This window comes from Semicossyphus pulcher, unplaced genomic scaffold (assembly GCF_022749685.1).
Source record: "Semicossyphus pulcher isolate SPU_LCO1_2020_fin unplaced genomic scaffold, fSemPul1.0.p SCAF_17, whole genome shotgun sequence".
NCBI lineage: Eukaryota > Metazoa > Chordata > Actinopteri > Labriformes > Labridae > Semicossyphus > Semicossyphus pulcher.
The window spans coordinates 21,080,938-21,286,822 of NW_027211681.1; the positions used below are offsets into that span (position 1 = coordinate 21,080,938).

General features: G+C 41.6%; 13 protein-coding genes across 13 annotated transcripts; 4 read left to right on the forward strand and 9 right to left on the reverse strand.

The window, feature by feature from the left end:
* Positions 1–29,065: 29,065 nt before the first annotated feature.
* Positions 29,066–78,084, forward strand: myo15ab (myosin XVAb). Its single transcript, XM_069666342.1, is given in 72 exon segments — positions 29,066–30,481; positions 30,607–31,164; positions 31,473–31,766; positions 31,769–32,025; positions 32,868–33,261; positions 33,570–33,652; positions 34,245–34,308; positions 34,426–34,535; positions 35,275–35,349; positions 35,570–35,660; positions 35,796–35,801; positions 35,885–35,988; positions 37,077–37,140; positions 37,420–37,533; positions 39,007–39,168; positions 39,337–39,450; positions 39,571–39,629; positions 39,939–40,062; positions 40,174–40,269; positions 41,177–41,308; positions 41,948–42,073; positions 43,867–43,944; positions 44,372–44,523; positions 45,241–45,286; positions 45,414–45,538; positions 47,579–47,696; positions 47,795–47,970; positions 48,770–48,854; positions 48,969–49,022; positions 49,112–49,193; positions 49,413–49,543; positions 49,726–49,821; positions 51,099–51,227; positions 51,337–51,443; positions 51,597–51,775; positions 52,585–52,657; positions 52,802–52,993; positions 54,041–54,114; positions 54,210–54,283; positions 57,729–57,837; positions 58,422–58,490; positions 58,597–58,661; positions 58,748–59,072; positions 60,103–60,174; positions 60,308–60,403; positions 60,558–60,618; positions 60,938–61,031; positions 61,158–61,269; positions 63,482–63,597; positions 63,680–63,739; positions 63,914–63,989; positions 64,102–64,217; positions 64,326–64,444; positions 66,003–66,144; positions 66,362–66,473; positions 66,559–66,633; positions 68,540–68,745; positions 68,848–68,966; positions 69,316–69,385; positions 70,229–70,301; positions 70,450–70,523; positions 70,627–70,709; positions 70,832–70,962; positions 71,049–71,143; positions 72,701–72,778; positions 72,871–72,967; positions 73,611–73,771; positions 73,853–73,986; positions 75,439–75,572; positions 77,008–77,141; positions 77,289–77,429; positions 77,519–78,084. Coding segments are annotated over 72 exon segments (10,065 nt in total). The 3' UTR covers positions 77,621–78,084.
* Positions 78,085–78,679: 595 nt separating this feature from the next.
* Positions 78,680–84,186, forward strand: alkbh5 (alkB homolog 5, RNA demethylase). Its single transcript, XM_069665869.1, has 4 exons — positions 78,680–80,029; positions 80,122–80,202; positions 80,297–80,419; positions 82,774–84,186. The coding sequence occupies exons 1-4, from the start codon at positions 79,311–79,313 to the stop codon at positions 82,931–82,933; spliced, it is 1,083 nt and encodes a 360-aa protein (XP_069521970.1). The 5' UTR covers positions 78,680–79,310; the 3' UTR covers positions 82,934–84,186.
* Positions 84,187–85,253: 1,067 nt separating this feature from the next.
* Positions 85,254–93,865, forward strand: mief2 (mitochondrial elongation factor 2). The gene is made up of 8 exons (XM_069666072.1): positions 85,254–85,383; positions 88,441–88,600; positions 89,747–89,912; positions 90,044–90,141; positions 91,081–91,257; positions 91,508–91,671; positions 92,003–92,155; positions 92,556–93,865. The coding sequence occupies exons 2-8, from the start codon at positions 88,463–88,465 to the stop codon at positions 93,064–93,066; spliced, it is 1,407 nt and encodes a 468-aa protein (XP_069522173.1). The 5' UTR covers positions 85,254–85,383; positions 88,441–88,462; the 3' UTR covers positions 93,067–93,865.
* Positions 93,866–96,308: 2,443 nt separating this feature from the next.
* smcr8b (Smith-Magenis syndrome chromosome region, candidate 8b) lies at positions 96,309–105,349 on the forward strand. Its single transcript, XM_069666736.1, has 6 exons — positions 96,309–96,494; positions 99,037–99,449; positions 100,575–101,317; positions 101,512–101,964; positions 102,581–103,085; positions 104,417–105,349. Exons 1-6 carry the CDS (start codon positions 96,309–96,311, stop codon positions 104,865–104,867), a joined length of 2,751 nt encoding a protein of 916 aa, XP_069522837.1. The 3' UTR covers positions 104,868–105,349.
* A 1,302-nt stretch (positions 105,350–106,651) lies between these two features.
* LOC138595024 (uncharacterized) lies at positions 106,652–117,281 on the reverse strand. The gene is made up of 20 exons (XM_069666343.1): positions 117,218–117,281; positions 116,581–116,728; positions 116,384–116,492; positions 116,205–116,298; positions 115,772–115,922; positions 115,548–115,665; positions 115,221–115,346; positions 113,975–114,037; positions 113,750–113,872; positions 113,508–113,663; positions 112,719–112,772; positions 111,700–111,926; positions 111,541–111,620; positions 109,911–110,000; positions 109,733–109,810; positions 109,544–109,648; positions 109,245–109,344; positions 108,252–108,312; positions 107,124–107,176; positions 106,652–107,008 (listed from the first exon to the last, which is right to left on the reverse strand). The coding sequence occupies exons 2-19, from the start codon at positions 116,717–116,719 to the stop codon at positions 107,155–107,157; spliced, it is 1,896 nt and encodes a 631-aa protein (XP_069522444.1). The 5' UTR covers positions 116,720–116,728; positions 117,218–117,281; the 3' UTR covers positions 106,652–107,008; positions 107,124–107,154.
* A 1,252-nt stretch (positions 117,282–118,533) lies between these two features.
* Positions 118,534–123,060, reverse strand: ptcd1 (pentatricopeptide repeat domain 1). Its single transcript, XM_069666123.1, has 8 exons — positions 122,459–123,060; positions 122,233–122,373; positions 121,903–122,121; positions 121,719–121,820; positions 120,231–120,905; positions 119,624–119,740; positions 119,220–119,402; positions 118,534–118,959 (listed from the first exon to the last, which is right to left on the reverse strand). The coding sequence occupies exons 1-8, from the start codon at positions 122,942–122,944 to the stop codon at positions 118,714–118,716; spliced, it is 2,169 nt and encodes a 722-aa protein (XP_069522224.1). The 5' UTR covers positions 122,945–123,060; the 3' UTR covers positions 118,534–118,713.
* Positions 123,061–124,272: 1,212 nt separating this feature from the next.
* On the reverse strand, positions 124,273–129,546 carry fbxl18 (F-box and leucine-rich repeat protein 18). Its single transcript, XM_069666311.1, has 7 exons — positions 129,409–129,546; positions 128,213–128,410; positions 127,744–128,093; positions 126,744–126,879; positions 125,581–126,659; positions 124,899–125,117; positions 124,273–124,805 (listed from the first exon to the last, which is right to left on the reverse strand). Exons 1-7 carry the CDS (start codon positions 129,463–129,465, stop codon positions 124,649–124,651), a joined length of 2,196 nt encoding a protein of 731 aa, XP_069522412.1. The 5' UTR covers positions 129,466–129,546; the 3' UTR covers positions 124,273–124,648.
* A 1,684-nt stretch (positions 129,547–131,230) lies between these two features.
* Positions 131,231–135,190, reverse strand: actb1 (actin, beta 1). The gene is made up of 7 exons (XM_069665261.1): positions 135,113–135,190; positions 133,918–134,043; positions 133,575–133,814; positions 132,778–133,024; positions 132,478–132,669; positions 132,113–132,294; positions 131,231–131,908 (listed from the first exon to the last, which is right to left on the reverse strand). The coding sequence occupies exons 2-7, from the start codon at positions 134,038–134,040 to the stop codon at positions 131,765–131,767; spliced, it is 1,128 nt and encodes a 375-aa protein (XP_069521362.1). The 5' UTR covers positions 134,041–134,043; positions 135,113–135,190; the 3' UTR covers positions 131,231–131,764.
* A 4,120-nt stretch (positions 135,191–139,310) lies between these two features.
* LOC138595025 (uncharacterized) lies at positions 139,311–150,839 on the reverse strand. Its single transcript, XM_069666344.1, has 9 exons — positions 149,027–150,839; positions 148,859–148,947; positions 148,694–148,752; positions 147,573–147,736; positions 145,161–145,326; positions 144,883–145,074; positions 141,594–141,815; positions 139,801–139,960; positions 139,311–139,711 (listed from the first exon to the last, which is right to left on the reverse strand). The coding sequence occupies exons 1-9, from the start codon at positions 150,837–150,839 to the stop codon at positions 139,637–139,639; spliced, it is 2,940 nt and encodes a 979-aa protein (XP_069522445.1). The 3' UTR covers positions 139,311–139,636.
* A 4,748-nt stretch (positions 150,840–155,587) lies between these two features.
* LOC138595299 (perforin-1-like) lies at positions 155,588–160,793 on the reverse strand. The gene is made up of 9 exons (XM_069666665.1): positions 160,530–160,793; positions 160,347–160,426; positions 159,832–159,877; positions 159,396–159,538; positions 159,160–159,298; positions 158,991–159,071; positions 157,055–157,548; positions 156,857–156,950; positions 155,588–155,800 (listed from the first exon to the last, which is right to left on the reverse strand). Exons 1-9 carry the CDS (start codon positions 160,791–160,793, stop codon positions 155,588–155,590), a joined length of 1,554 nt encoding a protein of 517 aa, XP_069522766.1.
* Positions 160,794–168,357: 7,564 nt separating this feature from the next.
* On the reverse strand, positions 168,358–174,868 carry LOC138595027 (perforin-1-like). Its single transcript, XM_069666345.1, has 9 exons — positions 174,602–174,868; positions 174,415–174,494; positions 172,471–172,516; positions 170,904–171,037; positions 170,566–170,707; positions 170,382–170,462; positions 169,153–169,646; positions 168,955–169,048; positions 168,358–168,570 (listed from the first exon to the last, which is right to left on the reverse strand). The coding sequence occupies exons 1-9, from the start codon at positions 174,866–174,868 to the stop codon at positions 168,358–168,360; spliced, it is 1,551 nt and encodes a 516-aa protein (XP_069522446.1).
* Positions 174,869–187,093: 12,225 nt separating this feature from the next.
* Positions 187,094–191,957, reverse strand: LOC138595334 (perforin-1-like). Its single transcript, XM_069666704.1, has 9 exons — positions 191,691–191,957; positions 191,517–191,596; positions 191,190–191,235; positions 190,779–190,921; positions 190,546–190,684; positions 190,376–190,456; positions 188,347–188,834; positions 188,155–188,248; positions 187,094–187,309 (listed from the first exon to the last, which is right to left on the reverse strand). The coding sequence occupies exons 1-9, from the start codon at positions 191,955–191,957 to the stop codon at positions 187,094–187,096; spliced, it is 1,554 nt and encodes a 517-aa protein (XP_069522805.1).
* A 6,019-nt stretch (positions 191,958–197,976) lies between these two features.
* On the reverse strand, positions 197,977–203,688 carry LOC138595339 (perforin-1-like). The gene is made up of 9 exons (XM_069666710.1): positions 203,422–203,688; positions 203,244–203,323; positions 202,752–202,797; positions 201,756–201,898; positions 201,524–201,662; positions 201,360–201,440; positions 200,181–200,653; positions 200,000–200,093; positions 197,977–198,189 (listed from the first exon to the last, which is right to left on the reverse strand). Exons 1-9 carry the CDS (start codon positions 203,686–203,688, stop codon positions 197,977–197,979), a joined length of 1,536 nt encoding a protein of 511 aa, XP_069522811.1.
* Between the last annotated feature and the right edge of the window lie 2,197 nt (positions 203,689–205,885).

A 205,885-nucleotide genomic window follows, 5' to 3' on the forward strand; every position in this document is an offset into this window, starting at 1 on the left:
TCCCCCCTCTCCCTCCACCCACCCACCTCCCCCTCGCTGCATCCCCCCTCTGAGTGTTGCCTTGGAGTCCCATTGCAGACAGATGGTGTAGATACTGCATGGGGTCATGTTAGCAGGCCAGGGATCTACTACTGGCTGTCATAAGCCGAGTTACACTCCGAGGCGAAAAAAGCAGCTCGTTGTAAGCAGACCAGAGGGCTTATTATCAAGGAACGCTTCACTACCCTCCTCTTCCTCCTCCTCCACCTCCTCTATCCCTAGAATAAAAATCTCCACCTGTTGAGGTCCTCTATCCTCCTCCGTCAGAGCCCGAGCCTCCCAGGCTTGGAATAAAAGAAACAGACGATTGCATAACGTTGACATAAAAGAGAAGGAGACAGACCGCAGGAACAGTGGATGATGGTCTGCCTTTCTTTTCAGGAAAAAAGAAAAATCCTGGGGTTCCAAATGTAATGGCTTTGCCTTCTTTCATACCATCCCACCCACACTCATCCCCTCCTGATGTTTACCTATTAGAGGACTCCTGCTGGGACAGGCCGGACCCAGAGCAAACCACTGGGGAACTTAAGATGACGCCTTTAACAATGACTTAGTTTAAACAAAAATGATCCCTATTAGAGAGTATGGCTAAGCTCTTCTTATTCTATATTTAAACATTAAGCTGTTGCCAAGGAAATAAAATCATACGTTCTTCCGGGCCACCATAAATAAGCGTTTTAAAAGCTGTCCTTTCTTCAAGTATAATCTCATTCAACGGAGTGTTTTAACGCAGAGCTCCCTGTAGTAGGGACGTGGCCTTTTACAGGATTTTGCACATAGATTCAAGAGTTTCTCCCTTGCTCATTCAGTGTGAATTCATCCTGTTACCCCAGCACAGCACCAAGACAGTAGAGAGCCTGCAGACGGTTGTAGGTCTTTAGGCAGTATGGGAGGAGTCCGCAGTGTCACAATTGCCTGTACATGCGTCCCTGTTTTTATAACAGATTTATCACCGTTGGGCTCAGTCTTCATGCATCTTTCATGGACCAACAGCACATTGAGCAGAAGTTACTCAGGCATTTGTGCTGCAGAGGAGACACCAAACACACTCACACACACACACTCCTACATGCAGCTCAGGTTGAAATCTGGCGCCCAGCATTTAAACACCTGAACGAGCCTTTGCCTCTTCATTCTGCTGTCTGATTACATTTCACGGGGCTGTTGCTAATAGCTCGTACCAGTGTGTGATTACGAGAAACTTGAGAAACGACGGAGACCCATTATCGCCGCGTCGTGCGTCAACACTTTGCTAACTATTTTGTTATTACTCCGTATAATTATTGTAGACAAAAGCTCATTCCACTAATGTCGTTTGGCTAATTGTCAAAGCCCAGAACTCCAATATTCCTCGAACGAACCAGAGGAAAGGAGAGAAAAAAGTCCAATTAAAGCAACTCCAACTATGAAACCAGCAGGCAGGCTCACAAACGAACTGATAAGTAAATAAATAAATAAAAGAATAAATAGATAAATAAATTACAGGGGAAGAGAAACGATTACACAAGGCCTCTGACAAAAATGATGTGGGCAATTTTTGTATCCATGGTAACTGACTTTTTGTGTGTCACCACTTTTGTTTTGGCAGAGGCGCAACCCAGATTCATATGGTTTATGTTTTGAAAACTGTGCTGGACGACACAAGTCACCATTCATTAACAACTGGCCTCGCTAAGTGCTACAGGAAGCCGGCCCCTCCCAGCGCACGCGGCCCCCCTGCAGCCCGCTGACTGCTGATGCAACTAATATGGAAATCCTTTAAAGCGCACGGCGCTAATTAGCTGCATAGCTAACCGAAACACAGTCCATAAAAGCATGTAACTGTCAACTTCCTTAAAAATCATTTTAGTAAAAAAAATAAAAGAAAGCATTGTTACCATGACAACAAGACCTGATGGCACAGTTTGGGTTGTATTTTTACTACCAATTTGTGTGTGTTTTTAAGAATAGCACAGTGGATTTCATGCTTTTCGTTACATTTCATGGCAGTTACACCAAATCCCTAACCCTCACATGCTGCGCTACCTTTAAGAAGTTCCGGTAGCAACACCTACTCGCTCAGTTTTATAAAACGCATTGCCATCTCTGCACCAGCACTCGCTAGATCTGATCTGACAATCATCAGGACTGTGATGGACAGGCGAACACAATAGAAATCCACAAAAGTATGATTCACTGCAACGTTTCACTGTAAGCTGGTTGGTAAAGAAAGTAGGTGGGCTGCATTCAGCCTAATGACTTCACCGTGAGCCTACAAGACTAACATCTTTTACACAGTGATCTCAGACTGAGGCACTTCCATGGCCAAGACATTGCATCGTAGCTACAGAACATGTCTTTATATAGACTCAGGAAATGAATCACTGCGTCAATAAATGGCAACAAAATAGAAAGGAATGCATTCAATGCTCTCTTTCTAGAAAATAATGGTGCGATAGCTGGCAGTTATCGAGTTATAGATAGTCTCTCTCTCTAGTCTGTCGTTTTACTTTGTCTCCCTCCCTCTCCTGCACTCTCCACCATCTCTCGCTCGCTCGCCCACAGAGAGTGGGTGACCTGGAATGAGCTCTCCCACAGACGCCGTTGCTTCCTACAGCCAGGCAGGGGCAGTGTGTAGTGCCTGGATCTCATGCGAGCGTTCTGCCGCCTCTCAAAAGGTCTACGCCGGCAGCATCATTGCCACCCAGCTGAAATTTATGGGCACCTTTGAAAAGCGCTCGTCTCAAAAAATGATGGGTGATTACTTTCTGTCACAGTGCTGATCACAGTGAAAAGTTCATGAGTGCAGCAGCCAAATCAATTAGTGGGGAGTGATGCACTGCTGTGTCTTCTTCACTTGGCCACACCAGCAATTATCTTTAGCTTGAAAAGGTCAGTCAATATTTTAATAATTAATTGCAAGTAACGATTAAGAAAGTTTCAAGCTGTAGTGAAAACTCTTTTCATGAAGATCGTCTGGCCTCATTTTCATAATAAAGAAACACAAAACCATTTATGTCTGACGCAGGTGAAGTGAATATGCATTCATATAAAAGTTCCATAACCAAATGGGTACTAAATTTGGTCTTTTTTAATAAAGTAAGCGAACTGTAAGTTAATCTGCACAAGTATATTTAGGGGCTTGAATAATTCATATTCTGAATAAATTATAGCCTCATAAAATAACATATTTTACAAGACTGAATTACGCTAACTTGACCATACACATTTATCCAACTTTCATGCAAAATATTCAGCCATGCAAAGGGTCCAGCTTGGGGTTGTTATCATAAAATAAATGAGAGTATGCATGAAAAGACAGCAGCAGCTGATCAGACTTTTATTAAGGCAGTAATAACACACTTGTTGTCTTTTTCAATATACTGCCTGCAGTTAGTTAGCTTAGCACACAGACTGGAAACAGTCATCCTTGCTGTGTCCGCCAGTAACAAAAGTCACCTATCAGCACTTCTCAAGCCAGACAAAAGTCAAACTGTGATATTGACATGTTGTGATGTAATGAGGAATAATGTGCCAGACTGTTTCTTTCTGCTTCTGTGACTCTGTGATGTTGCCAGGGAAAACAAGAGGAGACTTCACAAAGTTGCGGCACATATCCAAGAAATAGTCCAGCACATAAATCCCATTAAAAAAATGTTTTTACACTTGAGTGTTTAGACGGATTAAACAAACAAGATACAACTTGTTAAATGTGTGAGCTTTAGACGTGGGCAGGTTTTTTTTTTTTACATTCAGAGAAGGCTGGGAAAAATCCCCTTCTTTCCAGTCTTAATGCTAAGATAAGCTAAGCTAATCCCCTGCTGGTTGCAGCATCACATTTACCATGCAGACATGAGAGTGGTATCAATCTCCTTATCTAACTCTCAAAAGCAGCTGCAGCAGCTTCTTCGTTGACATTCGAGAACTAACCTGTAGGTTTTCCTGAAGTCTTGACTCCAACTTGGGCATCCAAGCATGCACAAGCTGACAATTACAGTGATATGGAGGTCACAGACTTCCATTACGGCTGCAGCATGGCATCAGGATCACAAACATAGTGAAGCAGACAGTACACTGACTCCCTTGTGTGACCCATCTCGAGCAGCAACCTGCAACACACACACACAAAAAATATGCAGAAATTCTATCATACAGTTGATCTAGTGAAGTACATCTTTAGACTGTGTTGACTAATTTGCACCTAAAAGCACAGGGGGACACTCTGGTACCCAATTTGACAGCTCAGAGATTCACAGTGCTACAGGAAATCCCATTAGTACCTTCAGAGTGTTAAACTCTTTGGGTCATCAGAGTGTACGTCGGGTACTTATGGCGCCGTGGCTAAGGAGTTGGTGCAATAGAGCGTTTCAATGTTGGAGTCTGCAGCCAAATCAAACTAATTGGCCCAGTCCACAGAACAATTTGAAGTAGCTCATCTTGAGGCCGTAGCTTTTTATGGCCTTTCTATTATCAACATAGCCAGAGGGAGCATCCAAAATCCCCCTGGCAATAACAAAAGCCTGACTTTGAGATTGAAGAGATTTGAAGAGATTGAGATTTTATCTCTTGATAAAAAGACAGACTGCGTGACCTTTAAATACAAGATTTGCTGAAAATTTTAAAGGGTTGTCAGAACTGATTAGCTCTGCAAGGTGGAAAACTGGGAGCTGGGCTGTGTTTGTTTTGAGGGATTGGTAAAAAATGTTGGCGAGGCAGTATGTCTGTGAGCAACCAGGACCAACTCCAGAGAGATTGCTAGATGGAAGTGGGAATGAACACGTGAACCTGCAAATATTTACCGCTGAACTCTGCCACTCAATGATGTATTTTTAGGTCCCATTTGAGCTCCTAAAAGCCACAAGCACACTTGTTTCACTTGTTTTCCATTAACACGGACAACTTGAAACCTGAAAAAATGCATGTAATGGCTTCAATCAGTGGACTCGTTTAAAAAACGTAGTGTTGCTGATTAAACACAGATTAGATTGGAGTAGGCTTTATGTGGGGATAATGCCTGATTATGGGGATGAATCCAATAATCAGACAATAGTGTAAACTCCCCGCTTGGCCATCATCCGAGTCCTGATCGAGTCTTTATCGTGGTGGTGGTGGGGGATGCTGTGGTTATAAGCTGGCATCAGCATATTGGGTTAATAAAGACAATAATGATCAGTTATTGGCTCCTCTGTGGGTAAGAAACGATTGTTGGTTTATTTGTTTGGATGATGGGAACCAGAGGGAATAACCTATTGTATTTTGAAAGTCTTAAAGGGAGCAATTAAAAGAAGAAAAGACGGAATAATTGAAAAATCAGTATTCGACTGGATTGAACTTCAGGCAAGGAGAGAGGGATGGATTGTAGAAGCTATTATGTTGTACTACATGTGTACTTGTACAGTACACTTGTGCACTATGCGGCATATACAACTCAATAACTGCTAATAAAATAAAGTAAAAGCTGACAAACAAGTGAATTAATGACAAATCAATAAGCATTTAATTATCATAATCTCTGAAAATACTGATAATCAATAATTTAACGCTAAAAAATAAGAAGTTAAACTTAAACAAAGATAAATGACATGATTCAAAACATAATTTATGTAACTCATGGTACCTTTGAGGTGTTTTTTCCCTGGTGACACTGTGAATGTACTTATGTGCAGCATATGTTTGCATGTGCATGTGTAGATAACTACATGCATTGCTGCATCTGTACTTCTGCGTGCATATATGAATACAGATAAGTGTGCATGAGATGAAAATGTAGATATTGGGAAGATACGCGTCTGTATATTATGTTTATTGTAATTTTTGTAGCCCATCAGTAGAGGTGATCGTTGGGGGGTGGGGGTAGATGGGAGGGTTTTAGAGATTAGGATGGGAAGGGTGGTCCTTATGCTTATGTGTTATGTCAGTGCTTCATGTTCTACAGTATATTGCCCTTTGAATATGCTTGTGCTAAAACAAACTAATGAAATAGTACAAAAATAAATAGGATTTAGCAATTTTGACTTTCACAAATAAACACTTTTTTACATATTTAAAACACAACATGTCTTGAAGAATTTCATTTAAATAAATGTCTGTTAAGTCTCTATCTATCGCCCAATGAGGTAACACAATGGTGATTGAGCCTATGGCCCACTGATGAAAGACTTTGCATTTGCAGTTTTACAGACTGGCTGTCGGTGGCGACTTTCGTGGAATAAATCACAAGCGTCGGCCAGTTAGTGATGCGTTTTCCATCAGCCAGCAGTGGTTGGTCTGCCAGAGAGGGTAGGCGGAGCTAAGCGGCTGTTTTTCCCGTCTCTGCAAGTGTTGCGAGTAAACAGTAATCTACTATGGCTGAACAAACAAAGAAAAGATGGATGACTACAGATACAACTTCAACAATAAGTGAAAATCCAAAGAAAAAGAAACAAATTGGACGCTCAAATGAAGGCCAACAGTCTAAAAAGGAAAACGACCGTCAGCAAGGAAAATCAAGAGTTACAACCGGAGCCAACCGTGGACGTCACACATGCAACACTGTTTGGATATCTGGGAGGTGCCGCCAAAGAGAATGAAACGGAGATCTTCGAGATTATCACTTTAATCATAATCATGAAGTGGTCATGCATCAAATCAATGTGGTTATTGTATAATTTTGTATCATAAAAGCCTTTATTATTATCGTATTTTCTGTTATATGGTTGTATCATAAAATGTAATATTTTCTTAATTATTCTTTTTAATAATAAATGATTTGTCGATAAAATTCTTCGTCAGTCGTTTAAATGAATGTTGCTGAAATTGGCCTTCCTACTGAGTGTGTCAGAGTGAATCTGTTGACGTGCTGGTATGTTTTAGCCTGAGTCCCTGTTTGGTCATTTGATAATCTCATGCAGTCTGGTTTTTGGGACATTTTTCTCCTGAATGGGAAACTTGTCCATCTGCTGCATTTCCTAAAGGACCACTGAGAGAGAGAGAGAGCTGGATGGCTACATTACAGTGTTACACACAGATGGAAACACACACACATTCACACACAAACGCTTACCTTTGTAACGTGACACTGTGTCATTTCCTTGGCACATATGGTCCGGTCAATGTGATCAGTGCAGGCCACATTTACATGGTGCAGTGGGACTATTTGTCTCTCATGGAAAGCAGTGCGTTTTCAACCTGCTGCGTAATGTTTTGTGACACTCTGTACGCACATGCCCACAAGCCAATGTTAACCGTCCTTACAGCACACCATGAGAACAACAAAAACAGGCTGTTATAGACCGTCACACTGCAAGCGATATTATAGCTCCGATACCCAAGACAACAATCTCAGTGAGGGAATTTCACTGGTTCATTATGATCATCAGCAGAAAATGAAACTGGAGATACTGTGTGTTTGAAACAGTGTGTGTGAAACTGTGTTTGAAACTAACAATAGGTGTGGTATAGTTAAGATGGGTTGCATCACTCATCACATGCACACTGCGGCCGTTTTGCTCTGATGTCACACTGAGGGGTGGGAAGGGTCTGTATCCAATAACTTGTTTGTTGCACCGGAGGCGTCGATAATCTATACGAACCGTTGGAAAACTGTCACGCTTGTCAATGTCACTTTTCCCTCACCGACCAATCGACACTAAGAAGGGGCGGGACTTACGATATCAACTTCGTCAACAGTAATGACGGAGGAGGCGTTTGTTTGTTTTTTCAAGGGTACAATTTCCAGGTCTAGAGCTGCTGCTAATGCCAGGACACCACTCCTTTTTATTGTTTTTATGTTTCTTTGTAAAAAGTCTGTGAATAATAGCAAAGATGAATCATACAGAGCGATTTAAAACAGACTTAGAGAAGTTTCCTTGGCCGACCACTGCGTCGACGATCCTCAACGTTGCCCGTTTCTATGTGCTTCTTCAAAAGAGCTTCAGCAGCACATCTGGAAACCCCAGTCTGCTTTGAAATCTTTGTCTGGGAGAGACCTTGCTGATGCAGTATAACTACCTTGTGTCTTGTTGCTGCTCTCAGTCTCGCCTTGGTGTATGTCCTGTGACATGAAACTGTCGTCCACAACCTCACCATGGTAGCAGCGTTTGCCTGTTCCTCACCCAGTTTTAAGCCTCCTACACAGCTGTTTCTGTTTCAGTTAATGACTGTGTTTCAACCTACATGTGAAATTGATGATCATTAGCACCTGTTTGGTATAACTGGTTGATCATACACCTCCTACAAAATCCCTGATTGTGCAAGTGTACCTGTAAGAATTGATGCTGATTTGAAAGCAAAGGGTAGTAACACCAAATATTCATTTGATTTAGATTTTTCTTTTGTTCGCTCACAAAAATAAACAATTATTATTTATATTTTTGAAAGCATTCTTAGTTTACAGCATTTCTTCATGCCTGCCTAAAACTTTTGCCCAGTACTGTATATTTAAACACACAATGAATACACACAGTAATCATGTAATAAGTTGAGTTGGACTCTCACGTGGAACAGCTACATATGCAGAAATGTGTGTTTCTGAGTGTGTGAACAGGTGAATGTGTCACGCCTAAATGAGGTAAACTCACTCCAGCTGTGTCTTGACTTTTCCTCAGACTTTCTCCAGCTGCTGTCTGCAACACCTCATCGTTTACTCGCTCCACAGAGGGGGGCTACGAGAGAGAAAGTAGTGAGAAGGTAAAAAGCTTTGGCTAAACATATATGCTAGTCAATCATGTGCTAAGTTCTGTGTTGTGTGTGCGTGTGTTTGAGTGTGTGTACAGTTTGCTAAAGAAATACATGTGGCAGCTCCCTCTCCTCCTCTGTATCCTGTTAGTGATTGTTATTGCCTGTATATTTCTGCCACTGGCAACAACACTCAGAGGCGTAGGTGGACTGACCATCATGAGTGGCCAACTGGGACCTGCAGGCCAGCAGTGAGCAGAGAGAGACCCGTGCCTTCCCCACAGACGAGAGAGTGTGGGATGTGGGGGGGTTATTGAGTGCAGCTCTGATCGGTGATTCTCCCCGTCCAACTATTGTTTAGCTGCTGTAAAACAGAATATAAAATATGACTGATGAAAATGAAACAGAAATTCAAAGGCAGGCTGTTAAATCAGAGGAAAACTGCCACCAATCAATAGATTTAATAGGGTGCTACGGTGCCGATGTTGCTACACTGAAACGGGCTTATATAAATATTACAATTGTTTTAAATGGCATTAAAGCAACTTAACCGGAGTTATAATTCTCTCTGTTTGGCCTTTTGCCTTTATTGATAGTTTAGTGAAGCTATGACAGGAAATGTGGGGAAGAGAGAGGGGGGAAGACATGCATCAAACGGCCGAGGATGGAGTCGAACCAGTGGCTGTTGTGGCTAGGACTTTGCCTCTGTATATGGGCGCCTGCTCTACCAACTGTTTGGCTCAGTCCTATTTTTACAGGCCTTTTTTCAACAGATCCCGTGACCCCGTTAAAGGGAATTTTTGACATGTTATGAGACAATAGCTGTGTCCCAATCCAGGGGATGCACCCTTCGAAGGCCTTTTTTGAAGGCTGATTGCGCCACAGAGGCACGTCGAAGGTTCCTTCAGAAGCGGCCAGCAAATGTGTCCTCCTTTTCTCGGGCCACGAAGGATCCATCGGGTGCATCCTTCGTTGCATGCCACTTCAAACGAGATGGCGGACTCCAAAACGGTCGAGGAATACACTAAAATGTAAAAGTTATTGGTTTCAACTCAATCGGATAGCTAGCGTTACTCGTTTAAAATAACAAAAGGGCCCTTGAAACAAATTATCTTTAAATTCATCGGTTAAGTTACATGATGTTAGTTATGCTAGCTAGTTAGCCCGCTAGCTACCCGTTGCTAGGCGACAGGAGCAGCATTTGGTGACGTAAGGGTAAGAGCGGCGTAACAGCTGGTGACGCAAACAGGAAATCCTCCGTAGAGCAGACCGTCTCATTTCAGTTCTGCTTTAAAAGTCTACACAGGCTATGAATGACTCATCCTCCACAGATCGCCTCCTTTGAAGGCTGCAGCGCCTGGATTGGGACACAGCTAATTTGTTTAATCATTGTTGATTGGAAATGTAGTCAATTAAAGCATAAATTCCTCGGAGCTTGCTACACTGACCAAGAAAACTGAGTACTTTTGCTCTACCAGGATGCATTGCCCATGATCTGCCGCACTTTCTTCTCCAATGCTTTTTTTTTTTTGCCTGCATACTTGGCTCTAATAAATACAGCTGAATCTCCCAATCAGCCAAAACCCTGTTAAGTGTGTCCATATTAATGACGTTCCCTGCATTCAAATTTTTGCATGCCAGTTTTGCTGTTGGAAACAGTTTGTCGCTTGTTTGCAACACAATGGAAAGCAGAGCCTACAAATCCAAGCTGAAATAGGCTGTCGTTTTTGCGGGTCAACATCTAGGTCAAATGACGGCGCTGGTGGCCTGAAGTATAACAGATTTTGCCAATGTGCTGAACCCTAGAGAGAAAGAGAACATTGGCAACAACTGCAGACATTTCACACTATATATATCCAACCCGGATTGATGGTTATAAAATTTCCCTTTTTTCCATGACAGTGTGACAGTCAGCCAACATGCTAAATAACAGGACCCTGATACTGAATGTCAGGGTGCAGGAGAGGAGCAACAGGGGAAGGAATATAATGCAAACAGGAGGACAGTGGTTTAATGATGAAATAGCTCACAGACAGGCCAGTAAGCAGGCAGACTGGTAGATGCAGGTCCAGACAAACCAGGTGCACAGACACAATATCACAAAACAAGACTCTGGGAAACAGACCGGTGTAAGTAATGATTGACTGATTTGGGAATGAGAAGCAAGTGAGGAAGTAAGAAGGGAATCCAAGTGGCATGTTCAAACTGACAACAGTTTGGCTTCAGCAAATGATTGCCCCAAACAGAGTCCGTCTCTTTTGGTGTGTATGTCAGAGGTTAAAGCCAATCAGCAGAAAAATGTACTGAAACCCTGCTGTGACACTTGTGTAACACAACATAAATAACAGGATAAACATTTGAGTTTAAATTAACTTTATGCTACATTTTGTCGGGGCTGAATCCACCCCAGGCAACTGCAATGCAGTGAGGGAAGCTGGGAACAGGTGTGAAGATGGGACAGCCGGTTTATGCGGAGAGGAGGGAAAGTTTTGGGACGGCTTTAGGGTAGCAGGTCTGGGGAGTTGGAGGAAAGAACATGGCCTGAGGAAGTGAGCGGTGGCAGAGAGAGAGCCATGCAGAGGGCTGGGGATAGGGTGATGCATACTCTGACGCTGAAGCAGCTAAATGGATTCATCCATCATTTATCTCATATTTAAACCTGTTCTTCTTCTACTGTGTCGTGTCAAAGTGTCCTCCATGGAAAGACCTTTGCATTAACCTGTCATCAAATGTACAACTCAAGAATGGAATACCCGCGTGTTGCATAAAGATCACTATCTCTTCAGCTTCTACCAGATGTAACCCAACTTTATGCGTAACATCAGACTTGAGTGACTGACCCCTGCTAGTTTTTGGACTTCTGGCTGCCTGCCTGGTCCCTCGGTTCTCTTTGCCTCCGCTGACTGCCTACCTGTTTCCGACCATCCTGCCTTTTCACTGGTGAAAGTTGTTTTATTACTCCCACCTACTGATTCTGCCTCTGGGTCTCACTCCAGAATTGTTGCAGTAATATGCTAATTTTAAAGCTGCAATATTTGCTAAAAATGGGGAGAACAATGTATTCAGTCTAAGAATGTTCTGTGTAGTGATTCATCAATCTTCTGCTGTGGTTTCACGCACTGCTATTCCTCTCCTTAACTGGCCGGACAACAGAACTTCAACAATCCTCACCGACTGAAAAAAAAACTTCACAGATATTCTTCTCTCCGATCTCAAACATGGGCAATAATAATGATGTTTTGCAGTGAATAAAGCGAAAGCAGAAGGCCTAACACGTTTGGATGAGAAAATGTGTGGGGAGACACAGTCAACACAGGTTTTATTACTCAGCAAGAACTGGAGACGAGATTGTCCCTGTTTGTTTTCTGTCAACAGTAGCCTGCTAGCTCACGTTAGCCCCAGGGCTGGAATGTTTACCATTGCCTGGAAAAACCATCAATGGTCCAATATACTTCCTCCTGCAAATCACCCCGGAGAAGGGCTGCAACTAACGACTCGATTATTGGAACGACTGATCGACTAATGAATTGCACAATGACTTAATGGCTCTCATTTAGCTATCAGCCTTAAATTTAATTGGAGGTTTGTTAAAGCATGTGCTCACTAACAATGAAGACAACAAGTTCTTCACACGAGAATACATCTTTTAATAAACTCCTCCTGAGCTGATCCTCCACCAAGCCATCTCTCTTGCCATCCTGTGTCTCTTGTACAGACTTCTTCTCTCGTTCATCGGCTGTTTCGGTCCTGCTTAGAGAGTATTGATTTTAAATCGGAAATATCAAACCTGAAAACTCCGCTAGCTGCTGCCCCCCAGAGCGTATCCTTCACCTATCCGCAAACCAATACTAGATGACCCATCAGCCCAACGCCATAAACTGCCAAGTATTTCTCGTTATTTTCCGAATGTTCCACTGCAGCCTAGTTTTCAGCATCTACCTGCCTGCCTGTGTTGGTGCCTTTGAACCCAGCTAGTTTTTTGGTATCTTGGCTGCCTGCCTGATCCCCTCTGGTCCTGTTTGCCTCTGCTGCCTGCCTACCTGTTGCTGACCTATATTCTCCCTTTTGACTAGTAAAGGCTGCTTTTGCACTATCACTCCTACCCGCTGATCTTGCTTCTGGGTCTCAATCCAGAATTGTTACAGTGATAACCTAAATTTCGAAGCACCAAAATCCGAAACTGTAGAGGCAGAGAGCGCGGAAACCATGCCAACAAAGGCAAGAGTAGAGTCTAAGAGAGTACTGTTGTACTGACAACCGTCCATATATCTTTTATCTCCTGCTTATCAGAGTCCAAGTCATAGTGACAAAAAGCTATGCGAGTTAACCAAGTCGTCCGTCTCCCCAGCCGTGTCCTCCTCTTCCTACCGGGGATTGATTTTCAATCTTCATTCAACCTTTAGTTGTCGTAGACGGCGGACTATGGAATACAGTATCTTCTGGCTGATAAATTATTCAAGTTAATATAAAATTCACTTTTATTGGAGGTATTTTTCCGACCAAACTTGTTTAGCTATGTGTGGTATTTGCAGCCTTAACACGGTGAAGTCGGAGCTTATAAAGAGCACCAGAGGGTAGTATCATATTCCTCCTGTTTTACTGCGGGCTGTTAGGTTAAATACAAAGTAATCCAAACTCATCCAAATGTTAAACTTCACATTAAAATTCATCACCCATCAGGGTCATTAAAATGCCAGATTTAAGCATTCTATTTAAATAATACACTCTGTGGACCTGTCTTTGTTTCAGCGTTTCCACAGTGTGAGTGGCAGAACGTGGGGTTTCTGCAGGTCTGGTGAAGTCAACCTGAATATAAATTTGTACAACTGTTCACAAAGCATCAGCATGCAGAGAGCCAGACGGAGCCATTTGATAAATTACAGCTGCGCATCTTCCACATATTATGTGTAATGTGAATAAATGTCTCAGATTGCAGCACAATTAGTCAGACAACAAAGTCTGCCAAGTCGCAGGTGTCCCCCTCAGCAGCGTGATCTGCCTCTGTGTTTAAACAGAAAATTAGAAACAATAGTTGGACTACCCACTTTCCTCTATTTAAAAAGATCTTAAATTGTAATTTGGCTAAATCCAACAGGCTTATGAGATGCACCGGCTTTCATATAAACTCCATTTCTGTGTTTTCAGGCGCCAAGACAGGTGTTATCTCCATTCCACAGCGCCATCCCAACATGAAAGCATGATCTCAGCACCGAGTGGTTCCTGATGATCAAATAATCACCTGCTGTGCACGAAACAACATGATAATTTCATCTCTGTTGCCCCTTTGCTCTCGTATACTCGGGAGTGGAGTAGATCTAAAGCAGCGCTAAGCGAAATCCTCATTCTGCTGTGTCTTCAAAACCCCCCGGAGGAAAAGATGCTAAATTCTTAAGTCTGTATCATTATGTTTAACAGCCATTTAAAGGAATACGCTCACACCCTGCTTCAGTTGGAAGGATTAATGTTGTTTTTTTGCTGAAAAATTAAACAGCTTTTTGAATAGATAAAAGGCTCATATCTTAAACCCGGAGTGAAGACAAATAAATCCACTGGGATTTAAGTGCATTTTATCTGTGCACTATAATCAGTCGATTAATCGATCAAATGTCATCCAGTGATCCGAGGTTACCATTCTGCAAAAAAACAAAAAAGCCCAACTGTCACAGAAATCTCACATTAATGTTGCTGTAAAGCTGCTGGACGTCCCCTACATCTCACATACTTTAACTCTCCTAACCTCTGACTATAATGAAGGTTCCTGATGCACAATGTCAAGACGAAGTGACTCATAATCTTATTTATTCCCTGGAGCCTGCAGCGCAATGATAAGCCCCTGTAGCGAATTAGAAGCCCTATAAAGTTTGAATGGATATCGGAGCGGCAACAATTAATCAATTGAAAGTAAATTAACTGTCTAATCATTATAATCGATTCATCTTTTCAGCCTTTTTTCAAGCAAATTGTCAACATTTGTTGGTCCCAGTTTCTTGAATGTGAACATTTGCTGTTTTTCTCTGTCATTTCTGACAGTAAATAAAGAGGCGTATGGTTTTGGGTGGACAAAAGAAGCCATTTGTCATAACAGCATTTGTCATTGTATTTGGACATTTACTGACTAAAAGCTAAATCAATAATGAAATGAGGCAATAATTAAAGCCCTAATAGACATTGCAAAAACATATTTTGTATCTGCTGATGATTCTACAGTGTATCTTGTCACGTTTTAAACCGTCTCTGCTCATGTTTTGTTTTTATGTTTGTAAGCTTGTTTGATTATTTGGTGGTACAAAAAACTACAACTAAACGTGTAAGAATCATGTTATTATTATTATTTTTTATTATTGTTTGAGTCTTTACATCTTCATTAGACTGTTTAACAGTGTAAACACAGACAGATTAAACAATGAGCAGGTTTAACGAGCAACAGAAAAAGATGCAACAGCCGGAATTGAAGCAAGGTCATTGTGGTTATACGGTATTTGTTTTAATACCTGCATTATCACCTGACCTCTCTCCATAGATTCATATTATTGTGGGGCATTCTTTTATCTTACAGTTGTAACATCTTGATAAATGGTTAAATGTGAATTGTACAAACATCTGTGACATGATTATCAATTATTTGAGGTAACACGGTTATTTATAAACTTACCAGCCACTTCATTAGGTAGACCTGTACAATCTAATGCAGTTCAATACAACAGCACTGTCATGGATTCTGCGTTTATGAAGTTTAGTGTTTGTTGACAGAAGTGTGTAAATTCAATGATGTTTATTACTGAGGCTGTAGTTAAAGGTGGTGTTGTACTGAACTACATTATACTGAGATGTGTCTCTAATTTTTTGTCCTCCCTATTTACATACATGAGGGGGCCAGAGTATTAGAAACCCCTCTGAATATAATGCAGCTCAGTACAGCCCCACCACCAATTGTGACCTTGACGCAGCGTTGTGACCAAGTCTCAAGTAAGTAAGTTTCGAGTCATTTTTTCTTGGGCAAGTCAAGTCAAGTCAATTCCTTAGTCAAGTTCCAAGTCACTTTTTTTCCACCCAAGATCCGGCACTCTTACCTGTAGTATCCGGTCTTCATAAAGAGAAAAGACAAGGTATTAGTAGCCCGTCTAATAATAACCTGTTCAAAAAGTATGACAGTGAATTGTATCTGTATTATCTTGGCACAGACGCAGCCATGATGATGGTCTGCTCTGAGACCGTATTGAGTAGTAACAAGTACGACTGATGAGGCTTCTCTTTGGGGTCTTTGATGTTGCGTGTTGCCATAGCGAGGAGTTTGACTGATGTTTGTCATCCAATCATGACAGTCATATACGGGGGAGCTTTTTGAGTCGTCCAATCATGATTCCCAGTTTGTGCTGCGTACATACTTGATAGTTAAGACAGAAACTTGACAACACTGAATTTTACATTATATTTAACAGCTAACATTCAAACTTATGAACACACGCAAGTCATCCGAGTCATCAGGCCTCAAGTCAAGTCTCAAGTCATTAACTTGGAAGTCGAGTCTCAAGTCATTTATTTTTTGTCAAGTCTCAAGTCATCAAAACAGTGACTCGAGTCGACTCAAGTTCAAGTCACCAAGTCTCAAGTCCACAACTCTACCTTAACGCTGAAATATCATTGAAGTAACACCTCTATGACAGCGTAGAAAAAAGCCTGTACATTACAGGCAACATAAAGCAAATCTTATGGCTAAGCTGGTGTATTGGATTACATTGGATTGTTCAGGTGTACCTAATGAAGTGGCCGGTGAGTGTATTTGGATGCAATGTGACTTAATTCGAAGCATACTTTTCTATTTATCATATCATTTTGCAGATTATCCATTACATTATTGGTGAATTGTATATTGATGAGCCAAATGCTGTGATCATTTCTAAATGTTTATAGCCCATATGCAACCAACATGAATGTGGCTTCATTGATCTGTGAAGTTTGATGACTGTTTAATTATTGCTACGCTGCCGATACACAACTTTCTAGTAACATCCTCCAACACCTGAGTTCATTTGTCAACGACAAATCTTTTCCTAATAATTTAGGCGTCATTTCTGAGCAGCTACATTTTTAAAAACAAATCAACACAGTTATTCGGTTCTGCTACTTCCATCCATCCATCCATTATCTATACTGATTATCCTGTTTAGGGTTCCTGGGGGGCTGAAGCCTATCCCAGCTGTCATTAGGCAAGAAGCAGGGTACATCCTGGACTGATCGCCAGTCAATCACAGGGCTGACACATAGAGACAGACAACCATTCACGCTCAAGTTCACACCTACGGGCAATTTAGAGTCACCAATTAACCTAACGAGCATGTGTTTGGACTGTGGGAGGAAGCCGGAGTTCCCGGATAGGAAGAGAAATGCAGGTGAGGGGGGAACATGCAAGCTCAACACAGAAAGCCCATTTCGTCCGAACCGGGGTCTCGAACTAGGAACCTTCTAGCTGTGAGGAGACAGCGCTAGCCACTGCACCACCGTGCAGCCCCATGCTACTTCCATCGCAGGAATATTGCAAAAATATGTCAACTGTTATCTTACAGCTGTTAAAAATGGTTATTCATGTTTAAGTATGCTCCAGCTTAGAAAACAGTAATGGATTCTCTCCTGTCTGTTCCAGCCTAAACCAATCACTGTTACTCAGTTGTTGTTAGTCCAGAACTCGGGAGCACGATTACTCACAAAGACCTCATATCGCTCTCACATCAACCCGGTTCTGATGATCCTCCTCCTCGTCTACACGGCTTTCAGTGAACCACAACTGCCTTACATTCCTCCAGGACCCTTCAGGTCCTCTGAAAAGGCCTTCTAGTCGTCCCTCATTCAGAACTGAAAGCACGTTGGGACTGTGCCTGTTCCTGGGTCCCAGGAAGTGGAACAGCCCCCCCCCCCCCCCCGGGAGTCAGGTCAGTAACTCTCTTGGGAGCTTCCAGTCACAGCTGAAGAGCCATCTTTTCTGTGTTTGTGTCCTGGAGTCATTTACATTATTTGGACTGTGAGGCCTCTGACTGTGTTGTTTTTCCTATGCTATGTCTCCTGTTGTAATGTAAAGCACTCTGTAACCTACTGTTGGTGTTGAGAGGTGCTATATAAATAAATCTTACTTAATGACTTTATAATTAAATGTATTGTGTATGCTAATGAACACATGTTTATATGTGCAGTTTTAGGCAGGTTAGTATGCTTCTTGCAGGAATGTCTTATGCAACATGTTGTACATACTACCTCGTGATGCAAACCACTTATATATGTTGTATGTGCAAAACGGGTGCTGTATGTTTTATAATCTGTAATTCATACAGCAGGTGTATGGTGCTAGAACAGAGTAAAAGAGTATAAGAAATACTCCATGCATCCAGTTGCTTTTTCTGTCTCTTGTTTTATATTTTTGATTAATGTCCTTCATTGCTCTCTTCAGCACTTTTAGGCTTTGTGCGACTTTCCCTGATGCAAATATTTCACATCTTTCTCCTGCAAGGCTTCTTTGATTCATCATGTAAGTCCACAAACACAGCCTGCTGCTATACATTTCTCTGACATTCTATCTAATATTCCACAAATGCCGCTTCTTATCCTCTTTGAGACTATTTATCACACCCGCAAACCCCCCACACACTCGCAGAAAAACAAACAGGGGAACACACACCTTTGCTTTATCCATCTGGGAGTGGGTTGCTGACTGTGGATCTTGCAGGCTGAATCCATACTTGTACCATTGACTGTGGATGAAAGGCAGATGCATTTGTGTGAGTTACAGGAACAAATTCACTTCAGTTCTGAGTGCAACAGCAGTCAGGTGTGTCTCTGAACAGGCAGGGGTTCAACATGTGACTCAAGGACGCTTCAGCAGCAGCGGGGATTATTTGAAACTGATGGACACACAGCAGGGCTCTCGCTCCCCAACAGCCTCACTATCCAGCCTATCCAGGAGGAGCCTCTATTAAGTGGATATGGATGGATGTAGCCTGCTGCTTTTCTATTTTCTCAATGTCTATCTATCTATGTATCTATCTATCTATTCCTTAAATACACAGACAAATTCGCACATGCCCTGTGCATTTTACTCTACCCCAGTGGGAGCTTTCTACAGTCACCCTCTGACCCGCTGCAGAGAGAGTGTGTCTCGGAGCAGCTGTTGCAGCTCCAGACTCAGCTGACTCCTTCAGGAGAAAAACTAATGTTGGTGATCCGCTCACTGATCTGTTGCCTGCTGTCAGACCAGCAGCTCCTGGTAGTGGGAAAGCTCACGACTGCATCAATTTCAAACTCAGTAGCATTAAGCTGGGGCTGTTTCTTTCTGCTTTACCCTGCCAGTATTTGCATTTTGGTTTATCATCTGTTTATTTCACATTTTTAATCTACTTATATTTCAAGTCTTTGTACAAAAAAATCCCAAACATTTCTTTTTTCTGATATATTTTCTCTCAAATTAACCATTCCTTTAGTAGCTTACAACTAGTTTCCTGCAGAAACCTGGAAAAAAGCTGTTTGCTGTATCTCTTATTCAGAAACTGTAGCTTGTGTCTGCAGGATGAAGCCATTACTTTCCTTGAATGATTCACAGAGCCCAGAGCTGGACAGCCCCCCTGGTACATGTCAAGTATTATAGATATTTACTGCTCAGGGCCCTGAGCTACCTGATGTCAGTGTGCAACAATTTCAAGCAGCAGCTCCTGGTTGCAAACACTGCCTTGAAAAAAATCCAAATACTTCAGGTAAGACTTGCTTCCATAAAGAATGAAATAGCTACTACCCTGTAGCTCTGCAACATCACAGCAGAACCACAGTGTAAAAAGAAAGTGATATCTTCTTCTACAATTCATGTAATACAGTACATTTTAAACCTGCTTGCTTTGTTATGCCATTAAAATAAGCCATACCTTGCATTCACCTAGTTTGACCGATTATACCAGTACAGAGATTTATTTTCATTGTTTTATTTTAATATTTTGTCTGATTTAGAATCAAAATGATAAAATAATTTAAGAGGGGAAAATATTACCAATTAGTCTGAGCAAAAACATGTTTCTACCATTTTTCAGGGTTTCAGACTCAAATATTTGAAACCATTCATTAATTCTAACTCACATTATGTCTAAAAAGGGATGTGCCTTAATATTGGATTATTTAATTGCACATTAGTACTTTCATATCCAAACAAATGCTTAAATATCCTATTTATTGATTATGTTTCCCAAAGAGGGTACAAAATAACAGCAGTGCTCTTGTTTCCATAAGAAAACAAGCTGTCAGGCTGGAGACCGACCACGACGTTGGCTGCCAGCTTCAGGATGTCAACAGTAAATGAAGCCTGTTGACCCGAAACACTGCATATTTGCCTATTGGTGGAAGTCTATGTATATCACTGTTTTAGGAACAGCGCTAAAAATAGCTTATACATGGCCAAAGGCTTATTTTTCTGAAGAACCAGTGAGGTCTTGCGTCGTGGCTCTCACAGTGGGTTCAATATCAAAGCCAAAACCTGTTTGGAAACGTGCGGCAAGCAGCCGGTCATGTGGGGGAGACGGCAAGGTCGTCTGGGTTACAGAGTGAATCCAGTGGAGATGCAGCAGTTTGTGGCTCTGTGCTGTTTGTTTGCTGTCAGCCGGGTCCATCTGGCGGGCAACAGAAGGATTGCTCATGTGGAGACGTTAACTGTACATGTTCTTGTTGAAGCTTTCACCTTCATTTGCTATGCTCCATTTACCCCTTGAGCCATGACACAGTTTCTCATCGTGTTTAGTCCGAGGGAGAGGAAATGTTATACATCCAAAACCTTATACACTAATCCTCCAGACAACAGTCAGGTGTTTACTTGACAGCAGCGGCGCCAGGGACTTGTGATCGGGGGAGCTATGGGAGGGAGGCTGGATTGTTCATAGCAGGAGCAAATCATTTTTGTCGCAACAACAATAATAGTTACTGAGAAACGAAACTTAATTATCCTGGGAATATAACTGAAATGCAGGTTGCTACTACGGCCTACAACGCAAGAACAACAATTCCTTGCATTACAATTTAACAACAAAAATGCACACAAAAAGTATACAACAACCACAAAGAAATCACGATCTTAATGGAAGTCACAACAAAAGATAATCATCGGTAAATTTACAAAATCCTTAGCTGTGAGCAAAAACGCCCGCAGCACTTCTTGAGTTTAATTCTTTATGGTAAAGCCGATTCATCTTACACTACTATAAAACAGCGATACACACGTCCTGTTAGCTATCAGCTACCCGCCAGCTGTAGCTAGCGGTAGCCCGACGCACACAGCATACGACAGAAGCTTACTTTAAGCTCATAACGCTAACTTACAATCCTCTTTTTCACTGCTCTCCTCGTCGTCCTCATTATCCTCCTTCCGGGGCGAAGCAACCATGCTAGCGTTCTCATTCGTCGGCTGGTTAGTTTTAACACACTATAACGCAAGAACTTATAATGGATTCGGCACTTGTAGAAACTTCCAGACAAGGAACTTGAAGTAACGTCTGTTTATGTTGACATTCATTTGGACTTGCGAACCAACCAATCAAATCGCACATACAGGAGAGGTTAAAGGCCATTATCAGTTGCGTCACGGATACGTCATTACGTAAAATAAATCTATGAATATATTTAATATATAACAGTTAGTTTCTTGGATATGTACAAGCCACATCGATGTCTCTGTACGTATATGTTATTTTTTTTAATTCCTTAAACATTTTTAGAACACATTTGCTTGGATGAGTTGGGGGGCTCAGGTGGTGCCCCTTTAGCCCCGCCTCCCGCCACCGTTGCGATTCGAATGGAGAGTTTTTTCGCCATTTGTTGCCATAAGGTTTTTCTCAACGGTTGGACGGTTAGGTCTAAGTTTTTAAGGCGAAACATCGACATTTAAATATTGATTTATGTTATTTACCTTCAGATGACCGTCCTTGTTTATTTACTAATACGTACATGAGTGTGTATCACTGTGTATAACCGACACTGCCCACCCGCGGTGCTTATCACTTCTCACCGGAGTCTGGGGAACTCAAGCCCCCGGCCAGTCACCAAAGAATAGCTGTCGTTAAATATTCATCCTCCGTTCCCGGTGGCACACTTTTCCCTCTCTACTGACCGACCCATCCTGCTCCGGCTAGAGGAGCAGCAGCAAACGCAAGGAACTGTGTGAGCAGTAAAGATGAGGAAAATGTGAACGGATTTTTTTGGGTCTTTTTTTATTCATTTTTTTCATTCTTTTTTTACATTGAAGAGGATGGAGAAACGTGACTACGGTGCTCCAGTGACGTGAGCAACTCCCATGTTTGGGTGTGCCAGAGGAAAGGTAGGTGTTTGGGTGAACCCACCCCAGCTCCCTCCTCTCAGTCCTCCGTCACATAGTACAATCCTCGGTTTGCATGCACACTTTGGTTAATCTACCCTTCTCCTGTAAGATAAATGTTGATCCTGGAGTTAGAATACCTGACATATGTCGTTGACACTCATTATAAAGCTATATTAAATAATGAAAAACAATACAAAATGCTTAGGCAATTGCTTTTTTTTTATGCAAGCTTAACACTTGCTGCAGGTCTATAAAGTTAGCTGGTCGATCTAACTACTTACTCTAAGGAGTGCTGCAGGTGTAATACTGGTCCACTAGATAGCAGCAGATTGCTGTGTGTGTGTGTGTGTGTGTGTGTGTGTGTGTGTGTGTGTGTGTGTGTGAAGTGACAAAGATGGTCTACCGCTTCCCCTCAGGGCCTGAATGATTTTGATGAGCCTCATCAAGTCCACCTCTGTCATAAGTCTGCTTGTCTCTTCCGGGCATGAATCCCAGCTCCTCTGTGTTGCCTCTCTTCTCTACAAATTCTATCAAAAGATGGAGGACCACCTGCCAGCAGCGATTGCTTTGGGAAGAGGGAGAGAGTGGCTGCAACTCAAGAGCTTTTCACGTTTGATAGGGTCTTTTCATTCTGCTTCAAAGGCAGATGTACGGTTAGAGACAAACCGTGGGAAATCCTGGAAAAAAAACTCTTTCATCATGCTTTCCTTCTTTTTAAAGCACCACCACTCCAAGACATACTGTAACTCTGCATAAACACACTGTGCACACATGCACCCACACACACACACACACGCTACATGTGCTCTCTGCTGCTTGGTAATGATCAGATAGACTTACACATCAAGACCAAAAGATCAGGATCTGGCAACCCAACACCTACACCCTGTAGCAGGACAGATCTGGCAATTCGACCCCTTCCTTCTGGAAGAGGAATAATTTGGTTGATGGCACTAATAATCACAGCCCTGTTACCGATCCTTCACTGGCAGTGTGTCTGTGTGTGTTTGAGAGACTCAATCCTACGTTATTGATACCTAGAAAGAAGACGTCACATATCTAACAGGTGGGTGTTTCTTCTCCTGCCTCTTCTTCTCTTGCTGTTATGTATGTGGAAGTGGGTTGAAAGCTGCCTGCATTGCTCATGCTGATGCTGTCTAAAAATACTCTTTGAATGAAGCATCAGTTTTCTTTGCTCATACACACACACATGATCGTATATGTTACTCTGGAAAAAAAGGAGTAGATTTAAGATCAGATAGCAAAGAGGTGTGTCCATGTTACTTCTCTCATGTAAAAGTGTATGCAACACATTAGCAATGAAGAAATTAAAGGTTGTTGATTATTGGATAATTATAGATTTGATGACATCTTGCTGCCAGTCAAGCTTTCTTTCAGCATCCTATGTCTCTCTCTCTCTTTCTCTCTCTCTTTCTTTCTTTCTTTCTCTCTCTCTACCTTTTGTATTATTTATGCCCCGCCCCCTCAGCCGCCCTGAGCTCTCGAGTTTCACCTGTAGAGCCAGATGACAAATTAAGACTCCTTCTACAACCCGCCACAAGGAACTCCTCAAATGCACGCTAACACGTACACATTTATACGCACATGCAAACGCACACACTTACACACAAACAGGCAACTCATCTGCCCTTCTCTGTTTCCTCCTCACACACACACTTACTCTCTCACACACACACACACACACTAGCTGTCACACACTCTGAGGAGGGCAGTGCGAACAGAGTGCTGTGTTGAGTGAGGGAATGTGTTGTAGTGAGCAACAGAGGACGGAGTAGGTCAAAGGAAGAAGCTCAGTGTGACCTAAAGACTTCGTCTGGAGTTTTTTCTTTTGCTTTTTTTAACGGCTAAAGAAAATACCTCCTTCAAGGGATGCTACAAAACTGAAGACTGCAGAGATTCTGGCAACCACCACACTTGCTCTTCTGTACTGTTTGTCATTGAATGTGGAGGTAACTATGATGGAAAGCTGTCTTGATGGATGAGTGTGGTAACACTGCCACAAAAGTTTGTGTTTAACAACAACTTTACAAGCTGGATGATAGAGATTGTAGAACTTGAGCTGGAGTTTCGGCTGCATGTTTTGGGCTTTTAACGATTGTATGCAGTTTTACAAAAAGAACGTGCTGCAGGGAGCATACTGTGTGGGAATTAGTAAAACCAATACAGTAATAATATCTTTTTTTGAGTTTGCAGTGAGGTTAAGCTTGATAATAGTCCATGCTATACGTACACAGGCTTATAAAAAATGTTAAAAGCTCTGACTAGTGGACGACTAGTGATAGGGATTGTCAATCTTTTGATTGGAGTTTTAATAGATGTCAGAGTTGCCTAAAATTACAGCATTCTGGGTAGAAATTTGACAATTCTCTGGGTGGTGTGTACAAATAGTGAAATAGAGCTTAGAACTTGCAGTTGAGGAACTATGGGAGGAGGGTGGAGATCCAGAGTAGGGTTTGGTTTGCAATGCCTGCCAAGGGTTTGTAGATCCTATTTTAAAAAGATTAACAGGTCTGACAAATGTTGGTTCCCAAACCAAGTGATAATAGAGAGGGATTAACTGAATCCTTTGTAAAGAGTGTCATTATCTCAGTAGAAAGTATTTACTTCCTAGCTACGTGATTTCATTTTGTGCATGCAAGTGTTCGTTTATATATGCATTCATCAATATAAGCTTGCAAGCATTTACCTATGTATGTCTGAAAAGGAGCCTTCATGGGGACCAGATTTGGGCAGTGTAGAACTGCTTTGGCCAGGTGGACCTGTCCCCACACAGATACTGAACCTGCGTATAGTGCCAGCAGAAGGTCTACTAGGCATACCTAAACAAAGGAATCTTTTAAAGGTCAGACTCCTGATCATATTTTCTTTACGTATCATATAATACAGTATTTTATTTGAGTTAAACTTAAAATAACCTGAAATGTTGCCTTCCATAAAGATAGCTAATATTTGTGTCTTTGAATGTTAACAGCATTACATCCTGGAGAGAGGGCATGGTATGCTCCTAGCCACTTGTCAGAATGCCCAGCAAGAAAGACACCAAGAAGGACACAAAGAAGGGTGGAAAACCTGAACCAGAAAAAAAGAAAGAGGAGGAAAAGAAAGGGAAGGACGACAAAAAAGGGGGAAAAGAAGAGAAGAAACCCGGCAAAGATGATAAGAAAGGTGGAAAAGATGATAAGAAAGGGGGAAAGGACGATAAGAAAGGGGGGAAGAAGGGAAAAGAGGAGCCACCCAAGGGGAAAGATAAAGGAAAAGACAAAGGGAAAGGGAAAGGTAAGAAAGTAGAGTCTGAGGAGGAAGAAGAGGAGCTTCTTAGTGACGAAGAAGAGGAACCGTTTAGTGATGAAGAGGAGGATGAGGAGGAAGACTCAGAGGATGACAGGAGAGGGAAGAAGCGAGGGGGCAAGGGGGGGAAGGGAAAGACGGGGGGGAAGTCTAGACGTGGTGAATACTCAGATGAGGATGAAGAGGAAGACGATGAAGAAGAGGAGGATGATGAGTATGAAGAGGATTACGGCAAATCCAAAAAGAAAGCTAAAGATGATCGCCACCATAAAGGAGGAAAATCCGATGCTGATGCAAAGAAGAAAAAGGGCAAAAAGAGGGAGGAAGCTCCACAGGTTCCAATAAAAGAAATACCACGGAAAGGTCTGAAGAACATGTCCAGGATGTTCATGAAGTTTTCTGGCTTCAAGAGGCGCAGAAACAGCAGGAAGAAGCTAAAGAGTACATCGCGTTTGTTCTTGGGGTTGGGGAAGAGAAAGTTCCGCCTTGCTAAGAAGAAACGCCGCAAGTCCATGCTGAAGAACACTTCTCGATTCATGATGAGGTTTAAGGCAAGCAAAAAGAGGAAAAAGGAGAAAGAGGCCAAAGAGAAGGCGGCAGCAAATGGAGGGAAGAAGCCAACCTATATGCTACTTCGACTCGGAGGAGGGAGTGAATCAAATCAGAAGAAGGGGGGTTTCTTCAAAGGCTTATTTAAAAAAAAGGATGGTGATGGGCCTTCTGACGACTTCAAGAACAGAAGTGCTTTGCTGGGAAAGGTTGCAGCAGCAACAAACTGGCTGACAAAACGCTTCCTGTCCACTAAAATGCAAGGAAATGCCGGACGCCATGGCTGGGGTGGACGTAGGGCTCATAGCAGACAAGCCAGCTCTAGAAGCCATCTCCGTGGCTACCATAACGATGGTTATGAGCATGGGGAGGAGGCTTATGGATACGATCAGCAACATTCATTTCGCCAGAAAGGTTATGGAGGCTATAATGATGGTTATGGCGGCTATGTAGATGAGGCAACTGCAGCATATGGGAGCCAGGGTCAGTTTGATTACTATGACAATGGAGCAGGGGGAGCAGACTATCAAGACCTGGGTTACTATGAGGAAGAAGGACTATATGATCCAAATTCAGAATATTATGAAGGTGGCCTTTACGATGATGGAATGGCAGACTACTATGACCCATATACCTCTGGCCAAGGATACTATAACAACCAGGAAACGGATTACTACGGTCACCAGCATCAACAAGCAATGGCAATGTATGGTGATGAGGGTCTGGACTACTATGCACTGATGGGTGAGGGCCATTTGTACGGAGGGGAGGTAGATGGATTCCTGGATCCTCAGGCTCAGGGTTATTATGACCCAAACGGCCAAGAAGTTTACTTTGATGATGGACAAGGGGGTTACTTTGATAATGGACAGGCAGGTTATTATGAGAACCCTTATGCAGCAACTATGGGAATGCAAGGGGGATTTCCACCAGACTATCAACTTAGATATAATGATGCTGGCATGCCCTACCAAGACTTCAGCTCCCAGCAGGCCATTGGAGTTCCACCAGTAGGCCAACAGGTCTTTGGCTTTGGAGGGCAAGGGATGGATCAGGTGCAGGGCATGTATGGGGATCAATTTGCAGACCAGTTGGATCCATTTGTAGATGATACTGGTGGAGTTCAGGGTGGAGAGATGACATTTAGAGTTCCTCGACCTCAAGTGCGCCTCTTTGGAAAAGAGCGTCTAGATGTGCCCCTACACCCTCCACCTACTTTGCCACCTGATCCAGAATTTGAAGACATGTCAGAAATCCAGTATGAAGACCAGATTCCTCTTGCACCAGGTCAACTTGGTGACATGATGTCATTGCAGCAGCAGATGGGAATGCCACAACAACAACAAATGATGATGTCACCTCAAGAACAAATGATGATGTCTGCTCAACAACAAACTATGATGCCCTCACTGATAATGTCACCACAGCAGCAGATGATGTCACCACAGCAGCAGGTAATGTCACCACAGCAGCAGATGATGTTACAACAAGAACAGAGTATGGCCGCCCAAATGATGCCAATGCAGACTCTGTCACCACAGCAACAAATGATGCTACCACAGCAACAGATGATGCCCCAGCCTATGATGTCACCACAGCAACAGATGATGTCACAACAAATGGTGTCACAACAAGAGCAGATGATGCTGGCGGAGCAACAGGCAATGTCTCCACAGATGATTTCACCACAGGTAATTTAAGATCTGTTGTGTCATTGATTTTGAATAACCACTCAGCACTGTTGGGTGATGGAAGGGCAACATTACCAACTATCAACCTAATTCGTATTGTAATGTGGGATGAGCATGTGAAAGTGCAAAAAAAATTCCACTGTACTCTGAGCACAGCTTAAGTTTCACAGCCTGCAGTTCTGTATTTGAAGTAATCCCATTTTAGTGGAAGAGCAAAAGCATCTTTTACAACTGAGAAAATGGTCCCACACATTATTTCTCTATCACATAATTAAATTGGAATATTTGTGGTTCATAAACAGCCAATCTGTGGCTACTTTTGGAGATCAAGTTAGGGGCCCTCTCAATGCGCTCTTCAAAATTAACAACAGATAATTGTGTTCAGGAGAAACTACTTAAAGTGATCACACCTGTCTGGGTCAAATTCATAACTTTTAGAGAATGATAATTATAATCTTTTTTAAAATAAGATTACCATCTAATCTTAAAAAAGGCTGATCAAATTACTGTGCACAATACATTACTCTATTGTGTATTACAGGGGTGTATACATTGATATGACTCAAATAGAGTTGAGTAATCTTTTACTTTAACATTAATACTATTTTCCGTATATCTACCCATTTTAAACAAATGTTTTGTCCCCCTTGGTTTCCATTCTTAATGAATCCTACTTGTTTTTTTGTCTTCCCAGCAGCAAATGATGACAGATCCAATGATGATGTCACAGCAACAGGGTTACAGCCCAGTGTCGATCCCTACCCCAACGGCCATGATAATTAAGCAAGCAGGTATGTCTCCCCTGGCTGGGCGACGCATGCAACCCTCTCCAACTCCCTCCCGCCGCTCTGTCATCATGGCCTCCCCACAGATGCCACGCCATCCCTCTGCCATGGCTTCCCCATTGCCTTCTCCTATGCTTCCACAGAGGCGAAGCCCCTCCCCACAACTATCCATGAGGGGTGGGTTCATTAATGCCCAAAGACCCCCCTCTGTTATGTCAAGACATATCTCAGCCCCTTCATCTCCCATGGCCTCCCCCCTTGCCCATCATAGAATGCAACCTCAAAGATCTCCACTGGCTCGAAGACCCTCACCTCCTCATTCTCCCCGTGCCTCCATGATTCGACGAAGTCCTCCACCCTCACCAAGAGCATCAATGAGACAGCGTTCTCCACCTTCCTCACCCCGTGTATCAATGAGGAGACAAAGTCCTCCACACTCACCCACTCCAGCACGAAGCCCATTTGGAGGGAGAAGGATGCATGGGCCACCCTCCCCTTCCCTCTCCCCTGGTCATGCATCTCCCCCTCTTTCTCCACAATTCAGTAGGAGACTGTCTCCCTCGCCCTCTCCATCTCGTCGCAGTTTATCCCCTGCAGGGCCACACCCTGCCCCATCCTCTCCTACCCTTTCTCGTCGCTCAACCCGGCTTCTTAGGGACCCTACACCAATGGCTCGTCCTAGGATGGGGGGAAACGTTCCCTTAGGTACTGTCAGGCCCTCACCTATGGGTCTGCGAGGGCGCCCAGTTCCCCCACCAACCCAGAATGTGCGTCCATTTCGTGCCTCATCCATACGAAGCAATAGATCTTCTGTTCTCACTGTGGACTCCTCCCTCCTCTCCTCCCCATTTCACTCCCCACACATGGTCCACCGTGTTCCCCTTGGGAGGAGAGAATCTGGACGATTTCATCCTCGCCCTGTGGCTCGAGGACGTCCCCTCATGGCACAGCAGTCTATAAGAAGGATGCCTCCCGCCTCTCCACAGCCCTCTCTTAAACACATGCCACGTCCTGCATCCCCACACTTCTCTCCTCGACTTTCTCGCCAGTCCTCCCCTCTTCTGCCGCCTCGAATTGTCCATTCACCCACGTATGCACCTGACCCATATGCTGATCCATACACTGACCAGTCGCAGCAATTAATTCCCCCCTCTTCTCCTATGTTGTCTGGTGCTTTGCGAAACCAGTCTATTCGACAGGCATCTTATTCTTCCCCTCTCGGCCCACAGCCAGCCCAGGTCGTAGGCATGGGTGAGATGGCTCCTCAATATGTAGAAACTTATGATCCCTCATCCCCTACACTTTATGGTGCAATGCAAAACCAGGCCATTCGAGATGCATCATATGTTTCTGCACTGCAGAGGCCGATGTCTCCTTATGAGCAGCCTATGGCTCCTTTATCTCCCATGTTGACTGAGGCACTGCAGAACCAGGCTATACAAGATGCATCTTATGCTTCTCCTTTACAAAGACCAATGTCCCCTTACGAACAGCCCATGCCCCCCTCTTCCCCAATGCTGTCTGGGGCTCTGCAAAACCAGGCAGTGAGAGATGCCTCCTATGTGTCTCCTTTTCAAAGGCCTCAGTCACCATATGCCGAATCTGTACCTTCATCTCCAATGCTCTCTGGTGCCATTAGACATGGTCAGGCACTAAGAGGTGTTGCTTCTTACCAGACTCCAATGCTCCGTTCACCATACGGACCAACTGTTGTTACTCCATATGATTATATCTCTGAGCCTGGCCCAGCACCACTGCTTCATGACGCTCTACAGAACCGATCTGGATTGCAGAATGTCTCATATTTAAGATCCCCTATGATGGGACGTCGTAACCCTTATGCACCAGCTGGGCCTCAGCTACACCATGCTCTTCAACAAAACCCTAACCTTCGCCAAGCATCTTATCAGACACCTATGCAGCTCAGGCGGTCCCCATACGGACCCTCACCACCCTCTTCACCAATGTTAGGAAGTGCTCTGCAAAACCCGCAGTTGATGCAGGCATCATACCGGCTGCCAGATGGAACCTTGGTGTCACCATATGCACAAACACCTTCTTCCCCGTTGCTTGGCCATGCCTTGCAAAACCGACAAGTCCGTGGAGCTTCATACACCTTGCCGGATGGATCGGTTATCAGGGTAAGTATAAAAGGAACATTTCAAAATGTTTATACAACCTGACATGTCTGTTTTGTCTACATATAGAACAATTGTTTATTACAGTTGTATTCTCCTATATCACACCACACCCCCTACCTTCACAGGACCCCCGTGTTCCCCAGAAGCCCATGTCTCCTAACCTCTCCAAAGCTCTACAAAACCAGGATCTCAGGAAGGCTTCTTACACTCTCCCTGATGGCACAATCGTAGACCCCAGACAGCAAGTAACCAAAGAATCATACTTCACTTGAATTTACCTCCTTTTGTTACCATTTACCGTTTAATTGTTTACTATGTTTTATCTGATGATTATTTTTCTCACTTGGCTGTCTCTGTTTATCCAGCAGCCCATTTCCCCAAATCTGGCCAAGGCTCTAAACAATGCAGCCCTGCGTGAAGCCTCTTATTCTCTCCCTGATGGTACCATTGTGATTGATCCCAAGAAACCAAAGTCCCCGAACCTTTCAGCAGCGCTTCAGAACCCTTACCTTAAAAGTGCATCTTACACTCTGCCAGATGGTACTATCATCATTGATCCACGGAAACCTGTCTCTCCGGATCTATCCAGCGCTCTTCAAAACTCTGCACTGCGGAATGCCTCCTTCATGCTACCAGACGGGGTTCAAGACCCGAATATACCAATTTCACCAAACCTAGCTAAGGTTAGCTATGGAGTCAGACTCTTCAGTTTTTGATTTCCCCCCTTATTGTCATGCAATCTGTTACACTGCCTTTGCTTGTGTGCACTTTCCTCCCTCCTCTTCTATATAGCAAGAGGTGTCATAAGGGGAACAGGTGTAAAAATTTAAATGCATCTATGTCAGTCTTGTTTTCCTTATAATATTTAGTAATCGAATATACACAATTACCTCTATAATACTCCTGCTGATTAACTGAACCACACTTGTTGGTCATGCTTACCTTAACTGACATGCTTACCTTAACTGAAACCAGCTGCTGTAATCCTTAGGCCCTCAATAACCCAGCCTTGAAAGGAGCTTCATACACCCTCCCAGATGGAACTATTATTGTGGACCCAAGAAAACCAAAGAGCCCCACCTTAACCGCTGCCCTTCAGAATCCCTATTTAAAGGGTGTGTCCTACACACTGCCAGATGGAACCATCATCATTGACCCACGGAAACCAACTGCCCCTGACCTTTCCAAAGTATGTACCTGTAAGATTGACCTCAATTTATCAATTGATGCAGTACTTGTTTGTCTGAAAATCCCCAAAAAATGTAAGCCTTATTAAACACCTGGTGCCTTGCTCTTCAGGCTCTTCTTGCAAATGAGAATCTTCGAAACGCATCATACCGGCTCCCAGATGGTTCCTTGGTTATCCCAGGCCAGAAGCCGTCCTCTCCCAACCTTGCCGCTGCGCTGAGGCAAAACCAGGCAATGCGGTCTGCAGGTCTTTATCATCTGTCAGAAAGCTCTGTTCTGTCCGGTGTCCCCAAACCCTCCACTCCAAACCTTGCCCGTGCACTGCAGAATGAGGACCTCCAGGGTGCCCGTTACAGGTAGGAAAATACTCCATATAAATGGAAAATAGGGCAGAGAATGACCTATTAGGCTCATACAGGTGTGACACAGAATTACCTCTTGAGAAATCAAGCTGCAAGCTGGGCATTAACGTTTTAACAATGAAGAATGAAACAGTAGCCTCTTCAGACCAGTAAGTTCCAGGATGTATGGAACCAGAAAAACCGACTCTAGGAACTAAAATATAATTTTCCACAGCATCTAAAGGATCATTAAGATTAGGTAGATAAGACTGATAGTGGTTCTTGAATCTTGGTATTCAAACATGTGGAAACAACAACACAGTGACTGACTCTGATGTTTGAGTTCAATGTAATGAATGAGTAGGGACATGTGCAAAACTAGCCACATATTTACTTTCTTTCTTTCTCCTCTCATCAAAATTCTCCCTTTGCTCTCAGGTTGTTCACACAGTCTGTCTTTATCTCACTCTTTTAAACTAATTGACAGCAACAAAGACTTAAGTTTTTATAACACTAGAAAACATACAGAAATATTCAACTTTAACCTAACATCAATATTTCAGCTTTAACAGTCCTTGTTATATGAATAAAATAAGTTGTTCTTTGGCTAATGAGTGACATTCTGTCCATGATTCCTTGGGTGGAAACAAAGGTTTAATTCCTGACTTCCTCAAAAGGTTCTTGGTCCCCATGGAAAGTTCCTGCAGAGGACACACCTATATGCAGAAAATCAGTATACATTTCACGATGACAAAATTCAACTAAAACAATCAATGTCTCACTCTGTCATTTCTGTCAGTGATGCACATTCCTTACTTCTTTATTCTTTACTGAAAAGACTATTTGGTGTTCCACAGGCTGCCGGATAGCTCTCTTCTTACACGTCGGTTTCACAACCCAAGCCTGTCAAACGCCATCCTAAACCAGCAGCTCCGCTATGCCTCATACAGGGTGCCAACAGGCCTGCAGGGTGAGGATAATCGCTATGCTGTGGTTCCACCATACGGGCCACGCTCAGGACACTGGGCCAGGAATGCCCAAGGGGGAGGGGAAGGGGGTGAAGATGTTTGGGCAGCTGAGAGGGTTTTACCTCATGGGACGCTGCAGAATCTGTCAAAGTGGTCTATGTACAGAGAAGATGGGGTGTTGGAGGGATATTCACCTATACCTCGAGGTGTAGATGGACAGCCTCAGGACCCAGAATGGACTCCTGACAGAGAGAGAGTACCTGGTCAAAGCTGGTATGACAAGGTAGCTAAATATATAAATTCATTTGTTTCTTCATATGTATCTGAAAAGGGAACATCAACTCATTTGAAGTAAATTAGATTTTTAAAATTAGATATTTTTTAGATTAGACTGTATAAGAAATATTATATAAGAAATGCAGACTTAAATATGGAAGCTGGATGGTAACCAAAACATTTTCCAGTTCACAAACTAGAATATTTATTTCAATCAGCTCTGGATCAAATGATGACAAGCTTTGACATTGTTGCGTGACAGTGTTGGACTAATTACAAGCCATTATTTGTGTTTGTGTGTGTGCTTGTGTTCAGATCTACTCTATCCTTAGCATGCCCACAACAGGCCACAGGGTGAAAAACTGGGCAGAGGGAATGGAGGACATGACACAGCTGCCGTAAGCACGATCCAGTATTAACAAACAGCCTCACAGCTCATTCTGTCATGGCACACACTTACAAGCATTTTGTTGCTCCAGTGTAGAGCAGCACAGCTCATTTTAATGCATATCCTTTCGGTTTCTTCAAGAATAATATTACAGTGTGTGGTTTTGTATATATATGTGTGTGTGTGTGTGTGTGTTTGCGCGGCCAAGTGTGCCTGCAGGCTCGCAAAATCCTTCAACAGTTAAGAAAGAAACTGCTGGCCTTATAAGTATGTTACGTATATACGTTTTATTAAAACGCAACTTCCAAGTAGAACTCTGTTGAACGACGAGCAATTCACAGCCTGAGAAATACCCTGCATTAGATATGTGTGATATTTCACCTGATTTAGAAATAGGTTATTCCTTTGTCCTTGTCTTAGTTTCCTGACATGCTCCTATGTAAAAATTCTCTCTGGTGATTGTTTTTTAAACCATATAATTTGACCAGTTTTTGCAGATTGAAATTGAATGTTACTGAAAAGCAATTAGATAAGATGTCATATGTGTGAGACAATATGTGCCCTGTGCATGCAATTTTAATATCCTCCCTGTTTAATTTCAGTGAGCTGAATGAAACCACAGTTCTGATGAACCTGAAGAAGCGCTACGACCAGGAACTTGTATATGTATGCTTTATATTAAATATGCAAATTAAATAACTAATATCATAAAATCGCATTGACACTCCCTGCTCATCTTCTCCCCTTCTTGTCCTTATGTTTCTTTCTTTTTCTTCCACACAGACCTACATAGGCAGCATCCTGGTGTCTGTGAATCCCTACAAGTTGTTGAACATCTATGGCACTGACATGGTGCTTCAGTACGAAGGCTACGGCCTGAGTGACAACCCTCCGTAAGACCTGGGAGTGTGTGTTTGTGTGTGTCACATTTGTGTTTGTTTGTGAATTTGACCATGGCAATTAGTGCATGAACTAATAACCTCCGGCAAGTTTTCAGTCTGGTTTGTTGGCTTTTCTATGTGTTGGCAAGCAGTAGATCTCAGTTTTCTGAAAGAATCTAGACATTAGCCAAAGAAAACGTGAGTTGTTTTAGATTCAGAGAAACTAATTTTAAGATATTTTTAAAAATGCAACACAATTCTTTTTTAAAATATTTTTCATGAACCTCTCACTTAAATGTAAACAACTTATATCCATCCTGTGTTTGTCTATCTCTCTCTGTATGTTAAAACATTTCCAGGCCCAAATGAGGAGCAAAAATGGTATTTGTGCAGCTTTGTTGGAGGCACAATTTCATTGAGTTCTTTCTCATTTGAAGCAGAAAACTGCCACTCAACTCTTTAACCTTTAACTCTAACCTTTGAGTCTTTGTGCTCCTGCTCGGGATCATTCTGTTGTACTACATCTGTCTACATGTGTCGTTAGCTGTGCTCTTAGATTCAGTTTGGTGGTGAATAAAGGTGTAAATGCCAGCACTCTCAGGTGTTCGTAAGAGGCTCCTGTTACACTGCTGTTGGTTGGTTGCCAGGGGAGAGTTTGGTTATGGATTTCACCACCTCTTCTCACACACACATAAACAAGTAATGAGCTTTTTGTGTTTTTTTCCTGAAAATATGTTTTGTTGTGTTGCAGTCATCTTTTTGCCATTGCTAATCTCTCTTATACCACCATGATGGATGCCAAAAAGGATCAGTGTATTGTTATCAGGTATGAACTGCTGTTACTGTTACAGGCATTTTCTGTTTGGCAGAGTAAGGCCTTGAATTAACTGTTCTGTTAACTAGCAGCAGCAGTGAAATGTTATTTCAGTGTTATGAGACATTTTTCCTTTATTAAATCTCTGATTACTTTTTTATTACTGAGTGAATCATGTGTAAAAAACCAAGAGGTTTTGAAGACTCAAGTTACCTGTTTTGTGTTATTACAGTGGAGAAAGTGGGTCAGGAAAGACTGAAGCTACTAAACTGATCCTGCGTTACCTGACAGCCATACATCACAAATCCAATGTCACACAACAGGTAAGATATAAAGTGTATTGCTTGTACATATATTATAAATATATATATTATATTAAACTCCATACTGTGGTTATTTAAGCTAACATTATTATTGCTCTCTTTTCATCTCTCTTCTACTTCACCATCTCCCAACAGATAGAGGTAAAGTGCTGCTCAACTTTTATTTTCTCTCATAAGAGCCACCTGTCAAAGGTTGCCATGGTAACATCTCTATGTTCGGTCAGATCCTAGAGGCCACGCCCCTGTTGGAGTCTTTTGGGAATGCCAAAACAGTGCGCAATGACAACTCCTCACGCTTTGGCAAATACACGCAGATCTTCATGGAGGAGTGAGTAGACACAACTTTTATGAATGTAGTGAACAACTTTAACAACAGCTTTGTGTTTTGTTCAGCTGCTCCCCAGTTATCAAAGTTGTCATATTCAAAACACGTGTTGCAGTCCGTCATTTTTTTAATTTGATTTTAGCACGCTAAGAAGTTGCATAAATTGTAAACTGGGGCTTTGACAGCATCCCTTTTGCTATCGCTACAGGCCGATTATTGAGAAAAGGACAGAGTTTCACCAGAACAGCTTAGAGGGTGTCGATTGTCAGGAAGTAATTGGCATCCTGCAGCCAATCAGATTTGAATATTCACCCAGTCCATGGTATAAAACAGAAGAACTGAGCCTTTAAGAGGCCAAAAATGGATACAGGGAATAAGAAGTGAGGATCACTAAGCTATCCTAAGCATGGTTTTGTCACTGTTAGGTTAAATGAAGATCATACCTGTTGTTCCAATTAAAAAGTTATCAAAGTATTGAACTTATGTTGTGTTTTTCTGTAGTTACAGTTAACTTTTTAGCATTTCAGCACTATGTTACATCATATTTTGTCCCTCACCTGGCCACATTTTCTTCTGTCTTTATTGACACAACGGTTACAGAGTCCTGACCTTATTTTAACAATAAAACGTGTAGAGCTCCAGTTACTTGTTGTTGTTTTTTTACATGTTTTAATCCCATAACACCAAACTACATTAGATTGTTGCTGTCAAGATGCATTCCTATAGCTCCTCGATGCCATGGGTGCAGATTGGCTGTAGTTTCTCTGAGATAAACAGAAGCCATTGTAAAGCCAACAAGCAGTCTGTATGTTAGCTTAACTTTGAATAGGCTTCTTGTCAACAATGTGTTTGTCTGCACACACACACGCACACACACACTCACACACGGTGGGCTTAGTGGAGAATATGCTAACATGTCCCAGTAATACAGATGGATGAGTCGTTGATCTCCTGTTAGAACTGTGACAGAGAAGATCGGAGCACATTACACATGCATGACCTGTTACTTAACTCGGACTTACTTACTCTGTGTGCGTGTGTGTGCGATTGTGTGTGTTTGTGCGTGTATCTGTCTGTGTGTCATTTACAAGGGGTGTAATCAGCGGTGCCATAACGTCTCAGTACCTGCTGGAGAAGTCCCGCATTGTCTTTCAGGTGAAGAACTCGCACAACCTCACACATGCACACACACACAGCAGGTCAAGTGGAGTCTTTTTACCACTGAGTCATGGTGAGAAACAGGAGATTGTGGAGGCAGCCAGCATGAGAGATGTCAAACATGTTGCACTCTATCTTTACACAATCCGACCTGTTCATCAGTCATTCATCCATCCATCCAGTTATCTGTTTGTTTATCCACATGTCCATCCATTACTCTTAATTTCAATTTGTTATTAAAATCTGTAAATTCTTCATGCGTGTGTTCACCTCCAGGCCAAATCGGAGAGGAACTACCACATCTTCTATGAGCTGCTGGCAGGTCTTCCTCCTCATGAGAAGAGCTCACTGTATCTGCAGGAGGCGGAGACTTACTACTATCTGAATCAGGTGCTCAGAGAAATATCAAATACACTCCCCTGCACACACACACACACACAGAGTGCAGGTGGGGAGTGGTCACTGTAATCAATTCCACAGTCACGTTAACAAATTAGATGTCAATTTTTTTTGAAAATGTGACATTTATTCTACAAAGTGATTAATGGCACGAACATAAAACTCATTGTAGGACCAAAGTACAGAGTGAGGGACCTCTGCAGCCTGGATTCTTGTAACAGAGAGATATCGAGTGATAAATGTGATTTTTAGATATATAACCTTGTTTATATTCTAGTAAGGCTTTCATGATGGATGTCGTGAAGAAATGTCTCAAAAAAGGCATCATCTATCCGTCACCCCTTCTCATAAATTGCAAGTGTCTGTAGTGAGAAGTGATTAGTGGAACCGGGGAGATATTTCCCCTTTAGGTTGTTTCGTTTGAGTAATCTCTCGAGTCCTGAAGAGATAAAACTGTCCAACATTTCATGCATAAGGAATGGAAAAAAGTCAGTTTTGGTGCGGATGGTTAGTTGGTCCTGGAATATCTCAACAAAAAAACAGACAACTAAACGGATTGCTATGATATTTTGTATGGAAATCCACGGCTGAATGTGTGGATCATCCAAGACCGAGACAGATTGAAGTGAATTGTATCGTATTGTTTCTGTTATCTGTTATCTGTTATCTATCTATCTATCTATTTAGAATTTTTATTTCGGTTCATTTTCAATAGACAAAACAAAATACAAAGATAGAAAATAAAAGCAGCATCAAAATGTTTAGTAATAAAACGAAAGAGTGTAGGCAGAAGCTAAAGCTCATTCATTGTCTGACTCTTCTTCTTACAACGCTAACAGTTTTCTCAGTGTCAGCTGTACTTCTGGTTTACTGCTAGTTAGAAAATTTGCCAACATGCTAAAGTGAAACACTAACGAACCCTTGCGGTTCGGCGGTTAGCCATTTTTTTCTGTCTTTCTTGGACAGAGAAGTGTCTCTCTGCTGCATCGCTGGATTTTTGTTCTGCAAACATGAAACCTGACAGCATTCAGGTCTCCTATTTTCTGCCTGCTGTGACAGAAACCTGTGACGTGTGGCATTTGAGTGAAGAGAAAAAAACTGCTTCGCTGCTATATATGATTTCAGTTTCAGTTAATTTATTGAACCTGGGATTTCAAGTAGGCAAGCTATAGGTCTGTGACATTATTTAAAATTAAAATAAGCAGTGATGACGGTCACTGGGTCCACCTCACTGTTGGCGTCACATAACTGTGGTATTGCGGTCATACAGTCACAACCCTAACCGTTACCCCACCCAGCAGTGATGTCACAGTGTACTGACTTATTTCTACATCAATGCATCAAGGTAACAAGTTGCTGATTAAGTTCTACTAGAATTAGAGCTGTGATTCAACAAGCTGAGGGTAAGTATGTAGTTGTTGATAACTGTGTATGTTTGTGTACTTTGTGTGTACATGAGCGCAGGGAGGGGATTGTACCATAGAGGGCAAGGATGATGCAGAGGACTTCAGGCGTCTGCTGAGTGCCATGGACATCCTGTGTTTCACCCCAGAGGAGCTAAACGGCGTCTACAGGCTGCTGTCCTCTGTCCTGCATCTGGGGAACGTCTACTTCCAGCCACACCAGGTCCCTCTGTCACACACACACACACACACACACACACACACACACACACAGAGTAATAGGCTACATAAATGCATTTAGTTTCACGGCTGAACGATAATGATGATGCTGATAGATGATGCTAATAATGAATGTGCATGCCTCCGTGCGCGTGGGTGTGTGTCCCTGCAGGCTGAGGGTCAGGAGGTCGCGTCCGTGGTGAGCGCTCAGGAGCTACGAATGGTAGCAGAGCTGCTGCAGGTCTCACCTGACGGCCTGCAGAAGTCTGTCACCTTCAAAATGACTGTGAGCCAAACACACTTCTCATTAAAACACCCTCCCACACGCACAAACCATAGATCTAAGTCATTGTTTTAAAACAATTAAAGAGATGTTGTCAGATAACAGATGTGTCTGACCCCGCAGGACACAGTAAGAGAGAAGATCCTCACTCCGCTCACAGTGGAGAGTGCTGTGGATGCCAGGTGAGTCAGGGAATTAAAGTCTGAATATAGTATCTGTTGAATTAAATACTACGCGCCTACTTCTTCTTGGAATAACCTGAAATAAAAGCCCGTTGGTGGCTTTTTAATGCCCTCATTTCTTCTCTACAATCATACCAAGAGACTTCTGAGAGGGAGTGAAGACTCTTTGATATTCTCTCCCAATCTTTAGTGGAGGCATGTGAGGACAAAGGATGTCAGGGCTTGGGGAAAGATTTTTCAGATGTCCTCTGTTTCCATAGGAACCAGGGTTTCTGTTTCCATAGAAACCTTATTGTGTGTTTTTCATAGAGATGCTGTTGCCAAGATCCTGTACTCGCTGCTGTTTAGTTGGCTGACGGAGCGCATCAACGGACGGGTCTACCCTCGCAACGAGGCCCTCTCCATCTCCATATTGGACATATATGGATTTGAGGTCAGGCTGAAGAATGATCTCCTCTATACTGTAACTATAATGTAAGCGTATGAGCTGACCTGTGTTTACTAACTCGCCCACTCATAATGTCTCCTCCTCTTTACCCTCCAGGAGCTACAGGTGAACAGTTTCGAGCAGCTGTGCATCAACTACGCCAATGAAACTTTGCAGTTCTACTTTAACAGGGTCATCTTCCAGGAGGAGCAGGTCAGGGAAACTATAAGTTCATATTTTTTCACACGTTTTTATTTTCCCATTGTGAATGGATTTGTATGTTATAAGACATCTGGACATCTACGTTAATACAAGAGTTAAGATGTTGCTGCATACTGGAATACATTCAGGAACATGCAGTTAATAAATCAGGTTACGACTTCTTTAATGCAATATTTACAAGACTGCAAGAAATTGGAGTAGAGAATTAGAGAAAGATGATTTTCCCAGGTAGATTCCTCCCATGTAAAGACTTTTTTCTTGGCCACATACACCTCATTAACATATTTTAGAGACATGATTACAAATATCAATGCATCCTTGCATTCAGAACAAATTTTAATTAAAGGACATTGTTTTCCACAGGCCACCAGTGCACTTTAATTAATAATCAGACACTCATGCTGTAAAGAAGCTCTGTGTGCTCACACTACCGACCGTCAACACAATGTAACACACTTGCGTTGAGAATTCACAAGGAGAAATCACATTTGGATCATCAACATTTGGAGTAACCACGTCACTGCAGTGCATGGAAATGTTGTGTGCCTGTAAAGTAAACACACAGATAGAAATGCTGTCAAAACAAAAGATGAATGTAACCTTTGATAATAATTCTTAGCCAATTTTTACATGGTTTTAAGCAAAATGTCTGGATCTTTTGGTCTGCAAAACACCAAATTAATCTGGATTCAACATCACTTTTTAAGTGAGAAAAGATGATAGTGTGGAGTAAAAATATACGCAACTTTGTTTGTAACCTGACTCTCTTGCATTTCAGCAAACTTTCATAAAGGTCATTAAATCTCACAACCTATATGAGACATAATCAAATTCAACCAACAGTAAAAGTTACAAGAGTTTTATACACAACATCCTGATAAACTTGTGCCGTGTGTAGGAGGAGTACATGCGGGAGCAGATCCAGTGGCAGCAGCTGCCCTTCAGCCACAACCAGGCCTGCCTTGACCTCATCGCTGCTAAGCCTCATGGGATACTGCGCATACTGGACGACCAATGCGGTTTCCCTCAGGTATATCTCCACAACTAAACTCTTTATTCCCACAGTTATGGGACATCGTTAAGTTGTAATAATAAACACAAACTGATATTGATGGAAGTGAGCTGAAAATTAGATTCATGCAAACAGTGCTTAATTAATGCAAAGGGCGTTAATAATTCATTGTTACATTTAATAAACTCTTAAAGATCCAATCAGCTGAGACAGGCTGCAGGTGTGAAATTAAGTTAGATTAAATATTAAGAAGCCTTTGAAATATTAAATTATTTAGGTGTATTGTGATAAAAGCAACAGCTGGCAGTAACATTTTATAGATCAGACAGAAAAAGAGAGACTCATCTCACTTATTGGATTTCTCATAAAACCTGGAGACTGAAGTGTATTATAGCCAGCTCTGATCAATACAAGACTATCCCACATGTTCGCTTAATTGCCTTCCTGCTGTTATCATTATTCCCAAGGCTCCTAAAGTGAGAAGCCGCCTGAGCGCATATTAAGATAAACGTATTATAGAGTGAAATATGAACACGGTGTTACACGAGTAGCTGGCTGAGGCAATCTGCTGGAAACGCTCAGGCAACATGTGTTTGTGCTGTAGAGATTTAGTTTCCACGGTTCGCCGACCATTAAGTGTCTCCTGATCATCGTTAGGCCACAGACCACACTTTCCTTCAGAAGTGCCACTATCACCATGGAAACGACCCGCTGTATGCCAGGCCAAAGATGCCACTGCCAGAGTTCACCCTGAAACACTACGCTGGGAAGGTCACATATCAGGTACTCCACATTATAATGTCGAAAAATATATTCATCTTGTTGAGTTGTGTGCTTAAATTATTCCAACAACGTTCAAACCAAGAGAAATCTGTTATTTTGTTCATGATAACGGTGCTTTTCATGTGCTCCCTTGTCTACTGGGGAAGAAAAAGAACACCAAATGATACCTCTGAGAGTAAGGAAGGAAGTCGGGGAGCTGTTTACTTTAGCTAATGTGACTTGTGGCTATTTGATTTGAATGAGCACCCGGGACTCGACTTCCCTGTAGATTTTTAAATTACTTTTATTCACTTATTTTAAAATCTGCAGGGAAGTCTAATCGTTGTTGCAGTAGTGCCAGCAGTTAAGGAGCAGAAATTTCAGTGTATCTCTATATAATGATGATCACAAACATATAAAATCCTCTGTTTTTTTATGGTTCAGTTAGATTTGAGGTCTTCTGTAGGTTAAAAAGTGAAGAGACAACAGCATAACACCCTGTGTGACACAAGGCAAGGACCCCCAGCTGATACCTTGGCGGGAATTTACTAAGAATGAATTGCATCCGCTGATAGCTCCATAAATTGCGCATCATTTGCCCCCGCTATCTGCTCCGCCTCAAGGTCTGATTCACAAAGCAAACTGCTGATATGATGTGCAAACACGTCCATAAAGTTTTTCAGATTCGTGCAGTTTACTCGTTTTGTGTCTGATTGATGAGGGAAGCTGTCTGCACCTCCACTCTCTGCTGCGCGCTGCTGCACTCTCAGACATTAGCTGAGCGCTGGCCTTTGTGAATTAGGTGCTTTTTGCCACAAGGCTCATTTGCACAGAAAGGTGCCAAATTTGCCCCGAATGTTTGCATAATGACAAAAATGATTTAAATGATTTAAATACGTGCAAACAGCACCAAACAGAGACGCTATTTGCTCTGCAGTGCACTTTGGGGTGCATTCAGAATGAGGCGGAGTCTTTTCGTGTCATTTGCACAGGTTTAATCCTTTAGTGAATTCCCCCCTTGTTTTTAGTGAGTCCCACAGAGGAGCGAGGACCAACAAACAGCCCCAGCACTACCCTGTTTAGGATGCCAATTTTGTCTAGCGAAAAACAGTCTCTAAACAAAATGTACTTACCAAGGAATGATAAGCCATTACAGTAATCGAGGAGGCTGTTTGGATCTCCCTTAGGTTGCTCAGACATCAACACTTTTCCTGCTCTGCGCTGGCCCTGCCTTTGCTTTTCCTATATGGAGAGTGGTGCTGCCCATTCAGGCGCTGAAATTGCCATCAGTTTAAATAATTTCAACTTTGACCTCAATTGCTGCTGGCCTTTCCAAGCGCAATCAATGAGATAACAGCACTATGTGATATAACCAGAAGCAACGCATGCAGGCGGAGGCGGTATGGAAAAGAAATTCATATTCATAGTGCTACTCTTTTTCTTTCTAATACATTACAAACACACTACGAAAAATAATGAGCAGTCAGATGGGAAAATAAACTCAAATACATTGTGCACAAAACAGTCTGAGCATAGCTTCTCTGTTCTTTGTTTAATGACGTATACGGGCACATTGCGCTTGGTCTGTGCAAGTGGCGCAATGTTCTGCACGCTACATCATGTGAAGGCGTCATAAGAGTGAGGTCCATGTGCCATTACTGCCTTTCGAAACAGATGCCACTAAAGAAAATGAAACTCAGATCTTGGAGGTCGCTACTTTCAAATTCTTGTTCGTGTTCCCACTGTTGAATCTGATGTGAGACGTTCCTGCTTTGAGTTTTGTTCAAACCCTTGTCTCATCATTTCTTACACAGGTGCACAAATTCTTGGACAAGAACTTCGACATGGTCCGGCAGGATGTCTTAGACCTCTTCATCCAGAGCAAGAACAGAGTGAGACGAGCAAAAACCCTTTTTTTTCTCATGACTTCCTCTTATTTTTCTGACATTTACAGTAGCCAACATTTTTGATTGCCCAAGTGATCTTAAATTACATTTAAATGTCATGACTGTTACTCATCATGGTGGTGTCGCACAGCACAACTAAATGTTTTGACTTGTGCTTTTAACCTCTCTGTCAGTAGCACTTCATTTGTAATTATTGTTTTGCTTTACAAATAGATTTTAAGTTGACAGCGACTGTAACGAGCTCTAAATACAAAACTCCTTCTGCTTTTTCAAAATGATGTATTCAAAACACATACCTCCTACTAATACTATCTGACTATTATATGAGTACTAAGAATTGGCTGTTTGCACTTCAGCTAACCTCTTTGTCTTCTGTGTGTGTGTGTGTGTGTGTGTGTGTGTGTGTGTACAGATGGTATCCAGCCTCTTCTTGAAGCACTCAGAGTCCGTGTCTCAGCAGCGGTCTAACGTGCGGCGCAGCAGCGCAGCTCGACGTTATCAGGCCAACACTGTCAGCTCAAAGTTCCAGAGCAGCCTGCAGGAGCTGCTGGAGAAGATGGAAAGGTTTGAATTAACTACACTCCTTTAACCTCTAGGATGATGTTTAAACCTCTAAAAGCACTTTATGATATGAGCAGGAAAAGTGAAATGCAAAAATTGTGTTGAAACTGCTCCTTGTTTTCCACTGAACAGTGCTGTATCTGCATTCATTCAACTCATTTGAGTGTGAATATATGCTAATTTTATTCCTCATACATTTCCACATTAACTGCATACTGTATTTCTGAGAAGGTCGACATATAATTTAATAACTTATGTAACACTCCACCTGCAAATAATGCTAAACTTACTGTGAGACACTGTGAGAACCAGAGTGTGTACAACATCAGGACATAAGGAATGAGTGAAATACGGAGTGGCAGGTGTCCCTCAACTATTCTCTTTGCCTTGGTGTATCATTAGACTACAGATCAGTTCTGACAACCATACAAGCCTTCATTTTCAACGTTTGGAGAAGCCATTTATCTTGGGAAGCTGAATTTCATGTGTTTTATTTGATATCAAATGTCTCTTGTAGATGAAAGCAGGACTCTTGAGGTGTTTCACTCTGGAACAGTAAATATGTAGCTTTAACTGTAAAACTTTCTGCTCAACAGATTTCAACTTAAAAAGCTGATTTATTACCTTTCACACGGACAGTTGACTTCCTTGCAAAGGACTGATTCACTCAGGCTTTATCATCCATTTATGCATCCATTCGTTCTCATCCATCTGTGACAGGTGTAACCCTTATTTTGTGCGATGCATCAAGCCAAACCATCATAAGGTATATTTGCAAGTTGGATGATGTGTGATGTTGCAGGCTTGCAGTGTTTTGGGTTTGTTTTTGTATTGTTTTGTAAAATGCAGCTCATGTGTCTTATGTGTATGTGTGTGTGTATGTGTGTGTGTAGGAGCCAGGAGTGTTTGACATGGAGCTGGTTAACACTCAGCTACATTATTCTGGTATCATGGAGACCATCCACATCAGGAGGGAAGGTTATCCAATCAGATTGCACTTTAACAGCTTCCTATTAAGGTTGGTCACTCATCAATCATCAAGACCCCCACCCCTCCTCCCAAAGTTTGTCCATGAAGGGTTTTTCATATGCAACACAACATATGAGGAGACAGTTATATCTGATTCAGACAGGCATGGTGACATGCGTCACATATCCAGGGAACCAATCTCTAGGCAGGGATGTGGATGTAGGGATGTAGGCAGGGATGTGGATTTTTTTTCACTTTTTAAGTCTTCTTTTTCAGTTTGAACTACGCTTGTAGTCGGAGTAATATTGACCAATCACGTATCAGCAGGCTGCAGCGTATGCAGGAAAAGGAGTCCATGTGAAAAGCAAAAGCAGGCAGAACTTAATGCGCGGTAATGACATCCCGGCTCCCATCAGCGTCATCTGACAACGATTTACCTTCTTATTAAACTCTATAAACACACATCTGCAGCAAGTGCAGCAAACAACCTGTTCTAGATCTTGTGACAAATTCTCTTGACGCTGTCACGAAAGCCGTTCAGTGTTTAGATTTTCAGAAAGGATCGATCCGACCTCGGTTCAACAAACGAGCATTTTAAAAGTAGTTTTCTTCTCCTCTTGAGGACAGACCTGACAAAGCTTCATTTTCACTTTTTACTAATCTGCAGTATGATGTTTAAATTTCAGCAAAAGTAAGACTTTTTTCGCAAGAAAACTTTTTCTGTAAACAATGCAGCACGCGGAAACGGAAGTCTTGACTGGAAGTTGTTTATCGCTAACCGCTGGCTACACGCCCAGCATGTTCACCGTTGTCCCCAGAGGCTATATCGTAGCCAGACTGTAGCCGATGGGTTCCGAAATTGGCCAGAATGAAGCCCTTGTAACTTACTATTTACAGTGAAACTCAGACTCGCCAGAAACAGATGAATGGGCGCTCCTCCGGGGGATTTAATGAACAAAGAAATGACGGCAGTTATTCTGCTGACATATCTCGAGGGGCGAAATTCACTTCACTTTTCTGAACACACGGTCGCTTCTCAAGTTGCTAACGTGAAAACAAACAATGCAGCACGCAGAAAAGGAAGTCTTGACTGGAGGTGGTTTATCGCTAATCACTGTCTTAGCCGGACATGCCTGAAATGTTCACAGTTCTCCCCAGAGGCTATATCGTCTCAGACGACAGCCGATGGGAGATTGCTAGGGAACTAATCCCGTCAATCTGCGGGATGTTCCAGCGAAACGATGGTATCCCTGGAGAAGCCAGGTTTAGTTTTATATCATTATTTGCAAGTTTAGTTTTGATCCAGACCAAGGTTTATTATCCTGTTTGATAAGCTAGTCAAGACGAAGGCTCATGTTATCTGTTACTATAAGGAGGCTTCTGTTAGAATAGTCTTGCTGGCACAGGGGTGGATTTAGAGGTCGACTTACTCAATAAAAGCAAAGATGTAGAGTGAAGGGATTTGCTGTGACAAAACCGTATAAATATTTCATTCTGATAAACAGAGAATCGTTTTTTGGGGTTACATCAGGGCCAGGAGCGGTACTTTAAGCATATTTAAGGAGAAAAATAAGCTCTAACTGAAGCACAGGCAAAGTAAAATATACTACCTCAGCTTTCTGTTCTGCTTTCTTTACTAAAAAGAATTGCTCTCCTTACACCTCACCACCTTCAGCTTGTCAAAACTGCTCTTTTCTTGGCAAGAGAACAATTCACACACCAATTCCTTCCTGCTGAAGTAGCCGTCTGGCACTTGCCAGCTCCTGCAGCAGGAGAGCATCTGAAACCAATTGATTTCACAGCACCTCTGACCAGTGGCTGCCAATGAAATCTAACTTACAGTATTATAGAGAGGCAGGTTCAGATTAATTCACAGTCAGTTAGATTCACATTAAAACCACTGAGTACAAACAAACACTAGGAAAACTCCAGAACCCCAATTAGCCTCACACCGCGTCTCAGATTTATAGCCAATAACAACATACTGTAAGACATTCTCACAGAATCAAGACCCATATGATCCAAATTCACATTTACTTCAGAATTCAGACTTGATTTTCTTTTTAAATGTGTGTTTTGGCATGCACAGGTATAAAGCCCTGCTCTGCCTGAAGGAGCCTCCACCTGCAGACGGAGAAAACTGTGTCATCATGCTCCACAAGCTCGGCCCGGTGAAGTGCGGCTCCTATCAGCTGGGAGTCAGTAAGGTGAGCTCTCTCGGTAACATACGGACATGCAAAACAAGGTCGAATTAATTGAAAATAAAACATAATTACTTCTTGCCTTGTGTCTTTGCGTGTGTTAGATTTTCCTTAAAGAGGAGCTGTATCAGCTGTTGGAGGGGAAGCGGGATCGCGTGCTGAACATCGCCGCCATGACGCTGCAGAGATACACACGCATGATTTTTGTCCGCAAAAACTTTAAGAAGTTCCGGTGGCGTGTGACGCTGTTTGAAGCTCGCAGCAGAGGCTTCCTGGCCAGGTAAAGTTCACTTGTGGTCAAGAGTTTGGATATTTTTGAGCACTCCTCATTTACTCCTTGAGATCAAACCAATTAGGATAGAGCTAAAGACGGATTTTACTTATCCTATCACCTTCTAGACACAATGAAAAAAGAGGGATATAAATGAAAAGTTAATAGCTTGAGCTTTCTTTTAGGGCAGCACACTGACCTACTTGAGGCTGGAGTTTCAGTCCTGAGCTTGGCAATTTAGGCTTAAGCGTTTGGTTTCACTGAGCCAAATAGGTCAAAGCTTATCACAGACAACCTGCGTCTTTTGTTCTTCATGTGAGCAGACAGAGCCCGAGGATTCAGGCCGCGCTCATCCATCAAAGGTGATAGCTTTCTCACTCACTGCCGGTCTGACAGAACCTGGAGACGTGATGCAAATTAGTATTTTATACGAGTATGTAAAAATTCAATTGCTGGCTTAATGAGGACACTAAAAAGGCGATAAACTCAAGGTCAAACATTTTGAAGCTGTAATAACACTTCAGAGATCGTTTGTAACGCTTCGATGATTTAGGGAAATGGCAGTGAATCTAAAATGAATTACATAAATGTGATTAACATAAATCTTTCTACTCTAGAGCGACTGTCAGTTCTCGTAACACTGATTGACGTTTTAGTAAATGCCAGGCTTAAAAACTCAAATATTTCTGCATGTTTCATGGGGAATGTTTGTGTTTTCATGTTGCCAAATGTGTTGAATTTTTACACGCTGGCAACCAACTCGTTCAACATCCTTGTCTTACTTCTTCTCATCTCTCTTCCTGAACAGAAAAAAGTTTGCTCTGAGGAGGAAGTACCTCATTAAGTTCCGCTCCGCCGTGCAGCTCATCGTAAACCGGCTGCGGTACATGAGGGTATGCACGCTGTGTTTGTGTCTGTGTGAACAGGGGGGGAAACTTCTAGGGGACATTTTCAGCACTTGTGTTTGAATAAATGTGTGAAGTGTGATACTGTTGTCTTTCTGTCAGACAGTGGTGGAGCCTGCGAGGAAGGCAGAGGAGGTGAGTGAAAGAAGGGATAGAGTGAAGGCGTCTGAGAGGGAGGAGAGCACAGTTTGAGAAAGAGATGAAGATGTGGCATTAATGTGTAATATGAGTGTGTATGTGTGTAGGATCGCGTCAACAGGGAAGTGGTGAATGTGACTACACTGCCTATCCCTGCTGAGCTGGCAGCATTGCTACAGGCTGCCTCAGGTGCGCACACACACACACACACACACACACACACACACGTATACATACAGCGCACTGATCTGTAGTGAGTCAGTGCTATAAATTAACTTCTATTAACAGACATGTTTCACCTTATCTACAGGTCGGTTCTGCAATATTTACTGTCATATTTCTGTGATGATACGTGGCCTGCTGCGTGTGTGTATGTGGCCATGCGTTTGTTTGTGTGTGTGCGTATAGGTGGTCAGGAGCTGCATTCAGATTGCTTGGCAGTGGTCCAGGCTCCAAAGGTGCAGGTTGACCCCCAGCTAACCCTGCCCCTGGACATCAACAACTACCTCATGACACATTACATCAGGGCCATATTTCGGGTAAACACACACACACAGAAAACCCAGTGTCTACACGCGAAGCACATGAATAAAACATAAATCTATCTCAGTGAACTTAATGGACGAGGACAGTGTTGTTGCACTGTTCTACCCATGTTACTGCGACAGTACACAGTGTATTATCATCTGTAAACACTGTGTGTGTCTGTGTGTGTTTGTAGGAGCCGTTGTTCGGGATGCTGACAGCCCCGCTGGAGAGTTCTCTGATTCGAACTGATGAAGAACAAAAACAAGGAGCTCTGAACGTTTTCATTCTGGTACGTGTTGCATTTACATGCTGCTGGGAAACTCCAGCATTCAGGTCTCTCAAGGCTGCAGGAAGTGTAAAACTTCTTAACCTTTTCAACTTGATTTAAAGTGGTAATCTCAAAGATCTCAGTTTCGTTCTCTTTGGCGACACCAAACAGTAATTGCGGGAGCACACTTCCCAGATATCCAGACAGTGTTGCATGTGTGACGTCCACGGTTGGCTCCGGTCGTAACTCTTGATTTTCCTCGCTGACTGTTTGCCTTCATCTGAGCGTCGAGTTTGTTTCTTTTTCTTTGGATTTTCACTTATTGTTGAAGTTGTATCTGTAGTCATCCATCTTTTCTTTGTTTGTTCAGCCATAGTAGATTACTGTTTACCTGCAACACTTGAAGAGAGCGGAAAAGCAGCCGCTTAGCTCCGCCTACCCTCTCTGTCAGACCAATCACTGCTGGCTGATGGAAACCGTGTCACTAACTGGGCGCTGCTTGAGATTTTTTCCATGAAAGTGGCACCAGACACCCAGTCCATGGGCTCAATTACCATTGTGTTACCTCATTTGGCAATAGACTTAACAGACATTTATTTAAATGAAAATCTTCAAGATTATTACTTTAAGTCAATAAAAAGTCATCACATTAGTTGTTCCTTTTAGTCAAAACGTTTTCTGTCCTTAAACTAATTCAGTTAATACAGGTATCACAAATTGGTAGTTGAATCCTAAAAGCACCATCTCACTCTCTTAACACTTTTACTTGTGTAATATCCAGATCCTTACCTTAGATAATCCAGCCTGGACTCTCCCACCGATTCTTTCCACCGGAAGTGTAGCCACAGGGCGTCTCTCTGTCTCCCATCACTACAGTGCATTGCGTTAAATAAATAAAGTGTGTCCATCTGTTGTTTTGTTTTTGTGGATGCCGTCATGTTGCTGTCAAGCTGCCGCTGTGGGACGTCGTCACCTGTACGGCTGGGTTGGATTCAGGGGGATCCGCGCACGCCAGTTACAGGAATGCATTGCTTGTATTTTGACAGACAGATTAGACGCTCAGTGGGGAGAAATGTCATGGATTTTAAATGTCCGACAGCCCACCACGAACATTCTAGTCCTGTCTAAAGTTAACGAAAACATAACATCCCTGTCGTCAGAGCTTTCATTATCAAAGATTTACAGTATTTTTAGCTCGTCAACGTCTCGTCTTCGTCGTGGAAAAAAAGGTTGTTGACGAACATTTATCGCCATAATTTTTGTCAATGAAAAAATTCTAAATGCCTTTATTTCAATAGATCCTAAGATTTATGGGTGATCCTAACTTGAACGGGGCTCAGGAGAATCTGTTTGGGAACTACATCATCCAGAGAGGACTTGCCAATCCGAGCCTCAGAGATGAGATCCTGGTTCAGGTGGCCAATCAGGTGAGCTCGTTTTTTTTAGCCTGTGGGATAAGAATGAAAACCAAAATTATGACAGAATCTTTCTCCGGTATTTCACAATAGGTCTTAATTGTCTCCTCTTCTCTTTTAGGTGTGGAAGAATCCCAACATTTTGAATTCAGAGCGCGGCTGGCTCCTCCTCTGCTCCTGTCTCTCTGCCTTCCTGCCCTCTCAAAGGCTGGCCAAGTACCTGCTGAAGTATGAAACACAGTCAGACAGTGAAACATTTTCACATTACTGTACAAAGTGTCTCTATATTAATCAAACAGTATATGTATGACCTGCTTTCTTTCACCTTCGTTCATAAATCCAGTTGTCGTAGTTGTGCACACTCTGTTGTGCTTGTTGTAGATTTGTGTCTGACTACGGACCCGAGGGCTACGACTGTGTGTGTCAGCACCGTCTGCTTCAGGCTCTGCAGCGGCTGAACGTCGGGCCGGAGTACGTCCGCACGTACCCGCCTTGTCTGCTGGAGTGGACCGCCAATCGCAAGAGAGCTCACACTGTTCTGCACATACACTGCTTCGATGGTGAGAACACACACAAACACACAGGGAGGGGATTTTACTGATTTAATTTCCAGAACTAAGTGCAAAATTTTTAATTGATGGAAATTTGAGTGTCATGTCTTTACTCAACATTTGCAGTAAAGTGCCCTTGAGTAAAGACACTTAACAAGCATTTAATCGTGCCATTTCAAACATAACTCTCTTGTAGTAGAGATAATGTATGCAAAGAGATGTCCTAGTTAAATGGGTTTATAGAAGGGATCAAATAAGATTTAAAAAAAGCTTGTAAATGCACTGAGAGTTGTAAAACCAAGCTGTTTCTTTAATTTGATTTACATTTCATTTACCTTTGTGTGGGTTTTGTTTCGTGTGTCGACTTCGACTCCCTTTTCATTGACCCAACGTTACCTCTGTTTTCTTGTCTGCTTTTTACCTGAGCCCCTCCACTATTGAGCACAGACGAGTTATCTGTCTGTCTCTCTCTCATTTCCTCCTCTCATCCAGCTAATCTGTCCTCTGGCCTTTTGGCAAGCCTACTGAGGATTAGACAACACCTGATACTCGCTCTGGTTCACTGGCTGTGTTTGTGTCTGTTTGTTGCTGCTGGTGTCTGCGTAAATCATCATAGACAGACAGAGAGAGAGAGAGGCTGCTAGCAACTCTGTTTTGATGATACAGCTGAGGATTTATTTCATAACCTGATTTAAATGGTTCTTAATGTGTGACAAGATGAAAAGAACACCAAGCGTCAACCGTTGTAGTTTCTGTTAAGTAAATACTGTGTGTAAGAAGCTATTTTTCATATCTACAGTTTGTCCTTTTCCCTGCAGCTGTGTCCTTCCTGTGTCCTCTACACTCCTGGACGACAGGAGAGGAAATGGCCAAAGATATCTTACAACACAGGTATAATCCCACTGTGCAAAATAAGCTCTAAAATATGGATTCAATTACAAGCAAACGTTAAAAAAAGAGGAAATAAAAGGAGATTAAAAGAACCTGGAGTACTGAGATTGTTGTGTATGTCACTGTGCGTGTTTGTGTGTGTAGGGGTGTAGTGGAGGGCCGGCGAGGCTGGTCCGTGCTGCTGAAGGAGCCGGCTCAGTGGGTGGAGCTGGAGGGCTCAGACTACGTTCTGGATCTGATGTCGGATCTGGAGCTTCCCGCTGACTTCCCCAAACACAGCAGCTACTTCATCATCTCTGCACAGGAGCCGACCAGAGTGCGGCCCAATGCCAGCATGTGAGACACACACACACACACACACACACACACACACACACGCACACACACAAATCTTGTCTGAGATTTCATGAACTTATCCAACCAAGAGAAAGATGAGTTTTACAACGAGAGACTTGACCTTAACTTATTAATGTTTACATTTTATGCTTCTTTTCTATTATACTGAAGTTTTTACTCCACTACATTCATCTGACAGCAGTAGTTTCTTTTCTAATTAAAATTGTACCATAAAAAACATGTGATAAGCTTATAACAACCCATTATAAAAAATTAAGTGTCTCGGGGCCCCTTGACAAAGTTTTATTTGTGTATGGGAGTATTGCTACTGGTTTCTTGGGTCATGGTAAAGTATGAAGAGTGGTTCAAACATTTTTCTGATAATACTTCTTACACCTGTGCAAGATTTAAGTTCTGATGAAGATGCTTTAAAGAGCAGCTCCAGTCATGTTTTAAGACATAAAACGCTCTGCTTGAAATAATTAATTGTCTCTGATGTGTTTTTTTCTGCAAAATATGTTTAATATCCTTCCTCCCAAGGCATCTCCTCCTTCTCTCTCCTACTATGTGCTACGTTTGTCCTTTAGTAAAATCACAGCCAAAAACAAAACACGTCTCTGCCATCGTTTAGTGGCAACTTGTTTTAACTTAGCTAGCTTGAAATGTACTCATTAGTAGTAACGTTAATGTTAGTCAGTAGTGAGTTTGCAAAAATGACGATGACGGTTACAGCTGGCTCGCTCATCGCCAAAATGGTTGCCATAGGTTGCACATAATGTATGCATAGCGTCACCCCGTCCATTAACGGGATTGGCTCCTTAGGTTTGTGACGTCTCAAACCTGCCAATCTGAAAACGTGTTGTTCAGTCTGTCCTTGGTACACTGCAGTTTATAAGCAGACAGGCCCAGCCATGGAGATGACTGCTGATGTTGTTCATGATATGTCTCCACCACATGGAGAACACCACATGGAGATGTTTACAAGGTTAAACACTTGATTTTCACTGGAGGGGGGCTTTAATAACTAAATTGTTTTATGTTTTGCAGAAGCCTGTTGGGTGGTGGGTTTGACATGAACGGTGACGTCATGTCTTCAGCCTTCCCTGGCTCTGATGGACAAGGTAAACACTTAATAAAAAACTGAAAGCTCACACACACTGATTTTAATTACAGTTGATCTTAAAGCACTCTCCCCTCCCCTCCTCTCCTCTCGCAGACTTTGAGCCTCAGAGAGGGATGGATCGTTACCTCGACAGCCTGTTTGACCCGGTACTGTCTGACGGAGCCGGAGTAAGTTACATAACTCACTCACACTGACACACTTGTCCACCCGAGAGGGTAACCTGGTAACTGCACAGGTCTAATAAAGCTCTGTGAAGATCTTAAGTTAACATGGGGTTAGCTTACGTCATAATGAGTGAAGTAATGTGAATTCAAGCAGCATATAAGTTAATAAGTGCACTGCCTGCATCCTCAAATTTTCTTCACATACATTCAGATTTTTTTTTTCTTTTCTAAATACATCAATTCAAATAAAGATTTCTTTTTTTTTAATTAAAGGAAGGTAGGGAGCTATTTGTCAATCATACACTGAATAACAATCACTACTAGATTTGCAGTCCAGTCTTCTGAGACAGTGGTTCTCATAGCAAGTCGCGGGGTCCTTTGAGGGGTTACACGCTGTCCCCCAAGATTAATTTTTACTATAAACTAAAAGTAATACTATTACAGAATGTATAATTATTTTGATCATGGGTTTCATACAGTTTCTGTAACAAAACATGCAAAAGCAAACATCCTATTAATTTGGGACTCTGCGAATCAAATGGGGGTCAATGGTCTAAAAAGTTTAGTGTTCCCTGACATGAAAACATTTGAGAATCACTGTCCTATAATGTGCAAAACTGCAGCCACCACATATGTCTGCAAATATTTCCCAAACTATAACGATTATGTCAAAATTGTTTGCGAACAGATCTTGTTCTAGTTCAAAATTTAAATGAACAATATGTTGTCCTTTTTCAGGCTCGCCCCTTGCTCTTTGGGCCTTCTTATGTTCGATCTAGTTCAAGTACAGGTCCCAATTTAATAAAAAACACAGGTTTATCAGTCAGACCTGTAGAGAAAAAGAATAGCAGTTAGCCTAGTTTGCACACTACTAGTAAACACTTCCTCGTTGTATACGTAGCAGATGGCAGATGTATTGTTTTATCTTGCCTCCCCTTAGATGACTGCTTTCTGCTCACTTTGGGCCGCAGTAAAACTCCTCTGTCGGCTCATTCACCATGAATTACGTCAAACACAAACCTTACACTTCACCACCGTTTCTGAAGCTCAAGTTGTCGTGATACCTGGAGGTTGTTGATTGAGTTAAATCCGACTGTATTTAGTCGGGGCGATGGTGCAGTGAATGCTGTCCGTGTTGGATCTATCAGTCCTCAGCTGGGACGGCGATGTGGTGAACGTTAGCCGTGCTATCGGATGTGGCTGACAGGAATTAGCATGTATCAGATGTGTTCGACAGACCTCTCCCGCCCAGCAACCTATTACGTTACCCAGTTACCGTAACTGTCACAGCCACTAGATAGCCACGGTGATTTCCCACCCCAGGCAACGCAGGGATCTGCTTACGAGGAACTGACACTCTGGCAAATGAAGGGCTTACTATTTAATGAGACATGGCCTACAAACACACACACTCCTGTGGATTTATGGGTCAGTGGATGATTTCTGATGGAACGGCTGCACAAACGAGAGGGAGCTTCCTCTGATCTGACAGTCTGAATGTGCTCTGATTACACGAGTGTTGTAAATATTTTTAATGCCTCTGTGCGTCTCTCTAGCACTCTACAAGGAACACTCCAAGAAATATCTGTCTTTTAGAATCTAAAACTTTAATCATCAGTTTAAAAAGCATCTCTGCAAACAAAACAACACAACAACAAACTGATGCGTTGATGGGTCTCAGAGTATTTTTTTTTAAACTCTACTTCCATGTTATTTTATTGCCTCCTCATAACCCTGAAAGTTATACAGTATAGACTATAATAATATACTATATTCAGTGATTTGTAAATTAAAGTTATAATCTCCAAGGTTGTCATTTCAATTAATGTCTGTTAAATCACTATCTATCAACGAATGAGGTAACACAATGGTGATTGAGCCTATGGCCCACTGATAAAAGCCTTTGCATTTGCAGTATTACAGACTGGGTGTCTGGTACGACCTTTGCAGAAAAAATCACAAGCAGCGCCCAGTTAGTGACGCGTTTTCCATCAGCCAGCAGTGGTTGGTCTGCCAGAGAGGGTAGGCGGAGCTAAGCGGCTGCTTTTCCAGTCTCTGCAAGTGTTGCGAGTAAACAGTAATCTGCTATGGCTGAACAAACAAAGAAAAGATGGATGACTACAGATACAACTTCAACAATAAGTGAAAATCCAAAGAAAAAGAAACAAACTCGACGCTCAGATGAAGCAAACAGTCTAAAAAGGAAAGCGACCGTCAGCGAGGAAAATCAAGAGTTACAACCGGAGCCAACTGTGGACGTCACACATGCAACACTGTCTGGATATCTGGGAAGTGTGCTCCCGCAATTTATCACCATAGGTGCCGCCAAAGAGAACGAAACTGAGATCTTCAGATTACCATTTTAAATGACAATTTTTATGTGCATACTAAACACTAAACATGTTGATTGGATGTTGATGTTGATGTTGATGGAGTAAATTCTGCTGCCACAGTGGTTTGATTTGGATCATTTTGGTTGCTTATAGAGTCTATTATAACTGCAGAATATCCAAGCTAAATGCATCTTATATACACTGTAATGGAGCAATCTGTACACCATTCAGAGGTCAGGCTAGGTCAACTTTTCCATACCAGAGTTGCAGTACTGATATGTAATACATTTTCTTATGATTAACTTTTAATAAGATACTGATGTTTCTCTAAAAATCTCAAAAAAATATATACAATAACTTCTGCAGGGTGGTGCAGTGGTTAGCGCTGGTTCGAATCCCGGTTCAGATGTAGGGGTCCTCTGTGTGGAGATTGCATGTTCTCCCCGTGCATGCGCCAGTTCTCTCCGGCTTCCTCCCACAGTCCAAAGACATGCTCCTTAGGTTAATTGGTGACTCTAAATTGCCCTTACGTGTGGGTGTGGGCATGAAAGGTTGTCTGTCTGTCGCATCAGTGTTAGAAGTAAAATGTGCTTCAAGTTGCCATGAAAACTAGATTATATATATATGTGTGTGTGTGTTTTATATCACAAAAGTACTGAGCTAATTGTCACCTTTACGTCAGTACCTATGTAAAATAAATAAGAAAAAGTCATTATGTAGGTATCTTTAATAATATTTTAGAGTTTTAAATTCCTGGAAATCATACAAAATGTTGATGACTCATCCTGCACTTAGGGCGTTTACTTCTTTCTTTCCAGTTAAATTCTTTCTTGAATATTTACGAGCTGGCTAGCAGACGGCCTTCCTTGCCCTACTTTATGTTAATATAAGCCGAAATCACTGCGGTATCTGGTTGAATTAGAGCTCTTTTTTAGGGTTAAGCCTGATGGTGTTCTTTTTCTTTTCTTACTGACAACAAATCTCGAGCTGCACAGTAGCGCTGGAGCGGATGGAGGATGATTAATATTCAAAAGATAGATTTTTGGGGTATTTCTTATGCATTCATGTTTAATCTGATGTTCAGTTAGAAGCTTACTGTCTGTCTGTCATTACAGGAAGTAGAATCCGCTGCAGGACTGTCCAGTAGGATCAAGGGCGCCGGAGGAGTTGGAGGGGGATGGCAACAGCAAGGGCAGTCCACTGGTCCCCCACCTCCACCTGGGGGTCAGTCAAAAAACACAGGCTCTGATGAAATAATGCCCTTGTTCACTCATTCACTAATTCCTGTTTAATAACCACCAGTGTTTACTCTTTAGTAATTCAGGTCGTTTTATGTCATCACTAACGTGTGTAGTCTGACACAACATTAACTTTTGCTTCTATGAACACGTTGTATTGAGGGACAGTTTGCAAAAAGTAGAGTACATACAAGGGCAGCTTTTAAGTTCCTTTTTAAGAATTTTGCGAGGGTTTTATACACAAACATTTAAGGAACAGATTTAAATAAAATGTTTTTTTAATTCCCAAAATTGTACGGCCAAAAGAGCACAGTGTGTGGTGTATGCTTTGGGTCAGACAGAAGGCATCCATCAATCACAATCCGTACAGAAAGCATCATAAAACATTACAAAAACTAACTTTTATAGTAGACACAGTGTGTTTTTGTGAAGTATTGATCCATTTATTATGTAGACAACTGAGACAATGAAACAACCTTAATATCTCCACAAATCATTTACCAGTGTAATCAAACAAACACACTAAAACCCTGACAGGGATGTGATGTGAGCGTGTTTGTGTGTCCACAGCTGTGAGAGTCCTTCCCGTGGGAGGCGTGATGTCGCCTCCTGTTGCTGCGGTGGCACCTGTAACACCTGGTTTGTGTCAAGTGTGAAGAGAAATATGTGGGGAAAAAAAAAAAAATCAAACATAATTTTCCTCCCGCCATCCTGCTGACTGTGTCGCTCCTCCTCTCTCCTCCAGATGCCCAGCAGGCTGTTTTGGCCCAGCAGCAGCAGGCGATCGTGAACCAGCAGGCCATCATCATGGTAAACCCTCCGTCTGGATCTGCGGCTGTTTATTTGATGCAGCGCTCTTATTTTGGAATTGATAAGTCATCTTTTTTCTTTCCCAGGCTCAGCAGATGACCATGCAGGCTATGGCCATCGTAAGCAGCCCTGTGACGAGCCCACCCACCTCCCCAATCACGAGTCCCCCCATGAGCCCTCTGCTCCACCACCCTCCCAGCCCGTACGCACCCGCCAGCCCCTACGCTGTCATACCCCCAAGTCCGTACGCTAACATCCCGCCCAGCCCCTACGCTAACTTCACTCCCACTCCCTACGCTGAGGCAGACATCCCGCCCAGCCCCTATCCTCCGTCTGCTCGACAGGAACAAACCGCTGCGCCCCAGACTCACCCCGCAGCTCAGCCACAGCCTCAGGCCACCCGCCCCAACCGCAACCCTCAACCCAGCTCCACCAAAACCAACAAAACTGAGCCAGCACAGCCTAAAGCCAGCGCTGCTGCACAGGTCAGTAACTCTGAGACATGTGAGGTAACAGTCCAGAATGACATGTTACATAATGATGCAGTTTAATTCATTAAGGATAACTCCAACAACAACAGACAGCGCCTCCCCAGGAAATATTATGACCCCAAACGAGATGCAGTTTCCTTTTAATTGACAGAGTGAGTGTTGGTTATTAATAAAGAAGGACTGTGTTGTCAGGATGATGAGCTAAAAGAGTGCACCAACAGAAGGTGCAAGCTATAAAACACAGTCATTTCTATGACTCAAAGGTAAGCATGTAAAATAAACTTAATTTAATCTCAGGAGATCGGACCGGACTATAGAAAAACAGACATAGCCGAACAGAACAAAAGGACAACAGTGACATCCAGACATCAATAATTAGATTTAAGTTAAATATGCAGTTAAACGGCAGAATCAGACAGTAAAAAGGAGGAAAAAATCCCTCATCCCCGTCTCCAAACAGAATAAATCAGGAGTGATAAGCGATGCAGATGTGCCTCTTGCAGCTGCTGCATCATGTCTTTTATTGTAATGCCTTAGCTTTGGTTAAGAGGGTATTCTGAGTCTGCAGTAATGAAGGTGTGGTGATGTATGCGTGCATTTATCATTCAATATTTCTTCAGCCTAGATAGTGTTTTTTTTGGGAGGGTGACAGGTGCACATTTTAAGAGTAAGGATTTTTATATATCCAGTTTTTCAACACATACATGGATTTAAACATGAAAACACAACACATCTGTGAATCAAGGATGATCACAAAATAAAAAGTAATCATGCCAAATTGCAGATTATTCCTTGCATATTTCTAGAATCTGTTGCAACACTTCAGTACAATATCTGATATTAGCGTGACTTTGTCCTAGTTCAAACCAAATACCAAGAGACAAAATATCTGCAAAGCCTTGAGTGCAAACTCTCCATCCTCTCTGTGTGGTTCTTTCAGGTTCAGTCAGATAAGGACAGCATCCCTCGGAGGAAAGCTCCCGGCGTCCCGATAAACAAGGACAAACCAGCCAGAAAGTTTGGTAAGAGAAAGAGAGACAGGAAACATGAGAGAGTGAGCGAGCCAAAGAAAAAAAGAGAAGTCCGTTTAGTTAAAACTCCTATTTGTGAAAGCTTTAACTCCTTTTTTGTCTGTGTCTTGTGTGTGTGTTTCAGCCCCAGTAGTGACGTCTCCTCCGCCCCCTGCTGGAGAGGTGGTGAAGTACTCACCTAAGACTTCAGATCACATCGTCCCCAGCACAGACATCCAAGGTATCTGAAACATGATGGTGTCATTTAACTGTTAAATGATCATCAACTTTCATATCTCTTGATTTGTAACAGGCACATTGGCATATATTTGGATTTAAAGCAATGAAAGAAAATATAAAAGTGTAATTCTGACACTTTTTTTATTATTTAATAGAGATCATCAAAAGGTACAACTCCCCACCTCCACCGCCAGACGTGCTGCCACCTGGCAAGAGGTGAGGCCTCACAAACACACCCACAAACACACACACAGACTGATAAAAGCTGAGGAGTGAGCGCAGCCATGGTGGTTTTAAACTGATGGATCTCTGCTTGCAACCACAGCAGTTGGTGCTATATTCAGTCAGAGGCTTAACTGTGCATACTGTAAAACCCAGACTAAAACAAGCCTCCAACAGATACCGACTGAGCACACAGCACCAGATGATTATATTTACACACGTTAAACACAAACACACAGATTTTACAGAACACTACATTTGTTGTTCCTGCAAACTGCACTGTGTGTTTTTGACTCTGTGTGGATGTATTTAGGAGACCAGAGGGGAAGTTTAAGAAGAAGCAAACTCCTCGTGATGAAGCTTTACAGATCCTCAAACCCCAGATGGACAACCCTCCTGCTCCACAGGTACACAAACACACACACACACACACGTATCTGCAGATTAAACAGTCTCTGAATGCATCAGTGTGCACGTGCATTTTAGACAAAAAGGAGGCAGTCATGTAGGGGAATGTTTTTGTGTCTGTGCAGCCGAAACGTCCTGTTGCTTCCTCACCGTCTGCGTCTGCAATGAAAGAAGCTGGATTTAAACCCACCAAGAGCACGAGAGCACCTGATCGCCCTCTCCCCATACCTCCTCCAGGTGCTCACACTCACTCAAAATATACACTTATCTACTTATTACTACTCAGACAAGACTACATCACTTTGCAGAATTAAAGGTATCTTGTGGAGGTTTCCAATGTAGGATATATCTTCTGTTTCCTGGACTGCAGTGCCCCTAGTGGTCAACAAATCTAGCTTGTACCTTATCACAAAAGTTCTCATTATTCTAACTACTTATCTGTACCATAAGCCTTTAAGCTGTTGTTTCAAATAATCATTATAAAATCCAATCTGTATACCTCTGAGTAAGGTTAAGTCTCACAGATCCAGTGCAGCTTAGGCTAATCATCCTGCTAGTGCAGGGGTTGTAAACCATTTACTAAAGAGAGCAAACACTCTGCAGGTTTTTATTTTAACCAAACAATCCCTCACTGAGAAGCTTTCCATCGAGGACAGGAAAATAACTGATCCGTGGAATCACCTGAGAGATGAAAAACCTGCAGCAATTGGCTCTCAAGGGCACACAATCAGCCAATTCTGCACTAAATGTAGAAGAGAACAAAAACTAAAAGAGGTTTTGTCGTGCCGCTTAGCATTGACCTCTTCTGAAATGTGCCACATGTCCTTACATACGCCCACTAGACCTCATTTTGTCAGGGGACGTCTCACAGTATTCTGCATAAATTCTGCTTTGACTTTAACCAGAGTGACAGTTCTCCTCATTTACTTACCCGCACGAAATCACAGCTGGCGAAAAAATCGTGCCTATTTGCTGATAATTTGCATGTGGCAGACAAGGTCAGATGTACAGCGGGGCAGTTAAACAGGGACACACGGACTCTCACAGCAGGCAGGTGGCGCGGCGCCATGTCACCCGACTGATATGCAGATTGTGAAAAACACATCTGTCCTGTCGTCGTGTGGGCACTTGACCTGAGAGTGTTTGGATTTCTGTGAACAAGATTACAACAATGTTAGGACAATAACAGCGGAGCGGAGGAGGTCGTCAAAGTGTCCTAGAGCATGACAGCAGCAGATTATTAACACGCTCACTTAAAGGGATAGTACGGAATTTTAAAATCGGGGTTGTATGAGGTATTTATCAATTGTCAGTGCATTATCTACGGTAGATGGTGGTCAGCACAGCCCCTGTTTGGAGAGGCTGCTGGAGTAACACAGAATCTAAGCTATGAACCACTGTGGACGGGGTTTAGATTAGAGATAGACCGATATGTTTTTTTCAGGGCCGATACCTATACCGATTGTTAGTACTCAAGGAGGCCGATAACCGATATTTGAAGCCGATATTAATTTCCAGTAAAAGTGAAAATATTGGCGTCAAAATTTTGAATAATACAAACTCCAACACTTAACTTTGCTTAAATGCCTTTAAGCATATGCATCAGAGCAATAACCCAGTTTAAAATTGATCTCTTATCGGCCATCGGATTAAAAAAAAATTTAATTTAATTTAATTTAATTTATTTTTTAAATGGCCGATGCCAATATGCGTCAAAATGCTGAATATCGGCACCGATAATCGGCCCGGCCGATAATCGGGCTATCCCTAGTTTAGAGCAAAACACATTTATAGCAACAAAAGTCTTAATTAAAAAAATCCATATTAGTTCAATTTTATGCTATTTACTATAGCACTATAATTACTATAATACTTTTTGCCTTCACCTAACACCCTTGTTTACTTTGGAACTATGTTCTTCTCAACCAAAACAATGTCCGTATTCCTGCTCATACCACGCACTGAATCAGATCACCTGTTAGGGGAAATCAGACATCACTTTCTTTCTTGGTTACACCGAGTTCTGTTGAGTGATATTGGCCCCAGACAGCTGTTGCTAACTCCACTGGATATAATCTTTATAGTCCACAGAGGCCTCTCTGCGTTTGTTTGTTTGTTTGCATTTGGTGCATGTCTCCCCACTCCCCATATTTCCTAGGCAAAAGCCAAAAAATATAATCTTGAAGAAAAAAGGGGGGGCTGAAAAACATTGTGTGACCAGCAGCACATAGCTTAGCTTCTGTGTCAGTACTGCGGCCGGCTTCTCCAAACAGAAGCATCTATTGTATATAATACACTCACTATTATTGATTGAAGTACCTCATAAAACCTGGTTACAAAAAATCTGGACTATTCCTTTAAATCAGTTTAGTTGAAATAAGCACATCAAATAAAGAGGAAACATTTTGAACATCACGTTGTAACATATAACGTGATCTTTTTTGCGTAGTTTCTCGAGAGCTCCCTGTAGAGACGGAGACCGTCCTGACACAGCTGCATCAGAGCACCAATGAAGAGCACTACACCTACACTAATGTTCCCTGGAGACTCTACCTCAGGAAGGAGGTTTGTACATAGACAAATACACAAGAAACTGTCAGAGTGTTTGTATTCTATTCTATAGTGAGTGTTTTTCTGTCTTTTGCAGGTTTTTTATCCCAAAGACAGCTTCAACAATCCTCTGGTGCTGGATCTCATTTTCAAACAGGTCGGTTCAGATGCAGCATGACAACACATAAATGCATGCAGTCAATTCATTCACTTTTTTTTCCTTTTCACCAATTCTTCTCTGTAGTTTTTACCTGACAACAGTGAAATCCTAGACAGACCAAACTAAATTATTCCCAACACTTCCTCTCTCCTCCTCTGTTCTCTCCTGCAGATCGTGAACGACACTCTGTCAGAGGCGTGTGTTCGCATCACCCGGGATGAAAGGCAGAAAATGAAAGCTCTGTTCGGTAGTCTGTCTGTTCTTGCCGCAGACATTTTTTTCTCCAAGACTGAATTCTCTAATCCAAACACGTCTCTTTGACATTCATGAGCTCATGTGTACGTTTGTGTGATTGACAGCCAAACACGGGGTTGAACAGAATATGGATCCAGTGGAGGAGCACGTGAAGAAAACAATCGTCACGGCAGCGAGAGAAACCTGGGAAATATACTTCTCCCGTCTGTTCCCTGCGTCGGTGAGGGTGGTAAATCCCCAGGGGATCATAATTACTCACAGTGTTATGTTTATTTTTATTAAACCTCTTTGTGTTTATGTTTGTGTGTGCCGGTGTGTGTGCGTGCAGGGAAGTGTAGGAACAGGTGTGCAGGTGCTGTCGGTGTCTCACAGCGGCATTAAGCTGCTGAAGACGGTAAAAAGCAGCGCTGCAGCTCCGGACTACTTCAGAGTGCTGCGACCCTACACGTATGTTTGTTCTGGCTTTGTTTGCACACTCATATTAGCATGCCTTTGATCTTGTTTGGAGTTCCAGATAGTTTATTGACTCAGTCTGTTTTGGGTGAGTTGTAAGTCACAGACAAACTTAGTCAACTTTCCTCTGCTGATTTTTGTTGCTACTCAGGTGAAGATTAATTTGTCTGCTATCCTGACCAATACTGAATTTGTTTTGGCAGCCTATTGCTGACATGCACACAAATACAGCTACAGCTCCGGAAAAAAAACTAGAGACCACTGCAAATGTTCTTTAACTCAGCATCTCTCTCATGTTATGGTCAGCCCAATCCAGATCTGAACCCCATTGAAAACCTCCTGAATGTTATCAAGAGGAAGATGGACGGTTACAAGCCATCGAATAAAGCTGAGCTGCTCCAAGAGTGGCCTAACGTTACCCAACAGCAGTGTTAAAGATTGGTGGAGAGCATGCAGAGATGCATTGAATATGGATATGGATCTCTGAACTCTTCCTAAATTAAAACATTAGTATTCTGTTTATTTGTTTTCTTTGCATTACTCGAGGTCTGAAAAACATCTTTTCTTTGCATCTTTTTGTTTCTTAACCAGTCGTCATTTTCTGCAAATAAAAGACCTCAAAGAGAATATTTGATTTTGAAGTAGGAGAAGTGTTGTAAACAATAAAACAAAAGTTGATTTTACAGAAACACACACCTATAAAGAGAGGAACCAGAGAAATCATATATCTGCAGTGGCCTCTTGTGTTTTTTTCCGGAGCTGTAGCATCTGCAACAAGCATTTTTTTGGGTAAGAAGTCGTTTTTGTTCAGTTGGATCAAAACATTTAAAAGAACTGCATCACTATTCCTACAAGAACAAAACATGGACCAAATATTTATTAACAGCATAAAAGGAAAGTAATGGATTTTCATCAGTTAGAGAAATCACTGACTTTGCTTCATGTGAATTTATTACATTAGAATTGAGTGCTTTTATACGGAAGCCCAAAACGGATATACATCCATACATTATATTTACTCTGTTTTCCTGTGATGATCTCGTTGTTATCTCGAGATAACAAAGCTGGTTTTCCCGTGAACACGGTATCATTTTCCAGCGAGCTAGAAAACAGAACAACAGGCTGGTCACTGTGATATCACAGACCAGGACATGCCATGCTGCCATTGCCCACACTAGTGAGGTAAGTTAAGTTCTATGTTTGTTTTGTTCAACTCTGGGGATACCAGTTATGATCATCTGATGTTACAGCAGTGCAGCGGTGTTATCTCGCTGTAACGTGATAAATAAGTCAAGAAAATGACCGGAAATCACCGGAAAACGGAGTGAATAAAATGCATGGATGTATGTCCACTTAGGGCTTCCGTACTTTTAACATTTAAAAGTATGAATTTGTTTCTTAAATACTGTAACTATTTATTGTAGAATTGCTTTTTTACAACAGTATTTATTTCTGCCATCTTTGTAGCTTTATTTTGTTTTTGTATTTAATAATACTAAACTGTATATCTGTAAAGTTGCCATATAACATTTTGTACTGGTTTTTTTTGCAGCTATGCAGACATCCTGTTTGTAACCATCCCCTCTGAGAACATGCTGGAGTTCAATCTGACCAACGAGAAACTGATCCTGTTCTCAGCCAAGGCCCCGCAGGTCAAACATCTCATCGACACCTTCATCAATGAGATCAAGAAGGTACAGCACGAGCACAAACATGTCGAGGATACACGTGACTTTTCTTTTTGTGCCACCAGCTCAGCCAAATATCACTTTAACCTAAACACATGAAAAGCCTGATTTCTCTCTTCATCTGCACACTGAATGTTACAACTCCCCTCCTAGTTCAAATACAACGACTTGTTATCATGTGAGAGTATCTATTTGTGTGTTTGTTTTGCCTTCTTCCCTGCAGGACTCAGACTATGTGATTGCAGAGCGAAACTTTGTGACAGACGACCGGTCGATGCTCAATTTTCACAAAGGAGACGTCATCAGGCTGCAGGTTATGGACGGGCTGGAGAAAGGTGAGAAACTGATATATATATATATGAGAAATCCTGTTATCTTTCAAGTGAGTCAATGATCCAGGCGTGTGTGTTTGTCCTCCAGGTTACAGCTACGGCTGTGTGGTGAGGAAGAAGGTGGTGTTTTTGGAGGAGCTGAAAAGAGACACTCAAGACTTTGGTGAGTGTTAATTCCTTTTATGTTATTCTACAACAAAACCAGATCTATAAACTTCACCTTTTTGATTGGGTTGACCTGACGTTTGCCTTATGGTCGTGGCCCATAATAAACAAGGTGATAATTCAAACCGACAGCTTTGAGAGATTCATTCACCTGGACCGTGTCTGTGCAGCCTGGAGGTGTGATGGTGGTATTTTTAGCTAAGGAGAAAAAGGTGCAGTGATGTTGACGGCGCCTACAGCAGTTTTTAGATAAAAAATTGTATCAGAAAATTATTTTTCAGATTGAAGATGGGAAAGCAATTTGAAAAATATTGATTCTTGTCATTTCTTTAGGACAAAAAATATGGAATGAGATCACAGACGACAAGAAGTCACGTAGTTCCAACGATCCATCAACAGACACTTAATAGGACAGAATCAGTGTGTGCTGTCACACACATTTGTGTCATTTACTGTGATATGTTTATTTTGTCCTTGAACTTCTGCATTTGCACTTTAATACTGTCCTTATATGAACCTCACGTACCTCACTATGGTCAGGTACTCCACAATGAGTGGTCAACGCTCCACAATGAATCCACTAATATCTGTATGTGTCTTTAATTTAACGTTAAGGTTACATTTCAAAAGGTATTGACTCTAATATGATCAAATGAGAAAATAAGATCAGAGCTGCATTACATATCTTTACGGATGTGTGAGGAAGACAGCTTAAATGTGTGTGAGGAGCTGCATCACATTGTTAGGACTCATCAGCTACTTGGGGATTAGAAGCAGTTCTTACTTAAGTGCAGCACAAGATGTCGTAGATACATTATTGACATCATCATCATCCATCCATCCATTTTCTTCCGCTTATCCGGGGCCGGGTCGCGGTGGCAGCACGCTAAGCAAGTTAGCCCAAACGTCCCTCTTCCTAGCAACATTTTCCTTCTCCTCCTGGGGGATCCCAAGACATTCCCAGGCTGAATGGGATATATAATCCCTCCAGCTGCTCTGGGTCTGTTGGACATGCCTGGAAAACCTCCGCAGGGAGGCGTCCTAATCAGATGCCCGCACCAACTTAACTGGATCCTTTTGATGTGATGGAGAAGCGGCTCTACTCCGAGCTCCCTCCGGATGTCTGAGCTCCTTACTCTAAATTAGGATCATCAACTTATACAGTTGATATTGCTAACGTGCTAGCAGACATTCATTTTGAGTCGTGTTTAGGCCATGTGATGAATCTAAATAATCACTGTCCTTTTAGCTCTGTTTTGGCCTCCACCAACACCTGAGGAAAGTATACAATAATGCTGAATATTTAACTGTTCACGAGCTAGGCGCTAACTTTATCTGTCTGCTGTTTGTTACTGAACAGGTAGCGTTCAATGAGTTTAGTTGAGCTAAAGATGCCGAAAGCTTTGTCGATTAAAGGGGAACTGCAGAGTTTGGTGTTCATTACTACAAACCATTTTTTGTGCCTCTTTTTGGATATGAAGTGAAGAGACAGTCAGGAAACAGGGAGAGACAAGGGCTAACAACATGCATCAAAGGTTGCTGGGTGTTTAGGCGTGAAGTGTTCATAGCTAAGGTTAGGGTAACCCTGCGGGGAATTTATGTAAGATAACCATGCCCATGACATGCAAGTGACAGAAATGTCTGTGTAAAGTATCTATTATTGGACTTAATGCTGTATAATGTGTACGGTTATCATCGTAGCCGCAGGGAGAGTGAAGTCTTGTAATAGAGACAGAAAGCCTGCAGATAAGAATCAGAGTTCTTTAAATGAAAAGCTGACCCTCTGTTAGAGGAGACAGATCAGGACTCAGGTGTGTGTGTGCATTTGTGTGAATGGGTGTTTTAATCCCCCTGCTCTTGTATGTGTGTGTGTGTGTGTGTGTGTGTGTGTGTGTGTGTGTCAGGTTGGAAGTTTGGTGCCGTGTTCAGCCGCTCCGGTGCTTTCCCTGCTGAATGCGTCCATCCCATCGCCGCTCCCGACTTCCTGTCGCTGCCACTCGACCGCAAGGCCGAGCCTCGAGGAGGAGCGGGACAGTTTGCCGTCTCATCAGCCGTTGCTGTCGCCGTGGCGTCCACCATGGCTGCACATGAGATAGATCAAACAATTGAGGTACCCTAAACACAAACTCTCACGCGGTATGTTTTTTCTCGCGTGTCAGTCAAACTGCCGTGAGTGTCAGGTTGTTTTTCACTGTCAATCTTCACTTGTCAGAGGGTTTCCCTGGATGGCTTTGCTGATGGAGATCTGGATGAGAGGGCGCTGCAGGACAGCAAATATGACATGTTGGAGTTTGCCAAGAAGTACTTCAGACAGCCGACCAACAAGAACGGGTGAGGAAGAAAGAAAACGTGCACACACAGGGAATCCTCACAAACACACAGACAAACATCTCAAATCCACTGTGGAAAATAACTAAGTAGAGCTTAATACCATTATATGATTGTATGATTGTTCTACCTAAGTACACACGGTGTCTACTGCTGTTGAGTGACAAGCTGAACTTCTTGTTTCACTGCTTGGATTTAAAGGTAGAAAATGTCACATATCCAAGTTTGAAAAGGTAGTGGTGTGTTTCATTTGGTCGCCCTTTTTCAGGTCAACACCAGGTGATACTTCAGAGAGTGAGGCAGGAAGTTGTTGAACTGCTGAACTGAACTTCGTGAATGATTTTGTTTACAGAGATTCCCTGAAGAGCAAAAGCAAGAACAGAGACTCCAGAGAGCCCACTGAGATGATCAAGTTCTCCAAGGTGCCTTTTCTCATGCTGTAATTTAAAGGGGGGGTATTATGCTAATTTCAGGCTTCATATTTCACTCTGTGATACCCGTGGAGTAGCTTAGCATCATTTACAGTTTAATATTATTTCTCACGCTAGTGCTCTGTGCAGGCCCTCATACAGCCTCTGCCTGAAACCACTCTGTCCCTTTAAGAAACCCCGCCCCTACAAGCCCACTTTCTTCTGATTGGCCAGCTCTCTGAAGCCTGCTGAGGCTGTAGAAAAAACTGTGGCTGTGTTCGAAATGCCGTACTATATACTACATACTACATTCGGCGGCAGTATGTAGTATGGAGGAGCTTTTCAAATTCATTTTGCAGTGTGCTACGCCAGGCGGAAGTAAACAATAACCGCCCCTTCTTTAGCTATAGCGCCCCCTTCTGCTGGAATGCTGCTGCTGTCCGTCATTTCAACTGCCGCTGTGACGTTCCAGCGCTTTGCATTGTGGGATATAGTAGGCGAGGAAGACTGGTCTGATGCATACAGGAGATTTTCTTTGAATCAGTACGACATCTGGGCATTTTTGGCATACTGCACATTTAGCTTTTATTTGCATACTGCATATTACATTGTGGCCAAATCAGTACGTACTGCTTGTATAGTATGGCATTTCGAACACAATGTGTGAAACCTGGTGGTCACAGCAGCCTGCAGGCTGAGCTGAGAAGAAGAAGAAGGGAGGGTAACATGATATATATATGTCTGAAAATGTGATACAGCATTATACCCCCTCATTAAAGCCTCTTCTCATAACTGTATTTGTTTTAAATGGTCTACAGAGTAGTTTCTAATACACTTGTGTGATTTCCTCCTCAGACTCCTCTGACTGAGTCTCTGATAGAGTTTACAGACGTGGCCATGAACAGAGTGGCGGCTGATCTCTTCCTGTGTGAGTTCTCTCGTCTCTCCTCTAATTACACGAGACATCATCGCATCAGGTTTTAAATACTCAAGTGCTGCATAAATCTGATATTCTGGACTTTAATTATGCTGACCTGTGTGTGCGTGCTTGTGTCCTGATTGTGCATCTTGTGTAGCCGTGATGCGTTTCATGGGTGACTCTCCGTTGAGGGGGTCGACAGAACAGGAAGTTGTCAGCACTTTCCTGAAGGTAAATACTGCTTTTTACAGACCACTATTTTCCTTTTGGCAGATTGCCACTATGTGTATGATTTTTCTCTGTGTGTGTGTTTGTGTGTGTGTCCTGCCCTCAGCTCATAGGAGAGTTCACCTTGATGCGGGATGAGGCTTACTGCCAGCTCCTCAAACAGCTTACTACTAACACCAGCTCCAAACCGTACGTCTCTCTCTTACACATCGACAACGCACACACCACAAACCGACCCACACACTGTGCTCCTCTTTCTTCCCTGAGCCTGTAATCCTGAGTGTGTGTGTGTGCACTCCTGTGTTGAACAGCGATAGTTGCCAACGAGGCTGGAGGCTGCTGTACATCCTGACTGCTTTCCATCGCTGCTCTGAGGTCCTCAAGCCCTTCCTGCTGAAGTACCTGCAGCAGGCTGCTCGCAGCGCCGGGGCTCAGTATCAGGGTAAAAACATACACCATAAAAACGTGTAATCTTCTGTCCACATAATCAAAGCCTCCAGCATGTAATGTTTTCTTTGAACGTGTTAGGCATCGCTAAAGCATGTGAGCAGAACCTGAAGAAGACGTTCCAGTATGGTGGCCGCATTGTTCCACCCAACAGCATGGAGCTGAAGGCAATGATGGTCAGTGTACCTGCAGTGTTGGTAGAAGTGTTCATTTCATTTACTTAAGCCTTTTTTACACTCAGCGCCGTAACGAAGCGCCGCCATAATGCCACCTTTGTCATTCTACAGTGGACCACGCAAGCAAAACGTGCGCGAGATGTAAACAAACAGCGCGGGCTTCAAATACACACTTAGGCGCTGTTCCGCTCTGCCGGTTCCGCTGTGTACACAGACGCCGTTTCCCCTCTGTTACTACCTCTAATGCCGGCTCAGAGGCGGAACGACTTCGCCCATTACACCTCCATGCGTTTTACATAGAAGACAGAACGTAACAGAGGCGTAATAAACCTGCCTTGAACTGGCTTGAAGGGGCTTTAAATAGAAGTAGTAATGCACACTTTTTAAAGATAACAATAAAATGTGATCCGCAGTGATAAACGACTTCCAGTCAAGACTTCCTTTTCCTGCATCATTTAGAGAAAAAGAAACCGTTTTTCTTGTGATTGATTTTAATTAACTAAATTAATTTTAATTAAGAAGCTAAATCGTTGTCAGGTGACGCTGATGGGAGCCGGGATGTCATTACAGAGCTTTACGTTCTGCCTGCTTTTGCTCTCCACATGGACTGCTTTTCCTGCATACACCGCAGCCTGCTGATACGTGATTGGTCAACATTACTCGGACTACAAGCGTAGGACAAACGGAAACCAGAACACTGAGGCGCTGTCCCCTCACAGCTAGAAGGTTCCTACTTCCGGTCCCAATTCGGACAAAGTGGGCCTTTCTGTGTGGAGTTTGCATGTTCTCCCTGTGCATGTCCGTGTACCTCCTCCCACAGTCAAAAGACATGCTTGTTAGGTTCATTGGGGACTCTAAAATTGCCCGTAGGTGTGAGCTGAAAGGGTTTCAGCCCTGTGATTGACTAGCGATCAGTCCAGGGTGTAACCCCGCCTCTCGCTCAGTGACAGCTGGGATAGGCTCTAACCCCCCAAAGACCCTGAACAGGATAAGTGGTATAGATAATGGATGGATGGATGGACAACAAATCTCACAGAAAGACCAGAACATACAGCCATGTATCCGTGTATCTCTCTGATATAGTTAATTAATTGCAATCAATATGCGAACTGTAGCCTGAAATTAGCCCACAACAAACGTACTACTTACTCAGCTTTAAACAGCATTTGCCAAAAACAAAAAACGGAGCCCAGATGGACCACAGATGGAGCAGGGACGACTGAATGTAATCAGAGAAGAATGCATTGTTGGTTTTCTTCTTTTCATAGGATTTGTTGACTATAAGAAAACTAAAAGATATTGTTATATTAAACTCTTTTATGTGTTTTTATGTTGTTTAATCCACATGAATCATTCCATATTTTATAAACTGATACTATACCTTTGTGTTAAATCTTATAGTTAAGTATCTCTACACACACATGAGAGCTGTACTGTAATATTTGCACTTTCCAGCACTATACATGTAGATTCAGGTCCTAAAAACATCCACCATAATCTGACATGTTCAGTGTATGTACCATGTATAATAATAAGAGTGTGTTTGTGCTTACTCAGGCGGGGCGCAGTTCAAAACGACAGCTGTTTCTCTTTCCTGGAGGCATTGAACGCCACGCCAAAATCAAAACGTGCTCTGTAAGTGTCCGGCCGGCGCTGGCAGCTCACCTCCACTGTTGTCTTTGTCTCGACCGCTGTGAAATAAATGTGTTTGTTGTTGTGCTTCTCAGGTTGCCCTGGAGGTGATAGAGGAGCTGTGTTATGAGATGGGTTTACACAGACTGGAGGCCATGGAAGAATACGCCATATTTTTAGTCACTAACAGAGGTTTGCACACAGTCATCTAATCCTGTCTCCTTCACACACACACACATTAAATATTGTATTAGTGCATGCAGGCAATCTCCTCTTTATTGTCGGTAAAGCAGATCCGCTCACAGATCACATATCAAACTGCTCTCTGGTTTCTAGCTGCAGGAGAAAGTCACTGACGGGGCTGTCATGACCGAATAACAAGAGATGGCTCGATATCACAACACAGACTCTCTGCCATTAACTACACACGTTTTTACTTGTCAAACATTAGTGAATAAATACATACATTAGTTCATAACACAAATGTCTTTAGTGCTACAAGCTCCAACACTGATGCTGTCCCTTGAAGCGCTCGCACAGGCTTCTTTTTTTCATTCCTTGTTTGGCATTAAATATCTCCGCATGATAACAGCTGGCAGCTGCTCTTGTTAGTGTACTATTCAGAAGCACAGCAGGTCACACAACATGTGGCTACACAAGTATTAGTGTGGTGTTAGAGGGCGTGTGTGTCAGCAGTTTGTTTTGGATTTTAATTAGTGTTTTGGCTAATAAAGGTCTGATACTATGTGGTATTCGGTTAGTTTAAGTGAATACATTAGGAAATATGCACGTGTAAGTGTCATAAATAACATAACGTGTGTTTTGGTGTGTGCAGGTCAGAGTGTGCGCCCTCTGAACAAACACGAGTACATCCTGGATGTCGCCACAGAGGCCGAGTTAGTCGACACAAACTACAGCTGCTGGTTCAGACGAGTCATCTGGACTCAACCGCTCAAGTTCGAGAACGAGCTCTGTGTGGCCATGCACTATAACCAGGTACGACAGGTGGTGCGTCACATACATACAATACGTGTGACCTACATGTGTATGTAACGGTTGCGTTGTGTGTATATTTAGATCCTGCCAGACTACCGTAAAGGCCTGCTGAATGTCCTTCCACATGGAAAAGTGAGCGATCAGCAATTCCATCAGATCTCCAAACTGGCAGCTCTGCAGCACAGAGCCAAAGACATCATCTTCATCCCCAGCATGTGAGACAACAGTGACTAGTTAAATATCGTTGAGGTGTTCCTTCTCCCGATTTAATGTACTTTAACACATGAAGGTGAAGGAGAGAAAACTTTAATCAGAAAAAGAGAAGAACTGAAATACAAAAACAAGAAAAGTTAAAGAAATAGAGACGAAACAGGGAAGCACAGAGAGTATGTGTTTACACAGATGGGGAAAGAAATTTCACTTACAGAGCTCAGAGAGGGAGGTCATTTTCAGTGAAACAATTTAGAAAAACAACTGCAGATAGAATTTAGGTGCTTAAAGTCAAACATTTAAGAGGAAAATAATTGGATATTCTCTTAGACGAAAATGGGAGATTTCACAGGAGAAAACATTCTCTGAGATTATGTCATAAATTTGCAAGAAAATGTGTGACGTCCATGCTTGGCTCGGTTGTAACAATTAGTTTCTTTTTCTTTGGATTTTCACTTATTTTTTAAGTTGTATCTTTAGTCATCGATCTTTTCTTTGTTTGTTCAGCCATAGTAGATTACTGTTTACTCGCAACACTTGCAGAGACTGGAAAAGCAGCCGCTTAGCTCCGCCTACCCTCTCTGGCAGACCAATCACTGCTGGCTGATGGAAAACGCGTCACTAACTGGGCGCCGCTTGTGATTTTTTCTGCAAAAGTCGCCACAGACACCCAGTCTGTAATACTGCAAATGCAAAGGCTTTCATCAGTGGGCCATAGGCTCAATCACCATTGTGTTACCTCATTCAGCGAAAGATAGAGACTTAACAGACATTTATTTAAATGAAAATCTTCAAGATTATCACTTTTACTCAAAGACTTACATTTACACAACACAGTCATGTAGCCAATCTAGATTCTTTTTTTTTCTTTTTTTTATCTCAGGGTCATTTTTACCTTTTTTTTTACATAATTCCTACTAGATTTTACATGAAGACCAAAATATGAGGGCTAATTTTGTACCAACTTATCAACAAAAGTCCCTTTTCCGTTAAGGTTAAATACTGTAAGAAAATCCATCTTGAACAGTTTCTCCGTTTCAGCACAGTGACTGGAGATGCACATTAGCTTTATGGGGCTGTGTTGTTGTGTTACCAAACGCACACACACCATGACAGCATCTAAATAGTTAAAGCACTAACGCTGCCATGGATGTTTTTATCCATTCTCCTTTAACACCGATGTTTGAGAGCGATACAGAAAGAAACTCTTTGTTGAAGGGATCAGAGCACAGTGCAGTCACTCCTTTTTGTGTTTAAAGTGTGTGACACATACTTTTTCTCAGTTGTATAAACTCACCTCCTTTCGAGCTGTTACTGTAGATATCAGTGCTTCTTCTTTCCACCCACACACGCAGCCGACAGCAGAGCAGAACGGCTCACTGAGTAAAATCATTCTGAGAAATGTAGAGAAATCACTGAGTGAAGCAGACTCCTGTTTATCTTCTCCTCTCCTCCAGACACGAGTTATCTGAGTACATCGCTGCGCCTCTGTTCAAAAAGCAGCCACCCCAGCAGTGGGTTAACATGGCGACGCAGCACATGCAGCAAGTGCAGACCCTGAACCCGCACCAGGCCAGAGCTCAGTTTCTTGGTAAGATCCCAATTCACGTAAAGAGGAGGTGATGGTGATTTCGGCTCAACTGAGAAATGTTCACTAATTTACTCTGCATGTTCAACAACTGATTATTTTTTTATTACAACTATGTATAAATTGGGATTGCTGCACAGTGGTGCAGTGGTTAGGGCTGTTGCAGAAGGTTCCGAGTTCGACTCCCAGCTCGGACGTAGGGGAGTTTGCATGTTCTCCCCATGCATGTGTGGGTTCCCTCCAGGTACTCCGGCTTCCTCCCACAGTCCAAAGACATTCTCGTTAGATTCATTGGTGACTTTAAATTGCCCGTAGGTGTGAGTGTGAGCGTGAAAGGTTGTCTGTCTCTATGTGTCAGCCCTGTGATTGACTGGCGATCAGTCCAGGGTGTACTCCGCCTTTCGCGCAATGACAGCTGGGATTGGCTCCAGCCCCCTGGTGACCCCGAACAAGATAAGCGGTAAAGATAATGGATGGATGGATAAATTGAGATGTGGTCAATTTAAAGGAAAATCACTTGAGTAACTGTAGATTAAGTAGCAAGAAGATGTAGCTAAAATGTTCCTTTATTATTATCATTATCATAACAGAAAGTATTTATGCCATAAAGAGGTGCTCCAGTTATTTGTTTTTTCTCCACTATAGTGCTGTGAAGCATATAAAAAATAAGGATAAAACTTCTGAAAAACTTTTAAAGATTTCTTGACTTTTAGACTCAAGTATGGGTCAGCTAGTAAAAACACAACATCCTACTATATTTTGAGTAAAACAAGTCATACGAGTCTTATAAAGTTCAGATGAAACCAGAATAGATATAGATAAGATAGGTATTTTTGCTGCTATGCTATACAATGACAAAAAGGTTTTGTTAATAATATTTTAGAGTTTTTTTATTTCTGAAAAACAAAAGAAGCTCAGAGGCAGACACTATTATGCTTCCAATAAAACTCTTTCCCCTCCCAATAATGCACAGGACCTACGAGCTTGTTAGCAGTTATGGGATGTCACTTTGTTTACGATTGAATGTTCTCATCTCCGACAATATTGGCTGCTGAAAATCCAATCAATATCTACTGTGTGCCCCCCCCCTTACTTCCTTCCACTTACATTTGCAGGTTTAAGAAGCACTCTTCTATTAATTGTAACTTTTAATGCCATGGTCCCAGTTTCATTACAGACCTTTTGTGTATCAATTCTCTAAACCTAGCATCTACCTGAAATAAACACCAGCATCATTTTGTTAATACATAACAAAGATCATCGTCAACTACAGAAGACATTAGACAACCTTTTTTTACAGTCTCCTCATGACTCCATGTGATGAATAAACTCATCGGTGGTTCCTCATAAATAAAGACTTTCTTGTCTAATTCAAACAGAATAAAAAAGTGACACTCTCTGCTCTCTCTGGTTAATCTCTGTGTTTCTGTGTGTGCAGGGCTCATCAGTGCTTTCCCCATGTTCGGCTCCTCGTTCTTCTACATCCACAGCAGCAGCTCCACTACTTTCTACGCCCCCTGTATTGTTGCTGTCAATCAACACGGTCTCCACTTCCTGCACAAAAATACACACGTAAGGAACCACACAAACACACTGTCACGATGGTTAAGCACTGATATGACTCATCCCATCGTGACTGAAACATGAAGCCAGATGCAGAGTCACATAGTTTCACTAAACAGTTTGTGTGTGTTGTACTCTTTGGTCTCTGTGGTGCAGGAGCCGATGGCAGTGGCCCCCCTGGTGGAGGTGCAGTCAAGCCGCACCCAGAGGCCCACTGCTGGAACGAGTTACCCATATGTAGACCTCACGCTGGGGGACATGAACACACAGCGGGTCATTCAGCTGCAGCTGGAGCAGGTATGAAGCAAAAAGACAGTCAACATTGATCAGATGCAGAGTTGTTATGTTTTAGTCTCCTTGCTTACGTCTGCGATGTTTGTCTTCAGGGTCTGGAGTTGTGTCGAGTCATCGCCATGCAGGTGGAAAACATGATGTCTGTGCGGGAGAAGAGGCTCACCCTGCCACCCAGCGAAATCACCATGTTATAACACATGCTTTAATTCTATGCACACACATATACTACATCAGACCCTTAAATATAGCCTACCTCTTCCTGTCTTCAGGTGTTTTGGGTGTGTCACACATGCATTAATATGAAATGTGAATGTAAACGTGTACTTGATTATTATACAGCATTAACTGAACTATGTGCATTCTGAAGACAGTGAGTAGACATTATAAGTTCATGTTTGTTTCAGGTTGACACCTTTATAATTGCACTTACTACTGTAGTTTATATCTGTGAGACGATGTTAATGAACTGTGAGGAAGCTTCATAGGCCTGTGCCTTCTAATTACAAAGTTTTATAACTGATATGCAACATGTTTTTTATTTTTTTATTGATACTGTTTACTGTAAAACAAACTTTTTGTGTAAAGAATTGTTAAATTCAACATATATAATTGCTTTCTTATTTTGTAAAGAATATTTTATCAAAATAAAATGAGCGAATTTAAGGAGAGACATTTCTGCACTTCTGTTTTTCCCCGTTAACAAGCAGGATTAAGGAAGTACTTATCAAGTGTTTTTTAAACTGAATATCTTTTTCGATTTTGGCCTGTTGGTATAGTTATTAAATGTCAGAAAACATTGCCATCATGTTCCCAGAGCACAAGACAATGTCTTTAAATTGTTTGTTTGAACAGTCTGAAAGCCAAATCTAATTCAATATATACAATTTAAACAAAGTGTATTAAACAGAAAATTATTAAACAACTTCATAAACTATCAAAAGGTTGCTTATTAATTTTCATTCAGTAAATGAATTGAGAAATAATTTCAGATCTGACTCTAAATAATGGTATGTAGGTAAAGTTGTGCATTAAAAAAAGTCACATCATGTTTTAATGTCCACTAATGAACAGAATGTACACTCTATGGAGGTAAATAAGAGGTAAGAGGGATAAAATTAGCAGTAGACTAGAGCGTGCCCTCAAGGCTCCCAAAATGGATTTAAGTGTCTTCCGCTCTGGACACGTGACAGTCTCTCCTCAAACAAGCAAGTCCCAACTGAGCATGCGCAGATCTCTAGCAGGTTACACGAGTTTATTTTCAGCCTTTCTCTTGAAGACGCGTTATGATGGTGTAAACTGACCGTGGTCAAGCGTTTTGTGGATACAAAAATGTTTGTCGTTGACTCTTGGAGTTAAAACCTGACTTTCCGGAGAACTGAGGTTTGGAATTTAGCGGTGACATGTGAAATGTTGCTGCGTGGTTTGTCGGTATTTGCAGGAGGCAACGGACAGACCAAGCCAGGCTAACGTTAGCTTAGCCAGCTGTAACGTTAGCCAAGAAGCTTGGGTCGCTATCGTTAGCCGCTCCGCTGGCTGAGCATGTTGTAGACGACGCAGCGTTTGACACGGCCCTGCTTGCTAACAAGTGCCCGTTAATATTCTCTATCGAGGGTCAGGTTTCACACCAGACTGCTGTTTTAATGCACAGATAGAGCAGTGCGAAGGAATTAAGCTAATGTTAGCTACTTTGTGCGCTGGACACCGCAGTAAGTGAGCGCGAGTCCTCGTTTAAACTAGCGACATCCATCATCAAATACTCCTTTAGACGTCTAGTCCATTAACACTATCCCCAATTTAAACGGTGCTGAAATGCAGCGCTGATACATGCTAACTGTTAGCTAGGAGCTCACGTCACACTACACCAGTCACACTGTTTTGGCTGACATGGCAGCCAGCGGATACTCTGACCTGAGGGAGAAGCTGAAATCCATGACTCCACACAGAGACGAGGAGAAAAGCAAATACGTGGACGGCACGAGTAACGGCAGCGGAAAAGGTCGAAAGCGCAAGTTCAGAGAGTCTGACGACGATGAATATGAGCACAGTGATGACAGCGCGGAGCTCCGGGAGCAAGAGGCCCGCCGGGTGAGGAGCAGCATCCTGCAGAAGAACATCTTCACCCCGGAGGAGTGCGCCCTCATCGAGGAGAAGATCGACGACGTGGTTGCCAAAGGAGAGGCTGGACTTTACCGTGAGCACACAGTGGACAGAGCCCCTCTCCGCAACAAGTACTTCTTCGGGGAGGGGTACACCTATGGAGCCCAGCTGGAGAAGCGTGGACCCGGCCAGGAGAGGCTTTACCGCAAAGGAGAGGTGGACGACATCCCCAGCTGGGTGCACGAGCTGGTGATCAAGCGTCTGGTGTCCAGTGGAGTGATCCCAGAAGGCTTTGTGAACAGTGCAGTCATCAATGATTATCAACCAGGGGGCTGCATTGTGTCACATGTGGATCCTCTGCACATCTTTGCACGGCCCATCGTCTCAGTGTCCTTTTTCAGTGACAGTGCGCTCTGCTTCGGCTGCCGCTTCCAGTTCAAACCAATCCGGGTGTCAGAGCCAGTGTTTGTCCTGCCTGTGAGGAGAGGGAGTGTCACGGTACTCAGGTGACTATGGCTGTTGGTTGCTGTCGTGCACCGATTAATTTACTGCCTGTGTGTGGCTGCCAAGAGCTTAAGTTGTTGTCTTACTTTCTCAGCGGCTACGCTGCTGATGAAATCACCCACTGCATCCGGCCTCAAGACATCAAGGAGCGGCGCGCAGTTATCATCCTGAGAAAGTGAGTCATCAAACTATTTTAAAAGTTATTATCTTGTTTAAAATTTTGCTCTGAATAATGTTTTTCTACTTGTGCTCCCTCCTCCGTTTGCCAGGACCAGACCTGACGCTCCTCGACTGGACTCTGACAGCCCTTTAAGCGCCTCTCCTGTAGAGAGACCCCCTCCTCTGAAAGCCAAGCGCTCTCATCGCCGAGCAGACCCTGATGCTGCTCACAGGTATACAAACACACAGACACACACAGTGGACATCTTCACGGGTCCAACTGAAACAGACCTACATGCCTTTGTGAAATTTATACAAAAATAGACTGGATAAGAAAGGAGCCTTAGGACTGTCGACTCCTGTCTGATAAGACCTTTTATGTAAGATATGATATTTGCTTTAATAAGCTCAAGGGAAACTTGAAACGTCAGACTAGCAGCAATATGAGACGCAACTGCTGAACAAGCAGCTTTGGAGGGGAAAAGTATTAACAGAAGGCATTTTTTTCTCTACAATTGACAGTACACCCACTTTTTCCCACACTACAAAAACACATTGTTTTTTTGCCATGATTATGACACATCACATGATTGGATGCAATTGATTTACTGGGATATGAGTGACTTTTTTATAGACTGACTTAAAGCCTGCTTCATAGCAATCGGCAACAACACTGAACTTGGCTCTGTTTGACAGTACAATGTGTGAAAGAACAGACTCCTGTAGATGGTTTTGCACCGTGAGCACTGGATTTCTTCTGTTTGCTTTCTGAGTTTCGCAACAAAAGCTGATTGATCGCTGCCATGAAAACTTACAGCCCTAAAATCCTCCCTCATAAGAAAATAATCACCGTGCAGCATCTGATAATCCTTCAAACCGATCAATCTGTCACCTCAGGCTTATTTCCCGGATCATATTTCTTTCTCTAACCGGGGTTTGATCAGCAGGCCCCCACCAAAGCAGCCCTCTGAACGTCTGCGTAGAGCTGATCTCAGCTTTGGTCCTGTGCCTTGGTTATAAGGAACTAATTAGACCCGTGATGACCTTTCAAGTCTATTTAAGACCTGCAACTCTTAACGTTAATATGACGGCAATTAAACATGTCCGGCTCATTTCTGAAAAAGCACACTGGTCACTTTCACTTGAGGCTCACTGCAGTCTTCCCTGACTTCGTCAGTTTCTGTATCACTTCAAACACAGGATAAGTCTTAATTAAATGCAGTTTGATTAAAGTAAAGGCTGCAGCAGTACAGTGTAAAACACACCGAGAAATGTTCCTGCTGACCCCTCTTAGCTAATTGTACTAAATTTATCTTAGTAGTAGTTGAGGTCAATCTTCTCAGATCAGATGCTGTTATTCCTCGGCATTATGAACAGAGAGTAAAAGAGCTTGTACAACCAATGAAACACATGTACATGAAAGCCCACAGTCCCACATATCAGTGCTGTCATTCAGCGCTTGCATGTGTCAGACTTCATAAAGTAGACATCCGAATTCACCCTTTAATATCATTAAATGATGAATGGGATGTGAAAATGTATCAGGGGGATTCCCTGTGAGAAGCGGGGGCGATTATTCCCCACGCTCGCGATGGTCATTAATTAAGACTTCAAAGATAAAAGTATTTAAAATCCATCAGAGATTGTCCTCTCCCTCAGTGTCGTAACATTTTTTACTCACAGCTTTTGATCTGCTTTGGGGCTGTAACTAATGATTATTTCTATGATTTATTGATCACTTGTTTGGTCTGTAAAAGAGAATTTAGACTTAAAACCACTTAAATCAATTAGTCAATTATTGAAAATAATGCATGAAGCTCTTTTTTAAAACATACTGTCTGTAAGAAGTCTTTAAGGAGCAATTAGCCCCTGGAAAAAGCCACTGTCAGTCAAAGCTGGTGTTCTCTGTAATCGATAGAAGCAATAATATTTGAAATTGGCGCCATAGCTGTGGAGAAAGTTGTACAAACAGCTTGTGGTTTTGCCCATTCTACATTCCTACAACACCCAGCATGCATTGCGCTCCTCCCTCCTAAAGGAACAGCCCAGCGAGAGACGCTGGAGTGAAATACTACCGTTTTGCTGCAGGCAACAGCTCAGAGCGGCACAGAATCTGAAATACGGCGAGAATATACCGGTGGATCGTCTAAAAAGTCTTCAGGTCTGCAGTCTACATTTCAAAGCTGACGAGTTTCAATGAGACATGACATCGGAGGCGGGCGTCCTAGATTGAGGAAGTGTAATTTCGCAAGCTCCCTGGCCTCAACCAGATAACGTGTTTTACGTAATCTGGCGGAGGTTTCCCAGGGCCCGTTGGAGAAGCGGATAGCGTCCTACAAAGGCCCAGAGCAAGTTGCATTTTTTACCTAGCATAACGGCATTAGCTCCCCATGATAGCATGATAGGACTGAGGCTGAAAATCGGAGAAGTGGCCCTTTAAGAACATTAACATGAAAGGCACCAGAGAAAAAGCTTTGACTCTATGATATGATAAGAACCATAACGTTACGTATTGCATATCCTAAAAAAAGCCGATGTTCCTTTTGAGCATCTGACTTATTGCATCTCAATCTCCTTCCTCCACCAGGCCCAGAGTTCTGGAGATGGACAAAGAGGAGAACAGACGCCCGTCGTTCTCCCGTCACAGCCGTCACAGCATCAGCTCAGAGAACTACTGGAGGCGCGGTCAGGACTCTGACAAACACCGGGAGAGTTCAGGACGCAAAGTCAAAATGAGACGCCACTGAGCACCTCTCTGTCCACACATGTACACATATATAAATATACCCGCTCAGTTATGTATTTCAATATTGTAACATTCTTTCAACATTTTCTTGCTCCAGTTTTATGCTGGCCGAAGGAGCACAGTCATCATGTCTGCATTTTGATTTGAGTCTGGATCAGTTTGAGTGCGTATTTGTTTCTGGCAGACGAAGCTGGTGTCTCTGATAAACGGTTCAGAACCTCAAGTTACTTACTGCAGTTAGGCTCTTTGTTAAGCTGTTCAGTTACCTTAAATTAAACATTTCTTCTTTCTATGTTCATAGAGACTTCAAAATGGCATGTATTTTTTGTAACCAAGATGTACAGACTGCGAGAACCAAGAGGAAGATGTATGTATGGACTTGTACAAAAGAATTCCCGAGCTGTAATCTAACTTGTTATAATGTACAATAAGTTTGTATAGTCTTTGATTGGGGGAACTTTTATGCAGAATGAAACCTTTGTTTTTTTGGCACCTACTATTCTGATCGGTACCGTTACTGTGTCATCCCAGATCTTTGCTGTCCACTTCCCTGTTGCAGTTTCAATTGAAACGATGGGCAGCTGTGCAGCAAAGTTTCCCGTTTTCTGATTTAATTTTGTCACATGGTGCATCAACTAAACTGATGCTTTATGGAATGATGAAAACTCAGGCCTAGTTTTATACTCCCGTTTCAGCCTGCTTTACCTTATTGTTACAGAGGACATGTTGTTGCTGTTCTGTATTTAATCAAACTATTCCTTATTTAAATTGGGTGATAATTGGGTCGATCACGACTTAAAATGAGCAAAATCAACTCTTAAATGTCTTGTTTAACTTTTGTCTCAAGGCAGAGAAGAAGCTTTTCCTGGTGTATTTGTTCCTGCAGTTTGCTGTGTAAACACAGATACATTTGTTTCTTGCTCCCAGTCAGCCAGATTTGGCAGACTGCTCGGTTTGTCTGGAGTTACACATGAACAAAAATAACCTTGGTTCAGTCGAGAAATTACTTTCTAAAAACAGGATGAGTTTTGTTCAATGTTTTCTGAAACTCTTTTAAAGTTGTGAACTGGAACAGTTAGCAACACTTGAAGGTTATAGTTTGCAAGCAGCAAATACTGGAGCTCTTTAAACGGAACATGGGACACTAATCGGACACAGCAGTGGTACATGAAGTGGTTTAATGGGCTTCAGTGGTCGCATTTTTTGGCTACTAAGGTTCTGGCTGAATGAAATAAAGCTGAAATTGTTTCCACAGGGTTTGTCTGCCATTTATTAAAGCAGGGTTGTGACGTCTTCTCCTGCCAGGAGCAGCACTTACCCCTGATATTTATGTTCACGTGACATATTACATAAAATAAGAATAGTTAATTATTCCTAGAAACAAATTACTTTTATATTCAAGTTTGGAATCCAGCGACATGGCTGGAAAGAAACATTTAAAGCCAATGCAGTTAGTACAGCTCTTGTATTTTATCCCTGAAATCATGTAGATCTGTTTACTTTTTCTCCCCCATCTCTAAAGCACTCAGGGTGCCTCCTCACTCAACCCACACGGACAGGTATTTATCAGCTTAGACCCGCTTCTCTGACTGAAAGTAGTTTTGGAATAAAAATTTGATTTATGTTGTATCAGGTTTCATCAATAACAGGTTTTTTCACACAAGGTGAAAAGATGAGGGAAAAACTAAGTTTATATTACATGTATGCGTTTGCATAAATTTACCTGAATTTTCATATAAATTTGTATTTTATGCACTCTTGATACGTCCATAAAGTTATTTATAATTCATTAAAAAAATACTTTAATGAATCTGCTTTTATATAATTTAAAATAATCTACATGTTAACCATGATTTTAAAAAATTAAATACAATGACAAGGGGATTTTTTGTTGTTTTGTTTACCCCATTCAAATAAAATGTGATTTCATCTTGACAGCCAATGCATAACAGATTTTGCTTAAATATAACATATAATCATAATTATATAAAAACTTTTCAGTAAGACTATAAAATAATAAACAGGTATTATTCAAATAGAGGTTCAAATTCATTACGGTTCTTGGAAAAGCAGTTGGTCCAAAAGTTTGCAGTTGCAGAGTTTAGGACAAACTACATCTGCTGATAAAGACCACATGATTTGATAAAGAACAACAAACAGTTACGAGATTGTGCTTCTATTTTGCTTCTTATCTCTGATGAAATAAATCGTTGTTTCGGAGCTTCCCCTGGGGGCGCTACTCTCGCTTAACGTTAAACAACAACCGCAATTACAAAAGCGAAGAAGAAGTCAACAGCTGATAGCTAGCTGCTTGAGTTATATTTACTCTATGTCCGTCAACGATAGAAAGTAACTACGACTTTTTTTTTTTTCAAAAGAGTATTGAATACGTATTTTATCAAACGCTGATGTTGGGGATTCGGATTGTTACATTTCTCTTCGCACTTTGTGGTAAGTCTATTTAACAGTAGTGTGAGTATAACTGTCACTGGCTGCTAATGTTGCTAACTAACTTGCTAGCTGGCCTACTTGTCTAGCTGACGTTAGCTGCTAGCAAACGTTCATCTGTCTGCTTCTGTTCTTCAAGCTGGCGACATTAAAATTGCTAAAATTAGCTGGCCGATTTGCCATGTACGTAACAATAAGATATTCATGCGTCGTTTTAGGTTAGCCCTAACTCTCATAATACTAATCTCTGGAGTTACATGTGTATACTGTAGGTTGCGTTTAGCTGAGCATGTCAACAGTGTAGCAATGAATATGACATTTATTTGTATGGCAAGATACATTTTCACATCTGTTATTTGACAGCCTTGTAGGTAAAGTCAAAATGCTCTTATTCTGCGGTTTCCTTATGTAACATCTCGTCCTTGTTGTATCCCAGTGCTGCCACCTTTGGTCACTACTGCATACTGCATACACACGAAAGAGAAAAGTTACAATCAAAGCAATTTTATTGACGTTATTACTGTAAGTACTGCCCAATTTATAGAGCAAATTTTGCTGTTTGCTGTCCCTGTTTTTAATAAGTTGAAAAGGGGTTGCTTCTGGTGGCAACCAACGGCAAAATATGGCTTGCCAATTTTTCAAAAAGGTTGCCAATGAACCTAGCAACTGTTAATGTTAAACCCTGTTGTAAAACGATGTTATTTGATTTATTACAAGCTAAAATTGCACATTAATCTCTGTTTTGGGAGAAGTGGTATAATACAGCACCCTTCTGCTTGCTGAAAAAACATGTTAGGTAATAACATTATTCACTGACTGACCTAATTATATTTATCTATCAGTTGCTCAATTTGTTTGCAGCTATAATGTTGAGTAACATCTGTCAACACCAAGAGACCTCTGCCTGGCCTGATAGTTAAGTAACTACTATTGAACAGTCATGTGAGCCCTGCTCAGATCCTGAACATGTCACCTACGTGCTGCAGACATTTGTTGTGCTGTAGCGAGAACAGGCAGGTTGTTATACATTTGACCCAGCTGGTGACTCAGGCATTTATTGGGTCTATTAATAGAGCTTGTCTCCATTCTTGGGATCCTGTACCTCTGGCAAAGAGAGGGGTCACATACTTGGTTGATATGAGTGAGGCACTGAGGCTATTTCTGGATCTCAGGTACATGAAACCTCTTAAGCACGGTGTGCACGTTCAGTTTTGTATAGACTTAAAGTACTTTTACATCGTGGTCGCATGTTCGTCTGCACCAGGAATCTAATAAATGTTGTGTTTTATATCTTATATCACCAACTGCTTCAATTTTTAGAAACATACTCTTCTGCCACTGTTCATACTTTCGTCACTTAAGGCATTTTGACTCAGAAACAGGTTTAAATATTAACATTAACCCTGGCTGAAATATTAACATTTAGCTTTAAAACAACAACAATAAAACCTAACTATCGTTAATGGTATGCACTAAACCTGTGATTTTCTATTAGAGTCAGAAATTCTAAATATCTCCGGGTTAAAAGGCCTCTCGTCTCTACAAACGTTCAACTAAGTTCTCTTACTCAGAAGCAGCCAAGAGAAACAAACCAAAAACCTGGTTCCCAAGCCTCTTTTTATAAGTCCAAAGCATTTCTGGTTAATCTGTTAGCCTCCTGTTTAGAAAAACAGGATTTATTATTGTTGGTAAAAGCATATAACATGACCCCAGAGCACTTCCTTTTAGGCCAGTAAGAGACATCAGCAGAGAGGGTAGTTTTCCAAAAGTAATGATGTCATTATATTCATAGCTCATGGGAAATTTGTCATCGTTATAACAATTTTGACACATTAAAGTTAAAGGCAAAATTAAATGTTTTCAGGTATTGAAGCATTTACATTTAAAATGGTGCTGCAAACTTAAACATGCCTTTTGAGCTGTAAATTTAATGATATGACTGTACAGCGCAGAGCCAATCAGCGCTGGTGTGTAAATATCCATATTTCAAACTAAATTTCTAAATGTATGAAAATGGCTCAACACATTATCGTTTTAAACCAGCCCTCAACCTTCCAAAGCCAATACTAACCTACAGTGAACTGGGACTTATCAACATTATGAAATTTAAAGAATGTTAACACCACCTAATCAATGGCTCACACCCCGCTCCCACCCTGCCCCACTACTCAGCCAGTTGCAGACGATAGTTGAGGAAGTGCCGGGGATAATTGAGATTTCTTTAAATATTATTTTGAAATATATTGTCTGTGGATAATTCCTAGAATAAATCTTATTTAAGTTAGAGCAATAAATCTCAAAGATTTTCATTTAAATAAACGTCTGTTTAGTCGCTATCTATCGCTGAATGAGGAATTATGGACCGGGTGTCTGGTGCGACTTTCATGGAAAAAATCACAAACGGCGCCCAGTTAGTGACGTGTTTTCCATCACCCAGCAGTGGTTGGTCTGCCAGAGAGGGTAGGCGGAGCTAAGAGGCTGCTTTTCCAGTCTCTGCAAGTGTTGCGAGTAAACAGTAATCTACTATGGCTGAACAAACAAAGAAAAGATCGATGACTACAGATACAACTTCAAAAATAAGAGTGTGTAATTTGTGTAAAGCTGAAAACAAGCACAAAGAAGTGAAAAGTTTCTGGTGCTTGTTTTTAAAACAGGCTTGTGCTTTTTTAGCAGGGACAAATTAGCCAACAGTTGCATGAAGCTAGCACACCCCATAAAGTGTTTGTAGTTTGTTTAGTAAATCAGACACTGATGTGGCAGCGCTGCATTGCACCTCTATATCTCTCTGTTTCTGTTTAGTGGTTAATGCCAGAAAAATATTGAGATGAGAGAATATTATAAAGTTTAAGAACAACTGATCTCCTGGATGTAGCTATTGTTTTTTTTAATTGGAATACAAAATGCAGCATATCCTGTCATCTGGTGTTTTTGTGCCTTCATTACAGTAATGGAGACAGAGTGCAGCTAAAGAATATCCTTACTTTCCCCTCTACCTGTCAACGTCAGTGAAGTCCTGTGTTACTCTCTGCTCATTTAAAAGTATGCATTTCTCTTCCCAAGGCTAACCACAACAAAGGAAGCCATGAACTTCCAGGGCAGCCGGAGGCGAGGAGAGGATGGCATCGCCGTGGTGATTGACTTCCTGCTGTCAAATGCCCGGCTGGTTCTGGGTGTTGGGGGAGCTGCCATGCTTGGAATTGCTACACTGGCAGTGAAACGGGTGAGTGTTTCCCAGGTTGTTAGTAGCACATCGGTGCTTCATTCACAGGCGCTCGTCTCTTCAGTACAAAAAATACATCTTTATTTGGAGATATTTTTAACTGCAAAAACTTCATTCAACAGCTGTTTCATTAAAGGGCCAGTTCGCAGATTTTCAATCTCAGTCCTATCATGCTATTATGGGGAGCTAATGCCGTTATGGTAGGAAAAAAATCCTATTTCGCTCTGTGCCTTTGGAGGACGCTATCCGCTTCTCCAATGGGCCCTGGAAAACCTCCGCCAGACTACGTAAAACGTGTCATCTGGCAGAATCCAGGGAGCTTGCTAAACTACACTTCCTCAATCTAGGACGTTGCCTCCAATGTCATGTCTCGTTCAAAATCGTCAGGTTTGAAATGTAGACTGCAGACCTGAAGATTTTTTAGACGATCCACCGGTATATTCTCGCCGTATTTTGTATTCTGTACCGCTCTGAGCTGTTGCCTACAGCGAAGTATTATAGGTAGTATTTCACTCCAGCATATCTCACTGGGCCGTTCCTTTCAGAGGGCGGGGCGCAATGCACGCTGGGTGTTGTAGGAATTTAGAATGGGCTGCTTTAAATGTAGTGTGCGGCCTTAAGACTCCAAATTGGTCAATTACATTCCCAAGTCAAATCCAGAAGTTATCAGAATTTCAAGTCAACTCGTAGTTATGTGTTAAAATTATTGATGTTTGGTAGCTGACTCTAAAAGAGGACAACAAAATTAAAGCAACTACATGCCTGCAGTGTTAATGTACCAAGAGTGACTCAGGTATATAACGATCTTTTTGTTGTTATAAGATAAGATAAGGGAAATCTTTATTGATCCCCAGAGGGGAAATTCGGGGGTTGTAACAGCACAAGACAAAGTAGAAATCATGTATCATGTATTTTTGTTTGATTTATATTTGGAATTGGAAGTAATGGAAATCTAGTTCTTCTAAATTAGCCAAATGCTTTAGAAAATGTCCTGTAGATATCATGTCATGTGTAGTTGTTGGATGCCTAAAGTGCCTTGAGGCTGAGGTTTTCCTGCCTGTGGGTGATAGCGGCCTACGAACTCTGTATTTGGACAGTGAATTACTGCTTGACTGCACGTCTGTGACGATGAGCGTGTGTGTTCAGCTGATAGAGCGCGCTGGCCGTGCAGCCGATGATGAAAAGGTGGAGCAGAAGATGGCTGAGAGCTGGGAGGAGCTGAGTTTGGTGTCTTCGTCGCCCACACTCCTCAAGAAGGGCATTAAGGGCGTGGTGATGAAACATGTCGCAAAGGCAGCCAAGCAGCAGAAAGGTATCAGTTACTGAACGTTTTCAGGCTAAAACTCACACAGAAATATCTCAGAATTAATCAGGTGTGTTTCCTAATCATCACTTTAGCCCTCTGATATGACCTGACAGATCTTTAACCTCTTTCCCCTGCAGCTGACCTGTGCCAACAGCCTCAGCTGTCGCCTTCGGAGGTTCAGTCTAAGCCTGAGTCGAAGTCAAAGAGGCTCCAGCTGTGCGTCCTCAGCTTGCAGGTACACTCTCACCCACATTTCACCTCTGAGCTTTTTGAAGTCATGGATTAAGCATTCAGTCTTAGCAGCTGCAGTAGCAGCTCTACTCAGCGTTGGCTCATTCATTTATGCATGTGTAACATGTTTTGTAAAGCACAGTGCTTAGGGGACACGCATTGTTATGCACTGCTTAGGCTGCACAGAGCCCCAAGAGCCCTGCATAATAGAAATCCTGGGGGGTTTGTGCACTGACTGTATAGAGGAAGTCAAACAAGCATGAAAGAGCTCAGAGTTAGAGTGCAGAACATCCACATGAGCAGAAATGTTTTCCATTGTTCTGTACTCCGAACATGAAGTAATTTGTTCAGTAAATGTTAGTGCAAACGCATGAGTGGACATAAGAGGGGATTTAAAACAATGGGGTTTTTATCTTTAAAGGAACCTTATGCAAATTGTGCCTTTAAAGAAGAGTTGCACGTCTTAATTATCTATTTTGTATCCCTTGAAAGCTGCTTTCCAAATGGGAAGTGACGGAACAACTGAATAAAACATCAAATTTAAATGCTTCTTGGTCATGCTTGGAAGGAAAATAATCAGTGTTTCTGTAAAGACAGATAGTGTGCATGTGTCGGATGCTTTTGCGTCCTTGTTTCGGCCATGAGTCTGATTTTAGTGCTCCATAAAACTGTGGTATGATAGATTGAAGACCGCTGTAATGGAATAAACACAGCATTGATTCCCTCCTGGCCAACACAGGCAAAACATCGTACTGTCAGCGTTCTTAAGTCTGCCAAGAGGCACACATGACTTTGATTTGTGTATAACTCAAATGACAGCTGTTTGTATTTCTACTGGAAGCCTGAAAACGACCAAACTTCATGTTGAACACAATATCTGTGCCTTTCTGCAGAGTGCACATGCACCGGCTGATGTTCTGTATCTTGTGAAAACTGTGTTTAGGAGCGGCTGCAGCAGTACTATCACACGAGGGCAGCACTGGCTCCACATGAAGTCCAGAGAGCTCAGTCTCTCGCGCTGGACATCTGCACAGAGATCCAAGGCTTCCTGCACAGCCGTCACCCCGACATGCCCCTGGGAGAGATGAGCCTCGGAGGTTCTCTTCTGGATGACCTGCAGGTACAAACACACAATAGCGCTTTTTACACTTCGGTTCTGCCACAGCTCCGTAACGAAGCTCTGCCGACATGCTGCCCTTTGCCATTTTATATTGGACCAACTAATTCCGGTGTAAAGCTGCTCCAATGTGTAAAAGGGGCTATTATAACCTTCTAGCTGATGATACACTTTTCCATACATTTTTTGCCCCTCTGTGTATAGAAATATATTGCATGAATGCAGCCTGGTTTATTTCTGTGTGTGTGTTTAGGTGGTCAGCGCGGACCATGCATGTCTGCTGGTGCCTTTACAGCTGGAAGCCTCTCTGTGGCGTCTCATCCCAGGAGAGGAAACGCTCCTCACACACCCACTGCACTGGATGGTCCGACGCCTCAATCTGGAATATTTTCCCAGAGGACGCAGCTACTGGGACAGGTGAGCCAGCATCACACAGATTGAAACGTATATGCTTTATCCATCAGGTGTTTGTTAAAGAAATGTAGCAAAACTGGCAAATTGTTCCTGTTTTATTTCTGTAAAAAGAATGCTGACTACCAGAAAAATGATTGTGCCAACCTTTTAAATAAAAATTACCTTCAGGAAGTTACTGATTTGATTTAACATGTAAGCATTAAGGGCGCTGTGCTCAGCCTTTGTATCCTACATTGAAGCAGCAGTAACAGGACTCATGAGGTTCACTGCTAAAGGTACGTACAGAAACACTCTGAGCCATGCATTCAAACCAGCCTCTTCTTTTGTCTTGCAGGTACCTGGTGGGTGGTTACCTGTCCGCGGAAGCTGTTGTGAGCATGTTTAGTAAAGCTGTCATGGAAACTATAAACTGGCCGTCCATCAGCAGCACTCTGGACTGTCTCGTCAGACCTGTACTGGGAGGACCCGACCTGAAGCTGGAGATACGGTGTGTGCGTGTGTGTGTTCTGTATTACAGCCTTGCATGTAAAAGATGACTGATTACTTTCACTGATGAATAATCTGTTGATTATTTTCTTGATTAATTTATTGTTTATTTAGTCAATGAAATTTTTAATCACGCTGTGTGATCAGAGCAATGACCCTGTGTGATGTTTGTATTACACTCTGAGTGTCTGGGTGCTGGTTAAGCTCAGTTGGTTGAGCAGGCACACCATGTATAGAGGCAACAGTCCTCGACGCACTGATCGCAGGTGCGACTCCTGGTCTGCCCATCATTTGGTGCATTTCATCCCCTACTCTCTCCTCTCCACGTTTCCTGTCTCTCTTCAGCTACCCTGTCAATAATGCTCTCTCTAACAGATATCTCTCCTGTTGTAATCCTTCAGGCCTGGAAGTGAAACCGAAGGGGTGGAAAGCGCTGATCCGCCTCTCTTCATCTCCATGTTGCCTCTGCTGAGGGAGGAGGACGTGGCTCTGACCTGCCAGCCTGAGCTCACCTCTCCCTGGGTCAACGCCTGGCACCTGTCCCTCTACCCGTGGGAGACCCAGCGCCTGGCTCAGCTCGACACCGCTGACGACGGATGCCGCAGACACATGCTTAAAATCCTCAAGGCGGTGTGCAAACTGAACCCCGCCCTACGAGCGCTGGAGGCCGCCCCGCTCGCCAACCTCATCCTGCACCTGAGCGACAGTGAGAGCGACTGGTCCGAGGCCAGCCTGGATGTGAGGTTCCAGCAGTGTATCACAGAGCTGATTGGCTACCTGGAACAAGGGGCGTTGCACAGCTACTTCAAGCCGGCTGTCAATCTGCTGAGCGGCTTGTCAGAGGACCAGGTGGATCAGATGGGCTTCATGCTCTACTGCGCTGTGTCAGAGCCCGAAATACTGCTCATATAACAAAATATGACACGCACACACATAGAGGCAAAGATGTAGTTTCCTTCACTACTCTCTTTGTTAAGTTCTCCATTCTGCTTAAATGTAAGGAAACACCGTACAGTTGGGATGACGGAACGGCCGGCACCACGGACGGATGTCTACACTGGAGGAGGAGAAGCTAACAGGAGACTGCACATGTGAAAGTGATAATCGAGCTAAGCCAATCACTCAAAGGAAACGAGACGTGCCAAGGAAAGGAGCTGAGGAAGTGTTTATCTAGAATAAGGTGCCTAATCATAACTCCAACAGACAAGACTGCATATAATATGGTGTGGTTGTGATTTTTCAGGGGTTATCAGTTAATAAGATAATGACCATGTCTATATTAACAGCAGGGGAGGAGTACAGGTTATTGCTTTGGTGCGATCATTCTTCTGTTCTCTAATCGATAGCGTTTTCTCTGCTTCGTTCTCCTGAATCTCCTTTGATATATTCTAACTATGCAGATAAATAATGATGACCTGCTGAAAACTGCACTTACTGAACTGCTGAGTTGGACGTATTTAACTCAGAGTGTATATTTTCTCATACTGGCAGTATTTGTTCGTCTTGTTTAGTGTTCAGTCTGTCGCCGCCATTATTACTTGGGTTTACTAACTCTTTAAATTATGGTTGAAGTTGCCTCATGATTTTAAGCACTTGCTTTTAAATACAGTATGAATGTTGTGTGGATTTTTTTCAGTTGTGTTTTCTTGAGTGAAAGATCTTCTGTAAGTGAAACTGCAAATAAAAAATAAAGCAATTGTTTAGATTCTCACTCTGTTCCCTGTTTCTTATTTTCTGACTCGATGTTGCATGTGAAACTATTCCGTGCACCGAAGTTCAGCAGTTCAGCCGTGTTTAAGTTTTTGCAACATGGAAACTTTATGCTCTAGTTTCATGCACTTGTCAAAATGCTGAAATAAATGACAGCATGTAAGAGACGGCTCATTATAATTAACAACCTTAAAAACAGAAATGGATCACCTCCTGGGTCCTAAGAGGTTTTAGTGATATACATAGGATTCCTATCACAACGGGCCCCTAACTCGCTAACTAGACTCTTCTCCTCAGTCGTCCCCAGGTGGTGGAACGAGCTACCAAACTCCATTCGGTCCGCAGAGTCCCTTTCACCTTTAAGAAGAAGCTAAAGACCCAGCTCTTTATGAACACCTCCACACTTATTGATATTGAAGCTACTGATGATGATGATGATGATTATAAAATTGAAATGAAAAAAACGCCCTGTGCACTGCCTGTCAGCACCAGTGTCAGATCCCACTTGAAGCTGTTTGTTGGCTCTTCCTGACTTTGTTCCCTCCTGTCCTGATCGTTGCTTGTGCTGTGTTAACTCTCAGATGTACGTTGCTCTGGACAAAAGCGTTAAATTGTAACTTTGCAACACTCTCTATACAGATTTCACTGCTTTATAAGATGTTTACTTGGCATACAGGAGATTTAACTTATTTATAAATGGTTCCATACATGGGGTGTCACTGGTTTATGTTGATATTTATGGGATAATAAAAGGTTTCACTGGTTTATGAGAGTATTTATTGGTATTAACTAAGAGTTTTTATTGGTTTAAGTGTTTCACTGCTCTATAATAGCTTTCATTATAAAGTCTTCTGGTTAATAATAGATTTTACTGGTTTATGAATTGTGATTTTGGCGTATAAAGGCATCACAACAAGATTTACAGGTAAGGTTTCTCGTAGTTCATAAGATAAGATAATCCTTTATTCATCCATTAATGGGAACATTTAGTGTGTAGTGTTGCAGCAGCAAAGTGGATAGTGCAGCATTACAATGAAGGGCATATAAAATAAGATTTCACTGGTTCATATCAGGTTTCACTGGATTATAAGTGGGTTTACAAGATAGCACCCTGGAGCTGTTTCAGCTTTCAGCTTTTATTTGGTTTATTCAAAGTTCAACTGTCTTACAAGAGGGTCAGTTGAAATAACTGAGATGTTACTATTAGTGTTTCTACCCTTAATGATGTGAATGGGATGACCAAGTAAGTTAAAGGCTGCATTTCAAAAGCACAACAAACTACATTTTCCAAAAATATTTCACAGTTCAATAAACACCTTTCCAAAACAGCTTCATCTAATACTGAACACTTTAAACTTCATGAGGGGAGGATTTATCGAAGGAAAGTGGTATTTGTCTGCTTTACAATGTTACAATTTCATTTGGCAGACGCTTTTGTCCAAAGCAACGTACATCCGAGAGTGAATACAACACAAGCAAAGATCAAGACAGGAGGGAACAAAGTCAGGAAGTGCCAACAAACAGCTTCAAGTGCGACCGGACACTGGTCAATATAGTTATCATCATTATCATTATCATCAGTAGTTTTAGGCAGATGTCGCTTTAATCACTGCCTCATATCTTCTGTGTTTTCAAAGAAAAAAAAAATCTTTTTAGTCTGGTTTTTAATCTTGAGTTTAATTAATTAAGTTTTTATTTATTGATTTCTCTAATGGTAAAGTTTTAGTCTTGCAAAATGTTTTTTATTGTTGTCAATTTTGTCTGTAATTTTTGCAATGCGGTCACTTTGTTGTCAATAGTTAAGTTAATAAACCAAGTGCATCACAGCGGATATAAAGAAGATTGTATTTTATTTTGAAAGTGATGGGTGGAAGTCTTAATGACGTGTCTGACTTGACTCTGGAGCTGCAGCCTGGTTTTCCATAAAGTGCCGCTTTCACAACAGAAGTTAGCGGCACCGGCGCGTTCCCCGGTCGGCCAGCTGTCACATGGCCAAATATGGATGTTGAAGGTTCAGTATGCCGGTCAAAAACGCGACACCGAGGCTCAAGTTTTAGTGCTGAAGTACGGCTCAACTATAACGGAAAAGAGGAACACAAATCCCGGGACAAAGGTCAGCGTGCCGTGTGACTCTTCTTGCGCCCGCGGGGAACTTTCGCTTCTCCGTTAAGTTTCTCTGTTCTTAAAAACTTGACTTGTTTACGCGACTTTTATTGTTAAAAGGAAGTAAGTTAGATTCTCACTGAAGTTTCAGTTCGGTACAGCTCCCTTATCTGTCGCATTATTAATGTAGAAAACTGCGCAACAAGTTCTTTTAACACGCCGGTTGTTGTTCTAACGGCCGCTGAACAGCTGACTCACCGACGTCAGCCCGGGCTGCAGCGGGGCGTAGCGATGTTATGATCAGGGTGTAGAGTACACCAAAGACCCCTCACGGTCTGACGATGATCGGGTCTCCGGACCTGCTGGCCTTCACCGGCACTGAGGGGTTCGGGGAAGGAGATGAGGACCAGGAGGCTCAGAGTCTACCTGAAGATCTGTCTGTCCCCCTTTTACCTTCGTCTAACCCCTGGACCACCTCAGCCCAGTTTTACAGAGACTTCATACTGGTGGCTGAATTCTCAGAGCAGGTGAGTCTGTTTTTAGTTTGAATGACTAAACCTTACCTGTTGTGATACTGATGCATAGTTTTGGAGTGTTTTAGATCACATTTATATTTATTTTTGAAAGGGAGAAGAGGAAATATATGATTAGACTACTGACAAAATACCTGGTAATACAGTTGCACAAAAACAAACCAGATAAAACACCAGAAGAATTAAAACAAAGCAAAGAAAGTACATACGACCTGCTTTATAAAGATCTTAATCAGTTGAGGAGAGTGAACATTAACTGGAAGAAAATGTACAATAAAACAAAAATGAAAAAGCTGCATTCAACAGCAAGCAAGGTTTCATAAATGTGTTTTATGTGCAAAAACTTCAACCAACACTGCAGCTTCTTTATATTCCTGTGCAAAGTGAGAAAAGTAACTATAGTTGTAACAACTGAGGGATAAGTGGTGTGTGATTATAACAAAATGTAAAGTGACATTACATATGTAGTATTTGAAAACAAGATGTTGCATCATACTTCATAGATTTAATAATACTGACATACGTTGCTCAAGTATTTTAGCCAAACATTAACACATTAAATTGCATCTGTTTTTGTTTTTTTATTGGTCTTAATAAAGAAGTAAAGTTTTTATTTGATGATATTTTTAACGCTTTTTCATTTTGAACGTTATGTTATCAGTGCCATCATGTTCATGGTGTCGCAATTATTGAGGAAGTTTCAATCAGATTATGATCTTTGCAAGATAGATCTAAGAACAAATTGCACAGGACGATGAGTCATACACATGAAAAAGCCTTCAAACACACAGACACAGTTGAGTTATTGAAAATATCCGAAACTGAAACTTCTGGGTCTTTAATAGTAAGTTACATAGTACTCGAAAATAGTCTAGGGTTTGTATCGGGAACTTTTAAAACCAAATGTCACCCCTGTGTTATTGTGTCATCACTGTTTCAATTAGAACTGAATTAAATGTCAAATACTGTAGATTGCGAGGCGTAATAACTGAGAACAATGATATTTTGAGGTCTTCAAGATGTGAGGTCAAACATCAAACCAGGGCTGTACTGATAATGATAGATGATCAAGCAGTGTATTGCATCACAGCAGCCAAATGACACATTAATCACACAAACAACATGAGGAAATCTGATAAGAATCTAAACTAAAAGCTACCACAGTGTAACTCTGAATAAAAGCAACAACAGCGCCTGGTATCATTCAGTGAAAACATAAAAACCCTGACGGCGATGCTTTGCTTTTCACTGGAAACTCATCGGACGATCAGTGTCGATCAGTGTTTCCCAAAGCCTTAAAAGATGTTTTGTCCTCGACCAAAAAGATAAATTTTTACCGTCTCAATCTGTTTAATCTAAAATCTAAATAGTAGAAAATGAATTTACTGGTTGAGAATCGTTTTTTAGATAAATCATTGCTGCTTTAACCGTATAATTTTAGATAAACGTGAAAGACAGCAAATCAAGAGTTCACAGAGCATCATGTTATATCTTAAAATTACAATTTTAAGTCCTCACATTAAAGGAGCTGAAACCAGGACAACTCTTGTGGCACTAAGTTTAGTCATATTTAGTTTGAGGCTGTTTTTGAAGTATGTGAAGCAGAAATCATTTTGGTTACAGCGATCATATAACAGTTGATCTTAGGCTGTGCCTTGTGTCTTTGCAGAGTTGTACATGGTTGCTGTTTTATTGTGTTGATGTTTCCTGTTGCTCTGCTTGGCTTGTGAACTGACTTGAGATTGCCTGTTTTGTTGCTGTTGTTGTCGTTATGGTATTTGTCTATAGATTTTAACCATCATCTCATTGCTGTCAAAACATTTCGCCAAAGGAACGCAGTTGAAGTACAGCCAGCTGGCTCCTGGTTTCCTCAGAAATATAGAAACATATCAAATTAAATCTTCTCAATTTGTTTCCCTCATTAATTGCTGAATATTTTTGTCTATAAATGTGAGAAAGAAAGTTACAAAAAAAAGTAAAGTCTGAGAGCCCAAGCTGATGTTTTCAAATGTCTTGCTTTGTCCAATCTTTAGCACAAATCCCGACCATGGAGAAGCTGCACGAACGTTTCCTGTTTATGCCCTAAAAATAATTTAAAGCTGCTGTGAAGAACTTTGATTTTGTGTCACTTTTTCGCAGCCCTTTTGGATTAAAGCCTGCTGTCCTAAAGGTCTTGATCTGGTTGTTGTGTATATTTCTTTAGGATGCAATGCAACTTCTTTTTAATGCTACATAGGTGCTGTAAACACAGCTATTTGCTATCTGCGTCGTGATGGGGCAATGTATCTATTTGTGGCTCTGTAACATTAATAACTATAACATGGCAACTGTGAAACTTGGTTTACATATACCTTCAGACAGATGTAGTTCCTCTGTAATAATAATTTTGCTGATGAAGCTACAGCTATCAACAAATAGCTTATTCAAATAGCATGTTACATCTGTTTATGTTTCTATTCTGTTCGGTTGTTCAACAGCTACGACAGGTGAATGTTTATAATGTCTCTACTCACCTCTGTTTGCTGTATATTTCCAGGTGGGACCCAAGCCTGTGCTGACAATACCCGACGACCCCAGAGCCATCGGATCCTTTGACCTCAACCACTTCTCTGTCCGCATCATGTCGGTGGACTACCAGGCGTCCGGCCCCGGCCACGCCCCTCCTGCGTCCCCCGGCCTCCGCCTCAACTTCAGCGAGGACTCCAAAGTGGTTCTGGGAGATTCTGCGGAGTGTGCGTTTGCGTACGTTCACCACATGACCCTGTACGACCTGGAGGCTCGGGGAATGGTGCGTCCCTTCTGCGTGGCGTACGTGTGCTCAGACCAGGCCAAGCTGATGGAGAACTACTCTGAGCTGTCGACGTGCTTCTCTCAGGCCGCTGAGAGCCTCAAGACGGGAAACAGACAAGCGTTTTCTATGGAGCTGCAGAGGAAATTACAAGAACTGGAGTAAGATCAGGATGTTTTCTGATTAAATTAAAATATGACCGACTTTAGCATCCACTACTGGCCACACAAATTGACCTAACAGATACAGTAATAGTCTGGCAATACTTCAAATTTACAGCAGTGCATTTTGCCCCCTTTGAGGAGGGACATATTTCACTTTCTTAATGTAAGGCCACTCTGCACTTCAGGCCTCCAAATATTGGCCCTGTGTCTGGTTCACTTCCATTGAAGCCTGTACAAAGGATTGTTTCTGACGTGCCCTCCCAGATCAGGCTTCACCTTTGCTCAGCTTTGACTGGTGGCACAAGCATGTTGGCCAACAGAAACACTGCTACACTGTGTTTGGAAACGATAAATCCTGCTTGTTTTAAAACAATATTTAGGACATAATCACAACACCAGACTGCAGAATAGTTCACATGCACTGTAGGAAGGAATCTAATATGACAGTACCTTTAAACACAGGTCTAGTAAACTAGGTGACATGCACAACAAATGATTATTTCGTTGTTGATTTTAAGTGTTGATTACCTGCTGGATTAATTTTTTTTTGCCAGAAAAAAATCACAAAAAACACAAAAATGTGGATCACAATTGTCATAGCTGTTCATCCGAACAAAAATAAAAAACAAGCCAATATTCAACCTTTCAACCTTTAAGAAGCTGGAACCAGCTGAAGTTTTAACATTATAAGATACTTTAAAGATTGTCAAAATAGTTTGTTTATCTTCAGTTACTCTAATACTTGATAAATCTTTTCAACTCTGACGTCATTAAAATAAAAGCCCTGATATACCCCATGCCAGGTCCACACAGTCATACACTTTTAACGTTTGCCTTGACCCTTGTGGATATAGGCAGGACAAAATCGAAGTTGGACCCTTGCAGCTACTTAAAGTATAAATTCTTACCATGCTGCAGGTTTATTCAATGGTATCACTATTGGATATCATCAAATCAAATCAAATCAAATTTATTTGTATAGCGCCAAATCATAACCAGAGTTATCTCAAGACACTTCACAAAAAGAGCAGGTCTAGACCGACTCTTTGTTATGTTATTTAAAGAGATGATGTTATGTCAGGATGTGTCTCTGTCAGCTGACCGACTCTCTGACTGTTTCAGGTACACACGGCTGACTCTGCTACAGGACCCAGAACGTCAGAGGACAGTCAACGGGTTAACAGAGGAAGACGAGACTGAAAATGAGCTTGAAGCAGTGGAGCGTTCAATCTTAAATCACAGAGACCTCCTCCGTCAGGTCACTTCCTACCCAAACAGGAAGTTGAAACAGCCCGACTTCCTGCCTTACGACCCAGCTGACTCCCTCACTGATCTGTCTGCGTTAATGCCTCTTGAGCCCTGTCCCCCCTTCGCTTTCTTCACCTCCACCTCCTGCAGGTCTGAGCGTCAACTGAAGTCTCTGCCGGAGCTTTGCAACTCCTACTTCCTGTCACTGATGAAGGAGCAGCTCGCTGACACAGAACGCCGCCTACGCGGCGACAGAGGTGCACTGCAAACTGATCGCCTCACGCGCTTGTTGTCCAGGAGGCTCGAGCTGGTCAACTTCCTGTTTGAGCTGTGCATCCCAGAAGACCGAGAAGAGGAGGAGAACGAGAGCGCAGAGGCAGAGATGAGGAGGGACACAGAGAAGATTCATTCAGAACCATTTAGCCTGGAGTCTTTCTCCTCCTGTGTGGAGGAGATCCCCATCAAGCTGGAGGCAGGAGACGATGGGACTGTGACCCCTGACAATTATGTTTCTTCAGAGATGACAGGAAGTGTGAGCAGCGGTGACAGCATTGAAGTGCTTGGGACTGAGAAGTCTTACCGGACGCAGCATGGCGTCGCTGGATCTGAAAGCAGAGGTACAAAAAAAATGTTCCAGGCATCAACAGAAGTAACGAAAATGTATAAACCATTAGAGCTTGTAATGTCAGTGTTTGTTGGCTGAATATAGATATAGTGTTGTTTCCTTTGGCTCTTTCGTATTACAGTATATACCTTCAAACATGGCTCTCTTATAACTGGACCAGCTGACTGTTTTCACTGTCTTCAACAGAAACACCAGCTGGGATGTTGGACACTTCTCACAGGCGAGCCACAGTAGATGCAGGCGTCAGACGCGTGCGAGCGTACGCCAGACGAGCCAACAGTGAGGACAGCATCGAGGTGCTGAGCACCACAGAGTCCATCTTTCCTGAAGACCTCACCGCCATCACAGAGGAAGAAGCCGAGCAGCAGCCTCTGAGTAACGGCTTTGAAAATGAGGAAGAGAAACTGACAGAGTGTGAATCTGACGATGATCTCGAGGCGGAGAATAAATTAAATTCTTCAGTGAGAGAGGATGTAAATGAAACGCCTGTTCAGGAGGATGTCGTCAGAGAAGAGTCCTTAAAGCAAACATCTGTTACTGCTGAGGTTCTGAACAAAGAGGAGCGGGTGACTGACTGTGAGAAGAGCAATCAAATGCATGAAGACAACAGTGCTAAGAAGAAATCCAAACAACTACAAGGTAATACATTTCAGTTTACCTTTAAACATGTTGCAACACTTTCACACTACTTACTAATACTTGATCACAAATGTCTGTTTTTTCTTGGTGTCAGCCATTTTTTCTGTTAGTTATAGCAGTAGTAATAGCATCATATCCACAGCAAAAGTCCAATGGGGCAACAAACCGAGCAGACATTCAGGCTGTAAATGATTTGTATTTTTTAAACCGCTTTACTGAGGGGGTAAAGATGCACCATAACTATTGATACTATTTCCTCACTGCACAGGTACTAGTGCTACCTGTATTACTAAGTATTTTATGTTAAAGTTGAACCAGGAAGTAAGTCTGTACACTGTGATGAATGTTAGACAGTTAGAGAAATTTGACCCCTTCCTTGTTTTTTTCTTCAAAAGAAGTTTGCTTAAAATCTGTCTGATCCTCTGACTGTTAGTGTTCTTGTCACATTGGACTTCTTCTGTGATGTTGCTGCGTTTGAGGTTCTCAGAAATCACTTGGTGAAGCTACATCCAAATGACTGACAGGATTGAGGGATGTAACTACAAAAATAAGCTCTATGTTGAAACAAACAGAAATATCCTTCACAACAAAAAACAACTGTTGTTATTGTTATTAGTTGAAGAAGCAGTAGATTCGACATCTTTGTGGTCTGAAGTCCATCAGACGGCGCCGACGGCGCCTGACATCCATGTGTACTTCGCTCCTCCTGTTGCCCTGGGGGAGGTTGAGGTGTGGTCCCGTCCCTGCGCTCCTCTCAGGCTGCTGAGCAACGAGGAGGCCTCTGACTGCACCAGCTTCACCAGCTCCTCGGACCTGCCCTCTGCCACCCAAAATATCTACAGCAGCATCCACCTGCATAGGAGGAGGAGAAGGAAGGCTGGACTCAGAGCCCTCAGGTTCCTCAAACAGAACTCCTTCTCCCAGCATGCCTTGTTTTGCCTCCTAAGCGGCCGGCCGCTGGTTGTCAGCGGAGGAGACGAGAGTTTGGTGAGAAAGATGGTGGATGCTCTGAGTCTCTTCCTGCCTGCTCCGGGGCCTGAGAGAAACGCAGTGATGCCGTGGTTGACTGCGCCACTTCAACTGACGGACCTGCTCACCTGGAAACTGATAGGACTACACAGGTACACATAACACAGTCTACTGCTAACTGACTTCTTCCCAAGTTTATTTACGATTTGTTTAACCATTACATTACAAAGTAATATTTTAATGTACTAGCAGCCTATAAGCAACTTTACATGACAAAAGCCACACAGGAAATTACAGTTAATGAAAATGTTTGTTAAGGCTTTACATGTTTGGTCTCTCTGTTGTGAAGTTGCCGTAAAGTAATAATCTCGAAGATTTTTCATTTGAATAAATGTCTGTTAAGTCACTATCTATCGCTGAATAAGGTAACACAATGGTGATTGAGCCTATGGCCCACTGATGAAAGCCTTTGCATTTGCAGTATTATGGACTGGGTGTCTGTGGCGCCGACTAAAGTCATAAGCGGCGCCCAGTTAGTGACGCGTTTTCCATCAGCCAGCAGTGGTTGGTCTGCCAGAGAGGGTAGGCGGAGCTAAGCAGCTGTTTTTCCGGTCTCTGCAAGTGTTGCGAGTAAACAGTAATCTACTATGGCTGAACAAACAAAGAAAAGATGGATGACTACAGATACAACTTCAAAATAACTGAAATCCAAAAAGAAAGAAACAAATTCGACGCTCAGATGAAGCAAACAGTCTAAAAAGGAAAGCGACTGTCAGCGAGGAAAATCAAGAGTTACAACCGGAGCCAACCGTGAACGTCACACATGAGACACTGTCTGGATATCTGGGAAGTGTGCTCCCGCAATTACCGTTTATCGCCATAGGTGCCGCCAAAGAGGAGAGAAGATTATCACTTTAAAGGCCTCTTAGAAAAGGCTCTAGAAACAAATAATGTTTATCAAAACAGGAAAACTACATTGATAAGAAGGGATATTACAGTTGGTCAAGACTGACTGAAAGAAACTTTATACAATATTTACCATACCTATGTAGTATACCATAATAGTATAATATGTTTTATTTTAAGCTTCTCAAATCAATATTTTTGATCTGGACCTTTGATTAATAACTGAAATGTAAAAGGTGTCAACAACATGCAGTTCTTCTCAGCCTTAGAAAGCATTATACTGTCTTATAAGCTCATTGGTTTTCTGCCTCATAAGTCGATTGTTTTGGAGAGCAGACAGGCCTCATTAGAGACTTACTGGTGAATTTAGAGGAACATTTAGCAGCTAAAGAGCCACATATTTCCCTCAGGAGTGAGGAACACAGAGCTTATTGAACTCTGAATGTTTTGCAGACACATGACTTCAAATGAACGGTAATGTACTCCTGTGACTGCTCGACATACAAATAAGCAACTGTTTGCTATATCAACTTAATAAGCGACATGTCTTTTAAGGTGTGTTTTGTTCTTTCACCAGATCATCCTCGAGCTCTTCGTCCAGCATCCTTCACTCTCTGGGTCGCTACAGTCGTTATTTGGCCCTGTTAGACCTGGATCAGAGGACACTGCACTGTCCGTCATACTCCGGCTCTCTCATCAGCAGACTGGCCAACCCTCACACTGGCATCAGCAGGGGCATCACCTACCTGCTGCACCTGGAGAGCTGCCTGACCGCACTGACCAACCAGGCTCTGCTGTACACGTTTAATCCTGCTTCACAACAGCGGCCAAACAGCGCTGCAATGAAAGGTGATAACGAGAAGGAGGATATGCATTTAAAGCCAAGATTCTGTAGCAGTGAGAGCGATTTGAGAGTGATACAATATCTGTCTGACCTCATCAGTCAGCGCCACGCAGGACGTGGACCGCCGGTTTTAAGATTCTCCTTCAGCTCAGTGCACCAGCACAGAAACACAAATATAACATAAACACTGTATGAACAATAACAATCGACTATTTATAAAGAGTTTATTCTAGCACTGATTTCTCTATAATTCTGACTGATACAGAGTGTTAACTGTGAAAGCATGTATATTTTTATCTCAATGTTAAATGTTAGTGTGTATACATGATTTTACTACATATTACTGTGAGTCATGTATCTCTGGGGTACTGAACACAAATGCACTTGTGCCTCAATGGCAGCAAAGCCTTTTACATGCTGGCAGCTTCTACAGCTGAAACACTGGACTTTTTTATGAAGTATTTAAAATGAAGTGTTATCTGAATCACATGTGAACTCTATATATTTGAAGATAATTGAGCCTATTATAAATACTGTATGATTTTAGCAGCTAAAAATGATCAAAGATTAATGTTTAACCAGTGTGGTATTGTTACTGTAAGTTTGTGCAGCTTGATGGTCCAGAACTACATGGACGTTTTTTATAAACAAGTCTATCCAGTCTTATCTGTTGCTCTGTTATTTAACCAATTTAAATGCAGTTGAAAATGGTTTTATTAAAAAACAGTCAAGGTTCAACGTGTTTGCTCCTTTAAAAAAGAACAGGTTCAACTGAATTGCCAATTCCAATGAACTCCAGATTGTAAATGCAAAACAATTGTCAGTGTTCAAATAAATCTGATTTTACAAATTCTCGTGTAAAGGTATCAGGAGGACATGTGGTTGTGTAGTTAGGACAATACCGAGCTAGTACAAAAACCGCAACGTTAACAGAAAAAAAATTACCATTTGGATTTGGACTCGTTTCCAGGCAACCAGCGAAGAATCCAGGAAGTAACGGCTCTCGGTATATAAAAATGCAAATTAGCGAATTCCCAATAGGTTTTACTTTTCGCTGCATATTCAGAATAATTATTTTTCCACACAAAAGCGAAGGAAAAGTTTTGGTACTCTCTCTCTCTCTTTCTTACATTTTGAGCAAAAGTTAATACCAGTGTCACATTTATACGGTAACAAGCTAGAACCAGTTAACTTAGCTTAGCACAAACACTGGAAGCTGTAGGAAACAGCTGGCATGTCTGTAAAACGCTATAAGAAACACAAATCTGTTTACATACTAACAAGTCTAATTTGTTTGATTTATATAAAAATATCGTGGACCAGTTTACTCACAGTGGCCAGAAAGGACAAATCGCAGTTTTACGAGGGGTTACAAGCAGGACCGTTAAACGGTTGGGAAATGTTGACAGTGCCAGCGGTGAATCCAGGAAGTTACTGCTCCTTGTCTTCAAGGAAATTTCCCTAATAGACAAACTTTCCTTAAAGTAAAAAAATAATAATTATCAACTCGTGAAAAAAGTATCTCTTCTTTCAGCTGATAATCGAATGTTGACCTTGAATAAACTCCGAATTACACTGGTTTAACCTGTTTTAATTGCCTTCTTAGTACCTTGCATGATATATAAGGTTCTATTTTATTAGTATGTTTTAGCTGAGCCTCATTGAATACAGGCAAGGTTGAAACAATATCTTAGTGAATAGATGAATGAATGTGATTTGCATCTAAAGGCTTTTCTGTTTGTAATTGTTATGATGCAAATACGAGCCGACTTCGGTGTATGTATATTTGGCCTGAATAAAATAAATGTGTTTTACATTTGTTTTCTTACTTACGCAATCAAAGCGGTAATGTAGAAATCCAGAGCACTATTTTTCTTCTGATATAATTTTCCATAAAACAGTTACCTCAGTTTATTAACCATTATTTCAAATATTCAAATAGTTCTAAAAAATGTGAATTACAGTGAATATACATAGTGTTAAAGTAATTAACATAAACATGATTTATTTAAAATAAAAATAAAACCCCACAGTGCAGAAATAATTGTATATCCAGTTTAGATGGGATCAGCGTACAGAACAAATTCTGATAGTCAGGTAATAGTGAAGCAAGATAAAGTGTCTTAATAATGTTATTAAATGAGTAACAATGATGATGAAGTCTCTTCATCAGCCTGCTGACTCTTGGTCCTTCCTGGTAAATTATGACGTCTGTATAAAAAAAAGTTTCTCCAACACATTCATCTGTTGCTCATCCATCTTTCCGCTGTACTCGACCCAGTTTTTACCAGGACCTGCAGCATGGAAATTAGGCTTAGCTACAACCTTGAAAAGGAACAAAAAGGACAATTAAAATTATAATACATGTCAGCTGTTGTTTAGCATGTTATATAAAATGTTAAGGTTTTTGTTTTTAACAAATCTGAGATGCAAAACTTACCATTTGGTTGTTTTTTGTGCAAATAGCACTACTAATGCAAAAGAGGATCAGACCTAAGAGGAGAAAAAACAGTTAATGCTATTCAACCAATAGAAAGCTGAAGGTAAGTGATGCTTAATGGGCCATTTAATGGAGCAGGGTACCTGAAAGATATAATCTCAAAGATTTTCATTTAAATAAATGTGTGTTAAGTCACCATCTATTGCTGAATGAGGTAACACAATGGTGATTGAGCTTATGGCCCACTGATGAAAGCCTTTGCATTTGCAGTATTACAGCCTGGGTGCCTGGTGCGACTTTCGTGGAAAAAAATCACAAGCGGCGCCCAGTTAGTGACGCGTTTTCCATCAGCCAGCAGTGGTTGGTCTGCCAGAGAGGGTAGGCGGAGCTAAGCGGCTGCTTTTCTGGACACAGATGTCTGGATATATAGGAAGTGTGCTCCCGCAATTACCATTTATTGCCAGAAGGTGCCACCAAAGACAACAAAACTGAAATCTTCTAGATTATATCTTTAAGGTGAAATTTTCTTTTTAAAGGAAGATTACCCATCAATAAACAGACAGAGATACTACAGGGTGCTGCAGGTTATGACGAATTTTGCAGTCCAACCCAGAGGTTAGCATTTCTATGGTTCCCTCGACAAAAGCAAATGGAATTTTTAATTGGAGGTTTGATTATTGCATAAAATAAGCTCTGTGGCAAACAAGTTAAGCAAGATAATCTTCACAAATGCATGACACTGTTATGATTTTTGGCATGCAATTACTGGAAGCAAAAAGCTGCTATTAGGCTATAAACCAATTACACCATGGTTGCATTACTTTAATGTCAACACCACTAAGCGTCCCCGTTGTATACAACAGAACAACCTAACATCTTTAGCCACTTTTAAGACGCTTCAAAATTCACAACTGGTGTACTTACTGACATATTTATGTTGTATACATGAAAGCCTCTTAAGCTTGTGATCACTGCTGATCTTATTTTAGGCAGTTAACCTAAAACAATGACTTCAAGACGATGGCACTGGAGGTGAAAAAATGCTAACTCTAAGCTAAGTTGTTTCATAAAGACCAAAAACTAGACCAAGAGGAAGGCTCGCATGACTAGAGCTCTTGGGGGACTTACGGCTGAGGCTGGGACAGGACCTTCACTTGGGAGGAGAGGAGTTTAACAGCCGCCGGACTGCCTGCAAGAGGAAAAGACAGATTTCAGCCATCACCACAACAATCCAGATGCACACAGAAGCATCACCATGTGACAGAGTGACTTACAGTAAGTGCTGATCACCGACACATCAGGAGAGGACATGTAAAACAAGGCAACAGATCAGATCCATAAACTTTTACCAAACGTATAAAAAAGGAAGACAAACTTAAATCCTTTCTAGCTCATGAAGGATTTGTGGTGCTTTTGTTGCAGCAAGTGATAAATTAAAATATGACTCACTGGTCCCAGCTCTCTGTTGAAGAGGACAGAGTGGGTACAATGGCGTGAAGAAAGGGTAAGTATTTATTCCCATCTGAGAGACACAGAGAGACAAGGACAAACTAGGTTTGTGTCTGAGTCAAGTTTCATCTTCACTTCAATTAATCAAGAAATTGAACTGTCATCTCTAATTCAAAAAGGCATAATTGTGGCATTAAAAGTCTGAGAGTAGGGATTTTATCCAAGTTTTGTTGACCCTAATCCAGTTTCTTTGATATTGAGTATTTTTCAGATACTGGGTTGGATTTGAGACTAATATACGTGATCAACTAGAGAGAGGATGAATCACTCCTGGATTCTTTCCGACAACAAAGATACTTTTGATGTACAGTTTTGAGTCAGAGTGAAGGGTCCTCTCATAAAAACAATCTTTGAGCACAGACACCAGCTGAAGAGAAACATTTAACCAGACAAGGCTAATTCTGTTTTAACAGTCGAGTGTCAAACTCATCTTTGAAAGCATACTGAAGCCTTTAGTGAGCATGAGCTTTGCAAGTCGTTGCAGTTCCTCCATTATGCCATTAGAGGTCGCCAAAGATTGCAAATCCCCTTTTTCCTGTTGCTGAGCGTTTAACAACAAACCTTTAAGACTCAAATTAACTGATTCATTTAAAAGTAAAGACACCCACACACCTGTTGTGTTTTTCATCTCTTGTGTGACCTCCTGTACGAACGAGCCGAGGCGCTCTGTAGAAATATTGTCCCACAGCCACGCGAGAGCCCACACGTTCTCCTGAGGGACAGAAATGAACGCTTCAGATCTTTGCTTCAAATTCATGACTGCAAAAACACACACAACACAAAGTACCTTTCTGTTATTGTGAGATGTCATTTATATTATTTAAACCAGAAAAGTATAGGATAAAGAAAGAAACATGGGCTGCTCGTCTACCAACAGGAAGTGACATCTTGGGTAATGAGGGACGGATCACCTGAAACGCATTGAGCACAGGGAGGGCCGGAGTCAGAGCACCGTCAAGGATTCTCAAACCTAAAGCTCCGGTTACCAACAGTAACAAGGCCTGATCTGGATACACCTGTAAACACAAATACATTAACACTTTATAATCTTAACATCCATTGGTTTTTATGTGTACGTGTGTACTTCATATCATACGTACCTCCAGAAAGAACCGTGGGATATGCACGTTTGAGCCGTGCATGTTCAGCAGTATTGAATTCACAACATCCTTTGCGTCCTGGAGCCCAGACGTGAAAAACAGAATGAAACAATGAAAACGACTACGAAAAATTAAATGACAAATAATTAAACAGCTATCAATAAACAAAAATACGTACCTGTAGAAACTGTGGGCTTGGTGCAGGCAGAGCGGTGAGTGAACCACAAGCTGTGTTGGCGAATGTGAGTAAACTGGTCCAACACTGGGACTGGATCAGAAAGGTACCAGACATACATCACATATTAGACAGGAGCATTTATTAATACAGCACAATCATGAACACAGAGGTTATTCAATGTGCTTTTCTGTGAGGACATAACTTTTAACAAAAGAATCAAGATGAATTCTGAGATGTACTAAAAACTCTGAACACACCGAGAAAACCTTATAGATACAAGAGAGGCTTTAAAAGTCACATAAAACATCAGGATTGGAGGTTGGAGGATGATAAGTAAACATAAGTGCTCCCTTTAAGGACCTTTTTCCTAAAACAATGCCCGAATGTATATAAAAAGATACACACAATTTACACCCATCAGCCATAACATTATGACCACCTGTCTAATGTGTGTAGGTCCCCCTTTTGTTGCAGCCCTGACCCGTCGAGGCATGGACTTCACTAGACCTCTGAAGGTGTTCTGAGGTATCTGGCACCAAAACGTTAGCAGCAGATCCTTTAAGTCCAGCAAGTTACGAGGTGGGACCTCCATGGATCGGACTCATTTGTCCAGCACATCCAACAGATGCTCGATTGGATCGAGGTCTGGGGAAGGCAGAGTCAACACCTTGAACTCAACCCATTCCTGAACCATTATTGCAGTGTGGCAGGGAACATTATCCTGCTGAAAGAGGCCACTGCCATGAGGGAATTCAGTTTCCATGAAGGGGTGCACTTGGTCTGCAACAATGTTTAGGTAGGTGGTACGTGTCAAAGTAACATCCAAATGAATGGCAAGACTCAAGGTTTCCCAGCAGAACATTGCCCAAAGCGTTACACTGCCTCCACCCGCTTCCCTATAGTGCATCCTGGTGCCATGTCTTCCCCAGGTAAGCGATGCACACGCACCCGGCCATCCACGTGATGTAAAAGAAAAGATGATTCATCAGACCAGGCCACCTTCTTCCATCGCTCCGTGGTCCAGTTCTGATGCTCACATGTCCATTGTAGGCGCTTTCAGCAGTGAACAGGGGTCAGCATGAGCATCCTGACCAGTCTGCGGCAATGCGGCCCCATACGCAACAAACTGTGATGCACTGTGTGTTTTGACACCTTTCTAACTTTTTCAGCAGTTTGAGCTACAGGAGCTCTTCTGTTGGATCGGACCACACAGGCCAGCCTTCACTCACCACGCGCATCCCTGAGCCTTGGCCGCCCATGACCTTGTCACTGGTTCACCAGTTTTCACTTCTGGTAGGTAATGACCTCTGCAGACCGGGAACACCTCACAAGAGCTGCAGTTTTGGAGGTGCTCTGACCCAGTCGCCAACATTATTTGGCCCTTGTCAATGTCGCTCACCTCCTTCAGCTTGCCTATTGTTCCAGCTCCCAACACATCAACTTCAAGGACAGAATGTTCACTTGCCTAACATTTCCCACTGACTGACAGGGGCCATTACAACGAGACAAACAATGTTCTTGCTTCTCCTGTCAGTGGTCATAATGCTATGCTAAATTCTGTGTCTGCAGGGTAATGAACGAGCCGTTGATTTGTTATGAAACTGAACAGAGATAAGTGTTGTGGACTTACATCAGTGAACACAGCAGAGCAGCATCTCTGAGCTCTGAGAGCAAACTTCATCAGCTCATCACGCTTCAGTGGCTCAGCACCTACAGAGAGGAGAGAGAGTGTGACTTCTTCTCTTGTTTGAAGTTATAAATAAATGTCCAGAACGGATCAAAGTCTGACCTTTAATCGGCTCCCACGCTGCATCAGAGTAACAGAGCTGATCCGGCTGGCTGACGGTCAGCTTCGGCGCTGTCGCCGTTCGGAAGATGCAGAAATAAAAGAGGAAGAGATGCGGAGTGAGGCGAGCGGCGGGGGCGTTCACAGAGGGGAACAAACTGTGCAGAGCAGACGTGAAGTCTCCCTCCATACATGTGAAGAAAGGGATGAGGTCTTGTACCTGCTGGAGGCTACCAGAGAGACAAAACAAATCAAGCAACCAACAAGTTCAATCATGCATGAAAATTCAGTTTGAAAGGATGTAGCTGTAAAAAAGTTTAGATGAAACGGCACTTAGAGAGTATCTAGCTTCCGTATCCTGACGTATTTCCGAGTGACACAGGACGTGCAGGCGGGACATATCATTAGAGGGATATGATTGGATCGTTGAGAAGTGGGCGGAGACAGACGTTCTCCACAGCGCAGTAGCTAGCTAACTGACCGAGCGTTCTTGGTGCTCTGCGGCTATATGTTGCAGATTGATTGACAGGTGGATGTCATGATATTACTGTTTGGCTTACGTAAGCACGTGTGATATTTTGTTTTACAGGAAGAAAAAATGATCGGATTTTGATATAAGAATACGAAGAAATGGATTATCTGGTTTTTTTTTTGCCTATATTGTCAAACAGATGCACAAAATTACCGGGGATGTGATCTTAAAGGATTAAAATGACTTTTTCATTTCACCTCGACTTTAAAAACAGGGGGCTTATTTAGGGTTTTTCTTTTTAAGGAACCATGTTATTTTTAAAATATATTTTAAAAGCACACATCATTCATGCCGACATAAAGAAAACTCCATTCGATCACCGAAATGTGACAAAATTTCGCTAAACAATCCTCCAAAAAACAACATTTTAAAATCTCTGGGAGCATCTTTGGGAGGAAAATAAATGAATAGGAGGATAAACCTGCACTCACTTTCTATTTAGTCTAAAGATAAATATCTAATGTAGAGAATTTGTTGTTTGAATACTCACAGTTTAGAATCATCCGTCTGGACGACTCGAAGGTAGCGACATAATTCTCTGTACCTGCAGACCAAAAGCAATAACACAGACAGGTTTCATAAAGGGCACTTTCATCACATGATAATTTACCTGAAGCCTAATAATAAACCAATTAAGTTATGGTTTCGGATCAATGCTTTGACAGGCGTACTCGTCATTACCAGTGTAATGACTGTATATAAAGATGGATGACGCGTCTCGTGTTTAACAGCAGAACAGCTTCTTTGTGTTGGTCTGAAGCAGACGTTCACACATATGGAAACTTCAATGACTGTAGTGATTGTTTTAGTTACGCTTCCTCTCACCGTTCCTCCTCTACTCTGCTGATCCGGAACTGATCGGCTGCAGGAGCCTGATTTGTCAACAGAGCTGTCAATCATCCTTTTTACAGCATCAAATAACTGATTAAAAATAAACGTGTCAGGAAAATGAACACTTGGATGTAAATCAGCATGATAAGAACTAACTATAATGACAGAAACCATGTTTGAGAAACATTTATTTAAAGTGTATTTTGATTTTATAGTTTGACTCATGTCCCATCTGTTAACATGGAGGAGGCGGGCTTTATGACCTATACTGCAGCCAGTCAGCAGGGGGCGATAGAGAGGGTTTGACTTCACTTTTAGGCCGCTGTCATGTCCTCCATCTTTTCAGGCAGTATCAGAGGCTAATACAGATACTGGTATTGGAACAACTCTAGCAAGTGTGTGTCTTTAAGAACATAAGCATGAAACTGTGTGTGCATTCATTGTTTACCTGTGCTGCTGCTGTAGTGCTTCTGTTCTCAGTAAAACTATTGAAATCTGTTCGATCAGGACGTCCTTCTTGCCTTTGTCTTTGCGTACGCCCGACACGTTCTGCCCCTTCAGCACCGTCACCAGCAGGACGTCATCCCAGGGACGAACACTCAGGCTGAAAAACACAAACACACACAAGGTTATAATCCTAAAAAGGGCTTTAAAGAACAAACAAGCTCTTAATAAAACACACACACACACCTGTTCCTCATGCTCTTCAGCTCAGGAGGAAAGGAGAATCTCTTATAAAAATCCTGCAGTTTGTGGGAAAACTCTGGAGGGAAATCAGCCATCACCATCTGTCTCTGGATGGATGATATTACCCTGGATAAACACACATAAAAAGGACGAAGAGAAAAACTCAGATGACTTCATTACAGTCGGGGCACGAGAGGGGTTCTGTGTGTGTGCAGCGTGCTCATGTACCTCTGCAGTAAGATCACTTTGGCTTCAGCAGCATTCGCCACTGGAGACTGTACGATGAAAGTCCTGTAGAGAATCATATTAATATGGTATTTAGAGGCTGCGTCCTTTAGTGTTTTAGCCAGTGTTTATTATTACTTGTTTAGGCTGAACTCCTGTTATAGGTTATCATCCCGTCAGTCAAAGTTGGTGTTCTCTGTAGTCGACAGAAGCAATAATATTTGAAATTGGCGCCATAGCTGTGGAGAAAGTTGTACCAACAGCTCCTGGTTTCGCCACTTCTACATTCCTACAACACCCAGGGTGCATTGCGCCCCTCCCTCTGAAAGGAACTACCGTTTCGCTGCAGACAATGGCTCAGAGCGGTACAGGATCCGAAATAGGACGAGAACATACCGGTGGATCGTCTAAAAAACAATTCAGGACTTCAGTCTAAGTTTCAAAGCTGACGATTATGAATGAGAAATGACTCAGTTATAAATGCAGAATGTCTGGGAGGGAAAACAGGCGATCAGGCAGCGTTTCAAGGCACCTCACAGAACACATGATTACATTTTACGGTATGTGTTTTTTTTCAACTAAAACACTGCAGACATCAGAGGCGGGCGTTCTAGATTGAGGAAGTGTAGTTTAGTAAGCTCCCTGGCCTCCACCAGATGACGCATTTTACGTAGTCTGGAGGAGGTTTTCCAGGGCCCATTGAAGAAGCAGATAGCGTCCTCCAAAGGCACTGAGCGAAAGTGCATTTTTTCAACCATAATGGCTTTAGCTCCCCATGATAGGACTGAGGTTGAAAATCGGCGAACTGGCCCTTTAATAAAAAGTATCAAAAGCATTTAGACCTGGGTTTGTTTTTGTCTGCGAGAGTCTCAGTACGAGACCACTTCTCTTAGCTGCGTTGTTTATTCCTAGTTTTCGCTACATTTTCTACATGAATAGCTGACAAACTGTAACCTACACAGAACATTTACAACTATGCTGACAAGTGACGAATGCTAAACCTTCCCCCTGCTCCACATTCTCTCTCACTCTCGTACTTGCTACGCACCCATCACAGCCAATCAGCAGTCCTGAGTGTTAACGCGTCACTTTCTATTTCCAGCTCAGCTCATTTTTAACGTCCACTGAGGTGGTACAAAAAATAAGAACACCAGATACCAGATACTATCCACAACTTTTGATGATAATAAGCGTCTTTAGTTTGTTTGTGTGTGTCTGTGTCTGTGTGTGTGTGTGAGTGAGTGTTTACCCTGAGACTTGAAAATGTCGAATAAAGTCCTCAGCAGCTCCCAGACTCATGATGGCTGCAGCTCTGCCGTCCTGTTTGTCTGCCTTGTTCAGGAACGATGAAACAAACTCATATACTTGTGTGTAACTGCAAAAATAAATCAATACATATTTGTCACTGTTGTTGCACTGTTCGTTTGGTACTGGCATTGTGCTATAATGTAAAGTTAGAACAGACTTGAGGAAATGTCACTGTTAATGTTCTTTGTTTTTGTGAGTCCATCTTGTTACTTGGTGGAATATATTGTATTTTTAGCCATGCCAGCTCTAAGTCTGCTCAATCACTCACTTGTGGATGCGGCCTTGCTGGTTGGACAAATTCGGCCCGTTTACCTCCACATACTGTCCCTTTAAGAAAGAAGAAAACCACACAGAGAGCTCTTGTCTGAAGCTCTGCAGCATCGCATCTAGACAAGAGGAAGACAAATCCAGCAGCAGTGAAATGACGTGTGATTATAGTCGTAGAATAATTGGTTTAGTCTGAGGTGGACGTGTTTCCGTGAGAGCAAGTACCTGCATGTCGGAGGTGGGCGTCTATTTCAGATAGAGTGAGGTTGAAACTCTTCAGTCCTCCCAGCAGCCCCGTGTTTCTGAGGTTGTTCCAGAAGTCGCTCCTTTTGTGGCTGTTGCTGTGACACACACCGCTGTAACACCACATTACACACTAACACACACACACACACACACACACACACATAATGGACAATAACTTAAATTTAGCCTCGAGTAAGAAAAATGCAAAAATAAATCTTAAAATCTACAAATAAATGTGTTGTTTTGAGCACAGTGGCAGGAATGCGGCACAGTTTGGAGAGTTCACACATTAAAAATTAAAGTGGAACATTTTTTTTTTGGTTAAGACTGATACAATGTGGGATAACGCATAGTTTATTTACAATCTTCTTATTTTAGCACGGCCCTGTAAGTAGAGTACATCAATACGTACCGATGAAGCCAGCTTGTCGCAGATATAACAGAAGCACTGATCACAAAAGAGCTTGTTTTTATCCACAGGAGCACCAACCTCACAATCAGTAGCACTGAGGAGAACACAAAAGATAAATGTTATAATCAAAATACATCTATCAGTATGTCTCAAAGTGTGTAACTTAGCTACTAGCTCACGTGAATGGGTGTATGGGACAGTCGTAGCGCGCATGAGGCAGCACCTCTGCACGGCGGGAGAAGGTAACAACCAGGTCTTCATCGAGAGCACTGGGAGTTAAAGGACAGTCTGAAACAGAGAAGAGAGCAGTGGGTTGACAACTTGTAAGGTTAACACACACTTGGGTGTTGGTGTGTAAAGTAAATACAGTTGTTACCACTCTTCTTTAGATCCTCCACCTCCACAATAAGAACTGAGGGCTCACTGCATGATATGTCATTTCCACAGTCTTCTTCATCATCATCATCATCATCACTGAGGATGATTATTTCTCCTTTGTCTGCCGCTGTACACATCAGCAATGCCTAAGAGAAAGAAATGGCACTCATAAACTCACAGATGTTTACTCTACTAAGTTGAAAGTCTAGTCTTAAAGTGAGGTCGTCACATTTTCTCTTCATGTTTATTGATCAATGAATCTTGCAAGGCTTTCGCTGGTTTGTAAGGACATTGGGTGGAAACCATAGACTTTATGAAAAAAGACCGGGTTCAGGTAATGTAGCAACAGAAATGTATAATAAACTTTAAAGGTTCTTTGTAACACAAATCTGCGTTATCATGTGGCGTTAACTTTTCCAAACAGCACTGGCAAAAATATATTATTTCAAAGAATCAAGTCAACGTTAGCTTCCCAAGAGGCAGTTAGGGAAAGTTAGTGAAACTAGAGTGAAAAAGTCGCAGTTCGTGTCAACATTAAAAGTGGTCCTGCTTTAATATACAAAATATAGGAATGTTACCATGTTGAAGCACGTTTAAACTGTTGTAATTGAAAAAGTGACTGTCACTTTTCTTACCTTTGTTGACCTTTTAGACAAAATAAATTACTTGTTTTTGGCGCACGACACACTCAAATCTCACTTGTACCGGATGTGATGTCCCTTTCTTCTTTGTTGGCTGTTCGGGCGGTTAGCAAACTGACTTAAAGACGTTTTACCGCCACCTACTGGACTTGAAAATATTGTGAGGAAAAACAGCTTGCCTAAGGTGGGGGGAAATATGTTCAGCATGAATTAGTATTGTTTTCATAATTTTTAAAATGTTAGGTCCTAAAATAAAATGACGTACACGGAAATATTTTGGGTGTAACAAACAATTCAAACAACAGAAATAATTCTATATTCTATGTATATATTGATATTATACTATACATACTGCACCAGACTGTACCATACAGCAGTATATTACATGCAATTCTGTATATATATCATACTACTATATACTACACTTGTGCAATTATACCTTTATATTACTTTTTTAGTACTCACTTTGTATTCCAAACCATACTTCGTTATGTATACCACTCTGTATTTATTACCACTTTTTTGCTGCACCTTATATTGTACCATATCATATACCTTATACCTCATGTCATATTGTCTTATCTCAACCTGCTAAAATATTGCTGCTATTAGCATACCATGCCACTTTATCTCATACCTGTCACTTTAACTTGTCACTTACTCCTCCTTGTATAACAGCTGTACAGAACTCTTATTTTATTTTTATCTTTTCTCATTTTTATACTGTATTTACTTAATTGCTATTTTGTCTTTGTGCTGCTGCAACGCCCAAATTTCCCACATATAAGATATATACGACTACCACATATTTTGTGTGTATGCGTATTTGGGATTCTATAGTCTACAATAACATAAATCTTTTTGAAGGTGAGCAGAGCCCTTACATAAGTTTAATTTTTTTTTTTTGGAAAATGAACATTTGAAGTAAATGTGAAGAACTTGTTTGATGCGTATTGGATCGTCTTGAAAGGGATGCACACCCCTAGTGATTAGTGATAGTACCAAAACACATCTTCGTACTAAGCAGAGTGAACACTGGAGTTTGGGATTTTGTATGTTCACTAAAATGTTAGCTAAAATCTTCCTGCCTCTCTTCTAAATATCTTGTTTTAACTCTCAAGTAACTTAATGGAAAGGTTAAACACAGACTCACAAGACAATGCGATTTTGCACTACAACACTCATTGCAGACAGCCAGTGAAAGTCACGCAGTTCATTCAGCAAGTTAGCTTTGTTTTAAACATTTCAAAATAAAATGCAAAAAAGTACCAAGATGATTTGTAATATATTCAGAAACTTTTTTTTTAATCTTTTATTTGATTATAATTGTAATATAAATTAGAAAAACATCTGTATTTTGAGCAAAACATTTGACAGAGGGTCCATGAGCTACTATTTTGACCATAAGTCCATCAGGGGTAACACAGCTCAATACAAACAGACCCACAGAGGGTGAAGGAGAAGAATGAGAGATATTTTCAGGACTGCTGTTACAGAGCAGCGCTGTCCGTCCTGTCCTTCTTACGAGAATTAAATCTCCTCGCTGCTGCTTTCTGGTTTCTGTGGTTCTCCGTCAGTCCGTCTGCAGCTTCTGTTTTCAGCACATCAGCGTCCGTCTCCGCCTGCAGCTCTGCCTGCTTGTCCTCAGCGCTCTGAGCAGGCATGTATCTCAGCCAGTGCTGGTAGAACCCACGGAAACCGTCGATTTGGAGCAGGTAGTTGTTTCGGGACTTGTACTGGGATGGATGGATAGAAAGAGCAGGAAAGGGGAGCGAGAAAAAAAAGAGGGGAGCAGGAGAGGAAACAAAATATGAATGTTTTAACTAAGCTGACAGACACGCTAACTGTTTTCAAATGTTCTTTATGTTTTCTTAGCTTTTAGTATAAAGAGAAATTAATCAGTCATTTGAAACATATTTCCACACAGAAAATAATTGCTTGACGCCCAGATGTGAACTGACTATTTGTAACACAAAAGGTGAAACCAGTAGCCTACCCTGTCATAGTAGGGTGGATATTGTGAGGCGAACTCCAGCTGTTTGATGATGACCTCATTAGGCCACACCTTCATGCTGCTCATGCTTTTGAGGAGTGTTTTAAGGTAGATGTAATCCAGTCTTCGAGTTGCTCGACCAATTAGAGCAGAGAACACCTGGACGTTAGGCTTCAGACCCGCCTCCTGCAAAAACATGTGTAACATAAAAATAGGACACACTATTAAGTCATAATACAGGTTTGTCACTAGTCATACTGCTACTCCCAGAAAGATTCCTGTAGATATCAGAGAACTTTCAACATTAACACAAGAAAATTGTAAACGAGAAAAAGAAGCTGTGACAGAATCTTGGAAGATTGTGCGTCATCGATTACACAAATATATCAGGATTCTTGTTCCATCACCTCCATGTCTTTCAGCAGCTGCAGACCGTCCTTCTGTCGCTCACAGCCCAATGCCAGGCTCCCAAACGTCTGCACGTCCACATTTACGTTGCGCTGTCGCATGACACTCAACACAGACTGGAAAGAGAAAGAAGTGCATCAAAAATACAAACACAACCTTTAAGAAAAAGCTTAATCAATTGCTGATCTGGCAACAGATACAATTAATTTATCATCTGGAATGAAAATAGACCTTTTCACTTTTGGACTGTCCGCTGATTTTGCACTTAAATCACTATACAAAAGGTACTCAGAAGGCTGCTTCCTTAACAATTAACTTTCTAACTTTATTAAAGAATATTTGGCATTATTATACATTGTCAACAAATCCTAGTGTGGACCAGTGTCTGCTCAGCTGCAATGCTCTGCTACTTGTGCTACAGACAGTGCTCAGACTGTTTTAAACCGTGGAGTCATAGCACTCTGCTTGACTACATGATGACACTACCATTTGTATAATATGTTCTGTAAAAAAGTGTTTATATAAGCACATGTCAGATAATATAATTGCAGATTCTGATCAGAGATTGTAACTGTGGTTTGGTTGAGAGAGAGTCTGAGTGTTTACCTTTGCCCCCTCCAGGTCCCCAGCTCTGGCTGCTCTCCGTATCGCAGAGTTAAAAAACGCAACATCCAGCTTCACTTTGTGCTGCTTCGCAACCTTCAGCAGCGTCTGCAGAGACTGGTAGCCAGGCTCCATCGTGTCGGCCAGCAGGGTCAGAGTTCTGAGGTCTGGATTGAGCCTGTTAGCCGCCATCTTTTCCAGGAAACCTTCAGCTCCCCCGATGAGGGCGAGCCGATCTGATGCTCCATCCACAGTGCCGAGGGAGACCAGGCCGCTCATCTTACCCTCAAAAAGGTCCAGCAGGTTTGGGGCTGAAAAATCAGCTGCTGAGCAAACAGGAAGTGAGACGGTTTGTCTGACTGGTACCAACTGGGTCGATTCTTGATTGATGCAGAACTTCTCTTCTTCGCTGTCTTTTCTGTCATGCTGACTTTTACTGGGTGGATCCGCTTGGGTAAACAACTGCCTCTCCAGAAGATCAATGTCTATCAGGTCCTTCCGTCCAGGGTCAGATTTTACATGTGACACACCTTCCCTCTCGTACTTCCTGCCAGGGCTCAACAGGACGGCAGTTGCCAGGGCAGGATCGCCAATCCCACAATCTCTTGCAGTTCGCAGGAGTAAGGTATAGTTTTTTGAGTCTGGATGAAGCCCTGACCTCAGCATCTGCCGCCAAACCTGAAACAAGAAACAAAGAGGTGAGGCACCTTCAGTCTGTGAGGTAACTCTCACAGACAGGGGTGTAAAAAATATCTATACGCTTAAGTATCTATATTTTATGTTTAAATACAAGTATTTATTTACAGCTTACATGCAAAAGGTTTTCTGTTTTTTTACTGATGAGTGCTATTGTGTTACACACTCTAAACGGTGTCCCACAAGGGTCCATACTGGGTCCTATTGTATTCACAATTTATATCAATAACTTATGTAGAAATTTTACTGACACAGTTTAATTTGACAATACCATTCTATAAACTTCTTTGTCTTCCTTTACGAGTGCGATTTAGGAACTACAAGCTGCTTTTATATAGTCCAGAGGAATCTTGAACTCAGTGCCAACTTAACAAAAATAGTTTTTTGAGGTCAAAGAGGACAGTTAACCATGGATATCAGACTTTTCTTTGCCAACTGATTTTACATGAGGGGATTTTGGTAATAAAATTCAGACACTGACAGATTTCTGAAGCAGCCCACTTTGGACAGTCAGTGGAGTCGACGCACAGTGTAATAGAAGATCAAAGTTTTTAGTATGCACCTCAAACGAAGGCATTTATACTAAAGTTTTCATCCTCATCTTTTTTTCAAATTACCATCAACAGGCGTTTTATTGTCACCAGAATTTTAAAATCCAATATCAGGCAGAACGCATTGATGATGACCAAAGATTTCAGCTTTGTCTTTCTCAGGAACCAGAGCCCAAAAATCTCAGTGTAACAAGATCTTTACTATAAGAAATATTTGTAGGATGCCTCTTCATCATGCATGTACCTGCAAAGCCTGTCTGAACCCTGTTTCTTTGTCCTTCAAACAGCCCATCAGCAGGTAGTGAAACGTCTCCTGAGTTACCACATGGCCGTTCTGCAGCATCTCCTGCAAAAGAAAACAAAAATTCATGTAGAAACACAATTCAGTCGGCCAACGATCCTACAAACAGGCGTCGAGCTCGTCTTACCCTGATCGTGTGAATACAAGCCTGAAGGTGGTTGGTGATGGCGTGTGTCTTGAGAAGTGCGTGGTATGTGATGGTGCTGAGAGGATAGTTTTTGCGCCGGAGTTCTTGCTCCAACTTTAATGCTTGCTGGAGGCCGGCTTGTTTGGATGGTGACTCAGCGCAGGCATTGAACAGCGCGGTGTAGGTAGCATCTGAAGCTTCTAGACCCCGCTTCTTCATCTGGAACAAACACACACATTTGTTTACACACATCTGTATTTTTTGCATGTTAATGACAATGCTATGGGGACATGTTTACATGATAACATTGCATAAACAAAGCATCACTACATCGTTGTAGAGCTTGAAGGCCTTCTTGAGCTGTCCAGCTCGTCCAAAGCCTCCTATCAGGATGGTGTAGTTGAACTCCTCCGGCTGTAGCCTCTCTCCCAGCAGCATGTCTCTGCTGAACACATCCAGAGCCTCCTGCAGCTGAGAGAGGATGACACAGTGGGTTGATACAAAAAAAGAGATGGGGAAAGCAAGAAGACAGAGACTGCAGCATAAATGGACCAACCTTTTTCTCATTGATCAGCTTCTTGCACTGTAAAAAGTACCAGTACGGTGTGTTTATCCTCCCCGGCCTCCTGTGAGGTCTCCCCGGGTCTTCCTCCTCGTCATCCCCTTCTTGGTGCCGCAGATCTCGGATGTCTGGGTTGCTTTTCCTGAACGACCTCTTGGAGGACATGTCGGCGGAAAGGGAGCCGAAGTTCCCTCGGTCTGATGGGTCGCTCTCGGATGGGACCAAGGGGTCAACCAGAGTGTCCGAACCCCCATAGCAAGCGACTGATAGGGACAAAGATCTGGCAGATAGTCCGTTTGCCAGCGGCCAGACAGCCGGTGTAGGCAGGCAGGATGACCGGTGTATTGACAGATATTGTACCCCTGTCAGATTAAAGTTTCTTGGGGAGTTTTTAGCCGTTGACAAGAGGGACAACTTAGCTACAGGGACTGAGACTCTCCTCCCGTTTCGCACACACGAAGAGGCGACTGACATCAACATATTTAAAAATGTTATGTAGCTAACTACTTTTATACATTACCATTTTCTTCTTTTGGCTCTAAACCACACGGTTAATCCAAATAACACTGGATCACTTCGTAGCTCCTGACATGATGCACTCCACGATGCTTCAATGACACAAACTAGCCAAGACCTGAAGAATAGAAAACGAACAATAATTGGACAGCACCTTGTCCATCGCTTTGATCAATGAAAGCGGATAACAAAAACAATAATTGATTGAAATTGCCTATGATTTTATCACTAATTTACTTAAATTGTCGAAAAAGCTTAATTTATTCTAGATATTCTGTCCCAGTCTGACCGACTCGATCGGGGATCGATTAGGCATGCCTGCCTGTACCGTTTCTTCTTCAGACGTCACTTCTCTACACCACTGCCCTCAGCTGGTCACAAAAATGACATTTGTGTTTCTTGCTGGGGTGAAATGATCTGAAAAAACATTTCCTGTTAATCGGCATTGGTCTAATATAATCCAACTGATTAAACAATTATAATATTCAGCAATTATTGGGCTGCTTTTATTTGATAAATGTGCACTCATAAAGTTACAGTTACTCAATGTTGACATGCAAGTAAGATCTGAAAATGCACCTGAATGAAAAGGTAACCTGAACCCTAGCATTAATAAATAAGATCAGCCACTAAATATCAGGGTGCAAATTTATTATACATTATTATCAAGTAAGAAAAGCCCTATAACAATGTCAACCTGTCCCAGAAGGTGATTTCAAATTTCAGTTTAAGAATTGGACTTTTAAATCCTGGTTCCCAATTAAAGTTATTTGTTCTACTTGTTAAAACATCAGCCAATAAATAAGAGAATCATGCAAATGACTTATTTGCTCGAGTTTGGACATGGATCTATGAACATATCTAGCTTCTTCATTTGTTGAGTTCTACATATATTTTTGTCATTTGTGTCACTTTATTGCTGATAACAACTTAAAACATGCTGTACAACTAACTTTTCACACAGGAACACATCGAAAGTTGGAGTTATGTCCCAGATTATTGCTAAACTCAAGCTAAGATAAGATCTTTAGCTACTGCTTCAACTTTCAAATTCACAGACATGACTTGAATTCATTATTTTATCAGTCTCCCAGAAAAATTGGCAAATTCAAAAATTTTCTTTTAAGCTTATTTTTACAGAACTATAATGATTTAGCGCTGCCACCAACAGTAGGTTACTATTATTAAAAAAGACAATGTTTTATGAACAGAAAAATGGTACACAGACAAGAATTAAAAACGATTTACAAGGAGTTTATTTCAATGTAATTTTATTCAGTTCCTCTGTACAAGGTTTATGAACAAATACATCCATTGATTTATATTTTTGGCACTTATTTTGTAAGTGGTGGAGTGGTATAGTAACAGAAATGATTGTTGACTGAGATGCTACACTTGAGGTCCTGAAATGGCACCAAATGTGAAATGTCCTGGAACATTCAAATACAATTCCCTTTAAAATCATAATTAATCTGTCATATAAATGTAAACAATCACAGTTGATTATGTCAAGCAGCCTGAAAAGGTTGTTGATGTAACAAAGTACACAATCCAAAAATCACTTTTGTAAATTAAAATGAGTGTCTTAATTTGAGAATTTTTTTTCCTGCTGAAAAAATGAGCACCTCAACAGTTGAGCACCAATCACAGTAGAGCTTTTTGGTGATGTCACAATGGTGATAAATGTGGTGGTTGGGCCACATGACTCTGGAACAAAGTTATCCGGTCCAGCAGAGTTAGTGGGATATCCCTGATGACTGACGGCAGGTCTTCATGCTGTAATGGATAGATGACGATACTCAGGGCCGAGCGCTCAACTGAAAATCTAACAGAAACAAAAAACAAAAGAAGATTAAGATTTCTTTTGCTATTTAATGTTTGAAGTACAGTTTTTCCTCACACATTCACAATTACTGACTTGTCAAGCAGAACTTTCTGCAGCGTGCGACAAGCCACCAAGGTGCCGCCCATAAACATGTGGCACATGATGACATGGCAGCATCGCTCCATGAAGCTTTCTGTGGCCGAGGGGTCAAATGTGCCACTGCGTGAGATGAGGCAGAGACGCTGCAGACGGGAGCAACAAGACAGAGCCTCAAAGAACGACGCGTTGGCATTCAGGTAGGGCTGCTCTAACCTGAACACACAGAGAAACACACACTTCAATTTATGACATCAAGCTGAGCACAGACGTGAAATTATTGTGAACAACCTTTTATCAACAACAGAAAACACTACATCAAACTACGAAGTACAACTTTCTGATTCAAAACTGATAGAACCAGATTAATAACAATTCATAAAAAAATTTAAAAACATATTTAAGCTATTTACAATAAAAAACAATTGAGAGATTGTTTTTACAAAGTCAGATAAGCTTTTAGTGGTTCTTTATCTGCTTAACATCCTGCTGGGAAGAAAGTATTGTCATGTTAAATTATTAATTTAAGTAGCCATAAATGATCAATAATGAATGCTTTGATATGGACGGGAAAATCTGTTAACTAAAGGGGCATATAATGCTAAACATAACAACTATGTGTCTGACATTTAGTGTGAGTATTACAGTAAATGAAGGGTACACAAAGACGTCCTCTCACCTGAGTTCCTGTAGCTGTGTGCACTGTTTCAGTGTTTCCAGCAAGGCAGAGGTGTAGTTCATGGTTTTTAGTGATCCAATGTTGGCAAGAGATAATACCCGTAGGTCTTTGCACTGCCTGGTCATCTGTACCAGCCCTGTCCCCCTAAGAACCCCAGGAAGCCCAGCCAGAGTCAGGCGTCTCAACCGGGGCAAAGCCTCCAGTGCCGCCAAGTGTGAATCACCGACCCCTCGTGCCCATGCACACATACCGCGAGGCTCCACACTGGCACGGGAGCAGGGCTCGAGTCGAGGCAGTGCAGAGACAAAACCTGGACCAATGAGCTCTAAGGTCTTTAAAACAGAGCAGCCAGCTAAGAGCTGAGTGAGCCCTGAGGTGCTATCGCCTGAGAGAGAAGACTCTGAGTCAGGTTTGAAGTTCTGCAGCCCGACACGAGGAGTCTTCTTTAACCCCAGGAACAACGCAGAGGGAGACATGTTGTTTATGGAGATCTGATGTGAGTTCAAACCGTCTGACAGAGCGCACACAGGCAGAGTGAGAGAGTGCAGGTGTCTGAATTTGGCTAAACTAGCACACAGGTGTGTTTCCCCAGCAAGCCCAGGTGAGCTTTCATGATGGTAGTGTGTGTGCATCAGGTTCAGGTGTTTAATGTTTGAACAGCCGGCTGCCAGCCGACTCATTGTCCCAGGAACCAGCTGATCGTCAGCACTCCTGCACTCTGAGTAAAGGACCTGATTGATCCCGCTGAGGTTCAGGCTGGTCAGCTGTGTGGCATCTCGGACTCCTCCCTCCAGTAGAGACTGGAACACCTGAGGCCACAGCGCCGGGCAGCGGCTGAAGCTGAGGTGCTTAGGACTGTTTCCCTCCAGGGCTCGCTTCAGGGAAAAGGAATCCAGCCATGACCGAGGGAGCTGCAGGGCCTCCAGGTCACCGTGCTGACCCAAACTCTGGGCCAGCGAGGGAGCAGCAGGCCAGTGAGCCGGGTTCGGACCAGGAATAGACACGAGGAAAACTCTGAGACGCTTTGGAACGTGAACGCTGAACACAGCCAGGTAGAGCAGCAGCAACGTCTGGTTTACCTGAAGACATCAACACACATAATAACAAACTGCACAGTACGACAGTGTATATTACAAATATGTAGAAACAAATTACAAAGTCACCTCTCCTGGAGCCAGCCTGGCTGTGAACTCCTCCAGCTGCTGGTAATGTGGCACGCTGCTCTGACCCACCATCAGCTGACAGCAAACACTAACACCCTCTCTGGTCACATCGGGGATGTCAAACTGCAGCATCAGCCTGCAGTGTAGAGACAAACACACATTCAACACTGAAGCAGTGAAATATTAACATACCCTATCATGAGAAATTAATGTAGTGTTGCTAAACTCAATCAATAGACCAACTGTATTAAGGTTTCGGTTTTCTGGGTTGGTATCATGAAATAGTAACAGTTTGCTTTAAAGAGAAAAGTAGAGCCCTTGACTGAAACCTAAACTGCTATTTGATGGATTGCCATAAAATATACTCATGTTCCACAGGGGATAACACTACTTTGGCAATCCCTTTCAACAGCAGCAGGTTAGAAGTTTCACTTAGCCTGTGAAGTGTCTTGACATCTATAAGATGCATTGACAAACATTTTTACGGATAGTTGTGGTTCCCACAGGGTCGATCCAAATGACTTTCTGTCCTGTACCACCACAAGCTTGTCTTGTGAAACTGGATTGACTGGCATTCAATTTGGTACACATGTTCTTGCTTCCCTCAGGATGAATTGTAATCATTGGATAATATTTGACACTCCCATGATCCTAAGCTGTTATTTGTGCTAGTAAGCAAATGTTGGCATGCTAACACGCTAATATAAAATGTGTTAGCATTTACCTCCCTACATCACAATGTCAAACAAAACTACAAGCATGCCTGGAGACTTAAAGTCTTATTTAAGGTTTTGCAAGATCCTTCTTTGTTGTGCTCCATTCTTAAATGTGGAATTTCTATGGACATTACATGGTGCATAAATGTTACAGCAAGTAATCACCCAAAAAAGTGGATGAAATTAAATATAGTACAAGCTGTGCCAAATAGGGAATGATTCTAAAGTCATGGACTCTTGACATGAGGTCTCTTGTGAAATTTTAGAATCCGACAGATTCTCACTTGCGAAGTTGGGCGCAGCACGGCACCACACCGTAACTTGGAGTCAACAGAGTCTGTCTGAGCTCCGACAGGCGGCTCAGAGAATCCACCGCCTCTGAACTGAGCTGAGCTGAGTTGAAGCCTGGCATCACATCAAAAGCAAGTGATCTGAGGAGAGAGAAGGAGGAGAGTAGACGGGAGAGACGGAGGGACGTAATGCGACAGCCAGTGACATCGAGGTGCGTCACTCCTCTGCAGCGAGCAAGAAGCTCCATTGTCGAGCCAGACAGCCAGTAACAACCATTCAGGCTGAGAGACTGCACGTGATTGGCTAGCTGCTTCAATATGTAACGGACCAACAGGTCGTCAGCCTGGAGGAAATAAAAAGAACATCAAATGTTTCCACTTGTTAAACAATTATACCTCTGTATTGCTCAAAAACATTTCAAAAACAGAAAATCTCTGATTAAAAGTTATCATTACAGCTTACCAGATAATCCTCCGACAGGCTGACCTTCGCTAGCAAAGTCTTGTCATGGCAGAGTATGTGCAACTTGTGGCAGACGTTTGCCACGTTAAACAGCAGGTCACACACTGGAACATGGCGGAGGATGCACAGCAGAATCTCATCGGACAAATCGGACATTCCCACCGAGGTTGAAGACATGGTGTCCTCGTCACCTACAGCCTGAGACAGTCAGCAAACAGTGTCATTGTTGGCTGTTTATTATATTTGTAATTGAAAGATAATTAATTATCTTCGTATTCAGTACATATTTGGAAAAAATAACAAAGATTCAACAAGTCTTTTCTTTGTGTCTTGAAGCAAATATTGATTCTTGGTATTTTGTAATTGAGGTTCAACACAGAGAAAGAAGCTGTTGTTGAGACATTGATTATAGCTTGGATGTAATATACTTTATATTGACAGATGACATAAGTGTGGGCACAGTCAGAGGTTTTGCCATGTCATAGTGAGGTAACCGGCTGGTTAAGAACACTGTAGGCAGTGCTGCAAATCAATAAGCAAAGCTGCTCTATGACATTACTGAATATTTGCATCATGAATGTTACATATTTCTCAGCATTTGCTGGATCAGAAAATCATTTGCTGGATATTGGGGGTGCAAACTTTTTCTGAAATGATTTTCAGGTAAATTAAATGACCATGATGTAAATATAACAGTATTGAATTATATTGCTTACTTTCATTCGAGGAGAAACTAAATTATGAATCAACGTCATATTTGAAGAGGTATTTAATGGAAACAAACAAATGAGTCGGTAAAATACTTAAGTCCATGTCTAAAGTAAAAAATATGAATGTTTCAAGATTTTGAATCCCGACGTAGGACACTGAAGCAATGTGCCAAATATCAGTATTGCTACCAGCTAAACTGTGACTACCTGTGTCCAGTTATTGATGTTATACATCAGTATTTTTTCTTAATAGCAAGTTAATTTCAGTATAACGTTTGAAATAAAAGAGGCAGCAAAACAAACGTCACTCTGCCACACCTTCTGTGTATTAACTACACCAGGTTTTAAAAGTTAAGCGAAATTTTACTGCAGTCTGGTATAAACTAACCTAGCGTTAACATTAGCTAGGTCTCGATGGCGTTACCGTTAACAAGCATAGACTTAAAAAACTATTAATGAGTGGTCACAGTTAGTCGGTCAACCCACCTGTACAATTTGTCGATCCATGTCCTCTGAAATCTCTCCCAAGGTTCTACAACTCATTATCCGCAGGATTTTAAATGATCATACAGTCAGCCGGCGCTTCATGTTTCCATGAACCCACTCTACACCGAACCGCAACCGGCTGACCATCCACCCGTTGACAGGGCGGATTACTTTTGCTGCTGCACATTGACGGAAGTCTATCGCCGACGGACACACTTCCTGTCGGTAATCCGCTTTCTTTCACATAAATTCAATATTCTGTTTGCATTACATATGAAAAACCCCCACCGTTTTTGGTTTATTTACCCAGCCAAATTAAATTTTAACCAAGCTCATTTTAAGAGTACAGGTCTATGGCCTTTTTTTTGGTTTTGTAAAAATGCGTGCATTATTTGTTTAAACTAATTTGTACGTAAAATCTAATAAACTAGCATATCACACGTCAGCAGGGAACCATATACAATGTTTGTATTATTTTACATTACTTTTATTGGTTTTAAAAATGAGTTATTAGCCTATTTGTGGGGACATAAGAAATAACCAAAAGCAAAGAATGGTTCGATGTGAGGAGGATGAGGGCTTTTTTTTAAAAGCTCGGCTTTTATCAAATATTCATTTCAATTATTCATTCAGTTATCCACCTGTGATGATTACTGGAAAATAAACAGCAAAAACTTCTCAGACCACTCCTGCAGCAGGGTGCGGTGCAGTATATACAATATATAACACTTAAACAGCAACGGTTCAAATTATAAATTGTGTATATTATAATATAAATCACCCACTTGACATTGACAAAGTTCTTAACGTACACATTTTGTCTGCTTGTTCAATAAAAATCCATGCTGCACATAATGTTCATAGACACTACTTTACATTACCAGGTAATGTTTTCCATTAATCATAATATACATTTACATATCTATATATAGAGATACAGAACACACACATATATCCCTATATTTGTTTGTTTTTCTTCCTATAAATTGATTTTTTTCCCGGTAAATTCTTGGCTGGTTAGGCTGATTTAAAGTCTGGCAAACTGGGCAGTCAATGTTCTTAAAAAATAAAGACACGTTTTAAAAATGTCAGAAGAAAAATCTAATGTAGCTTAAGAAATTTTAATTTGACAAGCCTTACTAAAATGGGGCGGCTGTGGCACAGTGGTAGAGTCGGTCGTCTTTCAATCGGAAGGTCGGAGGTTTGATCCCTCAGGCTACATGTGGAAGTGTCCTTGGGCAAGACACTGAACCCCAAATTGCTATGAATGTGATAACTGGTTGATAGTTGTGCACTTTACGTAGCAGCCTCTGCCATCAGTGTATAAATGTGTGTGTGAATGTGATATGTAGTATCACATAGTAATATGTAAAAGCAGCTTGAGTGGTCGCAAAGACTACAAAAGCGCTATACAAGTACAGTCCATTTAAAATAGAGCTTGTTTTTTTCTATGATACCTAATGACTTGTTGGTAGTAAAGTACAAAGTAATCAATACTGCTTATACTGCATCTGGCCTATGGTCTTGAAAGGTTGCAGTATTAAGTTCTCAATAAGGACCAAAAGTGTTCAAATGTGGTACAACTCCTGTTCCACAATCCTGCACAAGATTCAGTTTAATATGGCAATACCCATTAACTGAAGAGATATTTAAATCTGTGAACTTAGTTTGTACTTCAAGAAAGCGTTTAGACATTAGACCTATCATTAGTATAGGCTCTTTTCACAGCACCTGTGTTGTCGATACAATATAAATCCAGTGATGATCAAAATGTTTCTTTAATATTTGTGAGCAAAGTTTCATAAAGACCAAGTAGACAGACTGGAATCTCAGACATGTGCGCTTTATTGGGTTGTTGTGTACACCGGAGGCTTGAAGCCTCATGCACAAACCTTCATGTACCCCCATACAAGGTAGAAGCTTTGTCTTTTGCATAATGACAAAAACAAACTGGACCAAGTATCGTTTAAGGCTGAAAGTACAAAAACAAAACAAGTTTCAGATTACATAATTTACATATTAAGCAATACTACAGGTCGGTTGGGCAGTGGGCCCACCAGAGAACAAACCTTCATAGAGGCAAATAAGGTGGTGAACAAACACATCTGGAATGACCTACACAAACACGACAATGGACATCATGTTCCTCACACATTCACACCGCCTGGGACGCTCTGTACCTCCTGCAGAGTTTCTCCCCATCAGGGGGCATGGTGCCATAGCCATAGTGATGAGGGAAAATGGGAAGAGGTGTTGTGGGCTCAGCATACACCAGTGTGTTGGTGTAGGCATGTATGCAGAGCCGGTCGTTTGGGTTTGTAGCAGTGTGTTTTGGGGGAGGGGACTGACAGTCTGTTTAGAAGCACTTCCTGTGGACGATGCTGGGGCCGGACTCGTCGTACTCCTGCTTGCTGATCCACATCTGCTGGAAGGTGGACAGGGAGGCCAGGATGGAGCCACCGATCCATACAGAGTACTTCCTCTCCGGGGGAGCGATGATCTGCAGGAAACAATAGTAAAAAAAGGGTTAAAATACTAAATTAATCAACATCTTGCAAGTATTTCAAGTCTAATGTTCCATGTAGCTGAAAAGACAAGCAAAAGAGCTAGAATGCTGCATTAACCATGGTTGTCCACTGAGTGGCAGCATAGGTACAGATCTTACTGGGACAGGGGAGGTGTGAGTAATGAGAATGAGTTATACCTTGATCTTCATGGTGGTGGGTGCCAGGGCTGTGATTTCCTTCTGCATACGGTCGGCAATGCCAGGGTACATGGTGGTACCTCCAGACAGCACAGTGTTGGCGTACAGGTCCTTACGGATGTCCACATCACACTTCATGATGCTGTTGAAGGTGGTTTCATGGATACCGCAAGACTCCATACCTGTAGAGAGATGGTATAAAGTTATCGACTGGTTCAATTTACTGTCTCATGTCTTATCTTTTCTGCTATAACCCCTTTGTTCCAACTATTAAAAACACATTTCTTAAAAAACGTGAGGTATATTTCAGCAGTGCACTGATTTTAATCAAGCTTAAATATTAAGATTTCCCTGATTTAACTTACCAAGGAAGGAGGGCTGGAAGAGGGCCTCAGGGCAACGGAACCTCTCATTTCCAATGGTGATGACCTGTCCGTCAGGCAGCTCGTAGCTCTTCTCCAGGGATGAAGATGAGGAAGCGGTGCCCATTTCCTGCTCAAAGTCCAGTGCGACGTAACACAGCTTCTCCTTGATGTCACGCACGATCTCACGCTCAGCTGTTAGATACAGAAAAATAAATAAATGTTGGTCCTGTTTCTCTTGTTGTCCTCATAGCTTCAACTATTACAGGATGGTTGGTTTTGAGCCTGCCCTTGTGTGCTTACCTGTGGTGGTGAAGCTGTAGCCTCTCTCGGTCAGGATCTTCATGAGGTAGTCTGTGAGGTCCCTGCCAGCCAGGTCCAACCTGAGGATGGCGTGAGGCAGGGCGTAGCCTTCATAGATTGGGACAGTGTGGGTGACACCATCACCAGAGTCCATGACAATACCAGTGGTACGACCAGAGGCATACAGAGACAGCACAGCCTGGATGGCAACGTACATGGCAGGGGTGTTGAAGGTCTCAAACATGATCTGAAAGAAAGAAGAGATGAGAGATGAGTCATTGATCCGATGGAAAAGTTTATGAAGCTAGTATGGTTAGTACAGTCAGATCAAGAAAGCCACAGCACACTGGTTTTGAGTATTAACACCATCCTGAAACCAGTCATTACAGTAATCTGTACTTTTGTTGAGTCATGTTGAATGTACAAGATGAGTTTAGAGACCCTATTCTACCATCATTTCTTCCATCATGCAATCACCAGTGTAGTTAGATAATGTCTGTCTGCTTTAGCAAGTCTGAAACAAACCCAATTTTAAAAAAAAAACAGCAGTGATCATGCTACAAAAAATCCATTTCTGATGCATCACAGTGCTGAGAGATAGAAACCTGAAGCATCCGCAGAGATGAAAAGATCAGCACAGGCAGAGGAAACCTGGAGATTTAAGGAGCAGGAGGAAATTGACAGATTGAGCAGAAGAAGAAATGCCCAACTAGCACATGTTCCTGTTGCAGGACCCTGCAGGAGCTGAGTGAGTTTTAGGATTAGGAGGAAATGTCAAGTGGGGAAGAACCTTTTACCTGGGTCATCTTTTCCCTATTGGCCTTTGGGTTCAGGGGGGCCTCAGTGAGCAGGACTGGGTGCTCCTCAGGGGCAACTCTCAGCTCATTGTAGAAAGTATGATGCCAGATCTTCTCCATGTCATCCCAGTTGGTGACAATACCATGCTCAATGGGGTACTTCAGGGTCAGGATTCCCCTTTTGCTCTGCGCCTCATCACCAACATAGCTGTCTTTCTGGCCCATACCAACCATCACACCCTGAGAAGCAAACAGGAGAGAATTTTAAAATCAAGACAGAACTTTATAGTAATTTACAAAAACTGTTAATTCATGTTTTTATAAAGTCAGTGAGAAACTGTACCTGATGTCTGGGACGTCCAACAATGGAGGGGAACACTGCACGTGGAGCATCATCTCCTGCAAAGCCAGCTTTGCACATACCGGATCCGTTGTCAACAACGAGGGCGGCGATTTCGTCTTCCATTTTCTGGACAAGAGGGGAAGAGGGCGAGACTATTTAAAACAGATGCTTGTGACAGTTAACGTGTTGCATCTGGCAAACATCAACTGGGTTAGAGTCATGTCATTATTCAGACTGGACGCTTGATGTCGCAGTGGCGCAGGTTCCAGTCCAAATCCAGAGCTGGGAAACAAAGGCAGTTTCTGCCTCGGTCTGGCCATGGCCATATAAGGCAAAAGTGAGAACAGCTTAGAGACGGCGGCAGGCAGCCCGGCCCGTGAAGCCGCCCCGTGTGTCGTTAAACCTCAAATGACACCGACAACCGGCCACTCCCTTCGTTTGAATCATCAAGACTGAACTAACAACCACCACCACACCTCTAACGTACAATTTAAAAAACCGGTTTGAGGTGAATGAACTTCCATCCACTGTAGAGTCATTCATCAGGTGTACTGTTAAGTCGTGACCAGCATAGTTAACTTGCAAGGTTACGTGAAAAAAAAACTTCCAACTGACGACGTAACGTTAATTTAATTGTCAAATGACTTCAGAGCTGCAATGTCACAGCAACCTTTTATAAATTGCTACACGCTATCCACAAATTTAGACAACTCTTTCAACATTTATCTGTCTAATCCGCCATTAACCCTCTGTTCATGTGTGAAATCTGAGACACCAGACCGGGACACCGTGCCAAGGCAGATGCTTACATGTAAGCGAGAAGGTCAAGCTATTTAACGCTGTCTGATTTGATGAAAGCGGTGACAACACTGTGCAGCCGTGCTATTTCACAACAACTTAATCTGTCAATTCCAAATGATGGCATTAAAACGTGCATACACCAAACGGTTACTGGATGGAAGCTTCAAACTGAAATTTAACGGTTAAAATGAAATTTAACGGTCGGGCTCGTGAGAACTCATCACGTCTCCGAGCATATTTAAGTTCCAACAGCTGTTTCAACTTGAGGCAAGTCATACAGAAAACCTCACATGATAACAGGTGTACAGAATTCCATTAGCTGACAAAAGTATCTCACACACGTATGTTACAGAAATGCATTTAAAAGGTCTCAAAAACTTCCATTACGCCTTACCTGTATGAGGGAGGGTTCTCGGCTTAGGAGGACTGTGACTGAGCGCTACACTCCGGTAGGGTTTAGTGTCTGGATGTGACTGCAATGGAGGCCAATAAATTGCAGGATTTTATCAGAGCTCGTGCTGCAGCCCCTCTCCATAAAAGGAGAACTTTCCGCACGGCGCTCTCTGATTGGTTCTGCCGCATCCACTGGGTGTGGCGCATGCAGATAACGTTTCTGTGCTCTGACAGGACAGAGGGAACAAGCAACAAAAAAACTAACCTATATACTATCAATATTATCAATCTGAGAACCATAAGTGTTCAATAAAACACATCATTATATCTTTCTTAATGATTATCATGAAAACAATGGGTATAGTACACACGTGTGAGCACATAACTGTTGCAGCAAAACACATCAGAGTCCTTCAGTATCAAACAAGTTGAGGTGTGTGCTTTTATTAAACTTTGAGCTATTAAGCATATTATGAGGTAATTTAGTATCCGATAATAGTTTTAATCACTGACATAATCCAGAATGGGCAGGTGCCTACATTTCCTAGTTGATAATTTGATTAATACACCCATTCTCTTGCCCTCTGTTCTATCTTTCTGCAAGAGAGGAATATCTATGCATATTTAAAGACAGGTACACAGATGTCCGTTTCATGAATTGTAAGTGAAGGACATACAGGGAATGCAACAGAACTGGATTGCAGTGAAGCCTGTGCTAATGCATTTGCAAAGAAACATTCCCTCACTCATGACAGATACTTGTGGTGGTTAGCGGTGCCAGGACACGGGGGGTGGTTACAATCTCAGGGTCACTGACAGCACTGTTAACACCCCGACTGACTCGTCTGCCCTGGCATACCAGTGTCTCACACCACACACACACACACACACACACATGCAGAGCGGTGTGACACTGATACATGTAGTCAAGCTGAGGTATGTTCACAGCAAACACTCTAGAGGCTGTAAATCTCTTGTCTCTCATCACATGCTTGGACATGTTCAAGTGAGCAGTGGAACTAGATTAACCTTCCTCACCTCAGTTAAATGTAATAAAACAGGTTTTCCGGAAACACACCCATAGTCACTGTCTTAATCCAACTACAAGGGCTATTACGAAATGATTATTCATGACTCACTTTGAAATGCATTTCGCAATGACACACCTGCACATGCACACACCCAAATATGTCACACAATGCAACTCCTTGTGTGTCCTCTTAGTTGACCAGAGACTAAGTGGGTGTGTCGGGGTGCTTTTTAACTCAATAAGGGCACCGGACAAAGACTCATAAACTTACACTAGGAATTCACTGGCTGTATGGGTTCCTAATAAGGATATCTGGGAGCCAGTTTAGAAAAAGAGACAGGAAGTAGGTTTCACAGTGCTTCAGTCCTTCAGGAAGTGATCACACACAGAACACATAAATGTCCATATGTCAGGAGGTACAGAGCAGCTCAGGACAACATAGAGGGGGGGCAAATTAGCTGATCAAGGAATTAGCTTTTCAGACTGGCATTAACCTGCTTTGGACGCACACACACACACACACACACACATACACACACGCACAAGCACACACCAAGTATAGACCCAGGGCAGGACAACCATCCCTTTAAGAGTTCCTTTGGATGACGTCCATATAAGGAGATATTTGAGCGAGTCACATGGGGGGAAGAATGCACTGCTCAGGTCATGTGACCAGTCTGAGGAAATGAATGAATCTCCCTTTTTAAGGCTGTTTAGCATGGATGTTCAGGTTTGCCTCTTTTTATCTTAATATCTGTTTCCCTTGCAGCGCCCAGGGGTTTATTTTCAGAAAGGGCGATAACGTCTACATTTATTTTTTTCTTTGTTAAACTTTATACTAACTAACTCTCTCCTGCCTGACCTGACAGAGATTTCTCAACATTTCCTCATAATATTTCAAAAGCTTGTTATCCTGCGTGAGTCACGCATGCTTTACAACACACACACATATACACACTCCCTTCCTGCATTGGTCACTCACACAGTCAGAGAAATTCACAGGCCTGGCTCTCGGCTCTGACTAAGACCGTATATGGAAGAAGCTAGCAGGTAGCTTCTGTCCACTTTTCACTCATCCCTCTTCCTGTCTCTAGTGCACGCTCTCTCTCTCTCCCTTAAACACACATTCATTCTCTTCCTTTATTCGCTGCATTTCCTGTCTCTTCAAAATCAATCACTCCCTTATTCCTTTTTCCCAGGACAGGGACAATTATAGGAGTGCAATGAAAGGTCGGTGTACATATTTCACCCTTTTACCAGTCTTTCCCAGTCTTTTATGGCATCACATTCCAGCTTCAGTTTCATACATGCAGAGGAGGAGTGGCTTAAGAAGTTGTGCAATACTCTGTGAAATATAATATTATGACATAGCAATTTCTAAACAGAGATCCTAGCCACCTTACAAACTTCAGCCTGATACAAAGGAAAAGAAATGTGCATGCATAGTTATCTCTCACGACAGGGGATCAATTGTCATTACAAAAAAAAAAATTAAAATAACCACATATATATAAAGCTGTTTGTGGTTTAGGTGTAAAATCAATCAATCAATCAAATTTTAGTTGTATAGCGCCAAATCATAACCAGAGTTATCTCGAGACACTTTACAGAAAGAGCAGGTCTAGACCGACTCTTTGTTATGTTATTTAAAGAGAGGCCCAACATGAATCCACCATGAGTAGCACCTAGCAATATTCGGCACATTGGCAGAAAAACTTCCTTTCAACAGGCATAAACTCACCTCTGACAGTTGTTTTTCAACCGTATGAGCCCCATCAGCCTTGAAGGTAATCTGTTAACCATTCCCCGAGTCTAAACTAAACATGGAGGAGCAATATTTATTCGTGTCTATGCACTATAGAGCAATGGACAGATTAGGAGATCCAGGGCAGCAAACCTCTTTGACAGCACCATAAGCTAAAGTTACATTATACTGTATTTCATTTTAATATTTGTCATTGGTGTTATTTTCTTCATTGGTAGTTTTATTATATTATATATTTTAATTAGTCTTTTGATTTTTATATTATTATTTTTTTGCTGCTTTTGCCTGGGATGCTATGTTAACATTATGATAAAATGTTTACTTTGTGGGTGCCACCTATGTTGTGGCTAATGGGGATAGCTACATAAACAAAATAGGACAGTTTTATTGCAGGACACACCTTTGTTGATAGTGTACTTGTACTGTGCAAATTCTTAAACTAATTTATGATTAGTCAAATTATGTCCACACAACAACCGTGGGATTTAGGGCTCCTTTTAATCCAGTTTAGCATGTAACAAACTTCCACAAGAGATTTTGGATGGATAAGGAGTAGTTCACCCCACAGGTACTAAGCTTGCTCAATTCTTTAAAAAAAAACAGGATTAAAAGTCTTAGTTTCTGTCCAATCTTTTTCTTAAACTTTGTGTATTGAGTATTAAAACTGTCAGTGTTGTTATGATGGGCCAAAGGAGCATTTTCCACTTGGGCTGATGATAAAGCTGTGCTAGTTTATTGCATTAGCCTATAAACTCAGGTTAAAATATTTATATGTTGCATGTAATGTTGCTGAATTTTACTGAATCTTAATTGAATAGTTTAACATTTCTAGAATACACTTTTCTGCTTACTTGCCAAAAGATAGATGCAAAGATTGATAACACTCTCGTGCCTTTAATGTAAATAGCTGCTGGTTAGCTTAGCTTGGCATACAAACTGAAAAAAGGGGTGAACAGTTAGCTGGCTCTGTCCAAAGCTAACAACATCTTCCAAGAGTTCTCCGGCGCAAAACCCCTCGTAAAGTCACAATTATAACGTTCTTAGCGAGCTTTATAGTTGCTAGTAGGAGAATATTTGTCACTACATATACAGCTAGGCTAATTTTTCCCACTGCTGCCAGTATTAGTACTAAGCTAAGCTAACGCTGTTGGTTGTAGCACCATAAAGACATGAGAGTAGTATCAAGCTTAGCATCTAAGTCTATGCAAAAAATATATGACTTGTATTCCCCATAATGTAAAACTATTACTAGTATCGTTTTAATGTCTTTGTCTCATTTGTGTAAAATGTTAAATACATTATGTAAAGCACTTAAACTGGCTTTGCATTTGTAATTTTCTATACAAATTAAGATGTCTTGCTAACTTCTTAGTATGTTTAAATACACAATTTTTATTTGCCGAAAGCAAAAAATACAATACTCTTATGCTTGCCCTGAGGAAGACTTGTGTATTAAAGCATTGTGTAAGACCACAGACATTTAGACAGCCTTTTTTCTATTTGTACAGTATATGCTACATCCAATCAGACTGAGCATACAAGAAAAGATTTAAGACAAACTGAAAAATGTAGCAACAATTTAACCAAAAACACAACACATATATACACATTTACACATTTACACTTATTGTTTAACAGTTTTTAACAACAAACAATATTTAAGGCCTAGAATTCAAAAATTGAGCTGCTAATACCAGTGTCAGGACATATATGTTTCTTCTTCATGTGTTTCAAGCAGTCCAGCTCTTCCCCAGGTCCACCAGCTCCATGCCTTCACAGTACGACCGAGGCCGTGACAGCCTCACCTGCTTTCACACAGGAACAACACATAATCACATAATGAAACCAAATGTACTTATCTTTCTTTCACATATATAAACACACAGATACTCACTGTGGGTGTCCTGTGAGAAGCCAGCTGCTGCAGAAGCGGGAAAGGAGTCCACTGAATGGGTTCCACAGGCCAGCTACACACAGAGAGGTCACTGGCCTTACCTGAGTCCAACACACCATCCCCCATGCTCACCTCGCTTCCCCTCCAACCGTACTGAGAGCTACAGGAAGTACAGAGACAAGGGATTATTTACACAGACATAATGCATTTACATTTTTGTCAAGGAAACTAAGGGGAACTCTTTGTACTTACTTACTTGTGTTTTGATTTAATACAGCTTATAGCTTAATACAAGGTTCAATGTGATATAATCAATATTTCTATACCAACAGTAGATTAAAGGATTATATATAATATAAAAGGGTCTGATGAGAATGACACAGGCTGTATCACATGAGAGGGAATGTACGGACTACAGCCTGAGACCTCGTTCCTACAACAGAATCACAGCAGTGCTGATATTCAGAACAACATCACAACCTCAAGTGTGATATTGCTTATGCCACAACATTATTATTTTTTGCTCCACCAACTCAACTGGTTCCACAACTTAACTGAAACTAGATTGTTGTTGCCAAGCAACCCAAACATTCTCCCGCACTCTGTGTCTCCAGGTTACCACAGATCAGCTGTTTTTTTTTATCATGTACATTTATCTGTTTGTTTTAATTTATCATCAACCAGTGAAATAAGAGTCTGCTGTGTGATTCAGAGGCACCAGCTTGATCAATGGAGACATATACGGCTGTAATGTCAGTTAACAATATTCAGAACAGAGTGGAAAGTCCCAGTGATGTTGTACTCTATATCAGCTCTCATGGAATGCCTCTTATCCAATCAGATTGCATGGTCAGAACTAACTGTTGTATAAAAACACACAAAGAATGATCAGTACAAAACCTTTGATAAACCAACCTGACCAGCTCTAAATGTCCGATAGTTAGCAACTAGCTGATAAACAGAGAGCCAGATATTTCCCTAAGGTGTTCATGGAGACCACTGGAGAGCTGAAAGGAGAGTGTGCAATTATATTTATGCTGGTATTGGCCAGAAACACAACTTTTTTTAGCAGTGTATGGCGGGGCTCACATTTGATACCACAATTGATAACCAGGTGTTTCCTCAGCTCCCCTGGCCAGCTTTGCATAACAAATTTGCAGTACAAATATTGCGGTACGAATGTTTTGGCTTTCGGTTCCCCATTGCACTTTCCCCTGTGACTTAAGCAAGCTGCTTGGGCAACGTAGTCTCATTCCCTGTCTTTTTCTCTATACTTGATGTGCTCCCAGGTACCAAAATGTGGCATAAGCCCTGTTCACCTTTGGTATCAACATGTAGTTTTTGATTCATTAAACCTGAATTGGTAGCCGCCTACCGACGAGGTTCAGTCTTTAGGGTTCAATAATAAACCCTACTAATGTTAGTCTGCTTGATGTACACACAAGCAGTTGTTTGCTAGCTCGTTTGCTAGTTACAACTTGTGTTATTATGATGATGGCTGAACTCTGCTTATTTATAGGAAGCTTCAGAGGAAAGCTGGTAGTCATTCATCTTGCTTGTTTGTATTTTGATATCTATTTTCATGTATTTAATTGTCGCTAAAACACATCAGAGTACAGACAATTGTGTCGCGAATGTATTTCATGTTGTTGAAATTTGCCTAAAGACGATGTTTTGTTTAGACAGAGAGATGGAGAAGGACAGACATTTGCACAATCAATTACATTACGATACCGGCAAACATATTAACCATCCATGAGTAATATTGGACCCGTGTGTGTGTCCGTGTGTACCTGTGGGGGTAGATTGTGTTGATGCGTGTGCCGTGGCTCGGGCAGGTGGATGCCAGCGACAGCGTGTCGTCGTGGTAACAGCAGGGGCGGTCGAGTGCTCGCAGGTGCAGTAACTCATCGGAGCGCGTGAAAGCAGGATTATCCAGCGAGTCTGCTGATCCTGCCCACGAACGCAACCAGAACCGTCCTGACAGCTCATCAAAATGGTTGAACCTGCGATAGCTGCACACAATAAATCATAACATGAGGTTAAATAATCACAGGAGACAATATTTATTCTATCTGCAGCAATATTTACCTGGGCTACTTTTGAACGTCTCTCTGCAGGAAATTTTGCAAAAACCAACCAATGGGAAGAAGAAATAATCCTTAATCCTTAATGTATATTAATTTTCCAAAGACATGGAAAGAAACATGAAATATGTCTCTCCTTCTGACTGAGCCTGCGGGAAAAAGTAAAGCTCTGATCTAAGAGTCTGACCTCCTCCTGACTGTTTGGTCTCTACTGTAAAGGAGAAACTCTGGATTTAAGGCTTAACTTCAGACTTATTACTTCCTGTCTTAACTTTCTCTGTCTGTGTCCCTTCCCTATATTAGAATTTAATCTCTGCGAGAGGATGAAATCACTTTGTCTCCAATAAGATGGATGAACTCCTCTGTCTTGCAGTCCCACTTTGTGATTTAAGGTTCAGACGACAAATGTTCTTAAATGTTCTCGGCTGGTGCAGCTTTAAGAGGCTAAAGAGCCCCAATGTCAGTGTTGGCGATACATATTCACACATAATCAAGTCCATAAGAGGCCTAATAGAGACTTTTTGCAAACTTAAAGGAGCACTTCGCCCCTGGAAAAAGCCACTGTCAGTCAAAGCTGGTGTTCTCTGTAATCGATACTAGCAATAGTATTTGAAATTGGCGCCATAGCTGTGGAGAAAGTTGTACAAACAACTCGCGTTTTTTGCCCGTTCTACATTCCTACAACACCCAGCGTGCATTGCGCCCCTCCCTCTGAAAGGAACTGCCCAGCGAGAGACGCTGGAGTGAAATACTACTGTTTTGCTGCAGGCGATGGCTCAGAGTGGCACAGAATCCGAAATACGACGAGAATATACCGATGGATCATCTAAAAAATCTTCAGGTCTGCAGTCTACATTTCAAACTGACAATTTTGAATGAGACATGACATCGGAGGCAGCGGCCTACATTGAGAAAGTGTAGTTTAACAAGCTCCCTGGCCTCAGCCAGATGACGTGTTTTACATCGTCAGGCGGAGGTTTTCCAGCACCCATTGGAGAAGCGGATAACGTCCTCAAAAGGAAATTTCCTTTTTTTTCCTACCATAATGGCATTAGCTCCCCATAATAGCATGATAGGACTGAGGTTGAACTGGTCCTTTAAGAGTTTGTTTGGTCTTAGTATAATAATTATGCAGAACAGCTGGTCTAACTGTGCAAGCCACATACAAATTAAGTAAGCTGGAATATTTACATGTGGTGTAAAGATATCATATCAGGCATAAATTGCCAAATTTAAAGGGTAGACTTTGAAGAACAGCTCAAAAAGTACTTTAAGGAGAGTTAACTGTGAGTGATTGAGATCAGAATTGTATCCTTTAACTGACTTAATGTGATGACAATGGGCTGTCTGCATTGCAGGTCTGGGGGCTAGACATTTGAATTCAGCCAGACCGCCTCAACATTTGCTCAGTCTGCAGCACAGCCTTCATCTTCGTCATGGTTCAGCAGCCAGACAATGCCACCTAGTGGACATTACTATAATTACAATCATTTTCTGTGCAGTTACGCCCATCTGTCTTTTTCCCCCCTGATCTTGCCCAGGGTGTCGTCTATTGTGTTAAGCCATGCAAGTCACGTCAGTCGGAGAAGTTTGGAGTCAAATGCATTTACATGTTTACCGTTCTTGTGTGGGTATGTGTGTCAATGCACTGAACGATCCACGGAGAAGCCTAATGTATTTCAGAAACTAATGCTTGGTACTGGGTTTTTTTGGTCGATACACATATCCAGTACCAAATAGTATCAAAGCTGCTCCAGTCAGAAAATACCTGCTCTCGTGATTGGCCAGCAGCAGCAGCAGCAGCAGCTATAACTAATACTGTCTGAGTGTGGTGTATTTAGAGTTGGCTGCTCAGCATGACGAAATGCTGGCGGCATGTTATCACTGTTATCACTTTGTTGGTATTGCTAATGCATTTCTTAAATACCCAGCCCTTAACACATAAATTAATTTGCAACCTCCCTTTTTTAACTAAATACCCTCTGAACATTTTACAAGACTCATGATTCATATACAGGGTATCTGCAGGTGTTGAGTCTTGAAACGTTGTAAGAAACAAGGAGTCAAGGTTTCCCTCCAAAAATACATTAAAAGGTAAAAGAGTAAAAAGTGAAATATTTTCTCTTGCCTTTCATAGGCAGTAGTGTTTGTTTTAAAATATGTTTGTACCAGACTGATGGCTGTTGGGAGATAAAATACACCTATAAACTAATGTAGGATTGTTGCAGCAGTGGGTTTTGTTTGTTGTTTATTTTAGCAGAGAGTTTAAAACTTAACTTAAAGCAATTCATTGTTTCTAATTGGTTGAACCATCCTTATATAGTATTTTATACTGATTATGTCCAAAATCATTAATTAGTTCAAGAGTTACAGTTACAGTTATTTAATTATTATACTATGTCGTATTAAAAAGTTTAAAACTTTACAGACACCCTGCATGTAATATTAGCACTGCATGTAAGTATTAACACTGTTGATGTGCTGGCTCTCGCTGCCCATTTAACTACAAGTTTGAGTTGCTCTCTTCCCTCCTCTCTTCCCACCTGAAAATGGGGGAGTAGGGGGAGGTACAGTGTACAGCCTAGCACAGCGGGGAGTGAGTGCTAGCCCCAGACAGGGCACCTCACTCTGGCTCTGCCTTCCTAGTCTTCTCTCTCCAAACTCTCTGTCCTTTTCTCTCTATTTTTCTCTTGTGTGTTTAATTCAAATGTGGGGGCCAGTAGAAGCCATGTGGTAGAGTAGGTAGCATCAGCCTTGTCAATGCCTGGAGCTTGCATGAACGGAGCCTGGGTCTGTTGAAGGTGGCGATGCTGCTTGGGTTGCGGTGGTAGGTTAGGTTAATTATTGGGATGAGGGCAAAAGGGGAGGGGTTTCTTCACTGAGCACTTGTATCTTGTGTTTTAATAAAAAACAGTATTGTGTGTATCAATCTTTGTAAGGTAGGTTAAAGTTGTGAGCTGTCGTTTTATGTGTGCATCAGTGAGTAGGTGCGTACCTGCTCCGAGTCTGATCCACTTTGGCCTGGATCAGCGCTGCTTTGTAGCGTCGCACTGCCACAAAGGCCAAAACGCCGATCACTGTCACCATGATGAGTAAAATGGCGAGACATGCACCCACGAGCCGCGCACGACTCATCCTCACGTCACACCTCTGACCCATGTACCAGAAGTCCTCCCCTACAAGGCAGCTAATACACAAAAAAAACACACTTACATGCAGAAAACAACTTGGACGGATGTTCAGATGCTAATCTAGTGATGAGTACGTTCTTACCGGCAGACTGGAAGTTGGCCCGGGTGGTGTGTACAGATGCCGTGGTGGTGGCAGTAGTCAAAGTGGCAGACAGAAGAACAGCTGTAGTTTGAAGTGCCAGGCTGGGACACACACTTATAACCTGCTGGGCACTGCAGTAACCAGTCACACACATCAGTCTGCACACCTGGAGGGAAGGCGTGTTGAAGGATGAGACTGATGCTATTCAGCAAGTCTATACAAGACTTCAGAATTATGTTATTCAAACAGTACTTGCTTACTTCACAACCGTGTCCTGTCTGTGGCACTCCCATAAGCTCTTTTCAGGACAGTGCACATACTGTCACAAATGTGGTTGATATTTTAAAAAGGGAAAGCACTGTCTAATAACTGTTTACAGGACACTGCAGATGAAGCAACTATAACTCAAACAGGAGTAAAAAGATCCACTTGTTGGGGCCTATTTTCAGCTGAGGTATAAAACACAGATTTTGCATTGTTTAAATGGCAGAAGGACAGTTTAGGCTGAACTGAGTTAAACTCGTTTATGAAAAGCAAAGAAGCACTTTGGCACATAGGAATAAGCAATGTCAGACATTGTTTATACTATTAAAAAGGTTAATTTTGGGGCACCGGTTTAGCTCATCAGTGACATCATAAATTCCTTACACAGAAGCGATAGTTTGCAATGCGGCGGCCCTGGGTTCAACTCCCATCCTCGGCCCTTTGTCGAGTGTCATCCCCGTTAGTCCCCATTTCTTCCCATTTCTGACACAATCCACTTTTCTCTCTCTCTCAATAAAGGCCAAAAAAACAAATTAAAAACAGATATTCTTTGTTGGTTTTGCTTTTTTCAGGGGGGTATGACTTTAAAAGACATAAAATATTGTACCTTTGGTTATATGTCAAACAGCACCTTGCCGATGTTGGGGCTGGTCTGCCCCAAAAATAGGATGAAGCAAATAGAATAATATATAATGGTTTGAGAAGTTGATTTTAGAGTAATTTAGTAACCATGTTTACATGCATATTTTAGCTGGTTATTACCATAGACTGTATAAAAAGATGGACGACATGACAGCTCCCTAAAAGTGAAGCCAAAACATTTCAGGCGCCCCCTGCTGACTGGCTGCAGTATAGGCCATAAAGCCCGCCTCCTCCATGTTAACAGATGGGACATGAGTCAAACTATAAAATCAAAATACACGCCTGATAAATTTTTCTCAAACATGGTTTCTGTCATTATAGTTAGTTATTATCATGCTGATTTACGTCCAAGTGTTCATTTTTCTGACAATTTTATTTTTAATTACTTATTTGATGCTGTCAAAATGATGATTGACAGCTCTGTTGACAACTTCAGCTCCTGCAGCCGATCACTTCCGGGTGAGCAGAGCGGAGGACGATCCGTGAGTGGAAACTTAACTAAAACAATCACTACAGTCACTGAAGTTCCATACCTGTGAACGTTAACCTCAGACCAATTCTGCTGTGCGGCGGGATCCTTGGTGTTTTTTTGGTAAGTTAAGTGTGTGTTTTGGTTAGAAGAAGTGGCTACCGTCACTTCACTCGCCAATCTCTACTGCGCAGACTCTGGCTCCATATGACGTCACCATGGCAAGATGGCAGCGCCTAACACAGGGGCTATTTTGGCATCAATTACGTACAATGGGAGCAGATGGAGACGCGTTGTCCATCTATATATACAGTCATTGGTTATAACTCACACTGTGTAATTTGATAATATGTCAGCAGGTATCCCTATTATCCCAAATAACCTTCTGTCAAAATATGCACATCGAGTGCTTTTGTCCACCAGCAAACACTGATGATTAAGGTTGATTAAGTCTTCAATTTCAAGTGAATTAAAAGCAAAAAAGTGCAGCCACAACTCTGAACCTTTCTTACTTTATGTAGACTGAAAATGCCGAAAGTTATAAGGAGTAGGGTAATTACATGCTATAGAAACAATTTTAATAACCAAGTAAGCCAGGCGCATTAATCAGATTTCTCATAACTGGATTTTTGAGCTAAACTGAGTCTATCTAACTGAGTTATTGTGTTCACATGCATCTGCCTGTAACTGGGTCAATCAAGTTAGGAAGTAAAGAACGGAATTCCTTCTCAGGTAAATATAGTCCCTGTGGCTGACCGCTAACCCGGCGGTTTAAGTGTAATTTGTTCCTTTATTAGACGTCAGTAGAGTCGAGAGATGACAGGAAACATGGGGAGAGATGTGGAAAATTACTCGCAACATGAGCTCCCCAGCCAGACTTGTCTTTAAAAGTTTGAATCTGAAGTCAGCTCTCTATGGGTTGGCATCTAAACACAGGTTCAGTATTTGGTATTACTTTGGTAGTACTTTGTGTGTGAAATTTAGTTGTACCAAAAGCTACAACTAAAGGTCTGATTGATGGGTTGATTGAGGTTTACCTCCCAGTGTGATGTTGGTGATCTTGGACGATCTGAAGCTCCTCCCCTCGCGCACGGCCTGGGCTAGTCCTGTTCGCTCCAGCAGTGACGCAGGTCCTGTCATGCTGAGCCACTGCAGAGCCTCGCTGGTTTTAAACTCGACTAGACTCTGAACTGCATGGCCACTGGAACAAGAGCAGAACAGTTCATTCACCCTTATTGTACAGGTCATCTTTGAGATTTTATTTCTATATATGTAATTTCATACTAAATAATTATACATTATATTTTGCTACAGATTTCCAATAAGCGTCTACAGTGTGCTTGTGGCCCTGTGAGACTTCTTATAGGAACAGCCGTGCCCAGAGCTACATGCTAATATAAGAATGCTTACATGCTGATGTTCAGCAGGTACAATGTTGCTGTGATAATGTCTAATGTTCACTTTGTTCACCTTTTAAATGTAGTGTGTTAGCATGCTTACATTAGCTAATTAAGACTCAACTCAAAGCTGAGGCTCGAGTGGATGCCTTCTAATTCGTTTTGCAGGTTTTTGTTCATAAAAAAATTGTCTTATTCATCAAAAATATGATCTGATGATGGTGCTAGTAACAAGCTAAGGATAAACGAATTACTATAATTCATCCTGATAGGAAATTAATGTCTGTACCAAACAACTTTGACCTAAAGTTGGCACTACAGTCAAACTCGATTCTCTGGGTAACATGAATGTCCTTACCAATTACCATGAAACGCCATCTAGTATTTGTTGAGATGTTTCCTTCTCATGGTGGACACACAAACACACATTGCTACCCATAGGGCCATATATTTTTAAGCATTGCTAATAAGAGCAACGGCAAGTGTCATTTCTTGTTTAGTTGCAACTTGAGAAAAGAGTTAACAGCCTTTTTGTTGATAATGCAGCAGATGAAATATTTTTAAGCCAGATGAATCATGAAATACCTCCAGAAGATATGCAAGATCTGTTGGCCAACCTTCTGGATTTTCAAGCTAGCCAGGTATTAATTTTCTGAATATTTTTCGCTACGCATTGTGACTTCATTTTATCAGTTACACAAGAGGCACAAGCTGTGGCTGAGGGGCGCAGTACATAATATATGCACTCATTCAGACCTCACCTGCTCCAGACTCCTAGCAACCTGCTAAACCCCGGGGCTCTCTGCAGGTACGGCTCCACCTGAAAGAAACAAGAAAGAAACTACTATATACTAGCTTTAACATATCTTAACATACTTCAAGTTATGCATGCCAGTGTGTGTGTGAGTGTATGTATAATCTCTCACCCAAGCAGCGGTTGCTTCCTCCAAGCCTGAAGTAAAAGCCGATCTTGACTCCTCTACAATGATCTGCAGCAGCAGCTCAATCGACTCCACTGGACAGAAAGAGCATCCTATTACAACAAGCCTGGACGCCACAAGTTATTACTTAATCACACACAAATAAAACAATACCTCTGATGGCTGCAGGCTGGTCTGGCACAATGTAGAACTTGGGTGTCCGACTAGTTGTGGAGCTCGGAGTGGGTAAAGAGTTCAAACCAGATGTTGTGCGTTCAGTTTGGTTCTCCTGGCTGGGATGTGAGGTCGTCCAGGGTAGAAGTCTGCGTGCAGATCCTGTTGTGGGAGTCTGTGTGGTTGCACTGCTGGGAAACCTTTGCCAAGACTCATCCTTTTCCTCTTCTTCCACCTCTCTACCTCCATGTTCATCAGCCGGTTTTGGAGTTGTGTGTGAAATCAGGGAAGCGTGTGTAGTAGTTATATAGTTGTTGGGCTGTTTGTGTGTAGCTGGGACATCAGAAGAAGAGGGCAAAGGCAGGTGGGTTTGTGTATGAGGTCTGTGTGGAGATGTAGATTTGATTGTTGACGTTTTTGAGGGTACAGGCGTGGTTTTGTCGTCGATATAGGGCGCGTTAGCATCGGATTCAGGAGAAGTAGAAGGCGAGTGGGTGAAAGTTAAACTACCAGGAAATGTAGTGATTGTTTGAAGCGAGTGTGAATTTATAGACAAACGTGCGGCTGTACTCGATGACAGAAGGGGACCAGAAGTTTGTGAATTAGCAGCAGAGTTGTCATGTACAGGTGTGTAAGTGGGACTCTGTGTATAAGCTTCATTGTTTACAGTGGCAGCTGAGGTCTGGCCTACATCTCCCAACGTTGGCGCAGCTCTGGGTGTCGAAGGAGAAGCTGTGAAACTCAAAGTCCAGTCTTCAACTTCGGTAACAAAAGGCCTTTGTGTTCTTTCTGTTAATTTCTGTGTGTCCTCTTTGCTCGTCTCTGTGAATGGGGAGTTTGTGTAAGGAGTTGGGGAGCGTGTGATGTTCTTTGTGCCCTTTAGAGAGTTTGTTTGGCTCTGTGTGGAAGAAGAAGTAAAAGTTTGAAGCATCTCCGTGTTTTGAAGCGTACTGGTGGATTCAAACGCAACAGTTTGACTTGTAGTATCTGAAGAAGTAGATACAAACGAGTCATTTCGACTCATGTTTGGATGCAATAATAAAGCCTCCACAGTACCAGAAGTGGTGTTGAGGCGTGTGATGGGGGTGGTGGAGGGATTAATCCAGCTGGGACCCTGCAAGGATGATGATGCAGTTGGTTTTGTATCAGTTTTAGCACTATTTGAGTCTTCCTGCTGAGCTTCCGTGGGTGATGTTAATGGGTCAGAGGTGACAGCAGAGGTCATATCAAAGTTAAGTCTGTCTGCGCTTCGCTGGTTTCTCCAGGATGGGGGTGGTTTCTCTTCAGGTACCCCAGAAACAGCTCCATGACGGGGGTTTAGGATGGTACCACTCTCCCAGGTTGTCTCTGGAGATGAGGAGGTGAATTCTGGGATGCTGGAGTTTGCCAAAGTGGGATGAGTGACTGTAAATGTTTGTGTATCTGTGCCAAGCAAGGTGTTTGAGCTACTTCCTGTTTCATGTTTCAGAGCCGTCTGAGTTTGAGGGAGCTCGTTTGCAGAGATTGTTTCTGTATTTAAAGTGTGAAAAAGTGAGTCTGTGCTGAGCGTTAGCTGCAAATAGGGGTGTGTTCTCTCTCTGGCAGGCATGGGACTATCAGCGAAGTGAGCCGCTCCAGATGTATCCGCTCTATTGTTCAGCTCTTCCTCAGGAAGAGGGAGAGTTTCCCCATCGGCTCTCCCAGCCACAGAGCGTCCCTGCAGGGGTGAGGTTGGGTGGGGCAGCCCCTGGTCCAGAGAGGAGGAACTGGGCCCAGAACTTGACTCCAGACCTTCGAGAAGGTGACCTCTGCCCCCTTCGGTTCCTCCCGCCATCTCTTGACCAACAGGAGCAGTTCTTGTAAAGCTGGTTCCTGTCTGAGACCAACGTAAGAGGTCTGAATGTGGGCTGGTGTGGTCCTCCGAGGAATGTGTGTCATCTTCCTGGACTGGACGACAGGAACAAACAGAATAAAAACAGAGAGGGTGAGGAGAGATAGAGAGGAAATCACAACAACATAACTTCTCTCTGACTCTCACACCACGGTGAGCGTGATAAGAACTTTCCGACAGATTTAGAGCTCACAACAACACATTTCCCCAGTATGTTTCCACAATTACAAACTGTACAGCCAAAGCAACCATAACATTTTTCTTCGACTGTAAACAAAAAACTTCTGACACAATAGTGGCCTACAAGCAAAAATCTGCTCTTAAACTAGTTTGACCCAAATGTACAATTAGATCAAACTCTCGTGATCAAGCAAGTGGGCCAAGCTAACTCAATAAATCAAACTGGATAATTAGGTAACCGTTTCTCACCAAAATAAGACAGCCGTACTGCATCTAAGGAGTGTCCTGCTCCTGTCCAAGAGAGCATGGCTTTGTTTCCATCACAACCGGAGAGCAGAGCCGTCCCCCTGCCACTTTCTAGGACTTGATCCTTCATGTTGAAAACACAACGCAGCGATATCCTCGAGCCATCGTCCAACCAAACTAACTTTAAGAGTACCGTCCGACCCTGAGGGATAATTATCGTCCAAGTGCAAACTGTAACAGGTGTGGTTTCGTAAACATTGTGGTTCAAGGTGTTGGGTCTGTTGGTTGTTTCAGTAAAAAGTCCAGGTAAAGTGAGACTGACGTGACCAGCAGGCTGTTGGTCCAGGCTGACATCTCCACCACACTGGTGCTGCGACAAGGCCAATGTTTTATCTGAGGAAAGAAAAAAGATGCAGGTAAATAGTGAAACACATTGGTATCTCCTGACCTCTGTGTGGTTTTGTAGTGTTGTAATTTGATTACTAGGAAATATCTGGACAAAGTGGTCGGCATCTTAAACATGGGACTACTTTCCCCCCTAACTAATCTCATTCAAAGTATTTTTGAGGTATTAAAAAAAATAATTACACTCAAGGTCTAAATATAAGACAGGACAATACATTGAAGAAAAAACATAAGAAAAGCATATTAAAAGTTTATGGTTTAAAATGAAAATTACAATAAATAAATATCTTACAAAGAAGTAACTGTACCAATGTCTCCAGTGCTGGGATTGGTACTGTTAAGTACTAATTATCTAATGAGAAAATGATAATGAGAAAATAAACTTAATGTTTTCACATAATCATCTTTTCTTCTTATCCCTTTCATCAGATCACGTCTAACCCAAAGATTTGCGTATGGGCTGTAGACGTTCAGGGTCCCTCCAAATTTAACTTTATGAAGACAAACTTGGCCACATACAAACATACTTCATGTTGTCAATCAAGCAGCGATAATGTGACCTAATTTAGAATAAGAACAGCATGTGTTAGCTATGTGTTACAAAGTTAAGCGATAATGAAAAAGAATTAGTTATTAAGTATTTTACATACAGTCATTTATTCTTACCTGTTGTGATAATAAAAAGCAACAGACAGGCGTGGAGCTGCATTTCCAATCATGAGACATTTCAGTGTCGGAGACCCTAATAATCCCAGATCCATGCAGACGTTTTCAGATTTCTTGTAGTCTGTCTCTGGTGTGATGAAGACGAGCTAACAGCACAAACAGCGAAAAAAGTATCTGTAGTTTTCCTGCCGACAGTCCCAACAACACGGTGCGGCGTCACAAACTTTCCCTCTCCATCATTTCCTCCTAACGGAAACCGCTGTGCTGTCAATGCTACAGCTCCGCTCAGTCACCTATAAATGAGACACACGTGTGACAGACAGAGTGACCTGTTATATGGTATGGACGAACAGACGAGGGGGGGGAGAAAGTTTACACCGCCTCCAGGCTGTTCCGTGCGGTCGTTTGAACCAACTGACATTACCGAAGATGAGAGGAAGGAATCCAGTGGTCGCGGCGGGAGCTGGTTTTTACAGAGTTCTTTAAATGCGACACAGGAAACTTTTAACCACAGGAGGTATGAAGACATGAGAGGGCAGGGGCAGTTCATTAGCGCTTTTACACATTACCCCGCTGCGTCTGTCAGGGAGTAACCACTACCAGGTACTGTCAAGTTTAAGATAATTTATTAAGCTGTGTTTTGCCTTAATTATTTTTGGGGGCACATTGGGGTAGTATTAACCAAGAACGAACTGACAAACTCACAGTTCGAACGTATTATCGTCTTTTGACGTTATTAGATTGACGTAAATTGTAAAAATCAGTTGCTTGAACTGGAGAGAAGAAACCCATTATTATCATGTTTAGGAATGTGTTGTTTACAAGCATTGTGTCCCGTTTAGCTCAATAAAATCTGCGGTAACTATTTTGGGCCACTTGTTAACCAAGATACAGCCAGTCACTTTTGACAGCGGCAACAAAGGTGCTTAACTCAATTTTTGACATATGCTGTGTTCGAAATCGGATACTATACTACATACTGCGTACTGCGTTCGGCGGTAGTATGTAGTATGGAGGAGCTTTTCAAATTAATTTCGCAGTATGCTACCTGGCGCCATTTTCTGGTTTTGAGCAGCAAACTGGAGCTTCTTCAGCTACAGTGCTGGAATGCTGCTGCCCGCTATTTTAACTGTTGTTGTGACGTTCCAGCGCTTTGCATTGTGGGATACAGTAGGCGAGGTAGACTGGTCTGATGCATACTGGAGTTTTTTTCCGAATCAGTACGACATCAGGGTATTTTTGACATACTGCACATTTTGCTTTTGTTTGCACACTGCATACGACATGTTGGCCAAATCATTATGTACTGCTAGTATCGTATGGCGAGTTCGAAATGCCATACTATACTAGCAGCTATAGGCTGTGTTCGAAATAGGACAAATAATACCACATACTATTTACTGCATCCGGCAGTAGGCCTAGTATGTTGTATGGCGGAGCTTTTCAAATTCATTTTTAACCACAGAAGTAAGGAGACAGATATGATAGATCTGATCTGTGTGTTTCTCATGCTCTGTACTTGGCTCAATAACGTCGCGTATTATCGCGTACTATAAAGTATAAAGTACATCTTCACAAGCTGTGAATGACACAAGCAGGATCTCTCTGTCCGTCTGTCACTGTAAACGGTGACTCTAGTCTGCTGTGTAATTCACATATTTCACACAGAGCTCCAGAGGAGCATCAGGCTTCATGCTCAAACTAAGTTTCATGATCATACTGAAGTTTTATCATCACTTCAGTCTGCGATCACCCGCTCCCTCCCTCCCTCTGTGCTCGTACTCTCCCCCTGTCAGCTCTGCAAGTCTGCATCACAGTTTTTTGTTTTAATTATATGATGTTTTTTAAAGAGAGGCTCGTAAATCTCCCCCCGCCACCACCACAAGTATGATTAAGATTAAAATGATGGGGGATTTCATCCGCCAATAAGTTTCAATATGTGTCGGACTATAGCCTATAGGGAGATATCATGCTTGCATTGAGATTCATTCACAATTCTTTGCATTCCAGACTGAAGTGTGTGTGAAAAGTTTAAGATTAAAATGGCGTGTCGCATCGCACTCCTTGCCCCCATGGTGGGGTACATCCAGGTAAGGGGGCACTCGACGTGATTGTCTGCACCGCATCCAAACAATGTCTTGACTGCATATGGTCCATTTCCCTGACTGTTAATGATGTCCCAGAGATCCATTGCCTTAGCAACATAAATCCCAATCAGAAGCTCAACATCAGTTTCAATTTCATTCAGCTGTATCCCACATAGATATGGCAATCTTTCCAGATCCTTTTGTGAGAGTATGTTTTCTTTTGTGACAGGAATTTTGCTCAGTGTGTACACCCTTGGTAAGGTAAGGTACGCGCCACCCTCCAAGTTGCCTATCTCCAATCCTGCGAGCACATAACTCTTTACAGGTCTTTCCTGACCCAACATTCGTAGGTGAATTGTTGTGCTACGTGCTTTTGGGTTCAGTTGCCTCATTAAATTCTCTACATTAGCTTTTATTTAAAAATGGGTCTTCAGCTTATAAGACATTCCTATTTCTTTCCCAACGTAATTAAGTAGCTAGAATAGCAATATGTTGATGTTGGCATCTGACTGATCTGATTTAAAACTGTCTCATGTTTTTAATTAAAAAAGGTTCTGTTGTATCGACAGTCTAGATGTATGGATTTTAACTGATATAATTTTTTGGGTGCAACAATCATTAATTATTTATCAATAAGAAAAATCCCCAAAACTCAAGTGATTTGTTAGTGTTAGAGTTTTACCAATGATGATAATTAGAGCAATAATGAAACATAACATTCAACAAGTCTTTATTGACACAAGACAACAAAAATACATACACAGCAGCTTTGAGCTCATAAAAAACAAATGTACCCTCCTCCAAAATTTAAATACAGGATAAAAAAAACAGAACTACTAAGTGACTGAGAATTGACGTCTTACAACATTTAACTACAACTGAATTGAATTTGTGAACACACAATGTTGAATATAATAAAGTCAAACACCAAAGAAAATATTTATTTAAACTGATTTATATAGTCACAAAATATGTTATATATATACATTTAACCTGTGTGTGAGGATACTGTGTGACTGTCTGATTTACTGCATTTACAGAAAACAAAAAAAAGATTTTAGGAAAGTCATCAGTATTTGCACAGAGCGTGCCACCCAGAAACATTTCTCATTTTGGAGAAGGCTTGTACTGGTTGCACCTGCTTCCAGTGAGGTGAGGGTCGCAGGTCAGAGTGTACCGGATCACCACACCACCTCTCTTTGCTGGGCAGGTGTATGTGTGCGTCCCCTGGCTCAGGTACCTCACACATGAACCAAGACGGTCATCTACGGACACGTCTTTATCCCAGACTTCGACCCTCAGACCCAAGTGTGTGTCCACCTTTATAAATAGAAGAGGAAACATTAAACTAGAATAATTTTTAAAAAAAACACAGTATTTTGTGTTGACCCAATATTCAAGAAAGGTTGACATGAAACGTTTCAGAGTATAAAAGGTGTTAATGAATCATTTCATAAATGGGACCTCAGCTACAGGAAAAATGTCATTTACATAGCAGGGACTTTTTCAAATATTGTAAATTTGTAGCTTTTGTAATGAGAACATTTCCGTCCTTTCCCGATCAGCCTCCCCAATCCACAATGAATACATTGCGCTTCTTTGATCATTGAAAATAGAATCTATAACCAAAATTCACCACACATTGTATTAATATAAATGTGTATAGGATAATTAGGCTTCACCTTTATATATAAATAATTTTATGTATATATACTCACCAGCCACTACATTAGGTACACCTGTACAATCCAATTCATATAACAGCGCTGCCAGGGATTCTGCTTTATGACGTTTTTGTTGACTTTTGTTTTGTTGAGAGTCAGAAGTGAGTAAATTCAATGATGGTTATCACTGAGGCCGTAGTTAAAGGTGGTGTTGTACTGAACTAAATTATATTGAGATGTGTCTCTAATATTTTGTCCTCCCTATTTACATACATGAGGGGGCCAGAGTATTAGAAACACCTTTAAATATAATGCAGCTCAGTACAGCCCCACCACCAATTATGACCTTGACGCTGAAATATCATTGAATTAACACCTCTATGACAGCTTAGAAAAAAGCCTGTACATTACAGGTACATAAAAGCAAATCTTATGGCTGAGCTGGTGTATTGGATTACATCAGATTTTTCAGGTGTACCTAATAAAGTGGCCGGTGAGTGTATATATGAAATTATTCAATGACACAAAGACATGAGAGGGGTATCAACCTCTTCTCTTTGCATGACAGCAAATAAACTAATTTAACAGAAAATGTAACCATTCTTTCAAATTTCCTTCAATCCGCAGCTGTTTCTGAGGCTGAATATAGGATTAAAGTAATTTGCTTTTCTTTCAAATTTGATTGGATGTGAATAAAAAGATAACTACTGACCTTGCCCAGATCAAAACGAGCGTTCCAGTGAGGGTTGTTTGACCTGATCATCCAAGTCCTGCGGTAGCTCGAACCGTACCACATCTTGGCATATCTGTGAATCGGAAAAGCATTGAAAGAAAATAATTAAAACAAAATTGTATGTTGCATCATGTTTACTGTGCCTCCCCACTCAAAGTTGACTTTTTCTCTACACACCCCTCAGTCCTGCCCACTAAGTCTCCTTTCAGATCCCAGGCACTGACGATGGTCACCACCAGTGTTCCCCTCGAGGCCTGTTTTGGACAGCAGTTGTTATCCAGGTTAGGATTGTAGCCACAGTTGGGTGTTCTGGATGTGGTACTGATGGCATTCTCTTTAAAGTACTCTTCTGTTGCAGCCTTCAGTCCCATCCTTTTTGTCCCGTTTGATACCAGCTCATACATTGGTCTTAGGGAATACTTGACAACATCTGGGTGGTCCTTCAGGGTGTTCAGCCAATTTGTGTAGCCAAGGGAGTCATTATGTGTGAGTGAAAACTCCCCGAACCAACCAGTCCCTCCTTCCACTGCTGTGTAGTGTTGGTGGAAACCAGCACTGTAAGAGGTGGAAGTGTCCCTGTTCTGTAAGACCTTGGAGCAAGAATTAAGGCCACCAGATAATTTTGCCTTCCCCAGGCCGACAGAGAGTCCCAATGACAAGCAGCGGTGGACCTAAAGGACAGGAGGGGAAACAAGATGATATTTTAGAGACGGAGGTTAACGGCAGTTAATGGTTAACAATGGTAAATGGACTGACAACACATTCATACTCGGAATGGTCACAAAGACCTGCACACTGAGTGGCACGTTAGGGTTAAAAGAAAAAGATAGAGGACCCAGATGCAGATTTTGAGATCTATTCGATGAAGAAAAAAGCAAACAAAAAGGCTTACGGATCGAGCCCAAGAAATTAAACATCCAAAGGAAAAGGTCAAGGTTCAGCTAAACAGGTGCAAACACCAGTAGATCCAGGGTTGAAATATGGCAAAATGGCAAAGAAACAGAGAAAAACAAGGAGTATATACAGTCAGGGAAAGGGGAGACTAATCAGACAGGTGAAAACAATAAGGGAGGGGCACATAATCACAAATTAAACAAGGAGAGGATGTAAAGCTACACACGAGGGACAGACTGACAGAGTAAAACAGGAAATGATAACCGAACAACCAAATATAAAAGGCATTACTCAACAAGGATACTACATGAAACTGCACATTATGTATTCACTGACAGGTTAGAATTTACAAATACAGACATCAGAATCAGAAACACTTTATTTATCCTCAGGATATATCCAACTGAAGAGAATTAAAATGATGTGAATCATTGCTTCTCCCTTCACAAGCAGTTGATTTCAACTCTTGAGACATCCATCCTTTTTATTTCAAAGTAAAAGAAGGTATATGATAACCCATTAGCTACAGTCAGAAAGCAGCTATTAGCATTCTACTACTTCCTAACTAACTCCTAGCTAATGCAAATTCCCAGCTAACTTAATGCTAGCTTAGAATTCACTCCTTGTGTTGTGTAACAATACCAAATGCTAATGTTAGCTTTCAACTGCTGCCAATAAATTCTCAAATACCTTTTGCTCTGATTTGCGTAACGGTTTCCCACCCTGAGGAATATGGCTGTTGTGAATATGGTCTATTGGCTGTAAACCTATTGGAGCCACCAGTTTGGCATTATGGTTGTCGCCATCTTGTTTTTTTTTAGTCTGAAGTTATCATATTTGGATGACAGGGCGGAAACGCTTTGCTACAACCCTGCCCTGGTTGACGGGTTGCTCTGGTAGCAGCTTGTCAATCACAGATGGCCACACCCTAAAGCATACCCTGCCCTTTTGTTAATTTTACTCTCAACAGGTACATTATTTACAAAATTTGGAAAATAATTACTGAGGTAATAAATCAACTGAGAAGCAGTGTCATTTTACCCTCTGGTTTCATACGTTTAAAAATGTAAACAAATGACAACAGTTGTGAAGGGGAGTGGAAAAAAACAGCACACAAATGATTTCTATTACTGTTTGTTAATTTTTCCCAACTCAAGATGTTTTCTTTCAAGGCAACTTAACAACATTTGCACGTTCACTGTGTAAACTGCACATGTACCTCATGTGATGAGAGCCCGTTCAGGGAGGACAAACAGGTGCGTGCAGCTGTGACTCGCCTGAAACGCCCCCCAAGATAAACCTGAAATGAAGAACAATATTGTTGAGACAAAAGATTTACTGTAATTTTCAAATATGAATTTTAAAATGATGTGTATGTGTGTTACAACCTGGCGTTTGTAGTGTGTGCCATAGATAAGTATGAGGTCCCTGTACTGAGCCTTTGTGGAGGAGTTATAAAAACTTGGCAGTCTGGCCAAATCATTTATGAACTCCTTGCTGAGAGGCGGTCTGCTTGACGCACGGTAACTAATCACAGAACCAGAAGAGTAAATTATGTTAGCTGAAATTATCCAAACAAACTTGACTGAAACATCTTCAGGATGCAGGGATCTTCGCACTTTACCTATAGTGGCTGCAGGTGAGCCTGTGGGTGCTAAAGGAGTACCGGTCCTCTCTGGACCTTTGTGAAGCAAAGTTATACACAGCGGAGCGAGTTCCTCCCAACTGCAGGCCGGCAGACACAACCTTTTCAAAATTTAGGCCGACCTGATAAAAGAGACATAAAGATGAAGACTCATAAGCTGCTTGAAATCAATGATGTATTAAACCACCTTCATTTGAAAATAGTTTTAATTCAATATAGGCCACCTGGTTCTTGTTCTGTTAGCATTAAGAAACTAATAAGGTGTATAATGTGTGTAACTTTTTTGGGATGCGAAGTCCTTCAAAAAGTCAGGACAAAGATGGCACAGCAGTGGTAAAATAAGTAAAATAATTAAAGGTCTTCACATCTATAAATTGCGATGACATGCAAAAAACAGCTGTGAATTGTTTCTTACCTTCCAGTCTGAGCTGTCTTGGGAGGTGTAAGTGTTAACCAGCGAGCTGTGGACACAAGAATCACCATTAAAACTCCTTCATTTTAAAGACGTTTTACAGCTTTTATTAATTTTGTAAACATGTTTATTTCAGCTTCAGAGTGGGGCATTTTGATACGAGTATTGGGAATGACTCTGTTTTGGAGCAAGCCTCTAGTGGCCATTTGCGAAACTGCAGTTTTGGCAAGAGTGCACATTGCCCCTGTGGTAACCATTGGCTTTTGATGAGACTGACAAAAAATAATACAAAAAACAGCTGACAACACCATTAATATCAAGCTGTTTCTCTTGGCCTGATTACATGCAGAGAAACCAATTGCATGAGATGTTCATGTCCCTTTGGAGAAAATAGAGAAGAAAAGTTCTCCTGCTTTAAACTTTAAAAAGACTGTTATTCACTAAGCTGTATTAAGAAAATTAATTATGAATGGCTGATATCACCTTGTCAGTGATGATGATGCTGTATAATAAAATACCTGACAGAGATGTGTTCACTGGTATAAAGGTCAGCATGGCATTGGCTTATAGCACGCCAGTCCACAACAGACGCTGGCAGCTGAAAATTAAAGGGACAACAACAAGGTTAGAAAGCAAGCATAAAGTAGGATCAGCTAATAAAATTGCTGCAAAGTTATTGTTTATTAATTTCATTTAATTACCTTCTGCAGCTTGTTTCCTTGTAGACGGTTGGTGCAGAGAGTGCAGTTGCCTCCCGGGGTGAGGTAAGTCTTCACGTCAAGCAGGTAGCCTCCTTTACGCTGCAGCGTGACCACGTCAAAGCCCTCCCCCACCAGGTTGTGGCCCGGCACAAACGGAGCTGAAACACATTCTCTGTAGGTCCCAGTCCGACAGCAGAGGACAGGGGAGTATGACAGAAAGAGGAGACTCAGGAGGAGAAGAGGTGGGGTTGAAAAAGAGAGCATGACCAAAGTCCTGGTGAAACTGGAATATTCTATAGAAAGACAGAGTAGATAAGGACATAATTATAATTTCAGTCAAGCAGTCACCCTTAAAACAAGTTACTGATTAACATAAGTCAACAGAACTTGATAAAGGATTACACTCTACCAACATAACCCTTTGATCTACCACACGTGTGAAATGTTAACAAGCTACTGTGAGGACATTTTATTTAGTTTTGATCTTGGCGACCCCTGTGGACAAAGCAGCATGTCGTATATCTTTGTTGATCCTGTCCTGTACATGTGTAAGTGGTGTTTTCTAACAAAACATCTCATTCTGCTTCCTTTTAACCATCAAACCTATCAGTCACTGTGACTCCGTGGAAAATGTAAACATAGGCTGTTTCTGCATTCTGAAGTTGGCACCAACTCAGTGTCAGTGGACACAGGCACCAAAATGTACTATAAAGAAGTAGTCAGTGATGTTGCTGATGGTCTGTCGAATAGAGGCATCAGCTGTAATACAGTCTGTTTCATTACCAGCTAAAAACTACCTGTTAGGTTTCTGTGTTTGTTGGACATTCTCGCTCTTCATACCATGTTGGTATGCTTTCATCATCTGCTGGCACTGCATCTTCATACATGTATGCACTTTTCCCATCTATAGGTTGTTATTTCAAGATAATGGGTCAAATTAATCTGTTTAATGGGAAAAACATTTTTGTTTTCCTGAGAAAAATAAGTCGAGATCTCGAGAAAACGTCCTGAAATAACTTCGTCACGGGAAGACGGTGTGAAGAATATGTGTGGACGCATGTCCATTAAGGGCTTCCGTAGTTATCAGCACGATTCCCTTAAAATTAGAGACACAACTTGGAAAATGCAAACAAATGAGTTGCGTACCGAGTTTCGGCTTGGGTGCACCTGTTGGATACATCATATAGTCTTTGTTCATATACCTTTATGTTCCCCTGCACTAACTGCTACAAGAGCCTTAGGTCCCAACATTTGGTGAACAAATATTTATATTTTGAATGTCTAAAATGTGTGTTTTTCTCTGCCTTGCTTTTATACAGTTTTATACAATTTTAGGTGTTGGAAACAGTTGCAGATCTGAGTAGTTATTTAAAGACACTGTCAAGGAAAATGTAGAAAATAACTCTAAACATCTGATTTCAGCAAATCAACACTATCCCAAAATAATTGTACAGCTTAAACTATAAACTCAGAAGAATCAAAAGTCTACAAAGTCTGACCTGAGGGTTTTTTGTCCTTTGTTCGTCTTTAATCTTTTTCCTGCAGTCACACTTTAAAAGGCTGTTGTAATTTGTTCTTGTAACGTTTTAAAAAGAGTTTTCTACCTGTTCCAAAATGTCCAAACAGTTGATGTTGTTGCTCCTGCTTCAGTCATCAAACTCAAAGCTAGCAAGAGACAGAGCCTTTCCTCTTTTATACGAGATGAGCACAGGCCGGAACTTATCTTGTATTTCAATGGAGCTTGTAAAGAAATAAAGGAGAAGAAAAACAAAGATATGCATTGAGGTCAGACTTGAGGAAATGAAATTATGGGTAAATGAAACACAGAGGAGGAAGAGTTTGTCAAAAACATGCTGATAAAGCTAATCATTGTTTTTTTTTACATAGGGGCAATGCGCAACAAAACATAATGGTTGCACATGTCGGGGAGGGGCTATGTGATTATTCCAAATACTGCCAATTGTGGCTAAGGTCTAAACTTTGAATGGCAAAACAGCTTGTTCGTTTCAGGAGGAAGGAGGAAAATAATTAAATCAAAATATGAATAACATTTTTAAAACGAAACAAACTTGACCAACGTGATTCAAAAATATGTCACTTTTAAACTCAGTCATGACTCATCTTTGTCCTGTCTTTCTTGTTTGCCCATGTCTATATAAAGGACTCGGGATTGATTTGGCTAGAAAATCCAAGGGATGTGACGTTTATCACTTGCTAAAATGCGCTTTAAAAAAGGGTCTCATAGTGTCAATAAACAACTTGCATCCACCACAACACTGAGGCCCACCAGACCGAGTTTCATCAAGCAAATCTTGTGGGACCAAACAGGCATGTTACCCCTGTCACGTAAAAACTAGTATCAACATTGGCATTGCTTTCAATTCAATTTGGGGACCTCTGTTAGCTATCTGCAAATCTGAGGGGATTTTGTCCTTTGTTAATAATTAATTTGCCAGAGTCAGCACCAAATCATGATCCCTGTATTATCTTAGTCTGTAAAGACCAGCCCCTGTCATAAAATGCTCTGCTTGAAATATAAATTGTGTCTGATGTGTTTTTTCAAGAAAAAACGTTCTAAATCCTCCCAAGGCCTCTCCTCCTTCTCCGTCTCTGCTGTCGTTTAGTGGGAACTTGTTGAAACGTGTTAACGTTAGTCGTCTGTAGTGAGTTAGCAAAAATATGATGACGGTTACAGCTGGCTCGCGCATCGCCGGAGTGGTTGCCATAGGTTACACATAAAGATTTGCATAGCGTCACCCCGTCCGTTAACGGGATTGGCTCCTTAGGTTTGTGCCGTCTCAAACCTGCCAATCTGAAAACGTGTTGTTCAGCCTGTCCTTGGTACACTGCAGTTTAAAAGCAGACAGGCCCAGCCATGGAGATGACTGCTGATGTTGTTCATGATACGTCTTGTAGCACATGAAAAACACCACATGGAGATGTTTACAAGGATTAAAACTTGATTTTCACTAGAGCAGGTCTTCAACCTTTTTCACACTTTTAAAGACTGTTAACTTGTTCTTGTAACATTTAAAGTTTTCTACGTGTTCCAAAATGCCCAAACTGTTGTTGTTGCTTCACCTCCAGTCATCAAACTCAAAGCCAGCAGGAGAGACTTTGTTCTTTTAGCAGAGATAAGCGCTGGCTAGACCTTATCTTGTATTTTACTGTATATAAACAGACACTGGGGAATGAAAACGACACAGAGGAGGAAGAGTGTGACAAAAACAATGCTGACAAAGCTAATCATTGTTTTTTTTTAATGCATAATTTGGGTAATGAAGCAGACTCAATGAGCACACAGCTTTGATAGGGGCAGAGGTTTGCATATTTTCTTTTTAAAATTAACTGACAAAAGTGTTGTCACAGCAGAGTACCGTTTATAACCTGGTAGGTGGGTAAACCACTTTGATTCAGACTAATAATATCTCATCATTTATTGGATGGATTGCCATCAAATTTAGTACAGACATTCATGGTTCAAAGTAAACTTTGGGAAAATGTGCGATCCTCCACTCCAGCTCTGACCCATGTGTATGAACATTTTGGAGACGGGGAAATTGGCCACACAGTTGATGAGGTGGTGAACTGAAGCCAGGTTGGATATTGATGCCTTTCACACATTTTATGTCACTAAATATCAAACGTTATTGAGCGATCTACGTCACCATAAACATTCATACCAGCAGTGTTATTTGCAGTCGTGAGCCGTATTTCATAAGCACCTTTCAGTTTAAAAATATATGAGCAAACATTAAATAAAAGTCTGCCTAATATTAATTAACTTTTGTCCGTACATTGACGTACATCTGAGAGTAAATACAACATAAGCTACGTTAAGACAGGAGGGAACAAATGAATAAATATAAACATAATGAGAATAAATGACCAAGTCTACAATTAAAGCAGTGACTGCTCTCACAATCATCACATATCCCTTTAATCCCAAACACAGGCCAAGTTCATCATAACTAAACCACATAAATTAAAAAGCTCGTTTTTCACTGATCGAACTTCTATCAGATAATATCTCGGAGCAGAGGAGACCTCTGACTGACGCGAACATTCAGTCATAATGTGAAGTTATTAATGTGGTTTCTGTAAACATATAATATAGCGGGGACACTCTTGTGTAATGCGACTGATGGACGACACAGTTGGTGAACTACGTGAAGGCTGTAACACCTTGTTGTCACTGTTTTTTCCTTTGTTTGTGACCCCCGTCACAAGCAGCTCGAGCTGTCAAAAAGTTCATCACCTTCGTCTTCCTCTTGGTCGTTTCCGTGATTCACCGTCAACAACCACCTGTGATCAGCCGGCTTATATTTGTGATTTATAAAATGAAACAGGCGTAGGACGTGCGTGCACACGGTTGAATAAATCTGAATTATTTTTGCCGCACGCCATTTTTGGGTTTCCTCCGTATGGACAGTTTTATTCTGGATTCTACGCACTCTTTTATAAATGAGACCCCAGCTCATCGCCGTTGTCGTTATTACCCCACTCCATCTCCTTCGAGGATGGGTCCAGCCACCGCTCATAGCCACGGCTACTCCGGCCGCACAACATCACAATGCGCCAGTCTGATTGGACCGTGGCCACACTTCAAAGGACATTAAAACATAAAGGAATTCCATTCCACAGAACGGACAATAAAGCAAAACTTTTCAACAGTCTCATGTCAGTATGTTTACACCGCTCTGTCAACAACCAGCTTCCGGATGGCGTCATTCTCTACAAGCCCTGACGCCAGCGCCATCGCTAACGGGACATTTCATCCATATCCTCAAGTCAGCCTCAGGGTCCCACTGTCAGGAGAAAACACAGAATGCCCCTCCACATCCCTCGAGTTTCTTGGAATCACTCTAGACACAACTCTGTTGCAGGCTTCTCTCCCCATTGAAAAGCTTAACCGAATCTGCCTTCTAATCACAAATTTCCTCATCACCAGCTCCTCTCAGTTCTGGGCCACCTCAACTATGCTCTACGCATCATTCCTTAAGGGTAAGCTTTCATATCTTACTTGCTATCAATCTTACTCAGCCCTGGAACAGCATCATCTTCTTTTACGACGTAGTGTCGTGTAGAATGTTTTCTTATCCAGTACCTGCCTGTTTTTGGTCTTTTTAAATGTAATGTCTTTTTAGACAGGTTTTTAAGTGTTAATAAAATAACCGAGACTTCTGAAAATGTGTTTCAACCTGATAACGGGGAGTTGAGTGATCAATGTAGTTCTTATGTCACGTCACATGAACTCACATTTCTTATAAATGACAGCAGCAGCACTAACAAGATTTAAAAAAAAAAAAAAAAAAAATAGATTAAACATCAACTTTAATTTTTAATTGACAGGCTATATGTGCAACATATTTACTAATTATTTTAGTAGTAAAACCGTTTACATCATTGAGCTTACTGTGCCCTGGGAGGGTGCTGTTGAGGAGGCCTACGAACGGAAGAGCCTTAAGTACGCTGAGCTAGCAGCTGAAGTTGAACAATGTGGCTGGAAAGTCAAGGTCTGCCCAGTCGAAATCGGCTGCAGAGGCTTTGTGGGTAAGTCAACTACAAGGCTGACATGGGAATCCGAGGCCAAGCCCAACGGCAAGCCATCAAAGCCCTCTCCAGTGCAGCCGAACAGGCAAGTCGGTGTCTCTAGATTAAGAAGAAAGACACCTCCTGGACCCTGCGATAACACCCTAGGCATCAGGGATAGAGGGGTAAAAGCAGATGGGGGCGCACCTGGATTCGAAAAGGCAATAAACCACAACTCTATTTGGAAGCTGTGGAAAAAATTGAACTCAACCAAAGCTAAAGATAACATTGCTATACTGAATATATTTGGAAAAAGCTACTTCTCAAATGTATATCAAAATCCCCAACACTGTGGTTTAAACACACAAATGACCACGATTGATGAATTAAAATCATTTGAAAATGCAATTAAAGACGACCTAAACACGGACAGTCCGATTACAATGGAAGAGCTGCAAGAAAAACAGTCTGATCTTAATAATGGTATCGGGACAGAGATGTTAAAATACAGCAGCAGTAAGGTAAAAAGGGCTGCATTAAAATGATTACATCTGCTTTTAAAAAGTGGAATATAACCAGAAATTTGGAACGATGGTCTGATTACTCCTATTTTTTAAAATGGAGACAACCTAAATTCAAACGATTAAAGAGTTTGTGTAAATTCAAATTTAGGGAAACGATTTAGTCGTATAATAAATTCAAGAATACTGTCCTATCTGACTGAAGGAAACATATGAAGTAAATCCCAAATTGGCTTTATACTCAAACACAGAACAACAGACCGCACATTTACTCTCCATATTCTCGTCCAAAAACATGTACACCAGAAAAAACATAAAGGAAAAATCTTTCAATCGAAACTAGAAACCGAATCAATACAGGAATTAGAATGCTATAATTCACTTCAAGTGGCCCAATATTCAACTCAAATAAAAGAACCTATAAGAAGACAAACCCTGACTAAGTACAGACTCAATGACCATAAATTGTTGAAACTGGTCGCCATAAAAAAAGTGTCTACACAGAACAAACAGAACTTCACATTCTCACTAACTGCCCAAGATACAAAGAAATAAGATAAATTTAATTTAAAGATAAAATCCTAGCGTTTGTTTCCCTCCCAGAAGAGTAAACTGATTTAAATCGCTCTCGGAGAAGAGAGCCGGACAGTAGAGCCGGCAGGAGAGTATGTAACTGCATGTCACAAAGCAAGAGATGTTTCTATGTAAGGTATTTATATTGTTATTTTTGTTGTTGTTGTTTTTCTTCTTTACTTTTCATTTCTTGAACTTGCAACAAACAACACAATGAGCCGTAAAAGTGAACCAAGACAGTCAAGTAAAAAACAAAACACAAATCTCTGTTAGATCATTTGTATTTGTATATAAAATTGATATCTTACGGTTATTCACAGAGTGAGTGAGGTTGTTGCTATTATGCGTATTTTCCTCTTTCAGACCCATGCATGCACACAGTCCATAAAAATATGCTCATAACAAGGACACATAACAATTAGCATTAATTAGGAGGTTGTTTGTTGATGCAAGTCCAGTATTAACCTCTGTTTTCGTTTACATCAGCTTTTAATTAAAAATGGGTCCTTAGCTTATAAGACATTCCTATTTCTTCCCTAATGTAATTAAGTAGCTAGAATAGTGATATGTTGATGTTTGCATCTGAGTGGTCTGATTTAAAACTGTCATGTTTTTAATTGAAAAGGTGCTGTTGTATTTTAACTGATGCCATTTTTTGGGTGCAACAATCATTAATCATTAATCAATAAGCACAATCCAAAAAACTTTGTATAGTGACTTATTGTTAGAGTTTTACCAATGATGATAATTGGAGCAATAATGAAACACACATTTTCTCCCTTTAAGACGTCTTTATTTACAGCAAAGAAAGACAACAGAAAATGTATCCCTGATCATACACAGCAGTTTTGAGCTCCTTGATACAAATGTACCCTCCTCCAAAATGTAATTACAGGATAAAAAAACAGAACTGCTAAGTGACTGAGAATTGACTTCTGACATTTAACTACAACTGAATTAAATTTGAGAACACACAATGCTGAATATAATCAAGTCAAACACCAAAGTAAATATTTATTTATACTGATTTATATAGTCACAAAATATGTTATTGAGTGTTTAAAGTGTGACAGTTATTATACCTTTAACCTGTGTGTGAGGATACTGTGTGACTGTGTGGTTTATCACATTTAAAGAAAAAAACAACTGATTTTAGGAAAGTCATCAGTATTTGCACAGAGCGTGCCACCCAGAAACATTTCTCATTTTGGAGAAGGCTTGTACTGGTTGCACCTGCTTCCAGTGAGGTGATTGTCACAGGTCAGAGTGTACCGGATCACCACACCACCTCTCTTTGCTGGGCAGGTGTATGTGTGCGTCCCCTGGCTCAGGTACTTCACACATGATCCAAGACGGTCATCTCTCCCCCAGTCTGCATCCCAGACTTCGACCCTCAGACCCAAGTGTGTGTCCACCTTTATAAATAGAAGAGGAAACATTATCACTACATAAATGGCACCACAGGGAAATACATTCTATAAAAGACTTATTGATTGACAAGATTTTCCTTACATTTCATTAGCTACAGGAAAAATTCAATATACATAGCAGAGACTTTTTAAAATATTGTAATTTCGTAGCTTTGTAATGAGAACATTTCTGTCTTTTCCCGATCAGCCCCCTGAATCCACCATAATCATGTTGCTCTTGTCTGATCTACTAAAAAAATCTACATCCAAAATTCATGACACATGACACACTGTATTAATATAAATGTTTTTAGGATATTTAGGCTTCACTTTTATATATAAATAATTTTATATAATTTAATATTTTATATATATGTATATATTACTGACATTGCCCAGATTATAACGAGCGTTCCAGCGAGGGTAGTTTGACCTGATCGTCCTAGTCTTGTGGTAGCTCGAGCCGTACCACATCTTGGCATATCTGTGAATCGGAAAAGCATTGGAAGAAATTAATAAAACATTTTTTGTATGTTGCATCATGTTTACTGTGCCTCCCCGCTCAAAGTTGACTTGTTCTCTACACACCCCTCAGTTTTGCCCCATCGGTCTCCTTTCAGATCCCAGGCACTGACGATGGTCACCACCAGTGTTCCCCTCCAGGCCTTTTTCGGACAGCAGTTGTAATCCAGGTTAGGATTGTAGCCACAGTTGGGTGTTCTGGATGAGGTCCTGATGGCATTCTGTCTTAAGTACTCTTCTGTTGCAGCCTTTAGTCCTCTCCTTTTTGCCGTGTGTGTCACCAGCTCATACATTGGTCTAAGGGAATACTGGACCACATCTGGGTGGTCCTTGAGAGTTTTCAGCCAATTTCGGTAGCCCAGGGAGTTGTTGTAGGTCAGTGAAAACTCTCCTGTCCAACCTTTGCCTCCGACCACCTCGGTATAATGTTGGTGGAGACCGTGGCTGTAAGATGTAGATACGTCCTGGTTCTGTAGGACTTTGTTGCAGGTGCTTCGCTTAGCGGACGCTTTGACATTCCCCAGGCCTACATTGATTCCCTGTGATAAGCAGCTGTGTGCCTAGATGACAGGAGGGGATGTTAGATTTGATTTTTGGTACACAGGATGTATGTGCATTTGAAGCACTGACTGTATATAAAGATGGAGGATGCTTCACCACCTACTCCGGTTGTACAAATGTGAAGCCAAATACCCCCTGAGGCGTGCGCTGACATCTTGCGCTGGTAATATCATTTGGAGCCAGAGTCTTTAGAGATCGGCGGGTGGAGCTGTGGTAGTGACTTCCCACCACTTCATCTAACAAAATACATATTTTACTTGCTAAAAAAACTGAAAAATCCCTCATGTCTGAACAGTCTACAGCAGAACAGCTTCTTGTGTGCTCTTGCTGTTTCTCCTCTACTTTGCTAATCGGGTGCACAGCGCTGCAGGAGCCACATTTGTCAGCGAAGCTGTCAATCATAGCATTATACCACTTTCTATAGCATCAAATAACTACTAACAATTAAACTCATCAGAAAAAAACACTTGGACATGAATCAGCTTGACATCAAATTAACTGTAATGACAGAAACCATGTTTGAGAAAAATGTATTTGACGTGTATTTTGATTTTATAGTTTGACTCATGTCCTATCTGTTAACATGGAGGAGGCGGGCTTTATGAGCTATACTGCAGCCAGTCAGTAGAGGGCGATCAAAATGTTTTCGTCACTTTTGTGAAGGTGTCATGTCGTCCATCTTTTTAAACAGTCTTTGGTTTAAATCCTTAATTGAATATGTGTACTTCACTTACCTGGTACTTGGATAGGCCATTCAAACTAGACAAACAGGTACGTGTAGATGTCACCCGCCTGAATCGCCCACCAAGATAAACCTGAAATTACAAACAATTAAACACTAAGTAAAAATATATGTTGTCGCAAATTATATTGTATTTTGAGATTGAAAGTGAAATGTGTGTGCTTGTGTGTTTTAACCTGGCGGATATAATGGGTGCCGTAGGTCTCTATAATCCGTCTGTACTGGGCCTTGGTGAAGAAGTAGAAGTAGTAGCTGGGCAGTCTCTCAATATCCTTGCTGAACTCAGAGCTGAGGGGCGGTCTGCTGGAGACACGGTATCTAAACACAGAAATGCAATTCAGTACAATCTAAGATGAAAATCTTTTTTTGGTGAGAGAACATGACTTAAAAAAAGTAACATACCGGTAGATAGCAAAAAAAGCTAAACATTTAGACACTGGACAGATGCAAACAATAACCTGTGACAGTAATGTAGGGATCATGTAAGGCGAGTCTAGGAGTCTTTACACCCTACCTGTAATGGCTACAGGTGACACGGTGAGCGCTGAAGGTGTAGCGGTCCTCTCTGCTCCTGGCTGTAGCAAATTGATAGGCTGTGGAGCGTGCTCCCCCCACCTCAAGGCTGAGAAAGCTCTTGTCTAGTCCAGACTGAATGATAGAATTATAGAGCTGCTTAATTTTCTATTGTTATTAATACAATGCAATAACTTAAGGGACTGAGAAACATGTTATACTTTTAAACTTACAAGTAGCAGTATGTTGCCAGGCAGATAGTACTGGTTTTATCTAAAGAAACTCGACTGAGAGGATTTGCTGCTACCCGGCTTGACCCTTCTGACCATCACTGCCATACAGCAGAGCTTTTGAGAAGTAATTGCTCTAGGCCAGTGGTTCTCAAAGTGGGGTCCTAGGACCCCTGGGGTCCGTGAACCATAGCCTGGGGATCCATGAAATAATTATAATAAATTTATAATAAATAAGAAAATTGCGCTGTTGTCATTAAAAACTGCACGTCTACAGATGAGGACCTTTCGAGCCAATGAAACAAGCATATCGTGTCCATTGCTCCCACCCACATTAGCTTTGGACCGATGGAAACTGATATAATGGTGACACAACAAGTCAATCTGTCATGAATCACTCAGGTCGCGACGAACCGTTCCTACGTCTGTCTCGCTTCTGTTAATTTTCTGAAAGCTTTTAAGATCAATTGCTCGAAAAGTATAAATGCTGTCCACAAGCAATTTGAATAAAATGACCCTCTGTTCTACAGTATACAAGTGGTATTAACATGATTCAAATTGAAATGTTTTTCTGTTGATCACTGTGAAACAGGTCTGAAGTATTTAGCATATCATTTGGTTTAGATTTGGCTTAAGTCTGGCACAGCTGGCATTCAGTTGGCACTGGCATAAGGCATGTTAACCAAACATGGCCCAGATGTGGCAGAGGTTAAACTTAAGTTTTACAATACAAATATTTCCAATGGCATCTAAGAGTGCAAATGGTAGTAAGCATATGCTTTATCTGTGTTATAATAATGAGGGGGTCCTTGGAAAATGTTCTCCCCTGTAAGGGCTCCCTGGCCCCAAAAAGTTTGAGAAGCCCTGCTCTAGACCAGCCATTTAACTAATGCCACAGTACATTTTGAAATCCTAAAATATTCTTGGGCCCAGCCTAACCTGTAACTAGTCCAACTTTGATCAACTAATGAGACTAAAATTAAATATTCCTGAATATATTTGGTTTTTTTTAAACACAGACATTTCTGTGTGAAAGTTGTCCAGTGGCAATACAGTGCAAATAAAAAATCCATCCACATACACTTAACAATTTGTAAAGCAACAAAATAAATGCTAATACTAAACTGTTAAATTAAAGAATTTGCTTTAGTCAGTGACAGTCACTGTTGAGATTTGCTGGTCAGTCCACCACTGTGGTTGAAATATCTCAACAACAGGAAGGTAAATCAAAATTTCAAACATAAGTCTCCAGTCAGGCAAAAAAAAATACAGTAGTTTACAAAAATGTTAATGATATTCCCATTTCTTTTAACAATATAGTTGTGAAAGGTTCCCTACCTTCCAGTTGGAAGTGTCCTGGTTGGTGTATGATTTGACCAGTGAACTGTGGACACAAGTCACATAAAATACTCAGCATAAAAGTTGTTAAAATTACTGAAAACTTTTGCATTTGTAAATGTTTTGTCCTAACAGAAAAAGTAGTGTATAAGATACGTTAGTATGAAAAACACCAGCTATGCAAGTCCGTGAAACAAATACTGTGCCAATCATAAATGCTTATGAACAAAAGGAATTTTTGAAACTCTTTTCCAAAGAATCAAATGATATCCCAATAAAACATAAAGAGCCTAGAATACAAACATGTAATGGATGGCTCACTGTGGAGCCATAAAATACAGTTACCTTTATACAAACACATAATTCATCATTTGTCCGAACACTGTAAAACACATTAGAATTTGACAGTGCTGGAAGAGTACTTGGATCTGTTACTTAAGTAATTATAATTAAACCACAGTCTGGAAATACTCTGTTACAGGTAAAAGCCATTCAAATTTTACTTGTAAGTATAAATTATTAGCATCAAAATACACTTAATGTCCCAAAAGTAAGTCCAATATGGTCAACTTCAGATTAAATTATTCTTCTATAATATTGATGGAACACCACTTTAACTTCTGAATATAGTGTTGAGTAGTTAATACATAGTGAAAATGTATTTCTTATTTTGTATCCGTATCTGAATCTGCAAAGTGGCTAGTAACAACTGATGTAAAATAAATGCGTCGCACAATATTTGCCTCCAAAATGTAAATGAGTACAAGTATTAAAGAAGTGCAGTATTCCAGCCATGAAAAATAGTACAATAAGTACATTAACTTATTGTGCTATTTTCTAGGGCTGCACGATCATGGCCATATTGATAATCACAATGATTTTGATTATTAATCACTATTATTCATTAATCTTAGGGACAACATTTTTTTCATACACTTTCATATTTAAACAAAGAAACCTTTCAGTTCCATTTTGTGCTGCATTCTGGCTCATGTACAAATTTGGCATCAAACTAAAGCTGTGTTCCAAATGCCATGCTATAATAGCAGTACGAACTGATTTAGCCAAAAAGTAGTAGGTAGTATGCAAACAAAAGCAAAATGTGCAGTACGCCAAAAAGACCCGGATGTCGTACTGATTCGGAAAAATCTCCAGTATGCATCGGACCAGTCTACCTCGCCTACTGTATCCCACAATGCAAAGTGCTGGAACGTCACAATCGCAGTTGAAATGGCAGATGGCAGCAGAAGGGGGCGCCATAGCTAAAGAAGCAGCCTTTTGCAGCAAAATTAATTTGAACAGCTCTGACTACATTCTACCGCTGAACCCAGTTTGCAGTATGTAGTATATTTCGAACACAGCATAAGACTTAACTAGGTTCTGAGTTTGGTGCATCTTCTAGATGTAAGTAATTGGTAATTTTTGTCAGTCTTGGGTGGATAGGGTGTCGCACTGTGGATGTCTGACTTGACGCTGGATGGGAAGTAGCAACGACAACAACTGATACATTCAGCTGAAAGTCGCCAGTTACCATGGTCACCCTTTGAACCAGTCGTCGGTCTCTGTTTACTTTTCCACTTTAAGTTGCTGACATGACATGCCAGCTCCCTCAAAAGTGAAGCCAAAACCTCTCGATCACCCCCTGGGGGAGTGGCTGTTAGTTTAGGAGCCGCTTCATTTGAGATGCAGCGAGTTTTCTATGGGCAGACCATGCATTTAAACGTCAATATCGTCGTCAATCAATTGACCAACCATTTGAATTGTAATGCTAAACATCATCTAGGCACACTAATGTTACGATAAAATCAGATTTAAGAGTTGGCTGTGTTCTCTTACTTTTAGCTAAAGTAAAGATGGGCGGGTGTCAGAAGGTTTTGCCAGATCTACAGTATATTGAGACATTGGAAAACACAACACTGTGAGTAAGTATTCATCATGGATTACCTGGCGGAGGTGTGTAAATTGCTGTTGAGATTAGAATAGCAGCCGCTGATTGTGCGCCAGTCCACTGCAGAGACCGGCAGCTGAAAATAAAGGTATATACAACACAATTAGCATGTTAGCATTATGTGTTTGTCAGAGTGTTAAGTTTCTCCAGTTACTGTAACTTTGTTTAGTTTGTTTAAATTACTTTCTGCAGTTGGTTGCCTTGCAGAGGGTTGGTGCAGAGAGTACATTTGCCATTTGGAGTGAGGTAGGTCCGTACGTCCACCAAGTAGGCTCCTTTACGCTGCAGTTTGACCACGTCGAAGCCCTCCCCCACCAGGTTGTGGCCTGGTACAAATGGAGCTGCTGCACACTGGCTGCTGGTCCCAGTCCAACAGGAGAGGACAGGGGAGTACGACAGGAAGAGGAGGAGACTCAGGTGGAGAAGGAGCGGGGTTGAAAAGGAGAACATGGCTGGAGCTAAAGACAATGAAATATTTGAGAGAGTGAAAAAAGAAAGTAAAAATAATCAGTGATTATAACTCCAACTGTGATCAGAACTGAAATGTTGTAAAGCATACACTGCTTTATTGTGTTTTTTTTTTTATCTAAATGGGACCATCATTTACAAAATAAAAATCATGCTGTATCGAGAAAGACTTGAAACTAGCAACTGAGACCATCAACTCATTAGAAAATGTTTACTTAGGTAATAAATCAACTGAGAAGTAGGGTATATCTGATATAATACAGCTGACTTCTTTTTGCAACCTGTGGAGTCGCCCCCTTCTGGCCATTGGTAAGAATGCATGTTTAAGGCAATTTCACTTTGGATTCACATTTGAAAGCTACATCTGATCTCTAAGTACAGTCTGTGGCCTGTTCCCACTTCAACATCATTGTTAGATATTCTTTCCTTTGCTACGGTAAAATGATGTAGTGCACATATTTAGTAGATTTGACCTAGCTTTGCATGTCAATAGTTACAAGTTATTTCATTTCGTTGTTTCAGTACATTTGTTATTTCCTCTTCTTGATACTCTGGAAAAAATCTGTCCCTGTAATCATTTGCATTTTTTTTTTTACCATATATTTACAAAACGTTTTCACATTTTCAGCAGCCCTGTTTCATGTTCATGATTTAGTAAGCAGATGTCAAACTGCCTGTGCAGTGTTCTATTCAGGCTTAAATATGAAATCTTGAACTGCAACGTCAATGCATCTGAAGTTATGTCAATAAAAGATGTGCACATTTAGGTGTGCCCAGAACTCATGGGACTCCAAATACAAACCAAAACATACCCCAAAATTTCAATATTTAAAAAAGTCAGTTCACACATTTTTTTTAACTTATTCAACAACAAAATAAATCAATAAATAAAATGTGACAAAAAATACAATAATATCAAAATCATGCAAAATTAACTTCCAACTAAATCTCTTCCTTTAATTATGGCAAGACCTGTTCAAGCATTATTTCATAAAAAACATGATTACCTGTAGTTCAGGCCTCAGCAGGGTTTGCTCTGTGGTGTGAATCTTTCAGCCGAGATGGAGATGAAGGAGGTGTATCAACCGAGGATGTGACACTTTCAAGTCTGCAGGTAACAGCACTTAAATAGCCATCTGAGAAATTCCTTCAATCAGCTACTATTGTTCTCATGTTGGAGGCAATCCTTCAGAAAATATGTGTACCATAATTGCCAAACAATTTAACCGGACAGACAACAAGTTACAGGTTAAGGAAATAGGGCTGCATACCTTCCTGTAAATCATGAGGATCTCAAGTGGCAACATTTTTAATTTCTGCAAGGAGCTTTAAATTGTAATATTTAACCTCCAACCTCGATCGATTTAAGGGAAAATAAAAATGCACACACACAAACGTGCTACCTTCAGGGTCACATCAGATGGCATTCAACCACATGTGCACTCCAGGTGTTGCTGTTTGTCACTAGAAAGACAGAACGGCAAGTCTGTATTTATTTTGGAGGAGCGTTTGAATTAAGCACAAGTTAAGACAAAAGTGGCCCAGAGTCAGAACACTTATTTGAAGTTGAGATATGCAATTGTGCAAAAAAAAAAAAAAATCGGAACTTGACAAAAAACAATAATAATTTTCTGTCTTCAATTTATCAGGTTTATTATTATGTTACATTACACAGCAGTGTTAAATACTTTAAACACAGCTGTGTTAAATGTGTTAAATACTAATGCTAATCTCAAAGATCTCAATTTTGCTCTCTTGCAGAGACCGGAAAAGCTTCACCAACTGGGCGCCGCTTGTGATTTTTTCCATGAGAATCGCCACAGACACCCAGTCTGTAATACTGCAGACTGGGTGCTATGAAGAACAGACTGTTGCTAGGGATTCAGATAATCACACAATCTGAAGGACTAACTGTAATCACATCAATCTGCTGAAAGAAGTCTGGTAAATTTGACGTCAGTCTCTTAAGAGAAGGGCAAAAAGAAAAGAGATGCAAACAGCAGAGAGAAAGCAATAAAGGTTAAGTGATACAAAAACTGAAGGCTACAACAGAGAGATCTACAAAACTAAAGACTGAAGTAAACATTAAACGGAAGACAGTACAGGATACGTCAGTGTTTAAAGACGGTGAATGGAAAAGAAATTGTCAACAGACTCTGAAATTGACGAGACAGAAAACCTCAATCAGGTGCTGCGCTGGTTCCTGCGGCCCCGTTCACCGTGTCTGACTTCACCATCAGCGGAAATGTTTCCATTTAATGTGAGTAAAAACAGCTAGCTTAGCTCATTTTCAGAAGGCTACAGAGTTAACCGTTGAGAGGGATGCAGCTCTCCCTGTGAGTGTAACAGACTATTTTTAAACAGAAAACAAAAATATAATAATTTTTAAATTGATAAAATAATTTCCAAATCAGAATTTTGTGTAAAATTATTAATTTTGTAAGTAGGTAGCCGTCTAGTAATCCCTTCAGGGTGATACAAGACTCGGGGAGTCCTGCTCACCCTGTTGGGGGTTCCATTCCGTGCTAACAACCTGCTCACTGTACATTATCCCTTACATATATGTACATCATCTCAGGTCATATATAATATATTTAAGAACTCTGCTTATCATTGGATATTTCCAACAATGAGCTACTTGAGGTTTTCATTTTATATTTTAAAAGAAACAAACTTAAAACTGGGTAACAGTGACATACTGAAATATGAAGTACTCAATTAAAATATGACTCTTTAGATAACTTTTTCGTGCATCGTTCTTTGGTTCGGTTTGATTAACGTGACCTCTCATCTGCCTTTTAATAACCGTGACTAATAGTCACTTTGTGGTTGGGAATTATATGATTACAGCAGCTGATGGGACTAGATCTAGCTTTCTGCCTTGCTGGAGCAATTTTTAGCCACCCAATCATAGCTCAAATTATGCACAAATACAAAGCAGCTTTATTTCTGTCACAGGCGTGTTTTGACAGGTGGCCCAGTTACGACTTACAGGAACTCCCTCCCTAATCACAGTTAATTAAGACAATCAGTTTTTTCACTTTCGACACGCATGCAGGTTTTATTGCTTTTTGACATAGGCATAAAAATTCATACGAAATCTTTGTAAAATAAAAGTTGGGAAATGTTATTTTTGCCTTAGCTAACATTAGCTTACTTATGCTAGTTTGGTTAAAGCGCACCCTTGTTGGCTAAAAAAGTAGCTAGCTCTGCCTTTTGTGGAATTTCCTTGCCGGCTAGGTTGATGGGGTTAGATGCAGTATTGGTTAGGAGCACAGAATTGCCAGGACCATTTGAGGAGATCCACAGAATTATAACTATGTAGTTTGGAGCTTAATGTAAACCCCCGAAAACTGTCTTGAAGGGCGTCTCGTGCCTGACGCCAGGGACACACAGGAGGTGGACATGCCGTGAAGCGCCTCAAAGCACTGCCTGCTCCCTTTTGCTGCTAATGTTAACCAATTGGTCTATTCCAAGGATGATTGACAGCTCTGTTGACAAATACGGCTCCTGCAGCCGATCTGTTCCGGATTATCTGTTCAGGATCGGCGAGAGGAGACGTCCCTAGAACAATCACTACAGTCATTGAAGTTTCCAATATCGGTGAACGTTAACCTCAGCCCAACACAAGAAGCTGTTCTGCTGTTAAACACACTGCGGGATCTTTGCTGTTTTTTCAGTAATTTCAGAGTTTTGGTTAGTGTAAGTGGCTAACGGTGGCTCCACCCACCGATCTCTACTGCGCAAGCTCTGGCTCCAAATGATGTCACCATCACAAGATGGCAGAACCAGCCTTTGGGGCTATTTATGAAATATGAAGTACTCAATTAAAATATGACTCTTTAGATAACTTTTTCGTGCATTGTTCTTTGGTTCGGTTTGATTAACGTGACCTCTCATCTGCCTTTTAATAACCGCAACTAATAGTCTCTTTGTGGTTGGGAATTATATGATTACAGCAGCTGATGGGACTAGATCTAGCTTTCTGCCTTACTGGAGCAATTTTTAGCCACCCAATCATAGCTCAAACTATGCACAAATACAAAGCAGCTTTATTTCTGTCACAGGTGTGTTTTGACAGGTGGCCCAGTTACGACTTACAGGAACTCCCTCCCTAATCACAGTTAATTAAGACAATCAGTTTTTTCACTTTCGACACGCATGCAGGTTTTATTGCTTTTTGACATGGGCATAAAAATTCATACGAAATCTTTATAAAATAAAAGTTGGGAAATGTTATTTTTGCCTTAGCTAACATTAGCTTACTTATGCTAGTTTGGTTAAAGCGCACCCTTGTTGGCTAAAAAAGTAGCTAGCTCTGCCTTTTGTGGAATTTCCTTGCCGGCTAGGTTGATGGGGTTAGATGCAGTATTGGTTAGGAGCACAGAATTGCCAGGACCATTTGAGGCGATCCACAGAATTATAACTATGTAGTTTGGAGCTTAATGTAAACCCCCGAAAACTGTCTTGAAGGGCGTCTCGTGCCTGACGCCAGGGACACACAGGAGGTGGACATGCCGTGAAGCGCCTCAAAGCACTGCCTGCTCCCTTTTGCTGCTAATGTTAACCAATTGGTCTATTCCAAGGATGATTGACAGCTCTGTTGACAAATACGGCTCCTGCAGCCGATCTGTTCCGGATTATCTGTTCAGGATCGGCGAGAGGAGACGTCCCTAGAACAATCACTACAGTCATTGAAGTTTCCAATATCGGTGAACGTTAACCTCAGCCCAACACAAGAAGCTGTTCTGCTGTTAAACACACTGCGGGATCTTTGCTGTTTTTTCAGTAATTTCAGAGTTTTGGTTAGTGTAAGTGGCTAACGGTGGCTCCACCCACCGATCTCTACTGCGCAAGCTCTGGCTCCAAATGATGTCACCATCACAAGATGGCAGCACCAGCCTTTGGGGCTATTTATGAAATATGAAGTACTCAATTAAAATATGACTCTTTAGATAACTTTTTCGTGCATTGTTCTTTGGTTCGGTTTGATTAACGTGACCTCTCATCTGCCTTTTAATAACTGCAACTAATAGTCTCTTTGTGGTTGGGAATTATATGATTACAGCAGCTGATGGGACTAGATCTAGCTTTCTGCCTTGCTGGAGCAATTTTTAGCCACCCAATCATAGCTCAAACTATGCACAAATACAAAGCAGCTTTATTTCTGTCACAGGCGTGCTTTGACAGGTGGCCCAGTTACGACTTATAGGAACTCCCTCCCTAATCACAGTTAATTAAGACAATCAGTTTTCTCACTTTCACTTTTGATACGCGTGCAGGTTTTATTGCTTTTTGACATAGGCATAAAAATTCATACGAAATCTTTGTAAAATAAAAGTTGGGAAATGTTATTCTTGCCCACCTTAAAAACTATAACAAATCTAATGTATTTTTAGGCTTCCTTGATTATGAGGGTTACAGAAAATATTATGTATTTAAAAAAACAAACCTACAGTCTTGAGTTTCAAAATAAGGAGGCAATCAGTCAAATATTACATAGAGCTATTACAGACTTCATCAAGTCAAGGCAAGTTTATTTATATAGCACATTTCAGCAACAAGACAATTCAAAGTGCTTTACATAGAACAACAAAGGCAAAGAAAACAGGACATTAAAAAGCAAAGTGAAGAAAAACAGCTAAAATAGAAGCTAAAACATAAAAATAAAAAATAAGGGTAAAAGCTACAGTGCAGATATAAATAATTTAGAATAGTTATTAAAATAAAAGTATTAAAATAGTTTAATAAAAGGCAGCTGTGAACAAGTGAGTCTTCAGGCTTGATTTAAAAGAAGAAAGTGTTTCAGCAGACCTGCATGATTCTGGGAGTTTGTTCCAGATATACGGAGCATAAAAACTGAATGCTGCTTCTCCATGTTTGGTTCTGACTCTGGGGACAAAAAGCAGACCTGTCCCTGACGACCTGAGGGGTCTGGATGGTTCGTACTGTGTCAGTAGATCACAAATGTATTTTTGCCCCTGACTGTTCAGCACTTTGTAAACCATCAGTAGTACTTTGAAGTCTATTCTCTGACATACAGGGAGCCAGTGTAAAGACCTCAGAGCTGGAGTGATGTGATCTACTTTCTTGGTCTTAGTGAGGACTCTAGCAGCAGCGTTCTGAATCAGCTGCAGTTGTCTGATTGATTTCTTAGGGAGACCTGCAAAGACACTGTTACTGTAATCAAGTCGACTGAAGATAAATGCATGGACCAGTTTTTCTAGATCCTGCTGAGACATAAGTCCTTTAATCCTGGATATATTCTTGAGGTGATATCATCAAGACATGTTCTATAAAAATGCCAGGGATCTTGAGCATCATCAGACCTGTAATAGCCTTGAAGGGTTAGAGCAGCATGTTCCATAGATAACAAGTCCATAAAGATGCTGCGCCAGTTCTCCAGACTGAAACAGTTTGGTTTGCGTTCTTTCCAGTTCATTACAATGATCCGTTTGGCGGCTAAACAGGCCAATGCTATAATACTCTGCACAGTCTTTATATGGGCAGTGGCCATTCTTACACCTAAAATGCAAGTTATTGGACAGGGTTTGAAATCAATTTTAAGAGAACATGACAGGTCTTGAGTTGCATGAGTGTACCCTCTACTTCACAACCATGCCAGCACAGTTCGGATAATGTGCAATCAATTTTATTCAATATACAGGGCGTAATATAGGCCCTGTGTAGAATCTTTAATTGTATAATCTTGTATCTTAAACGTGCCCATGTCACGTTCCCATTGACTTTTGGTTTGAGTATTGCTGTCAGGTGTGGTTGAACATAGAAGCCTGTACATTGCTGAGACGGTGCCTTTCCTGACAGCAATTCCCTTTAGTTTCTCATCCAGGACGCTATTCTTACCAATATCTATGCCTCTAGAAATTAATGACTTCATAACAGATTTTAAATGTTAATAAACAGTGAAGCAATTACATGACTTGTGTTAAAAATATACTGAGTGATGCATGATGTCCACTTCATTGGACACATGGTTAATCGTAATTTTCTACATATTGGAAATAAAATTTAATATTCCAAACGGATAATATCCTTCCTTAGATGTTACTGTATATCGTCGTATTTTTTTTACCTATGGGGTTCTTCTAGCATAGAAGGATTGACAGGATATGCCAGCAGTGGTCGGCAGGGGTGGCTGTTTGCCGGCCATCTTGGATTTAGAGGAAATTTACCTGCAGTTAAATCGACTGTCCACTGAATAGACCTCAATGGGGTAGAGCAGCAGAGAGCACTCTAGAGGCTGGTGTGCAGTTCCACCATAGAAACCATTGCATTTAAAGAGAAAATGACTTTAAGGTAGCTGTCCACTGCAGTGACCGCTATGCACCAGAGTGTTATTGAGAAAGAGAGCGGAACATTTTTAAATTAAATAAAAAATAGGGGGGTAATAAGATGAGGGCTTACAGTTCAGCGCTGGAGCAGGCGGTTTCTGCCTCTTGTTATCTCATTCATATTATCCAAATACCTTTGTTAGCCTTTTCTTCAGATCTTCTCCAGCCTCCGATGGGTTGTTGCATCGATAGTGACAATAAGCCGGGCAGGGTACAGTAGGCCAAAGCGTAGATTGGTTTCTCTCCGGAGTTTCCCTCTGATGTCATCATACTCTGCGCGCTTTTGTTTAATCTCCACTGGTAAATCCTGGAATACTCGGAAAGTTTTTCCTGAGAAGGCTGATTTTTCTTCGCCACCGACTCAAGGATCTCTTGCCTGTCACTCCATCAAAGCAGGCGCACAAGATACGGACGCAGTGGTTCTGTTGGTCCCCGGCGGGGGCGCAGACCGCGGTGCTGTCTTTCAATTTCTGGTATCGGCTCACTTTCTTTAAGATCCAAAATATATTTTAGTATTTCATCCATCATCTTACCTGGCTCAGGCTTGCGTGTCTCCTGGGGTCCGTTTCACGAAGCAGGTTCAACAAACTCTGAGTCTAACCCTGAACTCTGAGTCGATCTACTCTGAGATAGGAAACTCTGAGTTTTTGGTTTCAGAACAGCTGCTCAGAGTTAGTTCAATCAACTCTGAGTAGGTTCACCCAGAGTTAAGTGCGTGCACGCTGACTGTAAAAAGCCAGCATTAATGGAGCCCCGACACCACGATTCACCATGGCAACGGTACACAAAAAGAGGTCCTCCTACGTCACACCAGTGGAGCTCGAAATCCTCACGCGGACGTTCAGCGAATACGAGCATGTTTTTAGAAAAACAAAGTAACACGGCTGCAGCTGCAAAAGAGAGAGAAGCGGCGTGGGAAGAAACTGCTGCTCGAGTTAATGCGCTAGTTCAAACTGGTCTATTTATTTAATACTTAAACACGACCAGAAGCTAAAATGTATATTAATTTAGGAGCAATGCAGCGGGAGAAAAAAACATACATGGAAGCACTTCAATCATATTTTAAATATTAATCTAATGAAATATAATTCAGTGGCTGTTTTAATGTGCATTAGCTTTATCCCTAACATGATGCTGACTTCGCATACATTATAATTTATGTTGATTAAACTGAATGTGTTAGTTTAAATAAATAAAAAAAATCCAATAATTTAAGGTGTCTTATTTGAGTGCTCTCGGCAGTGGTGTTGGAAAATCTAAAAATGATGACTTTGACACAGATTTGTCTTTTGATTTTTTTTATCATAATTATAAAAGACTTTTGCAAAGGGATCAGAGCAGCACAGAGACGCAACGTTTCTTCTTTTAATTCGGTAACCACTTAAACACACGTGTGAGACGGGCTGAATGAATGAGGAAGTCGAATTGATAGAATATAACAGAATATAAGAGAATATAAAACCGAATCGGTTTTATATTCTAGAGGGAGGAGACAGAGCGAAACTCTGAGTTTCCTGAAGAAAACCTGCTCGCGACCAGGTTAGGTCCATAGAGTCTGTTACTACGGTAACTGACCGAGAGCTTAAGTTACCTCCCTTTGTGAAACGGAAAACTCAGAGTTTCCCTCATTTCAGGGTTAACAGACTCAGAGTTTTCAATAAACCTGCTTTGTGAAACGGACCCCTGACCTTCTTCCAAGCCGACAAAGACCAGGTTACTTCTCCTGCTGTGTGCCTCTAGATTGGTGAACTGTGTTTGTAGCGTGTTCACTTTTTTGGATAGGACTTTTTTCGGCATTTGAGATTCTGTTCACAATAGCCTGAGTTCTTTTTTCAGGTCGTTCATTGAGCTGCCAAGTTCGTTCAAACGACTCCTTGAGGTTACTTACTTCAGTTAGAAGTACCTGAGCGCAGGCTTGTGTTTGCTCGTCTGACAGGATTTGTTTGATTGCTGCACGCCGCTCACTTTCCTTTGTTTTGGCCCAGGTATCACGGGAAGAGTCAGAAAGAGACATGCAGAAGGCAGCAATGTTTTAAATAAACAAATCCAGTTCTTTAGTTCAAGTGAATTGTCTTTGTGAGGTAGAATATCAGGTTTTAAGGACAGAGGTGTGCAAGAGCGTTCAGCACGCCATTCCTCTCAGTCACGTGACCTTTTGCGCTCTTTCTAAAGTTGGTGCTGAAGTGTAGAAAGTCCTTTATTTAGACCCGACCTGTGTGCAACAGAATATTTTTGGCTGACCACCAGGGTCAGCACTACACATGTGTCTGTATGTGAGTGAGTGAGTAGAGACAGAGAGAGTTGCAACATCGCAATGGCGGATCATGGAGCATATTGGACCTCCACTGACGCGACTCTCAGCCTACATGGCTCTGGATACTTTGTCCCGGGGAGTAAGCACTCAAGTTACGTTTTTTAACATGCTGTTATTTATTTATTTTTCCTAACATATATACATATGACCTGCGGGAGACTTATGACAACGTTTTTATTTCAAAGAATTTTAAGCAGGAACCACAATAAGGAGCCTGTGAGTGACTTTAATCTATCAAATAACTTGCTGGAAAAGTTACAAATAAGGTATAAAAAACAACAACAACAACGGCCCGGGAAACATTTCAAAATAAAAGCATTGTGTACACACGAGGGGAGTCAGAATTCCAGATCGGGCTTTTACTTTGAAAGAGCACAACGGAAGTGTTGACCTATTTTCCTGTTGACCTACTGTCATCTGTTTTCATGCATTTAAAATGAAAAAATGAACAAGTCTGTCGCCACACACGCAACAATAGCACACCTTGACCTGATGCGGTCAGCCACATACTAGGTTTTGACCTGGTATTGTTTAATGAAGGAGTGGCTTTGCTTGGGCTGAGCTCGACATTGTTTTTCTTCATCGCTTCTGTGCTATTAATTTTACAATCATGTTTTCAACTCAGGAACTTTCACATCTTGGCCTACTCTTGCTGCTGCTGGGAACCTAAACAAACTGGCCTTGTGCGCCTTGCTTAAGGGTGGGGTGCTTTAACAGCGTGCTGAATAATTAAACCCCATTTATGAGTTTAAATCCAGTGATACATGCCAGCTATGTGTCTGCCAACGCTTATTAAGTCTAACCTTCAAAGCTGCCTCAGGTATGACTTACGGGCATTTCACCTATTTCCTTTAACCTGAATTAAACAAGCACAACAATTGTCATTGCAGGTCGGGAAGTCGTTTATCGCTTATCACCCGACGCGTTCACCGGTGTCCCAAGAGGCTATATCGTCTCTGACTGTAGCCGAGGGGATCCGAGATTGCTCGTCAGCTGGCTTTCTGTGTGTGTTGAATTTTATATAAGTATACAATTCATCCAATTTATAGTAAGTTTCCACAATAGAAGGGAAAGCATGTTCAGGTCAGCACACTATTGTCAACTAACAATCTCAAAGGGCATTATGTCATATTTAATTATCTGAAATTTCAGTTTCCTTCTTACTAGAGTAAATTAATGAGTGCATGGGGAATAGAGAACGAGGGATTTTGAACACAATCTCATTTATTCAGATAGTTTCTTTCTTTTTGTCCAGCGTCCATATTTCAATCAGAAAGGTATGAGATGTGAACAATAGAACCAGCATGAACAATATGGTCTTCCTGACTGAACTTACAATGATACAATGTTACAATTTCATCGAGCAGACGCTTTTGTCCAAAGCGACGTACATCTGAGATTTAATACAGCAAAAGCAACGATCAAGACAGGAGGGAACAAAGTCAGCAAGTGCCAACAAACAGCTTCAAGTGCGATCGGACACAGGTGCCAACAGGCAGTGTATAGTGTCAGCAACATCAACAACATCAGTATAGTCATCATCATCATCATGAAAATCCTAGTCAGCATAAATCACATCCTCCATGTCATCATCATCAATAGCATCAATATCATTAAGGTCAGAGGTGTTCATAAAGAGCTGGGTCTTTAGCTTCTTCTTAAAGGTGAAAGGGACTCTGCGGACCGAATGGAGTTTGGTAGCTCGTTCCACCACCGGGGGACGACTGAGGAGAAGAGTCTAGTTAGCGACTAAGGGCCCTGTTGTGATGGGAGCACCAGGCGCCTTTCATTGGCAGAGCGTAGTGGGCGGGACGGAGTGTAGACCTGGATGAGGGCGATGCGAGCGGCGACTGGGAGCCAGTGGAGGGATATGAACAGCAGAGTGAAGTGCCGTTTTTTGGTTGATTGAAGATCAGTCGCGCTGCTGTGTTCTGGATTTGAATATGCATGCAGGAAAGTCTGCCAGGAGGGAGTTGCAGTAATCAATGCGTGATATCACGAGAGCCTGTACCAGCAGTTGTGTTCTTCATGCTCTGAAAGGTGGGGTCTGATCTTCCTGACAGATTCTTCCCAACAGATTGTTCTTGGACAGGAAGTCAGTGACTTGATTAAAGACTGTGCTCTCATGTATTTTTGACAGGAAGGGCAGAAGATATCTTAGATACAAGCTATCTTATAGCTTTTTTTAGTCAAAATCCCGCCCCTGTTTGATTTCACAACAGCAAGCAACAGAGGGTGTGGCTCTCGTCAGCTAACCTATTGATGCTCAGAGAGTGAAACTCAAGTGCTCAGCCGTAATTAAGCCTGACAATGACCAATTCCAATATCAATTTAAAGCAGTTTTGTCTTATCTAAGCTTCCTGCAGAAACCTTCCTATCTTCAAGATCAGAGCTTGTTCTTACTTACGCTAGAGATCTTACAGATGTCTTCTGTCAAACAGATTAAATGTTTGTATCACTATAAAAAGGGATGAATGCATATGATTTCATTCTTAGTTTAAAGACCGGCACAGCAGCATCTGTGGCTCCCAAATGCATTCCTCACTCTGGAGATGGTTTGTAGCGGTCACATTTGTCTCCAGTCAGGTGAGCATCACAGGTCAGAGTGTATTGGACCTCAATGGCGCCATGATTCGCTCCACAGTGGACTCCGTGTGTCCCCTGGCTCAGTTGTATCCAACATCTTCCAAGGAGGTCATCATCATCATGCCAGTCATCGTCCCAGATCTCTATGTATAATGTGGAGTGGGTGTTCACCTTTATAAAAAAAAAAAAAAAATCTATATTAGCGCAGGTGTGACAGTTACATTTACAAAAGGAGTAAAGCACAGGGGGTGCGTCTCCTAACAGGTATTAAATGACACAGTTTTATTATTATTTCATTGTAATAAAATTCTATAGAATGGGACAGAGGTGAAGGCACAGTGACCTTTGACCTTTGAGCATCAAAATCTGATCTGTTCATTCTGTTTTTGCTATTTTAATCTGTTATTCACTTTGTTTGACTCTCTCTATGATTTAAAATTGCAGAATTGTTTGTTTTTATTGACATATTCAAAATAAACATGACTAAACTAAGTCCAGGTGGACGTTTCTGCCAAATATGACATTATTCCCTCCCGGTGTTCCTGAGGTACAGAGTTTACCACAATGGGACGGCAGTAATGGCCAGATTGTTTTTTTCCCCCAGCGAATATTGATGTCACAGTGTATCTGACCTTTGACCTATTGGGGCTAAAAAGTGTCATCATTTTATGCTATTAGACGAGTTGGAAATTGTATCATAATCATATGGATTCTTGAGTTTTTGAAAGATTTTAGTGACCTTGACCTTTAACCTTCGTCGACCAAATTCTGATTTGTTTATACTTGAGTCCAAGCTGACGTTTGTGCCAGATTTGAAGATATTCCCTCGAGTTGTTCTGGAGATATCCCGCTCACAAGTTCGGGAAAGTACGGACAAAGAACCCAAACACATAATGCCATGGCAGATGTCGAGGCACAATAATTAACACATATGACTCTGCATTGTAAAAAGTACATTAGACTTTCTTTATGCCCTAATAATTGGATAGAAGTTATTTTAAGGAGGATTTACTGACCTTGCCAAAGTTATAATGACAGTTCCACCAGGGATCATTTGATTTGCTCACATGAGTCTGGTAATAGTGTGAACCATACCACAACTTAACATAGCTGTAAACATGGAAACCAAGGAAGATAATTAGTATTTTTGTACCATATACGACCTTCTCAAGTTTAAAAATCGGAATCCTTGGCCTCGTTCTACTCACCCATCAGTCGGGTTGATTCCACCAAGATCTCCTTTCAGACCCCAGCCTCGGACGATGATCACGTTCAGCGTTCCCATCGAAACCTGCTTCGGACAGCAGTTTAAGTGACTCCCACAATCTGAGTCTCTGGGAGATTTTTTCACTGCGTTGTCTTCTAAATATTGCTCTATGGCTGCCTTCAACCCTGCCCTCTGGGCCTCATTTGGCACCAGCAAATACATTGGCCTGAGGGAGTATGAAACTATATCTGGGTGATTCTTAAGGGTGTTCAGCCATTTCGTGTATCCCAGGGAGTCATTATGAGCGAGTAAAAACTCCCCCAACCAACCGGTCCCTCCTACCACTGATGTGTAGTGTTGGTGGAGACTAGCGCCGTGCGAGGCGGAGGTGCCCGTGTTCTGTAAGACCTTTGAGCAAGAATCATGGCTACTAGATAATGTAATCTTCCCCAGGCCTATAGAGAATCCCAAGGATAAGCAGGAGTGGACCTGGAGGACAGGAGGGGAAACAATATTTATAGACTGTGGTTATCAGTGCATATGATTGCACCTGAACATTAAGTTGGACTTTAAAAATGGTATGTTGTGCGGCTACACTAAACCAGGCTTGTTGGTGAATCCTTTAGTTATCTACGGTTAGCAAGCCCGTAACCTAGTGCCTCTCCCTACGTGTTGCATTAGACTTGGAAATGTGACCTACACTTCCCTGGGTGAATGGAAGCTTTCCTATCTGAGGTTATTTGCATTTGACTCACCACCAGGCCCCCGTTCGTATTCCCTGTGACCAGCTTACTCGGCCTGGGCGACTCCTCTGAACACCCGTCGGGTGCACTTCCGTCGGTCCAGTTGGCCAGCCCGTTCTTCTATGTAGTTCAGTTTTAAAAGGTGAGTAAAATGACAGTGTGTGGTGGTGGGGCGTGTGTCAAAGTCAGCTGTCTCTGTCTTTGTTTCCATAGATTTGCCTTCTTCTTCTTCCTGGTTTGTTCCAAACCTCTCCAGGTGAAATCGGCTAGTGAGTCAATGCCGCTACCCCCAAGTGTGACATCAGTTCTGACCCTGCCTTCCACCTAACTAAAGAAATCATAGTTAATACCTAATAGTTGAAATAACTTCAACTATATGTTGTTTGAAGCCTAAAGCCTCCCCTATCGCCATCTTGGTTTTTTGGAACCAGAAGTGACCATATTTGGACAACAGGGTGTATACGAATTACTCCGCCCCTACAATCTAAAGCCGTGGTTCTCAACTGGTGGGTCGGGACCAAAAGATGTGTGCATGAAAAAAAAACCCTTCTATGCCGCGCTTTTATTTTGAAGAACATGGGGATCCTATGATATGCGTGCAGCTTTTGCAAGTGTAGTTTATTCACACTCCATGTATCCACTGATTGGGTAACCCAGGCTACAGTTACATTTACATTCTTGGAACTTGATGAGCCCGACAGCAGTTGCATTTATGTTGCACTTTTTAAGTTTCTGTTGGTTGAAAAAAGGCTGTTCATTGAATTAACTGTACAGCGTATATTTTCCTTGCACTGCTACCTGCTGGTCATTTTGCTTGACGGGCACGTCCTGGCTCTTAGTTTTAGAGGTCAGGCCGTGTTGTGTTTTGTGATGTTGACATACTTTGATGTTTGGTACGTCTCAGCTTCAAACTACATCATTTTCCATTAAATAAATTTCAGAAATTTGAGTTGCGATTTGTCATTAAGGAGTTGGTGGTGGGTACTGAGGCTATACCAGTTGAGAACCACTGCTCTAAGGCATACCTACTTTTTTGTTAATTTTACTCTAAATCTGTACATTATTTACATAATCAGAAACAATGTTTAGTGTTTGAGTTAATAAATCAACCGAGTAGTCATCATACAGTCAATTATGTAAACACATTTCAACAGTAGTTTAGGGAAACAACATACAACTGATTTATATTATTGTTTGTTAATTTGTGTCTAACTCAATAATATTGTCTTTCAAGGCAGTTTAACAACATTTGCACCGTCGCACACAGTGTGTACAATGAACGTGTACCTCATGTGAGGAGAGTCCATTCAGGGAGGACAAACAGATGCGTGCTGCCGTGACTCGCCGGAGTCGCCCCCCGAGGAAAACCTGAGATGAAGAACAATATTGTTGAGAACAAAAACTTAGATTTGTGAAATAAGGAAATTAAAACGCTTTGTGTGTCTTTGAGTTCCAACCAGACGGATGTAGTGTGTGCCATAGGTATGTACGAGGTCCCTGTACTCAGCGCTGGTGGAGGAGTTGTAGAAACTTGGCAGTCTGGCCAAATCCTTTCTGAACTCCTTGCTGAGGCGCGGTCTGTCTGACACACGGTAACTAAACACAGAGACGGACAAGTAAATTATCATGACATGAATTATCTTAAGCTTTATTGAAAAATCTTCAGGATGCAGGGATCTTCACACTGTACCGATAGTGGCTGCACGTCACCCTGTGGGTACTGAAAGAGTACCAGTCCTCTCTGGACATTTGTGAAGCAAAGTTAAACACAGCGGAGCGACTTCCTCCCACCTCCAGGCCGGCAGACACAAACTTATCAAGATTAAGGCCGAACTGATGAAATAAATTAAAAGATAAAAGGTAAAAGCTTCATGATATTCAATCCAAATAACTGTGACAGTTTAAATTCACTGAATACTTTAAATTCAGTATACTGGTTCTTGTTCTGTTAGCATTAAGGGCTCAACATTCTATGGATGATACGTTTCTTTTGCATCTATAACTGTGATTTGTTTCTAAGATAGAAATTCAGGACAAATATGTAACACAAGTGGTAAAATTATGATGATAATATGCAGAAATCTTGTGAGATGTTTCTTACCTTCCAGTCTGTACTTTCCTGGGAGGCATAAGTGTTAACCAGCGAGCTGTGGATGCAAAAATCACCATTAAAGCTACTTCATTTAAAAATGTACTTTGCAACTTTAATATATTTTAAATGTGTTTATTTCAGCTTTAAAGTAGCACATTTTAACATCAGTGTCTATTGGCAATGACTTGTTTTAGCCTCAAGTGGCCATTTGTGGAACTGCAGTTTTGGCAGCTGTGCATTGGCTTAATTTTTAAGCCCTAGAGGTAACCACTTGCTTAAACTGAAAATAGATAACACTCAGTCAGTGATGTGATATAATGCTGTACAATAACATACCTGACAGAGGTGTGTTCAGTGGTATAAAGGTCAGCATTGCATTGGCTGAAAGCATGCCAGTCCACAACAGACGCTGGCAGCTGAAAATTAAAGGGACAACAACAAGATTAGAAAGCAAACATAAAGTAGGCTCAGCTGCCAAAGAATTATTGTTTTTTAATTTAGTTTCATCACTTTCTGCAGCTTGTTTCCTTGCAGAGGGTTGCGGCAGAGAGTACAGGTTCCTCTTGGGTTGAGGTAAGTCTTCACGTCAATCACGTAGGCTCCTTTACGCTGCAGCGTGACCACGTCAAAGCCCTCCCCCACCAGGTTGTGGCCCGGCACAAACGGAGCTGACATACACTTTCTGTAGGTCCCGATCCGACAGCAGAGGACAGGGGCGCGCGACAGAAAGAGGAGGAGACTCAGGCGGAGAAGAGTGGGGGTTGAAAAAGAGAACATGACAGAAGAGAAACTAGAGTATTGTAGAGAAAGACAGAGAGTGGATAAGGACAATTATATTTAATTATTTCTCAGGCAGACAATCTCAGAACAAGTCACTGATTGATATTAGAAGATATAACTTGATAGACAGTCAAACAGAACCCTCTGGTCACCACAGGTTTTTAGAAAAAGCTCAGGTTATGTCAGTTACGTTAAAGCGACTTTGAGTAACTTTCATTTTGTCTTTGGATCTTGGCAACCCCTGTGGACAAAGCAGGATGTCTTATGTCTTTGTTGATCCTGTTCTGTTTTCTGACCAAAACGTCTCATGTGACAGTCTATCAGATCACTCACTGTGAATCTTTGCCGTGGAAAAGTTAGACAAAGTATGTTTCTGCAGCGTGAAGTTGGCACCAACCCAGTGACCAAAAATGACTACATAATATAGTCAGTTGTGTAGCAGATGGTTTCATTTGCTTTTGTAGCTCATACAGAGGCATCACTATTTAAGTGTAACTGCACCCACAGGTCTGACCATAACTCCACCCACTGCACAAATTCAAAAAATGCTCAAAGTGGGCAAAGGGCTGAGGGGGGGGGGTGTCCGGCAGCTCAGTGACGTCCCCTGCCCTGGCCAGAGAAAAAACGGAGAGCGACACAGAGTCACAAGGCATATATGCCACAGAGAGCTCTTTTGAGGTGGAGGACTTCCCCCCTCCAGAGTCCCCTGCAGAGCACTTCGATGTTGTGGAGGACCGTGGTGGTCCCAAGCCCTATCAGTTCGAGCCGTTGGCTCCAGCCCCACTAATGCCTGAAGCTGAAGCTTTCGGAGCTGAGGCAATGCAAGTGCGCATGTCCCGACCATGCGTGCATTGACAGGCATTAACATTCCTTTTTTTTAATTTTTTATTTCATGATGTAATTTTGTCGGTAACGGTCTCTACGTCACCACCGGCTGGCAACATTCAGGGCTGATTTAAAACGGTAGATGGCGTCAGCATTGATGAGTTTCATCACAGTACAGCAATATAATTTAGATCACAGCTCAAAAAACATGTTTAAGTGTGCAGTTACTCTTTAATGTCAGTCTGTTGTGACAAAAGGTAAAGGTCAGTGCTGATGTTAGGTTTTAAAACGGTGAAAGTTCTCCGTTTGCTGACCAAAGCTGGACTTTCTCGCTCTTTATACCGCGTTGGTGTGCTTACATCATCTGCTGGCACTGCACCTTTACACATGTGTGCACTTAACCAAGCTTAAATTACCCCTTGCAGTGAGGCAACATGATCCTCCCTTAAAATTAGAGAGACACAATGTGGGAAATGCAAACAAAAGACTTGAATAATGAATTTCGTTTAATACAGCACACACTGACTGTATACATCATTTATGTTTTATTTCCACCTGCACAAACTGATACCAACGCTGTAAGTTACAACATCTGAAAACACTGATGTTTTGAAGAGAAGAACATGTTTGACGTTTGTTTTTGGTGAACAATTATTGATTATAATATTTTTTTTTTTAATTAAATGTGTGTTTTTAGCACTGCCTTACGTGAGGCAGATCTGGCTGAGGGGTTCTTTAGAGTTTAACATCTCTGTTAGTCTTTAATTTTTAAAGGCTCTATCTTGTAACGTTAAAAAAAGTAACGTTTAAAAAAGAGTTTTCTACCTGTTGTCCAAACAGTTGACGTTGTTGCTCCTACTCCAGTCATCAAACTCAAAGCCAGCAAGAGACAGAGCCTTTGTTCTTTTATCAGAGATGAGCACAGGGCGGACTTATGGACCTCTTATCTTATTTTAATGGCGCTATATACAGTAATACATAGAACATGTACATACACATAGAATGCCCTTGCATTGAAGTGACATTTAGGAAACTGAAAGGATTATTGGAAAATGCAGACAAAGCTAATCGTTGTTTTTTTTAATGCATATGTAATTTAGGAAATGATGCAGACTCAATGAGAACATAGCTTTGATGGGCAGGCAGCTGTTTGTATATTTCATTTCCAAAATGTAAATGACAAAAGTAAATACGTAAAAAGCACAAAACTTCAGGTAATCATTCATCCTCCCCAGGCAATAAAAGCCAGTTATTTTAGTAAACCTTTACTTTTACTCCATTGCCTACGTTAGCCATTTTAATATGAAGAGAAATGTTGCCACAACTTTTGGATTGATTGCTGTAAAAGTTCATAGAAATGTATTTCCCACTGTAAGAGTATGCATTAAATACAAAACATGTTCAAAGAAAAAGAAAAAAAAGATTTTAATGGAAAAAATGCAAATGATCTTGTTACAAAGTCCAAGATTTTATTTCTTTTTTAACTGGAATAACACAGCCGGCAAACAGCGTCCTTCACGTAACATGCTTCTCTATTTTACAAGTCCAACTGACCTTAAAGGTTCAGTATAACATTATTAAACTAACTTTATTATCATATTTGCTCAAACTGTCACTTTAAACATGCAGTAGTACATGAGAGAGATAATCTGTGAAAAAATCATGTTCCTCTGGCGCCTCCTACTGCTCCTAATGGCATTTGCAAGAACCCAACGCTCCCGAGCCCCAACAACCAATCAGAGCCGAGCAGTCTCAAAGGCTGCTGTCAATCACTGCTTGTGCACAGGCTGTGCAGCCCTACTCCCCCGTCAATGCTCACACTGTCAGGCTCAATTTCTTCAGTGTGAAGTGGTCAGAGTGGCTGAAAACAACCACCAGGAATGAAAAAACTGCCCATCCCAACTTTGAAGACTGTGGCTGACGCTACAAAGAGTGTTAAAACGAAGAAGACAAATGAGGAAAAAGCAAGCTAAAAAGAGAGAGTTGGACAGAGCTCGAAACAAAACAAGAGTAAACATTGGAGCATTTGTTAGCCACAGTTCAGGTAATTACCCCTGCTTAATTTCTGTTGTTTTTGTTTTTCAAAAAATGTGTCCACATTGCTGAGATGTCTGCGGTTAGTGTGACGTTGTGTACATTGCATTCAGGCTAACGTTAGCTTGTTCCCAATTCGGCTACTGGTTATTGTGCTTCATGTGGCTGAAAATATCTTTGTGCCCAGGCAGTGTAAACGTTTTGTACATACTCCTGATAGTTATGCGTGTCTGTTCCCTTTACGGCTAATGTTCTCATCTGTGTGTTACTGCTTTGTTGGTTCTGTTCCACAGTCTCTGTTAGCAAAATAAGTGTTGGTGGTGTAATAAAACAGCTGCAGTTGTTGACGCATCGCGTTCTTACCGGTTTGTCTGCCATGTTGTATACCTGGCCGCTGAGAAAGAGGCGGAGGGAGAAATGCCAGACCCACCTCTCTCAGACAAATCTGTGGTTATGTTGAATGTGACTAGGTCAAAACATAGTGTGTGGCTGACCGCATCAGGTCAATGTGCGCTTTTGTGGGCAATGTGTTACAAGGACTGTCCTTATGAGGCCGATGACAATGTGTGTAAAAGCAGGTGCGCCTTGCGGACGTAGGTGAAGACAGTGGACGAGCAGAGAAGCAGCCCCGCCTACTCCCCGAACAAAGTATCTTGAGCTGTATAGACAGAGCCGCAACAGTGGAGGTCCAATATGCTCCATGATCCGCCATTACGATGTTGCAACTCTCTCTCTAGGGCTCTGAAAGTACCATCACTCTTTCACTGAGTCAGTCAGTCAGTCAGTTACTCAGTCAGTCACATACAGACCCGTGTGTAGAGCTGACCCCGGCGGTCAGCCAAAAAGAGGACAATGCAAAACATTTAATAGATGGAAGAATAACTAGGACTTATTACTGCTGTCACAAACGTCCTCCATAACTACTGTGAAAACTGGATCATCAAAGTAAATCTAGATCTTAAGTCCTGATATTTCAAAAGAAAGCAGCATCACAAAATAAAACGAAGTGTTTAACCTTGTTAACATCTCCATGTGGTGTTTTTGCTACAAGACATATCAGGGACAACATCAGCAGTCATCTCCATGGCTGGGCCTGTCTGCTTTTAAACTGCAGTGTACCAAGGACAGGCTGAACAACACGTTTTCAGATCGGCAGGTTTGAGACGTCACAAACCTAAGGAGCCAATCTCGCTAATAGATGGGGTGAGACTATACCTATCATTACGTGTAACCTATGGCAACCACTTCGGCGATGTGCAAGCCAGCTGTAACTGTGATCGTAATTTTTGCAAACTCACCACTGACTACTAACGTTAGCGTAACTAATTACTACATTTGAAGCTAGCTGAGTTTCAACAAGTTGTCACTAAACGATGGCAGGGACGTGTTTTGTTTTCACCACGGAGGCAGTTGGTAATTTGCATAGTGGGCGGGGCCTATGCAGATTCAGGAAGTTTTAATGAAGGAGGAGGAGGAGATGCCTCGGGAGGATTTTTACAAGGTAATTAAACGTATTTTGCAGAAAAAACATCAGACACAATTTATTATTTCAAGCAGAGCATTTTATATGTCTTAAAACATGACTGGAGCTGGTCTTTAAGGCGGTGAGTGCAATGGCTGATAAAGCTTGTACTTATTACAGCATAAGTAAAACCATTTTCATACTCAACCCCCCCATAAAGATTTGGCGTAAGATTTTTAAAATAGTGATTGAACCCATCCTTTTATACAGAAGTGAAGTCTGGGGCCCTTTACTCAATCAGAAACACTGAGATTCAAAGTCCACCTGGAGTTCTGTAAAAAAAATTTAAAGATTAAATCCAGGAGTTTGTTTCCCTCGCAGAAGAGAAACTAATTCAAATCCCTCTGGGAGAAGAGAGCCGGAGAGTAGAGCCGGCAGGAGAGCATGTAACTGCATGGCACGAAGCCAAAGATGTTATATTGTTGCTGTTGTTTTTCTTCTGCAAGTTGCGAGAAACAACACAATGAGCCGTAAGAGTGAACCAAAACAGTCAAGTAGCAAACAAAACACAATGAGTTAAAATAGTGACAATCTTAATACATCTCTGTTTGCTTATTTGTATTTGTACATAAAATTATCTTACTGTTATTGATAGTGTGAGTGACGTTGTTGCTATTTTGTGTAATTCTTCATTTTTTAGACCCATGCATGCACACAGTCTATAAAATATGCTCATAACAAGGCCACATAACAATGAGAGGTTAATACTGGACTTGCCTCAACAAACAGCCCTCCAAATTAAAGCTGTTTTTGTCAGCTTTTTTAAGTAAGTAAGTAAGTAAGTAGCTAGAATAGTCTTTATTGGCACAAGAAAGACAACAAAAAATGTGTGTCTGGATCATAGACTGTATAAAAAGATGGACAACATGACAGCTCCCTAAAAGTGAAGCCAAACCCTCTCTATCGCCCCCTGCTGACTGGCTGCAGTATAGGTCATAAAGCCCGCCTCCTCCATGTTAACAGATGGGACATGAGTCAAACTATAAAATCAAAATACACGCCCGATAAATTTTTCTCAAACATGGTTTCTGTCGTTATAGTTAGTTATTATCATGCTGATTTAAAGCCAGGTGTTCATTTTTATGACAAGTTTATTTTTAATCAGTTATTTGATGCTGTAAAAAGGGTGATTGACAGCTCTGTTGACAAATACGGCTCCTGCAGCCAATCAGTTCTGGGTGAGCAGAGCGGAGGACGATCTGCGAGTGGAAACGTAACTAAAACAATCACTACAGTCATTGAAGTTTCCATACCTGTGAACGTTAACCTCAGACCAACACAAAGAAGCTGTTCTGCTGTTAAACACGCCGGTGTGCGGGATCCTTGCTGTTTTATCGGTAAGTTAAGTGTGTGTTTGGGTTAGCGGAAGTGCCTACGGCCGCTTGACCCGCCGATCTCTGCTGCGCAGACTCTGGCTCCATATGACGTCGCCATCGCAAGATGGCAGTGCCTATCACAGGGGCTATTTTGGCATCAATGGGAGCAGATGGAGACGCGTTGTCCATCTATATATACAGTCATTGGTCTGGATACTGTGTGACTGTCTGGTTCATTGCATTTAAAGAAAAAAAACCAACTGATTTTAGGAAAGTATTCAGCATTTGTGTAAAGCGTGACACCCAGAAACATTTCTCATTATGGAGATGGTTTGTACTGGTCACACCTGTCACCAGTGAGGTAACGGTCGCAGGTCAGAGTTAGTTTGAACTCCACACCATCTGCATCAGTTGAGCAGGTGTATGTGTGCGTCCCCTGTTCGATGTACCTCACTGTACATGAAATAAGAAGGTCATCATAATACAGGTCTTCATCCCAGACTTCGATCCTCAGGCCCAAGTGTGTGTCCACCTTTATAAATAAGAGAGGAAAGATTAAAGAAGCGTAACATAAAACACACGTTGGTTGTTGACATTGACATGTAATGTTCAGATTATTAAAGATGATTAATGTAAATTCAGGCAAGGCAAATTTATGTATAGAGCACCATTCATACACATAGCAATTCAAAGTGCTTTACACAATCAAAAACAGAAATCAGTGACAATAAAATAATTAAATAAGAAGTTTGAGAGCGCAGCAGTACAAAAAACAAAGGAGCAGGGTAGAAAGCTGGAAAGATGTTTAGTGCAGGAGCAGTCCCACTTTAGCAGTAAGCATGAAATTATCTGACCACAAGCTGGAAACAGGTAAACAGCTGACCGGTCTCTGTGTAAAAGTTAGAAAATCGGTCTACAAGTGCCTCTTCATCTAATCATTTAACACCGCGAGAGTACTTGCAAAAGCAGTGAGTAATATCTGCATTCGGTGGGCTTGAGCTATGGCCAATTTTTTAACTTGCCAGTATGCACAATGCAGTTTGGTTTTTAAAGTGAAGCAAATACTGAAGAGCGAAAAACAGCCGTTCTTTAAATTGGCCACTTCAGCCTGGCTCTTAAAACAAATCAATTCCTCTAGACCCCCATATTATCTACCATAAAATCAGGACACAGACGCATCGCTTCACTTCAAAAATAAAAAACATTTTTATTTTACCAACTCAAAGTCGATCCAAACAACTGAAATTAGCCTCGCCCAACAGCTCAGCCTACGGTAACGTTGATAGTTGTGAGGGTAGCGGCTGCACTGGCCGTCATGACCGTGCATGTCCATCACGCAGCTTTAGCTGGATTAAAGCGCCATCGTCTGCGTAAAATACCATAACATACCATTAAAATACTCTCTCTGCATTTTCAACTGATATACTGGTCACAGCCCACTTTTTTTTAAATGAAAAATGTGGCTTATACACTGGATTTTACGGTATGTGTAAGGTGACAGTCAAACTGCCAAACTTGAGGCTTCACATCAGCAGTCCTTAAAGTCGGGCTGAATCCGGCATTTCGAGAGTATCTAGCTTCCGTATCGTGACGTATTTCCGAGTGAAACAGGACGTGCAGGAGGGACATATTATTAGAGGGATTTGTTTTGATCGTTGAGATGTGGGCGTAGACAGATGTTCTCCACAGCGCAGTAGCTAGCTAACTGACCGAACGTTCTTGGTGCTCTGCGGCTAAATGTTGCAGATTGATTGGTTGAAATTGTTTGATGCTAACTTACGTAAGCACGCGTGAAATTTAGTTTTACCGGAAGAAAAAATGATCGGATTTTGATATAAGAATACGAAGACTGTATTTTTTTGGCCTATATTGTCAAATAGATGCACAATATTACCGGGGATGTGATCTAAAAGGATTAAAATGACAATTTTCATTTCACCTCGACTTTGAATATAAAGTGACTTCATGTTGGCTACATCTGCTTTTTAAATACCAGCAGTGGTTTTTATCTGTTGTCAGATTAAATCAAGGTTTTATAACCAAAATTACAAACCTATGGTATTTAATTGTTTTGTTAGCAAAGATCTTAACTTCTTATTGAGCAAAATGAGTTTACTATTTTCTGGTCTTGTCGGAAAGAGAAGCTTCAAACTTATTGCGCAGACATGAGAGGGGTATCAACCTCTTCTCTTTGCATGACAGCAAATAAACAAATTTAACAGAAACTGTAACCATTCTTTCACATTTCCTTCAATCCGCAGCTGTTTCTGAGGCTAAATGTAGGCTTTAAGCAACTTGCTATTCTTCCACCTTTGGATGTGAATGAAAAGATTACTACTGACCTTGCCCAGATCAAAACGAGTGTTCCAGCGGGGGTTGTTTGACTCGATCATCCTAGTGGTGCGGAAGATCGAACCGTACCACATCTTGACATACCTGTGAGTCGGAAAAACATTGAAAGAAAATAAATAACAAGAAAAACATTTTTGTACATTGCATCATGTTCACTTGTTCTCTACACACGCATCAGTTGGGCCTGCATAGTCTCCTGCCAGACCCCAGCCTCTGATGATGGTCACCACCAGTGTTCCCCTCGAGGTCTGTTTTGGACAGCAGTTGTAGCTACAGGATGGGCTGGATGTGATACTGATGGCATTCTCTCCTAAGTACTCTTCTGTTGCAGCCTTTAGTCCCATCCTTTTTGTCAAGTTTGACACCAGCTCATACATCGGTTTTAGGGAATACTTGACAACATCCGGGTGGTCCTTCAGGGTGTTCAGCCAATTCCTGTAGCCTTGGGAGTCATCACGAGTGAGTGAAAACTCCCCAGACCAACCAGTCCCTCCTTCCACTGCTGTGTAGTGTTGGTGGAAACCAGCACTGTAAGAGATGGAAGTGCCCCTGTTCTGTAAGACCTTGGAGCAAGAATTATGGCCACCAGATAATTTTACCTTCCCCAGGCCGACAGAGACTCCCCATGACAAGCAGGAGTGGACCTAAAGTACAGGAGGGCAAACAAGATGATATTTTAGAGGCGGAGGTTATCGGGCTGGATTTAAATTGAAAGCAGTAGTTAGTGGTTAAACACCTGACAACACATTCATACTCTGAATGGTCCCGAAGACCTGCAAACTGAGTTCCTGCACAGGCACGTTAGGGTTAAAACAAAGACAGAGGACTCAGATGTAGACTTTGAGGTCGCTTTCACACCTGAGCAGTTTTGTCTGTTTGAACCGAACCCTGGTGCGTTTAGATGGATAGTCCGGTCGGTTTACGAGCGACGAGGAAATAGAAATATGGGCTGACCAAACACATTCACAAAAGCTTGTAGAAACGCACAAGAACACGGAGGTATCCAAACTGTTCAGTGAGAAACTAAATGAGAGTGGAACTGATCGATCTGTGAAATAGGGTCACAGAGGGCCACACCCTAAAGCATACCCTGCCTTTTTGTCAATTTTACTCTGCATGGGTACATTATTTAAAATGTTTACTGAGGTAATAAATCAACTGAGAAGCAGTGTCATTTTACCCTCTGGTTTCATATGTTTAAAAATGTAAAAAAATGACAACAGTAGTAAATGTGGAGTGGAAAAAACAGCACACAATATTACTGTTTGTTAATTTTTCCCAACTCAAGATGTTTTCTTTCAAGGCAACTTAACAACATTTGCACGTTCACTGTGTAAACTGCACATGTACCTCATGTGATGAGAGCCCGTTCAGGGAGGACAAACAGGTGCGTGCAGCTGAGACTCGCCTGAAACGCCCCCCAAGATAAGCCTGAAATGAAGAACAATATTGTTGAGACAAAAGTTTTGCTTTCATTTTTTAAACATGGATTTTGAAATTAGGTGTGTTACAACCTGGTGGGTGTAGTGTGTGCCATAGGTATGTATGAGGTCCCTGTACTGAGCCTTTGAGGCGGAGTTATAAACACTTGGCAGTCTGTCCAAATCCTTTCTGAACTCCTTGCTGAGGCGCGCACTGCTTGACACACGGTAACTAAACACAGAGACAGAAGAGTTAATTATGTTAGCTGATATTATCCAAACAAACTTGAAACATCTTCAGGATGCAGGGGTCCTCACACTGTACCGATAATGGCTGCAGGCAAGCCTGTTGGTGCTAAAGGAGTACTTGTCCTCTCTGGACCTTTGTGAAGCAAAGTTATACACAGCGGAGCGAGTTCCTCCCACATGCAGGCCGGCAGACACAACCTTATCAAGATTAAGGCCGACCTAATAAAAGAGACAAAAAGATAAATGCTCATAAGCTGCTTGAAATCATCATGGCATGACATATTAAACCTTTTAAAACACCTTAATTTACAAATACTTTTTTTGAGGTTGCAAAGTTCTGTGAGGGCACTCAACCTTTCGACCCTGTGAGAGTGGTGAAAGAATCAACTCACTGCAATCAGGTGTGTGTGGCACTGATTGGCTTTGATTAAGCCCAGGTGTGGGGAGTCTTCATATACCCTGAGTCTCCAGTGTCCTGTGCTGACTCATTATCTCACCTTCAGAGGTAGTGAGAGGTTCTCAATGTGGCTTCTCTAGTTGTCGGTGTATCTGCAAACACCAACTCAGTACTTTGTGTGTATTTGTGGTCAATTGCCTGTTTCCCACGGAATAATTTGGGTTGCTGGAGAGTTTGTGTGACTCAAGCCTTTTGGGTTATCAAAGGCCTCCTGGGCAGCCTTAGCCTTTAGCTTCGAGTTTTCTGGGTCTCCTGGACAATTTTGGTTTTGAGTCAGCTGCTTGGCGGCGGTGATTTAGTTAATCATTTTAGTGCTTTATTTCATTAAGGAAGCCTGTAGCGGCTCTATATAGTTTTGTTGCCTTTTTCCTCCCTTTTCCAATCTATCGCTACTGCGATTTTGTGGTTATCGCTCTGGGATAACTTTGAGACACCCCTTGGTCTGCACCTGCGTCCCCCCCCCCCCCCCCCCCTTTCCTGACAAGTTCTTCAAAAAGTCAGTACAAAGATGACACAGCAGTGGTAAAATAAGTAAAATAATTAAAGGTCTTCATATCTATAAATTGCGATGATAATATGCAGAAATGGCAACAACAGCTGTGAGATATTTCTTACCTTCCAGTCCGAGCTGTCTTCAGAGGTGTAAGTGTTAACCAGCGAGCTGTGGACACAAGAATCAACAAGAAAACTACTTCATTTAAAAGACATTTTACAGCTTTAATTAATGTTGCAAACATGTTTATTTCAGCTTATCTATTGGGAATGACTCGGTTTTGAAGCAAGCCTCTAGTGGCCATTTGTGGAACTGCAGTATTTGGCAAGAGTGCACATTGCCCCTGTGGTTACCATTTGCTTTTTGATGACAAAAAATAATACAAAAAACAGCTTACAGCACCATTAATATCAAACTTTTTCTCTTGGCCTGATTACATGCAGAGAAACCAATTGTATGACATGTTCATGTCCCTTTGGAGAAAATAGAAAAGAAATCAGAGGAGGAATCACAAAGAGTTCTCCTGCTGTTATTCACTAAGCTGTAATAAGAAAATTAATTATGAATGGCTGATATCGCCTTGTCAGTGATGATGATGCTGTATAATAAAATACCTGACAGAGGTGTGTTCACTGCTATGAAGGTCAGCATTGCATTGGCTTATAGCCCGCCAGTCCACAACAGACGCTGGCAGCTGAAAATTAAAGGGACAACAACAAGGTTAGAAAGCAAGCATAAAGTAGGATCAGCTAATAAAATTGCTGCACAAGTATTGTTTATTAATTTAATTACCTTCTGCAGCTTGTTTCCTTGCAGAGGGTTGCGGCAGAGGGTACATTTGCTTCTTGGGTTAAGGTAGTTCCTCACATCAATCACGTAGGCTCCTTTACGCTGCAGCCCGAACACGTCAAAGCCCTCCCCCACCAGGTTGTGGCCTGGTACAAAATGAGCTCTCTGACATTTTTTTTCACTCGCGGTCCGACAGCAGAAGACGGGGGAGTGCGACAGAAAGAGGAGGAGACTCAGGTGGAGAAGGGGTGGGGTTGAAAAACAGAGCATGACCAAAGTCATAGAGAGTATTCTAGAGAAAGACGAAGAATAGACAAGGACGTCATTATCATTTCATTAATGCTCATGCAAAAACAATTTACAGATTGAGTCAACAGAACTTCTGAAAGATGAAAAGATGAAAGATCACACTCTATCAACCTAACTCTCTGATCCACCACTGGAGACCTTAACGTGAAAAGCTAGCAAGCTACTGTAAGGAACCTTTGTTTAGTTTTGATCAAACCTATCACTCACTCCGTGGAAAATATAAATAAATGGCTGTTTCTGCTGTTTAACCATCTGGTCTGACACTAAACAAACCTACAGAAATAGTCTTCATGCTGATGGTCTGGTCATCAGCACTTGTTGCATGTTGTGACAAAAACTAAAAATAGGTTTCAAAGGGTGAAAGTGCTGTATTTGTTTACCAAAGTTGGACTCGCTCTTTATACCACTGCACCTTCATACGTGTGTGTGCACTTTTCCCACCAAGGTGCGCAAAAACATCACACCAGCACGGTGTGCTCTAAATTGATCACCCTTTGCAGTGATGCGGGTTATCAACATGAGCCTCCCTTAAAATGAGAGAGAAAATGCAAACAAAAGACTTGCATAATGAATTTGGTTTGATACACAAAGTATACATCATTGTCTTTGTTATGTTTTATTATCACCTGCGCAAACTGATACAAAAGCCTTTGCTTTCCTTTTCAGACTGTTTGCCTTCATCTGAGCGTCGAGTTTGTTTCTTTTTCTTTGGATTTTCACTTCTTGTTGAAGTTGTATCTGTAGTCATCCATCTTTACTTTGTTTGTTCAGCCATAGTAGATTACTGTTTACTCGCAACACTTGCAGAGACCGGAAAAGCAGCCGCTTAGCTCCGCCTACCCTCTCTGGCAGACCAACCAGTGCTGGCTGATGGAAAACGCGTCACTAACTGGGCGCCGCATAAGATTTTTTTCTGTAAAGGCGCTAAATCAAGCTAAAGTCTTATATAAATCTGTTTTTATCTCAGGTAAAAAAAGAGTCTCTTTCTTGTAAAGTTTTAAAAAAAGTTTTCTACCTGTCGTTCAATATTCAACAACTTCCTCCATGTCTGCTCCTTCTGTGGAGGAGGCCGCGCCCGTCCTGCATGCCCTCACAAGTTTTCTACCTTTGCCTACCTTACCAAAACGCCCAAACAGTTGGTGTTGTTGCGCCTACTCCAGTCATCAAACTCAAAGCCAGCAAGTGACAGAGCCATTGTTCTTTTATCAGTGATGAGCACAGGCCGGACTTCACTTGTATTTTAATGGAAATTATACAGAAATAAAGGAGAAGACAGTCAGAGAAATGGATAGTAGAAAGTACAACATAGAGAGGCCTTCCACTGAGGTCAGATTTGAGGAAATTAAATGTTTAGATTATTGGGAAATGAAACAACACAGAGGAGGAAGGGTGTGTCAAAAAAATGCTGAAAAAGCTAATCGTCTTTTTATAATGCATTTTTGAGGAAATGATGCAAACTGAATGAGCTCAAAGCTTTGATGGGGCAGACGTTTATATATTTTCTCTCTCAAATTAACTGACCAAAGTGTTGTCCAGGCTGTTTATAACTTTGTAGCTGGGTAAACCACTTTGGTTCAGACTGAAATATCTCAACATTTATTGGTGGGATTTGGTACAGACATTCACGGGCCCAGTCCCAATCTCCATCCTAAAGCCTGCGCACCGAACACTCTTTAGGCGTGCAGAGCGTGAGCGTTTGAGAACTGCACAAAAATCAGGAATGGGACACGCTTTCATGGCATCACGTGTCGGCTGAAAAATAGATGTTCCATTTAATAATTAGAAAAAAAGGCATCCAACATGTTTGTGTGTCTTACACTGTGTAGCTATTTTAGCAAATCATCAAAGTCACAAAGGCATTATTGTTCATCCTTTGCAGATACTTCACTGAACAACATTTGTTGTACGTGTCTTTATAAGTAATTGCCGTAGAGCTACGGAGGGAATGTATCAATTGTGCCACTTCCAGCACATTTACTTTGAAGCATATTCTGATAGGTTGATAAATGTGCACTGTCCTAATTCAACAAATAAATAACAAAACATCTCTAAAAAAGTTCTATCAATAACGACACAAGTGATAAACTAAATGTTGCCACTTACAGATAAACATACATTGAGACATTTCTGAGAAATGAGGTTTATTTTTTGTCTAAAA

Bases quoted from the DNA above. Each gene is read 5' to 3' on its own strand.
- fbxl18 (XM_069666311.1), bottom strand. From the start codon at position 129,465: ATGAGTTGTAGAACCTTGGGAGAGATTTCAGAGGACATGGATCGACAA. The intron at 125,118-125,580 runs GTGAGAGGACGT...CTGTGTGTTCAG, and splicing joins ACACAGCTACAGGAACTCAG to GTTAGAGCAGCCCTACCTGA. The intron at 124,806-124,898 runs GTCAGTAATTGT...TGTTTCTGTTAG, and splicing joins CAGAAAGTTCTGCTTGACAA to ATTTTCAGTTGAGCGCTCGG.
- LOC138595027 (XM_069666345.1), bottom strand. From the start codon at position 174,868: ATGTTCTCCTTTTCAACCCCGCTCCTTCTCCACCTGAGTCTCCTCCTC. The intron at 170,708-170,903 runs GTAGGGTGTAAA...TTCTGTGTTTAG, and splicing joins GTCACCTGTAGCCATTACAG to ATACCGTGTCTCCAGCAGAC. The intron at 168,571-168,954 runs GTCAGTAATATA...CTATTTATAAAG, and splicing joins CTCGTTATAATCTGGGCAAT to GTGGACACACACTTGGGTCT.
- mief2 (XM_069666072.1), top strand. From the start codon at position 88,463: ATGAACTTCCAGGGCAGCCGGAGGCGAGGAGAGGATGGCATCGCCGTG. The intron at 91,258-91,507 runs GTACAAACACAC...GTGTGTGTTTAG, and splicing joins CTCTTCTGGATGACCTGCAG to GTGGTCAGCGCGGACCATGC. The intron at 91,672-92,002 runs GTGAGCCAGCAT...TTTGTCTTGCAG, and splicing joins GGACGCAGCTACTGGGACAG to GTACCTGGTGGGTGGTTACC.
- LOC138595024 (XM_069666343.1), bottom strand. From the start codon at position 116,719: ATGTGTACAGCGGCAGACAAAGGAGAAATAATCATCCTCAGTGATGAT. The intron at 113,664-113,749 runs GTGTGTGTGTGT...TGTGTTTTTCAG, and splicing joins CTGAAGAGCATGAGGAACAG to CCTGAGTGTTCGTCCCTGGG. The intron at 111,621-111,699 runs GTCAGACTTTGA...TCCTCTCTGTAG, and splicing joins AGCGTGGGAGCCGATTAAAG to GTGCTGAGCCACTGAAGCGT.
- LOC138595025 (XM_069666344.1), bottom strand. From the start codon at position 150,839: ATGGCGGGAGGAACCGAAGGGGGCAGAGGTCACCTTCTCGAAGGTCTG. The intron at 148,753-148,858 runs GTGAGAGATTAT...TGTTTCTTTCAG, and splicing joins AGGAAGCAACCGCTGCTTGG to GTGGAGCCGTACCTGCAGAG. The intron at 145,075-145,160 runs GTAAGAACGTAC...TTTGTGTATTAG, and splicing joins GGCCAACTTCCAGTCTGCCG to CTGCCTTGTAGGGGAGGACT.
- ptcd1 (XM_069666123.1), bottom strand. From the start codon at position 122,944: ATGTTGATGTCAGTCGCCTCTTCGTGTGTGCGAAACGGGAGGAGAGTC. The intron at 122,122-122,232 runs GTAGTGATGCTT...TGTTTGTTCCAG, and splicing joins CCTTCAAGCTCTACAACGAT to ATGAAGAAGCGGGGTCTAGA. The intron at 121,821-121,902 runs GTAAGACGAGCT...TTTCTTTTGCAG, and splicing joins CTTGTATTCACACGATCAGG to GAGATGCTGCAGAACGGCCA.
- actb1 (XM_069665261.1), bottom strand. From the start codon at position 134,040: ATGGAAGACGAAATCGCCGCCCTCGTTGTTGACAACGGATCCGGTATG. The intron at 133,815-133,917 runs GTACAGTTTCTC...TTTGCTTCTCAG, and splicing joins TTGGACGTCCCAGACATCAG to GGTGTGATGGTTGGTATGGG. The intron at 133,025-133,574 runs GTAAAAGGTTCT...TCTTTCTTTCAG, and splicing joins ATAGGGAAAAGATGACCCAG to ATCATGTTTGAGACCTTCAA.
- LOC138595334 (XM_069666704.1), bottom strand. From the start codon at position 191,957: ATGTTCTCTTTTTCAACCCCCACTCTTCTCCGCCTGAGTCTCCTCCTC. The intron at 190,685-190,778 runs GTACAGTGTGAA...CTCTGTGTTTAG, and splicing joins GTGACGTGCAGCCACTATCG to TTACCGTGTGTCAGACAGAC. The intron at 187,310-188,154 runs GTCAGTAAATCC...TTTTTTATAAAG, and splicing joins GTCATTATAACTTTGGCAAG to GTGAACACCCACTCCACATT.
- smcr8b (XM_069666736.1), top strand. From the start codon at position 96,309: ATGATCGGGTCTCCGGACCTGCTGGCCTTCACCGGCACTGAGGGGTTC. The intron at 99,450-100,574 runs GTAAGATCAGGA...TGACTGTTTCAG, and splicing joins AGGAAATTACAAGAACTGGA to GTACACACGGCTGACTCTGC. The intron at 101,318-101,511 runs GTACAAAAAAAA...TGTCTTCAACAG, and splicing joins CGCTGGATCTGAAAGCAGAG to AAACACCAGCTGGGATGTTG.
- LOC138595339 (XM_069666710.1), bottom strand. From the start codon at position 203,688: ATGCTCTGTTTTTCAACCCCACCCCTTCTCCACCTGAGTCTCCTCCTC. The intron at 203,324-203,421 runs GTAATTAAATTA...TTTAATTTTCAG, and splicing joins AAGGAAACAAGCTGCAGAAG to CTGCCAGCGTCTGTTGTGGA. The intron at 200,094-200,180 runs GTGTGTAGAGAA...TCCGACTCACAG, and splicing joins TATGCAGGCCCAACTGATGC to GTATGTCAAGATGTGGTACG.
- alkbh5 (XM_069665869.1), top strand. From the start codon at position 79,311: ATGGCAGCCAGCGGATACTCTGACCTGAGGGAGAAGCTGAAATCCATG. The intron at 80,030-80,121 runs GTGACTATGGCT...TTACTTTCTCAG, and splicing joins GGGAGTGTCACGGTACTCAG to CGGCTACGCTGCTGATGAAA. The intron at 80,203-80,296 runs GTGAGTCATCAA...TCCGTTTGCCAG, and splicing joins GCAGTTATCATCCTGAGAAA to GACCAGACCTGACGCTCCTC.
- LOC138595299 (XM_069666665.1), bottom strand. From the start codon at position 160,793: ATGCTCTCTTTTTCAACCCCACCTCTTCTCCTCCTGAGTCTCCTCTTT. The intron at 159,072-159,159 runs GTTGTAACACAC...TCTTCATTTCAG, and splicing joins GCACACACTACAAACGCCAG to GTTTATCTTGGGGGGCGTTT. The intron at 156,951-157,054 runs GTGTGTAGAGAA...TCCGATTCACAG, and splicing joins TTAGTGGGCAGGACTGAGGG to ATATGCCAAGATGTGGTACG.